The following is a 245,159-nucleotide window of genomic DNA, read 5'->3' on the forward strand; positions in this document are numbered from 1 at the left end:
CCCTACGATAACATGGAAGTCACTTAGGCTGCTGTAAAACACAGTGGCATCTCGCATAAGGATGGTTTTATGGACTGAGAGCCAATGTTAAAGATCTGGGTGTGGGGGGGGGGCGGGGGCAGTCTGGGCTAAACAAGCACAGTATCTTTGGTGTTGTGATTTATTTAAAAATGCCACAAAGAGAAGTCACATCACGCAACAGGGCTAACTTGGAAGGTTTATTGGAAGAGGAGAGAGAAGGGGTAGAAAAGGGGGCAGGGGAGCAGAGAAGGGGGCAGAGGAGCAGAGATGGTCCCTGGGACAAGAGTGGTGGGAGGGAGAGAAGGAGAGGGGGAGGAAGGGAGGAAGGGAGAGGGAGGCAAGGCCCACCTTTTAAAAGAGAACACAGCCGGGCGGTGGTGGCGCACGCCTTTAATCCCAGCACTCGGGAGGCAGAGGCAGGCGGATCTCTGTGAGTTCGAGACCAGCCTGGTCTACAAGAGCTAGCTCCAGGACAGGCGCTAAAGCTGCAGAGAAACCCTGTCTCGAGAAAATAAATAATAAATTAATAAATAAATAAATAAGTAAAAGAGAACACAGTGAATGTGCACAGGAGGTGCTCTTAGTGACTACAGCTGAGGATGTTTCCTGTGAGGACCCCAAGGGCAGGCCAGTGCAGATGCCTGAATACTAACACTCCTGTCAGGACCCCAAGGGCAGGCCAGTGCAGATGCCTGAATGCTAACATTCCCCTCTTTTGCTTATTATAGAAAGGTGGGGCGTTAGGAAGGGTTAGCAGGTGAGGTGGGGATGAGGACGATGTGTTCTGGAGACTGTTTCCTGCTGACCTGGGGGGCCACTAATCGTATTTGGGGGACCTGAGAAAGCTGGGGTGCTGCCCACGTCCTGGAGTATCTGGCTGTTTGACTTCACTGTCTAGGCTCTGTGGAACTTTTTGTTGCCCCTTGGACCTGGGAAACACCATTCAAGATGGATCCAAGTCGACTCCCTGGAGCTCACAAGAACTTTAAGTTTACAGAGATCAGTTTTAGACATATCAGAAAGCAACTAAAGAGAATTTAAAATCTTGAATTTAAAATTCGGCTAAGGATGTCACTTGTCACTTGCTGTGCAGCTGGATGACCTGAGTTTGATCCCCAGAATCCATGTAAAGGTGAACGGGAGAGCCAACTTTGCCAAGTTGTCTTTTGACCTACACACACATACCACATACACATCACACACACGTACACACACCACATACACTATATACACATACCACACATGACACACGCATCAAGTACACCATACACACCACATGCCACACCACACACCACCACACCACTGTACACATGCCACACACACAGGCACACACTACACACATATATCACACACCACATACATACACATAGACACACACTCCACACATATACCACACCACACACTCATACACCGCACACACACGCATGCACACACACTCCACATATACCATACACCACAAATACTACTCTATACAATATACCATACACACACATTAGGCACACCATACACACCACATAACACCACACATACATTGCACACATACCACACACACATACTACACAAATATACCACACTTATATACACACCACACCATACCATCACAACATACACACACATACATACCCCCCCCACACACACCACACACATATACCACACCAAATAAAGGAAAAACATAAGGGAGAAAAAAAATCCCCCAGACAAACTCAGTTCCCCAAAGTGTGAGTTAAATAATCCCTTTTTCTTTATGATTCTGTACAGAAGATTTTGTTTTAACAGCAGAAGATAGACTCCTTTTGGAGTTTCTGACTTTTAATAAACGTAACTGGTACCCATCTTTTCCATATGGGCACCCGTGGGACCTTGCCCTCCTCTGTGTATGGCTAACGGTTTTCTGTTTCTTGAGACAGCTGTGAGTCTCTCTCCTCAGCTCCTCCTAGCAGCTGAGACTCTGAGGCATGCACCACCCACAATGCTTGGCTGCCTCTCACTTGGGAAAAAAAAATCAAACTGGGTGTGGCTGTGCTTGGAAAATAGAAAGGAATAAAAGAAGTTCAAGGCCAGCCTTGACCAGCTAGTGAGATACCAATTCAGGCTACTTAAGATCCTGTCTGAAAAAACTAAACACAAACAAACAATTTCAGTTTATTGGAACTCTTGATATTTAGGACGTCAATCACCCTGAGAACATCTGCAGTTCCTTCCAGGAGGCACAGGATCTTAAGGTTCCAGCAGGTAAAAATGTACAAGTCCAGAACAAAACAGATTATTAAATAAATTCTAAGATCGCATATGAGCGTGACCATGTGCATTTACTAAAGCACACTTCCTGGCAAGGACTGTCAGAAGCACAGTGTGTGTATTCCCCTCTGGTATTGTCAGTGGCTGTCCAGCTGCTCTTGGAGAGACAATATTTTCCAGCCAGGCTTGTTGCCTGGTGCTGGGGGTCCCAGTGCAGGTCATGACCGTGTGGTAGCACCTTACCAAACAAGCACCTCCCCAGCCCATGGTGGGGAACCTTGACTGCCAACCTGGCAGGATAGAAAAGCATCAAGGGGTGTGTCTGGGAGGGCGCGTCCAAGAAAAGAGTGAGCTAGGGGGAAGAGCCGCCCTGAATCCCATCCCATCGACTGAGGGTCCAGACAGAATAAGAAAAAAGGGAGAAACCTGCTGAGGACGTTCTCTCCTCTTTCTGTCTTGACATGGGCTATCCTGCTCTGTTACTCCCCAGACCCCCTCCACCTCACCTCCAGCACCATGATGGACAGAATCCCGTGAGGCCACGGGCTGGCAGCAATCTTCCCTCTGCTTGTGCCAGCCATTCTCTCACAGCCACGAGGACAGCACGGCCTCTGAAAAGGAAGCCTCGGCTGAGGATGGCTTTGCTGGCTCCCGTGTAATCCTCCCATCTGGCTGTGATGTGAGGAGGGATGCAGAGTGGCCTGTGGTAGGCATGGAAACGAGGCTGAGCAAGCATCTGCCTCGGCTGTCTGTGGATCTTTCAGGGGAGAACGCCTTACCTCCTACACCAGCACATGTGCTCATGCACACACAGACACATGGGCAGGTGCGTGTACATTCGGCAGGTGCTCTGGGCCTTTGTGCCAAAAGGCCTGGGACAGTGGTCTTGCTTTCCTTCTCTGTAAAATGAGCTTGTGTGGTGTGCTAAGTCTCAGAAACTGATCCTCCCCAAACCTACAGCTCTTCTAGATTCCAGCACGGTCTTTGTCCCTTTAAGTCTATCCTCTACTCTGGAGGGACCCCTTCCTCAAACCCTTTTTGACTTCTTGAGAATGTGACTTTTGATGCTACGTGTTGGTGGCACACACCTTTCTAATAATCCCAGCACTCGGGAGGCTGAGGTAGGAGAATCTCTAAGTTTGAAGTCAGCCTGGTCTACAAAGCGAGTTCCAGAACAGTCAATGCTGTTACACAGAGAAACCCTGTGTTGAAAAAATCTCTCTCTCTCTCTCTCTCTCTCTCTCTCTCCTCTCTCTCTCTCATCTCTCCTCTCTCTCTCGGTGTGTGTGTGTGTGTGTGTGTGTGTGTGTGTGTGAGAGAGAGAGAGAGAGAGAGAGAGAGAGAGAGAGAGAGAGAGAGAGGAGAGAGAGAGAGAGAAAGAGAGAGAGAGAGAGAGAGAGCCCTTTGTTCTCACCCAGGGCCTGACTGACTACCAGTAGAGCCATGGAAGTTTCTGTGGCAAGGCTGCTCATACATCTTGACTAATGCTCTAGCAACCTCCTTGGAAGGGGCCGATGGACCATGGTAAGCCATGACACGCTATGGCATGATGGTTACCCACCATATGACCAGAAGCGGCATGAGATGACTGGTAAGATGCTGGCAGATCAAGTGGTAGCATTTGGTAACTATGGTGACAGCGTGGGCTAGAGTAGTGACGTCTGGCATGGCTGGTCTGGAGAGCCTTCACCCTGTCAGCCGCAGGGCGGCTGCGGCAGAGGACTGGTTTGTCAAATGGTGAGAATGAGAGCCAATTACACACACAGCCCCGTTAAGTCTTTCACACTTGGAAAAAGATGTCTGTAAGAAGGAGTGGTGGTGTGGAAGAGGCTGGAGAGACGGCCTTCAGTGGTTAAGAGTGCTTGTTGCTCTTGCAGGAGACCAGAGTTCAAGTCTCTGTGGGAGCTGGAAGGCTCAAAACTGCCTGTATAACTCCAGCCTCAGGGGATTCTATGCTCTCTTCTGGTTTCTGGGGGCACCTGCACGCACGCGTGCGCGCACACACGCACACACACACACCAAATAAACAAAACGAAAAAATGAATTGGAGCCAAGGCTGAGATGGGGCCATGTGGCTAGAACTTTGTAGATCCCTGCAGCTTCCTGCTGACTGCAGCAGTTCCTCCCTCAGTTCTGGAAAACGAGTCTTTCCTTGCCCTATCTCCTGGGACAGCCTTCTATAAGGAGGGTGATGCTCTAGTCCAGCCTAGGAGGAGTACAAGGCTCATTCTCAGAGAACCACGCACACGTTCAAGAAGCGGCCAAAGCTTGCCAGACACCTGGGTTGTATTCTGGGAGGTTAGATTAAGGAAGACAAACTTGGGGGTTAAATAGGACCAAACTAATTGATGTAGGCATCTTCATTCAGTCCCGGGGTTGTGTGGATTTGAGGCTTGGTGTGGTTTGACCTGGATAAATTGGTTATTTAAACTACCCAGTGCTCAGTGTCTTCGCTCAGGGGATCAGTTCTGGGAGGAAGGCCCCATTCCTATGGGCTATGGTCCTGGACTGAATATAAAGGAGGTAGCAAGGAACTGAGGAGATGGAGTGGTTAAAGTGCTTCTTACAAAAGCAGGAGGAGGGCTGGAGAGATGGCTCAGCGGTTAAGAGCATTGCCTGCTCTTCCAAAGGTCCTGAGTTCAATTCCCAGCAACCACATGGTAGCTCACAACCATCTGTAATGAGGTCTGGTGCCCTCTTCTGGCCTTCAGGCATACACACAGACAGAATATTGTATATATAATAAATAAATAAATAAATATTTAAAAAAAAAAAAAAAAAAAAACAAAAGCAGGAGGACCAGAGTTTGAATCCCCAGCACCCATATCAGGTGGGTGTGTGGCTCACTTGTAATTTCAGCCTTTGAGTGAGGACGGGTCACTGAGACTGGAAATTCTGGTGACGTCTGGGTTCAAGTGAGAGACCCTGTCATCAAGATGAATGGAGTGGAAGATTCTTGACATCAGTCTGGGTCTCCACACACACACGCACACGTGCATGTGAAAAAACACACAAACACAGACACACATGCACGAATCCACACATACACACAAAAGGATGAAGAGAAGCCGGGCGGTGGTGGCGCACGCCTTTAATCCCAGCACTCGGGAGGCAGAGGCAGGCGGATCTCTGAGTTCGAGGCCAGCCTGGTCTACAAGAGCTAGTTCCAGGACAGGCTCTAGAAACTACAGGGAACCCCTGTCTCGAAAAACCAAAAAAAAAAAAAAAGGACGAATAGAAATGAACTGACGTAAGCACTCATGACTCTGCTTCTGTGGACACGGGCACATCCGCCTTGATTTCCCAGCAGAGATGGTGCGCCCTCAGACTGAGAGCCAAAATAACCTTCCCTTCCTCGAGCCGCTTCTGTCCTTGTTCTTTCATGGCACCAAGGAAGGGAACGAGGTGGCATCCACCTTTGATCCTTGTGATGGCTCAAACGCAAACAGCCCCCATTTAGACTCATATATTTGAGTGTTCGGGTCCCAGTTGGTGAATGGTTTAGGAAGGATTGTAGGTGTGGCTTTGTAGGAGGAGGTGTGTCCATGGGCTGCAGGGGTCGGGAGGTTTCAAAGCCTACACCAGACCAGGTCTTGCTCTCTTTCTGCTGTGCCCTGTGGATAAAGTATAATCTCTCAGCTATAGCTACAGTGCCATGCCTGCCTGCCTGTCGGTTGCCATGTTTCCCACCATGATGATCATGGACTAACCTTCTGAAACCATAGGCCCTCAATTAAATTCTTTATTTTATGAATTGCCTTGATCGTGATGTCTCTTCAGAGCAACAGAACAATGACCAAGGCAATCCCCAAATATTATCTTCACTGTCCCTGATTATCCTCCGTTTATCTCTGACATTATAACCCAAGGGTCATCAGTCATCACGATAAAGTTCTAAACACTAGGCCAGCCCATTACCTGACCAACAGGATGGCAATTGGGCCCAGTGTGTAGGAAGCCGTACGTGATATACGTTCTTAAGAATGTTTGCTAAGGGAAGGCAGGCCGGTGGGATGGCTGACAATCTGAGTTTGCTCCTCAGGACCTACACAGTGGAAGGAGAGAATCAACTCTCACAAGATGCCCTCTGGTCTCTGCAAGCACACACACTCATGCAAAGTAAAGAAAAATGTACTACAATTTTTTAAAAATCCAATAAAGGAGGAAAATAAGTCCCACAAAAAAAATCAGGGACTGTTATGTCAATGAGGCTTGAAGAGGACCCAGGGGTTCAGGGCCTGTCTTTCCTCTAAGATGAGCGACCAGTGACCTCTTCACACTGCCCTCAGAGGAAGAGGCAAAGGATAGGCTTCTGTGGGACTTTGAATTTGCGGGGAGGAGGTGGGGGTGGAGAGATGGGATGGACAATATATACCACATCCAGCTGTGCTGCCAAGGCCATTTTCTGTGAACTCCACGAGACTGCCACCTTGGGGAAGAGACCCTGAAGCAGGTGCAGGCTGCAGAGGACACTGTCCAGTCACGTGAGCATTCTGCATGAGAAGAGGCCACGGCAGAAGGATGTCGGGTGGACAAGCGCCAATAGGAGTCTCTGGCACGACAGACCCTCAAGGTTTTCTAGTAAATCATGCCAGCGACTTGTGCCAGTAACTTGTCTCCATTTGGAAAGTAGCTCCTGGCTCACACTGGACATGGTAGGGACAGAATGCCTGACTGTAGGACCCCAAGTGACCCCTGGAACCAGAGCCCATCGCATAAGATTGGACACACATGTTGGCGTTCCATTATTAAACAGCAGCGACGAGGTCAGGTCTGGACAAGCCCGGAAAGCACAGGAAACCGCGTGAGCAGGCAGTTCAGATTCCCCTGGCACCCCACTTGCTGCTATGGCAGTTCTCCCTAGCGCACACGTGAGCTGCTGTCCCATTAACTTGAAGGACGAGGCACAGATAGGATTGCTGTATATGCGTGTGTGTGTATATAGATAGTTATAGACATAGACATAGGTAGTCTGTATATATACGTATAGTTATATAGTTTATTTTTTATTACCTTAAATTTTTTAGTATAATTTATTCTACCTCACGTTCACTGGTGTTTTGCCTGCACGTGTATCTGTGTGAGGGTGTCACACGCCATGGGACTGTTGTGAGCTGCATCGCAGGTGCTGGGCATTGAACCTGGGTCCTCTGGGAGAACGGGCAGTGCTCACCTCTGCACCAGATCTTCACGTGGATGCTGGGCATCCAAGCACAGCAGAGGACAGCTGGCTAGAAAGACCTTTCTCTTCTCCCATACATGAGTTCCAAGAAACAAACTCAAGTCATCAGGCTGGGTGACAAACGCCCTTACCCACTGAGCCATCTCTCCTGTATGCCACCACCAGGCTGGCCTTGAACTCAAGGAGGTCCACCTACCTGTCTCCCATGTGCTGGGATTAAAGGAGTGTGCCACTATGGCTTGCTCCTCCACTTTATTGAGGGGCTGGCAGGGACTCTCACCCAGTGGAGCTTGCTGATTCAGCTAGAATGGCTGGCTAGCGGTTCCTGGGTTGTCTCCTTCCCGCTACACCCCCCACCCCGCCCCAGCCTTGAGATGACAGCAGCACACCTCAAGACAGCTCTCGATGTGAACGCTGGGCATCTGAACACCAGTACACATAGTCAGAAGATTTAAAAATAGAGAGATTGGAGGCTGGGGAAAGGGTGCTGTAGTTTGAGAACCATCGCCCTGGGGGTAACAGCTCCTTCCCCTTTTCTTTGTAAAGGAACAGTTGCTGACTCAGGGGTCTAAGTGCATACTAATGACCCCGACTGGCATTCCCACCTGGTCGCTCCTGCCAGTACCGCATTTCTGGATGCCACAGAATGTCTCCCATGGTCTGCCTCCTGCCATTTGATGGAGACCATCTGCAGTATTCTGTAGACTGCCATGTCCCAAGGACTCCTGCCGTTAGCAGGACTGACTGGAGAGAACATGGTAGGCTGGGAGGGAAGACTTCCGCCTAAGTTTGGGCTTCTGATAGGCAATGATGCAGTGTGTGCTTCAAAACAGTAGCTAGTATATGGCACTACTGGTTTTTGTTTTGTTTTGTTTTGGTGTGTGGCTATGAAGTCCCAGGTAGGGCTCAAAGAATCCCCTACTTCAGCCCACCAGGTAAAATCCCAACCAGAGCTGGGCGGTGGTGGCGCACGCCTTTAATCCCAGCACTCGGGAGGCAGAGGCAGGCGGATCTCTGAGTTCGAGGCCAGCCTGGTCTACAAGAGCTAGTTCCAGGACAGGCTCTAGAAACTGCAGGGAAACCCTGTCTCGAAAAACAAAAAAAAAAAAAAAAACAACAAAAAAAAAAACAAAAAACAAAAAAAAAAAAACACCCAACCCCAACCAGTCATGGCATTGCCCATGGTAAGAACAGAAAACCAGGTATGATGGTGGCACATGCTTGTTGTGAGATAATGCTTTTGTACACTGTAAAGATTTGTCACGCATATTGGTTTAATAAAATGGTGATTGGCCAGTAGCCATGCAGGAACTATTGGCAGGACAACTAGACTAAGAGGATTCTGGGAAGAGGAAAAGCAGAGACTCAGTTACTAGCCAGACACAGAGGAAGCAAGATGAGAATGCCTCACTGAGAAAAGGTACCAAGCCACGTGACTAAACATAGACAAGAATTATGGGATAATTTAAGTTGTAAGGGCTAGTTAATAATAAGCCTGAGCTAACAGGCCAAATAATTTATAATATAAGCCCCTGGCCATTGTCCTTAGGAACCCCAATGACTAACTTTTTGAAAAGGTTTTTGTGCAAGACATTAGGTATCTTTCTCAATCCCTCTCCACTTTAATTTTGAGACAGGGTCTCTCTTTCTTTGAGCCTTAAGTGTATCAGTGGTGGTTGGCTACCTGGCTCCAGGGATTCCCCCTGGCCTGGCCTCCTCAGTGCTGGCATTGTCTGCTAAACTGATTTTTTACATGTATCCTGGGGGTTGTCTAAACTTGGGTCCCTATGTTGTCTGAAAAACACTTTAACCACTGAGCCATATTCCCAGCCAATTATTTTATGTCTCCCTCTGTAGTTTAGGCTGCCTCAGAGTTGTGGCGATCCCTGCCTCAGCCTCTGAAATACTGGGATTATTGGGATTGCAGGTGTGAGCTCCCATCCTCAGTTTGTGATGATTAATGTTTCAAGTTCATCCCTGAGAAGAACTGGAAAATGGCAGGGATGCAGTGTTGCTGAGATTTTTGTTTCCCATGTAAGGATCGTGTGCTTTCCTCCTTTCATGAAAGACAAATTGACATGAAAATCTTCATTATTGTTGGTTTTCTGAGATGGGGTTTCTCTGTGTAGCTCTGGCTGTCCTGGAACTCGCTCTGTAGACCAGGCTGGCCTCGAACTCGGATCCACCTGCTGCTGCCTCCCTAGTGCTGGGACTAAAGGCGTGTGCCACCACCGCCTGGCGAGATTTATATTTTTATTTATGTATATGTGTATGCTGGTATGAGTTTATGTGCACCATGTGTGTGCAGTGGCCACAGAGGGTTGGATCCTCTGAGTTGGAGTTGAGCTGTTAATCACCAAGCCATCCCAGTCGGGAAAATCCAAGCGGAAATTCTGATCCGCAGGTAGCTGTGCTGTTGTTTATGGATTCAGCCGTGGCTGGACATGACCCTTCCAGAACCACAGCTCTCTTTTCAAGTGTGGCTCTAGAACCTTTTACTGTGGCTATCCTTGAGACGGGGTGTGGCCTTGGAGCCCCAGGTTGGCCTCAAGGAACCCCTCCACCTCTACCCCTCCTGCCGGGGATCAGGCAGAGTCCTGCGCTGGTTGAGGGGTGGGGGATGTTTCCCTAAAGTGAGCTCTATTGGGTCTCATCCTTGGTGGGTATTCACAACACTGCCAGCACCTTTGGAGTGTTCCAGCGGTTCCCTGCTGGGACATCAACACAGGGATGTAATGTGGTCCTTTCCTATAATCCTTTTGGCATGGCCCCCTTCAGACATCCTCAGTAAAGTCAGCTCTGAATCCAGGTCCCAGGCTGGGCAGAGCCTCTTGGACAGTACAGATTCCTCTGGGCTGAGAGCTCACTGCCCTCTGGTGGCCAACTACTGGAAATGCCGCTCAGTTCCCAGCTCTGCATTACACACAACAGGGTACATACAGGGACTGTATGGTCCTGCTTTCCCAGATGAGAGCACAGGGCTTCAGAGGCTTTGCACTGCCCTCAGATCCCAAACATAAACTACAAGGTCCCATCTTTCCCCTCTGTTCCTCAGAGCCAGACTTACTGCCTTTTATCAAGCAGAGCAAACAGACTTGTTAGGGAAAAGGAGAGAAAACTCGCACTGGCCTCCCTTGGGCCTGAATGTCTCCCACTGGCGGGAGCCAGCCCTGGGTGCCAGTCAGGAGTCTCCCTGATAACAGCCTGCTGCCCCCACTCACACACCAGGGTTTCTAGCCGTGTGGGCACTGGGAACCGCTGCCCTTCAGCACCGAGCTGAGGCCCTGAGCGCAGACATTGTACCCCATCACACCGTATCTCCAGCACTTGGCACACGGTATCAACCCCACCAGCAGATGATGGTGGTGTCTCTGTGCCAGGCTCTGAACCTAGTTCCTCAGGTGCCTTTGTTCCCAGCAAGCAGCCCTGAACTCTTATAAAAAACTCACATTGATTTATTAGAATATGAAAAAGGTTCAGTTTCTTTTGTACAGGTGCAGAGCGGCGGCAGCTGCAGTGGCTTTGTACATGGTTGTCGATGTCACCTTGCATGGCAACTCCTGCCCAAAACAGCACTTGCATGGAGAAGAGACAGCATGGCCCCATCCCCTAGGAGGAACCCCTCTGACTACTGCACAATCCTGGGAAGGGAGTGCTTGGGGGCTGGACAGGCACCCATGGGCTTGTGCCCAACCATGGTGGCAGAAGGGAGTATGTGCTTATGAGCAAAGGCCTCTGGGGTCCAGTGCTCTGTCTACTCCAGCAGCCCTGGCCAGGACAGGGCACCCTCAGCGGAAGCCTTATTCCCAGGGCTGGGCTTTACTACAAGCTATGTATGCAGGTAAGAGAGGGGTCTGGATGGGGGTGGGGGTGGAACAGGCCAACAGAAGTAAAGCAGGCCCGTGAGCAAGGTACCCCTTGCTCGTGAGCTTGAATCCCGACAAGTTGGGCCACATCTCAATCAGTGCCGTGGGCAAGAGCCCAGCAGGCAGAGGTTCGATTTAGGGGAAGGTGGTAGACAGCAGGAAGGAAGGAGGAAGGGAGGTGGGACTGACTGGTGTGGAGGTCTCCAAGGGTCTGAAAACAGGAGTGCCTCTGTGCAAACGGAATCGTACTTACGTGGAGGTGCAAACAATGTAAGAAGGCAGCACTACCTGGAGCCCGGGCAGCCCTCCCAGCACCAGCCCCAGAAGGCCCGTGGTCCTCATCCCCCGAGTCACAGCACCCAGCAGGAGCTCAGAGGTACCCTGAGCCAGCAGCTCAGAGTGAGGGCAGCTCAGGTGGCGGGCCAGGGTGCCATGGCTGGCAGGAATAGCGTGGGTCGGCCATGGGTCCCCCTCTGTCTCCCAACCACATGCCTGTTGTCCTCTGATTCAGGAGGCCCCGTCAAAGCCAAGGAAGGTTCGTCTCCTTCCTTTCCTGGTAGGGCCACAGTGGAGCCAGTGGCTCTTTGGTTAGAAATGATGATCAAAGATGGAAAATTGGTCTGGATGAAGAGAGGGCTGTGGGAAGGGAGGGCCTCGTGGAGCCCTGGTTCCAGGACGAGAGAGCCTGGATCTAGAGAGGGCAGAGCCTGCCTCACCAGCCAACTCTCTGCCCAATGGTTGGAAAGGCAGTTCTGGTGGGAGAGGACACTTCCCAGGAGGCAGGGGCAAGCCGTGCTGCAGTGGGGGCTGTGGACCCAGCTGCCATGCGTAGGAAGGGGGCAGGACCAATCCAGGTCAAAGGGCAAGGGGAGCACCCAGCCCCCACTCTGTGGGAGAGTCTATGGGACACCCACTGGCCTGGGCCTACTGCCCTTTGGGGATGAAAGGCTCTCCCTCCCCGGGCTCGGGGTGAGGGCCTGGGTCACTGAGGCAGCGCTGTATCCTCTGGGAGCTGGGGCTGTCACTTGGTCCAGGAGTGAAGACATCATCGGTGCCTGGAGATGAGGGCTCCTTGCTCCGCATCATGATGACACCATCCTCATCTTCATCTTCCTCCTCTCGAGTCATCCTTGTTGGATTCCGGTTTAGTCCTAGGACCTTGCCCTTCAACTCCTCATTCACCAGGTCCACAGACTCGGGTGACTGTGGGGACGCTGGGTCGATGGTGATAACAGGCAGATCTGCCTTGGGCTCATAGGCCAACGGATCTGCGGGTTGAAATCAAAGCATGGACGGGTGTACGGGCTCCCCTCCCCCACCCCAGCCCTGCTCAGTGTGTGCCACACCTCAGGGACCCCTTCAGCCTGTGCTAGTGGCTCTCAGACCTTCCCATGAGTGCATCTGTGTCTAAGGGCTTCATGCCTGTTACCAGCTGCTCTTCCATCACACGGTTGCTCTCCTTGGGCCAGGGGTTCCCACTGGTGTCCAGCTTTGGGACTGGAGAGATGGCTCAGCAGTTAAGAGAACTGGCTGCTCTTCCAGAGGACCAGGGTTCAATTCCCAGCACCCACATGGCAGCTCATAACTGTCTGTAACTCCAGTTCCAGGGGATCTGACACCCTCACACCAATGCACATAAGATAGTTAAATAATTTTCTTTTTAAGAGAAAGAAATGGGGCTCTTTCCCGAGCCATGACCTGCAGGCCTACGACTGCCCCCGTTCCTCTTCATGGACTAGTGACTTCTGCCTCCCTGCCTCCCTACCGGATGCTCTGTGCTGTTGCCCACTGCAGTCCTCACCCTGAGTTCCCCCCTACCCCTGGCAGCACCTCTGTGCCTGGGTTTCAGAGCAGAGCTATGCTGCCCTCTCTGTGAACACCCAGCCCTCCCAGTGTGGGCATAACTCAAGGCTTGAGAAGACGTCATGATGAGAAAAGCTCATCTTCCCCTATGATTCTGAGGCTCTCCCTGGCACAAACACCGAGCCTGAGGGCCTCTTTAACCTTACCTGAGCCTATACGGGCCCGCGACATGGTGGGTGAGTCTAGCTTGTGGGCTGGCACCGTCAGGTAGTTGCTGATCTGACAGAGAGAGTAGACAGGGTGAGTGTGGGCAGTGGGCTGGCAAAAGTCCTCTGCAAGACACTGAGACAATGGTTTCTCGATGGGCACTCCCTTTGCCCGTACTGGCACCCACAATGACACTTCGGGGCCTTCAGGGAATTTGTCCCAGGCTCTCAGCAAGCTGTGCCACCTTCCTGGGCAAACTCAAACAGATCTACTTTGTGCTAGCCTTGCCTCCAGCCCACAGCTGACCCCAAGAGTCTAGATTAAAACAATAGCAATAAAACACAACCCGGGGTGGCATGTCGAAGTCCCGTATGGCCCCCAGTACTGCAAACCCAATACCCGGCAGCTGAGCTCAGCTCCTTACCTAGCATCAAGCCTTGTGCCCTTCTTGGCACTCTGACTTCTACCAGCTTCTTTAGATTCCTTTCCTCCCAGTGACCCCACCTCAAACTGGCAACCCAGTCACCAAGTCTTGCTTAGCTCCACTTCCCAGTGTCCCCCGAGCTCACTTGTTTCTCTGTCATTTCCACCCTTTCTCCGCATGGTTCCTCGGGGAATAAAGCCCAAAGCCTCACTCCACTGACAAACCTCCCCGGCTGTGTCTATGTCTGAAACAGGTGCACGCCCTCAGAGGAGCCCAGCAGAGCCGGAGGTGCCCTGGGGTGAGAGTGCAGAAAAGGAATCCAGAGTGAAAGGCGGGCCCAGCCTGACAAGCACCTTCTGCTCCAGCTGCCGGGCCTTCTGCCTCCGGAGCAGCATCTGGTTCCAGGCTTCCTCGTAGGGGTCGGCCACCAGCGTGTGTCTGTTGTAGGACCGCAGCTGAGGGAAGAACAGTCATCAGGGGAGGGGAGGGCTCAAGCTGGGCTGGGCGGCCAGGGCCAAGGATGCTCAGAGGAGAACAGCTAAGAAGGCGCCAGGCTAGGGCAGGACCTCACCCGCTGCCGGGTCTTCTGCAGGTTGCTCCTCAAGATTTTGCGGATCTCCTCCTCCTTGTCCTTGGACAGTGCTGGCAATATGCGCTCTGAAGCCATGGACTTGGGGTGGATGTTCCTGGGACAACAGAACACAGGTTAGGTCGCTATTTTGGCAGCAGGAGGCCATGTGGGGGACAGCCCAGGGGTGCATAGCCGAAGTCCTAAGCCCTAGTATGGCTTCAAGTCAAAGGCCACCTTGACTAGCTAAATAACATGGCCCCGGTGGCCATCCCAGGCTATGGCTGGGGGAGCTAACATGGGTACAGACGCTGCCCAGGTTGGCAGTGGCACTCACTGCATTGAGACAGTGGAAACAGCAGACGGGATCTTGCCCATGCCTCCACTTTCCACCAGCTCGATGGCCTGCTTCATCTCCATCTTGTGGTAGAAGGCAATGAGCTGGGGCTCTTTGGAGCGCTCGCCAGCTATCAGACATTTCTTCACGTACTTCTTATTAAACCGGTTGAGCCTGTGGGAGGAGGGAGGTGGATGGGGCTAGTTCCTAGGCATGAAGATGCCCAGGCCCCCAAGGACCCAAACTGTCCTCCCCACCCTCCTGCCCACCAGACCTTCACCTACTTGTCCTTCCAGTGATGGTGGCCATAGTGACCACAGATGTCCTCGATGCCTGTCAGAAGGTGGTCCAGGAACTGAAATGGGCCCAGGGCCAGGTCAAGCCTTACTACTGGACTCCTTCCCTACCCAACCCACCTTCACCCATAGTCTGCTTAGCCGGGGCCCTGTAGTTCCAGGAGTAGCCATGAGGTGGCACCTTTCCCTTACTCATCCTGAAGCCCAGGCCACACACTCTGGTGTGCCCCTCCAACCCCTGTGCAACTAATGACAGAAGTTGGTGTCAAGTAGAGCCAGGGGTGGTATAACAGCCTCTTGGGCTCCCAACTGCTCACACCACACTTCCCCTTCGGCTAGAGTCTGGCAGGGGCTGAGAGATCACCTAGCACTGGGGTGAAGGAGGGTACGCTTAAGGCCCAGCTGCGCCCCAGCTCCAGCCTTCTCTTGCAACCCAAGGCCCAGCCCAGCCTCCAGTACCTGGGTGTGGATCTCCTCATTGATGGAACGCTTAGTTTCTTGCTTTTTCTTCACAGCCAACAGGTCTACCAGGGGCCGAATGGTCATACCCTGGAGGGCAGATGAGAATCAGACATCCTGGTTCTGCTACCCCCACAGGGAGTCTGAGGAATATCCCGTCTTCCTGAGGGGCACCCCCACCCCAAGGCAAGGAGAATCTCCCCTTTGAGGTCCTCAATCTCCCAGGACTGGGCTTCTCACTCTCTACCTCACTATGTAAATAAAGGCAGGTCTTTAAAGTGCACTTCTTCCTGTCAGAGGTCTAACAGCCCAACCTGTGGAACAAGCCTCACTGCCCGTCTAGCTGGGGCCTGGGTTCAGTGTGGGCTCTACCAACAATCAGCTCTGCAGCCCAAGAAGTCAGGCCTACAGACAGAGGGCCACCTCCGCACTGCCCCCTGCAGACAGAGGGCCACCTCCGCACTGCCCCCTGCAGACAGAGGGCCACCTCCGCACTGCCCCCCCACAGGTCCTTCATGTTTCCCTAGGATTTGGGCTTCAACACCTGCAATAGCCCTGAAAGACGGCTCCTTAAAATGTTCCCATTTTACAGACTAGGGAACTGAGCCGTACAGAGGCTGAGGGATTTCCTAGGGCCAGAGAGAGCAGACCCAGAGGCAGGCTGGTTCAAGGGGGTCAGAACCATGCCACCTTCAGTGAAAGTGGGCTTGTGAATCTACCGAACAGACACAACAGCAAAGTGGGGAGAAAGCAGGGCGTCTGAGGATGGAGCGGGGAAAGAGGGCAAAGAGGAGCTCGCCCCTGTGAGAGGACAGACACTGCGCCCACCCAGGAGGTCTCCTCATGTCTTTCTCTCACAGGAAGGCAAAGGGGTGTCCATCTGGCACCGAGTGAGGACTGGTGCCCATGCAAGACAGAGGATGGAAGGAAGAGAAAGAGAGGCCAACAGTTTGTCACCTGTTCTAGGCCAGGGAGAGCAGTGGACAACATACCACACAGACTCCCCTGGAGAGGTGGGTAGAGACGGGTCTCTGCCAAGCCTGGCTCATTTAAATGCCCAGCAGTCACTGACCAGCAGGCTTGAAGGACTCTTGGGGATCATCTGGCTGGGTCTCCTCACCTCACAAATGGAGAACTGAGACACAGAAGGTGTGCCGCCCCAAGAAACACAGCTAGTGGACACTAGCCTGAGCCCAGGCCTCAGGCTTCCTGGCTCAAGAGATGTTCAGCTGCCTGTTCTGCGATGCTAGAAACAACAACCAGGAAACCACTGCAGCCCTGCCCTGAGCTGGGACGGTCACATCCGCGGCCCTCAACAGAGCTGGGTGCACTCTGGTCCTTCACACTCTGACCATTGATTTCACAATGGTCACTACCACAGCTGGGAGCTGAGGCCACAAAGCAGGATGGCTTGCCCAAAGTCATGTGGTGAGTTAGCTACAGGGTACCCATAGCCCTTTCCACCCGAAAAGCCAGGGCCCCCAAGGAAGGGGCGCGCCCATCCTAGGCCCAGCACCTGCACAAAGACTGTGAAAAAGATGACCGTGATGATGGCAGTGAGGAACAGGTCACACATGGGGAAGTGCTTCTTGTCCAGGAGGTAGCCCAGGGAAAAGGCGATGGCCCCTCGCAGGCCCCCATAAGCGATGATGAACTGGTCCTTGGGGGTCAGCTTGACAATGCGGAACTTGTTGATGAACCAGGTCAGGCCCAGCACACCTGCCAGGGAGCAGGCAGAGGAGAGGTCAGGTGGCCCAGGAAGTCCCTCCCACTAAGCCCATTTAGTTCCCTCACTTCCTGGGTCCCTCAGCCCAGGAGCTCCAGCTCACTCAACCCAAGAGCTCGGTGGCTCTTTTAAGGGTTCCCCAGCCTGCAGCTATTCTGAAGATATCCCAGAGGCCTTCAGGGGCTACAGGTCAAGGGACGAGGAGACAATAGAGTGCTAATGAATTGTTCCTTATTAAAACAGATGAGCATGAGGGAAATAACTATCTTATTGTCTCTCCTTTTCTATATATTGGGAACTGTCCGTAATAAAGTGCATTTCACAGTGCAGGCTATGAGGGGAGGGATGCCCCGCATGCCTGAGGTCCTCAGCTTGATCCCCAGCATCACTAAACATACAAACAAAATCTGCTCGCCAACAATAAAAACCCCACAAAGTCTCTTTACAGGCAGCTTACACCTAAAATCCCAGTACTCATGAGGCTGAGGCAGAAGGATTACCAAGAGTTCTAGCCCAGCCTGGTCTACATAGTAAGACCTTATCTCAAACATACAAGAAAACTCCAAACAAAGAACTAAAAAGAAAATGTAGAGAGGGACAGGGAAAGACACCCACTGTGGACCTCTGGCTTCCATGTCCACACACACACACACACACACACACACACACAGGGCTCCGTGTCCACAGACACACACAGAGACTATCACACACAGGGCTCCATGTCCACACACACACACAGGGCTCCGTGTTCACAGACACACACACAGACTATCACACACAGGGCTCCGTGTCCACAATCACACACACAAACCATCACACACAGGGCTCCACGCAAATGTGATGGGAAGCACAGACTTGGCTCTCAGCACAGAGAAAAGGGAGTAAGATACAGAGGAAGCAGTGGCCTAGCCACTGAAGTGAGGACACTCTGCCATATGGGGCAGAACCACAGGCGACACTAGCCTGGTGGCTTTGGGCAAATGTGCTAAGACAGGCTGGGTTTTGAGGGCGTGAGAAAGCCACTGGGCTGTTGGAGCATCGCAAAGCCCTTCACTATGACTCTCTGTGACACCATCCCCAGCATCTTCATACTAACTATGAGGGGGGGGGGCGTCTCTCCCCGCGTGGTCTCTAATGACGTCAGCATCGCAGAGAAGAAATGGGAGCAGCCAGGAACCATTCAGCCAGGAACACACTGCAGTATACACATCCAACAAACTGGCCTCTCCATACACTATACACCTACATCTCAGCCTCTCACACTGTCGTAGACCCCACAACTTAGCCCCTCTACGCCTATACCACAGATACCCCACATCTCAGCCTCTCATGCTGTCATAAACCCCACAACTTAGCCCCTCTACACCTATACCACAGATACCCCACATCTCGGTCCCTCAATACGCTATCATAGATACACCCACACTTTAGCTCCTCTACAGACTGTACTGGACATGTCCCACAACTCAGCACCCTCAATACACTGTACTGGACTCCCACAGGCCACCTCCTCTACATACTGTACCATACGATACAACCTAGCTAGTACTGTACCTTACCACACACACACACAGACAGCACCACACACACACACACACACAGCCTGGCTCCTCCACACAGTCACCATCACACGCACACACACACACAGAGCCTGGCCCCTCTACACAATCACCATCACACACACACACATACACACACACACACACATACACACACACACACACACACACACACAGAGAGCCTGGCCCCTCCACACAGTCACCGTCACACACACACACACACACAGAGAGCCTGGCCCCTCCACACAGTCACCGTCACACACACACTCCTCCCGTGACCTGGGTCTGGCCTCACACTGTATCACAGCCCCTACACAGCGGTCGCACGGTCACACAATCACACGGTCACACATTCCTCCCTCAGCCTGCGTCTGGCCCTTACCCAGGACCCGGGCGATGAGGCAGAAGAGCAGGGTGCTGATGACGAAGGTCCAGTTCCACTGGTGGGAGCCAGCCACGGTGGAGACCCCGAGGAAGATGAAGATGAGGGTCTCGCTGACGCTGCTCCACATCTTCAGGAAGTATTTGATGGTGGTGTGGGACTTGTGAGAGATGTTGGCTTCCACGTAGGGCCGCATCACCACTCCTGAGGCGATGAGGCTGGGGTGGAGAAGGAAAGGGTTCGGGGTGAGCTGCGCCACTGCTAACAGGCTGACCAACCACCTGCCTAAGAAACGCATAAGGACCAGATACCCACTGTGCCTCCTTGACCCTCACATTAAGTATACATGGGGCCAGCGAATTCTTGCATTTTCACACAAGAGACAGGACTTTTGGAAAAATAAAGTCACCTCCACTGTCTAACTGAGGTGAGTCCGCTCAACTCCAGAGCCTTGGCCTCTTCTCCAAGGCCACACTGCACTGCCCAACGTGGTCTCTCGGGTTCACTCCCTCCTTGTACAATGCTCCCAAGGCACAGGATCCCACTAGGGCATTAGTTCTCAACCCTCCTAATGCTGCAACCTTTATAGTTCCTCACGCTGTGGTGACCCCCAAACATATTATTTTTCAATGTATTTCATAAATGTAATTTTGCTACTGTTATGAATCATAATGAAAATATCTGTGTTTTCTGATGGCCCTGGGTGACCCCTGTGAAAGGGTCACCACCCACAGGTTGACAACCACTGCCCTGGGGAACTCTGCATGTTTGTCCCCACTACCCAGAGTCCCCAGTTTAGACTTCCGCTCTTCTTGTCCCTCACTGACTCTTCCCATGGCCCACTGGAAACTCAACAGTGGCCTCAGGGCTTTTGCGACTCAGGCTTGGTAAATGCTGGTAAGCCCTTTCTACGGAGCCTGTGGCAGGACTGAGACCTAAGACTTCAAGCAGCATGAAATTTTGCCTCCTGTGACTGAGCCTAGCCCCAACACAGGTTGCTTTTTGCTTCAGCCTCTTTCAGACAATCTTCAGAATCCTGAACCCCAGAGTCCAATCCGTAACGACCTAGATCATTTCAGTGGATACCAGCGAAGTCTGGAGTCCAGAGTTCAGGTGCTGGGGAGCTCCTTGGTGACCACACAGATGTGGGGATGTCAAGCTAAGTGGCTTCCCCTACCCAGCCCATCACCTGTCGTGCCCGACTCACGCCATGATTCCTGACAGGTGGAAGAGCTCGGCTGACAGGTAAGCCATGTAGCTGTAGAGGAATACGAAGAGCGGCTCGATGACCCGGATGTGGGAGGTGAACCGTGAGGTGAAGGCTGCGATGACTCCATAGACCACGCCCACAAACACCCCACCGAGGGCCACTACAAAGAAGCTCAGGAAGCCAAGGAAGATGTCCGAGATGCCCACATACTCATAGCTGGCAAACTCCTCAAAGAGGTGATAGAGGACCTGGAGAGGGCAGGCAGGCTGGTGGGCAGGAGGGCAGGGCCTGGCCCACGGCTCCCTGGTCATCCCACCCATGCTTATCCTCCCCCACAGCCATGAACATAGCCTGCACACAGCAGAGAAACCCTAGGGCTGAGTATGTATAGAACCTTGGCCTGGGGCTGGGGACTTTCTTCTTTGGAGGCCTGCGGCCCACCCTGCTGGTCATGAACGCAAGCCCTAAAGCTGGGCAGCCAAGCGGCAATCCTTCCTACACACGGCAGGTAACCTAATCTTCTGTGCTTCAGTTTCCAAGAGGTGGGAGCAAGCGCAGTGCCCACGTCATAGAAATAAGCTAGGAGAGTGCTCAGCACGATACTCCCTGTGCTGCTGCCACTGCCGGTGCCACCAGGTCTACGTATCTCACTGCTTGACCTTGTATAAACCGCGGCCTCTCTGGCACAAAGCAGGCCAGTTCCAATATAAACCAGGATAGGACCTGTCGTTAGCCTCTGGAAATGCATGGGCTAGGTCGTATGCAACCTGGGATCCACCAAGAGGGACTGGCAAATCCCCATTTAAACAAGCTGCCCGGGTAGTCCGCAGTGGTCATGACGTTCTGACAGTCTCTATTGGAATGCAGGCCAAGGATACCTATACCCATCTCCTTGCTACAGTGAGGATCAGACATATCAACTAACATGCCGGGGCCACCAAGGGGTAGGACCAGGCCCAGAACCTGTTCCCTCAGTCTCTGGGTTGTGTTCTGAGGGACCGACATGGCGGCTCCCCAGGCTACTCAAATCCAGCCCTAGACAGCTCTGCCAGGAACCAGATGGGGAGTTTCCAGGCCTGGAAGGAAGGGAAGGCAGACAGGAGAGGGTGAAAGGGCAGAGAGCTGATGCCAGGCAGCTTGGGTGCAGCATCACTATCTTGGAAATATGGTGTTTACAGCTGTACCAAGCTCTAGAAAAGGTCCAACTGGGGCCTGGCAGGAAGGGCAGACGCTGGGCACTCGCTGGGCCCTAGTGCTGCTGGTGTTTCACACCTGTCTGGGGGACAGGAGAGGCCTCAGCAGCAGGTGTGCTCTGCCCAAGGCTAACCTCACTCCTGGTCTGGGGATGCTCATGGTCTGCCATACGGGCCACTGGAACAGTACAGAGGCCAGGTCCTCCTTTCTAGCCTACGGCTATGACCAGTGTGACAAGTAGAGAGAGAACACGGGGGAGGCCTGTGGGGGTCATGAGACTATAGCATGTCACACATTAGCTGGTGGGGCTTCCTAATCTTCCATTTCTTCATGCGGTAACACTTGGATCAGAATGCCACGATCCTGGCTGTTCTTTGCTATCTTTCCGCAAGCTAGAGTTACCTAGGAAGAAGACCTTCAGCTGGAAAAATGACTCTCCAGCAGACTTCCTGGAGCCAATGCTATTGGGAATTTTTTTTTATTAAAAGGCTGATGAGGGAGGACGCAGCTCACTAGCTCACTGTGGATGGTACCACCTCTGGGCAGGTGGTCCTGGCTGTACAAGGAAGCAGACTGAGCAAGTCAATAAGCAGCGCTCCTCTACAGCTTCTGCTTCAGCCTCCATCTCCAGGGACCCGGCCTGACTTCCTGTCCTGACTTCCCTCAGTCACGGGATGTGACCTGACCTGGCTGTAGGCTCAAACAAACCCTTTCCTCCTCAGATGCTTTTGCTCTGGTATTTTATCACAGAGCCCAATGGATATGCAAACCAGATAAGGCAAGTTGCATTCAGACTGGAAGCATCTGAACACTGGCCACATGGTCGCCACTGTCACTACTGTCAGGAGATGGCATGGATCCTACACACCCAGATCTGAGTTATCAACTCGAAGAAAGTATGTCACTGTCCCCAGTAGTGTCAACATGAATTCCTATCCAGACTCAGCCGGGCAGGGTTCAACTTAGGTACCGACTGGCTTCAGATACACATTAATAAGAAGAATTCCATTGTGGGAATTCCTTAAGTCAGTAGCCTTTTAGATATCGGCCCATTTTGGGCGTGATCTCAGGACTAGACGTGCACATGAAAATCATGCATGTCCCCTTTTTTCTGCTGGATTCGACTCCCAGCTTCCAGCACACACAGAGGACCACAGATGGCTACCCTCACTGTGAGTTTACCCCCAAATAAATAAACCTTTGTTATACTCCATTCCAGGCTATTGTGGAACTCTTTGATACGCCCACATTTTGGCGCCCAATGTGGCCTGAGCTCACACTACTCCCACCATGAGAAAAAGCAGCAGATGGCTTGGGAGAATTCCTATAGGAATCCCAGGAAAATGACAGGCTAACTTTGGTGCATCCTGCATGAGCTGAGGTTCTTGTGTCCCTTAGCAGGAGCTGTTGCTAAAAAGACCAAGATGGAGAACTGAATGATCAGGCTAGACTCTGCTGTGGTGAGGGGCACGGGAAGACGTGAGGCCAAGGCTAGGAGGCACTCGTCTGTTTCTACTGTAGGTGTTGCATCCAGAGGGGCTGGAGAAGACAGAGTGCGGTGCCAGCAGGACTGGGCACGGACCTCTGTGTTGTTTGTGTTTTCCTGTGTGTGCAGACCCTTTCTTAGGAGCCCAGTTCTGGAGGGGACTAATGTGCGTGCACACACCTGCTTCCTGAGGAAGCTGGCTGACGGGCATGTGCAGCCCACAGAGCTCTGCCAGGCCTGGGCCTCACCTGGCCTGTGGCAGACAAGACGACCACTCTGTCACTTGAAAACAGGCCTAGAAGAGAAGGAGTCTCTTGCTTGAAGTCACACAAAAAAAGTAGTCAATCCAGACCTATAAAATTCACTTATGATGCTCTAGAGGTTTGGGGGAGCAGACTCCTTCCCATTTCTTTTGCCCAAACCCTGCACATACCAATTCTGAGACAGCCAACACCAGAGCTAAAAGGCTCCTTGGAGGTTAAATGGGCTATGAAGAAAGGAAAGCACGAAGCAGTTCAGCAATTGGGCAAGACGGCAACAAAATGCAAGCTGGCCAAGGAGCAAATGACCTACTGGGTCAAGAGCTCAGGTCCTGCAGGGCAACAGACTAGATCAAGCTCACTGCCTAAAACCTTAGCCCTGCCACACTCTAGCAAGTTGTCTAACTTCCACAGCTGTCTCTAGTTCTGTAAGAGAATAGCGCATCTCTCTTCAGGTTGTCCTGAAGTAAGAGAGAATCCACATTCCATTGCTTGTCTGACACACAAGCACGGAGAGACATGACTATCTACACTATCACCAGTGAAAGGATCAGGCATTGCCTGTGCCCCATGTGCATGTGGTGTGGCCTGACCCCTCACCACAGTGACGGCGTCATTGAGCAGGGACTCCCCGAAGACAAGGATGTGCAGCAGTTCGTTGATGTGGATCTCCTCGAAGACGGCCAGCACAGCCACCGGGTCCACGGCCGAGATGATGCTGCCGAAGAGCAGGGTGTCCAGCAGGCCGATGTTGTTGATCTGCTCACCGCCCACCAGGCACACGGCGTACAGGAGGCCGCCCAGGAAGAAAGCATTCCACAGTGTGCCCACCACAGCAAAGATCAGGATGGTGCCCAGGTTCTCCGTGAACTGCCGCAGTGGCAGGAAGTAGCCCGCATCCAGGATGATGGGTGGTAGCAGGAAGAGGAAGAAGACGTTTGACTGCAGAAAGGGGGGCGTCTCACCAACGCCCTTGATCAGGCCCCCCACCAGCAGCCCCACTACGATCAGCAGGCAGCTCTCCGGGACGATACTCGAGATGGTGGGGATCACATGGAAACCTGTGAAGGACGAGAGAACGGGAGGCCGTGGGCTTTTCAGGGGAGCCAGAAGAACAGAAGGTTGGGGACAGGACTGGGGACCAGGAGAGCATCTGGCGAGAGGTGCACAGGCTTGGTCTTAGAAGGCTGCTCTCTTAACTCTCTGAGCCTCGGCTTCCTTGCCTGTAAAATGGAAGGGGATAATACCAGCTTCACAGGGCTGTGGTATAAAATAAATTATTTTTCAAATTTACATTTATTTTATGTGTGTGTGTGTATGCATGCATATATATGTGAGTATGCACCATGGCACGTGGGTGGATATCAGGGGACAATTTGTGGGACTTGGTTCTTTCCTTCTATCATATGGGCCCCAGGGATTGAACTCAGGTCCTCAGGCTTAGCAGCAAGCACCTTTCCCTTCTGAGCCACTTTGGACCTGATGATTTCACAGAACATTCATTAACTGTCCCTGTCACTGTCCTAGATTGTCAGAAAGCAGCAGTTCTATATACCTCTAGCAGACAGAAATTAAACTGACGACCAAGGTGCAAAGTACCCAAGGCAGCAAGCTATTCCTGAGCCCATGGCATCTTTTCAGGCACAAGTTCAGGGAGGCTGACTTTTGCCCCACCCAGGGAAGAACAATCTAATGATTCTGTCTCAGGGAAGGCTCCATGCCATGGAGGTGTCTAAGTCACGGGCCGGCAGTGAACGGCGCTAAAGTGGAGACAGCAGAGAGACCGCCAGGAGAAACGTGGGGACAATAGGCCTGGGTCTGCAAACCAGCAGAGCACATCAGAAACTTCCGATCCCAGACTGGCAGGCAGGAGGCCGTGGACATAACCGAGGCATGCTTTTCTGGACATCAGGCAGCTGCTCCAGACAAGATCCCAAGAGGTCAAAAGCCATCAGTTTTGGCAAGTGAAGCAAAACCTCTTTGCCACCCTACTCTGCCTTTAGTCCAATCCCACCCACTCTAAAGACAGGGCAGCATGGGCTGAAAAGGTAAAGGGACTTGCCCAAAGTCGGAGCAAGTCAGTAGCAGCGTCACAAGAGAACCCAGATCTGATGCCCTGCTCCCGACGCCCCGCTCCCAGCCAGCTCCCTAACTCTGAGATTTTAGCTCTCCTAGCCTCCCTCCTCATCAAGCCATCCTGACACCCACCAACCATTTCCCAAGTGGTGCTGGCCATCAGCAGCCTTCCATTCTTTGTTGTGGACCATGCTGAGGCTCCATACACAGGCTGCTGGGGATGCCAGGTTTGGGTACAAAGCCATGCTCCCTATGAGTTCTTTGGTTTGGTTCTGCAGTAGGAAGGTGAGGGAAGACCTGGGTACCCAGATGCAATGTTGGGTACTCAGACCCCAAAGCCAGCTTGGTCAAGAGACTGAGCCCTTTGCTTAAGAACGATGTTCCCTCCTCTTCCCTACCTGGCAAGCTCTGAGCTGGTAAATTCCACAGTATGTGCTGACTTGAAAATGACTGTGATCCTCAAGGGCCTGCCTCGACAGATCTTTGCCTTCATCATTCCCAGAGCCTTGGGAAGGAAGGACATTTCTCCCAAAAGCAAAGTCCCTCCTATGCTCAGGTACTGACCCAGGGAACACTAGCACACCACAGTCCCTATACAATGACAAGCTCCCAGGAAACACGGAAAACATACTAAGGAAAAACATGTCTCTGTCTTAGGGCAGGAAGGAAACCTCAAAGCTACCTTGTACATACATGCTCCTGATTTCAAAAGTCACCTTGTGCGCTGAAAAGATGTCTATAGGCTAGCCCAGCAGTGGTGACGCACACATTTAATCCCAGCACTTGGGAGGCAGAGGCAGGCAGATCTCTGTGAGTTCAAGGCCACCCTGGTCTACAAGAGCTAGTTCCAGGACAGGCTTCAAAGCTAAAGAGAAACCCCATCTCGAGCCTGTGGTCAAGAGTTCTCAGCCACTGCTGGAGTGTCAATATTTTCCCTGAGCTGGCTATGCTGAGCCCTGGGGACCTTGTGAGGAGCTCATGGGGATGACCACGCTGCTCTGGAATGAGTCCTCTCTGGCAGGTGAACAGTTGCTGTTCCTACAGATGAGGAGCTGGTGCTCTGAGAGGCAGACTATGCCCTCACAGGCTGCTCAGGCCTGGGTTTGGGGTCTCCTGACTAGGAGACAATATGCTTTCTTCTGTTGAAGAGAGCTCCCAGACCTAGACTGCAGTCATGACCCTGGCATCCTTCCCCTCCCTTCTGCCCCCAGTCTTCCAGTTGGTCCTGCTTCCTAGTATTCTGCAGGGGGCTCCAGGCCCAAGGGGCCTCTAGGCTGAGTCCAGGCTACAGGATCTCTTCACCCTTGGCTTCTTGCCTGCAGTGGGTGGAACATTACTGGAAAGTGCTGGCGGGGGAGGGCAGTGTCTGTCAGGAGGAGGAGACTTGTCTGTCCTTGATTGTCCCTCTCCCGAGGCCTTCATTCCAACTATCCCTACCCTGTATCCCCCAAGTGTCCTGTAACACAGGAAACTGGCTGACACCTGTAGTGGGGTCCCTGGCGTGGTGACAAAGGGCCAGTATCGAGGGCTCCTCCAGGGCTCAAACTGTGGCACTGGTGACTTAGCTACAATGGAATTCGGGTAGGGCAGACAGAGTTAGAAACAGATCTAGAGACAAGGGAGCTAGCATGGATCTCAGACAGCATTATATGGTCAGTGGCCGAAGAACCAGTTCCACAAGAGCTGTGCACTGCAAGAGCAGTGACCCCTTAAGCCCCACAGCGTCCCTCGTCCCTCCAGGCATCCTGTCAACCCAGAGCTGTGTGGCAGGAAGGTGTGGAATTCCACATTCCCAGCCTTGCACAATGAACGCAGCTGCAGGCTGGCCTCCCTGTGAGAAGCGCTGTGGGAGAGGAGAGGTGTTCGTTCCATCCCGCTGAAGCACTAGTGTGACCATGTGTGCACACAAGACGCACCGACAGAAATGACTAGAGTTTGGATTGGGGGATTCTCCAGGCTCTCTGCAGCTGCTCTGCCCTTCACCATGAAAACATTTTATTCTCATTTCTCATGCTGTCTCCATCTGCTTGGGTGGGCACAGTGGAGCAGGCAAGGCTGTCCCGTGTTACTGACGGTTCCTAGGGTGACCACATGTTCCTGGTTCTGCTTGTCACAGGCCTGCCTGGCCTGGGAAGAGACGGCGGAGGCTGGGACGAGGGGTCTCTGAGGTCCACCAGTGTCAGGTCGCCAGGGACCAGGCAGCAGACCAGGGGCTCTGCCATCCTGCATCCAGGCTGAAGACAACTCTGGGGCTGCAGTTCAGCCGGTGCCCAAGGGACTTCTCTCTTCAGTGACTCCATTCCTTTACCCCTTGTCAATGCCCCAGCAGCTGTTCTCAGCCACAGCAATGAGAGGCAGGGCCTCACCCGGAAGCTACAGTGACTCTGCAGGTCACGACGCGCGCTAGCCATTTTCATCTCATTCGCTCCTCGCCATGACTTCGAGAGGACACAAGTTTAGATGAGAAAACTGAGGTGCAGAAAGGTTAATTAAGCAGCTTGGCTTAAATCCACAAAGCCAATAACTGGGTACACAATCCAGGCCCAGAGTCTGCTCTTAGTCATTCACACCATTACCTCTGGCTTCCTTCCTAGCTGGTTTCTCAGAGGACCCACCCAGGACTAAAGAGGCCCAGAGCTGTTCCCGAAAGACCAGAGGCAGCCATTTTTTCCATGAGCTCTCCTTCCCCAGGGAGTCCCTCACACAGTTCCTCTCTCACGGTCCTCTTGAAGGCACGGTCCCAGGAACTATGCACCGAGCTCAGCCAGAAGGGCCTTTGCTGCCAGCTCTTAGGGCAACAGGTGGCAGTTAATCAGCATGGGTTCTCACTATGATCTCATTGGTGGGACCCGAGGAACAAGAGTAGCTCAGAATCAGCCACTGCCTCAGCAGGTTCCCAGACAGAAGTGCAGGAGACGAGACTGCGTGCCTACCATGCTGTGTTTCCAGAGCTAGCAAAAGCTAGGTCCCAACCAGGACACAGTAACTGACCAGCATATGGCCTTGTCAAGTTACTTTACGGCTCCTGCCCTCAACTTGCCCACCTCTAGCATGGCAGTGGGACAAGTAGATAGATTAGGAGACAATAAGGTAAAAACGCCAAGCAGTGAGCCAGGTATGGGAGTGCGTTCCTTTAATCCTACCTGCTTGAGATACTGAGGCAGGGGACCACGAGTTTGAAGCCTGACTATGCAACTCAGAGGGAATCTCAAAGAGGAGGAGAGAAAGCACCAAACGATGATGGTGCCCGATGTACAACATGACAACTACTCTATTAACGTTTTCATCAAGGGCCAACAAGATGGTTCAGTGGGTAAAGTTCCCGTGGTACAAGCCTGGTGACCTGAGTTCTGACTCCTGGAACCCAAGTAAAAGTGGAAGGAGAGCTGAGCAGTGGTGGCGCACGCCTTTAATCCCAGCACTCTGGAGGCAGAGACAGGCAGATCTCTGTGAGTTCGAGGCCAGCCTGGTCTATAAGAGCTAGTTCCAGGACAGCCAGGGCTATGTGGAAAAACCCTGTCTCAAAAGCCAAAAACAAAACAAAACAAAAACAAAAAAGTGGAAGGAGAGAACTGATTACACAAAGTTGTCTTCTGACCCTATGTGGGCAGGGTTGTGTGCGCGTCCTTTCATGGGCCCCCACATCATGCACACACATACAATAGCGATAAATAAATTTAAAGTAAAACTTCCTTCAGCAGAGTATAATATAAATATATTATCATGACCCACTGCTGTGCACATACTCCCCACTGCTGTGCATGAACCCCCCCACTCCTATGCACATACCCCCACGGCTGTGCACGTATCTCCCACTGCTGTGCACATACTCCCCACTGCTGTGCACGGACCCCCCACTGCTGTGCACATACACCCCAATGGCTGTGCACATACACCTCCACTGCTGTGCACATACCCCCACTGCTGTGCACGTACTCCCCTCTGCTGTGCACGAACCCCCCCACTGCTGTGCACATATACCTCCACTGCTGTGCACATACCCCCACTGCTGTGCACGTACACCCCCACTGCTGTGCACGTACACCCCCACTGCTGTGCACGTACACCCCCACTGCTGTGCACGTACACCCCCACTGCTGTGCACGTACACCCCCACTGCTGTGCACATACCCCCACTGCTGTGCACATACCCCCACTGCTGTGCACGTACATCACCCCCGGCCGTGAACGTAACCCCCACTGCTGGGCTGAAAGTTACCAAGGCTGGGAAGTTATTTTTTATTTTTTTTATTTATTCTTTGTGTGGGTGGGAACTTCTTAGAACCACCCAAGTCCCTGGCTTCCAGCACAGAGCAAACATTAACTACTTGTGATTGAGAGACAATTGTCAGATGTTAAGCACGGAAAGAGGAAGGCAGAAGGGACTCTCGGTTCTTACGTCAAGCAGTGTTAAAGGGGAAGAGAAGATGGTGTCCCCAGTGCAGGGCTACCAGGCTGGGCTTTTGAAGGCTCAACAAAAAATGCCTAAGGAACAGAGTCTGTCTCCCCTAAAAAAGCTCGTGACCTGGGCCCGGTAGGATAGGCCTGTAATTGCAGCTATTCTAGAGGCTGTGCAGAAGGATCCCAAGTTCAAGGACTGTATGGGCGACACAGCAAGTTCTAGGCCCTCCTCAGCAACTTAATGAGAGCATGTCTGAGAATAAGAAAGAAAACAGGGGGGCTGGAGAGATGGCTCAGAGGTTAAGAGCATTGCCTGCTCTTCCAAAGGTCCTGAGTTCAATTCCCAGCAACCACATGGTGGCTCACAACCATCTGTAATGGGGTCTGGTGCCCTCTTCTGGCCTGCAGGCATACACACAGACAGAATATTGTATATATAATAAATAAATTTTTTTTTAAAAAAAGAAAGAAAACAGGAAGGCTTAGAGTGCAGCTCAGGGGTCAAGTTTTTGCCCAGCATGAGGGAGGCTGGAGTCAGTCCAGACACTGCAACGACAACAAAGAATGAATAAACAGAAAGAGCTAGAGAGACGACCCAATGGTTAATGCTCTTGCAGGAGACCTGAGTTCTGTCCTCAGCACCTGTGTTGGGTGACTCACAACCCTTTATAGCCCCACCTCCAAACGATCTGACGCCCTCTTCTGGCCTCCCAGGGCAAGTGCACATACACGCATGCACGCACACACTTACAAATAAAATATCTAAGAAAAAAGAAAAAGAGCAGAATGGAGCACGGTGGCCCATCCCTTTAATCCTGCAGAGGGAAGCGGATCTCTGGGTCTGAGGCCAGCCTGGTCTACAGAGCGAGTTCCAGGGCAGTCAGGGCTCCACAGAGAAGCCCTGTCTCGAAAAACAAACAAACAAACAAAAAAAAAAAGTGTGAACTAAAGGCTGGAGGGAATAGCTCAGGGTTCCAGCCTGTCTAGGATGAACAAAGCCCTGGGTCTGATCTCCAGAACCACAAGAGAGAAAGAGGGGGGGGGGACTCCCCGGGACCCCAAGTCACATGACAATAGTTGTCCAGCACAGAGAAAGGGCACATTTAGAGACACACTCAGATGCCAATGTGAGGAGCAGGGCTCGGGTCTTCACACCGCTCTTCTCATTCCGTATCCCAGCCTGATCCTTGTTTGATGGATAAGGAAAAGGGTCAGAGAAGCAGCGTGACTTGACCAGGGCTGTATAACTGGGAAGGGCTGCCATAATTAGAATCCGGGTCTCCTAATTGTCAGTTCTTTGAGCTCCACGAAATCTAAGCCTGTCAGGATCAACAGAATTCAAGTCTGCCATATGCCTCCCCCACATAAACAGTCAGAAATAAATCTGCTCCCAGTACCTGGGCAGGAACCATCCCCGTGCCCAGAGAAGCCGGTCTCTCTGCCTCTCCCAGCCTCTCCACACTGCAGCTGTCTGTCTCAGTCCATTCCTCAGTCTTTCTAGGGTATGGGGGAAGGGAGGACACATAGGGCCCTGTTTGGTCAAAAGTGAGACCCCAGCCCCCTGACAGCCCTATATCAAGCAGTCTGGGATGATTGATCGAAAGAGTCACCCCAGCCCCTGGCACCCATCCTTGGAGCAGGAAGCTCCATTTCAAGAGCCCTCCCCCTGGGAGCTGCGTTGGTCTGGACTCCACCTCCACCTCCGGGAAAGCCCGCCAAGCGCCGACCCCTCCTCGGGGAGGGTCAGGACCACTCCCACAGGCTTTGTAGGCTGCTGCCCAGAAAAGAAACACGTGGTCTCCCCTGCTCTCTTCCCCTTGCCATGCTCCTGGCCACCGGGGAGCGCTGCATTAAATGTGGGCAACTTATCGGGTCGAATTTTGTCTGACTGAAATTATTTGCGTCGGCAGAGAGGCTCATCTTAAGAATTATTCCTAGCGGGTCTCGCCCCTAAAAATATCAAGACTACATAATAAAGCAGCTGAAAGTCTACCTGAAAACACAGCAGTGGTGCTGAGCTGTCTGGGCCAGGAAAAGAAGGCTGAGCCAGGGAGCAAGAAGCAGTTCCGGGTCTGGACCTATGCTCTAATAACCCTGAGCCCCGTGTCTTCCAGGCTTTCCACGCATGGAGCTCACCACAGATGGGCCTTTTTCTGTCAGTCAGGGGCTGGGCCCAGAAGCACCTATATCCTGCGATGTGGCAGAGGGGCTGGTAAAAGATAGAACAGGGAGACGGGCCACAGCAAGTGGGAGGGGGCCACAGCCCGAGGAGGAGTCAGTCAGCTCTGGGAAGTCTGGTGGGAAAGGCTGCTCAAAGCCTGGTCTGCAGAGCAAGTTCTAAGTCAGCTAAGGCTGTTACACAGAGAAACCTGTCTGGGGGTGGGAGGGGGGTGAGCTTTGTTTTTCTCTTGTCTTTATTCCTCTACCTCCACCAACCCCTCTTCCCCGCTGCCAGAAGTTTCCTAACCCTGCTTCTGTGTACACAATGAGGAACTCGTCATCTTGAACTTCTACCCACTTCCCAAAACCCAGTCAAGCATCGCCTCCTCTAGGAAGCCCTCTGTGCACACTCCGACTCAGCTGCTCCTCCAGACTGAACGTGTGCTGGACATCCACATCAGCGCTGGCATCCCAGCACAGCCCAAACCTGAAAGGATGACACTTGGGAAGATGGGGTTCAGGGGACAATGGGAGCCTCCTAAAAGTCATCAGATCCCTGTCAAAGAAGGGGAGGAGGGAGTGGACACATGAGCAGAGAGCAATGACCTCTGAGTCTCCGAGGCCAGACAGTGGAAAGGATGCTGGCACACAGGCCTGAGATACACAGAGAGGCTCCCCCTGACCATCAGGCCCCACCCCATATCTGTATGGACTGCAGCCAAGTCCTGCTGCCATCAGCCTTCGCCCTGTGGCTCAAAGAACCATTTCAATGGCCTCAAACCCCTCAAATCCCCTCCTCCTGCTCTAAGCAGCAGCATGTCTGGTGTCCCAGGGCCTCCAGTCACCAGAGCGCTCCATAAAGCCACAGTCAATGAATCCCCCTCCCCCGCAGCACAGCGAGGCAGATGCTGACTCACTCAGGGTGAAGGGAAGGACAGGGACCAGAACAGCAGTAAACAGTGTGTTGACAGAGACAGAACTGGCAGTAGAGGAGGGCTCCAGCAGACAGCAGGGCCGCTACCTGGAAGGGACCAGGGGCTGTGTGGGGCAGGCCAGTGGGATCCGGGTCCTGAGTCTCAGCGCTAGCAGGGGACCATGTGATGCACACTGATTTTTTTCCATTTTCTCAAAACAGACACGGACTGTTCTGGTGATTTGATTTTATTTTTGGTTTTTTGAGACAGGGTTTCTCTGTGTAGCCCTGGCAGTCCTAGAGTTAACTATGTAGACCAGGCTGGCCTCAAACTCACTGAGATCTGCCTGCCTCTGCCTCCGGAGTATTGGGATTAAAGGCATGTGCCACCACCAATCACCACCCACCCCAGGGCTTGCTTTGGTGATTTTAAGTAGGCTCATGTTAATTTGAAAATATTCGCTAGTCCTATGTACTTTTGCCAGCGCTAAGTGCTTTTAGAAGGCAATTGGCTCCCTTAGTCTCCTCTTTTTTCTTTCTTTCCTTTTTTTTTGTTTTTGTTTGTTTTTGCTTTTTTGTTTTTCTGGCCTCAAAATCAGACATCCTCCTGCCTCTGCCTCCTGAGTGCTGGGATTAAAGGTGTGGGATACCACCGCCCAGCTGAGTCTCTTCTTTTCTATACCCCCAGCCCAGCCCGCTATAGCGAAGTTGACTTTGGAGGCCTTCAAACTTTTCTGCTTCTCCAGTTTTGTTTTGTTGTATTTTCAAATGCTGAGGACAGACAGACTTCAGGGCCTTCTAGAATGCTATGCAAATACTTTACCGGAGTCACATTTTTCATGCTAGTTAAAACACAAATTTAAGTTTTAAAACTATGTTTAAAGAGCTAGAGAAATGGCTCAAGAGTTAAGAACACTTGCTGCCCTTGCAGAGGACCCGAGTTCAGTTCCCAGCACCCACGCAAGGTAACTCATAACCACCTGTAATTCCAGCTCCAAAGGGTCCAGTATCCTCTTCTGGCAGCTGCAGGCACCTGCAAGCACATAGTGAACATATGTATATCCAGGCACACTCACACAAACATAAAATAAATATTTATTAGAAACAAACAAAAAAACAAACAACCAGGTGTAGAGGTGCATGCCTTTTAACCCCAGCACTTGGTAAGCAGAGGCAGTCGGATCTCTGAGTTTGAGGCCAGTCTGGTTTACAGAGTGAGTTCCAGGACAGCCAGGGCTGCACAGTAAGAACCTTAATCCCAGCTCCCAGAAAACCCTTCTTCTGGCCTCCTCAGGTCTCACTCACGTCCACATACCCACACACAAATAGATAAAACTACGTACAAGTCATTAACTGTCCTCTGTGGACTCTGATGATGTAAAGCCTCACCCAGTGGTCTCAGCCCTAAAGCAGTTGTGCAGTTTTTACCCTCATTTAGAGACCAGGCTGGCTGCCAGCATGGCTCAGCAGGCTGTCACTTGCTGCGAAGCCCAACAACTACCCAAGCTCGATCCCTGGCACCTACAAAGTGGGAGGGGAAAACCAACTCCCCAAAGCTGTCCTTTGACCTCTATACATGCACCATGACACATATGCCTCCCCACAGAAAAATGTAATTTTTTTTAAGATCATAAAGAGATTGGGTGTGAGTTAGGCAGTGGTGGTGTATGTCTTTAATTCTTGCACTCAGAAGGAAGAGGCAGTGGGATCTCTGTGAGTTCGAGGCTAGCCTGAACTACATAGAGAAACCCTGTCTTGAAAAAACCACACATGCAAAAGAGAGAGACTGGGTGTGATGGAGCATGCCTGTGACCCATCACTTTGGAGGCATGAAATTGAGGCTGGTCTAGGCTCCATGGTAAGTTCTAAGTCAGAATGGGACACAACGCAAGACTCCGTAGCAAACAAATGCCCACTTACTTGCCCAGGACACACGGCCAAGCTTACAGAGTGTTTGGGGCACCCTGGTTCTCCTTTCCTACCTTGAGCTGTGGAGCCACCTCACTGCAGATATGGCTGTGCCTGCGCCATCATAAAAGAGTGATTCCCTACACTGGCATAGGGTGAAAGGAGGGCTTCTTCTGCTCCTCCGGTCATCTCTACCTGGAGCCCCATCAGGCCTTGCCTGCCTGTGTTGTTGGCAATAAGCCCCCGGCAGCCTTAGTATCTGGTTTCATGTACCTTCACCCCATGGCACCACTGGCATTGGAAGAATCTAAATGACATTCCTGGCAGCGGACGCCCTTCTTGGCTCCCCAGCCTTCACCCTTGGAGTGAGAAGGAGGTGAAAACAGAATGCTGGAGCTTACAAGAAAGCTGGAAACGATCTACTGTCAAGTCATTGTTTTCCTTTCACTCCTGACGGCCCTGGTGTGTGGCTGACCGGCTGAGCTCCTGTTCTCATGTCCACTCCATTGCTGGCCTGTCCCGTCCTGGGGCTGTTCTAAGGACCTGCAGCGCTAGTGGTAGCTCCACATGCTACCGTGCCTCGTATCTGAGGTGTGGCAGGGCCTATGCAGAAACAATGCTATCGTGTTTCAGAAACTTTCAATGCTTCTCTCGCTTTAAAATTTTTAGGGCTGTGAGAATGCTAGATTTTCCTTTCTTTTTGGAAGGGTAAGATACAGTCTGCAAAATGCATAGACAAGATAAAACTGAAGTTGAGCACAATAAATACCCATGGTTCTTAAGCAACCCTCTGAGCCCGAGGCCAGTCTAACTCAGAGTTCAGTGCATTGCGCGTGACCCGCTACCTAGAACTTGCACCTGAGTACAGATGTGGCGCGGTGGCAGAAAAGAACAGCAAGAACAAAGCAGCACAAAGAGAAACCTACAACGCCCAGGAAAACTCCCCTGCAGAAAGTGAGTCACAGTGCCCCATTTTCAGCTGCTACAGGAGGGCAGGGGGTTACAAGGAACCAGGCTCGGGTGCTGCCAGCTTGGTTAGGGAGAGAGAACAGCAGCCCCCGGGAGGCAACGGGCCCTCTGTCCCTCGCAGCTTCGTTTGCAAATGGGATTTATGTCTGTGTATCATCTGTGACAGAGAATGGGTACCTACCCGCTGGGAGATAGCTAGCCACCTCACAACCTGAGCACATTGGTAACCTCTCGGAGGGTCATAAAGACATCAGCGAGAGCTGGTGCAGGTTTGTGCTCGAGGAGCTAAGGCAAGCTGGGCATGCCTGGGCTACAGAGCAAATCCAAGGCTGCCCTGGACAACTTCTGGAGATACTAGCAAAATAAAAAACTGAAAATGGCCTGAGGACATAGCTCAAAGATAAACACTTCCCCACCTTATGTAGGACTGTGAACTTAATCTATAGTACCCTAAAAAGAGATGGGGAGAAGAAAAGAAGGAAGAGAAAGAGGAGGAAAGGGAAGAAGGCAGGAGGAGGCAGTGGCGGCATCAGAGAGGGAGGATGTTGAGAAGGCAGAGCTGATGGGGAGGCTCTGCAGGAATGTGCTCAGATGCACAGGTGGATCTACGAGTGAGCGGCAAGGAGGCAGGAGCTGGGCTGCTCCTGACAGGCAACTCCCTGCCCCAGCTTCTCCTTCGGTTGCTCATGCCCATCTTTAGAATCACCCTGACTCCTCTGTGCTTTCACGCCCACCTCCACCACAGCCAGAGGCCACTGGCTCTTCCTTTTAGACCCCTTCACTGTCTCCTCTGCTAACAACTGGTCCAAGTCCCCAGACTGCTGGGGCCACTCCAGCAGTACCCGGGACTCTTCCTATGCCAGCCAAGGGGGAGCCATCTTATAAAGTAAGGTGGGCAGGGTGTCTCACACCTTTAATCTCAGCACTCGGGAAGCAGAGGAAGCTGGATCTCTGAGTTTGAAGCCAGCCTGGTCTACATAGTAATTTCCAGGCCACCCTGTCTCAAAAAGTCAAACCAAAAAAACAAAAGAATGGCAGACTTTCAAAGGAAGATACCAATGCCAGGGGCTACATCCTTCTAATCCTAGCACTTGGGAGGCAGAGGAAGTTGAATCTCTGAATGTGAGGCCAGCTGGTCTACACAGTGAGTCCACAGGTGGGTGGACAGCATTTTCTCTGCTTCCCTTTAGGTCCCTCTACCTCCTCCAATCGCATGCTCTCGCTATGCCGGTGGTGCCCATCACTTTGACCCCATATGTGCTTACCAGTATGTCCCTTGCCCTGGAACGTGATCTGCATGAGTAGTTCCTGGCACCTAGACTAGTGCCTGGCACACAGACAGTCTACAACTGATGACTGACCTACGAATGCTTATCTCTTGCTTTATCACTGTTCCAGGTGATTCTCAAAATCACACGAGACCACAGATATGAATGCACTGCCAGGGTGGGTCACCTTGTCCCTGGGAAGCCCTACAGAGACAGACACAGAGGCCTCTGTTGAGAGTCTGAAGACTGATTCGTTTCCCCTTGGGACCATAAGCAAGTTTCTTACTCCAAGCAAGGACAGATCATGTCCTTTTACCTTTGATTTTCCAGCACCAAGCCTGACACATGATGGCAAGAACCAAACCTGAGCCTATATAATCACGCAAGAACCAGACTGCCGTGTCCTGTCCAGCAACTGGTCCTATGCACTGAACTCTAGCAGAACCGGCCTTTACCCATGAGATCTAGACAGGCACCTGCCGAGGCAGAATGAAGTGTTGGTACAGGTAGAATATTTCTATTGGGAACAAATGATAGCAAAGACTAGAGAAAGTTGTTGGATGATCTCATAAGAAGCCAGGCAGTGGATAGCAAATGAAGACAGACAAACTTCAGAGTCCACAGATTCACCCAAAATAACATAGGTGGCTGTCAGACAACAACCATATTAGGAGTGCTGACCCCCAGGCCAGTGTTCACCCAGGCCTAGATGTGGTATAACGGCAAAAATTTCTTTTGTTGGGCAGTGGGGGCGCAAGCCTTTAATCCCAGCACTCGGGAGGCAGAGATAGACAGATCTCTGTGAGTTCGAGACCAACCTGGTCTACAAAAGCTAGTTCCAGGACAGGCTCCAAAGCTACAGAGAAATCCTGTCTTGAAAAACAAAACAAAACAACAACAAAAACAAAACAAAACAAAAATTTTCTTTTTTGAGCAGGGTTTTAATTAACCCATTGAGTCAAGACAAGCTGCAGGACTCCAACTACCCAGACTCAGCAGCACCTTGGAACATGGGAGAGCTGTCTGGCTGCACTCAAGAAGTCTAGGCTCCAGGGAGACCAGCAGTGGCCCCTGTGACACCAGCAGTGTGGGGAGAGCCCACGCCACCACGTCCACATGCATTGAGAGACTAGAAACCTACATTCAGAGGGAGAAAGGGTCAGAGTCAGGCCCATACTAGTGATCAGGAAACTGGTTCCAGTACCTACACACTGGGTGCTTTGAACAAGCCCTTGCCTTTCTAAGCCTGTGTCTTCCTCAGACACATGTACACACACACACACACACACACACACAGAGCAATGTTTATGGCTCGGGCAGCTGGAAGAAAGAAGAACATGAATTGCACATAGACAAATGTTCTGCTTTCAGGGTAGAAAACAGCATTCACGATGGGTGCCAAGAGGCTTGAGTGTTCTGAGGGAGAAGAGATGTCTGCCCTGCACAGTTTGGCCTCCCCTCAGCCTGGTATGAGTGTCATTAGCCCTGACTTGGGTTTAACAGGAGCATGGCATGGGTGTGGAAGCACAGGGGTTGGACCTTCTACTCAGACAGAGGTCTTACATTACCTGGTACCTTTGAAACTCAGGCCAGCTCCACACCAGGAGCTGGGCAAGTCCCTGGGGAGGCAAGGACTCAAGGGTCAATAAAGCAGCTTACCCTCGGGGCCACTACTCCAGAGCTGGACGGCCAGCGTTCTGGGGCCTGGGGACAGGACCCATGTGCAAGGTGCCAGGGGCTGGGGAAGATAGCTGAGAAAGGAGGTGTCAGGGAGGACAGGTAGTGAGTCAGCTCAGACTTTCAACCCCAATTCAGTGGTAGATCAGGGAGGCTCCCTTGTTAAGAGAACAATCCCCTGCTGCTGACTAGAAAGGTCTTTATGCCAGGCACTTAACCTCAACTCAGTTCTTCATCTGAGGAGTGGGGCTCAAACATTTCCATCTGGAAGGGCCATTCTGGGTAGCCAAAGAGCTGAAAACAGTCAGCTAAGGGCGGCACCCCGTCTCCGCACACCCCACCTCTAGCCCTAAAACAGCCCCCTCATCATCAGGATATGCCTAGCAGAGGCTGGGAGAACTGGGCCCCACTCACAGGCAGCACAGCACAAACACCCACACCCTGCCAGCTTTTCAGGCTAAGCCTGACTCTAAGAGTCACAGAGGGCACGTAGGGAGGCTGCAGGAAGCAAAATCCTGCAGCCCCCAAGGAACCAGCTCCTTGCAACCTGTAAAATCATAAAGCTTCCTTATAGAGACCGAGCCTGCAGGTCATAAGACCTGGGGATGAGCTAGGACTTTGCATAAGCCATACTCTCTGGGACAGATGAAGGATCCCTGAGTCTCGGGCAGCAGAGTCCCTGTAGGCTGGTGTGGCTGGCTAAAGCATGGGTGCACAGGCCAAGTTCTATAAACCTTAAACACATAAACTCCAGACTGGCGGTAGACGTCAGCAGGGGACATGCGTGGAGGACTGTTCCCTGTACCTTCTCCACCAACATTGGGGGCAGTCTGTCACCCAGGCCTCTAGGAGCAGCAAATGGGCTAAATGGATAGGAAAGCTGAGCATGCCCAGAGAAGGCTGCCCTGCAGAGGACACTGCAGAGAAAGGAAAAAAGAAGCGGTCACAGGCCTTGGTCCCAAAGCCAGCAGGGTCCAGGACCTGAGATCTTTGGAGGGAAAAGCAGCAAGAAGCATCAAGAAATGCGGAGATGGCCAACCTAACCTCTGCTCCAGGAATGCAAATTAAGCCCAAAAAGGAACAATGACTGGGCCAAGGTCATGAAGGAAAGTGATGCAAAGCCGGGATACACAGGAGGGTCCTCATGCAGCCCTCCTGCCAGCCCATAAATCAATTCCACGTTAACTGTCTTTTCCTGAGCACTTCACCTTGTATACTTCCCATGGGTTTGTCTGCATTGCTGTGGCTCTTAGAGGGGCCAGAACTTTAGAGTGGGTGAGTGGTCTGCCTGAGATCACACAGAAGACAGAAGACAGAAGACCGGGTTTCTCTGTGTAACAGCCCTGGCTGTCCTGGAACTCACTCTGTAGACCAGGCTGGTCTAGAACTCAAAGAGATCCCCTTGCTTCTGCCTCCTGAGCACTAGGATTAAGGGCGTGTGCCATCACAGGCTGGAGAGGTATGGAGTTTTGACCTGGTCCTCTGACCGGTCTTTCTGACTCAAGAGTCACAGTCTCCAGCCATGCTGCCTAAAAAGCAGGGCTCTGATTTTCTATCCTGCTTGGAAACAAACAGGAAGCGTAGGAAGCAAGAGCTGCAGTTTACTGCCAGCTTCTCTATCTCCTGTGTCATCTCAGGCAGACCACTCGCCCACTCTAACCTCTGGCCCCACTAAGACCCACAGCAATGCAGACAAACCCTGGGAAGGGAGAGGCAAGAGGCTACAGGACGGGGGCGGGGGGGGGGGAACGACCCTGACAAAGAGGAATGGAGCCCTGCTGGGTCTAACCTAAAAAGCTCCCCACTTAATTACTGCATGCACTGCCATGTCAGGGAGGCGGAATGACAGTGTGCCCTCTAGTCACGACTGCCACCAAAAGGCAGAACTACCAGCAAGTCTCTGCCTTTCTCATTTAGCCTCAGCAGAGCTATGGGGCAGGCACTACTATTTCTGACCAGCAAGCCCAGAACTTAAGAATTTGCTCAGGTGACACAGACAGAAAGTACCAAATTAGTACTAGATCCCAGAACTGCTTGATTGTAGAGGCCAAGCCTGGTAACTATTTCCTGTTGACGCTCTGATCTTCTGGAACGAGTACCAGGCTGAGGCTGGGACCCCTTCAGCTGAGCCAAGCATGGAAGCCCAAGGGTCCCAGGCAGGATGAGAGCTGCCTGCCTGCCTGCCTACTTGCCTGCCAGCCAGCCAATCTCATAAAAATAGGCGTGTGTGCACAGGAAGGGGATAAGGAAGCCTTTGTCAGCACTGGCTTCCGCCTGCTGCTGCACTAACTGTATGGACTGCAGAGGCCCACTCTCTGCCAAGGAAGGGTAGGTTCATTTGCCTCCCTGGGGCAGGGTCAACAAGATGTGTGTGGCATCCAGAACTGGAGAAGCAGCCACCAGAGGGCAGGACAGAAACTGTCTGGAATTTGGGGGGGTGGGGGTTTTAACCAGCTCAGTCACCCGGTTTCCTCAAGAGAAGGAGATGCTAAGGGCAATGATTGAAGGCTTGAGTCTCCCAACTACCCATTGATGTAGGCTCCATCACATTTCCACCACAGATAAAGGAAACTGAGGCTCACAGAGGCTCAAGATCACCTAGCTGGTGCCCCAGGCTGGATTCAAGCCCAAGAAGTGACCCCAGTGCTGGCTGATGCTCACCCACTGATGTGTTTCTCAACAGTTCCTCATTTGCACCAACAAGAAAATGACCTGGGTGACAATTTTCTCAATGATCCAAAAGACAGTCATCACCTGGGCTGCTTCTGAGTGTCCACAGGAAGGAGAGAGGCTTCAGCGTGAAAGGGAACACCAGTTCCTGAGCCCCAGTTGCCACACTGTCCTGTTTCGGACGGTGTCACTAGCCTTGGCTCTGCTAACCTAGAGCAGCGTTTCCCTCTGACTTCCCGGGACTCAAGGTCTTCTAGTTCCACTGCTTTCCTAAGTGAGTTAGCTGCCCTCTCGGAATTCTGGGGTTCTTGTTTACATACTGGGGATATCTCTATCTACCCCACAGGATGAAGGGGAGCCCCTGAGATGAACAGGCAGAGCCCAAGAGGGAGGCAAGTGAGCTGAGGCTAGACCGTAAGCTGCTGGTGCCTACTGCCCACACTGTAGGACTATTTCTCATCACCATTCACTGCCCCAGGACGTGCGTCCCTTCAAGACCTCACCCTGAAAGCAGATAGCAGGGCTCTCCCCAGCCCCCGCCCTGGGCCAACAGGGCACTCCCAGACAGGCTCAGCCTGGCTCCTTGATTATCGTCAGCAAAGTCTTTTATAATGAGCTGTGGCCACAAGAGAGGACAGGAGCCAGGATACAAAAAGCCATTACTGAGCTATGTACCTGGTACTGAATGTGGTGGCTAAACAGAGTCAGGCCCACCTGGGCTGGCACTGGGTAAACCTTATCATGCCAAATGCCTCCTGGGAAAGGGCTGGGCGAGTGAGGCAAAGGTCCCAGCGATGCCAGTCAGGTCTGTCCCTAGGTGATCTCAGCCTTGGCTATCATCTCACACAGACCTAGAGGTGCCTGCTTCTCTGTCCTCTCAGAGCTAAGGCATAAAGGCTGTGGTGATCAGTCCCTAAGCAGAGTGAGACCACTCAAACCCAGGCCTATGGGTTTTGCCTAAGGGGAAGGGAACAGAAGCCACAGCTGACTTCTTTAGTTCGGAGGACAAGGGGAGGCCCAGGCTGTTACAGCTGGGACAGCAAGGATGCCATGGTTGGCTGGGATAATGTCTCCTCTCATCCAAATCCCCACACCTCTGTTCTGCCTTCTTAAGACCACAGGCTGATGAGCACACCTCACTGCCTAGAAGTTCCAGATACCACAGCACCTCAACCAGGGACCAGGGGGCAACTGAAGCTCTGGACGTTTCCTAAAACATCTTTCCTCGCTAGCAAGGCCCTCTACATACAGAAAATGAGCGGATCAGAACAAAGCTCAGGCCCATAGAACAGACCCTCTTAGGGAGTTCACTTTGCCGAAAGTAGGCATGTAGGCTCCCAGGCATCAGAAATCATGGCTGGTTCTGGCCCCATCACCTGCTGCTTTCATGGACTTCCTGGGGCTTTGGTTTTCTCCGGCATTACGTGATGGGGCCGATTAACTTCCTGAACATCTCTTCTAGCTCTGTTTATACAGAGTAAGTAGTCTGAACACATGACTTTCTGTTTAGCTCTGTTTACCTCATGTCCATCAGTACACTTAGACCTGGTGGCATTTCTCTGAGGTGGGCACAGGGTCTAACTGTAACAATGAGAAAATCAAAACTCAGGGCATTCGAGCCTGAGGCCAGACAGGGAACAACAGTCACACCTTGGCTTCCACAGAGAGAGAAGACGCCAGCCCTGAGACGAGGCAGAAAGCCTGGTGTGGGCTGGGGCTCACCTGAGACCCTCCAAGCCATCCCCTCGGTGTGTGTATGAAGAACTGGAAAGGGGAGCAGGAGAAGGAAGGAGATGCTAAGGGAGGGAAAGGGAAGGTGCGGGGTGTGTGTCACACAAAGACAGAAAGGAAGGGAATCGGATCGAGGAGGTGGGCAGTGAGTGAGGGGGACAAATCAGAAAATGGTGCGGCACATACCTGAAACTGACACAACGAAGCCCATATCTTTGCTAATTTAATTAAGTTACTTAATTAAAAAATTATAAAACAAGGGGCTGGAGAGATGACGCAGAGGTGAAGAGCGTTGGCTGCTCTTCTAGGGGTCCTGAGTTCAATTCCCAGCAACCACATGGTGGCTCACAGCCATCTAGAATGAGATCTGGTGCCTTCTTCTGGTGTGTAGGCAGAACACTGTATACATAATAAATAAATCTTAAAAAAAAAAAAAGTTTCTATGCCAGGCAGCAGTGGTGTTGCCTTTAATCCTTTAATCCTTTAATCCCAGCACTCAGGAGGCAGAATCTCTGTGAGTTTGAGGCCAGTCTGGTCTACAGAGTGAGTTCCAGGACTGACTCCATAACTACTCAGAAACCCTGTCTCGAAGAAAAAAAAAAAGAAAAAGAAAAAGTAAAATAAATAATAATAAAATATGGATATGTAAACTAAAAAGTTGACTTCATAAACTCAAGGGTAGATTAGTGGTTACCAGAGCCTACAGGTAAGACGGGCTGACTGTGCACGAGGGTACATGGGACACAAGGAATGGCTCCCAGTGTCTAGGGCTCAAGAGGATAACTACAGCAGGTAACACGTTTTCTGAAGTGCTGGGGGTTGTGGGCCTAGTGTATGAGGCATACAACCACTGAGCCATATCCCCAAGATTGCTGACAACTAATCAGATATTTCAAAACAGAGGATCTGAGTGTTCCCAGCACAAAGAATGGACTACCATTCGAGGTGATCGGATTGGTATATACTGCATGCATGTATTATGATGTCACACTGTTCTCACTCATTGGCCATGTGGCCCACACCTTTAACTGGGACACTTGAGAGGTAGAGGAAGATGGATCCCCGTGAGGTCAAGGGCAGCCTGGTCTACACAGTGAGTACAGCCAAGACTACAGTCAGAACAGCCAGGACTCCACAGGAAGACCCTGTCTCGAACAAGGAAACAAACAAACAGAAAGAATATAAACAGTGAGCCGGGTGGTGGTGGCACAGGCACCTTTAATCCCAGGACTCAGAGGCAGAGGCAGGCAGATCTATATGAGTTCGAGGTCAGCCTGGTCTACAAAGCGAGTTCCAGAACAGGTTCCAAAGCTACAGAAACCCTGTGTCAAAAACAAAACAAAAACAAAAAACCCACAGCAGCAATAAGCTTGTTTTTAAGGCCAACTGTTTTTATTATTAGGTAGTTCATACCACTATAGAAAAAAATTCTAGTAGGACATACTGGTGTTTAATTTTTGGGGGGAAAAAAATGAAAACCCACAACCCCCACCCAGAAGGCAATTTTTCTGAGTCATAATTCAATATTAAACACTTTACTGCAATAGATTATCTCGTTTAATTCCCACAAAAACCCCACAGAGTATAGAAGAATACTCAAAGCAGCTTTCTTCATAATTGTCAGAAAATGGAAGCAACTCAACGCTTATCAACAGGAGAATAAGCCAGCTGCAGTGTGGCCATACCTACGGATAGCGAGAATGAACAAACCCCTGGTGGGCATGGTGGGCATGACAACAAAGGGCGATTTCACAGATATGCCCAGCAGACGTCACACACCTCAGTCCCCATTAGACTTTTTTTGTGTGTGTTTGTTTTTCCACACAGGGTTTCTCTGTGTAGTCCTGATTGTCCTGGAACGCACTCTGTAGATCGTGCTGACCTCAAATTCACAGAGATCCATCCACCTGTCTCTGCCTCCCAAGTAGTGGGATTAAAGGTGTGTGCCACCACCGCCCAGATACACAATTCTTATCTGAAGGTGAAACATTGGGGTGTGGTGGTGCACACCCGTAATCACTGCATGTAGGAGAAAGAGGCAGGAGATCAAGAGTTCAAGATCATCCTCAGGGCCGGGCGGTGGTGGCGCACGCCTTTAATCCCAGCACTTGGGAGGCAGAGGCAGGCGGATCTCTGTGAGTTCGAGACCAGCCTGGTCTACAAGAGCTAGCCCCAGGACAGGCTCTAAAGCTGCAGAGAAACCCTGTCTCGAAAAACAAAAAAAAAAAAAAAAAAAAAAAAAAGATCATCCTCAGCTACACAGCTACCTGAAAGCCGGCCTGGACTACGTGAAATCATCTCAAAAACAAACAAATAAACCATGTAAAACTAATCATGATGATAGATGTGTCAGAATAGCGGCTACTCCAGGAGAGTAGAGGGTACTGACCAGAGCACAAGGAAATCTGGAGTGCACAACGACGTCCAGATTCTTCATCTGGGTAGTTTATGTCAATGCCCACATTGAAAATGGCACATTTAAAGATTACGTATGTAACACACACGTATATATCTGTTACAGTATGTAGGCATGTAACTCCACAATTAAATGCTTGGGGAAGGTGTTCAAAAGACCTTCCTTTAGTCATCTCCTGTGCTCACAGAGCGGGCGCACAGTAGAGGTGATACTTAAATTTTGTCTACTGACTCAAGACCTTAGGCTATCAGGATACACTGTCCCCTGAGACTGTCTGGAAGGATGTCAGGAAGGGGTCCCGACCTGCAGAACCATCCCAGTGTCTCCATGGGCAGCTTACTCCCAGTTCTAATGTGGTAGCCACTTGCTCCTACTGCCAAACACCAGCACCGTGGTTCAGCCACTAAGTGGGTCCAGACTCCCAAGAAGCCTCAGCCCGCTGACAGCTGCTGTTTTGCCAGAGGGGCCAAGTAGGGGCCAAAGTCAGGTCCGCACTAAAGCTTTAGACTGCTGGGAGCTAGGGCAGGACAAAAGACAGCTTATGCCAGGACAGTATGCCCAGTTATACCCAGCATTCATAACAGACCCTGGTCCGCAATGTGAAGGGCCAGGCCACACAAGACAGCAGCACAGCTGGCCCATAAGTCTGACCTCCGGCTTACACTGCCTCCCACTCCCATTAGGACCTCAGCCCTGTTAACCCCAAAAGGTGAGACCCTGCCAGTCAGCTGTCCTTCTTCTGGAACTACAAGAGTTGTGGAGGACTCAGCCATCTAGACCCGCCTCCATCCTGCTTTGTCCAGAGTTGTGGAGGACTCGGCCATCTAGACCCGCCTCCATCCTGCTTTGCCTGGGCTTCCCTGGCTCTCCTCTCCCCTTAGAAGGGAGCCACCGCCTGCTGCTCGGAGGCAGCTATTTCCTCTCCAACCTTCCCACAACTCCTACACAATCCCTGTCCCAAACCATTTCCTACTGCTTCCCATCTGATCAATTTCTTAGGGAGCTAATTATCCACGGAGGGAGGAGGCAGACTCTCTCAGAGCCAAGAACACTGAGAGGAAACTTTGTCTCCATTCTCTACCTTCCTTGTCCCTAGCGCTGAGCCCCATGCTCAGGCCTCCCCTTAGACATCCGCAGTTCCCATCCACAACGATCTCAGTCTTCCACACTGATTCTGAGCCCACTATGAATTAGTTCTAACCCAAGTCAGAACTCTAAGTGGCGGCATCACAGAGACCCATCTGCCACCAGGACCCATTATGCTGCGCCCCTGTATCGCTATAAGCACGTTGTATGTCAGCTGCCATAGCTGAATCTCCCAGCAGGTCAATACCTATGGTGGGAGCGCTTCCCACACATCTCTGCCCAAGCACAGCAGGTGCTCAGAGGCAAGCCGAAAAGCTGGAGCTCCAGAAGAAGCTCCCCACCCTCTAAAGAAGAAAGGGAGTGGGAGGGGGCTGCAATGATGGCTCAGTGGTTAAGAGCACTAGCTGCTCGTCCTGAGGTCCTGAGTTCAATTCCCAGCACCCACATGGTGGCTCACAACCATCTGCAATAGGATCTGATGCCCTCTTCTGGCCTGCAAGTGTACATGCAGAGTACCTATACATAAAATATAAATATATTTTAAAAAAATAAAAAAAAAGAAACAGGAATGGAGGTAAGAAGGTCATTTATGTTATTGCAGAAAGGCCCATCAGATAGGGGCCAAAAGAGTTAAGCCCAACCCCAGCTTTGCTACCACCTGCTGCTGCTCTTGAGCAAGTCACTTCCGCTCTGGCCTTCTGCTTCCCCCTCTGTGAGATGAGACTAGGCCAGGCTCTGCCCCCAGCTTCCAGGAGTCCTTCTTACTAGGCGCTCCTAGCAGGCTCATTCCACCTCCCCACCTCTGCACGTGAGGTCCACATGGCTGAAGGGACAGGAGCTCTGGCTGCTTCCAGTCCCCAAATTTCTCTTCTGTTGTACTCGCAGGACTCTGGGCTTAGTCTGGGATCTCTTAGAGCTTTGAAATCTGATTCAGATTCTAACAGTCCTTACATGGTCGGCCAACAGCCCAGGCTATGACTACAGAGCTGTTACCACCGGGAGGAGGAACCTCCAGGTCCTAGAGCTCTGAGCTGCCATGCTCTCTCATAGGACACGTCTGCTGATGGCCCTGAGCCTGGTACAGACCTCAAAGGTCCAGGCGTCCCTCTCAGCCCCTCCGGCACCCTCACTGAACCCTTTATGACTGACTGCTCTGGCTCGCGGGCCCCTAGGCTGGCACTCCAACACTACCAATGACCTGGCAAGTGGTGCTTTCTTAGGGAGCGTTGCTCTCCTGTCTGTCCCGGGTGGAGGAATGGATGCGCAGAGATCTGCTTTGCACAGTCACTCTGTACTAGCCCGAGTCTCAGACAGCTCCCTAACATTGACTCCCACCCTGCTCCGGGTGGGACCACTCAACTCCTAGCATTGATTCTTATAGCCAACCCAAGGCCATACAAGGCCTGGCCCCTGCCTCCTCCGTTCTAACACCACACTTTTCTCCTTGCCCGACTACGGCTCCCTTAAATACATCCTCTTTAGGACCCTGGTCTTTGAAAATGGGTGGCCACTCTCCTATCATGCAGCCACTTCCTCAGAGAGCCTTTCTGACCTATGTTTATTTTCTTTAGATATATATTCCTGCCTGACATTATTGGATCTACCATTTAATACTCCGCACTTGTGTTATGAGCCCTTGACACCAAGCACTCTTCTGCCCCGGTCCTGGCTGCGTCGGCAGCATCCAGACCAGACTGGCACGGGGAAGACCAAGCTGGTAGGTAGGTTAGGGCATGACATTAGCCCGGGTGGTAATAGTCGCTCTGAAGAGACCTGTGACTTGAGGCAGTCTACAGGCAGTGTTCCAAGTTAGGGGACAAGCAAACACTAGAGTGTCACAGAGAAACCGGGCTGGCAAGGGAGCAGGGCATGACACTGGGAAGGTATAGACGAAATCAGAAAGGTCTTCAGCAGGGAACAACGCGTTCTGGTTTACATTTCTACAAGCTCCCTCTAGCTGCTCTGTGGTCCTCATTACAGACAGGCCTGGAGGCCAGAGTCATCTTAAGACGCTAAGGCACTGTCAGAGAGAATGGGTGTAGAAACAGAGAAGGAGCAACCTCTGACCTAGGCTACAGCCCCCTCTGGCTCGAATCCCAGATACTCAGAAGCCAAGTCCACCCTAACCTAACGTCACTTCCCAGCACGTCAACGCATATGGTTTCAGCTAGACGGCGTCCCTGGGTGGCTACTCACTGCAGCTGCTCAGTCTTGGACATGTCCCAGACTTCTTCTGACTTGGTACCTCTTTTTTCTGGGATTTGTGAAGCTGCCTACATTAAGGCTTGCTGGGCTTCCGGGCCACATCTCTTCCCTCTCTAGAGGCTTCCTATGCTTTGAACAGCGGCATGGCAAATCCCCAAGTGCGAAATTATCCTGTGTCCTTGTCTGTTATAAACCGGATAAAGTCAATATACCATGACTTGTTCTGCTCAGGGTTATCGTGAAAATGGGCAGCTAGGCACTGAGAGGAGTCCTCAGCACAAAACCAGGCACTGGCAAGACTCAGTCAAACAGCTCCCTCCTCCTGGTCTAAGGTTGACATACATCACAGCCTCTCCCCAACCCCAACCATGGCCGAGTACTTCTGCTTTCTCCACATGGTTAGGGGAGGTGAGGCTGTTTGGGGAAAGGGTTGAAATTATCCCAACAGGTTTCCAAGTAAGTAATCTGGATGTGGAGGCTCACTCTCATAAAAAACAGCATTCGGTAGGAGGACTGTCATGAGTTCGAGGACAGACAGGGCTATAATATGAGACTGTGTTTCAATATCAGTATTTTTAGAAGCAAATGGCAGCCACCATCGCCTCTGGCTCTGCATCACCTCACTATCTTGCTTTCCTCCCATCCTCCCTCCGGGTGAGCTGAGCAAAGTAACACTTCACCTGCAGGGCCAGCTCAACACTCTGGAAAATGAGTCACCCCCTACACACACACACACACACACACACACACACACACACACACACACACACACGCATACACAGAATACACCGGGCCTCTGTGGGCCCCTGCTGTGGTATTTCACAGCACATCCAAACGGCTGTTTACATGCCAGCTTCTCCCCTGAGAGATTATTCTTACTCAACTTTCCATCCTCAGCAGAAATCAACGCTTGCCGTCTTCCCACACCTAACTCAAAACCAAAGTCAGACAACTCAGTTCATTCTCTCATTTGTACCTCTGCCCTGAGTACTGATGACATTCAGTCTACTCCAAGGTCATCAGATCATACACCGAACAGCATCCTCCCCTTTTAACGCGACAGGACCAGTGGCAGCTCCTATACTACAATACGTTCAGAGCTTTACAGACGCTCCCTTATTTGACCAAAGAAACCGAGGTTTTGGCATGGCGATTAAACTGAAAAGGGGCAAGACTTTCTGCCCTCAGCACTGGCACGACTCATCTCGCACTTGCAGCTGGAGCTGTTAAAAACTATTATCTCCTGGGCTAAGGATATAACTCAGTTGACAGAGTGCTTGCCTGACAAAATATAAGGCCCCGAGTTCGATCTCTGGCACCATAAAAAAAAAAAAAAAAGCAGGTGTGGTGGGGCATCTTAAATCTCAGCACCTAGGAGGTGGGGGCAGGAAGGGAAGGAAACCTGAGATCATCTTCGGTTACAGAGTGTTTGAGGCTGTCTTGTAATTCACCATGAATCCTACCTAGTCTGGCCTTGAATTTACAGGAAAAAGAAAGGAAGGAAGGTAGGATAGAAGGAAAGAAGGAAGGGAGGGAGGGGAGGGAGGGAAGGAGGGAGGGGGAAAGAAGTTGGGTGGTGGTGGCATACATTTTTAATCCCAGCACTAATAATGAGGCAGAGGCAGGAGGATCTCTGAGTTTGAGGCCAGCCTAGTCTACAGAATGAGCTCCAGGACAGCCAGGGTTGCGCAGAGAAACTTTGTCTCGAAAAACCAAAAGAAAGAAAAAAGAGGGGGATGTGCATAGAAGACATGGCTTAGTCAGCCAAGCATTTGCTGAGTAATCTCAAAGCCCTGACTCTGAATCCCCAGCACCCCTGTAAAAAGCCAGGCATGATGGCACATGTCCGTAATACCAGCACTGGAAGGACCTCGTCTCAAAAAATAAGGTGCATAGCAACTGGCCCTGTCCTTCACACACACACACACACACACACACACACACACACACACACGAGAACTATGACCTGAGCTGGGTTTGAAGGTCCATACCTATAATCCCAGCACTTGGGAGGATAACAAGTTCCAGCCCGCTTGGGGAAGCACAGTGAGCTCTAGACTAGCAGGGAATGCAGAGCAAAATCCAGTCTGAGAAAAATAAAACACACAAACAAAAATAACTGCTCTGCAAATCTGAGTGTTTTTATAGCTACATATTCATTTGTCAGCTAAAACCATGCCTTCCTCATTAGATGTTTCAGGGAACAAGGCCTGTTACCTCAGCTGGGCAGTTAAGGCAGCAGTATATTCCTCAGAAGACTTCCTAGGTGTGAAGTGCAACTCATGGTAAAGATCACGCTTAGCCAGGTGGGGATCTGGGATGGGCTCAATCCCTAACACACACATGCACATGCACACGCATGGGCACACACGCATACGCACGCACGCTCACATGCATACGCATACGCACGCACGCAAGCACGCACACACATACATACGCACGCACGCACATGCGTGCGCGCACACACACACATGTGCACACGCACGCAGTTCCCTGCCCTGACACTAAAAGGCTCAGTGTCCTCTGCCCACTGCCACATCACATGTGCTTAGCACACCACTGGACACACAGCAGGACACCAAGTCTGAGTAGGAACTAAGCCAGCACTCCCCTTCCTCCTGATCCTAGCGGTCACTACTCACTCTGTACAGCCCATCACATGCAAGTTCTCCCCCAGAGCCCCCCCCCCCATAGCCCTGGAAGTTAAACGCACACTACATTACAAATGACCCGAGACTCAGTGAGGGGGACTTACTCCTTCAACGTCATGGCTGAGATTTGAAGTTGGGTGGCAAAGCCTGTGCCCCTAGTCACCATGACTACATCCACAGTAAACTGCTTGGGGGCAGTTTTCAGCACCTAAGGGTTCCGCCTCAAATAGAACTTTCAGTGATGCCCAGTGAGGTTGAGATTGACAAACGTCTCATACACACCCTTGCTACCCTCCAGGGCCTAGCTCACAAAGTGTCTTGACCCTGCCAGTCAGGAGGTCTATCTTCTCTCCCTGCCCCAAACTCCCAGTGAATTCCATGTGCACCTCAAGTCCCACCCACTTGCCCCATCTCCCCTCTGCACTCCTCAAGAGTTTGACAAGAGAAGCATTTTACATCTCTGTACAGCCAGGCACAGGCTCAGGAAGGGTGTGTGTGTGTGCGCCTGTTACTTCCCCTCCCCCATCTAGCTGTAAACTTAGTCTTGGGCTTGCTTGGGTATATAACTGGTTCTGCCCCATGCTGGCATCCTGCTTACCTAGTACAACATATGGATTCTTATGGGCCTGTCCCAGAATCCAGGAGACAGGACCTTGTTTGAAGGTAAAAATGTTATAAAAAAACAAAACACTTAACCGGACCTGGTGGCCTACACCTTTAATCTCAGCACTTGGGAGGCAGAGGTAGGTGGATCTCTGAGTTTGAGGCCAGTCTGGCCTACAAAGTGAGTTTCAGGACATCCAGGGATACACAGAGAAACCCTGACTTGAAAATAAAAAAACAGCACTTTAGCTTAGCGCTGGCTTGTGATTTACTACACAATCTAAAAGATTCATTGACACGGGGCAGTGTGACCAATACCCAATAGTTTCCTGGTCCCTGGAGAGGTACTACCCCAGCAGGGCACCACCCTTCCTTAGGCTTAACCAATTCATCAATGCTTGTGACATCTAGGCGTAGACCACAGCCCCTCCTCCGGACCCACTGACTAGAGAGACCTGTGTTAGTTAAAAGAGCAGGAAAGAACCCTATCTCTGCCATTAATTCACATGTGGCCCAAGGCCAACCATCCCCGGCCTCAACTGGACAATGAAGGACTCTAGCAAAATGTCTCTTTTCCCTTTGGGGCTGGGAACCACAGACTATGAAAAGATTCTTTGTACCTTCCAGAAGCAAGATGAGAAGAGAGAACAGGAGTCCTGGTCTATGAAACAGCAGAGACCAGTCAGGGCTTTCCAGCACGGGACCTTAAACACTACCCACCTTCTGATGCTATCGCTCCAGTCTGTTTCCATGGTGGCTGCTTCTTTACAGTGTCTAAGACGTGTGTTTGGGCCCCAAGCATTTTAGGAAAAAGAGTGAGAAGACTGAGTCACACCTAAGGTGTAAGCTGGCTTCACCATGGCAACCCAGCCGCCCCAGTGGCCCAGTGCAAGGGGAGCCTGTTGAATCACTTAGCTTCCTAGTGCTGAAAAGCTTTCTCTACTTCAGCAGTCATGTGCCCTTCTCTTCCTTCAGGGTACAGTCCACCCCTGATGTGGCGCATCCTTCTTGCACTGATGAGGTTCTACAGCTTCCAGTTCCACTCATCTGAGGGTCGGGTACCACAGTGCCCAAGGAACCCTCCCAGAGAAGCCATCCTTCGCCCTTTTAATTCCCCATAGCACAGACTTGAGCACTCAGCCTTCAGAGTCTGTGGCCACTACTGGCCTTCTTCCCGTGACAGCCCAGTATAAAACAGCAAGATGTGGCAGTACTCCTTTAATCCTGGCACTCTGGAGGCAGAGACAAGCGGATCTCTGTGAGTTTAGGGCTAGCCTGGTCTTCAGAGAGTCCCAGGACAGGTTACTCTGTCCACTCTTCCATCTAGGCTAGACTCCGTTTGCCCCAATCTCTCCCTGAGACTGACCTAGGCCTCCTACATATGTGTGACAGTTGTATAGCTTGGTCCATCTGTGGGATTCCTAGCAGTGGGATCAGGGAACCTATTTGCCCAGCCTCGATACAAAGGGAGGACTTTAGTCCTACCTCAAATTGATGTGCCATGCTTTGTTGACCCCAATGGGAGGTCTGCCCCTTTCTAAACAGAAACAGAGGAGAAGTGGATGGGGGAAGGGGCAGAGAGGAGGAAGGAGGAGAGGGGAGGGCAGATGTAGAGGAGGGTGGGGAAACTGTGAAAATTTTTAATTAATAAAAAGAAAAAAAACTTTCCCATGGTAACTCCTTTGCTGAAGAAATTTTTGTGAGCCTAGGAATATAAATATATAAAACCTACACAAAACAAAACATTTACTGATAGTAAATGATCAGGAAATTTATTTTAAGAGGGCGGGAGAGATAGCTCAGCAGTTAAGAGCATTGGCTGTTCTTCCAGAGGACCTGGGTTCAATTCCCAGCAGCCACATGACAGCTCACAACTGTCTGTGACTCCAGAGTCAGAGGACCAAAGCCAGCTCCTGGCCTTCACGGGCACCAGGCACACAGGGGTGCATAAGGAGCAGGCAAAATACTCATACACACAGAATAAAAATAAGTTTACTTTAAGACACTTGTTTAGTATTATACATGTAATTTTACAATTTAATAAAGATAAAAACAAATTTACATACTATTGAGATGGCTGATGCTTTTTATTTGTTTATAAAGAATTCAATTCTGAGCCAGGCGGTGGTGGCACACACCTTTAATCTCAGGTCGAGGCAGGCGGCTCTCTATGAGTACGAGGTCAGCCTGGTCTATAAGAGCTAGTTTCAGGACAGGCTCCAAAGTTGCAGAGAATCCCTGTCTCAAAAAGCTAAAAATTAAAAAAAAAAAAAAAAGAATTCAATTCTGACTGAATATTTGCTACTGTAGAACAAAGAGCATCTTCAATGTTTTTCTGAGTTGATCAGTCCTTTAATTTTGTAATCATCAATGCTAAGAATGCTGCTATGCACAAATACACAGTACCACCAGCTGTGGTGGCACATGCCAGTAGGAAGGATATGCTGAAGAGGCAGAGGCAAGAAGTTCATGAGTTCAAGTCCAGCTTGGGCTATCCCTTGGGGTGAGCGAGATGGCTCAATGGGTAGAAGCACCCACACGACGGAAGAAGATTTCTGTGGGTTATCTTTTGACCTCTGTGTGTGCTACCATAGACATGCACCCACACATAGAAGGTCAAATGTGATTTTTAAATTGTTCTTTTAAATAAACAAGTTTATGTGTGGTTAAAAAAAAATGGCAAAATGACCCGACATTTAGGAACATTTCAGAAATTGTTGGAAATTCTGTCCTAATCCTTGGTCAAAATTCACTAGACCATCTCCTTTTTTTTTTTTTTTTTTTAATGGAATTCAAATCAACAACTCAAACAGCAATTGCAAAACCAAATAGTTTACCACTATACAATCCAAAAATGTACTAATTTGCTACTTTACATGCTGAGGGATGATGCTAGGGAAATATCAAATCTTTTTTCCATAATTAAACCATCATGTTTATACGAGAACAGAAAATTTTTTATGTATAGTAAAAACACTGCAATTAGCTTAGTATGGTGATGTCTGTAATCTCCACACTAGGGAGGCCGTGGCGGCAGGAAGAGTGCTATTAGTTCAAAGCTAGCCTGGACTACAGTGTGTCAGGTCAGCCAGGGATATACAATCAGACTCAAATAAACAAATAAGTGAATTAATAAATAAATAATAGGAGATGGGGCAAGAGAGCTTGCTCAGCAGTTTACAGAGGACCATAGTTCAGCTCTCGGCAGCCACATTAGCATCTCACAACTGCCTGTAACTCCAGGTCCAAGGGATGAGCTGACCCCTTTTCTGACCTCTGCAGACACCTACATATATGTGACATACACTCACACACACAGAGACACACATAATGACAAGATAAAAATAAAACATTCCACCGGGCAGTGGTGGTGCATCCCAGCACTTGGGAGGCAGAGGCAGGCAGATCTGTGAGTTCGAGGCCATCCTAGTCGACAGGGCGAGTTCCAGGACAGCCGGGGATGTATAGTGAAACACTGGCTCGAAAAACCTAATTAATAAATGATAAGAATGAGGCCGATGGGCTGCAGCTCAGCAGGTAAAGTACTTGCCTGGCTTGAGCAAGAAAGGTCCCCAGAAGCTCTCGTATTTGAACACTTGGTCCTCAGTTGGTGCTATGTTGCGACGGTTTTGGAAACTTTAGAATACAGAGCCTTGCTGGAAGAATATGTTATTTGGGGCAGGAGAGTTCATAGCCTGGCTGGTGGGGTGGCAGTGGTGCACACCTTTAATACCAGCACTGGGAGGCAGAGGCAGGTGGATCGCTGAGTTCCTGTGGTCTACAGAGTAAGCTCCAGGAGAGCTAGAGCTACACAGAGAAACCTGTCTGAAAACAAAACAGGAGTTCATGCCTCACCCCACTGCCAGTCTGCTCTCTCTGCTTCCTATGCCTGGTTGAACTTCTGATCTTTCAGCTTCCTGCTCTAGCCACCTGCCCGCTGCCATGTTTCCCCTGCCTGGGTTCTTCCCTCTGGAGCCAGAAGCCAAAATAAACTCTTCCTTGTATAAGTAATTTTAAAATATTTACTTATTTGTGTTTGGGTTTTTGGTTTTTTTTGGGGGGGGGAGGGTTGGTTATTTTCTTTATTTGTTTGTTTGTTTTTGTTTGTTCCAGACAGGGTTTCTCAGTGTAGCTTTTTGGGAGGCTGTCCTGGAACTCGCTCTGTACACCAGGCTGGCCTCAAACTCAGAGATTTGTCTGCCTCTGCCTCCCGAGTGCTGGATTAAAGGCGTACGCACTACTGCGTGAGTTTATTAGTGTATTTTTATGTGTATGAAGAAGGCATTAGATCACATGGGATACGGTGAGCTACCATGTGGGTGCTAGGAAGTGAACACCAGACTCCTCTATAAGTCATTTTTGATCATGATGTTTTATCACAGCAGTAGAAAAGTAAATGTTGCTTTAACCCCTTTATTTATGGGTGGTAGAAACAGGAAGATCAGAAGTTCAAGCTCATCCTCAGTTACACAGTGAGTAAATTTGCAAACAGTCTGAGATATGTTAGGACCCTGTCTCATAAAACAAGAAGCCCACCACTGCTACCACTCCTGAGACAACAGTTCGGGGTCGGAGCCAAGATGCTCCAAGCAGTGTCTGACGACTTCTATGGCATGACTGACACATCCTGCAGAATGGAGCGTGTTGTGCACACAGAACTAAAGCAGGACCTTCTGTGAGGATGCACAGTGCAGCCCAGGGGAGCATGGAGAAACACCCTGGGCTGATTACACTTCGATTTTGAATTAATTATTGGTGCTATGTTTGGAGACCCACTGTTACCAGATTTATCAAGCTTCATGACCACGTTTTGCTGCACAGCCCCACAGTTGGAGAGACTGTGCCCTGATCACCTCTCCAGACCATCTCTTTCCAGAAGCTTCCTTCTCTCATCTCCTCTCGGGTTCCAGCATCAACCAGCGCCATACAATTCCATACCTGTGCTTCACCCCTTACATACCGTTCTACTTCTCCTATGGACCCAAGTCCTTAATCTTAGAATTGAAGATGACTATGAACCTATACCTGGATTCTGTGCTTTGAGGCCTGAGATCTATGGGAACCCCGACCCACCCACAAAGGATGAACCTTGTAGACTTTTCCTACCAAGTGTCTCAGTCTGCCTAGGCCTCAACCGAGCAGAGGCTCCCTTCCGATTAGAAAGCCCCGGCGGAGCTTTCACAGTGAAGTGAGAGTCGAAGAAAACAAAACGACTTCTGCAGAAAAGAGGGATCGAGTCCCAGACCACAGCCTAGAGCCACCGAGTAGCTGCATGAAAGCTGCATGTGCCCTAGATGCACATACGCTCACACATGCATGGGTAGTTTCTGCAAAAGATGTACAACAGAGCTAACAGCAGCAACATCTGGGGAAATGAATGAGTGGTCGGAGAGCTAAGCAGGGAGACTTTCGCTTTTTACTTTAATCCCCTCCTGACTGTTGTTGGATTTTACTATACTGTTCTTATTTTATTTGTATAAGGATAAATCTGCCACAAAAGCAAGATGCTGGCCCCAGTCCACACCCAATCCACATACAAACAAAGAAAAACCATAACTAAGCCTGTCCAGGTATGACCATAAATTAACAAGATGCCTTCTTCTGTGGTTTATGGCCACTGGTCTCATTAATTCTGTCATGGAGCAGTTTCTCAAGAAAAACCTAATTCAATCAGAGTTTTCAGCAGCTCCCTGTGGAGGTTCTGGGGCTCACTTTTACTCACACACAGAGAGAGTGGACCTCCCAGAGACACCCCTCCCAGTCCAGGCAGATACCTTTGCAGGCCGGCATCACAGCCACGCAGGAGGCGGTGACCACAAGACCACTTAGACGCCAACTGGCACCTAAAGCATCATCCATGAGCGTCACTTTCAGTTAAACACCTGCCTACTGTTCAGCAGCCAAAGAGCCTCTGGACTCCCTTTCTCCCTCCTCTCTGAGCAACCTGCTTTCTAGTGTAGCCAGTCTCTGTGTGGACCCTGTCTCCACATGGAAGTCAGCCATGAGCAACCTCGTTTCTAGTGTAGACAATCCCTGTATGGACCCTGTCTCCACATGGAAGTCAGCCATGAGCAACCCGGTTTCTAGTGTAGCCAGTCTCTGTATGGACCCTGTCTCCACATGGAAGTCAGACATGAGCAACCCGGTTTCTAGTGTAGACAATCCCTATATGGACCCTGTCTCCACATGGAAGTCAGCCATGAGCAACCTGGTTTCTAGTGTAGACAATCCCTGTATGGACCCTGTCTCCACATGGAAGTCAGTCATGTGTGCCTTCATTCATTCACCCCAGTATTTGTGGAGGGAGCCCTGTCTGTGGGCCAGAAACAACCAAGAAAGTGAATGCACAAAGGTTCACAGCACAGTTAAAATCTATCAAGCAGGTTTTCTGGCTTTTGCTAACACCATAACAAAGGAAGGAAGGAAGGAGAGACACACACACACACAAACACACACACACACACACAGAGAGAAAGAGAGAGAGAGAGAGAGAGAGAGAGAAAGGGAGAGAGAGAGATGGGGGGCTAGCACTCAGGTCCCGCGTCTTCAAGGGACTTCCATGCTCCCCTCATGGGGATCAGCTTCTAAGCACAGCAGTTGCTCCACTTCTGTTCCCTTCCGCTCAGGTTCCACCTCATCTTTTTGGAAAGCCTCCTCTACCACCGCAGCCCTCAGGGACTGCCTACTCCTCTCAACTTGCCCTCTGCCGGGAGTCTACCCAGCCCTCAGACACAACCACTCCTTGTCACGTCTTGTCTCTTCCCGTCCAGTCCTGAACAGACTGGAAGCACCTACCGAGCCCCGGAGGACCCTGAGCTAAAAGCCGGCAGGCAGACCACCACTGGTGTGCCTCTTCTTGCCTCTGTCTTCAGGCTGGCCAGCTCAAGACAGCCTTCTCAAGTCTTACCTGGCATGTGGTAAGGGCTATGTGTGCAAGTGGTGTTAGCTATTAATTTTTTTGGTTAACTTCTGGGCTCTGTCTCACAGAAAACTCTGATGTCATCCCTCCTCCTTCAATGAGCTGGTCTCAGACAGACTCCCCTCATTATAGACAAGCCACTTTGGTTTGAGAGGTAAGTTGCCCCCACAGGCCTGGGAAGGAGTAGAACGCCTCACCCTAACCCTCAGAGTACCTGAGAACATGTATTTCTGGGAAGTACTGGGATAATCTATAATCTGGGGATTCCTGATTTCTGGCAAGCAGTATTAGAATTCAGGGCTTAGTCTGGCCCAATAAACACCACAACCGGTCCTACGTGTTAGATGAGCTTTAGGGGGAAGGAAATGAAATCAGCATGATTCCAGAGAACAGGGGCAGCCCACTGATCCAGGCCAACCCAAAACTTAGTTCAGTTAAAATTAGATTAGCCCATAAGATTAAAAATACCCACATATAATCACGGGCTGCCTAAAGTATCAGTTGGTGTTTATTGGCATCTAAAGAGACGGTTTGGCCCCGTGCGGTGTGTGCAGACAACCTTGGGGAGACTCGTCTGACTCAGACATTTGCAGAGGGAGCAAGAGCTGCAGGAGGAGCCCACACGGGCGGGCGATGGATGACTCAGGAATAACCCAGGCCCTGCCAGTGCTGAACGAGGCTTCTCTGCCTGCATAAGAAGGGAGGAGGGGGGGCTGTTGGGGAAGGAGCCAGCGGCAGGTTGTGTACAGGCTGCTTGCTGCTCCCAGAGGATTCTGGAGCCCCTTAGCTCCAGGTCCCTGTCATTCCAGGGTGTGTGTGGACCTTGGAGTGGGTCACAGTTTTCAAAACTGAGCCAGAGAGAATAGTCAAGGCTTTCAACTGTCCAGCTCAGAATGACTATGGGGAAAATAAAATTCCTGAACTGAAGGGGCCCTTGAACTTAAGCTATGACACTAAAAAAACATAGGCTCCAAAGTTGGCCAGAGCTAGGCTTCGACCTCAGTGTTTCTAACTGTGCACATACGAAGCCAGGAGTTTAATAAGAAACAGCTAACAAATAAAAATAAAAGCAATGGCTAAGGCAATTAACAAAAATATCACAAATCGCCGGGCGGTGGTGGCGCACGCCTTTAAACCCAGCACTTGGGAGGCAGAGACAGGCGGATCACTGTGAGTTTGAGGCCAGCCTGGACTACAGAGCAAATTCCAGGACAGGCTCCAAAGTTACAGAGAAACCCTATCTCAAACAAAACAAAACAAAACAAAAAATCACAAATCAGAAAATGGGCTCAGAAATTGTCACAGGGTCAGCAAAGACCAGAGTTGGGGGAGGGGGTGTGATTCAGGCCCCAGGTTCAATTCCCACACCAAAGGAAGGCTGAGTTGAGGTCGGATCTCGTGCACTCCCACCCATCCAGCGAGTTTCCCATTGAAATTCACCTCTCTCCTCTCTCTTTGGGTGGGGGTGGAAGAGCCTCCCACACGCCAAGAATGAGCACACCCTCCCTCATCTCAAAGATTCGCTGCTCTGCAGTCTAGGAAGGTGAGGATGTCAAGCCTTGGTCTAACTTCAATGGCACACTTCATACAAGCATAGGTCCTCGGAGGGTGGGGAAAGCCTTGTTGCTGAGTGGCCAGAGCTCTACAGCCAAAGGAGGGACACTACCTTACCTCTCTTAACAACCACCAGATTACCTATGTGGATGTGTCTGGTCATTTTCTCTCCTAAAGCCACGTTGGATCTTTTTTCTTTTTCTTTTAATTTTGGAGACAAGGTCTGGCTGTCCTGGAACTTACTATGTAGACCCAATCTGGCATGGGACTCAGAGTTCTACCTGTTTCTGCCTCCCTCCCAAGTGCTGGACTTAAAAGACATGTGCCACCGCTCCTGGCTGGAATGTTACTAACATTCAGTGTGGCTGAGTGTGGTGGTGTACACTTTTAACCCCAGCATTCAGGAGGCAGAGGCAGGCAGAGTTCCAAGGCCATCCAGGACTCACTACATCACTATGTATCGTGAAACCTTGTTTAAGAAAGAGAGAGAGAGAGAGAGAGAGAGGAGAGAGAGAGAGAGAGAGAGAGAGAGAGAGAGAGAGAGAGAGAGAGAGAGAGAAGAAAAATAATCCCAGCTCCCCACCTTGCTGGCCAGGCAGGAAAGAAGACAGGACCTTGGGCTAGCAGTCCAGAAATTGTGTCTTCTCCCCTACCTCAGGCAGGTCACAACCCAAGCCTCAGTTTCCTTAGTTAGAAAAACAAACCACAGCATTAAGAACTACGATTGCTGCTTCTAGAGCTGAAGAAAACTGTGCCACCTGCTCCCATCACAGAGGGTGCCTCTCGAGGATGCCACTGGGCCCTGAGGGCAACCAAGAGCAGCCTGGCACATTCTTCCTCAAGGGCAGGAGGTCACAGTCACAAGGCTAGCCACTCCCTCTGGCTAAAGAAAATCCCCTTTCAATTGTCATGCTCTTGACCAACAGGAGAGAAGAAAGCTCTGCCAGACAGCTAAGAGACACCTGCAGTGAGGAGACAGGTGGGTCATGACCAGGCAAACAAGGAACAGACGCAACCCAGCACAGGATCTGTGTGGGCACAGGCTCAGCGATCTTGGAGGACAGGCCTAAAGCCAGGCACAGACACCCACAGCTCTCTCAGGTGGGAAGAGGGCTCCCGTGGCGGGCATGCCATCCCTCAGATGGAGTCCTAGCGGAGGTGCAGTGGAGCTGGGCACCACTCACACAGGGCCTAGTGCATCAGCTGAGGGCAATGAGAGAGGGAGGCAGTGCAGCTGTACCCCTTCGGAAGGCTATGCCAAGACACCAACAGAAAAGAAACAGCAATTCAGCATCGCTGAGAACCCCTGAGCTGTTTCCTCATCTAAAGAACACAGGGAGCCTTTATCTATTAAGTCTTCAGTGGGAATTAAGTGAGATTACTTTTACAAAGTCCCCGACGCAGCTATGTAGATACTCGATAAATGGTGGTTATTATTAGAGCACACCCCACCAGCAACAGCAGCGATGTCACAGGGCAGGCTAGGGACAATGCTGAAACTGGGAGAAACAGTGTGGGGAGAGGGGTCAGGAGACCGGAGAGCAACTGCTACAGGCCCAAGTGGGCAGGATGACCAGAGGCCCAGAGTGGTACTATCAGGAAGCTGTGGGAATTTAAAAGGAGGCCTAGTAGGTGTTCGGGGCTAATGGCATGTCCTTGAAGGGACTGTAGTACCTCATCCGCCCCTTGCTCTCTTTGGTTTCCAGTCATGAGGGAGGCAGTTAGTTCTGTTCCACCACACACTCCTGCCATCAAATGTCACCCCATCTGTAGGCAAACAATGAGCCAACTAGTCTGTGAGACCCCAAAGCTGTGAACCAAAAAAAACCCTTTCTCTCCTTATATACTGGTTATATACAGTATTTTTGGTATAGTAACAAAACAGACTAACGTGGTGGGGGGGGGTCATCTAATAAACTCTAAAAGCCACCACAGTGAGCCAAGCACCCCTGAATCAATCTCTACCTCAGACTCAGAAGGTGAGATAGTGTCGTCAGGTCACTAAAAAGGCAAGGCGAGCCCAGAGACATACAGTAAAAGACAAGAGTCAAGGGCAGAGAGCGAAGCCAGGTTTCCGCCAGGGCTTTCCTTGCAGTGGAGCTGCATGCGTTGGGCTGAACTGGCTGGGGCGAGAGGAAAGGTGAACCTCAGGTGTGAAGCTGAACGAAGTCCAGGCCACGTGACCAGCCCAGGCCCTCCAAATGCCCAGCACACCTGCAAATATACTACCTGCGGCCTTTTCACCCAGATGTTGGCTGACTTCCCTCACGCCATCCGAGTCAGGCAGCTGTTTTCCCAGGAGAAAAATGTCATCCTTTTCTTTTTAAAATCCCATCGGGTTCAATGTGACCTTTACACTGTTTCTTCTCTACTTTTGAGAAGTGGAAGAGGTAGGTCTGGGTCTCACTTGCTTATGTGAAGTGGGCAATAACAATCCCCTAGTTCCTCTATTCACAGACTCGGTCTAAAGAGGAAATAGCAGCATATACCTTGTAAAGACCAAAACCAAAACATCATTAAGATGTAAAGGGACAAAAGAAGTCTTTTTTGTACCTAAACAGGGAACAAGATGAATACCTGCTTCATAGGCAACTGGGCCTCCGCCAGACGTTCCAGGTCAGGAATACGGACAAACAACAGGGGTGCTGCCAGTGGCGAGCTGGGTTACAGAGAGCTTCTCCCTGGGAACAAGCACTGCCTGAGAGTCAGGTGAACTGGGACAAAGCGGAGTTCATGCAGAAGCCAAACCACAGGACATGAGGGAGGAGGAGAATGGCCCTACCCCAGAGGTTTCAGGACGGTTCGCTCAATTATTCATTTATTCATACATTTATTTATTATTTACTTACTTGAGATAGGGTCTCGTGTATCTGGCCTCAAAACTCACTCTGTAACTGAGGATGGCTTTGAACTTCTGATCTTCCCGCCTTTATCCCAAAGGCTGAGACTACAGTGTGCTACATATGTTACTATCACACTTGCTTCATGTGACGCTCAGACTCAAACCCAGGGCCTCGGGCACGATAAGCAAGCACTCTACCAACTAAACTACATACCCAGTTCTGGTTCTCCAGATAATTTAAGTCCCTCTTAAACCACTAACTCCTCCCATCAAGAAAAGGACTTGACTACCAGAGAGAGAAAAAAAGGGTCCAGAGCAGGGAAGTGATTTGCCAGAGGTCACCTCCCCAGTCCCAGAGGCATCAATTACTCTAGAACATTAACCCTTGCCCTGCCTCTCCCATGTCAGTGTCCACAAGGTTCTCCTGTGGGTTCCAGGACACAACTAGGCTGGGAAAGAAGACTGCACGCTGCACTTTCCGTCCTCAAAATAGGGGTACATTGCATGGCAAGGAGCTGCCGCAGATGACAGAACAGGGACTCTACCAAAACCCCTACTCACTCTGGGATGATGGGAAAACAGACAAGACCCTGAAATAAATTCTCTAACTCTTGGAGAGCAGCCGATCTGTACAGAGATCACTGCTTCAGCCCTTAGGTCTCTTATCAAGTCACCATCTCCCTCTTCCCACAACCAGCTCCAGGAGCAGCTCAAGATAGAGAACAGGTCAGCCAGGGCTACACAGGGCTCAGAGAGGGACACAGGGAGAACAAAGTCAGAGAGGCGTGTCCAAACCCCTGAAACCTCCAGGAAGGACCAGGACCAGGTGGCAGCCAGGGTTATGGGATACTGTGCTCCAGTCTCAGCAGATATAGGAAGTAGGCCTACATTTGCCTTAGGTGGCTAAAATACTAACAGCAGCAGTGGCTGCTCACCAAGCACTCCCTATATATAGAAAGTCAACTGTGTGTGCATTAATTTACATCATCATCGCATCACTAGCTACAGCTAGATGCTAGCCCCCTCACACACACACGCACACGCACACTCACACTTACACGTGCACTCACACACACTCTCTCACACATGCACAATCACATGCACAATCACGCATACACACTCTCACACACATTCTCACACACGCGCGCACACACTCACACATTCTCACACACACGCACACACTCACACATTCTCACACACATGCACACTCTCACACACATACACACTCACATTCTCACACACACGCACACACTCACACACACATACATACTCACATTCTCACACACACACCCTCACACACTCACGCATACATACTCACACACACACTCACACACTCATACACACACACATGCACACTCACACACTCACTTACACATACACACACACTTTCTCTGTGAGGTACTGGGGTAGAACCTAGGGCTTTGTGTATGTTCCTACCACTGAACTCCACTCCATCCTGTACTTTCCATTTTATGATAAAGAAACTGAGCTTCAGAGAACATAAGCCACCAGAGAGGAGGTGCCTTCACCACTGCAGCCTCAAATCTAACCTTAACGCCAGACTGTGAAGGTGGAGGTGGAGAAGTGGTTTGTACTGTTGCCATCTAAACGGGACCCTTGACATCTTTGTCCACATTCCCTCTACCCTTTAGCCCCAGAAAGGCCAGATGCCAAGGGCCAAGGCTCCTGTTGTCAGAAGCAGAGAAATGCCTTTCCAAGTCGGACACACAGGCCTTTGGGACTGCAAGGGCATGGGGGGGGGGGGGGATCATACTCAGTCTTCCCATTTTATGATGGGAAAAGTGAGGTCCAAGGTTGGGGCTTAACCAGGGTTTCCAGAATCAGAGCAACACCTGGGAAGGATCACAATGATCAGTTGGCTAAGGGGATGTGATTGGTCAAGGTCACAGGAGGAGGAGAGATGGAGAACCCAGTTTCCTGACAAATATTCTTGCCAGCGCCTCATCCCTGCTGTCCAGCCCAGGGTCTCAGACCCCACACTCTTATGTTGACAAAGCAGGTCAGGCCCAGTTGGTGCCCCCTTAGGACAAATGCTATCACATCGGGTCTGCAGGACAAAAAGTTTCCAGAGTGGGGTCTTTTTGGTCATATCACCAGCAGACACAGATCAGCTGTGTGTGTGCCAACTCCCAATACTGGGACGTGAGGGGGCAGAAGGGAGGTGTTAGTTTACAGACAGCCCTTCTTTAGTCTCTTCCTTGTCTCCTACAGACAAATGACATACCATGGTCACTTCAGTTCCTCAGAACAAACACAGACACAAGGTTTCATGACTCAATCGATACAGTCAAACAATTCAGATTCTTATTTCACAAGACCTTCAGGAAAGGCTCAGCTGTTCAAGGTCACACATATATGTGAGAATCCAGACACAGGGTTCCCCTTGCTCAGTCCTTGGTTTTTCCCAGGAAGCTGGCTGCCATCAAGGTATAGGTGCTGATGGCCCAGCTCCACAGCCAAACTCCACCGCCACTATAATGCCTCAGCACCAAAGCCCTGCACTAGGAAGCCAGACCCTGGTTCTATCCAAACAGAGGCAGCAGTTAGTTCCTGCAGCATGTCCCAGGGACGGCCTCACACCAGGCTGGTGTCCTTGGGATAGCTGCAAGGCTACCGGTTCAGTCTCTTAACTCCTATAAACCCAAATCTCAAGCAAAGAGGGAAACAGAGTCCCAGTACCTCGTGCCTTCCACTGTTAGCTGTATGTGGACTGAAAAACTTAAGGCAGCTTCCAAAGCCCCCTGGACACTACCTCCAGGGACTTCTGGGCTATGCAGGCTCTTGAGAGCTCCACCAATCACCCAGCAGAACAGGGTGCTAAGGCTGGGCAGGGAGCCCAACCCTTGGGGAGGGGACAGCTTTTCCATGCCCTTCTTCCAAAGAGACTACGTGAAATCTTAGACCTAGCTCTTCTCTGTCCCTTCTCTTTCAGTGAGCAGCCAATGTCTCTGGTCAGTCGGGTACATACCCGAACCAAACCTCAACTTCCTCCACTTTCCTGCCACCCCAAAACGGCCTTTAGAAATATGCATACAAACTGGATAACGGTTGGCATTTCTGGTCTGGAACCTGACTCAGGGGCATCTGACCAGCCTCGGTAGGCAAAACTGACAAATACTACTCTGGGAATGAGGGAAAATGAGACTTTGGTAATCCCTGACGTTCTTCCGACCACACTAAGTCTTCTGTACCCAGTCCCTTACTATATGCAAAATCCTTAGACAGGCCAAGTCCTGAAACACCCTCTCATGGAGAAGGTAATAAATTGCACTGATTCCTGTTGACAGGGCAGAAAGTGTCACTCGCTTAAAGATCCTCCTGTCTTACACATAACTCAGCACTGGGCTCCTCTCTCAGTCCCATCCAAGTCATGGGACCTGCCAAGCCTTGGAAGCTTTACTGAAACTCCCTAGTATTAGAAGCATCCCATTCTCAAGTCCTGTGCGCTCTCCCGGTCCCTTCCTTCCCCCTACATAATGCCAGCTCTAATCTTGGAAGGTCCCAAATCACACAGGCCAGAGTTGGAATTTAAGTACCAAATACATAAAGGAGAAGAATGCCTGTCACAGAAGTGGTTCATTCGGATCCTGAGCAGCCGCATCTGGTAAGAAACAGGACAAGAAGCTCAACTATCTGGTGGTGGCGGTGGCGATGGCAGCACCACACACCTCAGACTTACCTATCTTCATGAGGCAGGCCAGGAGGATCCAGAGGGAGATCTCGAAGGGTGTGCGCACGTGTAAGTAGTCAATGTCCAGGACTGGAAAGGCCTTTCGATGTGACTTAACGCCATGTTCAATGTATATATTGGTCAAATTGTGGTCGTCTGGGCGGTGGAGAGGCTCCGACGGAGCAGTGGTGACATCCCCAATTGAGCGTTCCCGTGGTGGTTCGGACCCTCTGATGGTGCTGGCAGTGGGGCTGGGCTGGAGGCCATGGCTCCTGAGAACAGGTAACAGTCCCACCAAGGCAACCACCACCAACAAGGAGGGGAAGATCCGAGGTGGAGAAAGTCCCCCAATGCTAGACCCCCGAAGCATCATGCTGCTCCCTCAGCCTGGGAGGCCTCAGCCCTTAGGGAAGTGAGTGTGAGACCTGGGACATAGGGAGCAAGGAGTCTGCAGCTGAGGTGAACGGGAGCAGTCTCTAGGAAAAGTTCATGTTTTAGAGAGGTATTTCCGTTTTCTAAAGATTCACAATCTGAAAGTCCAAACTGGAAAAAGAAAAGGGGGCGGGGGGGGGGGAGGCAAGTACCTTGGAGGAACTAGGGAGGAAACCCAAAAGATCTAGAACTCCAGGCTGAGAGAAGGCAATCGGGGAAACTGCGTCCTAAAGAGAGAGGAAAGGCCAGAATAGACTGGACCACCGGCAAGGGAAACGAGGAAGAAATCCGGACCTTTGGCTAAGAAAAATATCCGGGATGCTGGAACTCGGCTAAAAGGAAGGGGTAAGGAACCTGTGCTAGAGGGGACCGAAAAGGGTGAGACCCACTGCAGGCAAAGGAGAGAGGAGGCTGGAAGGCCAGCCTGATAGAAAGGAGTAAAGCCAGAAAAAGGCTGGGACTTCCCCACCCAGAGGAGAGCCAGGGTCCAGGCGCGCCGGGTTGAGATTCCGGGGAAATGGAGGGAGGCGGAAGACGGAGGCAGGCGGCCTGGCGGGAAGGCGCCTCGGCGCAGGCAGGAGGCGGCTCGCAGTCAGCCAGCAGCAACACGCCCCTCTTTGAGACCCCGGTGCAGTGCTGTAGTGCACCCCGGCCCAGCGGCAGCTCCTTCCCGGTCAGCTCCAGCTCCACCTCCAGCCCTAGCACGGTGCCCGGTCTCGCGGCAGCGGACTGATGCCTCGCTGAGCACAGCGCAGCCATTTATAGTCACCAACGAGCAGCCGGCGCAGCGGGCTAGAGAGACCTGTCAGCGCCCGCGCGGTGCAGCGGCCCCTGTCGCCGAGGGAAGGAAGTAGCACGTGAGAAGAGGAAGCCGAGACCCAGATGGAAAAAATAAAAAAGTACATTCTAACACGAATGAAATACTGTACTACCTACAAAGTATTTTCTCATTGCCGCGTGACCTTGAGCAAGTTACTTAGCTTCTCTTTTTCACAACTTTCTCAACAGTGACGTGGAGATAAGTAGTTATACCAAACGGGTAACAGGATGGCTAAGTGAAGTAATCTCTGTGCAATGTTTAGAATGAAAGGTGGGATTGTGGTTCAGAGGCAGTGTGTGCCTACGTTTGTAACGCCTTGATTTCAATGCCAAACGCCACAAAATAAGTTGTATGAATGAATGAATGAATGAAGGCTAGAAATGCAGACGTTCACAAGGGAAGGTTTGTGAGCAAAAATCTGTTACTGCATCCCACCTGCTGGGACTTTGCGGGTGGGCAGCGCACTGGCTTCCCTTGACTGTGGCAGCGTAACTCCACTCTCCCTGTCTCTGTCTGTCTCTAGGTCCAAATGGTCCCTTTTACAAGGACTCCAGCCAGTTCGAATTAGGAATCTGCCCTTAGCTTGATCAACGTCAAAAGTCCAATCTAAGACCTGAGCAGTGGTTCCCAGCCATAACTGCCAGCACTTGGGAGACTAAGGAAAGAGGAATTTCAACTCAAGGTCGGTTGGTGTAACAAAGTGAGTTCCAGACTAGTCTGGGCTACGTAGAGAGATGCTCTCTCAAAGAGATGAAAAAGACACTCACCTAAATAAGGCCACATTTACATTCATGGAGGGTGGGCAGGGGTAAGACTTCAACTTCTTTTGAGAGGCGCATCTCAACCCATCACAGTAGTGAAACAGCAAGAAGCTGGGCATTGTTTTAGTCTGTCTATGTGTTTGATTGGTTTAAAGAGTAAACAAGGATTTTTATTACCTCAGAATGCAACTTCCAAAAATGGCATGTTCTCTGTTTTGTGAGACAGGGTCTTGCCATGTAGCCCAGCCTGACGTAATGTTTTTGTTGATGTTGTTGGGGTTTTTTGTTTGTTTGTTTGTTTGTTTGTCTTTTTGGCTTTTCAAGACAGGGTTTCTTTAATCCCAAACAGGAGTGCTGGGATTAAAGGCACGTGCCACCACCACCAGGCAGCCTGTCTTCTTAGTTTTGTAAATCCTCCTACCTCTGCCTCTCAAATGGGATTACTAGTGTACCCCAGCACAGACAGCTGAAGCTGAAATTTGAATGAACGGTGATGACTGGGATTTGGAAAGCTCAAGAAATTATGTCTATGTGGTGCAATCATTGGAAATCTTTTTATCCTAAGTAGTGGGATTTGAGCACAGACCTGCTTATGTTAGGCAAGCACTCTACCACTGAGCCCAGACTGAGAATTTTGTTTCTTTTTTGGCTTTTCAAGGCAGAGCTTCTTTGCGTAGCCCTGGCTGTCCTGGAACTCATTCTGTAGACCAGGATGGTCTCGAATTCAGAGATCTGCCTGCCTCTACCTCCTGAGTCCTGGGATCACCACCCTGACCTGGCCGACTGAGAATTTTTGAAATATTGAAATGTTGTGCTGTTTTGTAGAAAGGTTAATTAAAAGAAATTATCTTAGAGGGGTTCGTTTTAGTTTGACAAGTCTTCCGGACCTGTGGACAAGGCTTTGTGCTGGGCTAGCAGCACAGGCATGGGCACAGGGTGGTAGTGGGTCAGTGGCTAGATCTCAGCTCAAGGGCTCGAAGTGAGCGTCTGAGTCCTGGGAGTGTCTGTTCCTTTGTTGGGCAGTCTGAACCGAGGGTACCAACAGGCATTTAGGTTGTGGGCACTCACCAGGCACTCGGGATTTGTGCACTTTTTTGGAGGGGATGGTTTGTTTGTTGTTGCTTTGAAACAAGTTTCCTCTGTGTAACAGCCCTGGCTGTCCTGGAACTCAGTCTGTAAACCAGGATGTCCTGGAACTCACAGAGATCTGCCTGCCTCTGCCTCTGCTGTGATTGAAGGTGAGAGCCACCACCTCCGGACTTTGGCACTTCCCTGTGAATGTGAAATCCTTCCAGAAAAAGATGCTTGCAAAGAACAAGAGTGCGGTGTGACCACTGAGTGTGTGAAGAGTGCATGACCACTGAGTGTGAAGAGCGTGACATGGGGACTGAGTGTGAAGAGCGCAACGTGACCACTGAGTGTGAAGAGCACAACATGCGGACTGGGTGTGAAGAGTGTGGCATGACCACTGAGTGTGAAGAGCACAACATGGGGACTGAGTGTGAAGAGTGTGGTGTGACCACTGAGTGTGAAGAGCGGGACGTGACCACTGAGTGTGAAGAGCGGGACATGGGGACTGAGTGTGAAAACCTTACTAACTTTTCTGAACCTCACTTTTTCCAGGGTTAGGTTCAGACACTGGGAGGTGACCAAAAAAAATCTAGAAACAGACTGGAACGATGTCTTAGTAGGTTCAAATCCCCATTGAACTACATTAAAATCACCAGCTCTCACATTTAAAATAAAATAAAAACAGAAAGAAAGAAATCCAAGAGCCCCAGGTACCTTTAACCCTAGCACTGTGGAGGACAGAGACAAAAAGACAGCCGGGGCTTACTGGCCACAAGCCTGACTCCAGGATCAGCCAGAAACTCCATCTCAGCAGACTAAGACAAAGAACAGGAAACCTGATGTCCTAGGCCAGCCTCTACACCTGCACACACCACGCATGCATGCACATACCACACCCATGATGGGGAGGCTTCAGAGAGATGATGGGAGATGTCCTAGCATGAACAAGACCCTGGGTTCATCCATAGCACTTTAAGAAAACACTGAGAACAGATGAAAGGCAAATATTATCTCCAACAGAGGGAAAGCAAAGAGGCACAGCCTTTAGGTCAAGGATCAGAATCAGCCAGGCTTGGTATCTAGTGTTAGTTCAGGCCTGTCATCTCCGCTGCTCAGGAGACTGAGTCCAGAGGATTGCAAGTTCAAACCCCAGCAGGCCTACAGAGTGAGCCCAAGGCTAGCCTGAGCAATTTTATTTAATTTTTTAAAGATTTATTTATTTATTATGTATATAACATTCCTTCCCTATATGCTTGCAGGCCAGCAGAGGGCACCAGATCTCATTATAGATGGTTGTGAGCCACCATGTGGTTGCTGGGAACTGAACTCAGGACCTCTGGAAGAGCAGTCCGTGCTCTTTACCGCTGAGCCATCTCTCCAGACCCCTGAGCAACTTCATATATAAAACTTTATATGTATAGTAGCCAGGCAATGGTGGTACGCCTTTAATCCCAGCTCTTGGGAAGTAGAGACAGGTTGATTTCTATGAGTTTGAGGCCAGCCTGGTCTACAAAGAGAGTTCCAAGATAGCCAAGGCTACACAGAGAAACCCTGTCTCGAAAAACCAAAAGAATAAAATTATAGCTATCTGAGGATGTAGTTCAGCGATGGAGTGCTTGCCTACCATACACAATGACCTGGGTTCCATTCTTAGTACTAAAACCCGAGAGGACCAGAACCAATAATGCCCCACAGCTGTTCAGTTATTGAGAATTGAAAATCAATCGCCTATGTCTGTCAATGATCAAAGTCCTGCTGTAGAGCCCAGAATCAGTACACAGTCGCGCGGCTATTCTCACTTTACAAATGGAAAACCAAGGTTTGGCTTCTTGGAACTGTTTACCTAAGATTGTATAGCTATGAGGAAGCAGTGCTAAGATTTAAAGCCAGGTTTTAATCTACACCACAGACTCAGTCTAGATTAATAAAAAGAAGAAAAGGTAGAGTTAGTGGCGACACGGTCCACCCCATGCCCTGAGGCGAGAGCCGGAAACTTTCCAGTACTTTCCAGGACTTTCCAGTCCACACAACCTGTCCCTGGTGCACTCTGCACTCTAATCCGCTTCTCCTTCTCTTCAGCCCTCAGTAAGTCCTTTTGGCTGCCAGCCCAAGAGAGTGCAGATCCGAGGAGGACCAGGAAAAACCACCCCTTAAGTCCCCCAGGACACGGAGAAGGTTATAAAAACTTGACAATATCAGGAAATAATCCTGGGACTGCCTGTGGCTAGGGCCCAGTCCCAGGAGGCTTTGGGGCTGCCTAGCATAGATGACCGCTGTCTAGACCCTGTTCCAGCACCACCACAGGCTAGTTTACAAAGACCTGGAGTAATCAGTGTCTGTTCCAAGTTTCTTCCTCTATAACGCCGGGCAGCAATAGTGCCAACCTCGCGATACTGCGATCAGAGTATCAGGCAATGTACACAGCTTTAGAGCAGCACCAGCAGGTGCCACCTAAATGTGTCATTGTTTTCTTTTCTTGCGTGAACCTTGAAGTCCTAAACTTAGACTTTTTTAAATATTTATTTATTATGTATACAATTTTCTCTCTGCATGTATGCCTGAAGGCCAGAAGAGGGCACCAGACCTCATTACAGATGATTGTGAGCCACCATGTGGTTGCTGGGAATTGAACTCAGGACCTTTGGAAGAGCAGGCAATGCTCTTAACCGCTGAGCCATCTCTCCAGCCCCCTAAACTTAAATGTTTATGTCTGCTTGGGGGTTTGTTTGTTTTTGTTGTTGTTATTGTTGTTTTGTTCCCCTAAGACAGAGTCTCAACTATGTAGCTTGGCTGTCCTAGAACTCCCTATGTAGACCAGGTTGGCATCGAACTCCCAGAGATCCACCCGCCTCTGCCTCCTGAGTGCTGGAATTAAAGGTATGTGCCACCATCCCCCAGCTTGTTTCGCCTGTTTTGATACAGAACTGCTAAAGCCCACACTGGCTTCCAAACTCTCCACGTAGCTGAAGATGACCTTGGACTTGTGATCCTCCACCAACCCCCCCCCCTCATACACACAAGTGCTGGGATCACATGTGTGCACCACCATGTTTGAATCTGTTTGAATTTCTTGTGCTAGGACTTCCCTAAGGTAACCCAGACTAATATCAAACTCATGATCCTCCTACCTCAGTCTTCTGAGTGTTTATATTGCAGGGGAAGCCTTGATGCAAGACCCCTGTGAATTTGCACACACCATCACAGAGACGAGGTACAGGCTTGGAGGAAGACCCTTTTACAGATGAGACTGGTCCTACCATTGCATCACCTACTATGAATCTAATACTTCTAAATAAACATTATCTTGTTAAAGATCATCTGTTAAACTGTCCAACGGGAGTGCTGTCCCGGCTGCACAGGACTCTTGGTTCAATCCTGGCACCACAATAATATAAAGTGTCTTAGTTAGGGTTTCTATTGCTGTGAAGAGACACCCTGACCACAGCAACTCTTATAAAGGACAATGTCTAATTGAGGAGCTCACTTACAGTTTCAGAGATTTAGTACATTATCATTATGGCTGCATACGTCTCTGTGCAGGCAGACATGACGCTGGAGAAGGAGCTGAGAGTTCTACATCTTGATCTGCAGGCAGCAGAAGGACAGTGTGTGCCATTCTGAGTGTAGCTTGAGCATAGGAAACCTCCAGAGTGACACCCTTCCTCCAGCAAGGCCACACCTCCTAATAGTGCCACTCCCTATGAGCCAGACATTCAAAGACATAAGTCTATGGGAGCCATGCCTATTCAAACCACCACATAAAATAAACTGCAGTATTTGGGGGAAAAGGTTTGTGGGGTTTTTGTTTTTGCATGTCCTCATTGGAAGAAGTGTCTGGAACCTTTCCTGTGGGCACTGTGTGCTAGCTCTCCCCATTTAGCTCACATCCGCTTCCCAAAACACTCAATTAAACGCTTGAGTCCTTTCACCAAAGGTGCTGGGAGGTTTATCAAACGACTGTGGCAGTGTCATCACCTCACGGTAGCGCAGATGCTAGCCGAGGATCCGCTCAGCCACAGTGTGCAAGTGTAAGTCATGTTTGTTTCCGTGTCCCAGTTGTTCATGTATATATCAAGGGGATAATGTCATGTATGTGTAGGATGATTGCAAAGACTAGGGGGAGGCTGAGGCAGGAGGATGTCCATGGGTTTGAAGGCTGTCTAGTTGACATAGTAAGACACTGTATCAGAAAGCAAAGCAAAGGGGAGCAAGGAGAGCTGGTGAGGAGGCTCAGTAGGTAAGAGTGAGCGCTGCTCTTGCAAAGGACCCCAGTTTGATTCCCAGCACCTTTGTGAGCAGGTGGCTCACAGCTGTCTGTAATTCCAGCTCTAGGAGAGTCAGCACTCTCTTCTGGACTTCAAGGACACCTCTCTCTCTCTCTCTCTCTCTCTCTCTCTCTCTCTCTCTCTCTCTCTCTCCCTCCCTCTCTCTCTCTCTCTTACACACACACACACAAACACACACTATTCTTAAATCTTTCTTTTTAAGTCAGTGTGGTATGGTGGCTCACACATGTAATCACAGGATTTGAGAGGCAGGAAGATGGAGTTACAAGCGGTTATGAGCAGCCTAACTTCGGGTGCTGGGAATCAAACTCTGGTCCTCTACAAGAGCAGTGCAGGCTCACGAGGACTCCGACTCTGGTGGCATTTATTTATGATGAAGCTACCAGACTATATTTGGATTTACTGGTTCCGCTTCTCTGTTCCAGGATCCCAACCAAGACATTGCCTTGCATTTAGTACACACACGCACACACACACACACACACACACACACACACACACACATGCGCACACAATATAATATAAATTTTTGAAAGTACTAGTTAGGGACAGGCAGCGGTGGTGCACACCTTTAATCCCAGCACTCAGGAGGCAGAGGCAGAGGCAGGAGGACCTTTGTGAATTCAAGGCCAAACTGGTCTACAGAGTGAGTTTCAGGACAGCTAAAGCTACACAGAGAAACCCTGTCTGAATAACCATCACCCCCCCCACACACACACACAAAATAAAACCAAGTACTAGTTAGTTATTTTGTAGAATGTCCTCTTTTTTTTCCCCCGACATTTCCTCCTAACTGGAGTTACAGGCTGGAAAGAATACGGAGAAAGGCAGTCTCTTCTCATCACGCATGCCACAGGCCCCATACCTGTGCCTTCTCACAAGCAGTATTATATCGTCACTTGTTAATGTGGAAAGCCCTCCGCTCTCCAGTGTGAAGTTGTTAATTTTCCCCATTCCACGCACTAGCCGTTGGAATAAGTATTTAATCATTTTCGTTTCTATTTCCCTGATCACTACTGACCACTTTGCGGTATTTGCTGTAGGGCGTGCCTCTCCCGGGAATATGTTCATCTTTCATCTCTGCTACCACTCATTTGTTCACCACGGGTTTCCACTGCTCTCCAGGTGCCATTCACATGCTGGTCACCACTATCTTCTCCGAGTCAGTCATTGTGAACTTCAGTTTGCTCATATCCTGCCTGGGCCATGAATTAGATGTTTACATTTTTAAAATTTATCTATTATGTATTATGTATATAGTGTTCTCCCTGCATGTACACCTGCAGGCCAAAAGAAGGCCTCAGACCTCATTATAGATGGTTGTGAGCCACCATGTGGTTGCTGGGAATTGAACTCAGAACCTGTGGAAGAGCAGCCAGTGCTCTTAACCACTGCACCATCTCTTCAGCTACTAGATGTTTACATTTTTGTTTTATTGTTATTGTTTATTTATTTAGTGTATTTATGTATGCCTGGTCATGTATATGTGCCTGTGCACATATGTGTGTGCCTGTGCGTGTATGTGTGCTTGTGGACGTATGTGTGCCTGTGAACATATGTGTGCCTGTCCATGTATGTGTGCCTGTGCAGGAATATGTGCTTGTGCAAGTATGTGTGCCTTTGCATGAATGTGTTCCTGTGCATGAATGGATCAGAGGACAGCTCTCAGGATTCATCTCCCCCTCCCCCACCCTATGGATGCTGGGGAAGGAAAGGAATTCGTCAGGCTTGTCAGCAAGTGCATTTACCACTGAGCTACACTCCTAGCTCCCTATGTAAGTTTCTTTTTTAAATTTATCTATTTTTATTCTATGTGCATTGATGATTTGCCTGCATATATATCTGTGTGAGAGTGTCAGATCTTGGAGTTACAGACAGTTGTGAGCTATCATGTGGGTGCTGAGAATTGAACACAGGTCCACTGGAAAAACAGTCAGTGCTCCTAACCACTGAGCAATCTTTCCATCCCTCCCTATGTAAGTTTTTAAGTTTAAGGTAGTTACTCTTGGGGGCCAGAGAGATGGCAGCTCACAACTGTCTGCAACAGTTTCAGGGGATCCGACAACCTCACACAGATATACATGCAGACAAAATACTAATATGCATTAAATAAAATTTTTAAAAATTAGTTACATTTGTATATCATTTCTTTCATTCTTTTTCTCCATTGTATTTGTTTTCTTTGTTCTTTGTGTGGTTTTTTTTAAAAAAATTATTTATATATTTATTTTTGCGACAGGGTTTCTCTGTGTAACAGTCCTGGCTGTCCTGGAACTCACTCTGTAGACCAGGTTGACCTTGAACTCACTGAGACACATATGCCTCTGCCTCCCAAGTGCTGGGAGTAAAGGCATGAGCCCAACCCAATTATTTTTGTTTTTGAGATAGGCCCTTACTATGTATCCTTGGCTGACCTGGAACTCTCTAGATAGACCAGACTGGCATCCAACTGGTGGCAATCCCCCTGCTTACGCCTCTTGAGTGCTAGATTATGGTGTATACCTTACTGAATGAAAAAAAAATAAGGGCATGACAGCTCCAGCTCCTAGGTATGGGTTGAGGAGTTTACTGTGGTGTACAGGAGGGAGAGCAGAGCCAGAGACATCTGGAAGGCTCCAGACTGAACTAGGCCAGGAGAGGAAGGGGGGGGGGAGAAAGAGAGAAGAGAAAGGGGCAAGCGAATCAAGAGACATCCAGGAGTGGAGCCTGTCAGGAGCCAAGAGACCAAGAGATCAGGTGTCCAAAATGACTGAGGTTGGACAGGAAAGAGAAGCTGGGGGGGGGGAGGGACGGGTGTGGACAGAAGCCCAGCCCCTGGGTGGGCGGGGTTTAGGATAGAGGCCCGGAGGAGTGAAGTGCTAGGAGGAGCCACACTTTACTGCGTTATGCTAGGAGAGCTGGTCAGCTCTGATATATTAATAGATACCTCAGTTAGCCATTTGTCCCTGATCTCTTTTACCAAGCTTGATATTAATATTTTAAATAAACTGTTCCATCACTCAATGGAATCTAAACACCACCATGTTTTGATACCCACTGTCATCATTTACAGAAAAGATCAGAAGGGTGCTGGAGAGATGGCTCAGAGGTTAAGAGCACTGACTGCTCTTCCAGAGGACCTGAGTTCAATTCCCAGCAACCACATGGTGGCTCACAACCATCTATAATGAGACCTGGTGCCCTCTTCTGACATGTAGGCTTACATGCCAACAGCACATTGTATTTATAATAAGTAAATAAATATTTTTTAAAAGATCAGAATTAACTCTAGTTTCAAGGATGGAAATGCTGCATCTCCCTCCTTATTTTTTGCTTTAGAATTTATTTTTATTTATGTGGGTGCCCAAGGAGACCAGGAAAGGGACTTTGGATTCCCCGGAGCTGGAGTTACAGGCGGTTGTGGGTCACCTAACACGGATGTTGGAAATCAAACTCAAGTCCTCTGGAAGAACATTACCCGCTCTCAACTGTTGAGCCATCTCTCCAGCCCCCTTGTTTCTGTTGTTGTTGTTTTGGAGGAGTTGTTTATTTGTTTTTGTTTTTTAAGACAGGGTTTCTCTGTGTAGCCCTGACTGTCCTGGAATTTACTCTGTTGACCAGGTTGGTCTTGAACTCAGAGATCTGCCTGCCTCTGTCTGCCTCCCGAGTGCTGGGATTAAAGGAAAGCACCATGCCCACTGGCTTATTCTGTTTTTTAGTGTGGTTCTGGGGGCTGAACAGGGCTTCCTTCATGCTAGAGAAGCATGCTACAAACTGAGCTACACCCCGACCCCCAAAATTATTTTTTAATGACAACACAGTTAGAACTTCTTGGAGTGACGCTATGGAGAGAAGACTGGGCTGGGAGGCTCAGGCTCTCCTGCCTTTCTCCCTCCCAACTTTCCTTCCTTTCTCATTCTCATACCCCTATCCTTTAGGAGACAGACTCTCACTGACTCTCACCATGTTGCTGCATAGTTCTGAGTAATCAGGAACTCATCACCCAGACTGAGCTGGCTTTGAATGTGTAACAATCCCACTGCCTCTAGCTTCCAGGTTCTGGGAGTTACAGATGTGAGCTGCCGCACCTGGCTCTAGGGTTTTCTTCCACAGCGTGAGTAGGGAGCAGAGAAGGTAGAATAACCCACGTGTTGTCAGAAACTGTTTCTAGAAGATGGGTGGAAGGAAAGAGCACAAAGAGGCCTGATCAGCTTCCTTGGCGTGATGTTCTCAGGTGGGAGAAAGCCTGTGGTCACAGAAGGTCCTGTCATCCACCCTTCCAGGCTGGCTTAGACCCCTGCCGAGCATTGACTCCTGCACTTAAAAAAGCTGGGCTTGTTGCTCTTTATAGGATCCTGGTTCAATTCCCAGCACCCACATGGTGGCTCACAACCATCCCTATACCTAATGTCAGCTCCAAGAGATCCAGTACCCTCTCCTAGACTCCTCAGGCACCAGGCATATGTGTGGTACACAGACATACATCCCTACAAAACACTTATATACATACAAAGAAAATAAATCATTTTTAAAAATAATACTTAGACTTGCTTTTTTAAGACTTATTTTTAATTATGTATATGCCTGTGTACTTATGTGCAGTTGCCCATGGGAGCCAGAGTGTACCAGATGCCCTAGAACTGGAGCTGCCTGACATATAAGAACAAGAATTTCTGAAAGGAAGCTGTGTCTGGCTGTGAACACGAAACTCCTGGGAGGACTTCCTGTGTCTGCAGAGATTGACGGACTGCTTGGTTTCAGTACTGTGGAGAGAGTGGGATTTTCTCCATTTAGAGGCTAATTATTTTGTCTTGGGTTAGTTTTGGCCTTTTGGGACAGCCATTCCTCACCCCACTCTCTATAAATTAACACCTTGGTGTAATAAATAAAAATCTCTTAAAAGCTATTAATTTAGCTGGACAGTGGTAGCGCACACCTTTATTCTTAGCACTCAGGAGGCAGAGGAAGGTGGATCTCTGTGAGTTTGAGGTTAGCCTGATCTACAGAACGAGTTCCAGGACAGTCAGGGCTGCACAGAGAAGAAAAGCCCTGTCTCAAACAAAGAACAACCAAATGAGGGATCTAGTGAATGAAATAACGACATTTGAAGGACAGGTAGCTCTTGACTCTAGGAAATGGAGGAAAGAATGACGAGTCTTCCCAGGAGGAACTTAGCAACAGGCATGATGATATGAGTTGGTGTTACTGGCACTTAAGAGCATCACCAGTAGCTGGGCAGTGGTGGCACACATCTTTAATCCCAGCACTCGGGAGGCAGAGGCAGAAGGATCTCTGTGAGTTCAAGGCCAGACTGGTCTACAGAACGAGTTCCAGGACAGCCAGGGCAGTTACCCCGGAGAAACCCTGTCTTGGGAAAAAAAAAGGGGGGGGAGGGCTACCTAGTAAGACCCCATCTCAAAGAAGCAATCACATACACAAAAAAAGTCTTTTGGTGGTTTGTTGTTTTTGTTTCATTTTTTGTTTTTAGGTTGAGAACTATTTCATTTAAAAGAAAAACAATAGGGTAGGCTAACTGGAAATCTCAGCCGCTGCTAGAAGGGATTTGAAGAAAAGGAAACCAGCAAGGTTCAGTTACAGCACTTAGCTGAAGGATGGCGTGTGGAGCTAAAGAGAAAGCAAGGAGGTACAGCGGTACCTGGGCTCTAGTCAGCATCAAAGGGAGGCAGGAAGAAGATGAGGAAGAAGGGGAGGAGGAGAGGGAAAAGGGAGAGGAGGGGAGGAGGAAAGAGTTATGTTTTCTGAGTCCGGACTCAGATGAGCCGGCAGATACAACACAGCTACGTGATAGCTTTGGATGCAACTGCCAAAACAGAATTTAAAATGAAAAGGCTGGAGGACAAAGTGAACCTCCAGGCAAAGGCAGCTCCATTCACAGGTGGCCCAGCCCTTTCCCAGCAGGGTGGAGTCCCTGAGTCATTATCTTCCAGTTACAGAAAGGATGAGGTGACTTCATTCCAGGTCTGCTCAGCCAGCATGAACAGGGGGCTCTCAGAATCACGGCAGTCAGGTGAATTGGTGCTCTTTGCTTTCCAGTCCACTTGTTTAACTGACCTCTCCCTGAGCCCAACTATGTCAGTCACGTGGCAAGATCACACAGAGTTGTAGGTCTGACCCTGTGTACGGAACACACCTGTTTGTTTCCTTAAAAAACAAAACGAGACTGAAGAGAAGGTTCGGTGGTTAAGCATGTGTTACTATTCCAGATGACCCGAGTTTGATTTTCAGCACCCACATCAGGTGATCACAACTGCCTGGAAGCCTCTGGCCTCCTTGGGTACCCACACTCACATAAACACACACAAATACACATGATTAAACAATAAAATAAATCTAGCCAGGCAGTGGTGGCATATACCTTTAATCCCAGCACTGGGGTAGCAGAAGCAGGGGGATCTCTGTGAGCTCAAGGCAAGCCAGGTCTACAAAGTGAGTTCCAGGACAGCCAGGGCTACACAGAGAAAGCCTGTCTCAAAACAAGAAAGAAGAATAAATAAGAAACAGCTGTTCTTTCTTCCCTCCACTGCCCCATCTTTCATCTCCGCAGTCTGCTTTCTCCTCCAGCACTTCTGCCCCTTTCTTTCTGACAGTCTAACGTGGTGGGTCCAACCTTCCTAATGCTGCTCCAACCTTCCTAAAGCTGCTCCAACCTTCCTAATGCTGCTCCAACCTTCCTAATGCTGCTCCAACCTTCCTAAAGCTGCTCCAACCTTCCTAATGCTGCTCCAACCTTCCTAAAGCTGCTCCAACCTTCCTAATGCTGTTCCAACCTTCCTAATGCTGCTCCAACCTTCCTAATGCTGCTCCAACCTTCCTAATGCTGCTCCAACCTTCCTAATGCTGCTCCAACCTTCCTAAAGCTGCGATCCTTTAATACAGTCCCTCATGGTGAGGTGCCCCCCAACCATAAAATTATTTTCGTTGCTACTTAATAAATGTAATTTTGCTACTGTTATGAATCACAATGTAAATACCCAAAATGTGACCCCTGTGGGGGGGGGTGTCACAACCCACAGGTTGAGAGCCACGGCTCTATAACTTTTTGTCACCTGTACCTCCTAAGCCGCACGCTGAGCCTTCCCTTGGAAGCATTTATCGTGTGCTGTGAGGGAGTTGTGAGGCAAGTGGACACCCTCCATGCGGGGCATAATTCTCACCAGCCCCTTTAGAGAGATGAAATGCAGCAAGGGTTCAGCAATGATGGCATGCCCAAGGATGCACAGAGAAGTGGCACAGTGGTGACGAGATTCCACTCTGACCCTCCCTTCTCTGCCAACTGTGAATTCCAAAGACGCCCTTTCAAGGGACGTCCATGGCCAGAGGACTAGACAGCACCGGCGGCGGTGCAACCTTTAGTCCCGGCACTTGGGGCAAGGGCGAGGTTGATTTCAGTGAGCTGAAGGCTAGTCTGGTTTCAGGACATCAAGGACTACATAGAGAGACCTTGTCTCAAAACAAACCAAAAAGTCAGAGGATGCAAATGTACTGAGGGCCTGGTGAGGTGTTCAGATTTTCATTCCCACTGTGGGGGAGGGGGGGTCAGGGAAGTTGTCACGGGTCGAAACAGGTTTGTTTTCATGTTGGGTAGGAACTTATTTTATACTGTTCAATCTATTTGTTTTGGGGTGTGTGCATGCACGCGTGTGTGTGTGTGTGTGTGTATGTGTGTGTGTGTGTCTCGAGGCCAGAGAGAGACCAATGATGTAACTTCCTCAGTTACACTCCACCTTATTTATTATGTGTATGTTTATGTATGAATATTCATGAATGTGTGCGTATGTATGTGAAGGTCTAGCTAGACAGCTTGCCCCAGAGATCCCCATCTCTTCTGCCCTGGTGCTAGGATTCCAGCAGTAGCTGAATATCTGATATGGGTGCTGGGACAACCTAGGCTAGTCTTGAACTCACTGTGTAGTTGAGGGTGGCCTTGAACTCCCAATCCTCCCAACTCTACTTCCGAGTGTTGGGGTTGCAAGTATGAGTTACTATGCCTGACGTTGTTCCTATTATTTATTTATTTATTTATTTATTTATTTATTTATTCTTTCTTTCTTTGGGTGTTTTGAGACAGGGTTTTTCTGTGTAGCCCTGGCTGCCCTGGAACTTGCTCTGTAGACCATGCTGGCCTCACACTCAGAGATCCACCTACCTCTGCGTCCTTAGTGCTGAGGTTAAAGACGTGCGCCACCATGCCCAGCATGTTTTACTTTTTAAAATACTATCTCACTCTATAGCCCACGTTAACTTAGAACTCACTATGTTACCCAGGCTGGCCTGGAATTTAAGGGCAGTCCTCATGTCTCGGTAAAGTTGTTAATGAGATATTTATTCTCTCTTTCCCGTCTCATACATCTCAGGTTGGCCTGAGCTGTGTAGCTGAGGATGCCCTTGAATTTGGGGAGCCTCCTACTTCTACTTCCTGAGTGCTGTGCTCACAGGCATGTGCCTTCACACCTGGTTTTATATGGTGCTGGGGAATCAAACCCGAGGCAAGAGCATGGCCGACAAGGATTAGACCAACGGAGCTACCTCCCCACCTCTGTGCTTTCCTTATGGTAAATCTCCATTACTTCATGTGCTCAGCAGCCCTGTGGCTGAGGACTGGAGCACAAACGGGGAGAAAGCCCACTGCCCCCTCAGACCCCTCTGGTCCTTAAGAAGTTTTCTGCCGGAGGGCAGAATAATGCTGGCTTGGCTTCTTTAAGCGTTCCTGCCTCTTCTGACTTGTTGACCACAGACAGGTTGTAATATATAATCAAGATAAGAATAAGTATTAGGTGCTATGGTATATGGTGCTCTTAGAAGAGGCCCCTGGTCCTGGTTTGCAGGTCATGGGAAGGTTTCTGTAGGAAGATACAAAGGATTGAGCATAATTGATGCTAAAAACAGATCTGGTTGCGTTTAGTTTATAATTACTCTTTAAACTGTGCTTACACGCTTAATGTCTAGATGTGATATATTGCACAATTTTAAAAACACAGGTCTAAAGCTGGGTGTGGTGGCGCACACCTGTAATCCCAGAGGTCGGTCAGGAGGCTGAGGCACCAGGATCAGGAGTTCAAGGGCAGTCTTGGCTACTAGTGAGATCTGTCTCAAAATCTTTTTTAAAATAATGAAAATAGGCTGGGCGGTGGTGGCGCACGCCTTTAATCCCAGCACTCGGGAGGCAGAGGCAGGCGGATCTCTGTGAATTCGAGGCCAGCCTGGTCTACAAGAGCTAGTTCCAGAACAGGCACCAAAAGCTACAAAGAAACCCTGTCTCGAAAAGAAAAGAAAAGAAAAGAAAAGAAAAGAAAAGAAAAGAAAAGAAAAGAAAAGAAGAGAAAAAACAAAGCTAAAAATAAAATAAAAGTGCAAGTAGAAAGTAGATTCCCCAGTGGCAACCAGCAATGAAGCAGCACTCAGGTAGTGGCTTCTAAATATACTATATTCTTCAATAAAAGGAAAGAGGAATCTTTGGAGAAATGACAGATTCTCGTACTTGAGTAGGGAAAAACGAGAGACAAACCCAGAGTACCTTGTAGTGCCAGAGAGCCAGGGAAGATCTTAAAAAGTAAAAGGAAGACTAAACAAAACAAAATAACTCCCCTAAGACCCCACTGAAACACAAAACAACAACAAAACAAAAATAATCCCCCTAAACAAACAAAAAAAATCCCCAAAGAAAACTGGAACTGTTTGAACTACAAAATCAATAAGAATATGGATTGTAACCTAAACTATAGAACAACTATGCATGAGTTCATACTGATATAAATAATTGAATAAATGACTGAGGAAGAATTCTAAATGTTCATATTCCTTCCAGGAGATAGAACTTAAAAGAGCACTCTTTAACTCTAGAGGGTGGGGTGGAGTTTGTAATTTGAAAGAATGCAGTATGGAGCTGCCAGGAACTGGGGCACATACCTGTGACCCCAGTACTGGGGAGCTGGAAGCAAGAGGAGCCAGAGTTCAAGGCCATCCTCGGCTGGAGTCTAGCCTGTGGAACATGGTCAATACCCCCACCCATCAAGAATTAAAAAAGAATAACCAACCACCAAACAACAAGAAAAAATCCACAGAAGAACGAGCTATGGAAAGGGGCAGGGCAGGGAAAGAAGAGAGTGGAGGAGACAGATGGGATGGGCAGATTAGAAGTAACCAGGGTGGAGAGACCTGGGAAACATCATCATGTGACCGAGGATAACACCACCCACGACAGTGGTGGGCAGCATGTGCCTCTAAGATGTGAAGGGGAAGCACCTCACACCACTACCCCAGGGAGGCAGAGGCAGGAGGATTGCTTGGATCAGCATATGTCATCATGCCTGATGGGGATTGGTTGTTCAAACTCTTTAAATTTCCATGCTTTGAACTTGGGAAAGAATAGCTGGAAAGTAACCGATCTGTAAGATTAAAGACGGAGGAAACCTATCATTTGGGTTGAAAGTAGCCGGCTTGGGAAATGTGCCGGCTAGTTTGAAATTCTCCCAGCTTCTTAGATTCCATTTAATTATTTTTCTTTTGTTACTGTTGTCCAGAGACTCGATCCGACGGTTTCCAGCATGCAAGCAATTCCTGTTGCCACTGATCTATACTCTCCGTGAGAGATACCCCAGTCTGGGCTGTGTACTTTTTATATAATTCCTTCAATGAGGTAGCACTGCTGGACGCGTGAGGGACTAGAGTCGGCTGCCTAAGTCAAACTGAAGGTTGGGTATCCGGACTTTTATCTTGCGGAACCACAGAAGTCTACGCAGCAAGGGTGTGGACGGCTTACTCAGTGACTCACACAATGTACTTCCTGGTGTCTTCAACCTGCTCCTCCCCCACCCAATTCCCTCTCAGCTCTGACATAAATTACATCACAAGCACCGGTTGGGCGTGGTCAAATGCTCCTGTGTATCCTTGCATCCAGCAGGCCATAGGGGAGGATCGTAAATTGGAGGAGGTCAGCCTTGGTTACATGAAGGGTTGGAGGCTAGCCTGAGCTACACCGAGACTCTAGAAGGCAAATCAATCCAGTGTGGTGGTGAACGCCTGACTCAGGGTCCCAGCACTCAGGAGGCTGAGGCAGGAAGAATCAACGCAAATTCGAGGCCAGCCTGGGCTACATAGTGAGTTTGAGGCCAGTCTGGGTTACAGAAGTGTAGCCTTTCTTAAAAAAAAAAAAAAAAAACTAGACCCCCGCTCAAAAAACCCCACCACATCAAACAAGCAAGTGACCAGAGATGGTCACCTCCAAGGCCCATCCTTCCCACCTCTTCTTTACCTTGTTTCAGCCTTCTTTAGAGGCTCTTAGTAGCCACACTCACTAAAGGAGGGGTGGAGCCACCTTTTAGCCCTTCCTGGATAGGACAAGATCCCTAGACTGGGTGGAGCCTGTTGTAAAACCCTGCATAGCCTTGCTTTTCCCTTTGCTCGTTAGCCCCTCCCATCCCAGTGAAAAGAATCCAATCCATTGGTGGGGCAGAAAAAGAGGGGTCAAGTTTTACTGCCGTCGTGAGAATTCTCAGCCTCCCTTCGACTGGGCCTTCACGGAGCCATAACTATACCCAGGTCAGAAGCCCGGGGGTGGGGGAGAAAAATGGTGCGGGTTTGTTGTGGGAGATGTGAGAAGAGGTGTTAGTGTGTACTTTTCCTACGAGTAATAGTAGCAGAGTTCATTCCCCACTGAAAGCAGTTTCTGTATCCGTATCTTTCATCCCTTTGTGGAAAAGCAAATGGCTGGCGTTGCGTTATGGAACAATGCGTTCGACGCCGAACACTGTAGGTACAGCTTTATTTTGCCCCCACAGCATCTCTGTATTAGTATTCTTGTTTTAGTAATTTAGGTTGGTTTTCTTATGTTTGGCTTTGACTTTTCTTTTTGTGTTTGTTTCTTGTTTTTTTTTTGTTTGTTTGTTTTTGTTTTTTTGGTTTTTCGAGACAGGGTTTCTCTGTAGCTTTGCAGCCTGTCCTGGAACTAGCTCTTGTAGACCTGGCTGGTCTCCAACGCACGGAGATCCGCCTGCCTCTGCCTCCCGAGTGCTGGTATTAAAGGCGTGGGCCACCACTGCCCAGGGTTTTGACTTTTCAACACAGGGTTTCTTGTTTTAACACTGTCTGTCCTGGAACTCACCCTGAAGTCCACTCTGTTCTGACCTCGAACTCACAGAGATCTGCCTGCCGAACTAGAGTGTTGGGTTTAAAGGTGTGTGCCACCACTGCCCTGCTGGCATTGTTTTGAGACCTGTGTCTTGTCTCTCTCCCTCTCCATGTAACCTAGGATAACCTGGTATCTGTGTAGAGGTTCCTGTGTGTGTGTGTGTGTGTGTGAGAGAGAGAGAGAGAGAGAGAGAGAGAGAGAGAGAGAGAGAGAGAGAGAGAGAGAGAGAGAGAGAGATTGAGCTCTGACTTTGTGCTGTAGGAAAGCCATCCACCAACAGAGTACCATCTTTTGCTCTTGGATTTTTTGTTGTTAGTTTTTATTATTTTGGTTTTGTTTTGGTGTGTCTGTTTTGTTGTCTCTGAAACAGGTCTCTCTCTCTCTCTCTCTCTCTCTCTCTCTCTCTCTCTCTCTCTCTCTCTCTCTCTCTCTCTCTCTCTCTCTCTGTAGGTCTGGTTGGCTTGAACTGAGAGAGCCTCCTCCCTCTGCATCTTGACTGTTGGGGTTAAAAGCGTGTACCACCACATCCGGCCTGTTTTGTTGTTTGAGACTTCAGTTTACTAAGTAGCCCTGGCTGGGCTTAAACACACAGGTTCCACACACAGGTTCCACCTGCCTCTGCCTCCTGAGTGCTGGGATTAAAAATGTGTGCTATCACTCCTGGCTCCTTACCCTTGGAACTGGCAGTGTTGAGCTGTGGGTGCTGGGAATCAAACCTGGGCTGTCTGGAGGAACAGCCAGTGCTCGTAACAGCCCCATCTTTGCAGCCCTTAGACATTGTCATATCGCCAGAAACCCAGATTTTTGTTTTTGGGTTTTTGTTGTTGTTGTTTGTTTTGTTTTGTTTTGTTTTGTTGAGACAGGGTTTTTTTATAGCCTTGGCTGTCCTGGAACTCTCTCTGTAGACCACACTGGCCTCAAACCTCGAACTCTTAGATCTACCTCTCCCCATCACCCCCTCGAGTTGGAATTAAAGGCATTCACCACCGTGACCAGCTCTTCTTTTCGGCTGTTTTGAGACAGGACTCCTCTGTGCAGTCCTGGAACTCTGTCTGTAGACACAGGCTGACCTTGAACTCTTAAAGATCTGCCCATTGCTGCTTTTTTTAAAAAATTATTTATTATGTATACAATGCTCCACCTGTATGTATGCCTGCACACCAGAAGAGGGCACCAGATCTCATCATAGATGACTGAACTCAGAACCTCTTAAGAGCAGACTAACCTCTGAACCTGATGGGACTAAAGGCAGGCACCACCACCACTTGGCTTCTTTTTTTTTAGTTTTGAGGCCAAAGTATGACTATGTAACCTTGACTGACTTAGAGCTTAGGCTGGTCTTGACCTTGCTACCATTCCCATGGCTGGATTTACAAACAAGTATCCACCATATCAGGCTTCAAAAAAATTTTAAGTTAGTGTACAAAACAATGGGTTTCAAGGGCCAGTGTATTTGTATTACATGCTGTGTGGGAGGCCTTGGGTCATTCTGGGGGAAAGGAAATTTGTCTGGGACATAGGACTTTATGCCCAAAATTTGCTAGGCCTGGGATTACAGGCCTTTAATCCCAGCTACTTGAGAGGCTGAGGCAGGAGCATCAAAAGTTCAAGGCATAACAGGACATGGGGTGCATGCCTTTAATCCTAATACTCAAGAAGCAAAGGCAGGTGGATCTCAGTAAATTCAAGGCCAGCAAGAAGATCCTATCTGAAAGCAGAGCAGAGGATATGGGAGGAGAGAGACAAGAGGAAGGAAAAGAATTAGATACTGTGAGACCTGCTGCTTCAGCCTGCTGAGGACCGCTTGTGGTATTCAGTGTTTTGTGTTTCCGTATAAATTGTATGTGGTTATTTCCCCCCCAGTGAAGGGTGTCACTGGGATTTAGGTGGGGATTTCACTGAATCATAAGTCGTTTTAGGGAATACAGTCATTTCTACTACCAAGCTGCTGAGCAGGGGTGAGGGAGGGCTTCCAAGCTCGTGGGTCTTCACTTTCAACAGTCTGAACCCAGTTAGTGAACTGTTAGCCCCTGTCTTGCTACTGTATCAAAGTATCTTCTTCTTCTTCTTTTTTTTTTTTTTTGGTTTTTCGAGACAGGGTTTCTCTGCAGCTTTTTTTTTAGAGCCTGTCCTGGACCTAGCTCTTGTAGACCAGGCTGGCCTCGAACTCACAGAGATCCGCCTGCCTCTGCCTCCCGAGTGCTGGGATTAAAGGCGTGCGCCACCACCGCCCAGCTCGAAGTATCTTCTATTCCTGGTTTCTTCCAAGGACTTTGTCATGATTGGGATTTGGAACTTCATTTAAATAAAAAAAAAAGTCTTGGGGCTGGAGAGATGGCTCAGCGGTTAAGAGCACTGACTGCTCTTTCAGAGGACCCAGGTTCAATTCCCAGCAACCACATAGCAACTCAAAATTGTAACTCCAGTTCTAGAGAATCTGATACCCCTCACATAGATATATACAGGCAAAACACCAATGTACATTGAATAAGAAACCTTAAAAAAAAAAAAACCTTTTCTGCAACCATGAAAGGTTTCCACGTAGCTAGCCCAGGCTGACTTCTGCCTCCCAAGTGCTGCGATTAAAGGCATACAAGGCATAAGCCATAATACTGTCTTTAGTTCATCCCTCTCTTTATTTTTTGAGAGACATTCTATATAGCCCAGGCAGGAGTCAGACTTGCTGAGTACCCGAGGATGACTGTGAACTTCTGATTCTCCCATCTGCTGAGAGTATGGACCATTAGCATCACACCTGTCTCTTTTGGCGCTGATAGGCAAAAACTCTACCAACTGAGCTATATTTCCAGAATCCCTCACTATGCCAAGGTTGTCTTAAATCCTAGCAATCCTCCTGCCTCGTCTTTTTTTTTTTTTTTTTTTTTTTTTTGGTTTTTCGAGACAGGGTTTCTCTGTGGCTTTGGAGCCTGTCCTGGAACTAGCTCTTGTACACCAGGCTGGTCTCGAACTCACAGAGATCCGCCTGCCTCTGCCTCCCGAGTGCTGGGATTAAAGGCGTGCGCCACCACCGCCCGGCTTCCTGCCTCGTCTTTTAAAGTGTAGGATTACAGGCATGCACTAGCATGCCTTGTTTAGAGGAGTTTTGGACAACTAACTTTCCATGACATTTTTCCTAGCGAATTTGACAAATGTGTAGATTCTGCTTGTGCTTTGGGGCCCCAGATGACCAAGCACAGTGATGTCACTTAATCTATGTAATATCAGCCAGGCGACAGGCACCAAAGCTACAAAGAAACAAACAAAAATCTACGTGATATCACATCTCTCCCCACCTTCCCACATACAACAGTAACCCACTTTGAGCTTGCCAGGATTGGTGGTTACAGTGTAACTTGAACCGTTTTGTTCTTTCTTTTTAGTTCTAGACTATAACAGGAATGCCCCTTACTAGGTAGCAAGCAGACACAGGGTGGGCCAAAAGCCATCTATCACAGTCAGTAATGAACAATTTAGTGAGACCTTGTCTCAAACTAAAATAAAAAAGAGGGACTGGAGAAATGGCTCCCTTTTTCCAAAGGACCTGAGGTCAGTTCCCAGCACTTGTATTGGGCAGCTCAAAACAGTTTCTAACTCCAGCTCCAGGAGATCTAGTGTCATCTTCTGACCTGGGCATTCACATTCACACACATGGCATACATTCAGATAGACACATATATGCATGTAATAAAATAAACTACTTGGCGGTGGTGATGGCAGCACACACCTTTAATCCTAGCATTAGGGGAGGCAGAAACAGGTGGATCTCTGAGTTTGAGGCCAGCCTGGTCTACAGAGTGAGTTCCAGGATAGCCAGGGCTATACAGAGAAACCCTGGCTCAAAGAAAAAGATAAATAAAATAAAATAATCCTTTTAAAAAGTAATGATGAACCAGGTGGTGATGGTGTACGCCTTTAATCCCAGCACTTGAGAGGCAGAGGCAGGCGGATCTCAGTGAGTTCGAAGCCAGCCTGGTCTACCAAGGGAGTTCCAGGACTGCCAGAACAGTTACACAGAGAGACCCTTTCTTGAAAAAACCCAACCAACCAACCAACAAACAAACAAAAGTAATAATGGGGCCAGATAGATGGCTCAGTGGTTAAGAGCACTGAATGCTCTTCCAGAGCAATCGAATTCGATTCCCACCACCCACATGGTGGTTCACAAGTATCTGTAACTCCAGTTCCAGGGGAACCTGACAGCTGCTTGTGCCTTCCTTGGGCACCAGCCACAGAGTATACACAGACAGACGTACATGCAGGCAAAACACCCAAGTGCATAAAATGAAAATAAAATAGGAAAGAAAAGGTTGACGTTGGCTCAGTGGTAGAGCACTTGCCTTGTATATGCAAAGGTGTGAATTCAACCTTCAGCACTGGCCCCCCCCAAAAGACCCCCAGCTTCCTGAGGAAGCTTTGTGGTCACCACCACCAATTTGGATCCACAACTCTTTGAATTATATTTTGTTTTGTTTTATTTGCTGTTTTTTCTTATAATTTATTTAGCTTTATTTTATGTGCATTGGTATTTTGGATCCCCTGGAACTGGAGTTTCAGGCGTTTGTGAGCTGCCATGTGGGTGCTGAGAACTGAACCCAGGTCCTCTGCAAGAGCAGCCAGTGCTCTTAACCTCTGAGCCATCTCTCTAGCCCCTTGTTGTTTGTTTTGTTTTGTGTTTTTAGAGACAGGGCTTCTCTGTAGCCCTAGCTGCCCTGGAACTTGCTCTAGACCAGGCTGGCCTCAAACTCAGGGCTGTGCCTGCCTCCGCCTCCTGAGAGTTGGGATTAAAGGCCTGTGCCACCATCACCACCAGACAGCCCTTTCAATTCTTTATTTTTATTGATAGTTATTGAGCTCTACATTTTTTCTCTGCTCCCCTCCCTGCTTCTCCCCTCCCCCTTTTTCTTCCCCCAAGGTCTCCATGCTCCCAGTTTACTCAGGAGATCTTGTCTTTTTCTATTTTCTACTTCCCATGTAGATTAGATCTATGTAGGTCTCTCTTAGTGTCCTCATTGTTGTCTAAGTTCTCTGGGATTGTGGTTTGTAGGTTGGCTTTCTTTGCTTTATGGATTGTCTTTCTGTGTCTGGGTTACCTCACTCAAAATAATGTTCTCTAGCTCCATCCATTTTCCTGCAAAATTCAAGCTGTCGTTATTTTTTTCTGCTGTGTAGTACTCCATTGTGTAAATATACCACATTTTTCTTATCCATTCTTCGGTCAAGGGGCATTTAGGTTGTTTCCAGGTTCTGGCTATGACAAACAAAGCTGCTATGAACATAATTGAGCACATGTCTTTGTGGCACGATTGAGCATCCTTTGGGTATATACCCAAAAGTGGTATTACTGGGTCTTGAGGAAGGTTGTTTCCTAATTTTCTGAGAAATCACCACACTGACATCCAAAGGGGTTGTACAGCTTTCATTTCCACCAGCAGTGCAGAAGTGTTCCCTTTTCCCCACAACCTCTCCAGCATAAGTTGTCATCAGTGTTTTTGATCCTGGCCATTCTTACAGGTGTAAGATGGAATCTCAAAGTTGTTTGTTGTTTTGATTTGTATTGCTCTAATGACTAAGGATGCTGAACATTTCCTTAAGTGTCTTTCAGTCATTTTAGATTCCTCTGTTGAGAGTTCTCTGTTTAGGTCTGCATTCCATTTTTTATTGGATTATGTGATCTTTTGGTGACCAGTTTCTCGAGTTCTTTGTATATTTTGGAGATCAGACCTCTGTCTGATGTGGGGTTAGTGAAGATCTTTTCCCATTCTGTAGGCTGTCGTTTTGTTTTGTTGACCATGTCCTTTGCTTTACAGAAGCTTTTCAGTTTCAGGAGGTCCCATTTATTAATTGTTTCTCTCAGTTTCTGTGCTGCTGGGGTTATATTTAAGAAGTGGTTCCTTATGCCAGTTCATTCAAGTGTACTTCCCACTTTCTCTTCTATAAGGTTCAGTGTGGCTGGCTTTATGTTGAGGTCTTTGATCCATTTGGACTTGAGATTTGTGCATGGTGCTAGATATGGGTCTATTTTCATTTTTCTACATGTTGATATCCAGTTATGCCAGCACCACTTGTTAAATATGCTTTCTTTTTTCCATTTGATATTTTTTGCTTCTTTATCAAAGATCAGGTGATCAAAGATGTGTGGATTGATATCCGGGTCTTCTATTCGATTCCATTCGTCATCCTGTCTGTTCCAATACCAGGCTGTTTTTAGTACTGTAGCTCTGTAGTAGAGTTTGAAGTCAGGGATTGTGATGCCTCCAGAAATTCTTGTATTGTACAGGATTGTTTTGGCTATCCTGTTTGTTTTTTTTTTTTTTTTTTTTTTTGCTTTTCCAAATGAAGTTGAGTACCGTTCTTTCAAGGTCTTTGAAGAATTTTGCTGGGATTTTGCTGGGCCCCTTTCAATTCTTAAATCATAACTCCAGCAGCAATGTCTGTGGCCATACAGTCTACAAAAATGTATGGAAACTTTTGCTTTTGAATGTCATGTCATGAATTTCATGAAAATTCATGTCACGAATTTCCGGCCGCCGGCACCCAAGAAAGAGATACAGTGGGCACCTCTGCGGCACCTTGAAAAACACCCTTTCTGCTTCTGTTCCATCAGACCTGACCACTCTCAGCGTCCCCCCCACCAGTCTAGCCTGCCTCCTAATTCTCCCAGGTCTGCCCATTGTAAACCAGTCCGCTGTCCCCTTTAGGGGACCTTCCTCCTTTGCCTGGGCCATTGCGTCAGTCTCCCTGTGGGCTTTCCCGCCTCCAGTTTGGCCCATTTTGTTCAGTGTCTCCATTGTGTAATCCAAGGGATTGGTCTGTGGCTCAAATGGCCTGAGACAAAGTCCATGATCTTAGTGTGGCTTTATAAGGCCTTTCCCTTCTGGCCACAGCCTCATTTGCAACCACACTCTGCTCTGTCTGGTTGAACTAGTTCCCCAAATGCGCTCGTGATATTTCTTTGCCTGAAAATCTTGCTTCTGCCAATTGTTCTGGTCTCAGTTTGGATACCATTTTCTCCAGGAAGCCCTTAGCTCTTCTGCTTCACCAGCCTGACCTAAGAAGCCATAGTAAGCCGGGTGGGCAGTGGTGGTGCAGCCTTTAATCCCAGCACTTAGGAGGCCGAGTTAGGTGGATCTTAGTGAGTTCAAGCCCATCCTGGTGTTCTAAGCGAGTTCTAGGACAGCCAGGTTACACAGAGAAACCCTGTCTCAGAAAGTAAGAGGCTGGAGAACGGAGAGCTGGTTAAACTGGGCACAATGACTCACATTTGGAATCCCAGCTTTTGGGAGGCTGCAGCAAGGGATCACAGGGGTCAGGCTGGGATACACAGTTACTTCCAGGTCAGCCAGAGATACAGAGTGACCCTGTCGAAAAGACAAAACCAAAAGCCGAATGTGGCCTGTGGGGCCACCAGCAGGTCACGGCCTGTGTGCTGCTTTGGAACACAAGGCTGGGAACAAGAACCCTGACCTTCAAGCTCAGATCACCTCACGGGTCCTGCTGTTTTACATCTGCATAGTAACAATGGACAGTATAGTATACAAACAATGGAGAGGATACAATCTTCCCCATTTTATTAAATCCTTATGTGTTGGGGTGTTTTGCCTGCTTGCATGTCTGTGCATCACATGTGTGTAGCACCCATGGAGTCCAGAAGAGGTCACTGGATTCTCTGGAATTGGAACTGCAGACAGTTATGAGCTGCCATGTGGGCTGGAGTTAAACTAGGTCTTCCGGAAGAGCTGGACTCTAACCACTGAGCCACCTCCCCCAGCCATCGGCTCTGTATTCCCTGTGTTGAAGCTCTCTGGGATCACATCTTTGTCGGCTGTGCTGGCTGGTTTTCTGTCAACTTGACACGAGCTAGAATCACTTTGGAAGAGGGTTCTCAACTGAGAAAATGCCCCCAGCAGACTGACCTGAGAGCAGGCCTGTGGTAACACATAACACTTTCTTGATGATGGATATGGGAGGGCCCAGCACACTGTGAGTGGTACCACCCCTGGGCTGGTGGTCCTGGGTGCCATAAAAAAGCAGGCTGAGGCCGGGCCATGGCGGTGCTTGCTTTTAACCCCAGCATTCTGGGACCAGGCTGGCCTCTAACTCACAGAGATCCACCTGCCTCTGCCTCCCGAGTGTTGGATTAAAGGCATCTGACACCACCCCAGCTAAAGATGGGTATTTTTATCCTCATTGTGTTACTTGAGGCTCATAAAATTAGATTGCTTTCTCTGAACTGTTTGGGACCCTGGAGTCAGGGGCTCTGGAGATATTTCTGAACTGTTTCTAGACTGTTAAGGGGGCTCATGACAGTCTACGTGCTGACACTTGCAGAGGGAGAAAAGAAATCAAACTAGGAGCCTACTAGAGGAGACATCTATCAAGCTGCAGGCCAGATTTAAGGACAAAGCCCTGGTTTTATGGATGCCGGACATGAGAGGTGATTGGTCAGGAAACACTCTGTAACGTTTTCTAGAAGAGTCAGCACTAAAAAGAGTGTGGGGAAAGTAGGCTTCCATCTCATGGCTTCCAGTCTCCCTGACCAAAAGTTTGTCCAAAACGAGATGTAGTATCCACAGTCAACCTCTAGGTGGCACTCTGAAAGGCCTGCACACTGATTGCCCTATTAAGAACCTCTGAATTGGAAGAGGTTTCAGATCAAGTATCATCAAATCTGGTTTTTGTGTTTGCTTTTTTTTTTTTTTTAAATAGGGGGTGGCTTGTTGGTCTCTTTTTGTAAAGATTTATTTATTATGTATATAGTGTTCTATTTGCTTGTATGCCTGCAGACCAGAAGAGGGCACCAAATCTCATTATAGGTGGTTGTGAGCTACCATGTGGTTGTTGGGAATTGAACTCAGGATCTCAGGGAGAGGTAGTCAGTGCTCTTAACCACTGAGCCATCTCCAGCCATCTCCACGTGTGCATACATATACATACACACATAAAGAGAAAATAGTTTTTGCAGAGGGAATGGTGGGATACATCTGCCATCCCAGCACTTGGGAGATCCAGACACAAGGAGCCAGAAATCAAGACCAGACTGGGTTACATGAGACCCTGTCCAGAAAGACAAAATAGATAGCCAGGCATGGTGACTGCCGTAGGAGGATTCTCACAAGTTTGAGGGTAGCCTGCACTATGTTGTGAGTTCTGGACCAGCCTAGTTTACATGGAAAGATCGTGTCTCAGAGACTCAAGTCTGGGGAACAAGGTTGGTGAATTCTTTTCACATAACTAAAGTCATCAAGAAGAAGTACAGATCAGTAAGATGATGGAAAAGGACTTTCAGCGCAGGCCCAGTGAGCAGGTGTGATTCCCCCCACACCTATAGTCTGCAGTTCAGATTTGGGCCCCCCAACAAAAAACACTTGAAGTGACTCATTTAACTATACTAGGCCACAGTTTTCAGGGTCAAATGAAGGGGCTAGCAGAAAGGGTCTCAAACTTTTACTAATGTTGAGCTTGATTTCCTCTTAAAAGGTTTTGTAACAGGAAGTTTTTGGGTTTTGGTTTTGTTTTTTGAGGAAGAGTTTCTCTGTGTAGCCCCTGCTGTCCTGGAACTCACTCTGAAGACTAGGCTGGCCTGGAACTTAGAGGGAGATTCACCTGCTTTTGCCACCAAGTGCTGGGATTAAAGATGTGAGCCACCACTGGCTAACACTAGTAATTATTGTGGTACAGGGTACACACACACACACACACACACACACACACATATATTTCTTCTTGTTATTGTTTTTACATAGTACTGATGCTTGGACCCAGGATCTGGTATGAGTTAGGCAAGTGCCAGATCCCTGAGCAACATATTAGCCTCAGGTTATAGAATTTTAATTTTAGGTGGGTCTTGTGCCTAGGTCAAGATTTTTCTCTCTCATTTAATTAAAAAATTTTGATAGGTGGGTAAGATAACTCAGAGTCACGGTGCTTGTCACCAACACTGACAATCTGAGTTTGATCCTCAGGACACACATGGTTGGAAGGGAAGAGCTGACTCCAGTAAGTTGATAGCTGGCTTCTTGTGGCTTCTTTTTTGGTATTATAATGGAACTAGAAGGAGCAGCCTCGCCTGTCTGTGTCTCCTCATGGCCATGTGCAACAGTTCTGTGGTGGTAGAATTTCCAGGTTGTTGCTGGATGTGGTGATGCACTCTTTATCGCAGTGGTCTGGAGACTGAGGCAGGAATCTGCCATCTGGGAGTTCAAGGCTATAGTGAGTGTCTCAGAGGGGGAGGAGGGGGAGAAAGAAGAGAAAGAAAAAAGAAAGAGAGTTTGCTGGGTTGTAAATATGCGACTTGAGTTCAGGTTGACTCCTGTTGCTTTGCCCAGGAGTATCAGACGGAAATGACGCAGTGACTACCGATGCAGAGGCAGCCATCAGCTGGGGCAGCCATCAGCTGGGGCAGCCATCAGCTGGGGCAGCCATCAGCTGGGGCATCCTTTGAGCTTTGTGGGGAAGAAATAAAGCAACTATATATTCATTACCATAAACTGTATTTGAATGTTCTTTGTTTCAAAAGACCAAGTCAGAGATTATTGGAATTGATCCTTTAGACAGCTCCCTAGTACAGTAATTGGGTCTAGGTTGTCTTGGAGACATAGCTACTACATTCTGGACCTGAATACTTCCAGTGATGGAAAGCTCAAGGGCTCCCAACACTCGCCCAGCTCTGCCGACTTGGAAGGCTCCTTTGTTAGCTAATCTGAATACACTTCTGGCTAGTGTGTCTCATTCTGAGCTGAGTCCTTTTCTCTGTGGTGATCAAAGCTCAGGTCTTGCACACTGGGCAAGTGCTTTGCCGTTCAGCTGCGTCCTACCTGGCTGTTCACCTTCTCTGTGTTTTTCTATGTAAATGAGTGATGGAGGAGGGTCATCTGTCTATGTGTTAATTTTATTGGTTAACAAAGAAACTGCCTTGGCTTTTTGATAGGGCAGAACTTAAGATAGGTGGAGTAGACAGAACAGAATTATGGGAAGAAGGGAAGTGAGGCAGACGCCATGCCTCTCTGAGACAGGTGCAGGTTAAGATCTTTCCTGGTAAGCCACCACCTAGTGGTGCTACACAGATTACTAAATATGGGTTAAAGCAAGATGTGAGAATTAGCCAATAAGAGGCTGAAACTAATGGGCCAGGCAGTGTTTAAATGAATACAGTTTCTGTGTAATTATTTTGGGTAAAGTTAGCCGGTGGCCGGGAGCCAGGTGGCGGGAAGCGGCCGGCAGATCCTTCTACAAATGAGTGACTTAGTTAGGTTTCTCTTGCTGTGATAAAACACCATGACCAAAAGCAACTTGGGGAGGAAATTGTACGTGTCTCCATCACAGAACATAATGAAGGGAAGTCAAGGCAGGAACTGAAGCAGAGACTAGAGGAGTGAGTGCCGCTTACTGGCTTGTCCCTCATGGCTTGCTCAGCCTGCATTCCTGTACCACTCAGGACCACCTGCCCATGGGTGGAACTACCCACCATGAACTGGGCCCTCTCGCATAGAGAACATGTTCCACAGCCTTGCCCACAGGCCAGTCTGCTGGGAGTATTTCTTTCAGTTGAGGTTCCCCTTTCCCAGGGACTCTGGCTTGTATGAAGTTGACAAAGGACTAGCCAGCACAGATTAAGAGATATGTATCCTTTCTAATGTAAGTCTAATAGATTAGTATGTGTGAAGTATGTGTGTATACATACAAATACATAGACGCGAACTACATATGGAGACGGCGTGTGACCAAGCATGAGGGCGTCTGTGAATTCCAGCCAGAAAATAAGCAGTACTTACTGTGATCATCTCCAGGCACCCACTCCTGGCCCTCAATTCCCTCTGACGACCAATGCACACTGCCACAGAGACACTGTCCACCCTTTTTCCTTCTCGTTTCTGTGACCTCGTCACCTCAACAATCCCCTACTAAAATAATGGGGATTATTAATGGATTAGAATTACCTAGGTTTTAATGCTAAACTCTGCGGCTTGTTAGCTGCGTGATTGTAGGAGTGTTGTTTAATCCGCTGGAAACACTTATCTCCCTTGGGAAATGTAGGATAAATATTAGCTACTTTGTTGCTTTATGGACCCAGCCACCCCCCCCCCCCACCAAGGCTGTAGCCTGAAGCTAGAGAGCAGTGGAAAGATGACATCAAGGCCTTCTGGTCTCTATATCTGTGGTTTGGTTTTGGTTTTGGTTTGTGAGAAGGTCTCATTTTGTAGCCCCAGCTGGGCTGGAATTTAATAGTTCAGATTTGATTGCTCTACCGCCCAAGTACTGGGATTTAAAGACTTGTGCCACCACACCCAATTGGGTGTTTGTCTGTCTATCATCTACCTACCTACCTACCTACCTATCTACCTACCTACCTATCCATCCATCCATCCATGTGGGAAAGGTCAAGAGGAAATGCCCCACAACCTCTTTAGGAGAAAGGCCCTGAAGGCTGAGCTGATTCTTCAAATGGAAAGAAATCAGTTTGGATTAATTTATACATGAATTTATACATAATTTATACAGAAAAGACACTCACTGAATGATAAACATGGAACAAACACTCTAAGCGCTAAATGTTTGTATCTAGTCCTTGATGGTGCGCTCTGCCTGCTTTCAACCCTTGTTTTCTTATCAGCTATGTGACCCTGGGCTAGAAACTTTTTATTCTTCTTTCAGCTTTTGTAAAACGTAGAAACAATTATACCTATCAGAGGGACCATACTCAATACAGTGAAAATAAAAGTGTTATTTATTGGACGTTGGCATACTATGTACCACAAGTGACATTTCCTCTTCTCAGAGGGTAATGAAAATGTTTTTGAATTGAAGCTCCTGGTCTCTCTAAGTTATCCTTAGTGCCTCTCCTGTCACCTTGGGAACTTCCTTAAAGAGGAGGGTGTCTCCACTTTGACCTGGGACTCCACAAGGCTTGAAAGTCAGAAAAGCAGTGACTCGTCTCATATTAGATGAACCTTGTCTGCCATCAATCCTGAATTCCTAGAGCGTGCGGCTGGCTACTCCAGGTACCCAACGTAGGAACGATTCTCTTAACCTCTTCCTTCCGGCTCCTGAAAATTCCAGCATGGAATGTGCTGCTTTAGCACCCTCCTCGAGAGGGAAGGAATTTCAGGATGAGGGTCTGGGAGGACTCTGGGTCTTAGCCTAAGGCGTCCACTAATTTACAGGAGCAGAGGCAGTTTTGACGAGCTCTTAGAGGGAGCTGTGCTGGACTTTGGGCGAGCATGTGGTATTGGGTCCCAGAAAAGGTGTGCAAGAGAGCATTTTATCTTGCATTGGGATGGGAGGTGCGTCCAGGTAACTAATGGTAACCGGGCGGGGCAAGCTTACGCCGCAAGAGCTCCGCGATGGCTAAAAACTACGGCTCCCATGATACTCCAGGGCTGAGTCCGGCTTTTCCGCCCGCCCCCTGGCTGCCGTTCCCGCGAGCGGTGCCGCCGATTGGCCCCGGCGGAGCGGGGGGCTTCCCCGCTAGCAGGTTAGTGGGCGCCACCGGCAGCAGACGTTGACCGGGCGCGCGATGGGGGTGGCGGGGAGGACTGGGGCCCGCGCTCACTATTCTGGAAACTGCCGGGCGCCATCGCCGTAGCGTAGCCACGGACCGCGAGGCGCGGGGCGGGCGCGGAGACTGCGTGGCGCAGGCGCAGTGCGGGGCTTCTCCTGGGTCCCCAGACAGCTGGAGGAGATAAACAGAGGAGGAGGAGGGAGGGGAGTGCGTGTGTGAGAGCGCGCGAGGGAGTGTGAGTGTGTGTGAGCGCGGGTGTGAGGCGGTGCGCAGGGGCAGGCGGAGGCGCTGTCCGGCCCCGGCCAGGCGCCAGGCGGGGAGCATGGGACGAGGCTAGAGCAGCCCAGGTCCCCAGCCCCCTTCCCGGGATCCGCGCCCCTGCTCCCGGGAGAGGGGCCGGGCCCCCGGACCGTCATGGGCTCCTGAAGTTGCGCCGCTGCTGGTCCCGGGAAGAGACCTGACAGGTACGGATCGCCGTCGCCCCATCCCCGCCGCAGGCGCCGCGTCGGGGACGGGCTCCAGCAGCCCCAGCACACGGGCCGCTTGCTCTGGGCCGGCTCCCGTGCTGGGGGCCTGAGCCCGACCGTCTCGGGACTTCGGGGTGTCCCGAGAAGGGGGCAGGCCTCGGCAGAGTGGTCCCGGGGTGGTAGGCTTGCAGAGGGCTGGCTGGGAGGTAGGGAGCAGGCAGTAGGGGTCCCGGAGGCTCCCCCGGGGCAGAGGTGGAAGTCGTCCTATCACGGGACTTTATTTATTTATTTTTGCGGAGTTTTTGACATCTGATCTGGCGCTGGTCACACTCAGGAAGAAAGAGGCAGGTGGAAGTTTCAAGAGGTCAAGGTACCTGACCTGCTCTTTCCGTGTCTCTGTCTCTACCTCTCCTCTCTGTTTCCCCATTGCCCCTTTCCTCTCCCTCCTTCCCCCTCTCCCTCGTGTGTGTGTGTGTGTGTGTGTGTGTGTGTGTGTGTGTGCTCGTTCAGGCTTCTGGCAGCCGCAGATGCCTTCAGTGGCTCATCCTGGCACCAAACTGAACTTTGCCAAGGTGTTTGCATCATCGACTGTAGCGCCCAGTACAAAAGGTCTCTGTTTGGGAGTGGGCTGTTAGTACCCATCTCTAAGGGTAAATAAGTGTAGAGACAGAAACTGCTTATCAGCAGAACCCCTCTCTGAAAAGCTTTAGTAGAGCTCACCCCCCTCCCCCAATCTGGTGGTTGGAGTTACTCGGTGACTTCTACTTTGCCCTTCTCGGCAGGTGCATAACCACGACTTCTAGAAAACAGGTATGAGGAGTTACGGCTTGTCTTAGCAGCTGAATATTCTTCCGAAGGTCTCTGATTTTCTGAAATCTCTTGAGCTGTAATGTATTGGTGGAGCAACTTAAGTTTTGTTCTCAAGTTTGAGCTTAGAAGCCTGGTGACAGTGGCAGTAGCTTTTCCATTCCGTCCAAGGATGGAGTGGGTGATTGGGATAGTATCAGGTAAGTGCTCTTTTTGTGCCTGCCTTTTAAAACAAGGTCTGATGTAGCCCAGGCAGGCCTTGAAATCATCATGTAGCTTATGCTAGCCAGCTTTAAACTCTTTATCCTCCTGCCTCCACTTCTCAAATATTGCGATTATAGTGGCATTATGTCACTACACTTGGCCCAAGTGTTTCTTTTCTATGCTTGTTTCCTTCCTTCGTTCCTTTTTTCTTGGATCTTTGAGACAAGGCTTCTCTGTGTAATAGCCCTGGCTGTTTTTGAATTTGCAGAGATTGTCTCTGCCTCCCAGGTGCTGGGATTAAAGGCTTGTGCCACCACCACCTTTCTAAACAAAGCCTGCCAGATCTCTGGGAGTTTGAGGCCAACCAGGGATACATAGTGAGACCCAGTCTCAAAACCAAACCCGAGTATAAATAAATGAACAAAGCCTGTAACAGTTTTGAGAAGAAAATAATTCTGGGGTATCTTCTAAGGTAAGGATATTTTGTTAGCCCTACCCAGGACACAGGTGTGCTCTCTGAGTGGTCAGTCTGTACTCATGCAGTGAATGAATGAACCCTTTGGACTATTTCTGGTTTGAGTTCTGGCTTATTTTTTCTTGTAGGTCTTATATCTTATTAAGAATTAAATTTTTGCTGTTGAGTATAATACCCAAGTTTTGTGTTTTTGGTTTTTTGTTTGTTTGTTTGTTTTTTTGAAACAGGGTTTTGCTATAGCTTTGGAACCTGTCCTGGAACTAGCTCTTATAGACCAGGCTGGCCTAAAACTCACAGAGATCCACCTGCCTCTGCCTCCCGAGTGCTGGGATTAAAGACGTGCGCCATCCACTGCCTGGCGTACCCATGTTTTTTTTTAAGATTTATTTTTTCTTTATATGTTTGAATCTTTAGCCTGTATGAATGTATGTGCACTGCGTGTGTGTGGTGCCCATGGAGTCCAGAAGAGGGTGATGGATCTCCTGGAAGTAGAGCTACAGAGGGTTGTGAGCTGCCCATGTGGGTGTGGGGAATTGAACCCCAGTCCTCGGCAAGAGCAGTGCTTTTAATCATTGAGCCATCTCTTCTAAAAGAAACCAGAGAGTAACTAGCTGGCCTGAATCTGAGGCTTACAGTTGATTTCTTCACTGTTAAGCTGTATTTCATTTTCTCTTTTCTTTTGAGACAGATTTACCTGCTCAAGGCAGATCCTCCTCCCTCCGTCTCCTGAGTGCTGGGGTTACAAATGTGAGCCATTATGTCTGGCATAAATGGTTGGGTTTCTCTCCTTTTAGTCTATTAAAGAATGTTTTTAATATAGATTTTAAGCATGAACATGGGTGTAGTCTTTGGTTGCCTCTTTCCTAGTCTTAGGTTTCAGCGTAGTTTTGGCACTGGGGGTTAAACCCAGGGCCATGAGCATGCTAGGCACGCCCTCTGATGCACGAGCACGCTAGGCACGCCCTCTCTGATGCACGAGCACGCTAGGCACGCCCTCTCTGCTGCACAGCTGTATCACCAATCTTATGTGTTTCACTTTTAAGAAAATTCATTGTCACTCTGAGAGAGTGTTGTGTGTGCACACATGCATGGTGTACACACCACTGCTTGAATGTCCCTTCAGTGCGTGAAGCCAAGTGATCAATTCCCTACTTCACTGTGGGTTCCTGGGATTAAACCCGGCTGTCAGACTTGCACAGCAGGCACCTCTGCTCGCTGAGCCACATTGCTGGCCCTTATCTTGAGAGAGGCTCCTGGTCAGTTGCCCTTCTGGGTTTAATAGTCCATGCAGGCCTTGAACCTGTGCTGTTCCAGCCTCAGCTTTCTAAGCGACCCTGGGGTTATGGCTGCTTCGTCAGGTCAGGCCCGGCAGTTGTCTTTCAGTGGTACACTAAAGGCAGCCCTCTCTGTCACGATGTGGATTCAACCGAATGTAGGCTCATGTCCTTCCCTCTTTCATCTTGGGAGCCCTTACCTTAGGCACATCTTATAGAGGGAGTACTACTTTGGGGTAATTTGGAGAATAATTCGGCAATAGCCTTTATTTCCGTCCCTGGTGGTCACTGAAGGGAAGAGAGCATATATGATATTCTGACCATGATGGCAAGGTTAACAATATTTGGCCAGTTTTGGAATTGTCACAAGTGGCATTTTCCCTCTTTAAACAGAAAAGCCTTATTTTGGGTTTTAGTTTCTGGTGTTCAGTCATGACTGCTTGGCGGGCTCCATGGTGGCAGGAGAAAGTGACAAGGTTTTTACCTCATGGCAAACAGAAAACAGAGCAGAAGGAGGGTGCCGGATAAAGGATAACATGCGTACTGCAGGCCTCCACTCACCTCTTTCCTTCGGTTATGCCCCACCCACTTAAGTTTCATCCACCTCCCAAAATAGTGCCACCAGCTGGGGAGGAAGCAGTCAGCACAGGAGCCTGTGGGGGCTATTTCTTACTCATAACAATGCACAGACTCATGGCCTTTGTAATGCAAAATTCATTTAGTTCATCTTAAAGAAGTCTTCACATCTCAGCATGGTTCAGAAGGCCCAGTCTGAACCAGTGAAATGGCTCAGCTCCTGCAGGTGCTCATCTACCAAGCCTGGCTACCTTGAGCTCAGTCCCCAGGTCTCCAGACATGGCTCTCTGACGTCCACGTGATGCTCACGCTCACGCATATGCACATTAAAAGAATAAAACTGAAAACACTTCTTTTTAAGCTCCAAGTGTCTTGTGAGGCTCAGGACAGACTCTTTTTTCTTTGTTTTCTTTTGTTTTTTCCAGACAGGATTTTTCTTTGCAACTTTGGAGACTGTCCTGGAACTCACTTTATAGACCAGGCTGGCCTTGAACTCAATGGAGATCCCTCTGTCTCTGCCTCTGAAGTACTGGGATTAAAGGTGTGCACCACCACTACCCATCTATTTTTGCCTTATTATGCACAGATTTGGAGACTTGGTTAACCCGAGTGGTAGCACACACCTTTGATCCCAGCACTCGTGGCAGAGGCAGGTGGATCTCTGAGTTCGAGGCCAACCTGATCTACAGAGCTAGTTTCAGTACAGTCAGGGCTGCACAGGGAAAGGAAACCCTGAGTCGAAAAACAAAATCGAAAACAGAGAAAGAGTTGCTTAAATTCACACAGCTAGTTAGAGGAGAGGCTGCAGTGCTCTGTGGCACTGGGCATCCTCTGTAACTGGTCTAGGAGAAAGAGCTAGAGTAGGGCAGAGACTATGGGAGAGGGACTTTCTCAGCGTTCTACAAGGTAGACAAACCCTGAGACTTGGCTTCAATTTGATAGGAGAAAATTTGCCTTTTTTTTTTTTTTTTTTTTTTTTTTTGTCAGGAGGGTAGGGATGGAGGACAGACCAGAATGGAACTGAGTCTCCTGTATCCCAGGCTGGCCTTGAACTTCTTTTTCTTTTTTTCTTTTTGGCTTTTCGAGACAGGGTTTCCCTGTAGTTTCTAGAGCCTGTCCTGGAGCTAGCTCTTGTAGACCAGGCTGGCCTCGAACTCAGAGATCCGCCTGCCTCTGCCTCCCGAGTGCTGGGATTAAAAGGCGTGCGCCACCACCGCCCGGCCTGGCCTTGAACTTCTGAACCTCCTACCTCTATCTTAGGAATGCTGGTATTATAGGCATGTGTCACCACAGTTGATTCTATTTGGTGCCAAGCATCAAACCCATGACTTAATTCAGAATAGGCAAACACTGTACCAAGTAAGCCATGACTCTAGGGCTTTACCTCCCCCCCCCCCCCCCCGAGACAGCTGGCCTGTCTAGGTGGACTAGGCTGGCCTTAAACCCATGGGTAAGTAAGCCTCTGCCTCCGTGGTCCTGGAAGTATAGGCATGCACTTTATGCTCGGTAGAAAACCTAGCTTTCTAAAACCCAAGTGTGCTGCCGTAAAAGCAAGAACTTTGCCACTTCTGTTTTGGTCTTTTGAGATGAGCTCAAGGTGACTTTCACCCTGTAACCCTGACCAACCCTGACTCATCCTTTGATTTAGCTTCCAAGTGCTCAGAGAGCCACCTGCCTCTGCTTCCCTAACCTGGGATTAAAGGCAAGAGCCACCACGCCTGGCTTGTCACTCGGGTATTCTAGAGGATTCAAACTTAAGTAATTGGGCTAAGCAGTCTTTTGGTATTTTAAGCTATTTTCCCACGAAACCATCCTATTGCTTTCATTTTGATCTGTGAAAAGCTGACGTGTATTGATTTTCTGCTTTACTGGACACTTACGAGACACTTCTCAAATACCTCACTCAGTCCTTTCGGAGCCCCTCCCCGGAAAGGAAGACAGGATCATCATTCCTGTCTGAAGAAACGGGCTGCACAGGGTCAGGAAATATCCCAGAGGTGGCACAGCCAGGAGTGGTGGGCTGTTATTCGAACCCACGTTTGCCTCTTGTTAGTTATTAGAGAGGACATAGGTCCTCTCTGAGCTACAGATGCATGTCCTAGCCTCTGAGAAGAGCTACTGAGGTGCAATGTGGAAGTGTTGACGGGGTCCTTTTCTCTGGACCTCCCTGGTTTTCCTCAGGAGCCAGGCTTGTGCATTAAAGGGTACCACTCAATTGGCTTCTTCGGGGTGACGTCAGGCCTGTATGGAGGAACTCCGAAAGCCCTGGGCTAATTCTTTCTACTCTTAGTAATAGCTTCAGACTCAGCTTCATGGCATTAGTGAGCAAGCCCTGAAACCTTGAAACCCGAGTAAGGGAAGGATGCAACCAGCAGGTCAAAGTGTGAGAGGCCTGGTTTCCAGAAGGTTGTCAGCCCAGCCTGGTGGAACGAGCCTCCTGCCCCTGCTGCATGAAAGGCTGGTCTGGGAGGATTGAAAATTTAAGGCCTGCTTGGGCTCTAGAGTTAGTTCAAAACCAGTCTGAGCAACCTAGTGTTTTCAAAATAAAACACTGAAACCGGGCTGGGCATGTAGCTCCGTGGTAGGGCACTTGAAGAAGGTCCTGACCAGGTGACAAGGCCCTGGGACTGCTAAGGAAGGAGAGGAAGAATAGAAAATTTCCAGACATTCTTAAAAGTGAGGGTCAAGGGTCACTGTTACGTTCTTATATTAAATACCCTCTTTTAGGATAAACATGCTCACAACTGCTAGAACTGTGCCAGAGCCGGATGCCAAGAATAATGACCCTTAATCTTCCCTGTAGCCATCAAGGGAGGGATTAGCCCCGTTTTCTTGGAGTGGGGGCGGGGAGCAGACTAGGACCTTGGCCAGGGAGTTACCAGTGACTCTTAGGCACAGAACTACAGGTTCTGTTAGGACCAGAAGAACCTGGTAAACATCTGCTTTTATTTACTACCCCATGTTCTGTTTTCAAGCAGAATAAAACTGCTTTAGGGAATCTCTTTCAGAATGGGAGCCAGGCTGTTGAGCAAGTCCCCTCAGTCCACGCCTTGGTGCATGGGTGCTGGCAGCTTACCTGGTTCCCTCTTGAGTCCCACATCTGGACGTAGCCCGGCTTTGAAGGGAGTGTTTCCAAGACTGTCGCCTACTTCCCTTGACCCTTTGGAGACTGGAGTCAGAGGGTGGAACTTAGTGGCTTCCCGCCGGAGGGAGGAATTGTGGCTGGATTTGGAAAGGCACAAATTAAAGACCAAATCCAAGGCAGAGGCTGCTCATAAACCTTATCAAAACGTGCTTCCTTTTTTCTTCTTTGCTGTCTTCTACTGCCTCATGATACCTGTGATATGGGCCGCAGAAGACGGACTGGGTAACTAGGAAAAGCAGAGTTTTGAAGACTCGGGCTCAAATGGTGTTATAAAGCCCATTTGGGCGAGGGGATGTCTAGGTGAGTTTGCTAGCTGCTTCCCAGACAGTGAAACTTTCCCTCAGATGGACTTGTGCAGAAAAAGCTGCTGGCAGTCTCCCATGGGACTCTGAACCAGGAGACTACAATGTTTCCGGAGATGCTCTCTGCTGATAGGACTAGTCTGCGTGCCATTTTCTACAAAACTGTCCTTGAATTAATCATCCACGACCCTAAAGTGGCATGTTTTCTGATCCTAACCTCGTTTTATTTGAGACAGGGTCCTTCTGTATAACCTAATGAGCCCTCAAAGCCCCAATCTTCCTGCCTCCAGTTCCTAATGTTGGGGTTGTGGGCCTGCACTCTGTGCTTGCCTTTTCTTTTCGGAGTCAGCAGTTCACTGCTTGGCCTAGGACAGCCTCAGACTAGTGATCCTCCTGCCTCTGGGGGAACAAGCATGTGCTGATACTAGAGGCCTGAAGTAGCACTCTTTAAATTTACAGGGTTTTTTGTTTGTTTGGTTTTTCTTTTTTCTTTTCTTTTTTTTTTTTTTCAAGACAGGGTTTCTCTGCAGCTTTTTTTTTTTAGAGCCTGTCCTGGACCTAACTCTTGTAGACCAGGCTGGCCTCGAACTCACAGATCCGCCTGCCTCTGCCTCCCGAGTGCAGGGATTGAAGGCGTGTGCCACCACCGCCCGGCATTTGTTTGGTTTTTCAAGACAGGGTTTCTATGTGTAGCTTTGGAGCCTGTCCTGGAACTTGCTCTGTAGACCAGGCTGGCCTCGAACTCACAGAGATCCACCTGCCTCTGCCTCCTGAGTGCTGGGATTAAGGGTGTGCACCACCACTGTCTAGCTAAATTTGTGTTTAAGACTAACAAAACCAAGATAATTGTTTTTTTCCTGGAAGTGTCGATATTGGGGATTGAACCAGGGTGCCTCGTGTTCTAAACAGTTTTTTATTAGTACGCTATACCTGAGCCAAAGTAATTTTACCTTCTTACTTTATTTAGTAAAGATAGCTGGGCAGTGGTGGCACACACCTTTAATCCAGCAGTCGGGAGACAGAATCAGGTGGATCTCTGTGCCTCCAAGAGAGCTAGTCTACCCTGGTCTACGAGAGCTAGTTCTAGGACAGCTTGGGCTGTTACACAGAGAAATCTGTTTTGAAAAGCACAAAAGAATAGTAAGATATGACATTTTAGGCAACTGTTTAGACATGATCTGATTAAAGATGATAGAAATATAGTTGTTTTATGACCAGTAGCCCGGGCTCTAGTATGGGACTAGGTTGACTTCCCATTTAGTGACGTAGTGACTGTGGTAAACTGACTTTCCTGCTTAGATCCTGCTCTGGGGTAAGAGTAACACCTGTCCCGGGGATTGCTAGGAGGGGTCGAAGGTAACACCTGTAAACTGTTTCGAAAGCTGAGTAAATTCGTTTAGCAGCTCGGTTTCAGAACTTTTACCTGTGTGCTCTCTCATCGCTGGTTAACCGGCAGATTAGGAAACTGAGTCTTAGAAATGCCGTGCAGAAAGAAGCTGGGCTGTGGTGGCGCACGCCTTTAGTCTCGGCACTTGGGAGGCAGAGGCAGGCAGATCTCTGAGTTTGAGGCCAGCGTGGTCTACAGAGCCAGTTCCAGGATAGGCTCCAAAACTGCACAGAGAAACCCTGTCTCTGAAAAGAAATGCTGTACAGAAATTAGATTGTAGAGTTGGGATTTGAGCCTTGGGTCTGTTGGATTCCACAGCTTGGCTCTTCTTCATCACGTTTTGACACTTGTACCAACCTTCAGCTGGGCCCTTGCGATGTTACACGTTCCCCTCTGGGATTGCTCCAGTAGGGACGCCACTGCAAGCGGAAGAAAAGGAAACTTGCATACATCTTTTACGTAATTCACAATGTTGAAAGGGGTCAGCTGTCGCTTGGACTGGAGGTCCCTCCATATTGTGGAATAGGCATGTCCGGGGGGCTGGGAGTACGTGTGGTTGAGGCTCCATCTTCCGCAGCTGAATTGCAGTGTGTCCTGTCATCAGTTGTTGGAAATGGTTTTGTAGCTCATCTCCGAGGCTTCCTGTTTATTTTGTGTTTGTGCATGCATGTGTGTAAGTGTGTGCGTGCGTGTGTATATACACAGCTTTGGAAGTTAGTCCTGTCTTTTCATCTCATGGGTACCAGTAATAGAACTCAGGGCATCATACAAAGTGGTAAGTGCCCTTAACTCATTGAGCCGTCTTGCCAGCCCCTTTTTCTTTTCTTCTTTCCTTCTTTCCGTCTTTCCTTTTTTTCTTTTTGGTTTTTTGAGACAGGGTTTATTTGTGTAACACCCTTGACTGTCCTGGAAGTTGCTCTGTAGACCAGGATGACCTTGAATGCAAAGATTCACCTGCCTCTACCTTCTGTGTGCTCCACTGCCACCTGGTTTAACTCATTTTTCTTTTCTTTTTTGGTTTTTCAAGACAGGGTTTCTCTGTAGTTTTGGAGCCTGTCCTGGAACTAGCTATTGTAGACCGGGCTGGCCTCTGCCTCTCGAGTGCTGGAATTAAAGGCGTGCACCACCACCGCCCTGCTAGCCCCCCCCCTTTTTTTTTTGAGAGGGCCTTGTGATGTTTTAAATAAGAATGGCCCCCAGCACTTGGTCACTGGTTGGAATTATTTGGGAAGGATTAATAGGTGTGGTCTTGTTAGAGGAGGTGTGTCACTGTGGGTGAGTATTAAGCTCATACCATTCCTAGTTAGTGCTCTCAGCCTTGGACCTGTGGATCAAGATGTGAACTCTTAGCTACTGTTCCAGCACCATTTCTGCTGCCATGATGGTTATCATGGACTCTAACCTTGCAGAGCCATAATCACCAGCTCAAATGCCTTGCTCATGGTGTTCTGTCATAGCAATAGAAAACTAAGATATGTCTTAGTGTAGCCCAGGCTAGCTTCCAACTTACTCTGTTACTGAGGCTGGCCTGATCTCTGCCTTCCTCCCAAATTCTGGTTTTATAGCTGTGCACCACCACTCCCAGCTAATACTTCTCATTTTATAGACGGAAGAAAAATTGGGCAGAGTGCATTCTCTCTCAGTTCCTATCAGCTAAGGTAGAAGCTGGCCAAGGGCATGATGGGCATAGATAGGATCCCAGCCCCTCCTGGTCCTTCCTCAGCACCATGGAGTGTGCTTCAGTCTTCCTTAAGTGGGGATGAGAATAGCTTCATGGTTTCCTCATGGGATTGCTGTGAAGCAAATTAAAAGCATGAACAAAGGTAGTTTGGTAGGCATAATGCATTGTGTACACAGCTAGCCACGCTGTTTATTCAGTAGTTCCTGGCATCTGCCAAGTTCGGTCTTGGGAACATTATGAGATGAATCAGGTGAAGAGCAGGCCTTGAAGTAACAGAAGCTGCAAAGCCACAGTTCAAGGGAGGAGACGGGAGAAGTTAAGAACCAGCTTTCCTTTCTGAGTTGTGATTTTGAAGTGGAAAGGAAAAGAGTTTGAGAACTTTTTTATATATAGTTGAGATATTCACATGCCAGAAATGTAATGACGTAAAATTTATAGTTCAGCTATTATTTTTTTCATTAGTTTTTGTTTTGTTTTGTTTTGGCTTCAAGACAGGACTTCTCTCTGTAGCCTGGGTGTCCTGGAACTCTCTCTATAGACCAGGCTGGCCTCAAACTCATGGAGATCCGCCTGCCTCTTTTCCCCCCACTAGGATTAAAGGCATCTTCTATCACTGCCCAACTAGAAAGAGTTTTGTTGTTGTTGTTGTTGTTGTTGTTGTTATTGTTGTTGTTGTTTTGAAGACAATGTTTCTCTGTATAGCTTTGGAGGCAGTCCTGGAACTCACTCTTAGACAAGGCTGGCCTTGAACTCACAGAGATCCGCCTGCCTCAGCCTCGCGAGTGCTGGGACTAAAGGCATGCGCCACCACCACCTGGCTAGAGAGAGTTTTAAAGGGACCTTAGATGAAGAGCTCCAGTCTTTGTGCATGCTAGAACTGGTCTACCCTGAGATGCATTCCCAGTCAGGGTCTCTTTTTACGGGTGTCCACAGCAGCCAGTAGATGAGCACATTGTACTGTGTCAGTGTAGTATGTATTTAGCCATAAAAAGAAGTGAAGTACTGACAGTGCAAAATGGATCTTAAATAAAATTATGATGAATGAAAGAAGCCAGACAGAGAAAGCCATATATTGCTAATGAAGCATCTGGAGTATAGAGAAGGCCAAATATTGCTAATGGAACATCTTGAGTAGGTAGATCCGTGAGACAGAATGGAGAATGGTGTTTGTCAGGCGTTGGGGATAGAGGGGAGATGGGAACTGACTACTTGCTGGGTATGGAGTAATGCAGATGTTCTGGAAGAAGCTAGGGGTGGTGGTTGTACAACAGTATGTGTGCTGGAGACCGTTGACTTGTGTATTCAGAAATTATTAGTCTTACGGAATTCTGCTTCAGTTTAAAAGGCCACACCCTTTTGCTGTCCACTGTTCTGCCGTCTCTTATTTCCAAGCTCTAAACATTTCAAGGATTAGATGACATCACCATTCACTGGGATCTTTCTAGAAGTTTATTCTTTGGCTAGTGAGTTGGTGGGTGCACATGTGTGTTGTGGTTATATGTGAACGTGTCTTTTGAGTTATGTGTGAAGGCAAGAAGTCAGCCTCAGGCGTGGCTCACTTTATTAGAATTTTTTGTGTGTATATATGATATGTGGAAGTGTGGTCACAACCATGCCATGTGTGTGGGTCAGAGGACAACTTAGAAAAGCTGGTCCTGTCCTCTGGGCTCCTGGGGTATACTCATGTTGTCAGGCTTGCATGGTGAGCGCTGTACCTGCTGATGCATCTCACCTCATGTTGTACCCTCACTTCCACCACTTTCTGAGCTACAGTCCCGACCAGCTGGCTAGCAAGCTCCAAGAATCTACCTGTCTCTCCCATCTCCCAGCCTTAGAAGAGCATGCCACTCGACCTAGCTTTGTTTAAGTAGGTTCTGGGGATGGAACTTGCAAACACTTTATTATTGGGTTATCATCACAGCTCTTCCCCCACTCCCCCTTTTTGAGAGTCTTTGTAGCTCAGGTAGCCTCCTGCCTAAACCCCTCAAGTTTACAGGCATGCACTACCAGGCCTGGAGTTGTTACTGCTTTTTTTTTGGTCAAATGACCATCTATCCCTACATTTGATTTATCTACTGAGGCATTGAATTGCTTTTCCTTTTTGTCCAGCACTTCTGTAAACATCACTGCATTAGGTTTTGTGTGGAGTTTCCTTTTTAAAACAAAGTTACAGTTTTCCTTCTGATCTCCCAACTTAAAGCTATTAGTAAGGACACCATGCTCTGTCACCTACAGTCCTGTGATGGGATCCCCAATGTCAGCTTCCTTCCTGATAGACGGTGTAGCAGGACTTCCGAGTCCAGGCACTGTTGTATACTTTCACACTCACAGCTGCCCACTGAGGTAGGTGTGCCTACCCTGTTTTCATTCTGCAGATGTGCAAATTGGACCTCATGTGAAGTCTTCTTGGCACATTGAGAGGGCTGGAATTCATGCCTAGGTGCGTGATTTTATTTTATGTGAATCGGTGTTTTTCCTGCATATATGCCTCTGAAGGGGTCAGATCCTCTGGAGCCCGAGTTACAGACAGTTGTGAGCTGCCATGTGGGTGCTTAGAATTGAACCGGGGTTCTGTGGAAGAACAGCCAGTGCTCTTAACCACTGAGCCCCAACATGCTACATTCATAAAATCCATTTTGTGTTATCGTTTCTGCTGCATTATTTAGGCAGACAAAGGACTGTGACCAACACGAACTGGGTTGATCTTTATGTTTGTGTGTTAACATAGTCCTTGGTTCCAGATGGGTAACTTCTGTGACTTTATTCTAAGGCTCGCCAGCCTCGCCTCTTATATTGTTGGCACCCTTTCCCTTTGCATTAGGAGTAGATTGTTTTTTCACCAAAGCCAGCTATTGTTATTTTATTTAGTATTTTGTGTGTGTATGGTTACACACACACACACACACACACACACGGTTATATGAGTGTGCACATGCCACAGTGTATATGAATGTCAAAGGACAACTTCATGAAGTTAAGATTTCTTTTTCCGTGTCAAGTGTGGGTTCTAGGAATTGAATTTAGGTTCCAGATTTGCTTGGCAAGTGCCTTTACCTGCTAAGCCATCTTGTTGGCCCTGAATATTAGTTTCTTATTAGTGTTATCCTCAAAGAGGAAAGTTTGCTAGAAGCCAAAGCTAAAAAATTGCAGGTAAGATGGGGTTAAAGGTGATAGGCTAGTGATCTTCAGCCCTTGGGAGAATGCCTTCAGAGAGGTGTGACATCTGCATAGCTCAGCTCGTTCTTCTGTTAGTGCATTGTGTCATGCGTTTTCCTCTTGCTGGCCCGACTTAGACCAGCCACTTTCTCCTCCTTTCATGAGAGTCTGTTCGGGCTGCCCTGTAGCATCCTAATTACAGATCATATCTTGAAAACCTTTGTCCTCTGGCTAGAGAAAGTCTTTACTGAGCTTTCATTTTCTCTAAACAAATTAGCTCTCCGTGTTCTTCCAGCTCCGAGTGTGAAAGTTGGGGTGTGGCGCTCACCATCCTGCCTCAGAGAGAGGAGAACATGCTCTTTTTTCTAGTGGCTCCACATTGTCATGTTCTTCCCCGTGGTTAATGTCCTTTCTGTGCTGGCTCCAAAACGTATGAATAAATTAGTATAAGTAAGATTCAGTTAATCCTTCCAAGTCCACCTCATTAAAATTCTTGTGCTAAAATTCTTGAAATTATTAATTTCAGCTATTATGTAATTTGTATACCGCATCTGAGATAGAATTCCTGTTAGTGCCATCTTTAGTGTTTGATCATGTATGTCATGTATGTCGCTGCTGTATGTCAGCATTCCCAGGCTTCTGTACCTTGTGATATTTTGTTTGTGATCTAACAGATAAAGCTTGCCTGAAGATCAGAGTGCTGAGCTAGCTACTAGTTAACCATAGAGGCCAGACCGTGGTGGCACACACCTTTAATCCAGCACCAGGGAGGCAGAGGCTGATGGATCTCTGTGAGTTCAAGGCCATCCTGGACTACACGAGACTGATTCTAAAGGAGAAACAGAGCTCATACCTTTAATCCCAGCGCTAGGTAAGTGGAGACAGGAAGGGAGATGAGAAATTTAAGGTAAGAAGAGAGAGGAGCTCAAGGCATTCAGTCTGAGGACTTGGAGAGACAGGATACCCCATTTGGTCTGAGTATTTCATAGAGGTAAAAATTAGTGGCCGACTGCTCTGCTTCTCTGACCTCTGACTCTGGTTTTTTATTATTGAGAATTATTTCTAGAATTTGAGCTACAGTAACTGACCTGTTGACTCTCAAGAATGCTCATGGAGGTAGCACTGAGAAGTTGGCCATGATTTCATCTTCTTATTTCATTATTTCATCTTGAAATAAGTTTTGATTTGTCAATCTAATTCTTTGTTTGAGAGACTTTTGGATGGAAATATGAAACTAGTTGTGCCCTTGGTAGATATAAAGGCATTTCTTCCTCTGTAAATCTTTTATCAAGTTAGATGTGCCCACTAAACTTTGTGGGAAGGCACTCTTTTATTTTCTTGAGAAAAGCTGGGCTGTATTCCAGGACGGTTTTCCAGTGTGTTATCATTTCTTCTCAGGACAGGGCAGAAATGTTCATTAAAATGCTAAGTAGGTATTAGTTGTGTCAAAGTTAACGGGTTTAAATCCAAATTTTTATTTTACCTCCTAACTGACTGGTTTCCTGTGTGTCTGATTTTCTTCCTCCCTTTTCTGTATTTTGAAGCCACACATGAATCTTAACTAAAATCATTTTTGATTCTGAGCTCTGTTGTAAGTGCTGTTTCTTTCTCGGTATTCTCCATGTTAAACACCTGGTTAATGCTGCAAAGGTAGCTGTGATTCAGTTGGCTCTTTGGATTCTCATGGTGGCCATTGCTCTGGAAGAGAACATAGCATTGTGATTAAGAACATGGGCTTTGGGTCGTCAAGCCTGGGTTTGAGGTCCTACACTTGTGACATCGAAACAGCTACATGCCCCTGAATCTGTTTATGTTCAAAATGACAGCAGGAAGCTGGGTGGTGGAGGTGCATGCCGCTAATCCTGGCGTTTGGAAGACAGAGGCAGACAAATCTCTGAGTTGGAGGCCAGCCTGGTCTGTAGAGCAAGTTCTAGGACAGCCAGAACTACACGGAGAAACCCTGTCTCAAAAACAGCAAACAAAATGACAATGTGCTTACCAGCTTTCTGCCATGCAGAGGTTGAAGCCAGGGCCTTTGGCATGTTCTACCATCCTATCCGTTTTTCTTTTTTGAAATAGGGTTTCACTAAGTGGCCTTGAACTCACTCTGTAGACCAAGCTGGCCTCAAACTCACAGAGGTCTGCCTGCCAAGTGCTGGGCCTTCAGAGTCTTAACAGCAGCCTCCCAGGTAGGAGGAATTACAGGCTTACATCATCAGTTACTTGAACCTTTCTTGCTTTGCTGCCTCAGTAATCTCTCCTCAGACACCCTGTCCACCCCGTCCCCACTCCTTTGACTCTTGTCCTTCTTGTTCCGCTTCAGAATCATCCTCTGACAGGACCTGCAGCTATAAGCAACAGAAGCCGGCTCTGGCAGATTACTGAAAAGGTATTAAAGCTGGGCGTGGTAGCGCATCTTTAGAGGCAGAGACAGGTAGATTTCTGTAACTTTGAGGTCAGCCTAGTCTACATAGTCCAGACAACCAGGGTTACATAGTCTGACAATGCCTCAAAACAAGTCCCCCTCCCAAAAAAGCCATCCCAAGCTCTAAGCAACTTTTGGGGGTTTTATTCCTTCCTAATTAAAACTAAACATGCCTTGGTAAGTAGACCCATGGCTTGGTTGTTAAAGTACTGGCTGTGCAAGCAGAAGGCTCTTTAGTTCCTTTCACCAGAAACCCAGGCATGGTGATACCCGCCAGGAATGCTAGCACTGGGGAGGCGGAGACAGGAGAGTCCCTGGAGTTCTCTGGTCAGCTAGTCTGCCCACACAGCGCGCTCTGAGTTCAGTGAGAGAGCCTGTGTTCAAAGAAAAAACAACATGGGACGCTATAAAAGGAGGATACCCAATACCAATCTCTGGCTACCGTGTGTGCCTTCCCTTCCCCTTCTCCCTTTCTAATGCTCTCCGCCTTCCTAATGCTGCAACCTTTTAATATATAGTCCCTCATTTGTGGTGACCCCCAACCGTAAATTTATTTTGTTTTTACTTCATAACTAATTTTGCCACTGTTATGAATGTAATACAAATATCTGATATGCAGGGTATCAGATATTTGACCCCCAAAGGGCTTCTGTCCCACGGGTTGAGAACCACTGCTCCAGAACAGTTGGAAAGTAGAATGAAAAAGTCTTATTATAACCCAAAGTAGTGATATTTCACTTTTAACACTTAGCCGAGGTATAGTGTTTGTTTAAGAATTTCTTTTATAATTTATTTATTCTTATTTTATGTACATTGGTGTTTTGCTTGCCTGCATGTCTGTGTGAGAGTGTCAGCTCTTGGAGTTACAGACAGTTGTTAGCTGCCATGTGGGTACTGGGAATTGAACCCTGGCCCTCTGGAAGAGCAGCCAAGTGCTCTTAACCACTAAGCCATCTCTCTAGCCCCTCGGAATTTATTCAGTTGAATCATGGGCTTTGTCATCGCACATTTCTTGCATTCTTCTTTAAAAAAAAAAAAAAACTTTTACTGGGCCAAGGACACCACAAGAAAACCCACAGGATCAACTAATCTGGGCTCCTAGAGGCTCACAGAGACTCAACTGCCAACCAGAGAACTTGTGTGGTATTGAGCTAGGCCCTCTGCACTGTGTTACAGTTGTGTAGCTTGGTCTTGTGGGACTCCTAGCAGAGGGAACAGGCACTGTCTCTGACTTGGACCTGCTTTTGGGACCCTATCCTGTTGGGTTGCCTCGTCCAGCCTTAATAGGAGAGGATGTACCTAATCTTTCTGCAAGTTGATTTGCCATTGCTGGCTGATACACATGGGAGGCCTTTGCTTTTCTGAAGAAAAAGGAGGCATAAATCAAAACATTTACTAGGGACCGGGGAGATGGGTCCATGGTAAAGAGCAGGTATTGCTCTTCCAGAGGACCCTGGTTTGATTAACACGTTGGTGACAACTGTCCGTAACTCCAGCTTCTAGATGTGACTCCTCAGGCCTCTGCTGGTCCTTACCCTCATGTGTATGTGCCTACACAGAAGCACACACACATACATAATTTAAAATAATAAGTTTTTTTTAAATTAGTAGGTGGGCCTGGAGAGATTGCTCAGTGGTTGAAAGCTCCCCCAGAGAACCCAGCTTCAATTCTGTGCGCCTGTCACATGGCAGCTCATGACCCACCGCAACACCAGTTCCCTGGGGATCCTGCAACTTCTGGTCTCCAGGCGTGCACATGATGCATAGACATACATGCAGGCAGAATACTCCTACATGGAAAAAACTTTTTGTTTGTTTGTTTGTTTGTTTGTTTGTTTGTTTTTCGAGACAGGGTTTCTCTGTTTAGCTTTGGAGCCTGTCCTGGAACTAGCTCTTGTAGACCAGGCTGGCCACAAACTCACAAAGATACATGGAAAATTTAAAAACATTTTTAAGTTAAAAATTATTGGATCTGGGTGGTGGTGGTGGTGGTGGCACGTGGTTTTAATACCAGCACTTGGAATGCAGAGGCAAGTTATTCTCTCTATGAGTTCCAGGACAGCCAGGGCATGTTACACAGAGAAACCCTGTCCCGAAAAACTAGAAAAACAAATACTGGAGCTGGTGAGATGGCTCAATGGGTAAAACTCCTGCCACACAAGTCTGGCCACCTGGGTTCCTGAAGCTCACTTAATGTGGGAGGAGAAAGCAATTCCACAAGGAGATCTCTGTCTCCACATACACATGCCCACTGCTAGTCATAGAGTGGTAGTAGGAAAGCTGGTTTATTATAAAGGATTTTACAAAGGATATTAAACAAATAGGCGTATAGGGCAAGACCTGGAAGCGGGCCTGGAGCTTCCCTGTGTCAGTTCTCTGGAAGCCCCCTTTTTGAGGTTTTGATTTTGTGAAACTGTGTATGGTACTGATTTGTGGGAGAGTCTGGCTGAGGGTCTTGGCTCTAAAGTGTGATAGTTCAGATAGTTTGCCACTGGTTTGATGGGACAAGTGGACATTGACATTTGTTTTGCCATTTTCTTTCCTGTATTCACAGCCATTCCTGGTGAGGCGTCGTGACTCTTCACGTGCTTGCTCAGTGCTCCCTGTGGTTATGAGTCACTGTGCTTCATCTTTACCCACTCAAGGGTTCTTGAGCACCGTGGAGCAGGGCCAGCCCCCCATGTCATAAATTACTGAGTGGGCTAGTGGGCTGTCTTAGGAGTGGGATCATGCTTGTGAAGGTACCTATTCCATTCCCAAGGCTTGATGGCCCTTTTTGTTTTCCTTGCAGGTAATTAAATGCTTGTCTTGTGGACCTGGGCTTGGCTGGAATGTGCAAGGGTCTTGAAGATCCTTCTATAGCTTCCTTCTGTTGAACCATTAAGAGAAGATGGCAAAAGTCAACATTACTAGAGACCTCATTCGTAGGCAAATCAAGGTAAGCAGCCTGGACCTTCTAACCAGTGCCTTAGACACTTTTTTCTCCTACAGTGGTTCTTAACCTTCCTAATGCTGCAACCGATTAATACAGTTTCTCATGTTGGGACCCCAAACCCTAAAATTATTTTCATTACTACTTCTTAACTGGAATGTTGCTTCTGTTGTGAATTGTAGTGTGAATATCTGTGTTTTCTCGTGGTCTTAGGTGACCCCTGTGAAAGGGTCATTCCAACCCCAAAGGGGTTGTGACCCACAGGTTGAGATCCACTGCCACCTTATAGATTCATTTAAAGATGAACACCCCCACCAAAACAAAACAAAAGACAGGTCTACAGTGGTGCCACCTAAAGTCACATAGCCTGCTAGTAGCAGACTGAGGACAGAATCAAGGTCTCCTTTCTTCTCAATTTTTTTCAAGTACATGGAATTCATGGAGGCTCCCCTGTCCCTATATTTGTGTCTCCATTGCTAAGATTAATGTAGGCTGGTGAGCCACCAATGTGGGGGTGCACACGAGTATAAGTTCTAGCCTCTTCATTGCTCCAGCTGCTGAGTTGCAGACATACTAGAACCTGAGGCCGATCTTCTTTAAGGCTCCCTTGCACTAGAGCCTGTCCTGCAGTCTCCATGTGAAAGGCAGCGTTCCTGTGAGATGAGAGAGTGACTGGGCACGTGGGTTCAGTTAGTGAGGCAGCTCCAGGGAGACTCCAGTATGGGACCACAGAAGCTTAGAATAGTTTCGAGCAAGGCATATATACACCTCTGGTAAGAACCCCAAGAGCCTGAATAGTGGAACTGCCTGAAGACTGGTCACTCTGTTGGCCTGTGCTCTAATGTTTTTGTTGTTGTTAAGTGATAGTACCTTTGAAAAGTTAAATGCTAGAACTTTCTTAAACTAAAAAGAATTCAATTACATGGCAGTCAGTGTGGTGTGGTGATACATACCTTTAATCTCAGCCCTCAGAGCAGGTGGAGCTCAGTGAGTTCAAGGCTGGCTTCAGCTACAGAACAAGTTCCGGCTAGGACTACATAGTGAGACCTGTTTTCAAAAGCAGACTTACGTAGCCTTCGGTGCATGGAGTTTCATGTGGACGAACTGCGTGTAATGTGTGCCCTGATAGGAGCCAAGAGCTTGGTGTGCATTAGTCTGCGTTTGTCTGCTTCACCTGGTATTGCTGAATACTTAATTTTGGTTTAGGAGGTCTTTGGGGGGGGATTTTATTGGACTGGGTGGCCAAGACAGGAACTGTTTTTAGGGCTCAGTATCAAAAGGCGATTTTTGTATATGCATGTGAATGCACTTACACGGTGTATCCCAGAGGCAGTGCTCTTCCGTCCAAAATATGGAAACATTCCATTTTCTTTTGTTTTTTATCCAATTCTTTGTTATCTTTTCTGTTTCTTATCGTGCCTAGCATAGGATTGAGTATAGAAAAGTTAAATATATTGGAGATTAGAGAGATGACTCAGTGAGTTTAAAGCACTAACTGTTCTTCCAAAGGTAGACTTGCACTTACCAGGCTTGCACATTGTGCATAGATGAACATGGAGACAAAACACCCATTCACATAAAACACATTTTGAAAAAGAAAGCTAGATATTAAATAATATTGAACCAAAGAAACCACAACTTCATTTCTGTCCCTAGGAACGGGGTGCCCTGAGCTTTGAACGGCGATATCATGTCACCGATCCATTTATCCGGCGGCTGGGCCTGGAAGCAGAGCTTCAGGTAAGAGATCCAATTTTCAGCTAGGCGGTGGTGGCACATGCCTTTAATCCCAGCACTTGAGAGGCAGAGGCAGAGGCAGGCGGATCTCTGTGAGTTTGAAGCCAACCTGGTCTATAAAGCGCATTCCAGGATAACTCCAGGATTTACACAGAAAAACCATGTCTAACACCAAAAGAGGGAGTAAAAGAGAGAGAGGTGGAATTTGCATCCTAGATCCACACAGCCTGTTTCCATCCTCTGTGTGCAGAAGTCCACCTGCTGTGCCGGGGTTCAAGGTGTGTACCATCACACTTACCTGGGTTTGTGTTTTTCATTAGGTGTATGTGGGTTCATGTGTGTACAGTTACTCTTGGATGCCAAAGCATCAGATTCCTGTAGAGCTGGAGTTATATTGTGAACCACCCTAAGTGAGTGCAGGAGCTGAACTCAGTCAGGGCCTCTTTGTGAGCAGTGTGTACTTAATTGCCAAGTCCTCCAGCACCGGATTTTCTTAATATTATTCTTAAATTACATGTATTATGCAGTCATCCCCTGCTATGCTTTTGGGGGAAGGGTTTCTAGAACTTCTCACAGGTACAAGTATCTTCAAATGCTCAAGGTTTTATATAAAATGATGTATCATTTGCATATAACCTGCAAACATACTCCTGAATACTTTACACCATCTTTAGAGTGTTTTTAATACCTAATACAATCCTGTATCATTTAGGATAATGATGAGGAAAAAATGTCTTTACATGTTCAGCACAGATGCAAATGCCATAATCCTGACTCCTGTTTTCCCCCTGTGCCTGGTTGAAGCTACCATCAGGAACCTGCTAGTACTGGAGCCAATTACATATCTCACCTTCTCAATTTGCCTTTATTTCTTTTCTCTTGTTACTATTTCTGAAACAGTATTTATTTGTAGCCTAGATTAGACTTGAATTTACCCAAGACTGTTGTTGAACTTCTGACCCATCTGCTTCTACGTCCTGTGTTGGAGTTGGAGGTGTGGGCCACCAGGCCTGGTGGTGATTGCCTTTTATTTCCGTTTTGTTTCTTGTGTAATTTGAGCATAAATTCAAATTAGACGGAGTCAAGTTGGCATGTCAAAGAAGCACCGTAGCCTGTCTATAAACTGTGGCATGGAAGTGGCAAAGTGGGCCTTACATTGTCTGTGTCTGTGCTGCTCTGAGTTGTCATGCGCCTTTTTGTGTAGAGACAGAGTTTTAGATCTCTCTGTGTACCTAAGAGTAGAGCAGCGGACTTACAGCTACTCAGTGCTGTCAGTCTCTTGGGACAGGATTTCACAGTATACCCCAAAGCTGCCCTTGAGTTTCAGATCTTCCTGTCTCAGCTGCCTACTGCTGGGATTAGACACAGACCTCAGCAACACTGGGTAGCTGTTTAGTTTCTCTTTTAAATTTTTACATTTATTTATTGTGTGTGTGAGTGGGGCACACACACCTGTGGAGGCCCAATGACAACTGGAAGGAGCCATTTCTCTCTTTCCCTGTGCAGGTCCCAAGGACCAAACTCAGGTGTAGGCTGGGCAGAGGGGTGCCCAGACTCTGAGCCCTCTCCTCTGCCCTGTTCTTTTCTTTTCTCACTTTGCTTTCAATGTTACATTTATGTCATCTTTGCCAATTCAAGGTCATGAGATTTTATATTTGTGTTTTTGTCCAATAGTTTTATTGTTTTAGAGAGTAGGTGTAGGTCTTTGATCCATATGTATGTGTATGTAAACAAAATTCAGTAAGGAGATCCATTGAGGTAGGAATCGCAAAAATAAGGTCCCTAAGGGTGACCCAACTTCATCCTTAAGGTTTTAGTTGTGAACCTAGCCTTGAATACTGAGGATCTGCAGCCTGGCACTAGATTCTTTGGTTGTTCATGATGGAGTCCCGGACAAGCCCAGCACTTGCACATCTCAGGCCAGTGCTGCGCTGCTGAGCTGCATCCCCACCCCATGTGGCGTCCAGTTGTCCCAGCACCATTTGTTGCAAAGACAATTGAATTGTATTAAGAATCCATACGTATAAAGCTTTTTGTTAACTGTTAGCCTACAGCATTGACCAAAATATCTGTCCTTATCCCACTGTGAAGCAACTTGGGAAATTAGGGCATGTGAGCCTTCCAACTTTATTCTTTTGCAAGATTGTTTAGCTATTCTGAGTCCTTTGCATTTCCATATGAGTCTCAAGTACACTGCCACCTGTTCTTATAAATAAAGTTTTATTGGAGCACAGCCACACTCATTCATTTATGTATTGTCTGTCTGTTTTAGTGATTCAACAGCAGAATTGAATGATTCATACAGAGACCATATGGTATACAGAACCTAAAATATCTATTGTTTGGCCCCTTACAGAGAAAGTTGTCGACGCTTCCTTTAGATAATGAAGTAAATTCATGTTGCAGTCACCTGAGAAGGAAAGTAGGAAAGCGTCTCTAATTCCCTCACGTATTCAGGCAAACAGAGTGTGCACTATGTATGCGGGCAGTGTATCTAGACCCTGGAGGGAAGCAGCAGTGGGGACGGCCTGTCAGGAGAGGCAGTCACAGAGGTCCCAACACCTGTTTTATGGTTTCATAGCACTCAGCCACTGCCTGACTAACCTGGCTGACCTGTGTAGCGATTTCCCTCTCGCTAGAGTTCCCTGTATTATTTACACAGTAGCATTCACATGTAGAAACATGCCTACTATATGCTCAGTGCTTGGTAGAAGTAAAGCGTAAAAAGACTGCAGGGGTATGTAGTAGATGCGGGCTCAGTAGAAGGAAAAAGCACCTGTTGTGAGTTAGGGCTGTCGCCTTCCCTACAGGAATTCCTGCTACATCAGGAATTGAAGTATGTAGCTATAGATAGATCATTTCTTGTGGTAGTAGTGGTTGATTCTTTTCGTTTTGTTTTGCTTTGAGACAGGGTTTCTCTGTGTAGCTCTGGCTGTCCTGGGACTCACTCTCTAACCAGGCTGGCCTTGAGTTTACAGAAATCCTCCTGCCTCTGCCTCGTGAATGCTGGCATTAAAGTTGTGCACCACCACTGTCCGGCCCAGTAGTGGTGATTGAACCTAGGACTCAGCATATGCTAGGCAAGTACTTTATCACAGAAAGAAAAGGAGAAAGAGAGAGAGAGAGAGAGAGAGAGAGAGAGAGAGAGAGAGAGAGGTACTGTTTAGTTGATATATATGTATATTTCCTTTTTCTCTTTTTCACTCCTCTCTCCTTTGTAGATCATAATGGCACAAGAGTTATTTAATGTCTCTGAGATTTAGGAGTACTGAGATCATAACTAAATGCCTATGACTCTCTAGCGTCATCATACGTGGGTGCTGGGAACTGTACTCCCGTCCTCTGGAAGAGCAGCCGGTTCTCTTAACCACTGAGCCATCTCTCCAGCCTCCCTCCACATTGTTTTTTATTTGTCTCTCTATTAAGTCCAGACTGTCCTAGAACTCATTATGTAGATCAAGCTGGCCTCAAACTCACAAAAATCTTCCTGTCACTGCCTCCCCCAAGTGCTGGGGATTAAAGGCATGTATGTGCCAACAAACCCAGCTTTCCACATGAGTTTTTGAAACAGGGTCTCTCACTGAACCTGGAGCTCCCTGATGAAGGCTAGATTGGCTGATCAGCGAGATGTTGGAATCTGCCTGTCTTTGTCTTTGCCCTTCCCTCTACCTGAGGCTATAAGTAGGTGCCACCATACCCTGCTTTTACATGGATTTTGGCTATCTGCCAAACCTGATCACCTACGTCCAGTTGGTGTAAGGAGAAAATTAACTTCTATGAGTTGTTGTCCGATTGCTCCATCCCTGTGCATAGCACACATGTACACACATATGCACATATCCAAACATACATGCTAAATGAATGTCTATGTTTGGAGAAATGTCTCAGTGGGCAAAGTCCTTTGCTACCAAGTTCAAGGAACTGGAGCCCATATGGTAAAAGAGAACTTGACTTGAGAAAGTTGTCCTCTGACCCTCTGTGGCCCATGTCCCTCCCAGAAAGTAAATACATAAACATAGCTTTAAAAAAAAATGAATAAATAGCCAGCCGGTGGTGGCATACACCTTTAAATTAATCCCAGCACTTGGTAGGCAAAGACAGGTGGATCTCTCTGGGTTCGAGGCCAAGCCTGGTCTACAGAGCAAGTTCCAGGACAGCTAAGGCTTTAGGACGGAGTAGAATTTCTTGCTATTCCCAGTTTCTTAAGGCAGCTGCAACCTTGGCTCCTGGCCCTTTCCCCTGCCTCGTAGCCAGCAGTGGCTGGTAGTCCTTTTGCACCTCATCTGCCTACTTCTCTGTAGCCAACACAGGTCTCTGAATGTAAGGATTCGTGTGATTGATTGAGCCCGCCTAGACGGTCGAGGATCATCTTCCCATCTCGGAGTTCTTTACTTTAACCACATCTGCAGAGTCCTTTTTGCCACCTAAGATAACACTTGCAGGTTTCAGAATTATGGCCGAACATCAACAGGAGGCCATTATTCTGCCTACAAGTACTCAGCTTTGCCGTCACTAAGTGACAGTCATTCAAGGCCCTGGGTGGAGCAACTGTGACTTCAGGCACAAGGATAGAAATGATTTTGACCCAGATACAAGTGTGGGGTTGCAACCAAGAGAATGAGAAGGCAAGAGGCCGTAGGTCAGCAGGTGGCCTGACAGGCTCGGGCAGAGGGTGTTTCATTGGTATGTTCAAGTGCAGAGCCTGGAAGGAACGAGTTCCAGCGGGGGGGGGGGGGGGGGGGGGGAACAGATCTGTGCTGGGAAGAAGACAGACTCTGGCTCTTCTGCGTGGACAGCAGGGACAGATGTGTCCGTACCTTTCAGAGCCCCTCACTAGCCCCCTGCATTCATTCAGTCAGTTAAGCAGTAGATACCTGCTAGGCACTGTGGCTGGCCTTGGAGATGCAGTGCAGTCCACAGAGCCTGCTTTTGTAGAAGGGAACAGTCCCAGAGCTGCAGAGCCCTAATGCAGGGTGGCAGTAGGCTCCAGCAGGAAAGGCAGTCACCACAGCATAGGCGGGGCATCTTGAAGAATGGCCCTGCTCAGTGACACCTGAAGAACATGTTGGAATCACTGGTTTGGATGCTTTGGACCACAGGTAACAGCCCACTTTTAATTGTCTTAAATGAACTGAAGAGATAGGCAGTGGTGGCGCAGGTCTTTAATATCTCCCCTCCTCCCCACCTCCCCACACTTGGGAGACAGAGGCAGGTAGATCTCTGAGTTCTAGACCAGTCTAGTCTGCAGAGTGAGTTCCAGGACAGGCTCCAAAGCTACAGAGAAACCCTGTCTCGAAAAACAAAAAACAAAGAAGCAAATCAGAGGGGCAGGAGGAAGTAGGTGTCAGGGTTTGTTGCTGTAGTCAGTCTGGCTTCATTTTAGACTTTGTGCTCAGCTAGCTTCTGGGTGCATTTTGCCCTCGGGCTACTTTCCCTCAAGGTGGCAGCTTGTGCCACAGTTTCAGGATCCTGTCAGTCACAGACACACCCCTGGCCTGCAGGAAAGCAAGGCCCCTATGTATTCCAGCTTCCCCGGGAGTGGGAAGACTCTTTCTCCAGTAGTGCCTGTCACCTGTTCCCATCTTGACATCTGATTCAGGGTCTGTGTTCATCTCTCAGTTGATCGCTGTGGCCAGATAAATGTTACTATTGTCTACATACTGTTTGGCTTAGGCCTAATTCCTGAACCCTTCACTGTGGCGAGAAAAATGGATTTATGCTTCCCAGGATGCTTGGTCTGATTTCAGGCAGGAAGCTGATAGCCCAGTGGCAGTCATGCTGCTCTTAGGGAGGAGGGGTGAAGAGACAGAAAGATTGCCTAATCCTTTCATTTCTCTGCTGTGAGCTGTGGGGCTGCCCCTTAAGATTTATTGTTTTATTTCATGTGTATGAGTGTTTTGCCTTCATGTGCCTGAGGTCAGAAGAAGGCACCAAATCCCCTGGAACTAGAGTTACAGGTGGCTGTGAGCCACCAAGTGGGTGCTAGGAATCGAACCTGGATTCTCTGCAAGAACAGTAAGTGTACGCCCACTTTCTCTCCAGCTCCCCCCCTTCAAGTAAAACCCTCAAGATAAATACTCTAGCCCAGCTTAGCTTTCTGCGTTAATCTCCAGGTTCTGGCTTTGGTAGGGAGTGAGGGTGGAAGATAAATGAGTGAACCGCGGAGCTGCAAAGACACCGCAAACATTCTGTCCCTGAACTTGTCCCCTAAGGGAGCTGCAAAGACACCGCAAACATTCCGTCCCTGAACTTGTCCCCTGAGGGAGCTGTACCTGTGCCTTCGGGATGGGGCAGAAGTTTTTGGTTTTTATTTCTACTTATTCATGTATGTTTTTTCCTGCAAAATGGGATGATAAAGTCTGCCCTTTATAGCTCAGATGTTCATTGTCAACTGAGACTTTGTGAGAAAGTCCTTTATATGCTGTGAGACACAGGATATAAAGTTCTGTTTAGTCTGACCGCCACATGTCCCTTACAAATACTGAAGGAGAGACTGGTTTGCTTGCTTTATCCCACTTCTAGGCATTGTGCTTCCCAGGAGACTGTCCAATCAGCTCTCTTCCTAACCCTCTGTTCCCTCCTCCAGGGTCACTCTGGATGTGTCAACTGTCTGGAGTGGAATGAGAAGGGAGAGTAAGTATGTGCTAGAGGGGCCAGAGAAGGGGTCAGGGAGGTTGGGAGAAGAGGGCTCCTCACTTTGGGACTTCCAAGGAGATAGACTACTGCCCATGACTGCCAACACAGTAAACTGTTATTAACCCAAATGCAGATGGAAGTTTGGATGAACGTCCAGACCCTGCTTTACTTAGGTTGGTGTATTGGGAGAACCTTGAAAAATTCTTAGCCAAGTGAAATAGAATCTACTAATATTTACAAGCTAACCTTAAACTCTGCAACATCTACTGTCCTTTGAGTTCTATGTGCCTACCTCCTTATCCTCTGGGAATGGGGATAGGGAAGAGGCACCCTGGGAACTTGAAGTCAGAGCTCCTAACTCTGCCCACAGCTTGCTGGCTTCTGGTTCCGATGACCAGCACACCATTGTGTGGGACCCACTGCATCACAAGAAGCTGCTGTCCATGCACACGGGGCACACAGCAAATATCTTCTCTGTCAAGGTAAGACACACCCCGCTGGGCAGAACTGGGCTGTGGGCGTGGCTGTGGGCGTGGCTGTGCTGGTATAGTGCGTACTGTGGATCCTAGACTTGCAGCTGTCCCTGTGGTCTGAGTATTAGAGAGTGAGGCTTAAAGCCTGTCTCTTTATGTTCTTCTCAGAACCAACTGGCCAGCTCAAGATCCATTTCTATTTATTACATTTTTATCTTTTTGTTTGTGTGGTGGTACATGTGTGTTGTGGTTTACATGGGTGTCCTGGTATATGTGGAAGTCATAAGAAAACTAGGTGGAGTCAGCTTTTGCCTTTCACCCTGTGGGTCTTGGGGTTCATGAAGATCATCCGGCTTGGTGGCAAGTACCTTTACTCATTGAGCCATCTTGCTGTCCCTCCATCCATTTATATTTATGTGAGTTAGCATGTCTCCTGGCTGGAAGTTGTAAGAGCAAATTCCTTGTCTTTTCTAAGCCTGTTTCCTCTAATGAAAAAAAGGAGCAGCTAAGGAGTATCTTCTAAATTCATGAACAGATGAATGAGTAAGTTAGACAAATGGGCAGGTAGGACTGAGAGATGGCTCAGCTGTTAAAAGCACCTGCTGCTCTTTCAGAAGTCCTGAGAATCCAGTTCCCAGCACACCATATGGTGGCAGCTCACAGCCACTTGTAACTCTTAACTCCAGCATATCTGACCCCCTCTTTTGGTTTTTGTAGTCTCTCTCTCTCTCTCTCTCTCTCTCTCTCTCTCTCTCTCTCTCTCTCTCTCTCACACACACACACACACACACACACAGATTTGAATTTTTTCAAAGAGATTTTTTATTTGTATTTTATGTGTATGAGTATTTTTGTCTGCATGAATTTTTGTGTACCACATGTGTGTACAGCACCCAAAGAGGCCAGAAGAGGGTATCAGATCCCCTGGAACTAGAGCTACAGGTTGTGAGCCACCATGTGTGTACTGGGAATCAATCCTGGGTCTCTGGAAGAGCAGCCAGTGTTCTTAACAGCTGAGCCATCTCTCTAAGCCAATATTCTTAAAACCTCAAAATATTTTTTTAAGATGGGCATGGTGGCAAACTCCTTTAATCTAGCACTTAAAAGGCAGAGACAGGCAGATCTCTGAGTTCAAGGCCAGCCTGGTCTACAGAGTGAATTTTATGTTTGTTTGTTTTTGGTTTGGTTTGGCTTTTGGAGATAGGGTTTCTCTACATACCCCTGACTGTCCCAGAACTCACCTTGTAGAGGAGGCTGGCCTTGAACTCACAGAGATCTGTCTCCCTCTGCCTCCCCAGTGCTGTAATTAAAGGTGTGTGTCAACAACACCTGACTAAGATTTTGTTGTTGTTTTTGTTTAATAAAAAGAATAGAGCCTGAGAGATGGCTCGGTGATTAGGAGAACTTACTGCTTGTGTAGAGGATCAGAGCTGGTTTCCCAGTACTTCTATGGAGCCCACTATTGGCTGTAACTCCAGTTCCTCCATATAAGATAAAAATTAAACTCCTAGCATAGATTTTGTAGCTTTGCTATCCTGTCATAGGAAATTAATGGAACTCAGCTGAGAAGAGGTGGGCAGGAGCCTATAGACCTTTGAAAGCCCTGCTATGTGAAATTTGTCTTTTTCCTTTGAGACAAGTCTCATGTAATTCCAACTGGCCGCGAAACTCAGCTTGTAGCTGAGAATAACCTTGAACTCCTGATCCTCCACCTCCTTCGAGTGCTCTATAAGAAGTAAGTTTGTTTGGTGCTGGGATGGAACCTCTAGCACTTCGCAGATGCTAGGCAAATACTCTACCCACAGAGCTATAGCCTGAGTCTACAGTCTGCTCCTCTCTGGAAACTTGCTGTCTTGATCCTAGCGAGCAAATCTAAAAGCAGGTGGAAAGGACTGTCTGCTTGGGGCTTTATGAAGAAAGTTGTTTATTTTTTTAATTCAGGGTCTCACTCTGTAGACCAGACTGCTCTTGAATTTATAGAAATCCACCTGCCTCTGCCTCCTGCATTCTGGGATTAGAGGCATTTGCCACACGTCTGGCTGAAGAAGGTTGGACAGCCCTTTGGGTGTTTATCAGGGTGCGGGGGTCTCTGTAAGTGTCAGACAGGGAAACGAACCACGATGAGGTGAGAATGAGAACTTGGTTTAGATTGACCTCGTCAGCCTGGATCAAGACTTTGGGGAGTCTGATGCCAGGTGGCTTATTCCCAATAAATTTAAACATGGTATAATTTGGAAAAAAATAGTTTCCTGGTATAATACAATCCCTGGTCCACAAGGAGGCACAATTGCATGGAAACTCAACTCAGGGTACATGCCATCTCTTCTGAGAAGATGGCTTCTAGAGATAGGCTGCCTGTACTAACTAGCTTACAGGCCTAGGGAAGGCTCTGACCTGGTCTTAGTCATACGGATATCATAGAGGCCATTTAGGCTGTTGGCCACTGCTGCTGGTCCTGGTTGTGGGAGTTTGGGGGAGCCTCTGGCTATACAGTATTGCAGGGTCATTTAGATTATTAGGTATTTTTCTCGAAGCAGAACAACTACAGCTTGGCTCGTGACTCTACTGACCAGCCCGTACTACATAGTAAGACATACACACACTTACTAGTCCTTGGTGCGAGACACAGCTCTTTATCTGCTTCTTCTGGCATTTTGATGTTTTGAGAATACATTTCTAAAAGTCTGTGATTTATGCATGTGTGTGATAAGGGAGAGGGGTCATGGGTGCAGGTGTGTGGAAGTCAGGACAGCTTCTTGGATTGGTTGACTCCTTCTTGTGAGTCCCTGGGGTTGGTCCCGGTTCACCAGGATTGTATGGGAAGTGTCTTTATCCACTGAGCAATCTTGCCAGCCCTAGTTTTTCGTTTTTGATTGAGGTAGTCAAAACACCAACCATAGGCACTTACAGTATTTTACCCATGAGCTCCCCCCCGTGGCAACCATGGTACATTACAAATGTGGCTGCAGTGAGGGCTCACCTGTTTGTGCTGTGGCTAGCTGAGATCTGTGCTACCACCAGACAGGACTACAGATTGCTTGCTCCTAAAAATAGGGGTGTGTGTGTGTGTGTGTGTGTGTGTATGTGTGTGTGTGTATCCCTTTTCCTAATGAGGGATTAGCAAAGCAGAAAACGTAATTTCTTCACTCTTCCAAATAAAAACTAAAAAGAGAGCTGGGGTCTAGCTCTGGTTGAGCCCTTGCCTAACATTCTCCGTGCAGGTGTCTGTCCCCATTACAAGGAAGGAGGGGGAGAGATACTCAACTGATAGCCACACCAAATGCTTTCTTCCTCAAGTTAGGAAGATAAAGCTGTGTCCTATTTGTCCACGAGGCCACATTTGCAACTGCTTTGTTCTTGCCACGTGTCACCTGGAGTGCTGTGTTCTCCACTTCCCTGGGCGATGGCGGTCATCTTTACAGTGGCCAGACCTTCCCCACTGTCCGTCCTCTGAGCTCTTCCCACTCTTTGTCATTACAAGGAGCGCTGTGCTGAGCATTTTGCCCAGATCCTTTCTTTTGTTTTATTTCTTTGAAGTGAGAGTTTTAGGTCAAAAGAAAGGAATAGGTTTGTTGTAGTTCTGTTTTGTTGCTTCGTTGCTTTTTGTCTTTTGAAATGAGGTTTTTCTGTGCAGCCCTGGCTGTCCTGGAGCTCACTCTGTAGACCAGGCTGGCCTTGAACTCACAGAGATCCACCTGCCTCTGCCTCCCAAGTGCTGAGGTTAAAAGTGTGCTCCACCACTGCCCAGCAAGATAGGAATAGTTTCTAGTCTTTGTTACCTGATTCCCCAATTTTTCCACAGAAGGAGTTGAACATTTTAAACATCTCTTAGCCCATGACCCTTGAAGGTATTTTTCTTTGTGCTAGGGGTTGTCTTAGTTCTTCCACATCCCGTGTGAATGTTCGGCACAGGATGCACTCCCAGCCTCCCAGTTGTAATGCGGTTGTTTTCGGTATCAGCAAGGAAACGTGTTGTTGACTGGTATTTGGAAATCCTTTGTAAGTAAAGTAAAGATTATGGTCCACTCGGCTTCTGCTTGGAGAAGACATAGAGGAAGGGGGCTTCTTAGGTAAAGCAGCTTAGTGTAAGTCATGACCACCCTAACCACATGAGCTTGTATATAAAATATCTTCATTTTAACCTTGAAGGCTGGTAGGCTGCTGCTTCCCATCCTAAGTTATTTTGGTGAGCTTGATAAACTTATTTTCTTAAGTGTCTTGAGAGGGAAAGGATGTGCTAACATCCAGGCCAGTCTCCTTCGGTAGCCAGCTCCACCCTGACTCCTGCCAATCATGCAATTTCTTCTGAGCAGTTCCTGCCTCATGCCGGAGACAGAATCTTGATCACTGGGGCCGCTGACTCCAAGGTCCATGTCCATGACCTGACAGTAAAGGAGACGATCCACATGTTTGGAGACCATACAAACCGGGTGAAGCGCATTGCCACAGCACCCATGTGGCCTAACACATTCTGGAGCGCTGCCGAGGATGGGCTTATCCGGTAAGTGTCTCTGCGTGAAATGGCGTGTCCTCTGCCTCGGTGGCAGTGGCTTGTGCCGCCCTCCACAGACCTGGCACCTCTCCCTACAGTTCCAGTGTCCTGTTCGGCTGCATATTTGCCTCTGACCTTTTCAGACAAAGATGGTGCTATTGCCCCTCTTTCCTTTTTGGAGTGCTGGGACTCAAACCTAGGACCTCTTGCATACCAGATAAGTTTTCTACCACTGAGCTAAACCACCACCATCCCTTTTCATGGGAAGGATTGGGTGTTGAGACAGATGTTGCTCTGCAGTCCGGATTGTACTTGGGCTAGAGATGGTCTTTCCCCAGCCTCTCGGGTGTTGAGACAAGCGTGCTCATTCTCAGAGGCTGCCACTCTGTTGTTTGGAGAGAGATGGCCTTTCTGTTACTCAGGCTGGTTTCCAACTCCTGCCTCAGTGGAGCCCCTGTGCTTTCTAAGCAGATGGGGTTACAAGAACAGCCCAGCATGCTCTGTGATAGCGCCACTGCCTTGCTGTATCTGCTTCCCCTCACTTCTCCAAAACTGCTTCAACTGGGCACCCTTTCTTATCTTCTCTATGCTGCTGTAGAGAACCTTCTAAGTAATGTGTAAACTCATAACAGTGTAGTTAGAAGCAGACCTCTGAAGCCAGGCAGAACAGGTCAAATTCTAGTTCTTTCAGTGTTAAGTCTGAAAAGGCCACTTTACCTCTGAACTTCAGTCTCTTCGTCTCTAAAATAGGAATAATCGTAATATCCCCTTTGTTGATCTGAGTATGACAGTGGAGAACATGCATGTAAAACACACACGGTACTTGAATGGCAGCCTGGGTCAGTGGCGTGTTCAGGAAGCACTTGCTGACCTGTTCTCAGGGCCAGCCGGGAGGAAACCAAGCAACATGAGAGCATCAGGTAGAAGAATCCCAAGGACCTAGACTAGGCACAGGTAGTGGAGACATCCTAGCTGTACGTGATCATAGCTGGGCCTTCTAGAGCAGACGAGGGGTGGGTGGGCAAGAGGTGGCAGGTGGACTCGCTACACATATAGGGAGATAAAAGTCGCATACAAAATGCTGTATTGTAGGCTGGGGACACAACTCAGTAGTAGAGCGCTCACTTAGCATACTTGAAACCCTAGCCCGTGAAGAGGGGAGAGAAGGCTGATTATAACTACTAGACCACAGAGAAAGCTGGTGTGTGAAACTGGGTCTTAGGAGTCGGACTGTGGGCTTTCATAAACTCAGGCTGTCCTCACTGTGTAACCTAGGCCTTGAACTCATGATCCTCCTGCCTCAGCCTCCTGAATGCTAGGGTTACAAGCATGTGCCATGACACCCAGCTAACAAAATAGTTTACATGCCATACTCATAGCAGGTTGTTCCTGCTCCGTACTTCGTAGCTGTGATACCCCAGATAGTTTATTTAATTTCTTGGTGCCTCTGTGTTCTAGTGGCACAGGACTGGTGGTTCACATGAAACACTTAGAGTACTGGATGAACAGCGCAGTTTCCCTCAGTATTTTTGCAGTCACTGGTAGAATAGCAGTAGCTGTAATGTTGACATTTATAAGATCTGAACTGTAGTATATACTGTAAGGGATTAATTTAGGATAAATCAGAATGTGTTAAGAAGCCTACTATAAAGCCAGGTGTAGTGGTGCACGCCTTTAATCCCAGCACTTGGGAGAGGCAGAGGCAGATGGATCTCTGTCTCTGAATTGGAGGCCAGCCTGGTCTACATAGTGAGTTCCAGGATAGCCAGAGCTACACAGTGAGACCCTGTCTCAAAAATAGAAGAAGCTTACTATAGGCAACTGGCTCGCAGTAGACACCATCTCCTCTTGCATTACAAGGACTTGGTTCTCCCTGCTTTCTGCATAAGAACCCTAGCCTCTAATTATGTCTTCTCTCACAGCCAGTATGATCTTCGGGAGAACAGCAAACACTCAGAGGTGCTGATTGACCTGACGGAGTACTGTGGGCCGATGGTAGAGGCCAAGTGCCTCACAGTCAATCCCCAGGATAACAACTGCCTGGCAGTAGGGGCCAGTGGGCCCTTTGTGAGACTTTACGACATCCGAATGATCCATAACCACAGGTACGACCAGTAGCCCTGTGGGCAAGACACGTTGGCCCTTTCTCTTATAGTAATTTGCCTGTAATTCCCTCCCATGGATCACTGTGTGTCTCCTGATAGTTATCTCACTGTTTATAGTTATTTACCTGTGTGTGGGTCGGAGGGACATAGTTTCACACGTGCCATGGTGCATGTGTAGAGGTCAAAGGACCAATTCCACCATGTAGTCCTGGGGTCGCACTCGGGTCATCAGACTTGGCAAGTGGAGCCATTTCTGCAACCCCAGAATAAGCCTTTTATTTTCTCCCCTCTCCCTTGTTTTTTGTTTTTTGAGATAAGGTCTTGTTCTGTAGCCTTGGCTGGCTTAGAACTCACTATGTAGACCAGACTGACCTTGAACTCATAAAGACATGCCTACACTGCCTCCCACATGCTGGGATTAAAGGCACAGGCCACTGCATCTGACCACAGAGTTAGTGTCTTACATGTGTAATATTTTGTATGTATAATTTTATTTATTTATTGTGATACTGGGATTAATATGAGACTATGCACGTGCTAGGCAAGTACTCTACCACTGAACAACATATTTGCCCATATTTTACTTAAGAGAAAAGTTCATAGAGCTGGAGAGATGGCTCAGTGGTTAAGAGCCGCTCTTACCAAGAACCAGTATTTGATTTCCAGCACCCACATGGTAGCTCACAACTCAAATTACAGGGGATCTGACATCCTCTTCTGGCCTTTTGGGCAGAGCACCTTTACTCACATGCGCATTCCCTCATGCAGAAGTAGTCACATCATCTTCCAAGATTTATTTATTATGTATACAGTGTTCTGCCTGCATGTACACTTGCAGGCCAGAAGAGGGCACCAGATCTCGTTACAGATGGTTGTGAGCCACCATGTAGTTGCTGGGAATTGAACTCAGGACCTCTGGAAGAACAGTCAGTGCTCTTAACCGCTGAGCCATCTCTCCAGCCCCAAAATAAAATATTTTTAAACAGAAAAGGAAAGGTAAAATCACGAATGGCGGCACACTACTATAATTCTAGCACTTGGGAGGTAGAAGGGAAAGGAACGAGGTTCAAGGTCATCTTTTCTACAGAGCTGAGGCTGAAGTCATCCTCACCTAACTAATGTGAACCAGTCTCAGAAAAAATAGAAGGAGAGGGTGGGCTCAGACCCGAGCTGTATTCACAGCCTTGACTTTTCTTGATCCTAGGACAGGTCTAGCCTGCTCTACTTTACTGGTGAATATGTCCATAGGCATCTAAAGAGCAAACCTTGGAGTGGCCTGGCAAGAAGAGAGATGCCTTCTCTAGCTCTGGGGACACAACTGTGGGTGTCCTGTGAAGTGTGATCCACCTAGCCAGGGACAAAGCTAGAGCTTTAATCTGCCTGATTTCCTTCCATCAGAAAGAGCATGAAGCAGAGCCCCACTGCCGGCGTGCACACCTTCTGTGACCGGCAGAAGCCCCTTCCGGACGGTGCGGCGCAGTATTATGTGGCAGGTAGGGCCCATCCCGGCTCTCAGCTAGACCGTGGCTCTTTCTGGGGACTGTCCATAGGGGCAAAGGGGAACAACAGAAAATTCAAAAATATGCCGGGCAATGGTGGCACATGTCTTTAATCCCAGCACTCGAGAGGCAGAGACAGGTGTATCTCTGTGAGTTCAAGGCTAGCCTGGTCTACAGAGCGAGTTCCAGGACAGCCACGACTATTACACAGAGAAACCCTTTCTCAAAAAACAGTCATCATCATAGAACTCTAGAAGCTAAGGAAGGAGGTTCAAAATCACAACACTAATCTGGAATAACTAGTAAATGTGAAGCCAGTCTGGACTACATAGCGAGACCCTGCTTCACGTACAGAATGACTCAGTGAGGGAACACGCATAAGTTGCTGGCCATTGCCTATGCCAAGCGCTCGAAACTCTCTCTGCCTCCATGATGAAATTGAATGCTAGCATTTTCAATTCGGCTGTCTTTACACTGTCCCCTGCCTCCATAAGCGAGTCTGGAAGTTTCATCTTAGAGTTACTGTATTCTTCATGACAGGTCACCTGCCGGTGAAGTTACCTGACTATAATAGCCGTCTGAGAGTGCTGGTTGCCACTTATGTGACCTTCAGCCCCAATGGCACAGAGCTGCTAGTCAACATGGGAGGAGAGCAGGTAGGCTCTGCTGCCTGGTGAGACTCTCCCACCAGCATGCTGTCTGTCTTAGCAGATAAAGCAATAGCTTCCTTGTAAATGGCATTGTGACATGTGAGAGTAACATGGTATCATGCAGATTACAGCAGAGTTACCCTAACCTAGTCTTTATTTTCCTCTTTTTAAGTGAACTAGACAGATAAGATATTCTGGATAAGAATGTAGGCTTTGATCTGCCTCATTTGGTCTGCCATGAGGAAGATGGCTCCTCAGGTAAAAGTGCTTGCTATTCGGAGCTAGAGAGATGGCTCAGCAGTTAAGAGCATTGGCTATTCTTCCAGGGCTTAATTCCCAGCACCCACATTGCAGCTCACAACTATCTGTGACTCCAGTTCCTTATGCCAGTGTACATAAAATAAAAATTTTAAAAAAGTACTTACTGTTCAAGTCCTCAGATAGAAGGAGAGAACCAACTCTCAAGTTACCTTCTGGGACTGGAAATGGTGGTGCACATACCTTTAATTCCAGTAGTTGGGAAACAGAAGTAGGCAGATCCTTGGGAGTCTAAGATGAGCTTGATCTTAAATCTTACATCTTGAGTCTCAGGCTAACCAGCACTACGAGAAACAAACGGGAAAAAGTTGTCCTCTGACCTCTGCCCAGGCCCTATGTCATGTGCACCCTGCATTCACATGTGCATCATACACTCATGTTTTAACAAGAAGATAAAAGAGAACATACACTTGGAAATTGACAGACCATGGGTTAAGGATGTTACTTACTTGACAGAGTGCTTGCCTAGCATGCTCAAAACCCCAGTTTGATCCCTAGCACCACATAAACTGGATAAACCAGGTATGGTGATACATGCCCTGTCTGACGGGGGCGGGGGAGAGAAGGAGAGAGAGAGAGAGATGATGCTGGGCTAGGTGCGGTGAAACCTGCAGCCTCAGAACTCAGGAGGCTGATGCAGGAGATAGAGACCTCAAGGCCAGCTTCAGTTTCATAGGAAGACTTGGGCCCGATCGATATGCCCATTCTCAATAGCCAACCTGTTACTTACTAGCTGTTACAGTGACTTCAAGCAGTTGTCTATTTTTTTCCTGAGCCTCAGTTTCCTCTCCTGCTGTTTTCTGAAAGCAGACAGGGAAGTGAGGCAGTGACCCATTGCAAAGCAAGGTGTAAATACACACACAGGAGAGGGGCTGGAGGATGGGTGAGCGTTGGCCTGTGGCCGCATGAGGATGAGTGGAAAGCACACCTACATGGTCTGAGTCCTGGCTATGCTGTCCTTTACAACCCTGGGAAAGCGTGAGATTCTGAGTCTCCGTTTCTTCATCTGCAGAAAGGATGATGATATTAATAGCCTCTTCAGTTAACTTTCTGGAGCAAGTCCATATAGAACATTTAGCAGAATTCTGGAACAAAATAAGCATTAAATAACACTCAGTAAGTATTAACAACAGATAATGTTTACTTCCTGAGGGAGGTAATTGGCAGTGTCGCTGTTAGGATCTTATTTAAGTCTGTGCTCCCAGTTAGTAACTTATCCCAGCCAGGGCTCTGAGTACATCATCCAGCTACCCCAAGAATCAAAATTAGGAAGAGTTCCCTGCTTATGGTTCATTGCTGGGAAACCTTGCTAGCTCTGAATCCGTGCTCGGTGTTCTCAGTGAGTTAGGACCCTGGTCTTCAAGCTGCCGAGACCTGGCCTGTGCTTCGGCTACAGCTCACCTCATGGCCCCGTCTCTTCACTCCAGGTTTATTTGTTTGATCTGACTTACAAGCAACGACCATATACCTTCCTCTTGCCTAGAAAATGCCACCCAGTGGGTAAGTTCTGCCCTTGGGGAACCTCTGCTGAGGTGGGTGGGATCTTGAGTACTGTCACCTATGGAGAAGCCTCCGACCTGTGTCCATGTACTCGAAAAGGAGCAGATCTCCACAGTGACCTTGTGAGAGGATGATCACAAGAGGTCGGAGAGGTCTTCCCAAGGCTTTGTACCCCACCCCCAAGGAAGATGGCTTGGCTCTTAAGAATTTGAAAAATGTTCTCCTTCTCATCCTTTCTAATAGATTTCTTGGGTTACAGCTGATGCGTGCCAACCCACTCCCAACCCCTCCCTCCCTCCCCAGACTCAGCAGTGGGAAATGTCAGATAAAAGCTTTGTCCTCTTTAGCCAGCAGAGGGCGCGCAGGTTTTTCTTTATACCATTGCCTGCCTGCCTGCCCTGATTTGCTTTCTGGGGCTGGGTTTGACCTGGGAGAACAGTCTCACAATGTAGCCATCAGATCCTATGATGGAAGCCAGAGGGATGCAGAGGAAGGAAGCCTCCTCCTGAGTTGTACTGTTTCTTTCTTTTCATCCTGCCAGAAGTCCAGAATGGCAAGATGCCTACCAATGGTGTGTCCAATGGCGTATCTAATGGCCTACACCTTCACAGCAACGGCTTCCGGCTGCCAGAAAGCAAGGGGTGTATCAGGTGAGGCCAGCTGACCTCTGTGGCCATCCATGTCTTAGCTGCACCTTTTGGACAGGAGGAAGAAACATGTCCTGTAAACATCTCTTCTGGGGGCTGGAGAGATAGCTCAGCAGTCAGGAGCACTAGCTGCTCTTCCAGAAGACCCAGGTTCCATTCCCAGAGCTACACAGCAGCTCACAATTGTCTATACCTCCATTTCCAGGAGATCCAGTGCCCTCTTCTGGCCTGCTCAGGCACTACACACACATGGTACACATTGATAAAGGCTAAACACCCATAACACAAAAATAAATCTCAATCAAAAGTTATAACACACATACCCCTGCCTTCCAGAACCCAGATGTTGGAGATTGGGCCAGAGAGGCTTCTTAGAGTGGCTAGTGTCCCTGTGGCAGCTTCTGTCTGGGAGGCTACAACCCCCAGACTGGAGCTTGTCCTTCTGTACAGTGCTTGGGTCAGGGTCTGGAGGCATTGAGCCTTCCCCCACCCACATGGTCCTCCTGGTTATAGTATTTCCCATCCCAGAACATATTCCTGCCTCAATTCTTCCCACCCCTCTCTTGGCCTCAGATGTTGGAATTTTCTAGTCCCTGAGAAGAACTGAACTCTCCATAGAGAGTCATGGGAAGAAGAAGGATGGTCTAAGGTTAATTCAGGTAACATCAGTGGCTGGCACCTAAGCCCAAGCATTTGATTGTTAATTGCTGTATGCCTGTCCAGGCATCCTTACTCCTGCCTCCCTTTTACTGGCTCACAGTATTTGGATTGTACACATTTTCTCTCGTGGTAATAGGTAGTAACAATCTCAAAGTGAGAGCGGCTTTTTCTGAATAGCAGTGAGATCCTAAGGTCCACAGAACTATGCATGGCCCTTGGGTAGCGCTACTAACCTTTAACTGGTCTGGCTTGGCTCTCGTCCCCTCGCAGCCCCCAGGTGGAGCTGCCTCCATACCTGGAACGCGTGAAGCAGCAAGCCAATGAAGCCTTTGCCTGCCAGCAGTGGACCCAGGCCATTCAGCTGTACAGCAAGGCTGTGCAAAAGGCCCCTCACAATGCCATGCTCTATGGGAACCGAGCTGCTGCCTACATGAAACGCAAGTGGTGAGTGGGCACCGCAAAGGGACCTGGGTCAGAACGAGGACTGAAGCAAGTGGACCATGGAACCAAATTGCTAAGGCAACCAGAGAAGGTGGCATCGGCAGCCTGCTGCCTCTTGGGGCTCCTTGAATGTAGGCCATTCTTTCCCACCTCTAAGGCCGAAGGTAGCCGGGTCCATATTTTAAGCAGCAAGAGATTAGTGGTCGTGTTCACAGGAAATTCGGCGCTTTGTTACAGCGTGTGAATGAAGTGGGGCTTGAGACATTGTTGATACTGATTACTAGAGAATCTGGCCTTGAAAGAACAATGGAGTCTCGGTAGATGCAACTGAGGAGCTTGGTGAACTCAGTTTGTATCCTCAAAAATGTTTCTGCAGCTAAATGGTCCTGCATCTATTTTCTGGGTTCTTAGAGCCACTCACTGGACCAAGTACAAACTAAACCTAGAGACCGGAAGTCAAGTATGGATTGTGTTGGGTTACACTGGCCGGAGGTAAAGGGGTAGGACCGTGGCCTAAGAAGCCCCTCAGACCATCAGGGCTTCAGTCAGTACCGTCAGACAAGCAGGCACGCAGACCCCATCCCCCAGCCAGGGCCAAGACTAGAGATGGATAGAGCTGGGCCCACAGCCATTTCTGCTCCGTCTGGCATCCGTCGGCTCTGCCCAGACAGACAGGCCAGCTGGTGTGCCATCGTCTGGCTGAAACTAGGCAGGCCTGGGGAAGCTTTAAGAAACCCACCCAAGTCAGCAGGATGGGGGCGGGGAAGATGCCACACACACAGAAGTCAGCTTAAACATCGGGAGTTTCCCCAGGCATCGAGTGGCACCCAAATTCAAAAGGACTATTTGGGGATATCTGAGGTGTGTCACCTCTCTGTTCCAGTGGTGGGGTAGGACATGGCGGCCCTCATCTCAACTTGACCGGGAGCTCTGCTTCAGGTCGGTGTTGTTGCTGAGAAAGTTGGTGATTTCCTCCTTCACAGCTTTTTTCTGAGCTCCTACTGTGTGCTAGGTACTGGGCAGACAGCTCTGTCACTCTGAGACCATGTGCCCTGGAGTGCCCTGGGCAGCTGCTGGACAAGGATAAAGTCTGACATAGTTGAGCATGAAAGCTATGAAAGATGCAGGAGGCAGCAGGGCAGGTAAAGTGCTGTGGGCATCAAGAGGAGTGGAGTCGCCTCAGCTCAGGATCACGGAAGCCTCAGAAAGATGTGGTGTCTGAATGGGCTCCAAGTGTGGGCAGCTTACACAGGAGATGAGGGGGAGGAGAGGACTGTGGGGAAGGACATTGCAGGGAGATGAGATGGTGTGAACAAAGGCGTGGGGGCGGGGGACCGACTGAAGAGCCTGCTTCAGAACAGCAAATCCATTTGGCTGGAGGAGAGGGTTCTGGAAAGGACTGGCAGGGGATGAGTCTGTGAGGTAGCCTGGGGCTTGCCTGGAAAGGACTTGGAATGCAGAGGGTGGCGTTTGGCCTTGATTCAGTGTGTGCCGGGCAGCTACTGGAGAGATTGAGCAGGGATGTGCAGAGGGCTGTCTTTTCAGGGAGATTGATCTGCTGTGCATCTAGGATTGGTGAGCCCTGGGGCCAGCCTGCTCTTTTTTTCCCATCCCCACATGCCTGCCAGTGACCCTAAGAATGTCACATTCTGTCCCAGGCCAGTCTCCCCAGAGCTGCCATCTGCTCCTGGAAACAGACCACCCTCTAGCTTCTGGCTGGTCTCTGGTCTGGCTCTTGCTAGGAGCTCAGAAGGGGCACCTTGCAGGCAGTAATTGGGTTTCCAAACAACGCCTGCTCCTTCGTCACAGCCACTCATTCTGACGCAGTGCACACCATCAAAGCAACTCTGTTTTCTGCCTGCCCCACATTGCTTAGCTGTTGGTTCCTGGTCCCAGTGGCTGCTCCGAAGGCTGAGTGTTCCTTCTGGCGACCTGGCAGGAGCAGGGTCAGGAGGCATCATCTATGACAGGCTGACTGGAGCCGCACAGGAATACTGTGAACTGTGCCCTTGGTGGAGGGTTCACCGGCTTCAGGGTAGGCCTAGCCCAGCCCAGTGGCAGGGTGGGCAGGGGGAAGGCTTTCTTCCCCAGCACTGAAAAAAAAAAAATACATGTTTCTAAAGGGGAAAGTGACCCTTGCTGCTGCTTGGCTCTACAGATGAGAGGCAAAGATGGGTTTCTGGCAACAGGGGAGGCATGCCTCCTTGTCCTGGCTCAACATAGGAAAACGAGGGCTTCTCCCTTTACCCCCTCCAATAAAAAGCGTCTCCCCTACCCTTTATTCATACTTTTCCATTGGAGAAATGAGTAGAGAGGATTTGGAACTCCTGGTGTGCACAGCCCCCTCACCATCAGCTTCCAGAGAGCTGACTTTGCCAGACAGGCCCCATCCTCCAGCCCCAGGAGGTGGAGGCCACAGCTGCTGCAGATCAGTCAGCCAGGACAGAGGGGGGTCTGGCTGAGGTCGCTGCCTGCTGGTCAGACCCTGAGCCCCAGGCCTCGCACTTCTGGCTTCTCCAGACCACAGAACTGTCCTTGAGGGCCCCCTGCCTTGGACATAGCTTTGAAGGCCAGCAGGGGGATTTGAGGAGGTGGATGAAGGAAAAGAGAAGGAGGGCTTGGGGAGTCTGAGGTGGGCAAGATGCCAGGCCTTCTGCTGCAGAGCTGCGGGTGCCTGAGGTGAGCCGTGCACAGTTGCCGTCTGTGCCCAGCAGAGGGCAGCCCGACACTGCTTTTTACTGTCTTAAACCTCAGGGTTCCTGGCTTGCTCCTTAGCTTGCTGCATCTCCCAGGGAGGGAGAGCCGGGCTTAGCCAATGCTTCCAAGGTTTCCGTCTCCTCCCCCTGAAGTGTGTTAGGGGTGAGCTAGAAGTAGCCAAAGAAAATGGAGACTGAGTAGGAACCTTGTGTCTGCGATGTGGCCTCACCTCTAATCTATATTCCTCTACCTTCCCAGGGACGGTGACCACTATGATGCCCTCCGGGACTGCCTCAAGGCCATCTCCTTGAACCCTTGCCACCTGAAGGCACACTTCCGTCTGGCCCGGTGCCTCTTTGAACTGAAGTATGTGGCCGAGGCCCTGGAGTGTCTGGACGACTTCAAAGGGAAGTTCCCAGAGCAGGCCCACAGCAGTGCTTGTGACGCGCTGGGTCGGGACATCACAGCTGCCCTCTTCTCCAAAAGCGATGGTGGTGAGTGCGGAGCAGAGCATGCTGTGGATTACCTACTTGGGGCTACATGATGCGGGCAGGGCCTGGCTCTGCAATCAGATCCCCATGGCCTAAGAGAGCCTGCTGACCCTGAAACTCACTTTCCACACCTGAAGAGGGGGATGGATGGTCAGCACCTCGCTTGAAAGCCTCTGCTGAGGGTAGTGAGAGCGCTCACGACACCAGGTACCGAAGTCATCTGAGCCCAGTGCAGGCTGTGTAGGCTGCAGCTGGGCCTTCCCACCTGTCCCCAGGCGGGGCCTTGGCAGCTCACTGGGCTGAGGGGGCGAGCGCTGTTTGGTATCTTTATTGCAGTCTGTGCAAGTGCAGCAGGCGTGGTGGCGAGGGCAGTGGAAATGCCTTCGTTCCCCACTCAGCCCTACTAGGTAGAACTGTGTGGCCACAGATATGGTGTAGCCCCCCAGACCAGTGTCATCTGCAAAGGGCCCCAAAGCCTGTCTGGTTCCTCTCGCCAGAGTTGTAGGGAGAGCTGGGTCATGGTGATGTGGGCCACAAACACAGAAAATGGCCTCACTGGAGGCAGATAACTAGCATGGAGTTTGTCCTTTCGATGAATGCTCTTCAAGTGGGAAGCATGACACATATCCATCCCTACAGCCTTCTCTCAGTTTCCAGAGTGAGGGTGCAGGCCGACAGCCTTATGTTGCCAGTACTGGGCTACAGACCACTCAGAGCTAGAGGGAGCAATGAGGAACTGGAGGGAAGCCTCTCACCTCTCCTCGATTTCCGCCCCCAGAGGAGAAGAAGGCAGCTGGTGGTGGTCCAGTTCGCCTTCGGAGCACAAGTCGCAAGGACTCCATCTCGGAAGATGAAATGGTGCTGCGGGAACGGAGCTACGACTATCAGTTCCGCTACTGCGGCCACTGCAACACCACAACAGACATCAAGGAGGCGAATTTCTTTGGCAGGTCTGAGGCCCTGGACAGGAGGAGAGTGCATATACAATTGGCAGCAGGAGTTGGGGGGGGTCACACGGGAGGTGTAGACTTTGTGGCCACTCACTGCCTGGCTCCTCCTCTGTCCCCTTGGGGACCTCTGCTGGCCTCTGTTTCTTGGTCTATTCATGAAGCCAGCGGGAGCCATGATGGACTGGCCTGAGTACAGCATCCAGCGCTGTACCTGGAGCAGTCTCCTCCCCCATCCCCACTCTGCCTAGCGTCCTAGAGCTTGCCTGTTGGCTTTAGCTGGACACTTAGAGCTTTCTTTGCCACTGAAAGGGGAAGCGAGGACTATGAGAGGCTGGGCACCTCAGACCATTGTGCTCAGGACCGTGCCCTAGGTCCTGAGGGACAGAGCCCCCACCCCAATCCCCATCCTTCCTTTGTTTATACCCTCTGGGTGGGTAAGCCACATGGACATAAATCAAGAGTTTCTACCAAGACCCCTCTAAATGTCAGCAGTAGGTGTGGGCCGTGTTGTGGATGTACCATAGGATTTGGTAGTTTCAGATCGCTGATGGAGGGCTTAGCTAGATGAGGATGTTCTTAGAGACTAAGATAGATACAAGAGTTGATCCTACACCAAGGATGTAGTGATGTACCATGGGGTACTGCAGCACCATCTTGGAGGGACCCAGAGAGTCACTGATGTTGGATTTTTTTGTTTTCTTTGTTTTGTTTTTCGAGATGGATTTCTCTGTGTAGCCCTAGCTGTCCTGGAACTCTTCTTTGTAGACCAGGCTGGCCTCAAACGCACAGAGATCTGTCTGCCTCTAGCTCCTCTGCTGGAATTAAAGGCATGTGTAACCACTGCCTGACTAATGTTGGTTTTTTTTAAATAAATATTTATTTATTATGTATACAATATTCTGTCTGTGTGTATGCCTGCAGGCCAGAAGAGGGCACCAGACCCCATTACAGATGGTTGTGAGCCACCATGTGGTTGCTGGGAATTGAACTCAGGACCTTTGGAAGAGCAGGCAATGCTCTTAACCTCTGAGCCATCTCTCCAGCCCCCCAATGTTGGGTTTTAATACAGTACTGACTAGTACCTGCAGTGTCGAAGGAAGAACCCCATTTGCTTGGTAGGGTTCTGAGTCTGAAGACCTGAGTGGTCCCAGGCTTCATCCTTTCCCTCAAGCCTTTACTTGAGACTTTAGGGGAGTCTCCCACCTGACTTCCCTGCCCTTTGTCCCCTGCCAGCAATGCTCAGTACATCGTCAGTGGCTCTGACGATGGCTCCTTCTTCGTCTGGGAAAAGGAGACCACCAACTTAGTCCGAGTGCTCCAGGGGGACGAGTCCATTGTGAACTGCTTGCAGCCGCACCCCAGCTACTGCTTCCTGGCCACCAGTGGCATTGACCCTGTTGTGCGACTGTGGAACCCGCGACCAGAGGTGAGGACACAAGCAGGGTAGCCAAAGCCAGACAACAAGAAACATAGGGACTGTGTTTAGAGCCTCTTGGCTGAGCTTCAATGCTGGGGAAGTGAATAAGCCACACAGGCTAAAGCTGCTGGGGTGTTGGGAGCCCCGGGCCCAGGAAGCCCTCAATACAGTGGGTATTTCTGGGGTGAGCCTGGCTTCTGCACTCTTGGAGACTATCCTTGAGCTAGCCATGAAGGTGAAATGAGCATCCACCAAGAGCAGGGGTGCAGGAGGGAAGACAGATCAGTCCCTCATGGGATGCCTCGGGCTCCCCCGGAGGCCTTTCCCTTCCTGTGCAACTGATGTATCTGCCCAAAAGCTGGCTTACGGGCTGACTCCTCAAGTCCCAGCGAGGTCCACAGACCTTGGAGTCTGGTACCTTAAGTCTGAGCTCTACCCGTTTCGCTCACCCCGGGGGCAATGCAACTCCAGAGGACGCTGTGAGGGCAGTCTTGCCCACAGAACTCCTAGGCCAGTGTGGCCTCCTCTGCTCTCGGTGCAGCTGGCAGACTGGAGTTCCCATGGTAGGTCTGATCAGAACTGACTTGCTGTGACTTATAGAAGGGGCTCCATAGGACCTTTCTGTGAGAGAGCCAAGATAAGGGGCTATTAGGGGTAGGGGATTGCATCTGGTCCCGAACCCAACACACGTGCTGTCCCTACACATGCACACACACGCGCACACACACACGCACACACGGATGGGAGGCATTCCCCCCCCAACATGTGTCCCTCCTCCCATGTGTTTTACCTTCCGTGCCCCATAGATGCTCTAGTGTGATCTCTCAGATACTCTGAAGTGGGCATTTCCTCTTACATCCTAGTATGTGTTCTCCCCAGCCCCTGTGCATGTGCCACAGGACATGCGCCTCCCTCGAATCCTGCTGGCCCTTCCTGAGCCCACTGCAACTGCCTTTTCTTGACAGAGTGAAGATCTCACAGGCCGAGTTGTGGAGGATATGGAGGGTGCCTCTCAGGCCAACCAGCGGCGAATGAACGCCAACCCCTTGGAGGCGATGCTGCTGGACATGGGCTATCGGATCACAGGCCTGAGCAGCGGGGGTGCTGGGGCCTCTGATGACGAGGACAACTCCGAGGGCCAGGTGCAGTGCCGGCCCAGCTAGATGCTCCCAGCCCAGTCCCCAGCCCTGTGCAGGAGATCAGAGGGCTGGGTTCTGTTTTGGTTTGTCTTCCCACCCCCATTTTTCATTTCCCCTGTTTTGTTTGTTAGTTTGGCATTGTGGGTGGGGATTGCTGCAACTTGCTGGCTTTCAGACTCTTGGGCTGATTGTCCCTTGACTGTCCCCAGCCCTGAGCAGAAAGGCAGGAGGGGAAGCCCCTCCGTCTGCCCTCAACTCCTGCTTCTGTGTCTCTGGAAGACTCTTGGCCCTTCTCAAAACCCCTTCTGCCTCCAGTGGGGAGGCAAGAGCTGAAGTTGTCTTCAAGGACTGCCCTGCCCTTCAGTTGGCAGCAGAGGGAGTGGAACTCCCTGCTGGCAAAGACTTGCCTTGACCTGTTGCCACTCCTGCTCCCCGCCTACAGGGCTAGCTCCCCTGTGGTCTTTCTGGAAGGTCCCTTCACAGCTACCAGTGTCAGGGTGGAAGCACAGGAGGGATGGGAGCCCTGGCGTGGCAAGGTCAGGCCACCTGCCCTGGCGGCAGTGGAGCTTCCTCATCCCCTCCTGGCCTGTTCCCCTAGGCTGTCTTGGGGGCTTTGCCTTTCCTATGATGTGGCAGGAGGTGGGGCACCTCATCCCACCCAACTGCCCATGCAAGTACTTTTGCGCCATGGCCACTCTCCTGGGGCGCTTCTCGGCCTCACTGTGACCTTTCTGCCAGAGCTCCCAGCCAGGCCTACTCTGCTGAGGTGGCGCTACCCAAGGACCCTTCTCGCCCTCTCCACCCTCCTTCCCACCCATGTGCTGAGCCGCCACAAAGACCAAAGAAGTGATGGCTTTTCTCTGTCCCTGCTGCTCTGGGGGAATGGGGTGGGAAAGTCCCTAGCTCAGCCATCCCTCCTCAGCAGTCCCCAAGCTTTACACTGGACACAGCACCACCCCACCACCAAGCCTGCCTCCCCCTCCTACCCCCCCAACCCGTGGCTCCTGTTCTCGAGGTGGGAGTTGGTTCATCCCTGCCTCCCCCCGCCCTGTGAGCTTCTGGGCTGCAGCCCTCCAGCTGCAGCCTCTGGGGAGAAGCAGCCTCCCTTCTCTCCCCTCCTCCCCCCTCCCTCCCTCCCTCGCCCCTGTCTCTGCCAGGTGCCTCCTCTCAGTCAAGCTTCTGAGCGGCCTGGAGACAGGAGGGCCATGCTAAAAGCTTTTTCACAGTTCTAAGAAGACTGGGGGGTGAGGCTAGTGGTGGGGGGTCTGGCACCATCTCATTGCTTTAATCTCAGCGACACAGGTGGCAGCTTTTCCCCCTTCCTGCCCACCCCAGGCCCTCTTCCCACCCCTCTCTTGTAGCTTGGTAATGAAGTGTGTTTATTGGTGAAGGAGCCAGCAGCTGCTGCAGCTCCTGCTGGGGGACTTGCTCCCCTGTCTCCTCCTCATGACCTTTCTCAAGCCAGGGACGGGGAGAGGGAGTGTTGGGCTAGGCCGTGGGGCACAAGAACTGGCCAGGGTCCCTTTGCTTTCCTATGTTCAAGCCACCTGCCATTTCTTCCCTCCACGCCTCCTGTCTCCCACCCACCTGCCTAGCCTGGGCCCTGCAGTGTGGAAACACATAAGCCTTACTGTCCTCTGGGGGCAGGAGCCGAGCCTTTTTGTTGCTCTGCTCCCAGGAGAGTGAGGGTGACGCAATTGATTAAAACCATTTTGTTCTAGTTGTGACTAGTGGCATTTGTTGGGATACACATGGGTCTTGAGCCCTCCCCTCCGTAGCTCTCTGACTGGAGCAGCCACACCTCTGCAGAAGGAAACCTGCCTTGTGAGGGTCATCACGGAACAGCAGCCACTCAGCCCAGCAGGCCGAGCCCAGAGGGAGGACTGTGGTTTGGCAGTAATCAGCTTTTCCTTTCTGACTTTCTCCCTGTGAAGTGAGGGATTTCTTAGAATCTTTAAACTAGAACCAAATCAGAAATATATATTCTGCCCTAGGATCCAGAAGGCACATGTTTCTTGTATATGTATTCTAGGGGGCGAATGTTTCACACAGTGTTACCCTTGCTACATGCTGTGTGTTCTGTGTGTGTCCTTTGCTCTAAATGGATTTCAGCATCCATAGTTGTTTTTTTCCTGTGTCCTAGATTTGGTGATTTCTTAAACCAGGTGATTTCTATATTTCTTTCTTTTTAAGATTTATTTATTATGTATACAACATTCTGCCTCCATGTATACTCGCACGCCAGAGAAGGGCGCCAGACCTCATTACAGATGGTTGTGAGCCACCATGTGGTTGCTGGGAATTGAACTCAGGACCTCTGGAAGAGCAGCCAGTGCTCTTAACCACTGAGCCATCTCTCCAGCCCCCCAGGTGATTATTTTTTTTTTTTTTTTTTTTTTTTTTTTTTTTTTTTTTTTGGTTTTTCGAGACAGGGTTTCTCTGTAGCTTTGGAGCCTGTCCTGGAACTAGCTCTTGTAGACCAGGCTGGTCTCGAACTCACAGAGATCCGCCTGCCTCTGCCTCCCGAGTGCTGGGCCCAGGTGATTTCTTAAACCAGAAGATTCCAGAATTTCTTAGCTCACAGCCTTATCACAACAGCAATTTTCCATGGAGCCCCCACCCGAAGCAAAAACGGCTGAGATCAATGTATTAAGTCTGTATGCCAAATCACTTAGAGTTTTTATGTCCTAGCAAATTAGCTATATTTTTTAAATAATACACATAAATTGGGAGAAACTTTTGAGACAGGATCTCTGGCCCAGGCTGGCCTTGAACTTCTGGTCCTCCTGCCCCCAACCCCTGAGCAGTGGGATCACAGGTGTGCACCACCACACCCAGTTAATGTGCTGCAGATTGTTGCATACTAGGGATGGAACACAGGACATCGGGCATGCTGGGCAAGCACTATCTAGCCAGTTACCGATAGGGTCTGTGTGCTTGTGTGCTGCACAGATTCTCAAACTTTTATCCAGAGCAAACACCACCGCTCTAGTCCCACAGTGATCTGTTTTTTATCACAGTGGCTGCTAAAAACCCAATTTTGTTTTTGTTTGAGACAGGGTCGATCTATTATCTATCCCCGACTGTCCTTGTAGACAGAGATCCTCCCGCCTCCATAGTGTCAGGATTAAAGGTGTGTGTTACTGCACCCAGCTAAAGCCCAACTTCTTGGAATGATGTAGTACACCACAGTCTCATAAGGGAGTAGACCAAGGCAGTGCGCCGCAGTCTCAAGGAATCCGCAGATTACCTCAAGCTGGTCATTTGCTCCATGGCCAGTAGATGTTCGTAGCTCTCAAATTTAAAATACTCCTGTTTGCTGTCGACACCCTGCCAGGACACCATAAGGTACCTTGGTACAGTTCAGGAGCTCTTAGTGCCACAGGAACGGTTCCACTGTAAAACTTGAGAATCTTCTTAGTAGCTATGGGAAGAGCCAAGCTGGGCTAGCTGGCTGTTCATCAGGTCAGGGCACAGACTAGACAGAGGCCCTCTGTTCCTAAATGAAGTCTCCAGAAGCCTCCAGATATTTCCAGACCATTTGTGTGAGAGGCATGGCCTCCCGGAGCAAGGAAGTCATGCAATGTGTGTTTCTCTGTGGACCCAGGTTGAAGATGGTGGGTAGAGGGGGCTAACTGGAGGAGACCATATCCTCAGTGAGAGACTACAGGCTTGGTCCTATAGACAAGGAGGAGCCATTAGAATTTACCAAGATAGTGGGAGAGTTAAGTGGCATTTGACCCTGCAGAGGACTGGGCTCTGTACCCAGCACACATCAGCCGTCTGTAACTCCAGTTCCAGGAGACTGACGTGATGGGTGCTACACATGTGATGCACAGACATATGTGCAGGCAAACACCTGTACACACAAAATAGAAATGAATAATCAAAAAGTGAGACGCTCTGTGGTACTTTTTGAGACAAGATCTCCCTGTGTAGCCCTTGCTATCCTGAAACTCACATTATAGGCCAGGCTGGCCTTGAACACAGTTCCACCTGCTGCTTCTGCCTCCTGCATGCTGGGATTAAAAATCACCAAGCTCAGCTGGGTGGTGGCGGAGCACGCCTTTAATCCCAGCACTCGGGAGGCAAAGGCAGGCAGATCTCTGAGTTTGAGGCCAGCCTGATCTACAAGAGCTAGTTCCAGGACAGGCTCCAAAGCCACAGAGAAACCCTGTCTTGAAAAACCAAAAAAAAAGAAAAAAAAAAAAAAAACAAAACCCACCCACCAAGCGCAGCAAGGACGACATTTTAAGAATTGCACCAGGAACTTCCTTTTTATCTGGCAATGGTACTCCCCCTAGAGTAGTTTTAGCTTACAGAAAGTTGAGGGGAAGGGGGATGACCTAGTTGGTAAAATTCATGCCACACAAGCATAGACACCCAAATGTGTCACGCAGCTGTAGTCCTGATTCTGGGGTGGCAGAGACAGGAAGATCCCAAGGGTTGGTTAGTCAGATGGTCAAGTTGAAATGGTAAGCTTCAGGTTAAATACAAAGACTGTTTTACAACAGAGCAATGGACCAACCTCTGGTCTACACGCATGCGTGTCTGTATACCACACACACACACAAGAGCAAGCTGAACATTGAGCTCCATGCATCTCCCCCTGACTGGTTCCCTACTACTGATTCTTGCTCTAGTCTATGCCAGTCTGGTCCAGTCTGTTGCTCTGACGAAATACCTGAGAAAAAGAGCAGGGAAGCTTTAGTTGATGATTTCCATAGGCTTTGGGTGATGGACAGACAGTTGGTCCCATTGCCTTTCAGACTGGCAGAGCAAAAACATGGTGAGATAAGAGGCAGAGGGAAGGTGTCTGTAGTGGTGGGGCGAGCAGGCCTGCTTTTCGTCCTGCCCGGTTCCCGCACGGTTAGCCTTACACCCAAAATAACAACACACAAATTGTATTCTTTTAAACACTGCCTGGCCCATTAGTTCTAGCCTCTTATTGGCTAATTCTCACATCTTGATTAACCCATTTCTAATCATCTGTGTAGCACCATGAGGTGGTGGCTTACCGGAAAAGATTCTAGCCTACATCCATCTCGGGTCGAAGAATCATGGCGTCTGCCTCACTTCCCTTCTTCCCAGCATTCTGTTCTGTCTACTCCACCCACCTATGTTCTGACCTATCAGGCCAAGCAGTTTCTTTATTAATTAACCAATGAAAACAACACATAGAAAGAAGACCCACCTACATCAGGTGCCCACTCCGTAGTAACCAATATCAGTGCCACCTAGCTGGGGATTTCTTATCCAAGCCATGGCATTGGCTAACATTTGTTACTATGGACAAACGGGTATTGACTACATTTCAATTGTTGCACCATACAGAAGCATACTTGAGATACACACGCACCATTATGCTGTCACACAGGGCAGTCCACTACTCCTCTTCACCCTGCAGCAAGATTTTGTTTGTTTTTGAGACAGGGTTTCTCTGTGTAGCCTTACTGTCCTGGAACTCCTTCTGTAGCCCAGGCCGGCCTTAAACTCGAGTTCCACTTGCCTGTGCTGGGACTAAAGGTGTGTGCCACCACTGCCTGGCTGTTATTTTTTTTTTTTTTTAATCTTTAGGAATGGGACTGCAGAGCTGACTCGGTTCTTCTAGAAGAACAGAGTCTGGTTCCCAGGATCCTCATTGGGCTGCTCAGACCTCCCTGACTCCAGCTCTAGGGAGTCTGATACCCTCTTCTGGTTTTCACAGGCAACTGCCTATCTGGTATACACACACATACACAAAACAGAGATGCATTGATAAATTAAAATTCTAATTATCTAAAAAAAATGTACAACGTGAACACACACATTTACTAACACATTGTGTTTTGAGACGGGGCCTCACTATGTAACCTGGAACTCACTATGTAGACCAGGCTGGCCTCTAGTTGTAAAGATCCACTGCTTTCTGCCTCCCAAGTGCTAGGACTGTAGGCATGTGCCGAGCTGTATGAGGTCTATATTATAAAAATTCAAAACTGATAATATTAAAGTAAATGGATAGTTCTTTTGGATAGGAAGAGTCAACATTAATATGCTAGCTATTTCTGACTTGATCTATAACTTCAACAAATAATATCCAAAAGTCCCAGCAACTTATTTTATGAATATCAGCAGAGTGCTTCTAAGGTTTGTATGGAGAGGTAAAAGATCCACATTAGCCAAGACAATACTGAAGAACCCAGCTGCAAGATGGACTAAAAACTATAGTAATAAAGACAGTACAGGATTGGCAAGGAATAGGTTAACAGACCAAAGACACTAAGCCCCCAGACCCACATTAAGTATAGCCAACTGGCCTTTGGTGAAGGAACAGTTGGTTCAATGGGGAAAGTATAATCTTCCTATAATCCATGTGCATTAGAACTGAACATTCACATGTCAAAAATAAAAACCATCTAAAGGTTTATTTTATTTTGTGCATGTTTCTGTGTGCCACATGAATGCAGGTTGTAGATGGAATGGCAGGCCGCTTCCTGCCGCCCGGCTCACGGCCACCAGCTAGCTTTGCAGCGGGCTGTGTTCTGCCGCCCTGCTAGCTTTACCCGAAATAATTACACGGAAACTATATTCATTTAAACACTGCCTGGCCCATTAGTTTCAGCCTCTTATTGGCTAATTCTCATATCTTGCTTTAACCCATATTTAGTAATCTGTGTAGCACCACGAGGTGGTGTCTTACCGGGAAGGATCTTAGCCTGCATCCATCTCGGAGAGGAGAGCTATGGCGTCTGCCTGAAGCATCTGCCTGACTCTGCTTTCTTTCTCCCACATTTCTGTTCTGTCTACTCCATCTACATAATTTTCTGTCCTATCAAAGGGCCAAGGCAGTTTCTTTATTAACCAATGAAAGTAACATGACAGATGACCCTCCTCCATCATTTCCCCTTTTTCAGCAGGTGACCCCAGAACCAGAACAGCACATTGGATTTCTTGGAACAGGAGTTAAAGGTGCTTGTAAATTGTCATGTGGGTGCTGGGACCTCTGCAAGAGCAGTAAGCACTGTTAACCTCTGACCTATCTCCAGTCCACCTTTAATCCCAGCACTCCAGAGACAGGCAGGGTGATTTCTGTGAGTTCGAGGCCAGTCTGGTCTATAAAGCAAGTTCCAGGACAGCCAAGACCGTTACACAGAGAAACCCTGTCTCACACACATATATATACACACACATTCAAAATCTGAGCATGGCGGTTTATGCCTGTAACAAACCTTGTCAAAAACAGAGTAAATTTTACAGAAAATCTATGTGACCTTGAGTTTTATAATGAACTTTAGATACATCAAAATTATGATCAGTGGGGAAAAAATGATCCATAAGGCTTCATCCAAATTAAAAACTTTGGCCCAGCAAAGAACACTGTTAAAGAATGAAAAACCAAAGATTATAAGGAAGTAGTGCCAAAACATCAGGTAAAGGACTTAGGTTTGAAATGTGCAGAGAGCTCCCATAGGCCAGTTCCTGTATTTCCAGGCTGGCCTTGAGCTGCTTGATCTTTGCCTTTACCTCCCGAGCACTAGGATTGCAGGCGTAGACCACCAACCCCAGCTTGCTGGTTTTGTCTTGTTTTTTCAAATGGCCTCCCACCATGTAGCCTGGGCTGCTCTGCTACTCTCAGCAATCTGATGTGCTGAAATCGCAGGCATGCACCATCACACCCAGCTCCAAAGTATTCAGGAATTTTGAGCCCCGTGTGGTGCACTCAAGTCTGTAATTCAGCAGTTGAGAAGTAAAAGCAAGAGGATCGGGAGTTTGAGGCCAGCCTGAGCTACTACAAGACCTTGTCTCAAAGTGCAGGAGCAGGGGGCAGAGATCTAAACAGGAGCTGGAGAGAAGGCTCAGTCGTTAGGAGCACTGGCTGCTCTTCCATAGCACAATGGGTTCAGTTCCAGTCTTCATGGTGGCTCTCAGCTCTAATTACTGGGCATCCGACCCCCTCTTCTGACCTGTTTGGCCACTGCATGAACATAATGTCCACACATATACACAGGCTGACACTCATAAAAATACATATTTAAAAAAATCAAGCATGGTGGCTCACACTCAGCACTCAGAGGCAAAAGCACTCAGGAGGCAGAGGCAGGCAGATCTCTTGAGTTTGAAGCTAGCCTGGTCTACATAGTGAGTTCCAGGACATCCAGACCTATGTATAGAGAGACCCTGTCTCAAACTCCACCCACCCCAAAAAAGATCTAAAATGATTCTTCACCAGACATATTCTATAGGCATTGCAAAAAGATAGTTAATAAAACAGGCAGGGTCACACGTCTCTAATCCCAGTATTCAAGAGGCAGAGACAGGAGGATTGCTGATTTGAGGGTAGCTTGGTCTACATAGTGAGTTCCAAACCAGCCACCGCTACATAGTGAGACCCAGTCTTTAAAAAAAAAAAAAAAAAAAAGTCATTAGCCGGGCGGCGGTGGCGCACGCCTTTAATCCCAGCACTCGGGAGGCAGAGGCAGGCGGATCTCTGCGAGTTCGAGACCAGCCTGGTCTACAAGAGCTAGTTCCAGGGCAGGCTCCAAAGCTACAGAGAAACCCTGTCTCGAAAAACCAAAAAAAAAAAAAAAAAAAAAAAAGTCATTACAACATTTCATTGCAGAATAGCAAAATAACAGAAAACTCCACACCTATCAGGATGGTTTAAGCAAATGACAATACTAAATGTTGACAAGGATGTGGGGCAATTGGAACTTTATTCATTGCTGATAAAAAAATGCAAAATTATGTGTGTGGGGGTAGTGCATGCCTTTAATCCCAGCACCAGGGAAGCAAAGGCAGGAGAAGCTCTGTGAGTTCAAGGCCAACCTGGTCTACAGAGTTAGCTCCAGTACAGCCAGGGCTGTTACACAGAGAAACTCTGTCTCAAAAAACAAAACAAAAATGCAAAATAATACTTTAATAATCAGAAATAGGATCTTTCTACATAGCTAGGCTGGTTAGAAGTCTATGTGGCCCAGGTTTATGAGCCTTCTATTTAAGCCTCCCCCATGATGCGATACAAGCATTAGCTACAACACCTGCCTATAGACACACTTTTTGAGGACAGTTTGCGGCTTTTTGTTTGTTTTGTTTTTGTTTTTTGAGACAGGGTTTTCTGTAGTTTTAGAGCCTATCCTGGAACTAGCTCTTATAGACCAGGCTGGCCTCGAACTCACAGAGATCCTCCTGCCTCTGCCTCCCTAGTGCTGGGATTTAAGCCATGAGTTATAATCACCTGTCCAGTTTGCAGTTCTGACAAAACCAAACACAGTCTACTACACAATTCAGATTAACTCCTCGGTATTTATCGAAACGAGGCAAAAATCTATCTATGTAAAAGCATATATACTCACATATGCATAAAGGCATACGCTTGTTTATAAGTGTTCTGTTCATGATTGTCCAAACTGGAATGGACCAACATGTGCTCCTGGGAAGAAAGGGGGGAACGCTGCTTTTTAATCCACATACAAATAAATATTAAAAAAAATAAAGCCAGGCACAGTAGCACTCAAGAAGCAGAGGCAGGTAGATCCGTGTGAGCCACAAACAAATTAATAAACACATAATGAGGAGCTAGCTGCGTGCTGTGGCGTGCACCTGTGGTCCCAGCTACTGAGGAGACTGAAGCAGGGTGGCCTGAACTCAGAGTTCAAGGCCAACATGAACAGTACTTATCTTCCTTCAGAAAAAAAAAATGAACTGGAGAGATGGCTCATCATTAATAGCCCTGGCTGCTCTTCCAGAAGACGGGCCAGGTTCAACTCCCAGCACCTACAGGGCAGCTCACAACAGTCTGTAACTCCAGTCCCAGGGGATCCTATGCTCTCTTCTGGCCTTAGGAGTTTCCAGGCTCATGTTGTGGTATATAGACCCAAGCAGATAAAACACCAATACATATTGTCTTAGGCTTTTTTATTGCTGTGAGGAGACACCATGGCCATGGCAACTCTTACAAAGAAAACATTTAATTGAGGTGACAGCTTACAGTTTCAGAGGTTCGGTCCATTATCATCATGGTGGGGAGCATGGCATCGTGCAGGCAGACACGGTGCTGAAGCTGAGAGTCCTACATCTCCACAGGCAGGCAACAGGAAGTTAACTGACTCACTGGGTGGTATCCTGACCATAGGAAACCTCAAAGCCCGCCCCCACAGGGACATGCTTCCTCCAACAGGGTCATGCTTCCTCCAACAGGGCCATACCCTCTCTAAAAAGCCACACCTCCTAATAGTGCCACTACCTATGAGCTTATGGGGGCCAAATACATTCAAACTACCACCCATATAAAATAGTTTAATGTGCATAGAATAAATGCATAGTGAAATCAGTCAGTAAAAGCAAAATGTTTTGTGATTCAACTATGTGACTCTGGAAAAGGCAACAGTATAAAGGCAGGAAAAGATCAGCCGTTTTCCATTTTTAAAGTGTTCTGCTCCCATGACTCATCCAAAGCTCCCACTGGCCTCGCTGATAGAGAGCCTGGAGCTCAGCTAGGCACACGTGGTGAACATGCACGACAAACCAGACGTAACACATGGAGGTGTCTGTGTTCATGGTAGGCAGGTGTAGCCCCAGAGGCCTCCTTCCTTATAGACCCTGTCCAAACGTGGTTGTAGAACCTAAGAGACAAGTTAGCTACTTCATAAGTCTCAGGCCTGGCCATAATCTGGACTGCCTAGGATCTTTTAAACATTGTCTTTGTGCCCTACCCAGAGCTTCCATAGTAGAGCCCAGGCAGCCATGCATTACTTGGAACCATTCCAGGTTCACTCTGTGATGAAGCCAGAGGTGAGAACCATGAATCTATAATGTTCAAAGTATATATAAGTGTGGACAACAAATTCCAAAGAGAAAGGGAAAGGATGGTTTGCCCCAGGCCCCACAGTGAATGAAGCAGTCTGGAACTAAATCCTGATCTCTGATGTTGGGACTGGAGAGATGGCTCAGTGGTTGGGGAACTCGGAACTGACTCCCAGCATCCACATGGTGCTCAGAACCATCTATCTATAACTCAAGTTCCAGGGGATCCAATATCCTCTTCTGGCCTCTAAGGGCACCAGGCATGCACATGGTGCCCAGATATACATATAGGTGAAACACTCATAAAAATATATCTTCAAAAATAAAAAAAATTAAATCATTTTATTAGCTTAGCCAAGGCCCTAGTTTTATCTTTATCAAAACTTGACAAACATTTTCTGTAGTTGGAGGCTGCTTGTTTGTTTCCCAGCTTCCCAGGCCCAAAATAATCACACAGAAACTATATTAATTGCAATACTTTTTGACCAATAACTTAAGCGTATTTCTAGCTAGCTCTTACATCTTAAATTAACCCATTTCTATTATTTTTTTGTTTTTGTTTTTGTTTTTTGAGACAGGGTTTCTCTTTGGCTTTGGAAACTGTCCTGGAACTTGCTCTTGTAGACCAGGCTGGCCTCGAACTCACAGAGATCCACCTGCCTTTGCCTCCCAAGTGCTGGGATTAAAGGCGTGTGCCACCACTGCCCAGCATTTCTATTATTTTATATTTTGCCATAAGACTTGTGGTTTACCAGTAAGGTTCTGAGGCAGGCTGCTGGGGTTTCCTTCGGCATCGACATGGCATCTCTCTGACCCCGCCTTCTTTTCCTCCTCTATCTCTGCTTGGAATTCATAGCCCCAAAGCAGCTTCTTTATTAACCAATGGTAATAAAAACATATTCACAGCATACAGAGGGGAATCCCACATCAATTTTCTTATGTTTTTATTCCCAATACAGCTTTCATCTTCTTACTGTGTGCCTGGCATTGGGCTGGCCACTGACTCAATGAGAATGCTTACAATACACCCGGTTCCTGCCGGTTCCTGCCAGCCTGGAGCTTCCTGATTAATTGTACATTATAGAATAGCAAGTTCAGGGATTGTGTGTGACCCTGTGCATTGGCCTTCGATGGGAAACAGTATCTTCTCCAGTGCTGCCCCATCAGCAAGTGCCCCACCATGTGCCGGACTCAGACCTAACGATATCAGCACTGAAGGCAGACAGTGGAAGGCACATCCTGCACTATGGCAGGGATCTGCCGCTCATGGTTCTACCCTTGACTGCTACTTATTTCTTTACATAAAGTAGGTTCTGGTCCAAATAAAGGCAGTTGTGAGCTGCCATGTGGGTGCTGGGAATCAAGCCCGGGTCCTCTGGGAGAGCAGGCAATGCTCTTAAACACTGAGCCAGCTCTCCAGTCTAACTCTTCCTATTCTTATCATTCCCCCTTTCCATCAGAGACAGGCAGGTGTGGTTCCTACGCTTCAGACAGATCCCTCCTGTACACCCCCATCTCCCCGGGCTCCACCCCAACAACCTCTTTAGATGTATTCCTGCAGCAAGCTGGATACTGTTTCTGCTCCGGTTATCTTTATTGTAAGGAGGCTCCAATGATGGTGAGAGGAAGTGGTTATGGGTTGTCCAATAGGAGTGTATGATTTTAATTGCTACTAACATTGAATCCTTGTTTGTCATAACCCAAAGATAGCTGGGTGTGGTGACACATACCTTAATCCCACAGTCCAGAGGAAGAGGCAGGTGGGTCTCCTCAAGTTCAAGGCCAGTCTGGTCTAAGTAGAAAGTCACAGGCCTGCCAGGGAAGAGTGGCGCAGGATGCTTAAAAAGAACGTATTTCCTGGCTGGAGAGATGGCTCAGTGGTTAAGAGCACTTGTTGCTCCTGCAGAGGGCGAGGATTTGATTCCCAGCGCTCCCATGATGGCTCACAACCATCTGTATCTCCAGTCCCGAGAAAGTCAGCGCCCTCTTCTGGCCTTCACCAGGCGTGAATGTGGTGCACAGGCATGTGTGCAGGCAAAACACTCATAAATAAATCTAAAAAAATAAAAGATCTGCCAGGCATCGTGGTGCATCCCTTTAATCTCAGAACTCAGGAGGCAGAGGCAGGTGGATCTCCATGAGTTTGTGGCCAGCCTTGTCTACAAAAGTGAGTTCCGGACAGTCAGGGTTGTTACATAGAGAAACCCTGTCTGAAAAATCTCAAAATAAATAAATAATAAATAAAATATCTAAGTACTTTTTTAAAAATAAGATTTCTTTTTTTTTTTTCTGATCTACTAGAGCTAGTTCCAGGAGAGGCTCTAGAAACTACAGGGAAACCCTGTCTCGAAAAACCAAAAAAAAAAAAAAAAGATTTTTTTTTTTTAGAATCAAGGTCTTTTTCTAAGAGCTGAGATTATAGGATGTACCACTATGCCCAGTATTCTTTGTTGGTTTTTTAAATATTTATTTATTTGTTTGTTTATTTATTATGTATACAATATTCTGTTTGTGTGTATGCCTGCACGCCAGAAGAGGGCACCAGACCCCATTACAGATGGTTGTGAGCCACCATGTGGTTGTTGGGAATTGAACTCAGGACCTTTGGAAGAGCCATCTCTGAGCCATCTCTCCAGCCCCCTGGTTTATTTTTGATTTCATTTTTTGAGACAATGTCTCTCTGTGTCAGAGATTCTCAACCTATGGATCTTGATTTCTTTGGGGGTTTCATATCAGATATCCTCATATCAGATATCCTCATATCAGATATTTACATTCATAACTAGCAAAATTACAGTTATGAAATAGCAACTGGATATTTTATGGGGGGCTGGGGAGATGGCTCTGTGGTTAAAGCACTGACTACCTTCCCAGAAGACCTGGGTTCAATTCCCAGCACCCACATGGTAGCTTACACCTGCCTGTAACTCCAGTTCCAAGGGATTTGAGACCCTCATATCAACATACATTTAGGCAAAAACACCAATGCACCTGAAATAAAATAATTGAAAAATAATTTTATGGTTGGGGGGTCACCACAACAGGAGTTACTAATGAAAGGATCACAGGTGCCACTGCTCTGTGTAGTCCTAGGTATCTGGAACTTGCTATGTAGACCAGGCGGTAGATCTGCCTGCTTCTGCCTCCAGAGTGCTGCAATTAAAGGTTATGCTCAGTTTTATGGCGTGGCAAAGATTGAAGCCATGGCCTTGTATATGCTACGAAAGCAGTATACCAAATGAACTATATACATCCAGCTGAAATTGATCTCCTATATCAGCTACTTGCTTTTCTTTTCTTTTTAAATCAGCCATTTCACTGTTCTGGACTTTATTTATTAAATGAAGACGTTTACTTAGATTTATTCTTTTTGTTGTTGTTGTTGTTTTTCGAGACAGGGTTTCTCTGCAGCTTTTTTAGAGCCTGTCCTGGAACTAGCTTTTGTAGACCAGGCTGGTCTCGAACTCACAGAGATCCGCCTGCCTCTGCCTCCCGAGTGCTGGGATTAAAGGCGTGTGCCACCACCGCCCAGCTCTCATTTTTTTTATGTGCACTGGTGTTTTGCCTGCATGTATCTATGTCTGTCTGTGGGTGCCAGATCTGGAGTTACAGACAGTTGTGAGCTACCATGTGGGTGCTGGGAATTGAACCTGGGTCCTCTGGAACAACAGCCAGTGCTCTTAACCACTAAGCCATCTCTCCAGCCCCATATCAGCTACTTCCAAAAGCTCCTGACAGCTAGACTTCAGACCTTAAACATGCTGGCCACATCCCCAGTCCCCATGTTTAGCTTTGCTTTACTGTCTGTCCCAAACTAGGAGACTTAGATTCTGGCTCTAGTTGTACAGTTTGTGACCTGGCTTGTGTAAATTCACCCATAAAAGGGAGGAAGTAGGAAGCTGTACTGTGATACCTGTTATGCCCAAATCCGCAAAGTCCCCCAAAGCCAAAAAGGAGACCGAGTCCCGTATGTAAAAGCAAAGAGCCTTTATTTTAAGTAAGTTTGCAAACTTGATTTTCCCGCATGTCCATTGTATTGGAATAAATGGAGAGCCCCGAGCTCAGTTAGAATTGGGCTTTATAGTAGTAAAGGTGGGGTTAGGGGTTTCTGAGATTCAGGATCCCTAAATGGCTGGGATTTGTCTAGGGGTGTCCTGGTGAGTGTGCTGGCAGGTGATCCTATCTACAATGGTTGGAACATTAGACATCTTCTTTGGATGGTCTGTTCTTGGGTGATGCTCAGGTAATCTCAGTTTGTGGTCCTTCCTGCAGCCAGGTATTGCTTCAGGGTAAACGACTGAGACTCAGGCCTCTATTAAATTGATCAATGGCTGAGTCCTACCCTGGCAGGTGATAATGGTGGGAAGTAAAGAACTTCCTTTGGGTGATCTGTTCATATTTAGCTTATCATGGCTGGCTCCTACAATACCTAAAAAGTCAGGACGGTTTCATTCTCCTCTCAATTTCGGAAAGTGTCACAATCCTAATGGGGATGGCAAGATGAAAAAGGCAGGCGAGAGAGGAAGAGGGAGAGAGGGGACGGAAGAGAAACCTATGCCGTCTTTAGCAGGCAGAGTATAATGGGGAGTTGAGCAGAAAGACTGCAAAATCCAAAAGCTCAAGATGCTGCCCCCTGGTGTGCCACACCCTGCATCCAGCCGAGGGGCTCCTCCAAGCGGCAGTCCTGGCAGGGTGCTCCTCCACCTTTGCAGGTCTACTAATTGCGATGCATCTTCCCCAGAAAGGAGACCATATATGGTCAACGAACAGCTCCGAGGGCATTCCCTGAGCAGCCCCTCTCTGCCGGCTGACTATAGGGACCATTAGATCCCGTCAGTCCCTTTCTCAAGGAGTTTTACAGTCTCCAGGGGGAGACAGACGTGTAAACAGCTAATGCTAATGCAAGCACACATGAATATTCAATAGGTAGAAACAGCCCTCTTGCTCTGGAAGCTTAGAAGCGTTAGCCTTAAACCTTGAATGTGGTGCGGAAGAGGAGGAAAAGGGCATTCCTGACTGAGGAACAGGGCAAGCAGAGACTATGAGGTACAGTGAGGCCAGCGTCAAAAAATCCCAAGGACACAGAGGAGTCTGAGGAGGAAATTTGGGACCAGCCCAGGGAGAGCCTTGGATGCCAGAATGAGTGAGGTGCCCTGAGAGAGAAGGTTTGTGAGCTCTGGGGAATCCTACGTGGACTCGGTTGAGGAGGTGTCCTGACTCTTGCCAAAACAGGGAGCACCCTAAGCTCACTTTCCAAGGGGCAGCATCTTACCACCAAAAGCTTACCGGTTTGACAGTTCCCACTCTGCCATTCTCCCCTCCCCCCCGCCCCCCCAGGCAGCCCCATAAATGGATCCAGATGGTCATTCCTATTTTGGGTAGTGTATGTGTTGGGGGAGGGGTGGCTCTGAACCCCATCAATCCTCAAACAAACTCTGTGTAAGAGGAGCCTCTTCCAGGCCCTGCTGTGATCCTCTGAGCCTGGAAGGCAGTGATAGTCTTTGATGGAGATTATCCATCTGGCTGGGGGGGAAAGGGAAACAGGCAGGCGAGGCAAGGACACAGGCCAGGGAGTAGAGTGCTCTGGGTGAGAACCAGGTGATGCCTGTGAGACAAGGGGCTCTGTGATTGCTCAGAGTGGAAGCCAAACCTGGAAGATAAGCCCCCCCCCCCCCCCCCGCCGCCACAGGAGTCAGAGAGCTGGCTTCGCTGTCCAGCCACATGACCTTTGCGTTCTGTCTTCTGTAGCTACCCGGGGCAAAGGGAGGACAATGTAGGCTATAAGAGGAAAGCTAAGCATAGTACTAAAAAGTATAGTACTAAATCGCTGTGCCCAGCAGCCTCCAGGAACCCTTCTTAAAAGGGCTCAGAGCATAAGGAAGCAGCAGACGATAAGCTATGTCCCTTTGCTCAGACAGTCTGTTACCAAAATATTATGCCAAGCCTAAAGTTTTGGTCACCGATCCGGTTTGGTGAATATTGGTTAAAAACCACTAAGCACTATACGAGGCATGGGTTTGCAGAAACGAAGACAACCATTCCTCCCCAGGGGAGGAGGCGAACAATTCATGGCTGTAAATGTGCTGTGGAAAAAGGGTGTTCCAGAGGAGAGTGACAGGGACTTTCTAATTCAGACTGGAAGCCAAAATTTGGCTGGCTGAGAAGACGACATCGCATCTAAGTGGAGATTATGGAAATTAGTTAAAGTGGGTAGAGGGCAGGGCTGGGGTGTGTGCCATGGTCCTCAGTATGAAGAGATAATGGCAGGAAGTGATCAAGTGAAGAAGTGAGAGATAAGACACGACCTGGAAGGCACAGAGTCTTGTTAATTAAAACATGGTAGATACAGTAGGGCAGTGGTGGCCCACGCCTTTAATCCCAGCCCTCAGGAGGCAGAGGCAGGCGGATCTCTGAGTTCTAGGCCAGTCTGGTCTACAGAGCTAGTTCCAGGACAGTACAATGGGTAGCCACTGAAGCTTGTCAGATTACATGTGGCATTAAAGTTGGGGTACTGCCAACTTCATGGCAGAACCCCAAGACTCGCTTTGGTTGTTTACTCATCCAGCCGTACAATCAATGGCTAAAAGGCAGCGCATAAGGAATTGCAAAGACACACACTTGCCTTGTAAACCTGGGGCCCAGAAGAAGTTAGACAACTATTGTGACTGAGTCAGGAACTAGTGTGACAGCTCATCTATTCTAAACCATGCTGGAGGGGTGCTTTCCTCCAGGGTTCTCACTGCACGGAGTTCACACTGCACAGGGTTCATACAGCAAAGGCGGCTTCTTCTTCTTCTTCTTCTTCTTCTTCTTCTTCTTCTTCTTCTTCTTCTTCTTCTTCTTCTTCTAAGATTTTTATTTATTATGTGTACAGTGTTCTGTCTGTCTGTATGCCTGCAGGACAGAAGAGGGCACCAGATATCATTACAGATGATTGTGAACCACCATGTGGGTGCTGGGAATTGAACACAGGATCTCCGATGAGCAGTCAGTGCTCTTAACATTGAGTCATCTCTCCAGCCCCAGCACAGGGTTGTCACCCCACAGGGTTCACACCGCACAGGGTTCACACCGCATAGGGTTCTCACTGCACAGGGTTCACATTCACAGGGTTCACACCACATAGGGTTCTCACCACACAGGGTTCTCACTGCACAGGGTTCGTTCACACAGCACAGGGTTCTTACTGCACAGGGTTCTCACTGCACAGGGTTCACATTCACAGGGATCACACCACACAGGGTTCTCACTGTACAGGGTTCACACCGCACAGGGTTCTCACTGCACAGGGTTCACATTCACAGGGTTCACACCACACAGGGGTTTCACTGCACAGGGTTCGTTCACACAGCACAGGGTTCTTACTGCACAGGGTTCTCACTGCATGGGGTTCAATCCACACAGGGTTCTCATTGCACGGGGTCACTGCACAGGTTTCACACTGCAAAGGGTCATTCATGAAAGAAATACAAGTGTGCTCAAAGGATTTTGAGTAGATTAGACTTATTTTCAGCTATGCTTCTAGTGAGGTTTTTTCTTTGTTTTGTTTTTTGTTTTATAATAGGATTTCTCTGTGTATCCTTGGCTGAACCAGCTCTGTAGTCCTGTCTTTGAATCTCTCCATCCTTCGTGCACTCCCCAGACCCGAGGCAAATATTACTATCGTCTTGCTCCCTTGCTCACTGCGCAGTGTCTCTCTCTCTCACACACATACACACACTAAGATTTTAGTCTGACCTTCCTTTACACTCTCTGTAACTCATCCCACAGAATAAAAAGGACAAAGGAAATCTAAAGATTTGGATCGCGGCCCCTCACCTCATCAAGCCTCAGTTTCTTACTTATAACTGAGGAAGACAACTAAGTGTGTATGTCTAAATTGTTTATGGATGTCAAGTGCTTGTCACTTAGGAAGTGCTCAATAAATACTGCCTGCATCACGTGCCAGCGAACCGAACCACGATTGGCTGTGGGTCTCCCTAGTGCTAGACGGAGAGCTGCCTGAGGACCACGTAGACGCTCAGCTACAACCGCGGGAAGAGGCTAGGCTGGCCGGGCACAAAAGGACAAGACTTCAATTCCCGGAGGGAAGGCCAACCAGGCGGACCCCTAACCTCCCGGAAGTGACGAAACAGGGGCGAGCGGCGCCGCAGCCAGGCCTTTCCGAGCTGGGCCTGTCCGAGCGGGCCGCGCGCAGCATGGCGGAAGCGGAAGGGAGTTCTCCGCTCCTGTCGCAGCCGCCGCCGCCCCCTCCTCGGATGGCGGAAGTAGAAGCACCGACGGCGGCCGAGACGGACATGAAGCAGTACCACGGGTCCGGTGGCGTCGCCATGGACGTGGAGCGGAGCCGTTTCCCCTACTGCGTGGTATGGACGCCCATCCCGGTCCTCACGTGAGTGTCTTCCGGTGTCACTGCGAAGACGGGGAGGGCCCGAGCGTCCTCCGGTGTGCCGTTCTAGCTTTTTTCTCAGACTTGGGGCAACCCTTACCCTGGGCCAACCGGCACCCGGTCCCTAGAACCCTGCCACCTGTACAGTGCGTTACCGCGCATGCATGCTTTTGATCATGGTTACCCCTAGTCTAACTGGGGAGGAGGACAGGGGTAGATCAGCGGGAAGGGCAGGTAACTAGCAGGCTCGTAAGCTGCAGGTGTACAGAAAAGTACTTTAACTATTGTCTGAAGAAGTATTTTCATTCATTCCACCGTTTTTTGTTTTTCCAAGACAGGTTTTCTCTGTAGCTTTAGAGCCTGTCCTAGAACTCGCGCTGTAGACCTGGCTGGCCTCTAACTCACAGAGATCCGCCTGTCTCTGCCTCCCGAGTGCTGGGATTAAAGGCGTGCGCCACCTTTGCCCGGCTATTCTCCGTTTTGTTTGTCTTTCAGCATACCACAGCACCCCTCACCTGCGGGCATGCGTGTTTTTGCCTCTTAAAATCAGCCACCAGGCATGGTGATCCACACCTTTAATCCCAGCACCCAGAGGCAGAGGCAGGCAGGTGTCAGAGGTCAGCCTGATGGTGGGCATTCCACCCCAGCCAGGCCTGCAGAGTGAGACCCAGTCTGAAACAAACAAAACCAGCTAAAGTGTGTGGAGAAGAAATTATCTTTAGCCTCAAATGTTGCTGATCCTAAAATAGCTTTAATCTTTTGTTTTTGCATTTATTTGATTGGTTTTAAGACAAGATTTTTATATGTAGCCCAGGCTGGCCTGGTATTTATTATGTACCTCATATTGATTTTGAACTCCTGATCCCCCTGCCTCAGGCTTCTGGGTTCTGGGACTACAGGTATATAACACCCTATCCAGCTAATGACTCTAACTTTTGTGTTATGTTAAATGATTTGGGTCTGGGAAGATGGCTCAGTCGGTAAAGGGCTTGCTGTGTGAAGAGCCTGGCGTTGGATTCCTGTCCCCTGTGAAAAACTAAATGCAGCAGTGCATTGCTTGCAATCCTAGAGCTGAGGGAGTAGGGATGAGAGGCTCTCTGAGGCTTGCTGGCCAGCTAGTCTCATCAAGCCAGTGAGAGAGACTGTCTCAACTAGGGTGGGGACTGGGCATAGTGATGCACACCTGTGATCCCAGCACACCTGTGATCCCAGCACTCAGGAGACAGGCAAAAACGGGATGGGAGTGGGGCTAAATCAGTGACTCAGTGGTTAAGAGCATTTGTTGCCCTTGTAAACCAGGGTTCAATTCCCAGCGCCTTCTGATGATACTCAGCTGTCTGTATCACCAGTTCCCGGGGATCTGATGGGCACCAGGCAAACAGGTGGTGCACAACATATACATGCAAGCAGGGCAAAACCTTTAAATAAGTAAAAGTAAATAAACCATAAAAGAAAAATATCGAAGTCTGAGTCTAGGCACTGTAGTTCACATTTCTGATCTGAGAGCACTCCAAGAGATTAAGGTAGGAGGGTCCCTGAGAGTATCAAAGCCATCCTAGGCTACAGAGCAAGGCCCAGGCCAACCTAGGGCTCCAGAGGGAGACCCTGGATCAAAAAACCAAAGCTAAAAAAAGAAAAACCAGAACAATAACAACAACAAAACAACTTACAATATGTGCTTGTTAATTCATTAAATGTCCCTCTAACACATTGGCTGATTGACTTATGCTTCTGTAGCTGTAGATAGCAAGGCCTGGGTCTGTTAGGTATATAGCCACAGCCTGGCAAGGAAAGCAGGTGCTGCTTGCTCCTGAGTCGATGGGAGGGTGGAGAATAACAAGAGACCAATGGAGAGAGCCCCAGATACGGAGTAGAGCCAGGAGAGAACGGACTGTGTGAGAACTTGTCATGCTAGCCATGTTGGCCTTTTCCTCATCTCTTCATTTTAAAAAGCTGGTTATTTCTGCCAGGAGACAGAGGCAGGTGGATCTCTGAGTTTGAGGCCAGCCTGGTCTACAGATTGAGTTCCAGGACAGCCAAGGCTACACAGAGAAACTCTGTTTTGAAATAGATACACACACACACACACACACACATTGCAGCACGATTAATACATAATATATACTATTATATATTATATACTATAGTGCGATTAATATTATATATATTTTTTATATATTTCTGTATGTGTATGAGTACCTATGGAGGTCAGAGGACAGCTTACAGGACTTAGTTCTTTTCTTCTGCCGCGTGAGTCCTAGGAATCCAACAGGTCATTAGACTCGGCACAGGTGCCTTTACACACTGAGCCATCAGATCTGCTCCTCATTTTTAGAACTCTTTGTGGCATGGTCCTCTGCAGAGAAGTGGTAGCGGCTTGAGGTGGAGACACGCAGTTCTCCGCGGTCCGGGCTAGAAGCCCCGTACATCTTGGTTCTCTTCAGACTCTGTGCTCCCATTGGAGGAATCACCCTTCAGCAGAAGAGACAGATACAGTTGGTTTGGTAATGACATGGCTATGTGAGTTTGCTGAATGTAGGGATAGATGTGGCATGGGGACTCTCATGCCTGTGAAAGGTAGATCCGAGGAAGACCATGAGCCCGAGACCTGTCCCCCACTTCTGAGCTGCTAACAATAGCTGCTGCTAATAACCAAACAGCTGAACATTTGCTGTTCATTGTCGTCATCGGTCCTTACGTCAGCTGTGGAAGCAGATGCTGTTGCGCTATATGTAGATGAGGGGATAAAGTCAGAAACTCCAGGACGAGCAACTCCTTCGTTCACTAACCCTTTACCAAGGACCATGCTTGTCCTAGGTCCAGAGGAGACAGCACTAACTGAGCTCTGGAGCGTGCCTGACAAGCTTTGTCGTCGAGAGTTCTTTCCCTGGGGCTTTGGTGGGCACAGGGCTTTAGCCTTGTCTCTCCCACCTTCATTTCCAGTTCCATCAGCCATTAGCTCAGAGCCAGGTCCCCTGCCAGTTGAAAGGAATCTGGTCTCAAAGAGTTTGGGGTTGGGTTCTGAGCCAGGGGAGCCGTTGCCCACAGTTCTTGGCTTCCGGCCTGTGTTCACTGCGATTGTCAGCAGCTCACTCTTTCAGTCAGGTAGCAAGGTTTACTGACTGCCTCAGTGCAACACTGCGCTCCACGTGTGCGCAGCGTTTTACATAGGTGGAAAGGAAGCAGTGGGCCCTCACAAAGCACTTGTTACTCTGCAGGAAGATGGGAAGGAAGAGCCTGCTCCAGCCTGCACTAGAACTCACAACTCACTCTGTAGACCAGGCTGGCCTTGAGCTCACAGACGTCCACCTGCCTCTGCCTCCCTAGTGCTGGGATTAAAGGTGTGCCCCACCGCCCAGCTCTAATATGTACTTTTTAAATGGGTGGGCAAAATATTTGCCTCACAAACATAAGATCCCGAGAACCCATGCAAAAACTGCCATAGGGACTAGGCACCTGTAGTCTCAGGACACCTATGGTGAGATGGCAGAGACGGGGAATCCCCAAATGTGCACAGGCTGCTAGCCTGGCGTACACAGCAGTAAGATCCTGTTGTGGGGCAGAAGACAAAGCAACACCCAATGTCCTCTGACCTCCACACATCCACTAGAGCACATGTGCATACACCATACACACATATATACCATACACACACATACACCGTACACACAGAGAGCATGATGGTCAGATCAGGGTACATGGTGTATCCATTGCTTCAGCTACCGTTTCTCTGTGTTGGGAAGATTCAGAATACTCTCTGCTAACTCTTTTGAAATCTACAATTAGTTGTAAGGTATAGTTACCTCACTGTGCTGTAGAACATTGAAATTATTCCTCCTCTCCAGCTGCACCCCTCTGCTCTTAATGCAAATCATTTGGTCAGCATTCTGCTGACAAATACTTAGCGGGGGTTTGGAGCTATGTGCCATGCCAGGCACACCTTAGAACCTGCAACAGTAGATTAGACAACATCTTTGCTCTTGTGGAGCGTAAGTATTTGAGGAGGAGAAACAGGCAGTTGATGAGTAACAAGAAAGATCATTTCTTGTGCTTGGATATGGTGAGGAAGATACAGCAGGATGGTGGGGCTGCTTGTGTATGAAGTGTGATTCAGGGGTTAAATATTTTAAAAAGATCTTAAATATTTTTTTAAATATTTATTTATTTATTATGTATACAATATTCTGTCTGTATGTATGCCTGCTGGCCAGAAGAGGGCACCAGACCTCATTACAGATGGTTGTGAGCCACCATGTGGTTGCTGGGAATTGAACTCAGGACCTTTGGAAGAGCAGGTAATGCTCTTAACCTCTGAGCCATCTCTCCAGCCCTTAAATATTTTTTTTAAAAATAATATATTTAAATTTATTTTATGCGCATTGGTGTAAATGTGTCAAATCCCTTGGAATCAGAGTTACAGACAGTTGTGAGTTGCTATGGGAATTGAACCTGGGTTCTCTGGAAGAGCAGCCTGTGCTCTCTGACCTGCTGAGCCATCTCTGCAGTCCCTGGATCTTAAAACTCTTAACATCTAGGGAAGAGCTGGAGAGCTGGCTCAGTGCTTAAAAGCCAGTACTGCTCTTGTAGGACCTGGATTCAGTTTCCATTACCCCATTTTGTGACCCACAACTGCTGATAACTGCAGCTCCAGGGGATCAGATGTCATCTTCTGGCTTCCAAGGGCACCTGCACCCACGTCCCATACCACCACACACAGATACACACACACACACACACACACACACACAATTAAAAGTTAATCTTGGAGAAAAGAAAGCCCTCTTCCTTTAACAGTTTGAACCCATCACTATGGTTATCTAGCCAAGACTGTCACCTAGGACTGGGACTTCAGCAGTAGCTTCTGCACTGGCCTCCCTCCTGCCTTCTCAGCTGTGCACTTGCTCTTCCATTGTGCATCCAGCATCTTACCCACTGAGCCATCTTACCAGCCCTAAACGACTCCTCCCTTCTTCATTGAAGTATTATTCACATATTGTAAGGTGCACAAATCTTGGCATACAGTTCAATAAAGTTTTTTAAGGTTTCTTCTCTTTCTCCCTGTCTACCTTTCTCCCTCCCCTCCCTTCCTCCCTTTCTTTTTCAATTTATGGGCTGGAGGGGACGGTTCAGCAGTTAAGACCATGTAGTGTTACAGAGAACCCAAGCGTACTTCCCAGCCCCTGTGTCAGGTGGCTGACAACCACTGCAAGTCCAGCTCAGTAGGATCCAATACTCGTGGTTACCCATTCGTGTCTGCATGCAGTACATGCACATACACGTAATTTAAAATAACATTTGAAAATTTTTTACTTTATTTTTAGTGTGTGTGTGTGTGTATACAGGAGTGAGTGTGTCACTGTACACGTGTGGGGGTCAGAGGACAGCTTTATGGAGTCATTTCTCCTTCTACCATGTGAGCCCCCGGAGTCAAACTCGGGTCATCAGGCTTGGTGGTGGGTACCCTCACAGCTGAGCCACATCTTGCCAATGCCGGTGCAATAACCTTAGATTTGTTTTGTCTTCTGGAACATTAAACAGTGCTGTATTTTATATGCTTGGGTCAGGCTTTCTTTCAGGCATGTGCTCTTGAGAATCGATATTGTATGTAGACAGAAGTAAACAGAAATGTGTTTTCATTGTTACCTGCAACTATTGCAAGGCTATGCTAGTTTTACTTACTTTCCAGTCAAACATGCATTTCCGTGTGTGTGTGTGTGTGTGGTTTCATTTATTTTTCAAAAGCTTTATTTTGTATGGATGGATGTTTTGCTGTATGCGTGTGTGTGCACTACATGCTTGCTTGTTGGTCATGGAGGTCAGAAGAGGGTGTCACATCCTATGGAACTGGAGTTATGGAGTTGTGAGCTATTGTATGGGTGCTGGGAACTGAACCCTGGTCTTCTGCAAGAACAGCAGTGCTCTTAATGGCTAAGCTATTTCTCCATTCCCATTAGTTTTTGAGATAAGGCATGAACACACAGAGATCTGCCTGCCTCTGCCTCCCAAGTGCTAGAATTCCAGGCATATTCTAGCCATGTCCAGTTCAGTTGGGTTTTGTTACCTTTTTGTTGTTGTTGTTGTTGTTACTGAGATAATTTACATACAACAAAAGATAAATTTTAATTTTTTTATTTTATGTGTATGGTGTTTTGCTTGCATACATGTCTGTGTAGCACATCTGTGTCTGGTGCCCACAAAGGTCAGGTGGTTATGAGATGCCATGTGGGTGCTGGGAATTGAACCAAGTCCTCTAGAAAGAGCAGCCAGTGCTCTTAACCTCTGAGCCATCTTTCCAGCTCCAATAAAAAGAACACATTTTTATGAGCACAGTTCATTAAGGGTGTTTGTTTTTTACAGTTCTGGGGTTCAAGCCCAGGGCCTTGTTTAAGCTAAGCAAGCAGTCAGAGTACTATGTATGTTTTTGTCAGTGTTTGTGCACAAGGCCTTGTTTCTTCCTCTACATCCTCAGGCTGCTGAGGCATAGCCTACAGGGCCTGCCAGTTTCCCGCGAGAGAGGTGTTTTATCTCCCCAGCAGAGAGTCCACGAGCTGGCTCTCCCATGCTTGGTGTTGGTGTTAGTGTCCTTTATCAGGGATGGCAGGGGTGCAGGATATCCCAGTGTGCTCCGAGTCACAGTCGCCTTTCTTTGGTGCTTTCTCCATCCTCTGTACCTTCCTCGCGATGTGACTCGCCATGAAGCAGTCTCACGTGCTTCCCAACTGCCTAACCCGCTCTGTCCTTTCCCTGCCCTGCTTGCTTACAGGTGGTTTTTCCCCATTATCGGCCACATGGGCATCTGCACATCCACAGGAGTCATTCGGGACTTTGCCGGCCCCTATTTTGTTTCGGTGAGTTCCCATTTACCCTGCCCTGGAAAGTCTACAGGCTCACAGAGAGGGCTGGCCTGGACCCAGGAAGTCGCAGAAAACTCTCAACCCTGGCCCTAGCCTTCTGCCCTTCACCAGTATTTGACCCCTTTCCTTCTCTTGCCTCCAGGACAGGCCAGGAGGGCAGTGTGGCCAGAGGAATCTTAAGTAACTGGCTCAGCCCTCTGCCCCCATCCCTGGGTACCAAGACATGGGTAGGGGTTAGAGGCAAGAGTGGAGTGAGCCCATCCAGGAACCACATCTCTGGACCTTCAGAAGGTGGGAGCCATGGTTGGGGGGCGGGAGGCTGACACCCTAGGGTGGGACTTTTAGACTGAACCAGCTGTGTTCTCAGATCTGCTTCCTGAGGATGGACCAGCGCTAGTCCAGTGGGCTATTTCCAGATGAGCATGACGCATTTGCTGTTTTTAGGTAGCTGAAGCTGGAATGAAGGGGTGTGATAGCATAGTCTGTTTGTATTAATGTTTATTACAGCCATCCTAACAGGGCAAGGCCTGTTGCTGTGAACTTAATACTTTTACTAGCTAGACCTAGTGAATCATGCCTTTCTAATCCCAGCACTGGGAAACTAAGGTAGGAGGATTGCCCAGAGTTTAAAGCCAGCCTGGGCTACATATTGAGTTCCAGGTTAGTATTGGGCCCTGCTTCAAAAAACAAAACAAAGCCAGGCATAGTAGCACGTGTATTTAATTCCAATACTCAGGAGGCAGAGATAGTGAGGTCAAGGACAGCCTGGTCTCCTTAGAAAGTTCCAGGACAGCCAGGGCTACATTGAGATACCCTGTCTCAATGTATAAAATTATATTTCTGGGGTGTTTGTCTACATAGGGAGTCTAGGACTCCCCAGTCTCCCTCATAAGAAAAGTCTGTGGGTCCGGCAGCCTCTGTCCTGCTCTGAAGATGTCCCGCTCCAGTCCCATGTGAGCTATGAGTGTTGCGTTGACCGGTCAGAGGGCTGATGTTACAGCGTGAAGAGAGCTGCGGCCCATGATGAGCGGTCAGAGACTGTGCTGAGGACATCAGAAGAAGCCCCTGCACTGCCTTCTTTCCATAGAGCAGCAGCTCTGGCACTACAGATGCCATGCCGTGTCCCAACTCTGCTGTCCCTTCTAAGTCACTGCACTTCAGCCACTGGCACAGGGTATCAAAGACTGGATGTAGTTTCTGCACTGACTTCTGCTCTTGTCTCTCAACAGGAAGACAACATGGCCTTTGGAAAGCCTGCCAAGTAAGTGAATAGCCTTGTGTCTAGCCCTAGGGCCAGGTTCCTCAGGCTCAGAGCAACTGGCCAGCGTGACCCCCTACCCCCAGAGACGCAGCAGGAACCAGCACCCTGAGGATAGTTAGAGCCCTTGAGTACACAGTGCCCCGTACCCGATGCCTACTGTGTCCGTCCCTGTCTGGGCCTCATCTTGTAGACCATCCAGGTCTGGCCTCAGTTCTGGGAGGTTGTGTTTTCAATCCATGGCACAGGAGCACCGAATGGGTGGGACTCAGGCAAGGTCACACAGCTAGGAAGCCTCAGAGCTAGCTCTCACAGCTAGTCTGTCTTCCTGTGTAGCCTGGAGTCTTTCCACACTGGGGAACAAGCAGACCATTTCAGGACTAGGATGCTGCTTGGGGCTCCACTGTAGCTCTGCTTGGAGGGCATAGTAGCCGCTCAGATCCTTTGAGAACAAAGCAGGTTTCGCTACAGCCTCGCCTTCAGCGCTGGGTGGTTCCTGTGACTCTGGGCCTGGTGACAATGCCTCAGAAGAACAGCAGGTATTCTGTGGCCCAAGACTACACAGGAAGCTGCTGGACAAGCTGACTTGGAGCAGAGCTCCCATCTCTGGCTTCCTCAGGCAGGTGGAGATGTGGTCTGGGGGTTCTTTGGGCTGTTTTTCAGAGTGTTTGTTGTCTGGTTTTTGGTATTTCCAAAGGCAGTTTTATGTCGAGCCCCTGAGCACCACAGTCCAGACCACAGGGTTCTCCCTGCCACACCTGCTGGTGGTCCCGTCACTGTACCCCCCACACACACTTCTGCCTGAGGCCATTGGTTCTAGAAATCTGAGTGGAGGAGAATGCTGCTGCTGGGTCCCCCTCAGTGCAACACCTCATCTCCCCCTCAGCTGCCAGTTGGTTCCCTACTCCTTGTTTTCCCCTGAATCCTCCAGTTTCTCAGTCACTTATTCCTGGGACACGCTGTGCAGTTTATGCATGTTTCCCTCGTTCAAGCTGTTCCCACAGCCCCCGATGCCCTGACCCCTCTGCCATCAGCCTAGACTCAGGTGTTCCCTCTGTCTGCATCCATTCAGTTGCCATGACAAACTGCCATTGAGTGGGTGGCTCATCAACAACAAAAATGTCTCAGCTTTGGAGAGTAGGAAGGCCAAGAACAGGGTGCTGGTACATGGGGGCCACAGGGCCTTCTGGTTCCCAGCATGATGAAAGGGGTGGAGGGGTCTCTTGGGTCAACTGGAAGGGAGTTCCTCAGGGGTCAGGATTTCAACATAATAGGGAACAGCCCATGGTGGTGGCAGTGGCACATGCCTGCAGAGGCAAGCAGATCTCTGAGTTCAAGGCCAGCCTGATCTGTGAGTGAGTTCCAGGACAGCCAGGACCTCACAGTGAAACTCTGTCAAAAAAAAAAAAAAGGAGCCAAACATTCCGACCACATGGTGCTCTGGACCAGGCTGAGTCCCCAGGAGCCATCGTGGCACTGGGGGTCTCACTTCCTGGGGAGACGCAAACAGACTTGAATTCCTTATTTCCCAAGTCTCAAAGAGCTCCCCTCCTTGAAGAAAGGGTTTCAATTGGGAGGAAATAGCCACGCCATACTAGATGGGGACCTGGTTGACCCCATAGCCATGGGCACCCCGCACAGAAATTGTTCATAAAGTTGGAAGACCACAGAGGGGCTGAGCCAGTGCCCAGAACATTCCCTTTTCCCTTCAGGTTCTGGAAATTGGACCCCGCACAGGTGTATGCCAGTGGGCCCAACGCATGGGACACGGCTGTGCACGATGCATCTGAAGAGTACAAGCACCGCATGGTAGGTGGGACCTGGGGGCAGAGATGCTCCCCTTCCCCTTCCCCCAGCCCAGTCTGACCCAGATGCTCTTGTGTCTCCAGCACAATCTCTGCTGTGACAACTGCCACTCACACGTGGCACTGGCCCTGAACCTGATGCGGTACAACAATAGCACCAACTGGAACATGGTGACACTCTGCTTCTTCTGCCTGATTTACGGGAAGTATGTCAGGTGAGCGGTGAGCCATCTTCCCACCTTCAAGCCCCGCCCCCATGCCACTCTCCGAGGATCCTGGAAAGACTGTCACTGGAGTCCCTCAATCACCGGGGACAGTTGAACAGAGACTGTGAGGTTCTAATCTAGAGCAACCAGGCTCTTTGTGGAGAGCCAGGTGGCTGTAGCAAAGTCCTACTCCACGTGGGTCCCGGTTGACCTGCCAGTTGCTCACTGCAAGGCTCTGGGTAGCTGCTTCCGGGTTGTCCCTGTCCCTGGGAAAAGGACTGCAGTGGTTCTGGCTTCTAGGGGGAGCTAAGAGCCTACAGATGTTCAGGTCAACACAAAATAAGGTGAATTTAGATAAGCCGGGCAGTCCTGAGGCAGAGGCAGGCGGATCTGTGAGTTCGAGGCCAGTCTGGTCTACAGAGCTAATTCCAGGACAGCCAGGGCTACACAGAGACCCTGTCTTAAAAAAGCCAAAAAGAGAAAAAAGAAAAAAAAATCTCTTGGATAGTGTTCCCCTTCCCCCAGCCCCACGCCCCACCCATGTCTTTTGTCAGAGGCAAGCTTCTGGATAGTTGAGCTCCTAATCCAGGTTGGTCTTTGAAGCCACACCCTCATGACCTGTGAGACTTAAGACATTCAGAGAGAGAACTCAGGGTGGGTGAGTTTCTATATCCCACAGTAGAGCCCAGATTTAGGACCATCTCACACTTGAACTGAACCTTCCCTCCCCACCCCCTTACCAACTTTGTTCTTAAATTGTGCTTATCTTTAAGAGCTTCTGGAAGAGAAATTCTCAGGGAGCTTCTTTGCCCCTAGAAGGCTTAAGAAACTCCCCCCAAAAGCACATAACTGGGCACAGGATTAAGACAGTCGGGCATGAGTTGAGACCCTGACTCCTAGCCCTCTGCCTCTGTCCATCCATTTCCAGTCTTCTGTGGGTCTCACCCTCAGATGGGAGCCCCTGGTCATGGTGACTGAGTGCCAGTGAGACTCGGTCCATTTGCTTCCTCCATGGCCTCCAGAGTAGGCATCAGGCGAGGCCCTGTCCCTTGGCAAACCAAACTGAGGAATAAATTCCAGGAGCCTCCTAGGACCTTGAACCCTCTTGGGTCGGAAGGACAGGGTTCTGGACCATCTGCCTGCTCACCTGATCGTGCCCCTGTGCTCTCCCCTATCAGTGTTGGAGCCTTCGTGAAGACCTGGCTGCCCTTTGTCCTTCTCCTGGGCATCATCCTGACTGTCAGTCTCGTCTTCAACCTGCGGTGATGGCTTTCAGATGATCCAAGCCCACCAGGCCCCCAAGGAGGCCCCCCACCACCTCTCCCTGGTCCCAGTCTTTATCCCCACCCTCAGGCAGCTAGTTTCCTGGGTTGGAAGTAGGGTTGGGGCTTGGGATGGAAGTGCCGAGGTAGAGTAAGATGAGGCCACTAAGGGCCTCCTTGTCCTCACCCTGTGGCATCCCCTTCGCTGTCCTGGGAAGGCCTTCCCTTAGAGTGCCTCCTGCCACTGCCACTGCACTGCTTCTGCCATGCCCAGGACACAGTGAAGACATGGACCCCACTAGGCCAAACACTGGCCAGAGCTGGATTTTGAAGCTGCTTTCTGGCTGGTGGTCATGTCCCGACGTGGAGTGTGGCGTTGAGAAGTACTGTGAGCCAAGAGACTTGGGACCTTCTCTGCTGGCCTGAAGGGCTGGCTAGGCTCATCCATGTCTGCTAGAGCCGTGCTAGCATAGTGCGCACCCATGGCCCCTTGTCTGGGCCCTGGCTAGCAAGGTAAATGGCATTACATGCAGAGTGGATCCCCTGTAAAGCAGGTTAGGTGAACCCCACTTGTTTCCAGCCTGGGGAGCCCTTATGCTAGTGATAGAACCCCTTATTCCAAAGTGTGAGTAACCCATCAGAGCAGCTGGTGCCACCATGGATCGACTGGGTCGACTTCTGGTTGCTGTAATGAACCTGTGCAGCCTGCCCCACCCCTGCTCCTTCATAAGGGGCTCCCTGGCAGGAAATAAAGTTTCAAGTCCAGGTGGTGTCTGTCATTTTCTTCCTTCACACCCCACCCAATTCCTTAAGCTCGTGTATCCCTTGGGGTCTTGGGGCAAAGCGATCTGGTTGCTAACAACATGTCTGAGTCTTTCCAACTGGAGCTCTGGGGCACTGCATTCCTTTAAATTCTGCCACTGCGCAGGCTGTGGGCAGTCCCTGCCATTTCTGGTCTAGTTTCCAAATTTCCTTCTAGAAGGAATCTTCTTCCCTATGGGGAAATATCTGGCAATATGTTTGGGGTTGGGAGTGACCGGTTTCCTCAGCCAGGAGTGCACAGTTGGAGTAAGCCAAGGAGAATGGCAGCCCTTGTCTAGCATGGCCTTGGGTTCCATCCCCAGCACTAAAATGCTTCCTCTGTACTGGCCCTTGTGGAGCCTGGTTATGTAACCTCAACAGCCTTGTAAGGCAGGCACTATCAGTCTATGTGGGCGATGAAGCAATGGACACCCACATAACTTGTCCAAGTTCAGAGGAAGCAAGAGACCCAAACACCAGCAGAGCCCCACCTAGAAAGGACACTTGAGCCTGAAAACTGGCAAGATTGGGTAACTTCCAGGTGCTGAGATGGGAGGAGGGCCAGAGAAGCATCCTTGAGGAAGGAGCCTGCTGTTGGTCACGTCCAGTGGGGGAAACGATGGTGCAGGTGACCACTGACCACTTCCACAGGGGACACCAGTGGAAGGTGCCTATGTAAAAGCATGCTTTCGCTGACCATCCCTGTACATGAATCTAGGGGTTTACTCAGTAGTGGTGAAACCCAAGAATGATTATTAACCAACTTAGATAAGGAAAAAGAAACTGAAAATAGGACTGACAAGAACAAGTCAGAAGGTGAGTGGCAGCTCGGAGGTTAAGAGCCCTGGCTGCCCCGCCAGAGGATGGTGGCTCACAGCCATCAGAAAACCAGAACAGAAATAATCCAGAGTGTGGGGCTGGAGGAATGGTTGCCCTTCCAGAGGTTCAGATTCCAGATGTGGTGCCTCACATCTAACTCCAGCTCAAGGGGTCCAGTGCCCTCTTCTGGTCTCCACAGGCACACATCTAGTGCACAAACACATGCAGACAAAACACCCATACATAAAAACAGTTAAAAACCAGCCAACTTGAGGGCCAGAAACACAGCTCAGAGAGTAAGAGCACGTACAGCCAAGACCTGAGTTCAGTTTCTAGAACCCACGTAAAGGTGGAGGGAGAGAATGGGCTCCTGCAAAGCCCTCTTCCCTCCACATGGGCTCCATGGTATGCTTGAAGATAAAAGATTTTACAAAAAAATTTTTAGAAGGGGGCCAAAGGTCAGGTGGTGGTGTACACCTTTAATCCCAGCACTTGGGAGGCAGAGACAGGCAATCTCTGTGAGCTCAAAGCCAGCCTAGTCAGAGTGAATTCCAGGACAGTCAGGGCTATGCAGAAAAACCAGGTCTCAAAAAGGGCCGGGGGGCGGGGGGGGGGGGAAGGAGGGGAAGCACCTGTTGCTCTTCCAGAGGAACTGGGATCCCAAACATTTACATGGCTCACAACCATCTATAACTCCAGTTCCAGAGCCTGACGCCCTCTTCTGGCTCCCTTGTACACCAAGCACTCGTGTTTCACATATGTATATGTAGTCAAAGCATTTATACACATAAATAAAAGGATAGAGGTGGCCTCTAGTACCTAAGACCAGAATGTGGATAGTCACAGATCATGGTCCCAAAACAGGTTCTCCTAAGCAGGATGTGGTACTTGATAGTGAGAATGTGGGCTCCTCAGCTGGCTTTGGGAGGAGCCTCAGGGGGAGAGGAGACATGGCTGTTCTGTGAATGTGGATGGTCAGAGGTGCTAAAATGGCCATGGGCATTGGTCTGTTAGAGAGATGACACCTGGCATTTATGACATGCCATCTGTACCAGGCACCTGTGTACCAGCTGTTTGTACCAGACACCTGTGTACCAGCTGTTTGTACCAGACACCTGTGTAGCAGCTGTACCAGGCACCTATGTAGCAGCTGTACCAGGCACTTGTGCTTCTTGGGTCCCACTCCAGTTTGCATAGAAAGAAATTATTGCCCAGGGGGGTTAAGAAACTTGCTCAAGGCCATACGGACCCTGCCAAGGTTGCCAGGGGGCAACTCCATAGTCTTAGTGGCAACTCCTCTGTAATCCTCCCATTACTGTAGCTCTTAGAAAACTTTTTAACTTTGCTCTCAAAGCAGTTTTCTATTGGCCCTCTGGCAGAGAGGGTCTGCTACCCATTCCACAGATGGACCAGCCAAGGCCCTGAGCCAGCCCTGCAGGTGCAGCATCCTTTGGTTACAGGGGAAATCTACTACAGTACAGCTGGGCCACAGCCACAGGGACCTGCAAAACTGGCCCTGGCAGCTCTGACAGCTGCTGTGGGTGCCCCAGTGCACCTGGGGAGCTGCAGTCCAGGCCCGGTTTTGCACCAGGCCCTGCTGAGGTGTCTCCTCCTCCTCCACCTCCTCAGGGCTGGGGCAGCTGCAGCTGGGCCAGTCAGCCTTCCTCAACCCACTGCTCTTCTGGGCTCTGAACTCCTTCCTGGAGAGCTGGAGTTGCCTTCGAAGTTGCCCTCCCTTCTGGACCCCTCCAGGTAACACACCTCTCCTGCCAGTAGTCTAAGGGACAGGCACTGCCACCTGGTGTCCTGAGCATACTCTGGCACCTTGGGAGCTTTGGGTGGGGGAAGTGCGAGCAAGTCTATGACTCTGGCCTGCCCAGACAGATTGACATACTTTCTGTCACCAAAGGGTCTATCCCATGGTGTCACTATGGGGTGGGGGGCACCAGGAGCTTGATCTGCCTCTGAAAGAGAAGGAATTTGAGGTAGAGAAAACCTGGGCTTGGAGGCCCACAGTCCAGACGGGGCAGACTTGCAAAACAAGGCCAGGCCCAGTTCTGGCAAATATCCCTCCGCTTTCACACACATACATATCTGGGGGTCCCCAGGGGCACTAGGGTACACCACCACCACACAGCCTGGGCTGGCCAACCACACAGGAAGAAATGCACACACCCACACGGCACTATCTCCCAGAAAGTCGCTGCACATACCGTCAACACTCCTTGGTGACATACAGTATGGTACAACCACACAGTGCTTAGGCTAGGATGCTATCCCATCGCCTGGCCTGCAGACAAGTCCACCCTATTAATGCAGCGGTTCAGCACAAGACAGCAATGCTCATACACCATGCCACAGAAGAGTCCCAAGCTGCCCTCCTAGCTGGCACCTCCAGCACAGCCATTCTGGGAAACAGTCACTGGCAGCACACAGGCAACTGCCCAGAGCTATACAGATGCGGATGTGCAGAACCCCCCCACCACCCCCCCGGAGGAAAAGCAGGGTAGGAGAGGACACCTGCTTGCTAGGCTTGGCCACTGACTCAGCTGGGAGGGGACAGGGGCAGGAGGAGACAGGCACAAGCCAGGACCTGCCTCTGAGCTGCTCTACTCCCACTTCAACTCCACCTGGAGGCCTGGCATGGAAGAGGTGGGAGGAGAGGAGAGACTGCCCAGTGAGGCCAGGCCAGGGCCACTACTGAGTGCTGGGCCCTTGCCACGTCTACACGCCCCTCTCAGCTGGCAATGTTTTCCTTCCGGAGTGGCTGTGATGCCTGGGCATGAGTTGTTTTGCCACCTGGGGCCTCCAGCCAAGTTTGGGGGTTGGGGAGCCCCTGTAATCAGAGGGGCTCAGAATCTCCTCCAAACAAGAGGGTAGTGCTGTTATCGGGGAGTCCCAGGGCGGGTGGCCTCAGTGGAACTGGGTGCTGTGGTTACCTTGCGGGGGGAGGAAGTTGGGGGTGAGGTTGGGGAGGAGGTTGCCTCAGACAGGAAGGCCAAATGGGCCAGGGCAGGGTGGAGGGAGGCGAAGGCAGAGGCAAGCTGGGTTGGGAGGCTCCCTGGGTAGGGGCTTAAGCGTGAGCAGTGGAGAAGGCTGGGTGTGCATTTGCGTGCTTGTGCAGGTATATTTGTGCATTTCACTAACAATCAGGTTATGTCGTGTGCAAAGTACTGACTTCCCGTTCACAGCTGGGTTAAATGGGCAGAGAGAGAGAGAGAGAGAGAGAGAGAGAGAGAGAGAGAGAAGCTGGCAAGATCTGTGAATATGCAGGGACCTGTTTGTGAGTAGTTGTCTCCTTTGTGTGGACATACTGTGTACAGGTTTAAGATTTACTGTGTGGGCTGGAGAGATGGCTCAGAGGTTAAGAACACTGACTGTTCTTTCAGAGGTCCTGAGTTCAATTCCCAGCAACCACATGGTGGCTCACAACCAAGATCTGGTGCCTTCTTCTGGCCAGTAAACATACATGCAGACAGACACTGTGTACATAATAAATCTTCAAAAAAAATTTTTAAAAAAAGATTTACTGTGCACAGCTCTTGGGTTCAGGTTTCTTGTGTTTGTGTGCACAGTCCCGTCCTCGGGACAGGGACAGTCCTGTCTTTGTCCAGGTATCCTTGTGCCCATACAACTGTGACTAGAACAGCGGGTACATGTGTCAGTGTGCTCTAGCTTGTGGTTCTCTGTGTGTCCTTAGGGGCATGTGCCCTGTATCCTTCTTTAAGTGCATCCCCCACACTCTACCTCACCTTGACCTGGCCTTCCTTTGATTGCTCTATAACTTGTGTGTGTGCTTGGGAGAGGACAGACCATTGACTCCAGGAGGCACTGTGTATCTGAGAAGATACTGACCTGTGGTCTATCCCCAGGAAGTTACATATGCCCAGCTGGGGCACAACCCCAGCTGATGCCCCAGAGAGGCCACACGTCTCAGGAGAGGCTTTGGGCCCTGCCCTCCCTCCCCATGGCATATGGGCCAGAACCTGACGCTGAGGGATTGCTGGACCTCAGCTTCCTGACAGAGGAGGAGCAGGAGGCCATCGCTGATGTCCTCAAACGAGATGCCCGCCTGCGCCAACTGGAGGAGGGACGGGTCAGGTGAGACAGGACAGCCACCAGTCAGAAGGAAGGGATTCAGGGTCCTTGGAGGCTGCATGTTGCGTCTGGGTGGTTCTTGGCTTGACTCTCTGGTTTCCACTGACCTTGGCCAACTCCAAACTTGTCCCAGGTCCTCCCTCAAGTCCCCCTGTCTCTGGGCTTTCCACCTTGGGACAGGACACTTTGGTGGACAGACATCACCTGTCCTTCATACTCTGCTGGCCCCTCCCTAGCCTCAGAACATTGCGTCAGAGCCTCTAAGTGAGTCTACAGGTCACCCTGATTGGTCCCTGTCAGCTCCCCATCTCATCCATTTCCCTATAAGCCCCACCCAGATATCCATAAACCTGTTCTAGCCATGCAGTGCTCCCAAATCCGAGTGCTCTTCCAAGCCTAAGATGCTCCTCCCCCCCTCCCCAGAAGAGCAGTAGATGCCTAGGACCGCAAGGGTGACAAGCACTGTCAGGGCCGCTGTGTAAACTGGGGCTGCTGCCTTGACCTTGAACCTCACCATTCTCAGCTAAAACAGAGCAAAGGGTCCGTGGAGATGGCTCCATGGGTAAAGTGCTCACTGCATAGCCGCGAGGAGAAGCTCAGAGCTCCAGCACCCATGGAAATGCCAGGGCAGTATGGTGGCCCACCCATAGTCCCAGTACTTGGGCAATTCCTGGAGCAAGCTGTCTGACTGAGCTCGCCAAATCAGTGAGCTCTAAATGCAAGTGAGAGACCTTGCCTCAATATATATATATACATATTACATATTACATATACATATAATATACATATATATTATATGTAGCTAAGTTACAGAAGGATGGGCTAACTTCAGTTACTGACCTCCACATGCAAACACACATGCATGTGACCACATACATGGGAACACACACGCATGCATGCACACTATACACACATTACACATACATGTGTGATAGATAAACTACCAGGCATGGCCCACAATAACCACTTCATGAATAATGATTATTATGCTTCTAAACCTAGAGAATTCCAATTTAGCCTTTAAGAAATGAGTCACAAAAAAAAAATAAAAAAAATAAAAAAAAAAAAAAGAAATGAGTCACAGGTCAGCTCCTCCAGGAAGCCCTCCTGGGTTCCCACAGAAGGTCCTCTTACCTCCATCACTGAACTTTCTAGTCTGGATTCTGTCCCCTCAGTAGCCTGAGCGACTCCAGGACAAGGGTCATGTGTGTTGTGAGTTTCAGGAAGGCTGGTTGGGTGAGTAGAGACAGCTGTGTCCCCCATTATCTTCTAGCAAGCTCCGAGCCTCGCTGGCAGACCCCGGGCAGCTGAAGATCCTGACGGGGGACTGGTTCCAGGAAGCGCGGTCCCAGCGGCATCACCATGCCCATTTTGGGTCTGACCTTGTTAGGGCCTCCATCCGCAGGAAGAAGACCTCCAGGGGTGAGGAGGGAGGGGGAGCTTTGGAAAGCCAAGGGTGCAGACTGTAAATGGCAGGGCTGGGCTCTGGGTTCTAGTCCTGCCCCCCCCCCAGTGTCTGAGTAGCCCCGCCCTCTGCGGGCTATAGGAGGTGGATGGGCGTCTCCCGTGGGCCATGGCCATTATGGGGCATCCGGAGAATGGAGGCTCACAGAGTTTCTCTCCTAAACCCAGGAGACCAGACTCTGGGAAGTGATGGTGAGGCAGAGGCTGCTGGGATAGACACTGCTGAGGAAGAGCCAGAGCCGAGGTGAGGAGGTGGCATAGAGAGGAGAGGGGACTGCCAGAGTTGCCCAGCCCTGAAAAGCCCGGCTCCCTCCTTCTAGGGTCTCCATAGAGATGGCTGCTCCAGAGAGACACAGCGAGGCCCAAGTGAGTACCCAGCGCCTGGATAAGCCAATAGCAAGCGCACTGTGGTTCCAAATGGGGATACATGCAAGGGAAGGAACCCCCATTACTGGGAATCTGGGGATTTGGACAGCTCTCTTCTATGCTCAGGGCTTCACCACCTTGATCAACCTGTGGCCTGGACCAAGTCTCTAAGGCAATTGTAAAGCCAGCCACAAAGAATAAGGCCTCAGTGGTGTTGAATGCCTTTAATCCCAGCACCCGGGAGGCAGAGACAGGCAGATCTCTGAGTTCGAGGCCAGCCTGGTCTACAAGAGCTAGTTCCAGGACAGGCTCCAAAGCTACAGAGAAACCCTGTCTCAAAAAACTAAAAAAAACCAGCACCATATAAACCAGGCATGGAGGCAAATACCTGTATCTCGGCACTCAGAAGGTAGAGACAGGAGGAACAGAGTTCAAGCTCATCCTCACCACACACGAGGCGTGAAGCCAGCCTACTACAAAAAAAAAAAAAAAAAAAAAATGGGGTTGGGTTAAAGCAGGTGAGGCTGAGGCCAGGGACTCAGATGTTACCGCCCCACCAACTGAACCTAGGAGTCAGGCTGGCACATCAGGAGGGACAGGCCCTGGGATGCCAGGGTGTGAAGTACAGGCCTGACTGGTCCTGCAGCTGGTAGCCAGCCCTGCCCTGAGGGCAGCCCTGCTCCAACACTGAGGTGAGCTGGCTGGAGTCTCTGACCTCTGACCCCAGCATAACCCTTGACCCCTTCCTCATTAACCCCCATCATGATCTCTACCCTTTGCTTTCCTCAGGGACCTGATTTTCCCTCATCATATGTAGCCTCAAAGACTTCAGATCATGAGGAGGAGCCCCAGGCTCAGGAAGGTGAGTGGGAGGGTGAGCTGGGGAGCAAAAGATATTGAGGTGATCAGAGGCAGTGTTTAGTGACCCTCAGCCCCATGTACTCCTTCCTCTTCTCCCTGCCCTCCCACCCGCAATGGGGAGTCCCAGGTCACCTTTCGGGCCTGAAGCTAACAGGAGACTAGAGTTCTTAACAAGTTCCTCCAGGTTTGCTTAGGGACACACACAGGAGAGGGGCTCTCTCAGTAGCTTGTGCCCCACCAACCCCCGACCAAGGGGGTGTGCAGGTGGCAGAGACAGACCCGGCGCTGGATCCTGAGCCGAGGGCGGAGCAGGAGTCCTGGCCCTCTGCAGCACAGGTAGGCGGGAGTAGCCAGCTCGGCTGTTCTCAAGACCGGGAGCGGATTCCAGACCGAGAATGTGTCTGCCCCGGGGACGAGACCTGTCGGTGACCCCTGCACGGTCCAGGGAAGTAGAGGATGCCCCATCACGTCTCCCCTCTCCAGATCAAGGCGACCTCCGAGATCCAGGAGAATGGGGAAGAGGCCCCAGGACTCGGCCCTTCCCTCAACCGTATGCTCAGCAGCAGCTCCTCTGTGTCCAGCCTCAATTCCTCCACGGTGAAGGACTAGGGAGGGGCTGGGCGGGGTGCCCAGGCAAGTCCTGCGGTGGGAAGCCTGCCTGGGACCCTGACCTCCCACCCCGCCCCGCCCGCAGCTGAGCGGCAGCCTGATGAGTCTGTCGGGGGAACCTGAGGCTGGCACCGTGCAGGTGCGGGGTTCGGTGCACTTCGCACTGCGCTACGAGCCGGGCGCTGCCGAGCTGCGAGTACAAGTGATTCAGTGTCAGGGACTGGCGGCCGCCAGGCGTCGCCGCTCCGATCCGTGAGTGACTACCCTGCAGATGGGCTGCAGGGGGCTGGGGCGGGTGCGGGGGGCGCGAGGGCACTCCTAGACCCAGCCTGCCACTCAACTTGCCTCAGCCTCGGTTTTCTCCTCTTCAAAATGGGCACGAAAGTGTTATTGGGAGGCATGCTAAATTGGATACTTGTTAATTGATTAGCACCAGGGCTTCACGTGGAGCCCCCAGAGCCGGATGATGGTTCTGGAAGGGCCCCCTTCTTACCTCCAGCTTTCACCTCCCTCATCCAGCTACGTGAAAACCTACCTCCTCCCGGATAAGCAGAACAAGCGCAAGACGTCGGTGAAGAAACGGAATCTGAACCCCATCTTCAACGAGACTCTGCGGGTGAGGCGACAAGGGTGTTGTCGTCCCCTCCCCGCCCCCTGAAAAAAAACTGGTTGCCCTTTGTGGCTGCGTGAGTGGCAGGGTCCACCCAGTTAATCTCGCTGGTGGTTCTGGACCTTGTTCTGTGAGGGGAATGACAGAATGACCCGGCCGCTGCTGGTTAGCACAATCCAAAGCCTGGCAATTTGTGCTGGGCTGTGGTAATGAGACCCTAGTTAACCTAGAATCAGGATTCCATCTTCGCAAGAAGTGTGGGGAGACCAGCTCCAGTCAACAGGCATGCCACAGCCATGCCAGGGGCCTCCAGCCGGCTCCACTGAAACTCACCTCCTGTCCCTAGCACTCCGTCCAGCAGGCTGATCTCCCAGGACGGGTACTGAAGCTGTCCGTGTGGCACCGCGAAAGTCTGGGTCGCAACATCTTTCTGGGAGAGGTCGAAGTACCCCTAGACACGTGGAACTGGGATGCTGAGGCTACCTGGCTCCCCCTACAGCCCCGGGTAAGGGCTGGTGTGCGATCACAGACATCACACCTTTACCCCGCGGACCACCAAGAACCTGCAGAAGGTTCCACAGAGCCTTGCTGGGCCTCATACTGGTTGTTACCATTAGGCAAGGCTTGCCAGCCAGGATGCCCCTTTGTCCTCAGCTGAGCCCTGTCACAGTACTTTTCTCTCAACCACCCTGTCCCAGCTGCCTCCTCTGGAGACAATGCCCCAGGGCCTGTTTCACCACTGAAAGGCCCACCTCCCGCTTTCTCAGGTTCCCCCATCTCCAGACGAGCTTCCCAGCCGTGGACTGCTCTCTCTGTCCCTCAAGTACATCCCTGCCGGCTCAGAGGGTAAGTGAGAGGCCAAGCTGGCCAGGCCCCTGGGACGTGAGAGACCTGTTCCATGAGGTGGTGGTCTGAACTGGAGTGTCCCCCACAGGAGGAGGACAGCCTCTGAGTGGGGAGCTACACTTCTGGGTAAAGGAAGCTCAGGGCCTCGTGCCACTGCGGCCAGGATCCCTGGACACTTACATACAATGGTGAGAGGCAGCGTGACATGTCATTCAGTACCTTCCTTCTGCTCCCAACCTCTGACCAACCCGTCCTTCCAACCCAGATCAGTTGGAAGTGATCAGCTGGGCAAAGGGTTGGGGTCATGCATCAGCTGGTGGGGTGCTTGCTTAGCAGGCATGAAGTCCTGGCTTGGCTCCCTACAAACTACCTAAACTAGGGGTGGAGGCAGAGGGGTCAGTTCAAGGTCACCCATGGCTGCACAGGTTATATAAGACCCTGTCTTAAAGGTTTAAGCTAGGCATGGTGGCATGTGTTTTTAATTCCAGCACTTGGGAGCCAGAGGCAGGTGCATCTCTGTAAGTTCCAGGATAACCTGGTCAGCCAGGATGACAGAGTAAGACCCTGAACCCTGTCTTCTTTTTTTCCCCCCTGAGACAGGGTTTCTCTGTAGCTTTGGAGCCTGTCCTGGAACTAGCTCTAGTAAACCAGGCTGGCCTCGAACTCACAGAGATCCACCTGCCTCTGCTTCCCTAGTGCTGGGATTAAAGGCGTGCATTACCACTGCCTGGCAAGACCCTGTCTTACAAAAAATAAAAAATAAAAGTTGGGGTCAGAGGAATTGAGGAACTGTGTCTTAGCTAGGGTTTCTTTTGCTGAGATGAAACACCAAAAATAACCAAAAAGCAAGTTGGGGAAGAAAGGATTTAATTGGCTTATACTCCCACATTGAAAGAAGTCAGGACAGGAGCTCAAGCAGGAAAGGAACCTGAAGGCAGGAGCTGCTTACTGGCTTACTCCTCGTGGCTTACTCAGGCTGCTTTCTTAGAGAACCCAGTACAGCCAACTCACGGGTTGCCCAACCCACAGTTGAATGGGCCCTCTCACACCAATCACTAATTAGGGACATGCTCTGTAGGCTTGCCCACAGCCTAATCTTATAAAGGCATAGTTTTTGTTTTGTTTTGCTGGAATTTTTTGAGACAGGGTTTCTCTGGTATAACAGCTCTGGTTGTTCTGGAACTCAATTTGTAGACCAGGCTGGCCTTGAACTCACAGAGATCTACCTGCCTCTCCTCCTGAATGCCTGGATTAAGGGACTGTGCGGCCACCACCTGACACGAAGGCATTTTCTTAACTGGGATTCCCTCCTCTCAAAGGGCTCTAGCCTAGTGGTTCTCAACCTGTGGGTCACAACCCCTTTGAGGGTCACAATATCTGATATTTACATTATGAGTCATAACAGTAGCAAAATTACAGTTATGATGCATCAACAAAATAAGTTTTTGGTTGGGGTCACCACAACATGAGGAACTGCATTAAAGGGTCACAGTGTCAGGAAGGCTGAGAGCCACGCTCTAGTCTGTGTCAGGCTGACAGAGAATCAGCTAGTACAGGCTGCATTCTGTGGAGGCTGTGTACCCATAGCACTACCACAACCCGAAGGCCACAAGGGCCCCTTCTTGGAAACCTTGGAAGGACAAGCTATGGAGCTTGGTCCTGGACTTGTAATTCACTGTGGTTGTCTTTCACCATGCTGGGGACCAAAATGCTTCAGAGGCACCCCAAATAGTGTTCTACCACTGAGTTACACCGTCAGCCCTGTGGTTTTCAAAGTAGGCTTTGGAGAACCTCTAAGCATTTCTGGGTGTTACCTTACCCTCAAGAAGTAAAGCGGAGGCAGGTCAGTCTGACTCTGGGTTCCTGTTTGGGTTTTCTGTTACCGCACATCCGAGGAACATTCTGCAGAATGGTTCAGAGGCTTTGGAAACTCAAGGGGGTGGGCAGGGGACACTGGAGGTCATCGGACTGGTAAATAGCAGAATCGCAGTTCAGAAACTTCTCTCTGGGATCCTGGGATCCCGGGAATAGTCGTCATCAGTTTCAAGAGCGACCACTAAGAGAGGGCTGGTCTCAGGCAGGGGCCAGGGGAACAGGGACATATGAAAGGACAGGCCATGGTCACTGGCTGGCTTAGCTAGGGAGTGTTAAGGGGTGGGTCACTTACTACCAGCCCTTATTTCTTACCTGTCCCAGCTCAGTGCTACCTGACGACAGTCGGGCCAGCCGGCAACGCACAAGAGTGATCCGGCGAAGCCTCAGCCCTGTGTTCAACCACACCATGGTTTATGATGGCTTCGGGCCTGCCGACCTACGCCAAGCCTGTGCTGAGCTCTCCCTGTGGGACCACGGTGCCCTGGCCAGTCGCCAGCTGGGGGGCACACGCCTCAGCCTTGGTACAGGTGAGCAGAGCAGGGCCAGGAGGGGAGTCAAACTTGGAGGCATGGGTTCCTGGGGGTGGCCTTGGACACCTCCTTTTCCGTGTGTTTGTGTGTGTGTGTGTGTGTGTGTGTGTGTGTGTGTGCAACAGCCTGGCTGTCCTGGGACTCACTTTGTAAGCCAGGCTGGCTTCGAACTCAGATCTGCCTGCCACGGCCTCTCAAGTACCGGGACCACCACTCCTGGCTTTGCTTCCCTTTCTTAAACTGTCTTCAAAGAACTGGGGGGGTGACTGGGTACAGAGCATAATCTGGAACAAAAAACTTTTGGGGGGGAACCTAAGGTGTCCAAAGGGACAGCACCCTTCACTCTGGCCCACCCATCTCCAGGCAGCAGCTATGGGCTCCAAGTGCCCTGGATGGATTCCACACCTGAGGAAAAGCAGCTGTGGCAGACACTCCTGGAGCGGCCATGTGAGTGGGTGGATGGCCTTCTGCCCCTCAGAACCAATCTGGTCCCCAGGGCATAGCCCTGTCAAACCCCTCTATGTACCCCACCAAAGCACACCCATGGCTGAAGTCAATAAAGTCTGTTCATGGAGCCACTGCCTACTGAACAGGGGATGACGTCTGAGTGGTAAGGTGTTAGCATGAAAGAGCCCAGGGAATGAAAAAGGGTCACTCAGACACGGAGACCTCAAGGGACTGCTCCTTGGACACGCCCCACCCCCACATACACTCTTCGGAAGCTGCCAAGACAAACATGGTAACGAGTGCTCTGTTTAATAGTCTTTGTATGTAGCGTCCTTGGGGGCCTCCCTAGTTAGTCCTGCCCACTAGGCTGGGGCCTGGGTCCTGCAGTTGCTCCTGGGTGCTGGGACAGGTGTGTCAGAAGCTGTTTGTGTCATTCAGCCACGGCGGCTGTGTCCCATTGATGCCATCATTCAGCCTCCCGGGGTCCAGGGGTAACTGGTGTGGCTCCTGCTCGCTGTGCCAAGATGGCTCTCCAAATTCGGTACACCATCCCTCCCCTGGGGACATCAAGGGTCAATGTAATTCAGCCAGAAGAAGCCCTGTGTGCTCTCTTTAGGGACCAAGGTAACTCAGCCAGAAGAAGGCTCTCTTTAGGAACCACTATGTACAGGGGACTGTGGTTTACAGGGAGGAATCAAGGCAGGCTCACCTCTCTCTCTCTCTCTCTCTCTCTCTCTCTCTCTCTCTCTCTCTCTCTCTCTCTCTCTCTGTGTGTGTGTGTGTGTGTGTGTGTGTGGTTCATTCCTGGAGGACCCAAGATGTACCTGATTCGGGTGTAGACAAGGTCATCTTGTGTGGCACAGGTGAGCAGGGTCTGAAGGGTGAAGCTATGGCTCAGGAGCTGGTTGTGAACCAAGACCCACAGAAACAGGGAAAGGTTACAAAAAACAGTTACAAAGAGATACAGCCAGAAACTCAGGTTCTTGCTTCTTCCTACTAAAATTCTCAGGCAGGTTACTTCCCCCTTGCGGCCTCAGTTTCCCCATCCTGCTAATGAGAGGAGCATACTAAGAGCTCGCCCAGCATGGAAGGTCTCTGTAGTAGGGAAAACCTTTGGTGCTGCCTTTGATTGGTGGGGGTCAGGGACAGGGTCAGGGACAGCCAGCACGTGCTTGCTTACCGTTTGGATAGTGACTGGGTCTACACTCAGTTCCTTCAGCCACTGCACCAGGCTCTGGTCCTTGGAGAGAGTGGCTGTCAAACAGCCAGGCATTGAGTCCAAAGGTGTACCCTGCTAGAAGTAGCCCCTATACTCACGCATTCCTCAGTCAAGTCTGCTCACCTGGGGGCTCTGAAGCCAGGGCGTAAGCCCTGGTCTCTGCATGCACCCCACGTAGGGCCTGGTGCATCAGGGCCTGGCACTCCCGTTCTTTCTCAGCCAGCACATCTCGAAGCCTGTGGGAGGGCAGAGGGGGGAGCAGGGAGAATGGAATAACCTGCGGGTTGAAGCCTGTGCAGCTTATTGAGGTGATTCCAAGAGGCTTCACCTGTCAGTCTCAGCGCGCAAGAGGCCCAGCTGAACGGTCAGTGGCAGAGGCCCCTGCTCTGGCGGGAGCTGGGTCTGTAGCTGCTGGCTCTCCTGCGGTTTCTGCTGGGACTCCGCTTTACTCCACTCCTCTGACTTCGGTGAGACCGCTTTCTTCTCCACCTCTGCCAATTCGAGTGGGCTGAGCTCAAGGTGGGCGCGACGCCCGTTTTGGACTCAGAGGGCCCGGGAGTTGGAAGTGGGTAGTGACCAAACAGCGCAAATCAGGGTCCTTCCCGCCTCACGGAACCAAGCCTCCAACCACTCAATTTTATGGTCGCCACGCCCCCCGGAGCCACACCCGCCATAGCCACACCCCCTCCCTCGGGCTGGCGAGCTCCAACCCCGCCTACCCGCGTCCAGCACCGCCAGCGCCGCCCGGACAGCACGGCTGAGTAGCGAGTCCAACACGAACATCCAGTGTGGGCGGATCTGGCGTCTGCGGAGGATTTGTTTCACCTGGGGAGAGAGGGAGGGCGCGGCTGACACAGTCGGAACCGCAAACAGAGGTGGGGTTTGGGTTGCCAAGCCCTAGAAAGTCTGGGACAGAAAGGTGGGCGGACTTGGGGTCAAGGGCGGGACTGGGAGACCAGGACTGGAGAGACGTGCTTCTTCCCGAAAGTCATAGAATTCTAGAACATCAAGTCCTTGCCAGGAGCTCACGACCTGTTATTGCACAGCCCTAACTGCGAGGAAGCTTCCTCACCGCTTCTGGAAATGCGAAGAGCGGCCCATTCAGAAGGGCAGGCCCCAGGCCCTGGGCCCGCAGCTGAGCTTGCACGGCCCGCAGCTCTTGGGCCAGCTGCCGGCGGTTAGGCGTGTGGATTTGTGCTCTGAGGCAGCGAAGCAGCTGTTCCACATGATTCCTGCTGAGTCGAGAATCCTGAGAAGAGAGGGGCCGTCCGTGGGTGTTTCCATTCGCAGTCAACCTAGAAGCTTGCTGGTGGGCCATCAGGCCTTAGCCCAGCCTGACCACCAGGGGGCGCTGGGGCGGGCCGCCCACCTGTTCCTGCTCCAGTAGATTCTCTGCTAGCGTGGGCAGCTCCTGTTCCAGCACCGCGGCCAGCATGGCCCGGCGCTTGCTCTCCTGGTGCAGCAGACTCAGTCCTGAACTCTCTACGGGGGAAGCGGGTTCCTCGGCTGCGGGCTCCTCAGGCACACTGGGCAAAAGGATGAGCATCAGATGAAGGGTGGGCAACGCTACGCAGCCGCCTCTGCTGCAGGGTTTGAATCCTGGCTCTTTTGCTTTTATGCCTACTTTACGGGGATAATAGAAATTAAGCCCAGGTGGAGATGGGCAGAGTGAACGCAACACGCATCTGGGGAAGTGCAGGAGGTAGCAGATGCTGTTCTTGTAAGCGGTCAGGGCGTTCGGGACTCAAGGAGGCCTTTTCCGGAAGAAATGAATAGAAAGGCAAAACCAAATGAAGGAAACCCACTCCAGGACCCTAGGCACTCACCGGAGCTGGCTAGTGTCCCCATAACTAAGGCAGCGCTTTGGCGGACTGAGTGGGTGCTGAGAGGGTGCTTGGGGTCTCGGAAATGTCTGAGACTGGGTGGCTGAGTCAGCTGAAGAACTAGAGTCAGTGGAAGGGGTGCCTGAGGGAGGAACAAGCCATCAATCAGTCTTCCCACCAGCTCAGCGCCTCTGCCCTCCTCTCCGCTGTGTTCACTTCCTCCACCCTCAAAGCACCTGGGGGCTGGGGAGTATGACGAGGAGAGCCGGGACTGCAGCTCCTCTTCCCTGGTTGCAGGAAGGGGTCATCCAACAGTTCTTGGGCACTGGCTCGGAGGCAGGGATCTGGTTCAAAAGTTCGGAGGAGGAAGGCTTGGGCCTCAGCTGAGAGGGAACTGGGCACTGGAGGGTGCACCTTGTACATGCCCACCTGTGGAGAAGGGACAGACCGGATAAATCCAATATTACATGCGTTCAAGGCCCTATCTGGCTCCACCCACCCTCCATAGGCTATACCCCAGAGGAATTCACCTGAAACATAGCAGCCTGCGGGCTCCCTAGTTCGTGAAAGGGTGGTCGACCTGTGGCCATCTCAATCACAGTGCAGCCCAGAGACCAGATATCAGCTGCCTTTCCATATCCTCGCGGGCCCTGGTCAATGATTTCTGGGGCCATATACTGCAGGGTCCCTAGAAAAGGAATCAGAACAACAATGGCAACCCAGGCTTCAATGTCTCCATCATCCGCTGGCCACCTGCCCCCATGGTGAACCCATCATCTCAAATAGTGGGCATCAGATTCCTGTCGTGAGTTTCATCATCTACCGAGGCTCCATCACCCGCCAAGCTTCCATTTTTAAGCTAGGCTGTATGGCGATCAAAGACTCCATCAGCCACAGAACAGTTTCAGTTTGTACATATTTCACCGTCTTCCCCCCCAAACTCTATCCACCCCCCTTTGCCTTACATCTGTCTGAGGTGTCAAACTCACTTTCATCAGTTGTCCAACCTCAGAGTCTAGAGTTTATCACCTCCCCCTGGATCTAGTCACCTGCCCCCAGATTCCATTCACCATTAGAGCTGTAACTCTGCCCAGAAGAAACTCCATTCCCCAGAAGTTTCCAAAAGTTCACCACCCACCTGTGAAAGTCTCTGTGCAAGGCGTGATGCCTGCCAGCCGCTTGGAGGTGCCAAAGTCAGAAATCTTAAGTAGTCCACTGAAGGTGTTGATCAATACATTGTCCCCCTGATGGAAGTGGACGCTGGAAATGGCCCCTGAGATGAACTAGACCCCCCCCCATCCTGAGACCTGAATCTCGTGGGTATTACATCCTGAGCCAGCCTCTATCTAATCCTCTCCCAGCTGTCCCATGTATATGCCCTACTTGGTGCTGCTGTGTCTGCTCTGACTTTAGACATGACTTTTCCTCCTTCAAGGGACCTCTCTGCTAGGTCCCCCACCCTTGCAAAGGTGGGATCTCTCATTCCAAACTGCCAGCTTCGGACTGGCACAGTGTTTCCCCCACACCCGGCAGGTCAAGTGGACCAGCCACAGGGCTAACCTTGATGTCCCGGTGCACAATGCGGTTCTCATGAAGGTAGCTGAGTCCCTGCAGGATTTGACGTGTGTAGAAACTAATAGTACTCTCGTTGTCCTTTAGGGGTCCCCACACCGACCTAAGCAAGGAGGACAAGCTGCCTGGGCAGAGACAACTCATGATTATTATTTATTTACACCCACTTACTCCCCTCAATGCCCCTCTGCTCCAGGCCCAGGGGCACCCATTCCCACGACCCAGACTCCCATCCCCAAACCCACTCTGCCAGCTAATTCTAGGTGACACACACCCACGCTAGAGTTCATTTCCCCCCTAGGGTTTGCCACCCCTGTCTGACTCCATTCCCACGCCCCACACCTCAGGTTTCACTCCCCTCCCACGCAGGACTGGTACCTCCGGGCACTTCCTCCATGAAGATCTTGAGGTAACCGCCCTGGCTGGCCGAACCCAGATAGCGCACTATATTCTTGTGGCGCAGTCGTTTGTGAAGAGCTATCTCTTCATGCAGGGGCTGGGAAAACCTGGGAATGTAAAGGAGAGGGCAATGAACAAGATGTGAGCAGAGATATAATCCCCCACAGCTCTGTACCATGAGACCACGCTCCCAGAATCAGCTTTCTACACTTATATTACCCCACCCACAGGCCTCTTCCATCTGCCCCCCACACTGTAGAGGCCACATTCCCAGCCATGGTTCCATGCCCACAGCCGCTCAGTTCTCACGTCTCCCCACCCACACACACCTGACCGGCTCATGCCCACCCTCCAGAGCCCTGGGACCTGTGTGAACCAAGGCAGCACACCTGCTATCCCGCTCTGGAATCTCCTTGATGGCGATTCTCACCCTCGTGTGCCTGTCGCGGCCAGCGTACACCACCCCGTACGTGCCTTTGCCCAGCACCAGCCGCTCACCGGTTTCCAAGTACTCGTAATCAAACTGAAGGGCACAGAGGGTAAGGACCGAGCTCAGCTCTGTTGGGCCCTTCGCTCTTGGCTCTCCTCCAGCCCCCCAGTTCCACAGCCTCACCTCCAGCACCTCCCTCGCACCCTCTGCCTCCTCGGTGGGTGCCGAGGAATCTGGATTCATCAACAAGACCTGAATGAGGCCACAGAACCTGAAGAGGGTAAACAAGTGGAAAAGGCAATCTAGATAGGAACCATCCCACAAGAGCCCCAGGCCAACTTTGCCCCCCTCCCTTCCTTTCTCTCGGTCCCCTGGGCATCCCAGCCCCAACTCCAAAAGGCCAAGCGGACCATTGGCAGCGCTCGACGCTGGGGAAGCACAGCTGGACATCCTGGGCGGGAGGAAGTGCGTAGAGGAAGCAGCAGCGCTGGTCCAGCTTGGAGGCACTAGGGAAGGAGAGAGGCCAGTGAACGTCAGGCTTGGCGGGCCAGGGGCTTGCCGAGGATTCTGCCTCTCACCTGATCCCACAGATGGAGGGGACTGGGAAGGTCCAGCTGGAAGAATCCTCCTGCAAGAAGAAAAAGTGTATATGGGGTGTGTGTGGGGGGTACTGGGACTAGATGGGGTAGGAGAAAGGAATGCATAGCAGTGAGAGGACTCCAGAGGGGGTCACCTGAGTCTCCGCTTCCAGCAGGCTTAGGGTCACTGAGCTCACTGGGTCTGTCCCCTGAATCGTGAGCCTGGCAGGCAGCAGGACTTTGTTACTCTCCAGTAGCAGCACCTTCAAGCAGTAGGGGAAAGAAATCTGTCAGGAGCCGCATGCCTCGTCCCTGGCTCCCCGGGTCCCTGGCTCCCACTGGCCTCACCAGGCACTGGTCCACCTGAGGAGAGGCTGCCTTGAAAGGCTGGCAGGACTGTAGCAAGAAGTGGAGCCAGAAGTGAGCTCGCAGCAGGGGTCCTCCCGAGGGCTCTGGCGTGGGCCTGAAGTGCTGATACAGCAGGAAGGTTTCCATCACTGATACCAAGTACCTGAGAGCACACACAGCCTTGGCCTCAGCTCAGCCCAGGTGCCAGCTGGTGCCGCCTGGCTGCAGGAAGTCAGAACAGGGGCATTGGGGGGGCATGGGCAGCAGCATCAACATGTTGGGGTCATGACTGGGAGGAGCCAATGGACACAGGTGCAGGAAGGAAGAAGGGGCCACCTACCATATGGGGGCATTGAGCTTGTACAGCTGTTCTGCAGCCAGTACCACCTGGATGGGGTCATTGGCAAGGATCTGGGCTCCCAGGTAGAATCCTACATCCCAGTAATACTGCATCTTCGCCACGCAGCCTTTGCGGGCTAGCAGGCAGCCCAGCTTCATGCCTGGTGGGGCGGTATGGGCTCCAGTGAGTGTAGGTGCAGGAGCGAGGAAGTCCCAAGTGTGGGTCACACTGTAGTCTACAAGCACCAGAGTTTACAGGAACGTAAACAGGGGCCAAAAGGTAGGCGTGGCAAGATCTTGTCCTAGCACAGGTGAGGGCTTGGGCACAAGTGGATGTGGACTGACAGACACAAGCGTGGGCTTGGGAAGAATGTGGGATTCAAAGGCTCCCAAGGTCTCCAGCGTGGTTATGAGCAGGTCAATCACAAAGTCGATGTGCCGGCGCTTCTTGCTGCCCAGGGTTCTTTCCTTGCCCTCTCTGGACCCTGCGCTGGGTACAGTGGGCTAGCAGCAGGGTTTACCTATCAGCTGGAGTTCCTCGGAGTCTTCAAACTGATGGCCAGCTGCAATGAGGAGAACCGCTGCATTGATGCCGGAGTGCAGGCTGGGCTCCACGTCAAAAGCCTTGCGGTACCTGGAGTCAGGTTGGGCGGGGGATGCAGGGCTGGCTGGATGCCCACAGCCCCATCCCTCATCCCCCTAGCTAAGCCCTGTACCCGCTCTCTTGTGTGAGTTACCAGTGATAGGCCTGTTCCAGGTGCCTCGCATTTTGGAAGCCAGAGCTGAAGAACATGTCCTTGTAGACACGACCACACATGCAGTACAGATCGGGTGCCACGGGACCTTCATGCTGCACCAACGGCAACAGCACAGCCAGGGCTTTCTCCCGGTCCCCAGGCCTGTTCCTCCTAAGGCAGAGGAAAACAGACTGAAGATCTGACGTCTGATGGCTCTGACCCACCCAGTCCAGCCACCCTCTACGCCATAAACAGAGAGACCCTTCTAGGAGCTTAATATTAATAAGTCCCAAACGACACTGATCCTGGCTGGCATTGATCTCTAGAGTTAGTGACCCCAGGTGGAAGTGATTTATTTCTAGTTGCAATTAGCTCTAAGGGGTAGGACCTTGGACAGCTATGACCCTATCAAGGGGGAAGCCAATGTTCTTGCTCCACAGAGAACAAGCCACAGGGACCCCGTGACTCTGACCCAAACCTTGGCCCACCACTCACCTGTTGAGGGCAAATGTGTAGTGGAAGCAGACATTGTGTTGCTCAGCCACGTCACAGGTGGGCAGGGCCTGCAGCTTCTCCACCAGCTCGATGATGGCTGAGTAGTCCTGTGGGAAGGAACAGGCATTGCCAGGATGAGCCCCTGACAAGGAGGAAAATCCTTATCGTTATTGTTGGTGGTGGTGGTGATTTTGTTTTTCAAGACAGGTTTTCTCTGTGTAGCCCTGGCTGTTCTATAACTAGCTCTGTAGACCAGGCTGGCTTTGAAATCATAAAGAACCGCCTGCCTTTGCCTCTGCCTCCCGAGTGCTGGGATTAAAGGTGTGTGTAACTACTCTTGGCAGAGGAAAAATCTCAAGACTGAGCCTGTCCAGTTCCTGAGAGTCTCCTCCCCAGACCCTGAAGACTCTGCAGAATTCTCTTAGGCCAAGCAAATTCAAGCCCGTACCTCCCATGGAGAACCCACTGCACATCCTCTGCTGGGCATTTCTAACCTCACAAATGCCCTCTGAGACAGTGACATGATCATCCCTCAGAAAATGAGGCCGGACGGTGGTGGAACACACCTTTAATCTCAGCACTCGGGAGGCAGAGGCGGGTGGATCTCTGTGAGTTTGAGGCCAGTCTGGTCTACAAGAGCTAGTTCCAGAACAGGCTCCAAAACAATAGAGAAACCCTGTCTTGAAAACAAAACAAAAGAAAACAACAACAAACAAACAAAAAGAAAGAAAGAAGGAAATGAGGGCTGGAGAGACGGCTGGGCAGCTGCTAAGGGTGCTTGCTGCTCTTCCAGAGGACCAAGTTCAGTTCCCACATACATACACACAATTAAAAAATAAAACACATCTTTAAAAAAATAAAGTCAGGGATGGAGAGATGGCTCAGTGGTTAAGAGCATTGCCTGCTCTTCCAAAGGTCCTGAGTTCAATTCCCAGCAACCACATGGTAGCTCACAACCATCTGTAATGAGGTCTGGTGCCCTCTTCTGGCCTGCAGGCATACACACAGACAGAATATTGTATACATAATAAATAAATAAACATTAAAAAAAATAAAGTCAGGTGTGGTGACACATGCCTTTATTCTAGTACTCACGAGGCAGAAGCAGGTGGCTATGTAGGCTAGCCTGATCTACATATAAAATTCCGTGGCAGCCAAGGATACACAGTGAGACTGTGCTTTAAAAAAAATACCAGGGGGGCTGGAGAGATGGCTCAGTGGTTAAGAGCACCGCCTGCTCTTCCAAAGGTCCTGAGTTCAATTCCCAGCAACCACATGGTGGCTCACAACCATCTGTACTGAGATCTGGCGCCCTCCTCTGGCGTGCGGGCATACATCGAGGCAGAATGTTGTATACATAATAAATAAATAAATCTTTTTTAGAAAGTTTAAAAAAAATACCAAAACAAAACAATGAAATGGAGGCTTAGAGAGCTTTGGCAGTTTACTTAAAGGCATCAGCAAAGCTCAGCCAGGAGTTGAACTTGGATTTGTCTGGCAACAAATGCCTGTTATACAATGATCTCGCTCTCTCTCTTTCCTATTCAGGTTTTGACACAGGATCCCTTGAAGCCCAGGCTGACCTCAAATTTGCTTGTAAACAGGATGACCTCAAACTCCTGCTCTCCCTGATTCTACCATTTGAGTGCTGGAGTTAGATCCTATGCCATGGCCTTTCAGAACGCCGGTGACACACCTGTACATCACGGTAAGACAGCAACAGATTCATGATGATATCAGGGCTCAGCAGCTCTACGCTGTCCAGCCTCCTCTGCAGGCGAGACAGCTCCTGCCTCAGCTGCTGTCCACTGAACCGCTCCCGAGCCTGCCGGATATTCTGCCGAATGGTCTCCCGGAAATAGCCGCTGATGGCCAAGGCCAGGGAAGGGAGGGAGAGAGAATGATGAGCCTGTCCCTCAGCCCTAGCCCACTTCACCCTCATCAGCCTCTTCCTGGTGCCCCCTCCTTGTGAGCCCCATTACCAAGAGTCTGTGGGTGTGGCCTCCAACAGGCGGGCAAGACGGCCCACCAGGGGCGTGAGCAGGGCTTCAGTGCCCGCCCCAGCCTGCACTAGCCCATCAGCTATGCCCCTCAGGAGGCCTGCATCACCACATAACACCCGACCAGTGGCTGTCACCACATAAGGGATCAGTGTGTAGCTGCCAACACAGTCCTGGTGGAAAGAAGGCAGCAATCAGTGGAGATCACACACAGGTCAGCAGAGAGTTAGAGAGTGACCAGAGATTAGTACCAATGAAGACAGGAATAGCAGAAAAGGGTCACGGTCACACTTTTACAAGAGGAGGTGACAAGGAGCAGAGGGTCACACTGATGTTAGAGGTAAATGAAGAGTCGGGGAAGATTAGTGGCGGCCAAAGGTTAAAACACATAGCATGAACAGTAAATTCTGCTCACCGAGTTCTTCTGGAAAACATCCTCCTGCAGGAGGCAGACAATCAGATACTGGCATTCTGGGAAGCCCGAACCCCAGCCCTACACCTGTCCCTACCACCCATCTGGCCACTTACACGCAGGGCCTGCAGGCCGGGGAGCTCAGTCTGGGAACAGAGGAGCACATTGTTGGTCATGCTGAAGCTCTCCCGCACGCCCAGGTGGTAGAACAGGGAGGGTTGCGCCAGGGAGCTGCTCACCTCCAGCACCACCACATCTGTGGACAGAGGTGTCTGCCTGAGAGCTGAGGCACAGCTCCAGGGGATGGAGCCTGGGGATGTATACCACTTCAACTGCCCTGCCTGCACCTCCTGCCAGGTTCAGCTCTGCTCTAGAGAACTTCCCAATGCTTTCACAATTCTTGCATTGCTGGTGTTACGGAAAATTGTCCAAGGACCCTCATCCTACTGAGCCCTCCAAATGAGCTATATCACAGTGCTGGGCATTTCCACATTATGTAGGAGACAGGAACTTTGTAAATAGAAGTCCTGTACTCCGACTCCTCAACCTAGTCTCATTCTGTCTCTGGTTTATTTCATGTATATATGTTTGTGTGTGCCAGTGTGAGTGGATGATAGGAGAGGGCATTATTAGATCCTTTGGAGACGAAGGTACAGGTGGTTGTGAGTCACCCCATGTGGGTATTAGGGACATCGGGTCCTCTGGAAGAGCAGCAAGTGCTCTTAACCGCAGAGCCATCTCTCCAGCCTTGAAGTCAGGGTATGTAAAGACAGTTCTGTGCTTTTATGTGTGCGTGTGTAGCTTTCTGTCTGCAAGGGAGGGACTGTGTGACTCAACATGGATGAGTCCATGTCTGTATCTGTGGTGTGCTCGGGTCAGCCTTCATTCTTAAACTGCAATTTCACAGATGTCCAGGAAACACGGTTCCCTGACTCTGGGAGGAACAAATAGGGGTGAGGTGGAGCATCCGGGTAGGTGGAAAAGAGAGGAATTTGCCTTCTTCTGACCACTCCTCTGGCCGCCCTGCCCCCCTCCCATTCTCTTTTGACTCCCAAGTCTCCTAGAATCCAATCCGGATGGGTTGTCTCAGCGCTTCCTTTCCCGCCTCTTTAGACCGATCCTTGGTTGTCGCAACGCTAGGACTTCTCAGCTTCAACCTTGTGGAGACAGCCCCTTGCCCTAGACCAAGCACCCTCTCAGGATTCACGAAGAGAACAACGTGAGATCATCCTGAAAACGCGTTCTCCCGCCTACGCAGAGAACTACAGCTCTGCCACTCCCTAAGCGCCGCCCCTAGAGCTCGCCTGCCCCGCCTCACCTGCGAGGCACCACGCTAACCTTTGGGACTTCCAAATCCAGTCTCGAGTCCCGCCACGTCCCTAATCCACTAAATTCCCGTGTCGTTATCACGGCCCCGTCTTAAATCCTGCTTTAGCTTATCATAGACACCGTAGATCTGATACCCACGCCCGCCCCGTCAGGGGTCGCCGAGCTCCGCCCCTTATCCCGCCCAAGCTCAAGCCCCGCCCCCAGGGGCTCACCGGCGTTGTAGAAGGAGTCCAGCGCCGCGGTGTCACCTAGAGCCAGCGTCGCGAAGGGCAGGCTGCGCAGCTGCGGGGGTGGCCGCGTGCCCTGGAGCTGAGCGCAGGCCTCGCGCAGGCATCGCAGCGGCAGCGGCTCTGCCTCGGTTCCCGCGCCGGGCTCCACCTCGGGCCCGGGCTCCCGGGTCAGCACGTAGACCACACTGAGCGGCCGGCTCCTCGCGCAGCCCCGACCCGCAACCGCGGGGGACGAGCGGCCTCGGCTCAGCGCCTCCGCCAGAGGGTCCTGCCAGCAGCTACCCGCGCGTTCTAGAACCCCGGCCCCGGGACACGGACCCGCCATGCGGGGGCGCTCGGGCGCCGGACGCCGGGCGCGGAGGACCCGGGACTGGGCACGAGGCTGGGGATGTGAATCCAAGCCGGAATCCGGAGATGGGCTGGACGTGCTCACGTTCCGGAAATCTGAAGTCCAGAGAGAAATCTTTGCTCAAACTTTCACGGTCCTTTCAGATCTGCAATACAGGACTGGGTTCTGGGAATCTGGTGTACCCAGTAATCCTCGGCTCACAGGCAGGTCACAGAAGGATCCTGGGAATTCAACCGGCAGTATGCGACACCCAGACTTCTCAAGGGAGTGCTGGCAGTCCTGTTCTGCCCTCACAAGTAGGCTGAGCCCAGCCCTTTCCCGACTGGGAAAGCTCCACCCTCGGCCCTGGGGCAATGCGGCTCCCCAGCGACTCTCCCTCCCTGCTCTCCCGCTAGAACCTCTGACACTGTCCACTTCCGGAACAGCCTGTGCCCCTATTCGGGCCAAACACTGTGGACTGCTCCCTGGCAGGCGCTCCTAAGATGTGTGGCCCCGCCAAAGAGAGGGAAGAAGAGGGCCCTCGCCCTACAGGGAGCTGATGAATGAGAGGACACGGGGCGGCGGGGGTGGGGTGTGAGGAAGTGACACTGTGTAGTACTAGTAGGTGCCCCATGATGTAATTAATGTTCATGATGGTAGATAGGGGGTTGACGTCTTGAACTTTGAGAGGCTTGCTTTCCCGAGAGCCTCACTCTCTGTGAAGCCATGCTTACTCTACCCAAACTTGACCCTGGGACCAAGACGCACATCCCCTGTACACTCAGGTACTACCTTTGAAGGGAGCTCCAGAAGCTCCATCTTTTGGGGTTACAAAGAGCATTATCCCAGCTTCAAATTCACCAAAGACCTTCAACTTCCCAGTATGAATTAGTGGTCAAGGAATCCGTTGGTTTAAAACCTTAGTGGACCCTGAACTTGGGAACTGGGGACTTTAGGAATCTGAGGTTGGATCCAAACGTGTCCAGTTCTTAGAACCATGATGCTGCCCTTGTTTTATATGGTGGGGACTGGAGCTGGATAGAGAGAGAGAGAGAGAGACAGAGAGAGACAGAGAGAGAGACAGAGACAGAGAGAGCTGTTAAAACATGTGCTGCTGCTCTTTCAGAGAACCCTAGTTTGGTCTCCAGCACCCACATGGTGGCTCACAACCATCTGTGACTAGTTCCAGGGGACCCCATTCACTCACACACATGATGTACATACATACTTGCAGGCAAAACACTCATACACATCAATAGATCTAAAAACATTTTCAAACTATGTTGGGGTTTTGGACAGATTCAACCTCTGTTTCATAGCTTGTTGTCTCAGGAAAGTAAAGCATTGCCTCCTTCTTTTGAACCAATGGGCTAGGCAAGAAGCAATAGAGAGGGAAAATTTGGCCCATTACAGAGGTTAGGGTGGAAAACACACTTTACAAGAAGCAAATAGCGTTGGTGGCGCAGGCCTTTAATCCCTGCTCTTGGGAGGCAGAGGCAGGCGGATCTCTGTGAGTTTGAGGCCATGCTGGTTGGCAGAGCGAGTTCCAGGACAGCCAAGGCTACACAGAGAAAGTCTGCCTTGAAAAAACAAAACAACAACAACAAAAAGTTCTTTCTTGCACAGATCAGAAGCTAATTGCCCTGCTCTGTTTTCTACGGGTTCTCTCCCTAGAAAAAAAAAAAAAAAAAAAAAAAAAAAAAAAAAAAAAAGTCCAGAGAGCCAGGAAAGGGTTACTGTGTGGACCAGGAAGCAGAGGCCTTGGCAAAGGGGTGGCTCTAGGGAAGGAAGCTGTAAGGAGTGATAAGCTACTGACAGTTGGAGTACTCTAGCAAAGCATCATGTAAACCCTGCAGTAGGGGTCACCCACGCCTTTGCCTGATGGCATATTTGTGGGCAGTGGCCTCGCAGGATCTGTACCACCAGGAACCAGGACAGTCACCACACCGTCAGCCTAACTCGAAACACAGTCTGCAACATAGGTGGTAAAAGGCTTCCCATTGTGGAAGCTCAGAGAGTCCCCTACAGGGAGGAGTGGAAGGTGTCTTGGCACCTTACAGTATGCCTGGCACCCTTACAGATACTACCCCAAGGCGGCCTCCAATCAGCGATGAGGTGGGTGTTATCAGTCCCCATATGATCCCAGCAGCACCAAGGACCCGGTTTTGTTTGTTCATTTGCCTATGGTCATTCAGCTAATCAGTGGAACTCGAGACTTGAACTCAGGACTCTTGTTCCAAGCCATCAGTCGGCTCCAAATCTTATCCCCTCCAGAGTTCTCATCTTCTCTCCAGCCTCTCTGTCTACTCTCAGCCTGGGCAGCCATGTGCCAGGGAGAGCTGGGAGGAACCTCTTGGGCCTGGGCGGGAAAAGGGGTTCCCCAGAGGCACCTCCCCATAACCACTTCCCCCTTTCAGATACCTCCCAGAACACCCTGCTTCTTTGAAAGAAATCTCTTTGGTTCCTGGAGCTCAGAATGTTGAGGCACAACAAAGCCTCAGATAGCAGCTCAACCCCCACACTGTGTTCCCGCTCACTTTGTACAAGGGGAAACTGAGGCTGTGACTGGGAAAGGACTTGCTCAGAGTCCCATAGTAAGTACCAACTGCACGCTGATGCTGTTCCTTCCTAGAGCCTAATTCTTTCCCTCGGGATGAGGAAACCGAGTCACATGGAAGGGAAGAAGTCACCTAGCCTTATTCATGTATGCAGGGACAATGTTGAGAAACAGTCAGCCTCCCTGTTCCCCGCTCCAGGGGCCCCCTATGGGTCAACTGCAGTGCCCTCTAAGAACTTGCCCAGCACCCACTGGTAGCTGACCTCTTTCCCCCAGGCAGAAGGCAGCAGAGAGAATAAAAGTGCCATTGCCATTGAAGTCTTCCAGCTCTGCCTGCCCTTCCTGGGTACCTGGGAGGAAAAGGAGGCTGGGATGGTAGGGATTTGAGCTTTCCCCACCCTCTTGCTGGGAACTCACCCTCCAGAGTAAGCTAGTTTAAATTCCTGTTCTCCATCCAAAACTCAGACTGGGGTCTCCCAAAATCACAGACCCATATTGTCACCTCTGGAACACCTGGGGTGATACCTATGCACCTACTATGGATCCAAACTGTTCTGGGGCAGGGGAAGCTGGGGGAGGTGGCAGTTGGGGCTGGATGGACAATTTCTCTGCTCTTTGGATTGGGGGTTTATGACTCCAATGTGACTCCTCTGACTGAGCTTCACCCGTGAGTAATGATAGACTCAATTCCTTCATTAACTCTTGCTGACACTCAACCCATGACAAAATCTCCCTGGGGAGATTGAAATGATAAAAAACCTTGTCCTCATCTCTAGGAGATGGCCGGTCCTGCAGCAAGACAGGCAAAATAACCTGTTTGGTTTGCTGGAATAAGAACTGAGATATTTAAAGCACAGTTGTTACCCAAAGAACCCTAAGCTATATTCCTGGCCTTTTCCTGGTGCCCTTTCTTCGTCCCCCAAGCCACTCAGTCCTCTAGTCCTTAGAATTTACCTCTTAAGTATCTTTCAGACATGTGTTCAGTTCCTTTGATGTCACTTTCCACTGCCTTCAGCCTTGTCCATTCCTGACCTGCCTCTGCCTTCTGCCTTGACCTTCAGTGTGTCTTCTATGGTACAGCCTGGGTTTTTGTTTTGTTGTTTTGTTTTAGATTAAAAAATTATGTGCAAGCCGGGCGGTGGTGGCACACGCCTTTAATCCCAGCACTCGGGATGCAGAGGCAGGCAGATCTCTGTGAGTTCGAGACCAGCCTGGTCTACAAGAACTAGTTCCAGGACAGGCTCCAAAACCACAGAGAAACCCTGTCTCTAAAAACCAAAAAAAAAAAAAATTATGTGCATAGGGAGAGAGAGAAAGTGTGTGTGCAAGCATATGTGTGTGTGGCATATGTGTTACATGTGAGTTTGGTTGTTAATGTGTTTAGGGGAGAGAGTGTTCATGTATAGTGTATGTACACGTATGAGTGCAAGTGTTATGTGTTTAGGGGGAAGAGAGAGAGTGTGTGTATATATATGATGTATATGTGTAAGATGCCCAAGGAATCTAGAAGAGCATGTCAGATCCCCTGGAGCTGAGTTACAGGCAGATGAGTCACTCAGCGTGGGTCTTCTGCATGGTCAACACTCTCTTTCAACCATGGAGCTATCTTTCCAGTCTCATGCTGCCTGTTACTGAGACAGGATCTCACTGTAACCCCCTATGGGCTCTACCTCCAGATACCCAAGTGTTAGGATTACAGATATACACTACCACACCTACATCTGACTCTTCTTTCTTTATCTTTTTTTTTTTCTAGATGGGGTTTCTCTGTAGCTATGGAGCCTGTCCTGGAACTAGCTCTTGTAGACCAGGATGGCCTCGAACTCACAGAGATCCGCCTGCCTCTGCCTCCCAAGTGCTGGGATTAAAAGCGTGTACCACCACTGCCCGGTTTTCCTTATCTTTTTCTTTTTTTCCTTTTGGTTTTCGAGACAGGGTTTCCATGTGTAACTCTGGTTTTTCTGGAATTAGCTTTGTAGGTCAGGCTGGCCTTGAATTTACAAATATCCACCTGCTTCTGCCTCCTGAGTGCTGGGATTAAAGGCATGTGCTACCACGTACCAGTCTTTTCTTTCTATTTGTTTTGTCTATTTATATTATATTGAGACAGAGTTTCTCTGTGTAGTCCTGACTGTCCTGGAACTCACTTTGTAGACCAAGTTGACCCCAAACTCACAGAGATCCACATGTCTCTGCCTACTGAGTGCTGAGATTAAAGGCGTGCACCACTGCTACCCGGCCCTGACTTATTTTTCTAAAACTAAGTCTGACCTACTTCTTTTCTGCCTAAAATCCTTCTATGGCTTCCCCATTGCCCTCCATATCAGAAATACAAGTCCTCTATGAACTGGCGTTGGCAAAGGTGCTGGGTACACGTTTGTCTGCTGCTAAACAGTGCCCCCCACACCCTCAGCCTACTCCCATGACTCCTTAACCCTTCCGTTCTCCCGCTTTCCTGCGTTTGTCTTTGTTTCTACCTGTAAAGTGCTCCTGCACCTCATGTGCCTTCACGGAGCCTTTAAGGGCCTTTTGAATGACACCTCTACCATGAGGCCTTCTCAGATTTCTTCAGGCCCTACAGGAGCTGCACAAGCACCTCCAAGAAGTCTAGTAAGGTATGCCTTGCTTCAGTGGACTTTGGCTCCCCCTAGGGAGAGAGGGAGAAAAGTGACCCTGGGTCCTCCTTTTTTTTCCAACCAGACTGGGAGGGTTTTGGCCTCTGGTAGACACATGTGGTAACCACTCAAGGTGACACTGGGACTCAGCAATTTCTGGCAGCTTTTTTGTTTGTTTGTTTTTTGAGACAGGGTTTTGGAGCCTGTCCTGTCCTGGAACTAGCTCTTGTAGACCAGGCTGGCCTCGAACACACAGAGATCCCCCTGCCTCTGCCTCCTGAGTGCTAGGATTAGAGGCGTGCGCCACCACCTCCTGGCCTCTGGCAGCTCTTGAGACTTGAGAAAAGGGAGACAGATTGAAAAAGGGCCCAGGCTATTTTCCAAACTCCTCTACGCAGATTCTGGAACAAGTAAGGGATCCTGGGAGCTACTGAAGAGGGGTGCTATAAGGATCCCCGAGGGGGGCTCCGCCGTGCTGTGAGCCTTCCCAGCACCCCAGCTTGGCCTGATTCCAAGTTCCTTGCTCCTGTGACAGCCCCCTCATATTCCCGGCACGGGAGCAGGCTTGCTGATGTCCTGCCCAGAGAAAAAGAACCAGGCATTGACTCTGAGGTCTGAGCACCATAACTGAGGCTCCATGCACCAACCCTACTCTAAAGTCTCCCCATTCCTTCTAACACTCACCCTCCGAGAGCACTTGCAGCCCTAAGTCACAGAGAGGGTCCAGCCTGAGTCTGTGAATGGAGCAAAGTCAGAGGGTAGCCTCATGATTCCCAGGCTCCCTCTCGGGAACCATTAAGCCTCGTGGTCCAGGTGGCACTGAAATCCAAAAAGCAGATGTCTTGAGTCCTGCCCCATGCTCAGAACCAAAAAAAGGAAGCAGGATCTGCTGCCCCTCCAAAAAAAAAAAAATATTGTCACCCTTTTCTGGCTCTCTAATTGGGGACAAGGAGTTGGTCCTTTCTGAGCCTCACTGTCCTCTGCAGTAAAACACGGACAGTGCCACCTGCCTGGCGCATCCCGGGATACTGGGCGCACACCCATTTGGAGCCTGGCACCGAGGAGGCTCCTGCTTCTGTTGTGGCCGCTCAATACAGACACAGCTGCTGCACCTCAGCATCTTAGTCACCGTTGCTGTGAGGAGGCACCATGACCATGCTGGCCTCGAACTCACAGAGACCCGCCTGCTTCTGCATCCCGAGTGCTGGGATGAAAGGTGTGCTCCACTACCGCCTGGTTGCCCACGGCAACTCATTTAGAGAACGCATTTAACTAGTGTCTGGCTTACAATCTCAGAGGTTTAGTCCATTATAACCGTAGTGGGGAGGATGGTGGCATACAGGCAAGCATGATGCTGAAGAAGTAGTTGAGAAGTAGCTGAAGAAGTAGTTGAGAGAGAGAGAGAGACAGACAGACAGACACAGAGAGACCGACAGACAGAGTGAGCCTGACTAGCATGGGTTTTTGAAAACTTAGTCTTTCCCCAGTAACATACTTCTTCCAACAAGGCCACATCTCCTAATCCCTGTCAAATAGTGTCACTCCCTAATAACTAAGCATTTAAGTATATAAGCCTATGGGGGCCATTCTTACTCAAATCACCACATCTACCCAACTACAGATTACCCCGAGGCCCCTCCCGGTCAGATCCTCAGCATCCCTTACCTTGAGTACTTGGAATTCTCTTCTTCCCAGGACTCCCTGGGGCTCCCGGCTAACTGTGCAGGAAGACAGCTTTGCTGACTCCTCTGGTTTCTGCATGGAGACCCAGGGCCACTGGGCACAGGGTGAACATGTCTCATCCAGACTCCTCTGCAGTTCCTTCTACCTCCCGGACTCTAATGTCAGGGTATCTGCTTCCTGAGAGGAGGAGGTTTCGCAGGGTTTACATTCTATTTACATATATTCGCATGAAAAACCCAGATTATCAAACTCACGCCCTTCTTGGCGATAATGAAGGTTGATGTGGAGAGCACCTTAGCAACAGCCTAGGCAGCTGGGATACCCTGGGCTCTCAGGCAGACAGGCAGCCCTGCAAACAGGAAAGCAAGAACAGTAGGGCCCATAGAAGGTCCATGTTGTTGGGGCCCCCAGTGGGAGGGTACCACTTATAAGGACCAGTGGTGTGGGATGTCCTTCTGTATATGTGTTGCTTTTATTGGATAATGAATAAAGCTGTTTCAGCCAGTGGCTTAGCAGAGTAAAACCAGGCAGGAAGTCTGAACAAAGATATATAGAAAGTAAGCAGAGTCAAGGTCAAGCTACCATGTAGCTGCTGAAGGAGACAGACTCTAGAACCTTACTGTAGGTCACAGACTCATGGTGATAAATAGATTAATAGAAATAGGTTAATTTAAGATGTAAGAGTTAGGGCTGGAGAGATGGCTTAGTGTTTTAGAGCATTGCCTGCTCTTCCAAAGGTCCTGAGTTCAATTCCCAGCAACCACATGGTGGCTCACAACCATCTGTAATGAGGTCTGGTGCCCTCTTCTGGCCTGTGGGGATACATGCAGACAGAATACTGTATACATAATAAATAAATATTAAAAAAAGATGTAAGAGTTAGTTAATAAAGGCTGGAGAGACAGTTCAGAGGTTAATAGCACTGGCTGCTCTTCCAGAGGTCTTGAGTTCAATTTTCAGCAACCACATGGTGGCTCACAACCATCTGTAATGAAGTCTGGTGCCCTCTTCTGGCATGGAGGTGTACATGCAGGAGAAACATTATATAGACAGGGTTTCTCTGTAGCTTTTCCTGGACCTAGCTCTTGTAGACCAGGCTGGCCTCGAGCTCACAGAGATCCACCTGCCTCTACCTCCTGAGTGCTGGGATTAAAAGTGTGCACCACCACCGCCCAGTTTATATACATAATAAATCTCAAAAAAAAGAGTTAGTTAATAAGAAGCCTGAGCTAATAGACCAAACAGTGTTGTAATTAATATAGTTTCTGTATGATTATTTGGGTCTGGGCAGCCCGGACATGGAAAAGCATCTTCTTTTACAGACCAGGCCATGAGGGTGGTAACTTGAAGCAAGACTTCTTCCTATTGTCCCCCAGGGACATCCCACCCAGACTAGAGTCAGCGGGGTTTTCCTCCCTCAGGCCCTAGAAAATTGCTATTGCCTCTGCCGGTTCACCCTCACAACCAGGGCTCAGCAGCCATGGCTCCAGATCTCCTCACCCTTTCCTGTGGATTTCTCCCCAGCTTCTCAGCTCATTCACGCTTTCTAGGTAGCATTTTCTCCTTTATCCTCTGTGTTGCTCTGCCTCTCTGTGAAGATCCATCCCTGTTGCTGTCTCCACCACCTGGTCCTTGTCAACAATATTAACAGCGGCCATTGTCACCATGCATGGGTTACCTGTTACATTCAGGTGTCACTCTTAGTCACACGGGGGGGGGTTCACTTGTGCGCGTGGAGGTTAGAGGTCAGTGTTCGATGTCTTCCTCAATCACTTTCCACCTTCCTTAAAAAATAGTTTATTCATGTCATTTATTAATTTATTTGAGACAGGGTCTCTGTGATGTAGCCCTGGCTGTGCTGGAATTTGCTATGTAGATCAGACTGGCCTTGAGCCTACAGAGACCTGCTGCCTCTGCCTCCAAAGTGCTGGGATTAAAGGTGTGTGCACTACTGTCAGGGCCAGGGCACACCTGCCTTCTCTGTGGGAGCAGAGGATCTGAGCTCAGGTCTTCATGTTCACAGTGCAAACATTTGGCTGTCTTATTCATGTCCCCAGAGTCTCCGACTCCTTACCTTGGTCCTGCTATAAAGTGGGTGCTTATCAAACACTGGATAAATGGGTAGGGTGTGGTTTGATTATGGAGCATGCGCTTGGCATCCATGCGTCCTTGGGTTTAATTCCAGCATGTGCAAACGCATACATGTGTACATATACATGAACAAGAGAGAAAAACGCACACATGTGTACATACACATTAACAAGAGAGAAAGAAGACCGCCTCATATTAGGCATGGTGATGCCTGCCTTTAATGCCAGCACTGGTGAGGCAGAGGCTGGCAGATCTCTGTGAATTTGAGGTCAGCCTGGTTTACCAAGTGAGTTCTAGGCCAAGGCCAGCCATGACTACATAGAGAAACTTTGTCTCAAAAACAAAACAGAGCTGGAGAGATGGCTCAGAGGTTAAGAGCACTGGTTAGTCTTCTAGAGGTCCTGAGTTCAATTTCCAGCAATCTATAATGAGATCTTGTGCCCTCTTCTGGCAGAACAGCGTATAATAATAAATAAATGAATCTTAAAAACAAAACACGGAGCCGGGCAGTGGTGGCACATGCCTTTAATCCCAGCACTCGGGAGGCAGAGGCAGGCGGATCTCTGTGAGTTCGAGACCAGCCTGGTCTACAAGAGCTAGCTCCAGGACAGGCTCTAAAGCTGCAGAGAAACCCTGTCTCGAAAAACCAACAAAACAAAACAAAACAAAACAAACCATGGAGCTCAGAGATGAGCCATGTCTTTGCTGTACCCCCCTTCATGCCCAACGCCCCCTAACTTTCAGCCAATCCCTGTGCAACAATCCCCACCCCACCCAGAGAAAGAAGCAACCTTAGGGAAGTGACCACTTGTTCCATTTTGAAACCCTCAGAGCCTTGGAAACAGCTATTAGCATAGGCAAATCAGTGAGTGGTCAGGGTGCCTAGAGGCAGGAGGCCTGGCCCACCTGGAGAAGCAAAGGATTGAGTTGAGGAAGAGCATGAAGTGATGGGGAGACGGGAGGGCGATGAGATCACTCCTTCAGCAAACCCTCTGAGGGGCTGTCCTATGGCAGGCCCCATGCGGGTGGAATGGGGACAGCGGAGGTACAAGGAGGTGTCAGGGAAAGCAGAGGCTGCTTGCTTCCACCTCTAGGGGTCTGCCTCATCCGGGGTCTGCCTCATCCAACCCTTCCCACAGCAGGGCCAGGCTTTGCACACAGACGTGGCTACTTAGGAGTCAGCATGCAAATGACCCCAGCAGCCGTCGACAGGATCCAGGCAAACAAATTATGACCATCTGGACAAGTCCCAGGATGCATCCGATCTGTAAGGAAGAAGTAGCAACGGAACAGCCCGGCCCCACTCCGTGCTGTAAAAAAAAAGCTAAACATGAGGACCCAGGTTGCGAATTCACAGAGCACTGTCTGAAATACACTGGGAACTGCAGTTATGAGGGCCAAGGGAAGGGAGGAGTGCCTGGCATTCTTTGTACTGCTTTTTTCTTTCTTCCTTGCTTTTTTCTTTTCTCTCTCTCTCTTTCTTCTTTCTCTCTCTCTCTCTCTCTCTCTCTCTCTCTTCTTCTTCTTCTTCTTCTTCTTCTTCTTCTTCTTCTTCTTCTTCTTCTTCTTCTTGTGAGTTTTTTGAGACAGGGTTTCTCTGTGTAGCCCTGGCTGTCCTGGAACTCACTCTGTAGACCTCAAACTCACAGAGATCCACCTGCCTCTGCCTCCCTAGTGCTGGGATTAAAGGCGTGCGCCACCACTACCTGGTTTGTCTTACTTTTCAATTGCTATGATAAGCATGACCCAGGGCAACTTATAACAGAAACCATTGAATTTGGGGGTTCATGGTTCCACAGGGGTAGAGGCCACGATCACCATGGCAGGGAGCATGGCAGCAGGCACACAGCCATGGTGCCCCAGCAGTAGCCAAGAGCTCACATCTGATCCTCTGGTAAGAGACAGAGAGCAGGAGCTAACTGAAAATGGCTTGGCATTTTGCAACCTCAAAGCCCACCCCCAGTGACACACCTCCTCCTACAAGGCCACACCTCCTAATCCTTCCCAAACAGTTCCAGCGACAGACCAAGCTTTCAAATACACCTGCCTATGGGGCCCATTCTTATTCAAACCTCCATGTACACTCTTATTATCTTGCTTTTTTTTTTAAAGATTTATTTATATATTTATTATGTATACAACATTCTGCCTCCATGTACGCCTGCACGCCAGAAGAGGGCACTAGATCTCATTATGGATGGTTGTGAGCCATCATGTGGTTGCTGGGAATTGAACTCAGGACCTCTGGAAGAGCAGCCAGTGCTCTTAACCACTGAGCCATCTCTCCAGCCCTATCTTGCTTGTTTTTGAGACAGAGTGGCACCCTGTAACTCAGGCTGCCCTTAAACTCTCAGCGGCTTCTTCCTCCAGCCTCTTGAGAACTATGATTACAATTATGCAGCACACCTGACTTTATTTTTACACTTATTCTGTATTTGGGCATGTGTGTGCCACGTTAGAGTTGTGAAGGTCAGAGGGCAACCATGTGGGGATTGAACTTGGGCTTCTACCTCCTGCGCCATCTTACTGGTCCTGATCTGTTTGCTACTATTACTATTTTTACCTAATTATGAGGCAAGGATTCATGCAGCCAAGGCTGGAATTGGACTCCTGATCTTCTACCTGTATTACAGACTGGGGCAACCACACCCAGCCCTACCTCCCCCGGAGGCCTGATATCTGGGGTTCTCCTCGCTGAGTGTTTCCCATCTTGCTTCTGCACGGTCCACAGCAACAGCTGAAACTGTCAGTACAATGACATCAAATGGCTGGCTGGATGCAGACTGTTCTTCCTCTTTTCTACCCCCACAAGCTGCACGTCGGGATGGGCTCCTCCCTCCATCCTGCCTAATCTACCTGTATGATTGACAACAGTGTTTCCAACTCTGGTCATTGGTGACTTCAAATTCGCCAAGGTGGCCTCGCTTCATTACCACAGTGGGAGACCAGATGGTGACTTCGAAGCACGGCCCGTAAGGATCTTCATCCTGGTGGCTGACCTTAGAGCACCAGCCAGGGCTTTTGTGTATCATCATGGCAACTTGGAAAGATGGAGGAAGAAGCCTGAATGCCAGCTTTTTTTTTCTTTAAGATTTTATTTTGTTTGTTTGCTTGGTTTTTGATTTTTTTTGAGACAGGGTTTCTCTGTGTAACAGCCCTGGCTGTCCTGGAATTCACAGAGATTCACCCGTCTCTGCCTTCCGTGTGCTGGGATTAAAGGCATGCACTACCACTGCCCTGCTATCCTGGAACTACTTTTAAGGGAAAACACAGAATTTTCTTTTCAATTTCTTTCTTTTTTTATTTTTTTATTTTTTTTTTATTTTTCGAAACGGGGTTTCTCTGTAGCTTTGAAGCCTATCCTGGAACTAGCTCTTGTAGACCAGGTTGGCCTCAAATTCACAGAGATCCACTTGTCTCTGCCTCCCAAGTACTGGGATTAAAGGTGTGCACCACCACCACCCAGCAAGACAGAATTTGATAGAGTAGGCAGACACAGGCAAGCCTTTGTGCAAAGTGAGCTGAGGGAAGGGTGAAATGTCAGGAAGAACCACAGATGCAAAGGTTTGGACAAAGAAGAAAGCAGGATGGCAGGAAACAGGAGACCCAGGGAGCTAAAGGACTGGCAAAGGGGAGGCGGGCACCTGAGCAGATGGATGTGGGCTTTGCATGGAGAGCACTAAGGAGTGGACCCACATGTGCCTGGTGATGCCATATGGGAGCAGAAGCGCCAAGGCCAGGCAGCAGCTGGAACCACCCATGAATTCCAGGTTCCTGTGAGGTGCCTCAGCAGCAGCCAGAGACCCCCTTGGGAGCACAGGGTGGGGGTGAGGCAAAGACTGCAGGCTGCATTCCCAAAGGGTGTTTGGGTGCTCTGGAGAGGAATGGATCATATCTGCCTGCTCTGAGCCTTTCCACATCCAACCAAGATGTTGTCCCGTTTTACAGATAAGAAAATGAGGCCCAGAGCTGTGGAATTGCTTGAGTTGGCATTAGCTGAGCTTGTGACCTCCTAGCTCAGCTGGGACAGAATGTTCTAAACAAGACCCAAATTCGGGCCTGGCAGCAAGTACAGTGCCTGAATTGTCAGTCTTCTGTCTGCCAGAGAGTCCCAAGAGTGCCCCCCACACTCCGGCTTTGGGGCAGATGCTTAATTTTAGGGATGCTTTAATTTTAGAGAGAGTGGCAGAAGCTTCCAGAAGGGAATCCTGGTGTTCTGCTTAGGCTCGAGTCAGAAATCTTCGGCTCCAGCCCCAGGCCAGCCTCTCCAGCAGTGCTACCATCCAGCATTGACGTCATCGTGAGTGAGCACACTTACTGAGCTGGTGGCTATCTGTGCTATCTCTAGAAGAGGGTCAGAGATAGCACAGAGGGTTGGGGAAGAGCCACTGCTGTGTAAACATGAATCTGAACCCCCAGCATCCATGTCGAAAGACAGGAATGGCTGGATTACCCCAGTACTAGGGCAGGGCCGTGCAGACAGAGACAGGCAGGTTCCAGCTGTTTGGCCAGCCAGCTAGCCAAAATGTCAAGCTTCCCGTTCATGGAGAGACCCCGTCTATGGCAATAAGAGGGAAAAGAAGAAAGGGAGACAGACACTCAGCCTCCTTCTCTGGCTTCTGCAAGCTCACAGGGGTGTATGCTCCTGCGTGTGCACATGCACCACACAGATACACTACACACACGCTCATATGCTACACAAACATGACACAGATACACTACATATACCAAACACACACAAGCCACAAACACCACATGCACATACTAAACACCAAACACAGTTACACCTACTCACACACCACACAGATATACTACACACATAGCAAACACACACATTGTGCACAGATACACTGCACACACACCAAACACACACATACATATATAAAAATAAAATTGACATGATAAAAAATATCTCAGGGGCTGGAGAGATGGCTCAATGGTTAAGAGCACTGGATGGCTTTGCAGAGGACGCTGGTTCCAACACTCCCAGCTCACAAACATGGCAGCTCACAACTGTAACTCATTTTAGATCAGGAATCTAACACCGTCACACCAATGTGCTTAAAATTAAAAATAAACTATTAAAAAAATCCCAGATGAAATTCCTGTTTGTTGTGATGGTTTTGATTTTTGAAGATGGGGTCTCATGTGATTCAGGCTGGCCTTGCACTTATTTGCTTGCATTGTAATTGATGATGACCTTGAACTCGTGGTCCCCTAATTCTACCTACCAAATGCTGAGGTTACAGGTATGCATCACAGTGCCTGGCTTGAAAATTAAAAAAAAAAAAAAAGAGGCCTCATGTAGCCAAAGCTAGCCTTACTCTGTATTATTATATAACCAAAGCTATCCTTACTACGGATCCTTATGTAGCCAATGTAGCCAAAGCTATCCTTACTATAGATCCTTATGTAACCAAAGCTATCCTTACTACGGATCCTTATGTAGCCAATGTAGCCAAAGCTATCCTTATTACTAAGTAGCTGTGGCTGGCCTTGAACTCCTGATCCTGATTGCTAGATACAGACCACCACACCTGACTCCCAGTTCCTAGTTTGGAAATATCTTTAACAAAAGGTGTGTTGAGCAGTGTTGCAGTGCACACCTTTAATCCCAGCACTTGGGAGGCAGAGGCAGGCGAATCTCTGTGAGTGCGAGGCCAGCCTGGTCTACAGAGCGAGTTCCAGGACAGCAAGGACTGTTAAAGAGAAATCCTGTCTCAGAAAAAAAGTTCGTCTTTATTTTTAATGATGTGCCAGGTGTGTGTCCAGGTTGATACACACAAATGCAGGTGCCTACAGAGACCGGAAGTGTGTGATCGTCCTGGAGTGGGAGTTACACATGGTTGTGAGCTGTTCAACATGAGTGTTGGACATTAGCTAGGGTCCTTTTCAAGAGCAGTGCATGGGGCGGGGGCAGGCACATGCCTTTAACTCCAGCAGTGTGGTGGTGCACACCTTTAATCCCAGCACTTGGGAGGCAGAGGCAGGTGGATCTCTATGGGTTCAAAGCCAGCCTGGTCTACAGAGAGAGGCTGCAGGACAGGACAGCCAGGGCTACACAGAGAAACCCTGTCTCCAAAAACAAAAACAAAAAACAAAACAAAACAACAAAGTGAAGGTCCGAGGACAGCTTGCAGCAGTCAGTTCTCCCCTTCTGTTATGTGGGTTCTGGGGGATCAAACTCGGGCTGTCAGGATTGCGTAGCAGGCCCCTTTCCCCACTGTGCCATCTTGCTGCCCTCCCACAGGAAACATCTTAAGGGGAGACAACAGTACTAAAAAGTAATCCCTCCCTCACCCCGTCGAATTCACATACAGCCCAAGACATAGACCGGGAGTCATGGGGTGGAGACAGGTCCTTTATTTGGGGGTAGACCCTAGACTGGGTTGTAGAAGCATCAGATCTCTGGTACTAAGCTGGCGGCCCAGCTGGCTGGGTGAGACATGAGGAGGTTGAAGGATGCTCTCAGCTACAGGTGCCAGGCCCAGGACAGGAAAGAATGTCAATCATCAGCACTGAGCCTGCTTGGTACCCTGTGCTCACAGGGACCGTAAACTGGTGGCCAAAGTCCCACCCCCAGTGCCCATAACGCAATCAAGAGGGTGGCCTCTGAGTCCTCTGTCCCTTCAAGGTGGAGCCAGGACCAGTGGGGTCAGATTCTGTGGAGGCCAGACAGAGAGAACACTCAGGGATGAGGCTCCCCCACCCCACTTTCCAGAGAGCAGGAGCAGCTAGAAGAATAAACACTTTAATGCAGGCTTCACAACTGGCCTCAGAGCACACACGGCAGGCACACCAAAGCCTGGCCCAGTCCCTTCCTCAGAGAAAACCACACTGTACACACGGCCCTGGCTGCTGCTCATGGCTGCAGTGGGCTGAGGACTGGCCTGGGACTGTCACCTACTGGTTCTCTTCCCTGCTGGCCGCATGAGGAAACAAAAACACAAAGGCTTAGCCGGATCCTCAGACACTGAACTCTGAGGCTGAGTGCAGTCCCACCCAACACCTGGCAGGGATAAGCTCAGCTAGAGAAAGAAGGGGTATTGCTCCCATGGGGGACGTTAGGAGGGTAGTCATTGTCTTTGGGACCTCCTCATAGAGAACCATTGCCAGGTTGCCAGGCAGGAGGGAATAGGGAAGGCGGCTGGATCCCGCTGCTGGCCAGGTACTCACAGTGTTTGGTAAGTGCTGTCCTTGGCCTTGAGGAAGCGCAGCACAAAGAAGGCTGTGGCTTGCAGGCTCAGCACCAGCACAATGCCCCCGATGAAGCTGGATCCGTCAAAACCTGGGCTGTGGGCTTCAGGGACTAGGGGACTCTCTGCAGGGTGAGGCAGAGTGGAGGTTACAACAGGCCTCCGTGGACCCAGATCCCACATCTGACACCCTGAGGCGTCCTTCAGTCCTCAAGATCTCAAGATGGGGCCCATAATACCGGGCTCCATAGTCCAGGTGAGGGCTGTAGTTACAGTTCCGGGGTGGAGACCTTGCCACACACATACAGAGAGAGAGAGAGAGAGAGAGAGAGAGAGAGAGAGAGAGAGAGAGAGAGAGAGAGAGAGAGAGGGAGGGAGGGAGGGAGGGAGGGAGGGAGGGAGGGAGGAGGTCAGTCCATTTCAAGCTCTTTAAATCCTGCGAGCTGGTGGAAGGGATAGTTGAGGCTGGGCAGGGTCACCCTTGCCCAGCCCTGTTCCTGGGTTGCTCTGTAGCTTTGTCACAAGCACCCTCCCTGGGCCTCCTGGTCACATGGAACCAACAGTGACCAAGTGCCACTGCACCCTTCCTGTCCCTCACTAGCCCAGTAGAGGAAGGATGACCTGGAATTCAGCCACCAAACCTCCTTGCAGCTAAGGCCACGGCTTGGGGCAGACAAAATGCCCAGCCCCTCAGGACCTCTAGCCTGGAGTTCTCGCCAAGAGAGGAAGGAACAGAGGAGAGGTGGCGGCCCAGGGCCAGCAGCCTACAGAGGGGACAATGAAGACTAAACCATGAGCCAGACTTGGCTTGTCACCTCCCAGGTTCCCCTGATCCTTCCCTCTGCCCTTCCCCCTTTGCAGGGAAGGTCTTAGGACTGAGTTACTAGTCCAGGCTTTGGTAGCTACCAGCTGGACCATGTTACCCAACGGTTCTGACCAGAGATTTGATTTCAGGCCCTGGGCCAGGTGCCCAGGGCAGGAAAACACTGGTAAGTGGAGGATCACTCTGGAACAATGGACAAGGGGCCCAACTGGGAACGGGGTCTCTGTCCCAGAGGACGCGGACAGTGCAGAATCCAAGGACACAAAAATAGGAGGGGTGGCCCCGCTGCGGCTGAAGCTGAGAGCGGCAGAGAAGGATGCTGGGAGAAAGGACAGAAAAGGAAGAAGTGAGCTGGGCACAGCAGATCTGGGGCTTGAGCCGAGGGAGCCGAACCATCAATAATTTATCCTTTAAGATCAGTTTCCGGCTTTAATTAACCAAGAGCCTCTTCAGCCATCCTGGTTAAGTGTAGTGACCTCTAGGCCTTGGAAGGGGAGAGGGGACCTGGAGGTGGAGGGGTTCCTCCCCTGCTCTTCCGAGAACCTGCTTTGGGGCCCTCAGCCTGCAGCAGATGGTCTCCAAGGGCATCTCTTAGCACTTGGAGCCACACCTCCTCAGCTCCGAGCAGGGATCTGGAGGGGTCACCCTGAGTTCCCAGAACCGGTGACAGAAGCTGCCATTTCCTGACTGCTTTTGATCCTGCTGCATCAGACAGTGAAGTGGGCCTTACATAGCCTCATAAATCCTCACAGCTCTGAGGCAAGTGTCCTCCCAACCCACCTCACAGGCCTGGAGAACTCAGACTGGAGCATGCCAGTGCCTGGGCCCCCACGCTGCCTGTCCCCTCTGCCACCATCCTAGCCCCCATTCCCCACGGAGGAGCCTACCTGTTGTGCTTGTCTTCGGTTCATGGGTGGGATGGTGGTGGGATGCTGAGGAGACAGGGGTCCAGGATGATACAGCTCTGCCTCCGATCGATCAGGAAGCCTAGCCCGGGTCAGTAGCTGGACCCACCTCCCACTCAGACTGCACCCCTGCCGCATTCACACCTGGTCATCCAGTCTCCTCCCCCAGCTGGGCCCCATCTCTGATGCCACTTGCTTGCGGAAGACCCTTCCATCCCAAAGACCTCGCCATGCCTCACTTCACACAGTGCTAGCTCACCCACCCCTGGGCACACCTGGACCAATTTATAGGCTAGGACACCAGCCGGGGCAAGGTACAACTGGTCGTGGACAAGGGCCCAGCTGTTCGTGGTTGCAGTCCGCTCCCTGAGATAAATTAGTGCCTCCTGGAAGCGGTCTGTGGCTGGGGACACCTCACTCCCCTCCCTTCCTGTGGGCTTAGAGTGAACCCCTTACCTGGACATGACTCTGACCGGTTATAGACAGAGCAACCCTCCTTGACCACTTCAGATTGGGCCACACAATGTCCTGGTGGGAGAGGGAAGAGGTTTGGGGAGAAAGCTGGGAGGTTAGAGGGGGCCATATAGACAGGAGGGTGGGCTCGGGAAGGGCCCAGCGACTAACCTGGCTCCTCTGGCCCGCATTGCTGCCAGACACAAACGGAGAGGTTGTGGGCTCTGTCCACACAGCGTTCACAGTGTGCCAAGTGTTTGCAGCCCCCTTGGGCAGTAGGCCAGATGTTCAGGCGGATCAAGGCTCCCCGCCCAAAGCCTCGAGCTCCTTTACCTGGGAGTGGGGGTGGAAATGGGAGGAAAGCAGCTAGATACCACGCTGCCCCACCTCCCCCCCACTACTACTCGCTCTTCTGCACAGGCCTGGAGCTTCCCTTGCCTCCCCCAACCCCGACCACCACCCCCAGAACTTCTTCCTTTATGTACTCCTCAAATCCCCAGGGGCATTTGGAGTCACCTCCTCCACACATCCACCCTCTCCTAATCCCCCACACCTAGAGCCTGTAAATATGTACTATGGTCTTAATACACTCCTGGAGCCCTAAAAACGTCGAAAAAGTTCCCTCCCCAAGCCTAGATGTGCATGAAGAGGAAGCTAAAGTGAGTTGCCCCCTCATCAGGCCCTGCCCAGCGTTACCAGCTATAACCAGCTGGGCGCACAGGAAGAGGCAACAACAACCGCCGCAGAGAGCAGCACGCAAGGCGCGGGGTCCGGGTGCGGCCATGGGCGCCGGGGGCCGGGATTGGGGGTCGGCAGACCGGACAGCTGGTGTGGCGCGTCCTTTCTTGACTCCACTCGCCGAGCTTGCCAGAGTGAGACCTGGGCAACGGGGGCGTGGTCAGACAGGAGCGTGGTCAGTGGGTGTGGCCGGTAGGAGGGTCCAGGTAGAGTTTGGCTCAGTCATAGCGGAGCCAGAGAAGAGGGGGCCAGAAGGAGGCGTGGCTGTGTTCGCCGATTTGGGGCGGGACTGAACAAAAGGGGTGGGGATCTGTCGCGTCACTAAGGGCAGCCGGACGATGGTGGTACACAAATTTAATCCCAGCACTTGGAGGCTTAGGCAGGAGAATCTGTGAGTTCGAGGCCGGCCTGGTTTCCAGGGTAAATTCCAGGACAGCCAGCGCTACCCAGAGAAGCCCTCTCTCGAAAAACAAAACAACAAAAGACAGGAGTACAGAGAGAGGCTCAACGTTGTGGTGCACTCCTTAATCCCAGCACTTGAGAGGCAGAGGCAGGTGGATCTCTGTGAGAACCAGGCCGGGCTTGTCAACATAGCAACTGTGTTTTGGTGAGTTTTTCGGGAATCACAACGTAGCCCTGGCTGTCCTAGAACTCACTATTGTAGAGCAATGCTGGGATTAAGGCCCATATGCCGTTGCCTAGAGACAGTCTTTAACCCTGCTTGGCAGGTGAGGCTCGGAATAGGTGAGTGACCAGTCTGAACCCACAGTGGTAAAATCTGGACTTAATTTGGGCCAGACCACACAGCATGCACACTCTGGTCTTTTGACGGATCAGCCAGGACTCAGCTACCCCACACCTTTGGCTGCCTATTCCCACGGACCATGGTGTGTACTGCCTCAACCTCATCACGCTTCAGGATTGATGGTGCCATCACTAGATCAGTAGGCCTTTTGAGATCTTCCTGGTGGCTCTCTCCTGCCCTGGAACACATTCTTGGGGAGCACCTCTTCCTCCCCCGACTCCTCTCAATCAGTTGTGGCTGTCTTAGCCCAGAGCCTGGGTCTGTCCTCTCCTGGGATCATCTTCCTTGTTCTTCTGCCATCAGGTCCCACTTAAAAGCCAGCAAGTAGGGCTAGGAATATGGCTCACTTTGTAGAGTGCTTAGCTAGTGTGCATGAGGCCCTGGGCTGGACCCAGCACTGCCTAAACTAGACTGGAAGTTCATGAGTGTAACCCCAGCACTTGGGTGGTGGAAACAGAAGGATCAGAAGTTCAAAACCACCCTTTGCTACAGAGGGAGTTAGAGGCCAGTCTAACTAAAGTCCTCTGCCTTAAAAAGCGCAGGGTCAACCCTGCATAGTGGCACTTGCCTTTAATCCCAGCACTCCAGAGGCAGAGGAAGTCAGATCTCTGAGTTTGGGGACAGCCTGATCTGCATAGAAAGTTCCAGGACAATCAGGGTGACACAGAGAGACCCCATCTCAAAACAAAACACATACACACACAGGAGGAGGGGTGCTGGAGAGATGGCTTAGTAATTAAGAGCATTGACTGCTTTTCCAGAGAATCTGGCTTTGATTCCAGCACCAACATGGTGGCCCACAACCATCTGTAACTCCAGTTCCAGGGAATCCAGCGCCACCTTCTGGCCTCCACAGGCACTAGGCATGAATGTGGTGCACATTCAAGTAAGATATCCACCATATACCTTTAAAAAAAAATAAGCAAAGGAGCACATATCTGTGACCCTGTCACTTGAGAAACTGGGGTAGGAGGGTTGTGGGTTTTAGGCCAATTTGGGCTATGTCACAAGGCTGGAGATACAACTCAACAATAAAACACTTACTTAAAATTGCATGGCCCTGAGTTTGAACCCCCAACAACAATAACCTACAAATCTCTAATCTCCACTTCTACACCCTTCCGGACTCTTCAGCTCTGACACACCTATACTTGAAAAACAGCCTGAATGACGAGTGACCCCCTTTTTTAATAATAAAAAAATAGGGGCCGGAGAATTGGCTCAGTGGTTAAAAGCATTGACTGCTCTTCCAGAGGACCTGGGTTCAATTCCCATCACCCGCATGCCAGCTCACAGCTGTCTTTAATTCCCATTCCAGAGGAACTGGCACCCTCACAGAAACATCAATGCATAAAAAATAAATCTCTAAAAAAATTTTTTAAAAATAAAACTAATTTTGTTTTAGGGGTACAAGTGTTAGTCTGCATTTATGTCTGTATTCTATGTGTGTGCCTGGTGCCCTCAGAGGCCAGAAGAGGATATTGGATCCTCTGGAACTAGAGCTACAAAAGATTAGCCAGGCCAGGCAGTGGTGGTGCAGGCCTTTAGTTCCAACACTCAGGAGGCAGAGGCAGGCGGATCTCTGTGAGTTCAAGGCCGGCATGGTCTACTGAGTGAGTTCTAGGACAGCCAGAGCTACAAAGAGAAACTCTGTCTTGAAGAACAAAAAAGAAAAAGAAAGGAAGGAAGGAAAGAAAGGAAAAGAAAAATAGCCAAGTATGATGGTGCACACTTTTAATCCTGGCACTTGGGAGTCAGAGGCAGGCAGATCTCTGTGAGTTCAAGGCCAGCCGATATAATGAGTTCCAAGATAGTGAGAGCTACATAAAGAGATTGTCTCAAATCAAAACAACAAAAGATGTAAAATATATTCTTTTTTAATATTTATTTATTTATTATATATACTGTGTTCTGTCTGCATGTATGCCTGCAGGCCAGAAGGGGACACCGGATCTCATTACAGATGGTTGTGAGCCACCATGTGGTTGCCGGGAATTGAACTCAGGACCTCCAGAAGAACAGCCAGTGCTCTTAACCGCTAAAGCCATCTCTCCAGCCCTGTAAAATATATTCTAATCAGAGTGACTCAGCTAATGTCCACCACTGCCCCATGGCATGGCTGTGTCATGTTTAGTTGGCAGCTTCTCAGAGGAAGTTACAACTCAGCTGGGCCTCCTGGGAGGGGGTCACTGTTTCCTGTGCACCTTCATCTGAGAAGTGTCACTAAGTCTCTGTCTCCTGGCCTCCACACAGGAGAGCCCTATGGTCTCTGCTCGTCTCGCTGCCTCCAGTCACCCAGGCTGGATCTCACTGTTGTTTCTACCACCGCCAGTTAAAATCCTCAGCCCCCAGCTCCATGTCGCCTGGGCCCTGACCCTACAGTCCCAGTCCCTCCCTGAGCTGGTCCTCACACAGATATCCACAGCTCTTTCAGTTAGCAACTTGTCGACATACCTTGTCCTCCACATGGAACCCTCAAACTCCTGACTCTGGGTGCATGTTACTTGTTTCAGGCTTTCCCCATCATGTCTCCTGTCTTCGAGAGCAAAGCATTCTTCTTGCTTTTTATTCATTCATTCAGTCATTCATTCGATTGATTGATTGCGTTCTCGAGGCAGGGTTTCTCTGTGTAACAGCCCTGGCTGTCCTGGAACTCGCTCTGTAGACCAGGCTGGCCTCGAACTCACAGAGATCTGCCTGCCTCTACCTCCTGAGTGCTGGGATTAAAGGTGTGCACCACCTTGGTCCAGTATTCTTCTTTCCTTTATCCTGGCTCTCTACCCTTGGCTCCATCTGTCTAGCTAAGTAATCCACTGCTTAAAAGCCACCACTGAGGAGGATCCTTGAAAAAGAACCACCCCAGGTCCTATTGCCCCTCAAGCCCACCAGCGCCTCCCAGCTCATGGCTCTCCATCACCCCCTGGAGCCTTTAGGGCTCAGCCCTGTGCTCCCTTGGCTCCTCTGTTCATCCAGCAGCCTCTCTGGTCCTCACGCTCTTCCCCATTGCTGGGCCCTGTCCTGGAAAGTCAAACTCATCTGTTCCCTCTTTTTAAGTGACTCATTTCCTGCTGGAAAGATCTCTCCTAATTATTCTACGTGCCAGCACCTGCTTTCCTCTGGCGCCTCTGGCGCGTGTATCCACTGCATAATTAACTGTCCATTTGCTTCCTGGGCTATATGCTCTGGGATGGCAGGAGTCACGGCTTTCTTCTGTGCAGGCGAACCCCCTGCACACAGGATGAAGTGGGGCTCATTAGCCCTTCTGTCCCATCGTCTGTGTTTGCCCGGCCCACTGCTCTAGGAGACCCCCCAAGGACCCCCCACATACTTGATGTCCTATTCGGCATCTCTTTGTACATTGTCTGTTTTTCTCTACCAAGATAGTAATTCCTAGCTGGACGGTGGTGGCGCACGTCTTTAATCCTAGCACTCCGGAGGCAGAGGCAGGTGGATCTCTGTAAATTCAAGGCCAGCCTGATCTATCAGAGCTAGTTCCAGGACAGGCTCCAAAACTACAGAGAAACCCTGTCTTGAAAAACAAAACAAAACAAAACAAAAAGAAAGAAAAAGAAAGAAAGAAAGAAAGAAAGAAAGAAAGAAAGAAAGAAAAAAAGAAAGAAGAAAGAAAATTCCTGGAAGATGACAATGCTTTTTTGTTCACTGCAGTGTTTTTCTCTGTGCTTGGCAAATAGCAGACACTCGGCATAAATGAAGGGAAAATGCAGGAGAATGGCCTGAGTATTGCTCTGTCCCCCAGCCCACCCAAGACCAGGGCACCGTTGTTGGCCATTGCTTGAATGAGGCTGAAGAGACGGTTCAGAGGTTAAGTGCAGTGCGTGTGTTGCTTTTTCAGGGGACTTGGTTTAATTCCTAACACCTACAGCTCAGAACCTTTGATAATAGCTCCCGTTCAGAGGCTCTGATGCTTTCTCATGGCCTCAGAGGGTACCGGACAAACAAGTGGCACACAGACATACATGCAGACAAAAAACCCTACACACATAACATAAAAATAAATAAATAAAAATTTCAGCAGAGCGGTGGTGGTGCAGGCCTTTAACCTCAGCATTTAGAGAGGCAGGGGCAGGGGGATCTCTGTGAGTTAAAGACCAGCCTGGTCTACAGAGCGAGTTCCAGGACAACCAGAGCACCACGGAGCAAAACCCAAACAAACAAAAATTTAAAAAGAACATTGGTTCAATGACTGGGCCTATACAAAAAAATGAAAATGTGCTAACTGTCCAGACTCCTGAATTTTGGACAAGGTCAGAATGGAGACCGACTCTCTGTGCTTCTCATACAAGCATGGGCAGACACATGTCCCCCTCCTTGGATGTAGGCCAAAGGTCTCCAGGCTGGCAGGGAAGAGAAGAAGTAAGGAAAGTTTTACCTGGGGCCCACATGTGTAAGCTCACGTGGCAGAGTGCCTGTTTGGCGTGCAGGAAGTCTGGGTTTGGTCCCCTACACCACATAAAAGCATGTGTGATGGTGCCTGCCTGTGATACCAGCCCTCTGGACTTGGAGGAGTAAGATCAGAAGTTCAAGTCTGAGCTCAGCTTTGGCTGCTTGAGAGCCTGATCTCAAAAAAAAAAAAAAAAAAAAAAAAAAAAAAAAAAAAAGTTTTCACCTGGTCAGGAACGCCCGTAGCCATCTGGTGGCCACCTGAGGAACTGCAGGCTTTTCAGCGCGATGACTTCATTCAGCCCCTTCCTGGGAGAGGGTGCCACCTATGCTAGAGTGGGGAGCATCCTGGGCTTGGTCACACTTCGCAGTCCAGTTTTACCTCTCACGGTGTGGTTTGGGGAAAGTCCCTTGGCTTCTATGAAATGTGGGTTCTGTCCCTTAACTTTGTAGGGTTGTTGGTGGGAAAGATGGGCACATGAGTCGGTGGTGGGGAAGAAGTAGCCGATAGGGGCAAGAAGGGTCGCCCTTTCCCTGGAGAGAAGGTCTCAGGGAGGGGACAGCACATAAGAGTGACCTCAGCCGGGTATGGTGGCTCACCTATAATCCCAGCTGAGGAGGATTCCCACAAGTCTGAGGCCAGACTGGCCTACAGATGAGACACACACATGCACACTTGTTTGCACAAGTGGACACACATGCACACATATGTACATGCACAGATACACACACACATGCACAATGCTCTCTCTCCAGAATGAGAAACATGCACAAACACACACAAACACACACACACAAACACACACACACAAACACACACACACACACACACTTTGGTGCTGGAGAGAGCACACATGTGAAAGTCTATTGCTTCACGCAGTCTTTGAGTCCCCAAATGTTCTCAAGTTAGAAACACCCTCACACTTTCCCTCCCTGGCAGCCAGAAAGGCAACCTTCGTCATAAAGCACACAGTGACAGGCAGATGAAAAAGTTCACGACCATCTGGCTGCTTCAGTAGAAACAAACGGTCGTTAATGTCTTCACCCTGAGATGACTGTCACCAAGACAGAAATTTGAAGAGGAAAACTAGCCCGAATGTCCAGGACCACACAGGATGTCATCTTCATATTTAGATTCATAACCTATTTGGGTGGCAGGATGTTGGGGGCACTGTGGAGGGGGGCAAAACTTGCTTAGATGGAGTTTGTGATTATTCTATAAAGAAAAATTAATCCAAATACAGATTGTAGGATATGACCTCTAAGAACTGAAGATCTCAAGAGAAGGGATTAGGATGGGAATGGTGGGGTCGGGGGTAGGATGGGGATGGTGGGGTCAGGGGTAGGATGGGGATGGTGGGGTCAGGGGTAGGATGGGGATGGTGGGGTCAGGGGTAGGATGGGGATGGTGGGGTCAGGGGTAGGATGGGGATGGTGGGGTCAGGGGTAGGATGGGGATGGTGGGGTCCAGGTTAGGATGGGATGGGAATATGGCTCAGCAGTTATAAATAAATACTTGCTGCTCTTCTAAAGGACCCAACGCCCATCCAGGCAGCTCACAACCACCTATTGCTCCAGCTCCAAGGGATTTGATACCATCTTCTGGCCTCTGTGAGTACCTACCCATACACTCAACCTAGAAACACACACATACACACAAATAAGAATCACAATCTCTTTGAGACAAGTTTTCTCTGTGAAACAGTCCTGGCTTTCCTGGGTTTAGTTCCCAGCACCCACATGACAGCTCATAAGGTCTGTAATTCCACTTCCAGAGGATCTGACACCTTCACATAGATTAACATAAAATAAACTAAATTTTAAGAAATAAGTTTAAATTTTTTTAATTTATTAAAAAAGTAGGAAGAAAATATCTGTAGGGACAGGGGGACAGAATGGAGAGGTCAAAGGTCAGTGTTGGAACATGACAAACAGGAGCACCTTTGAGGACTTGACTTACAGTGACAAGAGTTTGTTCTTATTTGGGTATAGGGTCTCATGTAGTCCAGGCTGACTCTGTAGCTTAGGAAGACCTCAAACTCCTGATCCTTTACTTCCCCAAGAGCTGAGATTATGGGCGCGCGCCTGTGTGTCCCCATTACCAGTGCCGAGTCTCACTAGCCAGCACACCAGTGAGCTCCAAATCAGCGGCTCAGAAGGGCAAGTGTTTCTCAAATGCTGTTTCCATCCCAGCGCTGCCCTAGCCCTAGCACCTCGTTTCTGGCCCCTGCTCTGGGACCAGAATTCTGTGGGGGACTTGGCTCAAAATGGGGAGGAGTCGATGTCTAAGTCTTGGGGTGCTGTCTTCCTTCTTGGACACACCCCCACAAGGACTATCAGTCTCCCTGTGTTTCTCTCTCTCTGAGTTTGTTTCTTTGTAATTTGCTTAGATATTTATTATTTTATCTACATATGAGTGCTTTGTTGTTGGTTTGTTTTAGTTTTCAAGACAGGGCTTCTCTGTGTAGCCCTGGCTGTCCTGAAACTCACTCTGTAGACCAGGCTGGCCTGGAACTCGCTCCGTAGAACAGGCTAGCCTGGAACTCGCTCCATAGGCCAGGCTGGCCTGGAACTTGCTCCGTAGGCCAGGCTGGCCTGGAACTCGCTCCGTAGACCAGGCTGTCCTCGTCACTGCTCCATTTGCTTCTCCTTTTGACTGTTCTGCCTTTCATCAGGCAACAGACAATCGTTACTGAATGCTATTGTGTGTCAGGCACTGTCCCAGCACAAACTAGACACAGTCGCTGCTGTGGGACAGACTCAGACTCCTAGCAAACAGAAGGATGCATATTTTAAAAGTTCTGCACACACTAGCACACGCATTTAGTCCCAGCACTCGGGAGGCAGAGGCAGGCGGATCTCTGTGAGTTCGAGGCCAGCCTGGTCTACAAGAGCTAGTTCCAGGACAGGCTCCAAAGCTAAACAGAGAAGGGGAGGGACAGAGACAGGATTAGTTGGCCGTCTGTGACTGAGGTCAGGAAGCCTGTTTGGGAAGAGGCTACAAGCAGAGCTCTGGAGGGAACAGAGGATTTGACACACAGGACCAGCCCACACTAAGAGCCTGCAACAGGAGAAGTCTCATCTACCGGGTCCCTCAAAGGCAGAGATTCCTGTCACCACTTTTCACTCTCTGCCGTTCTTTCTTTCAATTTAATTAATTTATTAATTAATCTGTTTATTTTATCACTTTTCATTTCCTTAGTGCCCACCTGTGCTTCCCCGGCGTCCTCCACTGACCAGATATACCATTGACAGCCAATACATAGCCAGTGCTGACAAGGGGCCCCCTGCCTCCCAGTACTAATATCACTATTTTAGAAGTGAAAAACAGAACAACAACAACAACAAAAAAAAAACAGGCTCAGAGAGTTTGAGAGACTCACTCCTCAAAGTCACACAACTAGGAAATGGATCAGGGTTCGAAGCTAGGCTACTCCTACCAACTGAACTCACCATATCCGACCCAAAATATGCAATATGCCGTTGTCTTCAGCCCTGATTCCAATGGATCTAAGAGGGTCTGATGTTATATGTCTGTTGGCCTTCCTTCCCTCAGCCTCCTACCCTACCCTAACTCCTGATTCCCATCACCCTCCCAGAGAAGATCAAAGGGAGAGGGAGCAGGACTGGGTACTAGGGTCACCAGGGTCACGGATGGGATGGGACTTTCTCTACGGCCGGGGCAAGCAGGGCTGGGAAAGAAGCTTTCCCCCTGTCCCACCCACTGGGGTACCTAAGCTGGGCGCTAGGAGAGGCTGCTCTGAGCCTGGAGCTGCCCGGTCCTTCCCTTTCCAAGTTCTTCCCGGCTCCCTATCTCCTGCTGATTCGGGGAAGTGACCCCCACCCCATCTCCTCGCGCTGGCTTTCCAGATCTTTCAATAAATAATTCAGATTTTGAAATCTTGCCAGGCGCACCCTCCAGTGCTGCGAGGACGCTATTGGGCCCACATAAGTGACGTCACCGAGTTCCTTATCCCATCCCCAGCATCACGGGACCTGTCCTGGCAGCAACTTACCTGCTGGGTCACCGTCCTCCTACCCTATCCCCTCACTCTGGGGGTCCACTCACAAGTCATTTGATCTTCATCCAGGACCCCACAGTCCTCGCCTAGCCTTGTCGCCTCGGTCCTTTAGCACTTGACAGGGTCACAGTGACCTGAAGTTCCTTCACCAGAATACTCATCTCCAAAGCCTTGTCACCACCTCCGAGACCCTGGGGTCCCCGAGCTTCATCATGCTGCAGTCATCCTGACACAGCTTTGACTGCCCTGATGAGCCCTATCCCTACCCCCACCATCAACGTCCCACAGCCACCGTCCTCCAAGATCCTGTCACCACGCTCAAGTCACAGCCACCCACCTCCCTACTCCCTCGTGCTCCCGTCACTGTCACCTCAGGGCCCTATCAGAGGCAAAGCCTGTCATCCTCACCGGGGACGCCCATTCAGCCCCATCACCTGTCTTGTGTCAGCTCATTTCTGACACCCGAGGGAGCTCGTCACCCCCGCAGACTCTCCCGGTCCCTTGTCCTCTTCCCACATCCTCAGTGACTTCCCTGAGTCTTTTCTGAGGTCCTCCCTAGGCTCCTCCAAAGCCCCCGACCCGCAGAGGGCGCCGCGTCAAGGACAGCGCGGGCCGGCTCCGGAGGGGGCGGGGCCGTGGCCACGGTCACTTTTTATGAATGGGGGAGCGGGCGGCGCGAGACCTCATTACTATGCCGCGCAGCGCGCGTTGCGCTCCAGCGCGCCGCGCCCATTGGTCGACTGGGCTTCTGACGTCACCAAACTGGTGGCCGGGGGCGGGGCGGGGTGACTCACGCCGCGTCTCCCGCGGCCGCGGGGGCTTCTTGGGGTCCGCGCACACCTTGCTCTGCCAGGACCTGAGTGGAGGTTCCCCGCGGCCCGGCCGCGCCTGGTCCTGAGCGGTGAGTAGCGGGCTTTGCCACGGGTACCCAGAGTCTGGGAAGACACGCAGGGTTCAGGGGCGCTGGGCCGGCGGATGGCTGCGTGTGGCTGCTCGGGGTCGGGAGGTCGTAGCTGGGATTCTGGATTAGCAGATTCTGCATTAGCATGCAGCTCCCCCAAGTGTTAAGGTGCGCGAGCGGTGTGATGGGGTGACCCGGCAAAGGGTGAACATTCATTCCTGCTGGACCCGAGGCCCTGGAGGGACGGGCAGTCATCTGATATTGAGGGGGCAGGACGCATCTGGGGCGGGCACCTGGGCGTCCGAGTAGCGGGAGGTGTCTCTTTTAGGGATTCAACTCTCCAAGGCAGGAGGCGGAGTCAGGCCCAAGATCCAGGTGTCCCGGCAGAAGGAGGGGGTCTGACTCAGGAATCCAGACTTCCTCCAGGGGGTGTCTGCGACGGAGACCCAGGGGTTAGGTGGAGAAAGGGGATCTGTCCGGAGACAGAAGTCTGGAAGAGAGTGTGGGGGAAATGAGGGACACGAGTTCCCAGGTGTTACCCTGGGAATGTCGATTGGGGGCTGGCAAGGAGCTGCACCGGCTCTACCCGGGGGCGGAGCCTGAGGCTGGCAGCGCTGCGAATCGTGAGGGGTCTGGGAGCTTCAGGAACCGAGTCATCTCTGACGGCAGGGAGCTGACTGCCCTTCTTCCTGACATGTTTCCCTTCTTTAGCCATGAGTCTTTTAAAAGTTCACCTTGAATCTGTGCTTCCCCATTCACTTATGGTAAGCTTTGATCCACTTCTCTGACCACATGTGGCAAAGAGGTCTTTAAAGACTAACAGTAATGGAAAGGAGGGTGAAGAGACACAGGGGAGGGATGGCCAGGAAAGGGGGCCCCGGTTTAGAGGCCCCGGGGCATCAGAGGACAAAGCTTGGGGCAAGAGCCTCAGGACATGAGTTGGGGGGACAGAGCAATGGTACCCTACTTGTTATCCAGAGAGGTATCTCTTCCAAGGACCTCTATCAGGACACAGGCCTGCCAGTATCTCATAGGGCCTTTCTTCTACAGGTACCATGATTTGGGGTACAGGCAGCTCCATGGCCTGGCTCTCAGCTGGCTCAGGCAGCCTGAACGTGAGTGGTGTGGACCCTGCAGAGGAACCCACAGGCCCAGCTACACTGCTGCCCTCTCCCAAGGCCTGGGACGTGGTGCTCTGCATCTCGGGCACCCTCGTGTCCTGTGAGAACGCACTGGTGGTGGCCATCATCGTAGGCACGCCTGCCTTCCGTGCCCCCATGTTCCTGCTGGTGGGTAGCTTGGCCGTGGCAGACCTGCTCGCAGGCCTGGGCCTGGTCCTGTACTTTGCAGCTGTCTTCTGCATTGGCTCACAAGAGATGACCCTGGTGCTGGTTGGCGTGCTAGCCATGGCCTTTACTGCCAGCATCGGCAGCCTGCTGGCCATCACCGTTGACCGCTACCTTTCCCTGTACAACGCTCTCACCTATTACTCGGAGACGACAGTAACTCGGACCTATGTGATGCTGGCCCTGGTGTGGGTGGGTGCCCTGGGCCTGGGGCTGGTTCCTGTGCTGGCCTGGAACTGCCAAGACGGGCTGACCACGTGTGGTGTGGTATATCCACTCTCCAAGAACCATCTGGTGGTCCTGGCTGTTGCCTTCTTCATGGTGTTTGGCATCATGCTGCAGCTCTATGCCCAGATCTGCCGCATCGTCTGCCGCCATGCCCAACAGATTGCCCTCCAACGACACCTGCTGCCTGCCTCTCACTACGTGGCCACCCGCAAGGGCATCGCCACACTGGCTGTGGTGCTTGGCGCCTTTGCTGCCTGCTGGTTGCCCTTCACTGTCTACTGCCTCCTGGGAGATGCCAACTCTCCGTATCTCTACACCTATCTCACGCTGCTCCCGGCCACCTACAACTCCATGATCAACCCCATCATCTACGCCTTCCGCAACCAAGACGTGCAGAAGGTCTTGTGGGCCATCTGCTGCTGCTGTTCTACTTCCAAGATTCCATTCCGGTCCCGGTCCCCTAGTGACGTCTAGTTCCATCCTGGTGGTTCTGTGGCCTTGACTACTACAGAACTCCAGAATGTTAGGCTCACCAGGGCTTAGTTCCAAACCCCCAGCTCCGCACCCTTAAGACCCAGCTGGTTCTGGAGTTCTAAGACATTGGGTGTTTTCGGATCTTGTTCAAGATTCCTTCAGGGATCCAGCCCAGCTGGCTGCATGGTTCTAGAATGTTCCAGACGGTGGTTCCAAGCGGTTTGCAATTCCAGAATGCTGGGAATTTTACAGTACCATTCCAAGTCCTTGACCTTCCTTCCCCGAGTCTTGACCTTGACTATTGTCACTTTACTTTTGAATTTCGACGCTCCAGAGTCAGAGAGGATAATCACTTAGTTGCCTAGATGAAAGATTTATTGCTATATATGTGAACATACAAAAAAAGTATATTTATTTATTTATTATGTATTTATTTATAAATTTACTTATGGGTGAAAAGGGGAAAAAAAGAGACCCACACTATGAAACCTAGTCTGCACCAGGGTGTCCCCAGCCAGCCTCCTTGTCCCCATTTCTGACCTCAGTTCCCGGAGCGGGGGGGATGGAGAAAGAAAAACCACGTATTTTGTTATTTTTGCTTATTTTTTATCAGAGAGATCATAGAAACCAGAGCTTCCTCCCCAGGCCCGCACTGCTCGGGTTTGCAGGAGGAGCACACCAGCCTCTGGTTTTTTTATTTTTTTAAGAAGCCATCACCTGAGTAACCGAGAATTCCTCTGCGCTGAGGCCCGGCTTCCCTCTGGTGGCCATTTTGGGGAATTGCAACCCGGCGGGGCAGTCGGGACTATAAAACGCACCCCCATCTCCACTTCAGCCTGGCTTTCAGCGCCACAGCCATGGCCTGGGGGCCAGGCCTTACCCTGAGGTGCCCAAGAGGAGACGGGGCAAGAGCCAATACCCCACCCCTCTGCCAATCGGGGTATGGTCCCCAGTGCATTCCTGTCTAATCCCCAACCCTAGTCAATAAAAAACGATTTTTTGATAAATATTTCTGTTTGTGTATTATGCTTGGTGTGGAGTTGAGCCAAGAGAGTGGGCTCCCTAAGGAATCCGGGAAACTGGAGACCCAGAGAAGAGTGTGGTTGGCACTACAAGATGTCACTGCCCCTTGGACCAGACCCTGGACACCAGCTTGCAAGAACCTCAGCACCCAGGTCCAGGAAGCAGGATATTAGACTCTTAGTGTGAGGACACCCACAGTCTGGCCACAGTAGCTAGTTCTGGGTTCAGGCATGCAGAGCATGTTTCTAACATGCAAGCTCCCTTACAGTGATGGTTTCCCTCCACCAGTGTTTCCTCTGGGCATGGCATTGTACCAAGGGTGCTGCACGCGCCTCACCAACATCCCGGCACGGGTCATATCGACCTCATCTTACAGTCACGAGGAAACTGAGGCTGAGGTCATAGAGCTAGGAAATACAAGACAATACTCAAACCTGGAACACCTGTTTCCCAAATCTGTGTTCAGTCTCCTGGGCAATGATTTTCTCATTTCCAGTTTTTTTTTTTTTCTTTTTTTAACTGACCCTGGAACTTAGAACTTTCCAGACCTTGCCTTAAATCCTTAGAGCCAGTGGCCCACATTTGGGAGGAGGTCACATGGGGTTTGGTCACTGTGGAGCTGGTAAAGCTTCTTCTCCATGTAACAGTGTGTGCAGCTGGGTGGAGACTTGAACTTGGGGCGTAGGAAGGAAGACCTGTGCTCACCTCAAGGGCAAAGGCAGCTTAAGGGGATGCTCTGGGCTGGTGGGGTACATGCCTGTTGTAATCCTCATATTGGAGAGGCAGAGGCTGGAGGACGGTGGGTTCTAGACCAGCCTCAGCTACACATGTTCAATACCAGCTTGAGTTGTGTAGTGAGAATCTGTTTCAAAACACCTAAGGGCTAGAGAGACGGCTCAGTGGTTAAGAGCATTGGCTGCTTCCCCAGAGGGCCTGGGTTCAATTCCCAACACTCAGGGTGGTTCACAACCATCTCTAACTCCAGTTCCGGGGGACATGGCTCCCTCTACTGGCCTCCACCAGCACCAGGCACAGATACACATGCAGACCAAACACCCATTCACATAAAATGGAAAAACAAAGGAAACAGCAGCCGTGTCTGTAATGGCAACACCTGGGGAGGAAGGGCAGGAGATCAGGAGTTAGAGGCCAGCCTCGGCTCAGAGCAAGTTTGAGGCCAGCTACATAAGGCCCTGTTTCAAAAAACAAAACAACAACAACAACAACAACAACAAAACCCCTAAATACATAAATAAGGAAGTTCTGACTAGGTCAGCCTGGCAGGCTGGACAGTTGGCCAAAGTCTGAAGGTGCCATTAGAGTACTTCTGTCTACAATCCATTTCTATGATCACATAGATAGAAAAACTGAGGCCCCAAGCTGGGTGGTTGATGGTGGCACCTGCCTTTAATCCCACCCCGGGAAGTGGGGAGCAGATCTGTAGGAGTTCAAGACCAGCCTGTTCTATAGAGAGAGTTCCAGGACAGACACGGCTACACAGAGAAACCCTGTCTCAAAAATAAATAAATGAAAGAAAAAGAAAGAAAATTGAGGCCCCAAGCAGCAACTTGAACAAGTAGGCCTGCTGGGCCCGTTCCGTGCCCGTTTCTCATGCTTCCATTCCTTTTCCTGGAGTTCAAGACCCCACCCCCACCCCAACAGTGACCACAGGAGTCCAAGGCTCAGGCAGGGGATGCTTCCCAGCTCAGGCCTTGGCTGTCCTCACCCTTTCGGAAGGTCACCTGGATGAGAGCTTCACCGCACAAGGGCCTGCATACCAGAAGTCAAACATTTCACATACTAGCGCCATGGCGTCCTCAGTCGGGCAGACGCTCTACAGCTGGAGGTGGTAGTGCATCGATTCCCAGCACTGGGAGGTCAAAGCAGGAACTCCAGGAGTTCAAGACGAGTCTCAGCTTTATTGAGAGTTCCAGGAGAGCCCGAGCAACATCAGACCCCATTTTCAAACAGAGGCTTCAAGAGTAAGTTGAGCAGGCCGGGCGGTGGTGGCGCACGCCTTTAATCCCAGCACTCGGGAGGCAGAGGCAGGCGGATCTCTGAGTTCGAGGCCAGCCTGGTCTACAAGAGCTAGTTCCAGGGCAGGCTTTAAAAAAGCTGCAGAGAAACCCTGTCTCGAAAAACCAAAAAAAAAAAAAAAAAAGAGTAAGTTGAGCATGGTGACACATACCCGTAAATCCCAAAGTACTGTGTAATCCCTGTTACCAAGACAGGAGGATTTAAACTCAAGGCTTCCCTGGGCTACAGAAACTCTGAGAGTAAGGGGTCATCTGTAGCACAAATTCTAATTGGTCTTAATAATAAAAACCTGGAGCCAGATATCAAGGGTGAAAGCTGAGAGATCAGAGAAGCAGAGCAGCCAGCCACTAGAGAGACTTCTTACCTCTACCAATGCTCAGACCAAAAAGGCCATCCTGTCCTCAGACTGAGTCCTCAGAGTGCTTCAGACTGCACTGTGCTCCCGGCTCCTCCTCCTGCCTTATATTGCTCTCTCTGCACAGCCACATCACTTTCTGGCTCCATCACTTCCCTGGTGCTGGGATTAAAGGTGTGGGCCACCACTGCCAATTCCTCTTTGAGACTGTAGCTATCTAGTTTAGCCCAGGGTGGCCTTGAACTCACAGAGATCCCTTTGTCAGAGTCCTGGGATTAAAGGTGTGTGGCACCACTGCCTGGCCTCGAGAGGCTTAGCCCTGCACTCTGATCTTCAAGCAAGCTTTATTTGTTAAAACACAAACAAATTCTTGCCTGACGTTCTTGCAGATAGCTTGATGTCTAGTGGGGGAACTAGCAGTATCAGAAAAGGTTCTCAATGATTGCAGTTAGGGCTGAATAAACGTCTTAAGCAGTTAGGAGCACAGGCTGCTCTTAGGAAGGAACTGCTGGGCTTGGCGGTGCAGTGCCTTCAATCCCAGCAGTCTCGAAAGACCTAAAACAAACAAACAAACCAAAGGCACTGAGTTCTCTTCTCAGGGCCCTTGCACTGGGCAGCTCTTAACTGCCCATAACTTGCGCTCCCTGGTTTCTAACTCCCTCCTCGGCCTCCACAGACACCTACACTCACACGTGTGTACCCACGCACAGACTCTCATTCATACAAACACTTAAAAATAAAATATTTTAAATATAAAGTAGCAGTGACTAAACAAAACAAAACAAAAACAACCATGCAGTGTTAATGACTGGATCCTCAAATAAAAATAAAATAGGGAAAGATAGAGACTATATGAGTAACTGTTAGATAGAAGTGGACAAAAGAAAGGCCTTCCTGCCGGGCGGTGGTGGCGCACGCCTTTAATCCCAGCATTCGGGAGGCAGAGGCAGGCGGATCTCTGTGAGTTCGAGACCAACCTGGTCTACAGAGTGAGTTCCAGGACTGGCTACAAAGCTATTGAGAAACCCTGTCTCAGGAAGAAAGAAAGGAAGGAAGAAAGGAAGAAAGGCCTACCCAAGGGCTGGGGATACATTTTAGTTGGTAGAGTGCTTGCCCAGCATGCACACGAAGCCCTAGGTTCGATGCCCAGTGTGTGTGCTCACGCCTATGCATGTCTGGAGAGGAGCACTCCACCTTCTAGCTGTGCTGTCTCTGCCAGCTCTCTTACCCCATGCCTGTTTCTTCCATCACACTAAATGGTGTAGTGACCACACCTGTAATAGAGGGACCGAGAAGGTGGAGGTCAGAGGGCTTCACCAAGTCACCCACAGCTACCAGGGGGTTTGAGGCCAGCCTGAGCTATATGAAACTCTCTCTCAACCAATTTAAAAAAGAAAAGGATGGCCTCCCAGAAAGGCCACATTTACTGCCAGTTGAGCTGGGATTTGAACCCATGTCAGATCTGCCTCCAAAGGTGTTGTTTTATTTATTGGTTTAGGGAGTGCAATTTTGGGAACAGATCAAGAGAATGTGGCCAGAAAAGTGGGGCAGGAAGGCCAGTGCCCATGCTAGGGTGAAGCCTGGGCATCCAGGTTATAGCTCACCCTCTGAAGAGGCATGGTGGGGAAGCATTCCCTTGCCTACTCCTGAGCATCCCTAGGCAGCCCCGACCCAGGTAGTTTCCTGTTCTAACTGGGTGCAGCTGGACCCCATCCGTCCTCATTCCAGCTTCCTGCCCTAGGGCCCACACAAGAGTCCACCAGCTGCCATCTGAGTTGAACTTCAGCCGAGGTTCTTGTCTGGGCAGTGTGCAGTGGTCTGGGGCATCTGGAGCCTGCATGTGTGGAGGGCTGGCAGGGTCTTCCTTTCTTTGGACTTTTTTTAAATTTTTTTTTTTTTTTTTTTTTGTTTTTCGAGACAGGGTTTCTCTGTAGCTTTTGGAGCCTGTCCTGGAACTAGCTCTTGTATAACAGGCTGGCCTCGAACTCACAGAGATCCAACCGCCTCTGCCTCCCGAGTGCTGGGATTAAAGGCCACCACCGTCCAGCTTTTTTTTAATATTTTACAGAGACAGGTCAGTCCCCCCACAGCCCAGCCATTCTTCCCCAGGGAATCCTATACTGACCACTGCTGGGTTTAGAAGTGACTTCTACAACAAACTATCCTCCTCCCCTGAGCCACAATGCAGAAAGGTCCAAGTCAGACCTGGGCTCCTGGAGACAGTACTATAGCCTGTCTCCAACTGAGGGTCCCTGAAAGAAGGGACATGCCCCTTCAAATTGAAGGCTTATCAGAGCAGATTTCTTTGTCTCCTCCTCAGAGCTAGAGGCTCCTGAAGACAAGGTTATGATTCTCCTCAGACCAGGAAGTCGGCAAACTGAGCTTCCCCTTAGGCAGAGGACCTCTAAGAGCCCTGGAGAGCAGGGCTGAATCACCCCTTCATATTGAGCCTTCTGTCTCTCAGCCTCCTCTGGTAATCAGCCCTGGGCTGCTCAGCCTGTGTGTCTAAGGAGGGATATTAAACCTCCCAGCCACTATGTCTTAGCCAGCTTTCTTAGCTCCATGCTTGAGTCTACCATCAGACAGGCTAGGAGAGGGTGCCGGGCAGTGGTCTCCCTGAACTGAAGGGGTCAGGGGCTCTCTTCTTGCTGGGCTGAGCCCTGGTACTTGTGGGAGATGGAGCAGCCCTGAGTGCTGTGCCCCGCAGGGGCCATGACCGTCTCTCCCTGCAATAAGGGAAGAGACAGCAGCTATTAATATAAGATGAGTTCACGGGCTCACAGCTTCCGCAGGCTGGAAAACAGGCTCTCGGGGCTGGGGGCTGCAGCAAGGCTCGTCTGTCAGATTCTCTTCTGCAGCCTGGAGCCCACCATCCCCCAGCTCTTTCCATGCCAAGATCTCTGCATTCACAGACACATACACATAGGCACACACATGCATACACGAGCGCGCGCACACACACACACACACACACACACACACGAGAATCATGCACCTGACTGTTCAGAGACACATGCAAGCATGCAGACATCCATCCCTGGATGCATGTGCACACTTGTGCAGGCACACTTGATCTACATACTAGATACACCATTATACACATGAGCTTTATGTTCATGGGTACATGCTGGAACACCCACCGAATATATATATTCTTGCACACGTGTACACAGACTTAACCTTGTATGTACATAGATGCACACAGATCTAGGTATGTTATATAAGCAAACCTGTTTGTACACCACTGCAGTTATAAATACACGTATAAAAGCCTACATCAGTGTATACAGGTGGCATTCACAGTCATGAAAACGCAACTGCATGCAGGACCACATTCAAGGACTTGAATGCATCTACCTGCTACTTCACACACAGCCAGCACACACTCACACGTGCTCCCTGCTGTGAGCGCTCAGCAATTATGAATCCATGGCCCCACCTCTGGTTCTGCAGCACCTACAGGCCTCCCCTTCCTCTTCTTCCCCTCCCCCTTATGACAGGCAGCTCCTGCTCCTGTCAACCCCATGGTTGCCTTCAGCTTCCCACCCCCTAGGGGTCCCCAGAACCCTGATTAACCCCCTCACTAATTGGCCACCAGCCCCTTGACTTTGCTGCAGGGCCTTCTTGGGAGCTGAGAGCAAGGCTGCAAATTGGCTGAGCAGGCTGGGTCCAGGGAATTGTGTGCATGTTGTGGGGAGGGCGCAATGAGCCAGGGATCTGGCTGGAGCCCATCAGGGCTGCCCACACACCAGGGCTGGGGAGTGCTGGCATCATGCCTTTTCTCACAAGGGATTCCTGCTTTACATGGACTGTCATTTGTCATATATAGAGCCATCCCTGACACACACACACACACACACACACACACACACTGGTAGGTATATACAAGCATATTCCACCCAGCCCTATACACCAAGGCAGGCGAAGTGAACACTTGCACATTCCCAGTGTGCTCAGGGCACCTACGGAGCACAGACCCAAGCAACACCTTACTTGTGCATTATGTTACCTGCCAGGCACACAGAAATCACTTGTTAAAGATTTACTTTATTGGGCTGGAGAGACGGCTCGGTGGTTATGAGCATTGCCTGCTCTTCCAAAGGTCCTGAGTTCAATTCCCAGCAACCACATGGTGGCTCACAACCATCTGTGATGATGTCTGGTGCCCTCTTCTGGCCTGCAGACATACAGACAGAATATTGTATACATAATAAATGAATAAATATTTTTTTAAAAAGATTTACTTTATTGTAGACAGGGTCCCAGGTTGCCCAAGCTGGCCTTGAACTCATTATGCAGCCAAGGATGACATCAAACTTCTGATCCTCTTGCTTCTATCTACCAAGGGCTGGAAATGCAGGCATGGATCGCCAACCCTGGTTTTATATGGTACTCGGGATTGGTACTCAAGGACTGGTGCATTCTAGGCAAGCACTTTACCTGAGCGCAAGTGCTTGGATTCCCTGCAGCTGGAATTACAGGTGTTTGCGAGCTGCCCAACCGGGTGCCAGGAATCAAACTCTGGTCCTCTGTAAGAGTAGCAAGTGCTCTTACCTTCTGAGCCGTCCTTCCAGCCCACAGACACTATTTATGTATGGAAACTCATACAGAGGGCCAGAGGCTACAGCAAAGCCTTGGGTTCAATCCCCATTTAAAAAAAAAGCCAGCCGGGCGGTGGTGGCGCACGCCTTTAATCCCAGCACCAGGGAGGCAGAGGCAGGCAGATCTCTGTGAGTTCGAGACCAGCCTGGTCTATAAGAGCTAGTTCCAGGACAGGCTCCAAAGCCACAGAGAAACCCTGTCTCGAAAAACAAAAACAAAAACAAAAAAAAACCAAAAAAACAAAAAAAAAAAAAGTCAGACATTGTGATGCAGTGGCTTATATCTAGAATTTTAACATTTAGGAGGCTGAGGCAGGGGGATCACACCAGTAGGCTGAGACCAACCTGGGCCATAGCGTGAGACTCTGGAGACTCTGCATCAAAATAAATAATAAATAGCCACATGAACACAACTAATCATATGTAATGTGTGCAAGTTTATATGCACTACCTATAGGCACACATAAACTAACTCAGGTGAGGGCGAACACTGATATTCCAGGCCTGTGTGCACATGTCACTCGTGTGTGCATATTTTGATGACCAAGCAAGCAGCCATGGGCTAGGGAGGCGTCCTAGCTTGCTTTCTGCCTTTGCATAAAAGCAAGCCAGAGGTTTACCCTGTGTAGTAGGAAACAGGGAATCCACACAGATTCCAACTCCCAGCCTCCCTGCTGAATGCCTAAGTGGAGAACTTCCTCTGGGTTTCCCCTAAGTCTTCAGATAGCCATAGGAACCCAGTCAATATTTTCTGGGCGGGGGGTGGAGGAGAGCAAAGCTTCTGGGATTTACCCCTCAGCCCTAATCTCCTTAGCTCTGGGCCCAAGCTCACAAGGGGCTGTGTTCTCCAGAGCAAATTTCTATTTCAGCATCTGATGCCAGTTTGCTGTGTGACCCTGGGCAAGTTTCTACGCCTTTCTGTGCTTTCCACATCTGTGCAATAGGAACCAAAGCTTTCCGTGGGCAGTCCTTTCAAGTCCGTCCAGAGAAGCCCACCGAATCCTGCACACATCTGGGAGCGTTAACGTTCGCAAAGACGGTGAAACGCCATAGTGGAGCTGCCGCACCCAGTACCGGGCTCAACTCCTTGCTGAGCAGAGGAAGTGCAGGCCCAGACAGAAAACAGGGAGCTTCGAGCCCTGCTTGGTCAGCAAGGAAGTCCGCACCTCTGCACCTGTGAGCGTGTGTGCAGCTCCCTAGGGTAGGGCAGGGGTGGCCGCTTGCCTAAGTGAGAGAGCATGGACCCTCCTGTCACACAGGACTGCAATCGGACTGACTTCTCTAAGGATGTTCAGGCCGTTTGTGTCTTTAAGCTTTAGGAGCCTTCTCTGGCGCTCCCTCAACCCCTGGCCTTAGGGGTGGGCAGAAATTGTTCTTGACCCCCCCCCACCCCCATGATCTAGGTGGGAACTGGTTGCCAATCCCCCTGAGCAGAACTTCAGGAAATGGTGCCAGGTTGCCCGGGTGGAAAGGTGGCCAGGAGGGGGCAGTGAACAACTGGCCCAGGAAGCCAGCCAGCACCGTGACTCTGGGGGACTGTTAGATGTGCCTGCAATGATGCCAGCTCCTGAGCTGGCTGGGTGCTGACTTGTGTCCTTGTTTTGCACAAGAGCAGAGCTCTGCACACAATGTGTGCATGGGTTCCTGGATTTGGACTGTGTGCCACTCATGGAAAATGTGCGTAAATGAACATACGCACTTGTGAACAGGGCAGGGTACGCCCACGCGGAGCCCATACCTACGGAACCCACGTTGTTCCTAAGCAGCCAAGGGCACAGGCTACTTCCCCTCCAAAGGTCAAAGACCGCTGGGCCCTCAGTCAAGCTTGCTTGACTTCAAAGAGCAAAAATAACCCTCACCTGTTATTGCACCTGTAAAACCGAGCATGGGAGTGGGTGAAACAGATAAGAGACCTTAGACACGGGCACTCCCCGACCTGCTGCTGGTTGGCCATGGTTAAGCAGCATAAATTGCATGGCAGGCAGAGTGTAGGCAACTCACTTCACCTCTCTCTTGTCAAACGGGTGACTCGTGCCTTTAAAGATCAAAACTAAGCACATGCCGCCAATAGTAGGTAGTGGGCGCTCAGTAAATGCCCATTTTCCCTAGGATGAACAGTCCAGGAGGTGAAACGATTCGCACAGGTCAGGGCTTCCGAGCCAGCATCCAGGGGCGGGCCTCCAGCTTCCCAGAACACTCCTTCCTCCCCGTCCCTCCAAGGGCGGCTCCGACACCATTTTGTCTTCTGCCAGGGCGGGCGTCTGGCTGCCTGTCAGTCACCAGCTCTAGCAGCCAAGTGCTGACTAAACACAGGCCGCACGGGAGGGGAGCAAGGGGCTCCGCGCCCCCTCCCCGGCACCCCACCTCCAGCGATGAGCTCAGAGCGGCTGGCGCAGCACTTGCTGACAATTCAAAACTTCTGCCCCTTCTCCCGGGACGCCGTGGGTGACTCTCTGCGAACAGCAGGCATGGTGACCCACTGTGCCACCGACCCTTCTCCCTCTCATCTCCCCGGGGCCACCCCGCTGTGTCTGCTGGGCTTGGAACTGGGTGTCTGTTCATAAATTAGCCCAAGGGACCGTAACCCACAGCAGCTATGCTCCAAACAACCCTTGCTTCTTGGGTAGGTCATTTTGGGGGGTCAGAATGCAAACTCAGCCCCCATTCTTCCTCAGGCAAGCAAGAGGTGGGGGCGTGGAGCACTCTAAACCTTTTTTTTTTTTTTTTTAAATCGGATTCCATTGTATACCGTGCTATTTAAGGTAAGTTGTTCGGGTCTGTGAGGCAGACAAGATGCCCGCCAGATGTTGGGAGACAGCATCAGCATTCAGTGTGTGCACCTCTCCTGCCTGGTGCACGGAGCTGTGGTCAGCCAGCTCTGAGGTTGTCCTCACAGAAGGGCCCTGTGTCCACAAACCAACTGGAAGCCTCCTGCTCTTGGAGCCCACCCATGCCAGAGCCTCATAGAGCTCCCTCACCCACCTGCGGCCCTCAGGGATGCCTCTTCTGTTCCCTCTTTCCCATGAAACACACACAAACATATAGCAGAGGTGACTGAGTGGCTATGAAGAATTTATCAAATTATTCAAAATGTTGGCATTTAAACTATTGATGTGCATACATAGAAGTTACATGGAACCTTCAG

At 49.9% G+C, this 245,159-nt stretch overlaps 7 protein-coding genes across 10 annotated transcripts; 4 read left to right on the forward strand and 3 right to left on the reverse strand.

The window, feature by feature from the left end:
* Window positions 1–10,875: 10,875 nt before the first annotated feature.
* Window positions 10,876–68,134, reverse strand: Slc9a1 (solute carrier family 9 member A1). Its single transcript, XM_038335019.1, has 12 exons — window positions 66,968–68,134; window positions 23,819–24,279; window positions 20,276–20,526; window positions 19,069–19,286; window positions 16,918–17,120; window positions 15,402–15,491; window positions 14,931–15,001; window positions 14,647–14,820; window positions 14,313–14,427; window positions 14,095–14,196; window positions 13,317–13,389; window positions 10,876–12,575 (listed from the first exon to the last, which is right to left on the reverse strand). The coding sequence occupies exons 1-12, from the start codon at window positions 67,329–67,331 to the stop codon at window positions 12,232–12,234; spliced, it is 2,466 nt and encodes an 821-aa protein (XP_038190947.1). The 5' UTR covers window positions 67,332–68,134; the 3' UTR covers window positions 10,876–12,231.
* A 31,706-nt stretch (window positions 68,135–99,840) lies between these two features.
* On the forward strand, window positions 99,841–148,356 carry Wdtc1 (WD and tetratricopeptide repeats 1). 4 transcript variants are annotated; one of them, XM_038333146.1, is made up of 17 exons: window positions 100,005–100,417; window positions 115,751–115,816; window positions 118,644–118,790; window positions 120,441–120,524; window positions 127,108–127,154; window positions 127,528–127,639; window positions 131,944–132,131; window positions 134,045–134,227; window positions 135,626–135,720; window positions 136,267–136,382; window positions 138,122–138,194; window positions 138,736–138,844; window positions 139,772–139,945; window positions 142,898–143,133; window positions 143,909–144,080; window positions 145,314–145,506; window positions 146,463–148,356. In XM_038333146.1, exons 3-17 carry the CDS (start codon window positions 118,743–118,745, stop codon window positions 146,658–146,660), a joined length of 2,028 nt encoding a protein of 675 aa, XP_038189074.1. In that variant the 5' UTR covers window positions 100,005–100,417; window positions 115,751–115,816; window positions 118,644–118,742; the 3' UTR covers window positions 146,661–148,356. The 4 variants fall into 4 exon arrangements, with proteins under 4 accessions (XP_038189075.1, XP_038189076.1, XP_038189074.1 ...); XM_038333147.1 differs by lacking the exons at window positions 100,005–100,417; window positions 115,751–115,816 and adding an exon at window positions 99,841–99,926; XM_038333148.1 differs by lacking the exon at window positions 115,751–115,816 and having other exon boundaries at window positions 100,004–100,417; window positions 138,739–138,844.
* A 17,171-nt stretch (window positions 148,357–165,527) lies between these two features.
* Tmem222 (transmembrane protein 222) lies at window positions 165,528–177,960 on the forward strand. Its single transcript, XM_038335173.2, has 6 exons — window positions 165,528–165,813; window positions 172,574–172,658; window positions 173,894–173,925; window positions 175,635–175,731; window positions 175,812–175,942; window positions 177,112–177,960. Exons 1-6 carry the CDS (start codon window positions 165,620–165,622, stop codon window positions 177,197–177,199), a joined length of 627 nt encoding a protein of 208 aa, XP_038191101.1. The 5' UTR covers window positions 165,528–165,619; the 3' UTR covers window positions 177,200–177,960.
* A 2,517-nt stretch (window positions 177,961–180,477) lies between these two features.
* Sytl1 (synaptotagmin like 1) lies at window positions 180,478–190,607 on the forward strand. Its single transcript, XM_038333396.1, has 15 exons — window positions 180,478–180,567; window positions 182,688–182,916; window positions 184,187–184,335; window positions 184,546–184,621; window positions 184,698–184,743; window positions 185,533–185,605; window positions 185,858–185,940; window positions 186,088–186,201; window positions 186,299–186,465; window positions 186,733–186,829; window positions 187,170–187,328; window positions 187,591–187,669; window positions 187,758–187,857; window positions 189,866–190,071; window positions 190,438–190,607. The coding sequence occupies exons 2-15, from the start codon at window positions 182,726–182,728 to the stop codon at window positions 190,575–190,577; spliced, it is 1,680 nt and encodes a 559-aa protein (XP_038189324.1). The 5' UTR covers window positions 180,478–180,567; window positions 182,688–182,725; the 3' UTR covers window positions 190,578–190,607.
* Window positions 190,608–190,950: 343 nt separating this feature from the next.
* On the reverse strand, window positions 190,951–202,802 carry Map3k6 (mitogen-activated protein kinase kinase kinase 6). Its single transcript, XM_038333395.1, has 29 exons — window positions 202,415–202,802; window positions 200,990–201,129; window positions 200,877–200,900; window positions 200,444–200,634; window positions 200,158–200,326; window positions 198,462–198,568; window positions 197,967–198,137; window positions 197,751–197,863; window positions 197,231–197,390; window positions 196,891–197,053; window positions 196,698–196,805; window positions 196,543–196,592; window positions 196,375–196,470; window positions 196,148–196,235; window positions 195,924–196,057; window positions 195,514–195,641; window positions 195,124–195,260; window positions 194,702–194,807; window positions 194,094–194,251; window positions 193,800–193,992; window positions 193,567–193,705; window positions 193,110–193,266; window positions 192,813–192,989; window positions 192,460–192,565; window positions 192,069–192,231; window positions 191,864–191,976; window positions 191,702–191,775; window positions 191,346–191,422; window positions 190,951–191,078 (listed from the first exon to the last, which is right to left on the reverse strand). The coding sequence occupies exons 1-29, from the start codon at window positions 202,755–202,757 to the stop codon at window positions 190,988–190,990; spliced, it is 3,876 nt and encodes a 1,291-aa protein (XP_038189323.1). The 5' UTR covers window positions 202,758–202,802; the 3' UTR covers window positions 190,951–190,987.
* Window positions 202,803–218,878: 16,076 nt separating this feature from the next.
* On the reverse strand, window positions 218,879–221,867 carry Cd164l2 (CD164 molecule like 2). Its single transcript, XM_038335568.1, has 5 exons — window positions 221,780–221,867; window positions 221,255–221,416; window positions 221,087–221,158; window positions 220,609–220,657; window positions 218,879–219,023 (listed from the first exon to the last, which is right to left on the reverse strand). The coding sequence occupies exons 1-5, from the start codon at window positions 221,865–221,867 to the stop codon at window positions 218,879–218,881; spliced, it is 516 nt and encodes a 171-aa protein (XP_038191496.1).
* Window positions 221,868–233,005: 11,138 nt separating this feature from the next.
* On the forward strand, window positions 233,006–233,998 carry Gpr3 (G protein-coupled receptor 3). The gene has a single exon (XM_038335348.1). The coding sequence runs from the start codon at window positions 233,006–233,008 to the stop codon at window positions 233,996–233,998; it is 993 nt and encodes a 330-aa protein (XP_038191276.1).
* The last annotated feature ends 11,161 nt before the right edge of the window (window positions 233,999–245,159 follow it).

The sequence above is a fragment of the Arvicola amphibius genome, chromosome 6 (genome assembly GCF_903992535.2).
Source record: "Arvicola amphibius chromosome 6, mArvAmp1.2, whole genome shotgun sequence".
NCBI classification, from domain to species: Eukaryota; Metazoa; Chordata; class Mammalia; order Rodentia; family Cricetidae; genus Arvicola; species Arvicola amphibius.

What these genes read in the sequence shown, in the direction of transcription:
- Slc9a1 (XM_038335019.1), bottom strand. Translation starts at nt 67,331, where the DNA reads ATGATGCTTCGGGGGTCTAGCATTGGGGGACTTTCTCCACCTCGGATC. An exon ending in TTTTCACAGTCTTTGTGCAG is followed by an intron (nt 15,492 to 16,917) that starts GTGCTGGGCCTA and finishes TCTGCCCTCCAG; the next exon opens with GGTATGACCATTCGGCCCCT. An exon ending in CACCATCACTGGAAGGACAA is followed by an intron (nt 14,821 to 14,930) that starts GTAGGTGAAGGT and finishes CTCCTCCCACAG; the next exon opens with GCTCAACCGGTTTAATAAGA.
- Wdtc1 (XM_038333147.1), top strand. Translation starts at nt 118,743, where the DNA reads ATGGCAAAAGTCAACATTACTAGAGACCTCATTCGTAGGCAAATCAAG. An exon ending in TCAACATGGGAGGAGAGCAG is followed by an intron (nt 136,383 to 138,121) that starts GTAGGCTCTGCT and finishes TCTTCACTCCAG; the next exon opens with GTTTATTTGTTTGATCTGAC. An exon ending in CTTCTCCAAAAGCGATGGTG is followed by an intron (nt 143,134 to 143,908) that starts GTGAGTGCGGAG and finishes TTCCGCCCCCAG; the next exon opens with AGGAGAAGAAGGCAGCTGGT.
- Tmem222 (XM_038335173.2), top strand. Translation starts at nt 165,620, where the DNA reads ATGGCGGAAGCGGAAGGGAGTTCTCCGCTCCTGTCGCAGCCGCCGCCG. An exon ending in ACGCCCATCCCGGTCCTCAC is followed by an intron (nt 165,814 to 172,573) that starts GTGAGTGTCTTC and finishes GCTTGCTTACAG; the next exon opens with GTGGTTTTTCCCCATTATCG. An exon ending in GCCTTTGGAAAGCCTGCCAA is followed by an intron (nt 173,926 to 175,634) that starts GTAAGTGAATAG and finishes TTTTCCCTTCAG; the next exon opens with GTTCTGGAAATTGGACCCCG.
- Sytl1 (XM_038333396.1), top strand. Translation starts at nt 182,726, where the DNA reads ATGCCCCAGAGAGGCCACACGTCTCAGGAGAGGCTTTGGGCCCTGCCC. An exon ending in GGAGCCCCAGGCTCAGGAAG is followed by an intron (nt 185,606 to 185,857) that starts GTGAGTGGGAGG and finishes CCCCCGACCAAG; the next exon opens with GGGGTGTGCAGGTGGCAGAG. An exon ending in TCTTCAACGAGACTCTGCGG is followed by an intron (nt 186,830 to 187,169) that starts GTGAGGCGACAA and finishes TCCTGTCCCTAG; the next exon opens with CACTCCGTCCAGCAGGCTGA.
- Map3k6 (XM_038333395.1), bottom strand. Translation starts at nt 202,757, where the DNA reads ATGGCGGGTCCGTGTCCCGGGGCCGGGGTTCTAGAACGCGCGGGTAGC. An exon ending in CATGGAGGAAGTGCCCGGAG is followed by an intron (nt 195,261 to 195,513) that starts GTACCAGTCCTG and finishes GTCTCTGCCCAG; the next exon opens with GCAGCTTGTCCTCCTTGCTT. An exon ending in GCTGGCGGTGCTGGACGCGG is followed by an intron (nt 192,232 to 192,459) that starts GTAGGCGGGGTT and finishes TCGAATTGGCAG; the next exon opens with AGGTGGAGAAGAAAGCGGTC.
- Cd164l2 (XM_038335568.1), bottom strand. Translation starts at nt 221,867, where the DNA reads ATGGCCGCACCCGGACCCCGCGCCTTGCGTGCTGCTCTCTGCGGCGGT. An exon ending in CGCCCAGCTGGTTATAGCTG is followed by an intron (nt 221,417 to 221,779) that starts GTAACGCTGGGC and finishes CCCCACTCCCAG; the next exon opens with GTAAAGGAGCTCGAGGCTTT. An exon ending in AAGACAAGCACAACAGGTAG is followed by an intron (nt 219,024 to 220,608) that starts GCTCCTCCGTGG and finishes CCCTGCAGAGAG; the next exon opens with TCCCCTAGTCCCTGAAGCCC.
- Gpr3 (XM_038335348.1), top strand. Translation starts at nt 233,006, where the DNA reads ATGATTTGGGGTACAGGCAGCTCCATGGCCTGGCTCTCAGCTGGCTCA.